Source organism: Lates calcarifer, linkage group LG19 (genome assembly GCF_001640805.2).
Source record: "Lates calcarifer isolate ASB-BC8 linkage group LG19, TLL_Latcal_v3, whole genome shotgun sequence".
Lineage (NCBI taxonomy): Eukaryota > Metazoa > Chordata > Actinopteri > Centropomidae > Lates > Lates calcarifer.
Window position 1 is genome coordinate 8610597 of NC_066851.1, and position 288358 is coordinate 8898954.

The following is a 288358-nucleotide window of genomic DNA, read 5'->3' on the forward strand; positions in this document are numbered from 1 at the left end:
AGCCTTCCCAGGTGTGAGGCACATGCTGAAGAGAACAGCAAGGGCACAGCAACCTTGAGAGACTTGGAAACTTGTCATGAGTTTTAGGTGATGAGGTTGGAACTCCGAGTCATAACTGATAACGGTGAGACATCTTGTAGCGTGAAATTAATGTTTGATGGGGCATATAAACGAGATTATCTGCATTTAAGCAGATAAAGCACTTGACAAACCTGTAAATTGGCAGTTTTAGTGTTATTTTCAGTATAAAGATTCTGTAAGCCAGTCCTAGGCCAAATGTGAATGCTCTATTCCTCTTTCCATTCAAAGAGGTGCCAGGTGGGTGGGGTTTGCTATAATGGAACAAACCTCTTTTTATGCCAGGCAAGTTCAAGCAATTACAGAAAGGTTCGTGAAGAGCTTTACAAATGTTAGCTCAGGTTTTTGTGGAATATTTTACAAGACTTAACTCTCCCAGCAGGATGACTTGCTGTGTGTTTAGTTGAGGTGGCTGGCAAACGCTGCATGAATATGGAGGACCCAAGGGTGCACCTCTCGACTGGACTTTGAACAAGGTGTTCTGACAGAGTGGACACTTATTAAAATAACCTTATAATAACCTTATGAATATGGATGTCTGAGGCTCTGAAACTTTGCCGGGGTGATTTTAGCAGACACAAGTCTGGGATAGGGTAGAGCTACATTGTGTGCATGCGAATGTTAACTTGACAGCAACATCAGTTTGACTGCAATCGCTTACAAATTCCATTTCATCTTAAGAAACATTGCTCTTCTCTGAAAATGTCTTTATTCTGATATATTGTGCTGTCAGGAAGACACAGTACGTGGCACTTCTATTGAATACTCAGCAGTGGTGCATCAACAAACCTCTGATTTTGTCAAACTCTGATTTTGTCAAACACTTCCAACCAAAGTTCATAGACCATCATTCAAGTTCCATCTCAGATATGACCATGGGCATTTGCTGAGTAACTTCAGTGAGGCACAGCTGCTAACAACCTCAGTGCCCCCAGTATTTTCTGTATTTATAATGTCTACCTTGGCATCCTGTTCCCATGGCAACACAGCCTGTGGTGTTAGTAGATGCACTGTATCCATTCTTGATAAGCATCACTTCTGTCCACTGATTGGATGATGTAGGGTTGTTGTATTTGCATATGTTAAAGAGATGGCATAAATTAACACTGGCACTGGACAAGGATTCTCATTAGAGAGTACAGTAGTGTTGAGTCAGGCTTGAGTCTGCCCAGGGAGTGGTGTGGAGTGAAAAAAAATTTGTGAAGGGCTTGAGGTAGGAGAGGTAGAGTGAGATGGGTAGAATATTTGGAAAATGACAAAGAGCAAGTAAGATTAGAGGAGACTCTGAGAGTAATGGCTGTGAAAAGACTGGTATCTCCTGCTGGTGAATATAATTAAGACGCTGCATTGTGTGTGTGTGTGTGTGTGTGTGTGTGTGTGTGTGTGCGCGTGTGCATGTGCTCTGCTCTGCCATACTCTGTTGAGTGAGGGGCGCCCTCTGCTGGGCAGTTTTCCCTGCATCTACAAATCCATCTCCTCCTCAGAAATACTTTCCTCGTATGCTCCCTTGCTTCTTTTTCTCTGATTCGAAAGTCTGTGCACAGAAACTGGAGGGATGAGGCTTATTGTAATCTTACACTCTCTCTGTTATCAGTGTGTCCCTCTGCTCCTAATGTACTCCGTAAGCGGAACCTTTTGTGCTGATGAGCACTCAGCATTTCTATGCCACAAATTCACAGACCATTCCTATTTATAGATATTAATTAGCGTGTGAATATTTCACCACTTTGTTGCCATTTTTCATGTCCATGCTAAATTTCTGTCATCCTATTATCATCTCATCCTATCAAACTCCCCTGCTCTGACATTGTGGAAAAAAAGTACTGTAACTAATAATTTTCACTTCTGTAATTCACTCAAACCTCATATTTGACTTTAGGATGACTGGAACATAATGATACTGAGTACATGCTCACATCCACTGAATGAGCAGCGGGGAAGGTATTCTTACAGAGAGCAAAGTAGATTTAGATGTACAGTCTCTTACATTGCTTATGCTATTATACCATCAGCATAGAGGTACTGTTAAGAGAGATGCTGACTGTTGCATTCTGGGAAACCCTTATATCATCCTTTGCAATACTTGGACACTTCTTTTTTTATTTATTTTGCATTAATGGCCTTATATCCTCATTGATTTTGTCTTCCCTGAGTCTCACAACCCACCTCTAACAGCATCTCTCTCTCACACACACACACACAGAAAAGCACATCAGCCTCAGTTTACAATTCCCATGTGTTTTTCCTCTGCAGAGAGGTAAGTGTATTTCTCGCTATTATAGGAGAATGTCACTGATATCAGTAAACATTCTTAGGGCATGAATGATTTGCATATGGAGCACGCCAAGTCTCCAATTACTGTGCATGAGGTTTTCCTTTTATTTTGAGTGTGAAAAGCAAAACATTTAGATATCTTTCATTGTGGCGTTTGCTGCATGTGGCTTGGTCCCAAAGCCCAGTTTGTTTGATTAGAGTTTGTAGATACTCCAAAAAAAAAGAAAAGATTAAAATATTTTAATTATAACTAACTACTAGTGCACAATGTCATAGACATTAAACATTTTACTGTTGAGATCTTAGAAATAAGCTGTTTTTAAAAAAAGAAAGAGGATGAAGTATCATCAGCAACATGAGAATGTTAGCATCACATCATAGTGACATTTAGATGGTGTAGAGCTCAACAATAAATAATACATGTTTGTAAATGTCAACAAACACAGAAAGAACCAAGCAAGTTTGCCTTACTGTTCAATCCAGACAGTCATGTTTTTCCATCATTAAAATGTAGCTTGCTGGCTCCAATACTAATAAAGCAGTTGATGTGTTACACTCACAAAAATTTGCATTAATTAGCTAACTTACCACATTTGCTGTGTATCTTGTGTCAACTTAAAGTAGAAGGGTTTGTTTGAGGACATGTTGCTATGGAAACAAGTTAGCCAGGAGGACTCGGGGGATACATACGGGACGCTGGTGAAAAAGCAAGAGAAGTCTTTAAGAGATGAAAATCATAACAAAATATTAGGCAACTGCACTTTAAAGTCCTCACAGGAACCTCATAACATTTCAAGTGAAGGAAGTTCTTAAAAGCATCTTTGTGTCCTCAGTTGGAAAAGTTTCTGTTATGTCCTCATGCAGACACAGTTGAAGTCCCTGAACTACATCAGTCTAATGGCTCTTCTCTTTACCTCACTTAGCCTCTGTCCAGAGTCGTAGCACGTCCATCTTAATGCTTGACGTCCTGCCTGAACCTCCCCGTCCCGCTGTGAATCTCACTCACATGGGAGTGAATCAGCAGCTGCTCTATTAGCTTGCGTAATTAACGGGCGAGCTGTCACTTCCCCTCTGAGCGTGTCCTGCCCGCTATTGTGAATGTGCACACATGCACATTGTGCATAGACACACACACGCTCAGTCAGTCGGTGCACACGTGCACAATGTGCCCTCCAACGCACTTGATATCAATCTGTAGCAAAGCGAGACAACCAGGGAGAGCCTGTCTATGTCTGATAGCTCTCAGAGGCCTTGATGCCAACTCTGTATGCTCTTCATACCCGCTCACCATAAGAGACACCCAGAGAGAAAGAGATAGACTGTATTAGAAAGATTCAAAGCATAAATAAGATGAATGGACTGTATTTGCAAAAGAGAGAATGATGATGGTGACAAACAAGACAGAAAGATGAGAGAATGAGTGAGAGCTGACAGTGAAGTGAAGGGAAAGAGCAGGTGTGTGTGGATGTGTGTACGTACGTGTACATGTGCGCATTTGTGTGTGTGTGTGTGTGGTGTGTGTGTGTGTGTGTGTGTGTGTGTGTGTGTGTGTGCTGGCAGCCCTGAGGAGCTCTCCTCATGTCTTCTAAACTCTCGACTGCTGTAGTTGATAATGAGTCCTGCACTATCTCTCCTCCTCAGCCTTCCCTACTTTCCACTGTTAGTCTGTACCCTCGACACTCGCCTCCCCCCTCTTTCTCCCCTGCTCCCTCCTCCTCTGCACTCCCTCCAGGTCCGCCAAGGCGTACCCACTGAACTGTTACAAGAGTGGGTAGCTCTGAAACATGGCCTCTTCCTCCAGGCCTCTGTCTCTGTGCAACCAGACTGCCGTAGCACCAAATTGATTGTAAACAAACATGACACAGAAACATAATGGATTAGAGGGAAATTCAGCGATACTTTTTGAACATCTCCCACGCGGTATCAGAGCTCTGTAAAATAGGACATGCTGGTCAAGGTGCAGCTTAGGCGAATATTCATGATACAGTGCCTGTAGACATTTTGAGAACACTGAATTTGAGTTGAGATGAGCTGTGGGATATGATAGGATGTTTTTATGTCAGGGTGGCAGTCATTGCTTTGGCCACTGTTTATTGGAGCATAATAGTCAGAGATAGTGAGAAATGTGTGATGCTATGAAGGTCTCATTTGTTAAATCTTTGGAACCTTACATTTTGCTGGTAACAAATGGTTAGTTCATTATTTGTAGCTAGCATGGCGGTAGTTGATGTTTGGTTTGTTGATGCATGAGGCCACTTGCCACTAGTGATGGCAACATGCTAGTTAGCTTAACATGTTATTAGCTGGTTGTTGTGAGTTAGTGTGTTGTTAACTGATGGTGTTAGCTTATTTGGTATGGTAGGCTGCATTCCAGTGTTGGCAGCTTGTAAGTTACAGTTTAACATGTTGGCTGCAAGTTGTTGCTAGTTAGCATGTATGATGATGCTGATGATGCTAGCTAACCAAAGACAGAGGTGCATATAACTTGCTTTGGAGGGCTGTGTTGAGTGTGTGGTGCAGGTGAAGAGGGCGGCGGTGTAACACCAGTAACAGAGAGGGTGCCCATCTGATGACACTGTAGACTTCAACTTCAGATTGATCTCCTTTGCAACACAGGTCAAAAAACATTATTTGTATGGAAACATTTCTCATACCACAGGGTTTGCTAATTAGCGGCTATTTGTAAGACAATTTTGACCAGATAAACAGTGATGGTGGCTGGACAACTGAGCTGGCAATGGCATTCAGACCAAACTGCCTATCAAATTCGATGGGCCAGCCTTTGTAGGTTAGCCTAAGCAGCTAGGATGCAGATGTAAGGCCTAATTAAGCAGCTGAGTAGCTGCACTTTGCTTGTGTGAGGGTTGGATTCGAGGGCAGTTTAATGGTACGTTAGGTCAGGGTCAGAAAATAGTGTGACCTGTCAGAGGGCTCAGTGGATTAATTAGTTTGATACCCACTCTGGCGCCAAAACGGAATTCAGCAATAATACTGGATCTCCATTGGAATGCTCATGGTCCACTTTTGGCACATCTCACTATGTGTATTAATGACTGTGAATCTTAGTGAAAATCCCATCCATAGTGCCATCCATATGTGTTGTATGCTAGATGACTGTGCTGCACACTTACCTGCCTGTGAACGTATGGTATTTGCAAGTGTGTTTCGCCTCTCTGTAGAGACTCCTGTCATTGAACTACACAGTGTCTGACTGGAGAACAGCTGGTCTCTGCGGACGGTCTGTCTCAGCTTGTCCCTGACATAATGAGCGAGCTGGGAGTAAGCTTTGATTTAACGCTGAGTCACTCTGTTCCAAGCTCCTCATTAATAGATGAATGACGGTGGCAGGAAGTGAAAGAAATGGGAGGTGGTCCCGTTTTTGTTGCTGTGTTGACAGACCTCTAATTCCCTTTAATTCTTTCTGTTTGCTTCTTCTCTCCTGCTCTCCTTACTTCATCAGCAGTCACACACAAACATTCACACACTTTTTGATGGAGCACTCATCAGCAGACAATGAGTTCACAGCCTATACTATACGTCTCTACTAATGGCAGACATCGATGGTCCATTTCACACTCATGCTGAAGAGCTATGGACCGCATCCAAACACTCTGTGTGTTGTGGCTTTAATCCTGCATTAAGAATGATAGCTTTATAGGAGGAAGCAGGAATGAGCATCTCCCTTCCATATGTGCTGAAACAGAGTGGCAGTAAAGGAAAGAGAGATGGAAACACAGAAGGGAAGACAACTGGTGTTGGGATTAAAGGTGGTGCAGGTAGTGTTTTTGAATGCTCACATGGCTGAAATGCAAAGTAGAACTGCCGAAATGAAATGAAGTACCTGTGCTGTTGGACTGTCACTCGTTTCAAAGCAAGCTTCCAAAGCTTTCAAAGCGTGAGACTTTTGATGGACGCAACTCTTTATTTTTGACATTTAAAAGATTTAATATGAGAAATTATTGATGTAAAATCAAGTTCCTAACAAGGTTAAGCAGATCTTCAGGAGCCAACAATAATATCACAAGGACAATTTCAACCATATGTGTATATGGACTAATGCCATCTGTTGAGGAAGATCTTGTGATGCAGTCAAAAGCTCCAGTACAGTTACTAAATGGACCTCATGGTGAGACTGCTTTGTCATCTGAAATGAAGAACCCATTTCCTGAAAACCTTGCTTCTTTAATCAGACTTTTCTCTTTCAGTTTACTGAAAGTTTTGTGAACCCTGAGAAGCTGAAAGTTGAGCTTCAATTTTTGCTTTGTCGTGTTTTGCTCCAGTCCAGCAGACATCAGGTAAAAACTGATGGGCTGTCACACAGCGTAATCAATGGCACACAGTCCAGGATATGATAGTCTCATTTGGTTTTGGTCGTTAATGTCTCAGTTCATGAATGTTGTATTGATGCTACAATGGTTCACATTGTATCCTCCATGCCTGAATTTAATGGATGCAGGTGACTACTGTATGCATGCACTATACATTCAAGAAGAGGAGTGAAAGAAAGTGAAAGAGGCACTTCTGTTTTCCTTTAGGAAATTGAGGGGAAAGCTACAGCCTCACTACCTGCATGTTAATACTAGTTGTCTCCAATTTTATCTAGCTATGTCTCCATAGCTAGATAAAATTGGGGTTGTAAAAGGTGACAGAGAAAGGTAATTGTAAAAGCTCATCTGAAATCTGTTGAGTGGTTGACCAGCTAGATAGTCCAAACAAAGTCGGCCAGTATTTGTGCTCAGGTGTGTGTGCTTGCATCTGGGAGTGTGTGTGTGAAGGTGATAGTGAGAAATAGCAAGCTGTCAGATATGCTCTAATGGTCTCAAGTGTCAGACTCTGTGTTGAAACTCACCTCAGACTTTGTTTCACAGTTTGTCTGTGTATAGTGTCATCCAAAACTATTGTACATGTCAGAAATAGTTTCTGTCAACATGAAGAAGTTGAAGACATTGATATTAAGTTAAAAAATGACTTGTCATTGAATATTGGGCTTTTGTGTGACCCACTTATGGTACCTCAGCAAGCACAACATGCAGACTTGACTCAGGAATTGCTTGATATATTGGCTCTGTGTATATGCATGTATGTTTATATCATTTGTGACACAAAGCATAGTGTATTAAGGTCTGTTTAGACCAGGTAATGAGAGAAGAGAGTGGAATCTTTTTTCAGTTACACTCTTCTGTCTCAATAGCACGCCTGTCTGTTTCACCATCATTGCAATTCTTTCCACAGTTGACCAGTGGAGTACAGTTGTATCTGTGTATTGATTTTCCATAGGTTGGCATTTTGGCATTTTAAGTGCATATTCAGACTAAAGTGCTCGCTCTCCCTGTCTCTCCCAAAAAGATCAAAATGTTAAAATGCTCACTTGAGTTGCCTTTGGTTATTATATGTGCTCACAGCATTTGAGCTTCAACCAGTAGTAGTGAGGTCCCATGATTTGTCTTTAAGGTTACATTCGAGCTACCCTCTCTTCTTAGTGGAGGTTGTTGGGGTAGAGTGCAACTTGTGAGGAGGACTGCAGATATCCCTGAGGCTGTAAAGAGTCCCTGAGCTCATCTGCACTACTGGGTAAAAATAAAATCATTTAGCTATTTTTATTTCAGATATTTTCACTAAAATGACAATAGAACTGATCATCAGTAAAGAGATAATGCTATTTTTCCTACACAGACTTGCAGTGAAGGTGCATTTAACAAAATGTTTTGTACTGTACTGTATTTATAATACACTTACCTGATCGCTTACCTTTAGCTGGAGCCACCAACATTCAACTTTTAGCCTTAGATAAAGAGTTTATCACAGACCAAACCAAAACTTCTCTGTCCCTCCTCTCCATCCTTCCCTCTCTTCCTTCAGGTTCCCCTGTCATCCATCTAGTTGTTATACCTGATGTTCTGAACATGTTTCTCCCACTGCAGCAATTAAGCTAAAGTGACACCATTCATTTCAGCCCTCATTATTAGCACAGAGGCTATGCTGAATAGATGGTACCCATTTGGCAGCCTGGAGCTCTCCTACACCAGTCAAGGAGAGTCTAACTGAGCTCCACCTGTTTGTCTGAACCTGCTGCAGGCAAACTATTGTATGTCTTTTTCTCGTTTATGCACAGCACTTCTTATTTTCCTTGTCTCCTCACATTCGTCATTGTGTGGTTCTCTTTGCTGACACATGCATGCACATACACACACACTCAGACGTGTCCACTGCCATTGCTGTTTAAAAATAAGAAAAATATAAATCTGGTAGAGGCCAGTCTTAATACAAACATTTGTCTTACTGCTTGCACTGTCAGACGTTCAGGTACTCAGAGGGAGGTGATAACTCACACTATCACTTCTTACTGAAAGGAACATTTTCTCTCCCTGTCAGCCAGCATAGTTGTCTTTGCAGTATTTACCACAGTGTAATTCAGTTGTTTTTTGTTTTTGTTTGTTTGTTTTTTTTTTAGTAGGGGAGGCTAATTTTGTGATAGATAACAGAGGCCATGTCTGGCAACAGAATCAGTTTGTTTTCACAGGAAGTGACATTATCTGTGGAGCGGCCATAGCCGGCGGGCCAACAACCGGCTGTCTGGAGAGCCTAGCTGTGATTTGATTAGCCAGGATCACAGCCAAAACAAGCACAAGGCAGGAAGTGAAATACCAACAACATGCTTTGTTTTGACTTTGATCCCCTGGTGTGTAATGGAGAACAAAGACATGAAAAATTAAGGGTTTTGTCTAGGAAATGTCCCTCATAATTTCCCAGAGCCCAGGTTGATATCACCAACTGAAGATATTCAGTTTACAGTTATATAAAGCAGATTAAAAAAAAACATTGGAGAAGCTGGGACAGGAAAATAGTTCTTGTTTTTGCTTGAAAAATTACTCACAAGATTAATCGATTATAATATTATATTAGAATGTGATACGTATTCAATACATATATATACTCTAGGTACAGAAGGCACTGTACTGTAGTTATACATGTTATGTATGCAAAGCATATGAAGGTAAGTTAATAAAGTTAAGTGTTAAATGTTAATAAATTATTGATAAAAACTGAAGACTTCACAAGTCTTTAGTAATGTTAATAATTATTGATAAATGAATTTGGTACAGGTCATTAGCTCAAACACTCTAAGGCAACCCAAAAGTGATTTACTTATCAATGGCTGATCTGTAAATCTTCTTTAGTACATTTACATATTACATACATTTACTAACCATTAACATTGTCAATCCCAAATAAAGGATTACCTACTAGAATTAAAAAAATATTGAAAATGAATTTATAATGCTATGATGATAACATGTTCATTTCTGACTGTAAACGCAGATGGAAACACTCATGTTTAAAATATTTGTACTAGAAATCTGCTCTATTTATGTCTCCACACACTGAAAATCAAGTGCTTCTCCTTTATGAGATATCAACTAATATGTTGTAATGAAGAGAGGATTTGTTGATTTATACACTTGATTCACCAGTGTGTCCAGCTGCCTTAACCAGTTTTGTGTGGTATCTTTGGAAACCCTAGGTTGACTGTTTGTGGACATTTTGGATGTGTGTTTGGTATCACTGTTTCAATTTAGTATTGTTTTCGTGCTCAATCGTGTGGCAAATGTGTGGTATCGGCGCATTTGTCAATGATGCATAATTCTGGTGAAAAAGCACTGTGTGTGTATATGTGTGTGTGGAATTGAAACTTTCTTTTGTTTGACTCCTATCTGTCTTTGACCTTTGAAACTGGTCCGGACCATATTCTACTCAAGATGCTACCATATGTACTTGCCACTCTCTGTTGCTTCCTTTGCCTGTCTGATCTCTCTGACCATAAGGTTTTCTTTGGGTTTCTGCATCAGGGCACCCGTCTCCACTTGGCAGCTGAACCACATGCTCTTGCAACTCTCCTGTCCAGCCAAAACACCATTTGTTGAATGTAATTGAATGTGTTTATGCCTAGAGGGGCCGACAGACAAGACCATTCATCCACTGCTCATCCTTCAAAATAATAATCAGAAAAACAGCATGGAAATCATCCCTCACACAGTTTATTAACATTGCTTTGGCTGATGGTGATAGTTTGCTAATAAGAAACGAGCAGGGACAGATACTTTACCACCTTTTTCTTTTCAAGGACACAGAAAGTGAGACATCAGCTGTAGCTCTCTTTGAAGTTACTAACTCAGGTTTTTATTGTAGGGCACATTTCAAAGAATTTCTAGCATTTTTCTTGATGTGTCATCAGTTACTTGTCTTTGTCAGAGGGAATTGTTATTTCTGGAGTGACCTGGCCCTTCTGTTTTCTCTTTTTATTTCACATTGCTGCAGACAAATTGGCATTTTTGCTTCTTTTGTCAAATCCTCTCCAAATGCCTTTATCAATGTTGCAGAGGGATTGGGATGTCACTTGTGTGTGTGTGTATGTCTGTGTGACACATTTTGTCCTTGTGTAGTGTTTTGATTATAAAAATAGTTTCTGATTAATTTCCTTTCAGATGGCAAATCAATTAATTGACCAATTGTTTTAGGCTCTGGAGCAGAGCAATGTAGGGAATAACTGGCCAGTGTCACCCTGAGTGACTCTGTAACAACTGTCTTCCCAATTTCACCCCTAATGGCGAGAGTCAGACCTTCAACTGGGCAGATGACAAAAGGCGACCAGTGTCAACCTCATTCCACAGCTCATCAGGATGATTCACTGCTCAGGGTTAAAGTTTAGTGTGTGTTTGAGTGTGTGAAAGAGAAAGTGACAAGGGGAGCAGGGAGTGAGACAGATGTAGGATTAAAATAGCCCAAACACTATGAAAAAAATCTCACGGTAAACCCTGATTTGATCATTAAACCCAGTCACGAGTCCCTTAATATGTAAGAAATAAAAATCAGAAGTCTGAAGTTTTGTGTCTTTTTGCTGCACTTTCTCAAAAGCTTGGACATGCTTGTCATGGAAAATGTTTAAAAGATCTTCGGTTTTATGTCAAGCAGCAGCATTATCCTATAAAGCTAAGTGGTTTTGACATTGTCCATTAGCATTGATGCTCTGTAATCTAATCTGAGCACAGGAGATTAAAGAAGTGAATTCAACTTGAAATGGTAGACTACACCAAAAAGTTCTGAAGCCAGTTAAATGGGAATAATAATAATATGATGCTGTGAGACAAAGAGTCATTCAAAAATTCTGCAATCCTAGAGAAAATGAAATTATAGTCATGTATGTACTGTTTTTGTTCCGTAACGTGAGATCCAGAAAACCAAAGTAAACGTTAAGAGTGAAAAGTCTAAATGTCAAAATAATGATTGAGCACCTCTTTATGGTACTGTTGAGGACAAAGAGATGAATGACAACTGTTCCAAACTCAGTAGTTTGGAGGCCATATTGAACTTAGTCCAGTTGCAACAGATAGTAAATCTACTGGAGTACTGGCTTGATGGTTTATTACATGCACTTGGAGAGATTACAGGGAGAATATTATATAGCAGCAAGTTCAGCTCCTCTACTGCTGTGAAACAACAGATGTTTGACAATGGGCTTTCGTTCCCTCAGTCCAAACTTCTGTGAGACTCACTGTGAGGGACCCCTGCTGGGACAAGTGAATGAACAAGCAAAACATGCACCAGAATGCTTTTAATATTACGAAGACTCAGGAAAGTACAACAGGCATGCAGTGTAAGAAGAGGCAGGAGCATTTTGTGTGTTTGTCATCCCTGAATCAGATGTTCTGCATAATCCAAGACAAGAATAACACCTACCAGGTAGTGTAGGAGAGGGAAGGAGATCCTGATCATTTTGAAAGTGATATGGGTGGAAGGATTTTACATAACTCTCAGTCAATGGTGGAATAGCCTAAACTAAAAATTAGTATGATGAACTGAAAATACACAGTTAGCATGATACTGTTGCAAAAAATAAACAAAAAATCTACAGTTAGCATGATGCCTGTCCAAATACTCTCTTACTTTTTTAAGATTGCTATCTGTAGTCAGATAACTCACAACATCATTGTACTGTCAAATAAATAATTCACCTTTCCAAAGACAATAAGCACATAATTGATATGAACCTCAGTTATATGACACTCTGTCACTCCAAATTATCCTTCTGTGCAAACACAAAACACGACTTCTTTCTCTGTCTTGCAACTTTCATCCATTCATTGACAATAACATTGACAGCTCATTTTTGTTGCTTCTTGGTCAAAGACACTCTAACAGGTGGAACAGCACAAATGATTCAAAGCCTGATGTTTTCATTTAATGTTGATGGAAAATTGGAGGGCTGTTGTTTTATTTTTGGCTGCCTTAGCAACAAATTAATTCTGGGAAGGGAAAGTATATTATGTTCAGCTCTTTGTAGTTCCAAAAATAATTGAATTACAGCCTGTTGAGTCATTTGATTACAAAAACTCTAGTATGTGAGTAATGTTAACATCGAAAACATTTCTCCCCCAGATTTATGAACAACAAATTTGTTTGCATAAACAAGTCTCTTTGTAAAACTCTTTCAAAAGCCACGATTTCACAGCTGTCATCCAGCTGAAAATAGGAGGCTGTAACAAAACAACTGTTAGAACAAAACAGAAGAACGAGAGTAGTTGTCAAATTCAACAATGGCTAACATCCACACTGACAAATTAAAGCATGTAAATAAACAGTAAAACAGTAAAAATAATTGAGACCAAGGAAAAACAAAGGACAAGCTGACTTTGTTTAAATGACATGACAACCTGAGATGTGACCAGAAACGACAAAACAAAACAGTAATCAGAAATTTTCCAGCACTATCTTTAACTCTCAATCTGCAAGAAAGGCTCAGACTTTAACAACTAAAGTCAAAAGAAGGTTGAACTAAATGAGCAGATAGTCTGGACTTGTATAACCTCCATGTGCAGAGATTGAAGTTTTGCAACAAAAAGGTTAGAAAAGTACAGTTTCTGCACTTTGCTTATTATTGCTCCCCACAGATGGAAACTCATAGACCAAGTACAAATATGAGTATGGAATGCCTTGACACTGATTTGATGTCATCCCAGGCTGCAGTAAATCCTCAGCGTTTGCACCATTTTATCCTGAGATTGAATTTGAACATTTGGACATTGGACTGCAGCATAGGTAGTGACATCAAACCACAGTATTAACAAACATTGTATCTTCATCATCAGCATCAACATGCTAGCATCGTCACTGCGAGCATGTTGGCATAAATGCTAAAATGACTGACATTAACATTTAGTTCAAAGCACAGCCTCAGAAAGCTGCTAACATTGCTGCAGAGTCTATACCTACATTGCAAATTGTCCTTAAGTTCAGAAACAAATGTTATATAAGATAATATTTCTTCAAGATAATATTGTGCTCAGAGGCCAGTATAAAATCTGGTGCTTCATGATGAGCTGAGAGGGATTCATTGATAGATGTACGCTTTCTTGAATGCTGCCCTTTATAAAGATGAACACATTATGTTTGCTTAGCCAGGACCAGAAATGTAAAACCACCCTGTTACAAATCACGCAGGACCAGATGCAGAAACAAATATTGGTTTTCCTGGATGAGCGGGGGAAGAGCTTGTGAAAGCAGCACTTCTCCTAAAGCAATAAAGGCCAGACAGTCATGAAGACAGATGGAGGTTATCTCTCCCATCTAGCGTGTCCGACGGCGCAGGCCCAGATAAGGCCCTGCTGGGACCACCACAGGGGGAAACACACACAGGGGCTCTCATTAAGACGGCAGTAATGGTGTTTCACCATCACACACCTGCCTCAGCAAAATGTGGCTCTGGATTTGAGAGAGAGAGACACAGTCCATTAGAGGTGATCCACGGCTTTTGTTTGCCTGCTGCGCTGCATCATAGCTAATCAGTGTATTACACTCAGTAGCTATATACTCTGCCATATGTTTAAGATTATCGACAGATGAGGCGTATACATCAGAGTGCCACTTTGTACCCAAGTGGTGGGTTGACATCTTGAGGAAGCATCAGCATAAAGAATGCTAATAACACTTCCTTGTTAATGGCAGCAGGTAAATGGCGCATGCATCACGCTGTATGGAAAGTCAGCTGTGTTTAGCATCGACAGGTATTACATCCAGCCTGAAGGATTGATGGCTCTCTGTTTGGATTCAGCAGATGACAGACAGCCTGGCATATGGTCGTCATCATAATCAAAAGCCAAGGTGTGAGGAATGGGGGTGACTGAGAAGTGAGGTATAAATGTAGATATGGATTACATGCTGAGCAGTCACTTAACATTCACATTCACACATGCAACAACTCACACTGTCACAAAATCAACCTATAGCTTTACTTTCATAATTAGATTTTGTGTTTTTTTTTTATTTGGCATGTACCCTTTGTGCAATCCATACATTCCCCTCTACTCAGCCGCATCAACATCTATTTAATTTTCTGCACCACCAACCCATACATTATTACACTAATGCAAGTTCAGCTCAAGCCTTCTCTCATCACAAGGCATCATCTTATCTTCGCCTCTATTTCTAGCCTGCATCGTGCAGATTATGTAATTCCGCTGCCTGCCCCATCCTCAGCTCAGAGACAGTTTGAACCTGCTGCTGTGACTCTGCAGTCTCGCTTTAAGCACGAGTGAGAATGGTTAATAATTCATCCAGCTGTATAGCTCATATGTTTACTGTACATATCTGGAGCTGGAGTTGTCTCACACCATCACAGGCATAGTCAGCTTTGATAATGCTTAGGATGGTAGTGAGATATATAACTGTACGCTAAATATTAATAGGCTTGTCTGAAGATGTTGCACAATTCCAGTGTGGGAATCGATCAGTAAAATCTTGCTCAGCTGTCCCATTCTGTTCAGAAGAAAAGGGAGCGGATGTGCTGCGAATGATGGCACCCTACAGTGCAGACAAATTAACAAATGACTCAGGATGCCTCAGGAGGCTCATACGGATTTCTAGATATGTGTAATGACGCCTTTGAATGCTACTTAAGTTTGGGACATTTTACTTCTTGATTTTGGTTTGTCAAGATTCAATCTTTACGTCTTTTAGCATATTTATGTAAAATCACACTTGAGTTTTTGACAGTAAGGGTCGTGGCATTTCTGATTCAGATACGTATCTGTGTTTTACAAAAGCAGGCCACACTTTTTGTCACTATACCTGTCACATATTATACTGTATAGTGTACGCTGTGCTGTGAGCATTACTCTTTATTCTATCCTTTGACTGGAGATGAATTTCTGAGTGAGACCATGAGATGGTGCTATGTACCTAAACTGAGATCTTTGCTAAAGAAAAAACACATCATGCACATACTGTAAAATCACTGATCACTAACTCATGTTCAGTAACTCCAAGTGATGCTCTCAGCTCTGCTCTGTTTCATGCTTGTTATATATCTATAAAGCTGGAGATGCTGTTGCTGTAGGTGAAGGACTCTGCAAGAGCATATAGAACTGCAGCTGTGAAAAAAAACCCTCTTACCCACTTCTTTCCTCTTCAGCCCCATAATAAGATTCACCCACACTGCTTAGCATTCACCTATTGTGCACTGTGAGTCAGCTTATCTTTAGCCTGCACGACCGAGAGGGTGAATCTGCGGCTGCAGCGAACGGGCCTTCGCAAAAAAAAAAAAAAAACACAGAGCGCTGGGGGAGGAAACAGCACTGGGATACGGGCTAGCGGAGCGGACAGGGGACCTGTGAAGCATTCAATCTGTGTGCCATCACAACGCATCAGCTCGGGGCTTTCAGCCCTGCTACCGACCAGCCACGCACGTGGACGACTGTTTGGAGAGGTTTTTAGCGGCCTGCCTAAACACTGCAAGGTCAACACAAGCGGAGTAGGAGGCTGAATTTAAACAGGCTCTGCCAGTTCAGTGTGTGAAGGCTTGGAGGAATGATTGAAGCGAGGCAGGAGCTGGGGGAGGGGGGGGGGGGGGGGACTGGTTCTTAGATCAGTTTTTGGGGTCATAATCTTTTCTCAGATGCACTGAAGACTCATGTAGATACTAAGACCTTTAAACTGTAAAGATCAGTGGTCCTATATAATATTCACTGCCCCCTATTTATTATTCATAGTGTTTTGAGCACACATTAGAATTTTCAATATTGGTGTACCTGGGCCACTTGCAAAATTGTGGCAATTAATCATTGTAGGGACACCTTTTATTACCGTCAAACTGTGCCAAGAAGTGACCCGAGTCAGCATATATCGATGAGAGTCCATTTAAATACTTTAATTATTAATAAGCCCTCTCACACCTAAGCTCTGTAGCTGGGGATTTCCTCAAGTGAAGAGAACAGAGGGCAGAGTGTAACCGTGTAGGAGCTCCAGATAAGTAGAAGACGAACACCGAGTAACACCTTGTAGCATCCTCTGTGTCTGCAGCCTTTTACAGATTTCTTCTCTCAGATTTACCTGAGCCAAGAGAAGAAAAAAAAATGTTTTCTCACTGATAAGAGAAACACAGATCTTTTCTGATTTAATCCCGTAGGCTCATCTCGCTATACCAATCAGGTGTTGTGTTGCGTCTGCCCCTGGTGTAAGAATTTGGGGAAACTGCTGAGGTGTGGCGAGCTATTCTAGGAAGAATGGTTTGCAGACACACTCTCACACATCATCTCCAGCCAGTTTTTGTAATGGAACAAGCCTCTGTGCGGGGAGAGAACATGAGGATACTAGAGACGACTGTAGCTGCCATTCATCCATGCTGGCCAGAGGCCCAGGGAGAGAGGGAGAGAGAGAGAAATGGGGAAGGGGGATGAAAAGTGCTGGCTTGGCTGCATGATTTTTTTTGCGGGAGGGAAAAGAAGAAGAACTGTCTGGCTATGTATTGTATATCTATTTCTTCAGGAAAAAGTGTTAAAAAAACAACACCTTTCACAGCGCGACACACCTCAGTAATGTGCCGGGGCCAAAACCCATTTCCAAATCATTGCCTTTATTTTCCAGGACCACTTCTGCACCTTCATCTTATCTACCACTTCCTTTTCCCCCAGTCCCTTCTATTTTTTCTCTCCTACCTGAATGATTTACACATACACTGTCACTCAGCTGTCCCCTTTTCCCCATTTAGATAGTTCTGCTGTGTTCCGATATACACACTGAAAGGGCGTCAGTGCAAAGACATCTGAAATGGATCCCAGATTTTGTCACACTCTGACAGTGTTTGCAAAAATTCATCCATAATGCATGACACACACGTACAAGCCCTCCTCTTTGTCCCTCTAAACTTTCTTTTACTTTCATGTCACTTTATGCCAACTTCTTTCCTCATGGGGGAGCTGTGATCTCTCATTCTGAGCCACTTTTGAATAAAATACTACTACACTGGTGCCTCACAGCTGCTATATTTGGTACCGCACACCCTGACACACAGCGCACACTCACACACATATATTACTTTTGACCCGTGAAGGAAAATCTTAATTGCAGGAGAGTGATCTTTTGACCGCCTGTCTTTGTTTTTTGGCAGTGCTGGCAGTGTGTGGCAGATAGAGTGGTCCTGTTATCACACTGGGCTAAAATATGAAATTGAAGGATTATAGTAAGTCCTAGTAGAGTGGTTGTCCTCTCCACTGCTATATTGTGGATTTCAGCATCCCTCTGACTTTAGCAAGGCCAAGAGGAATGTGTCTCCACTGCAGAGGTAAAGGCTGGAAATCACTGGATTTAGAGTTTTTTTTTTTGGAGGGTGAATAATACACGTGTACCCATATTTGTACACCACCTAATGCTTATATATATTCCTCCCTAAAGGTCTCAGCTCAACCCTTTGCCCTCTCCTGCCAAGACCTTCTAAAAGATTAATCCTTCGCTTAAAACCAGACTCAGCCAGAACTCTGACAAAAATGGTCCGTTGTGTCGTAATATTGTCGGAGTCATGCTGTCTGGTTTGCCTGTTGCCATTTGGGCTGCGAGATGAACAGGCGGATCGGCATGAGAGCACAGGAGGGGGGAGAGACAGAGAGAGAAAGAGAGCGAGGGAGAGAGAGAGTTTGCAGGAAGAAGAGGAGAACGAAGGAAGACAGACTGTGTGGAGGAAGGCAGGTCTCTCAGGCACAGCCCAGTGTGTTGGATGGTAGCTAGGAGAACAGGCGGACACAGAGACTGAGCAGCAATGAAGGGACACACTTAATATTTTACATATGAACTTGTATGAATTTAGATTTTCAGCTGGCAATACTGGAAAAAGAGAGTGATATTAACCAGTTATTTGAGCAAGGAAAAGGATAGGAAAAATGTAACAAGATGTGACAAGATGTAAAATCAGTAAGGAGCCCTGATGTCACTGCGTGACTTACTGCAACACTCATTAGAACTGAGCCTTCCTTACAGAAATTTGTCTCACCTTTGCTTTCTTCAGATATGACAGCTCCAAAAAAAAAAAAAGGTCAGTGAAAGGGTCTAGTATGCATTATCCCCAGGGTCCCTGAAATAGAAACATAAATGAAATTCAGCCATCATTAGTTTTATTATTTACACCTGTGCTTTTCCTGTTGTGATATGTCAATAGGCCTCTGTAGAGCTATCAGGAAACAGCTGTGTTCAAAAACACCCCTTCATTAGTCACTCACTACTCTATATAATAAACAGATCTAATCATAATAATTATTATTGTCACGACTTTCATTTTTATATCTGTAAAATGCCCAGTGTTGTGCTATAGGGTTATTAGCAGACAGTAGTGTCCATTGTTTCAATGGTTGAGGGAACTACAATGCATTTATTTTACAATCACAATTTGAAATATACTCATATCTTCATAATGAGTCCTGAGTCCTTAAATGCATCAGTAATAGTGGGGAAAGTATTCAAGTATTTCTAATATTTCTAATATACACCACTCTGCCAATCTAAGTTTTAAATTTGGTTAGGGTTATTTGTGACCAAGACATATTCTGAGCAGTATTAAGAAATAAAATTGTTAAACACAGACTGGACTGGAGGACCAACACTGACGCTGCGAATATAGAGGGGACTCTACTGAACATACTTTCTGACGAAGCTCAATCTTTAAATGCATGCAGTAAGATGCCGGAGATCTTCTACCAATGCAAGTGCCATCTACTGTGGTCTGGCTGTGGTCTGCTGGAGCAGCAGCATCTGCGCCAGATTACCAGCAGAATCAATAAAGTCGTTCTCAAGACCCGGACCATTAATGGTCAGAACCTGGAGACATTTGTGTCAGTGAGGAGCAGGAGGTCATTGAATAAACTGCTCTATCATGGACAGTCCATCCTATCCACACCACGACACACTGCAGAGACAGAGGAGCTCATTTTCTAACACACTGCCATATGTACATACTGTCTGTGACTTACATTTACTGCTTTTATTGTACACTGCCATTCTTATACATACATACATACATAGAACATATGTACAATTTCTTGTTACTTAAGTCCCTTTACATCTGTTATAAGCTATAATTGGCTAAGATGATTTATCTGTCTGCTTCTAGTAGAAACAGGATGAAACAGCTGACTAAAAATAGTAAAAAGGCTTTGTCTGAAAACTAAGGACAGAATATTTAAAGCACAAAACACTGAAGAGTTTTTTTGTGTAGTGCATAGTGTGATGTCTGCCTCTACCCAAATATTTGTGATTTATTGTGTGTACATGTTGGGGGGGAAAAAAAAGACATCTTCCATGCAGTGGTGCAGTGGCACCACTGAGTCTTGAGGATGGAAGAGCCTGGAGGTAATTCACTGATATCTGGTAGGAACATGGAGGGGATTTTCATGCATTCCAAAGTTTGAATCATACAGTGGACACAGAGTGTTGCTTCTTTTTCAGCAGAAAAAAGCAGCAAGAATGTCATGAGAGACAGACTTTCTTTTGTATGTTTTTTTGTTTCTTAATCCTCTGCAGTGTGTTTATGTGTAACATATTTTAATGACAGCTGTGTTAGCCTCCTCTGACTTTGTTTTTCTTTTCTTGAGGTGTGGAAAGGGAATATTAAACGTACTATACACTTTGAGAAATAAGATGAATTTCAAAGACAAGCAGTGACAAACTCTATGCCGCTGAATAATGGATGAACAGTGGCATAGTGGTATTCAGTTTCTGATCTTCTTTTCTTTTCTAGGCTGTCTAGAAACAAATAGTTGTTACTATACTATTACTACTATACAGTGGATGGAGGATAATGGGTTTATACATTGACATAGGCCATACACTTTTAACTGCATCTGCAAACTCAGAATATCACATATATTTAAACATTTGCACAGTTTTTATACCACTTACATTCAGATTTTCACCAATACACTAATTTCATCTTATTGGTAGGTCTGTCACTCTGCTTCTGCCTCTATCACTTCAACATAAGCCTTATTATTATAACCTCTTGTTTTATATGCTTCATACATACAAAGACAGCAGAGAAGTGGTTTCAAACTTTATGTTTTTTCTCTGTTTTCCTAACTTTTGACTCAGTGACACACGCACTGGTAATTGTATAATACAGTAGAGAGCTACTACTCCATCACTGTCATACCCGAAATCACAGTAAATAAGCCCCCCTCAGCTACTATAACTGTGATATACTCATATAAATACCAAATTGGGTCTTCTAGATGCAGGCATAGCTTGATGACTTACTTCTTGTCTCGCTGTGAGGCACAAGACTCTGAGAATCAGCAGCGATTACAATCAAAAACTTTTAGGAAAGCCCCTGAGGCTATTTACAAAGCTGTAAGAATATACTGTAGTATGTCCATCTGTAATAGATGAGTGTGCTTCAGAGAGGATGAATTTGTTTTCTGATGCAGATTTACATCCTCCCTTCACAATCTGTCGTGTTTCTAATGAAGAAAATGAATTCACCACTGAGCCGGGCATTTTAAGAACCCATTTGTAAGCTGTACATGTCTGTCTTTATTTTTTATTCTTTGTTTATTCCCCATATTTACCAAAGCAAAACATTATTATTTAAAAGTAAGCAAGCGCATAATTTAAAGGTGCTATGCACTGCCTCAATTTGACTCAACTGTGCTCGCCTACAAAGAAAAAAAAACTGAGCTACATCTCTCTGTATTTGCACATTCTGAGCTCTCTCAGTGTGTGAGATCAGATAACCCACTGTTTCATGTTAACCAGCATGATCCCTGTGTCAGTATGTGCTGCACTGCTGGTAATATCTAATAAGTAGGCAAATATACACAAGATTTACCATGATGATAGGAGGAGGGATGTGTCTGCATGTTATAGCACAGGATTGTGTTGCTCAGTCAAGAAATACAAGAGAGGAGACTTGAGCCTAGAGATCCTTGTTTCTCCTTAAATATGCTGCGTTCAGCAGGGAGGGAGGGTGATATTTTGCTCTTGTAGAGATAAATAGATCTCATGACCAGCATTGAGGACTATTGTTATTCTGCAGTTTTCCCACTCAGTAGAATTAATTTCCCTTGTCACAAGCTTAAAGGAGGCTTAATTCTATAAACAACACAAATACACAGATCCACATCATCTTAACAAAAAATCCAGCTCATGGGAGAACATGTGTGTTTGTGAGCATATTCCTCCTTTGCCATCGGGCCAGCTGGCATGCTGCTGCCGTGTATTTGTCTTTCAAATCGCGTTTGAAGGAAGCAGACCATATAGAAGCCACATATGTGCACAGTTCCACCGCAGTGGGTCAAGCTAATTTAATGTGAGCACACTTTGTTTTAATTTTCTTCAGTAAACATCAACAGATGACCCCTAATCTGTCTTTGTGTCGCAGCGCCAGGTGCTGCGTTGAACATGTGGAGGCAGCATTTTCTGCAAGAGGAGCTGTGAAATGAGTGTGAGTCACACGCTTATTTACTAGAAGTTAATTGTTGCTCTGATAAGAGTCTTCCACCGAACCATGTAGATTAAATCATTTTCTTGTTAACATACTCTTGCAGTATTTAAAATCTACCCTACATGGCATTTCATTTTAATATAACAAACATCCGATAACTAATTGACCGTTTGCTAACTCCTGTTCCCTTAGTTACTGTTATTACACCTCAGCTCTGCACAGTGATATAACAGTGCACTCAAAATTTGTTGTAATGTTCTATACAATAGGTCCATGATTTCAGGCGGAGGTAGAAAAAAGAACTGAGTTCAAGCCTGTGATTTTGTTGGCTGAATGCAGAGGCAGTCCTGGCTAGATTTGCGCCCTGGGCGAACCATCCCTTGTATCTTGTACTTTATCAGTCATACCTAGCCAGCTTATTAAGCTAGTGTTAGCTCAATGAGTTGGTTGAAGCACTGTCTCCTACTATTTTTTTAACATCAATTTGAAATGAAAATCCCACAAAGGTCTTAGATATACGGTTGCATATGACATCATGCTGAAGCTAAAACTATGACGACAAAAAGTCATCAGGATGCTCACCAGCTCATGATTCATGTAAAACAGAATTGTTGTTTTTATTTCATTGCAGAGCTAGTTAGCTTTGTGTAGCTCATTAGCTTACATACTACATTACAATAATGCGGAATGTTTGTAGTTTCAAATGGTAGTCATGAACAGTTGACTAACAGATGACTGAGAATCGTGGGGTAGGGGAATGCAGTTCTATGACTTATTTGACTATGTATTTCTAAGATGACGCAGACCTTGAAATCACTGTCCTAATTCATTTAGTTCATTTCATTTGGGATGTTTGGTATTACAGACTTGAGACCAGCATGGGAATTATTCAGACCTATAATAGGAAGACCTTGTGTGCATAATCTCCCTGATTTGTCCTTTATTGAGCTTCCTAGTCGTCTTCTCATCTGAATGAGATAGTTCACACTCATTACAACTATGCAATGCTGCTCCAAAGCCTAGCTTGTGAACATAAAGCGATATTGAATTTCAGAGTAAGCACAATTCTTCTTCATCCTGTGCCTTCTTTTCATTAAGTCCAGCTTTGGTTCCACAAATACTACCACATCTCGGACAGTGCAATAATCACCATTGCTCACTGTGTAATGCATCTCATATCCCTTTTCTCTTTCCACTTTGTGGTGTGAGAAATTATTTGTATCTGTCACCCTTTCCAGGAACGGAATAACACCTTCCTGACAGAATTTTCTGTCACCATTACGGGCGTCCTTTCCCCAAGGTTTGTGTCAGATTAGGGAGAAGTAATTGGTGACACAGTGTCATTGAGGATGCACATTCTGGGCCTCCAGACTTGCAGATGACAAAATGGCCTTCTGAGGAGCTGCAAATGCACTTGGCTTGGCTGTATGTGTGTAGCATATTTTTCTTATTTCCTATTGCTGTTTTACATATCATGGCTCAGATGCCATTATATTCAATTTGTCTGTAAACATTATCTACAGTCTCTAGATGGTTAGACCTGTCATCTCAACTGAAAAATGTTCAATGTTCAACAGTCAAATTGCTTTGAATGTGGTTCACAGATAATATAGTCATATAAACAGCAGCCCCACTCCCTCTTGGGAAGTAAAATGGTATGTTGTACATTATGTCATATAATTCCTAGTATGTAAAACTAGTATTATACAAGAAGTTTTCATCAGAGCAATGCCATTTGATTTGCTGTATATATTTATACATGCTTGTATTTATTATTTCAAATGTGCCCAATTTGTATTTTGCCAAATTTTAATTTATGGTACACTGTAAAAATATGTATAAAGATATGAGTAGAAAGAGGAAAAAGGATATATGGGCTCTCATTTTGGTTTCTTATAAGAAACTTCTGGGATGGTTTTTATGCCTTTATTACAGAATCAGTGGAGTGATGACAGGAAATGAGGGGACAGAGAAATGAGGCAATAATATGCAGCAAAGATACCCGGGTGGTCTTTAATCAGGAACTTTGTGGTTCATGGTCAGTGCCTCTAGACCATCTTTATGCCCTGGACTTCTTTCCTATATATAATAACCTTCAGAACCCTTTCAGTTGGAAAAAAGAAGTACTCTTGGACAACAGCACGTTCAGAATGTCTATTTACGGAAACTGAACATTGAAAAAGTCAAGTCAATTTCAGTGTCTGGTCATGAAAATAGGTCAGTGATGTCAACTCAGATGTATTTCAGCAGACTGTCTGTTTTTGTTCCTGAGCCAAGAATGACAAATGTGTATTTCAAAACAGTGACACATTGATTATAGTTTGAAATACATGTTTACATGGCATTGCTGTCTCAAGCTTCAGCTCAGGGGGCAAGAGGGCCAACCAGATAGTCATGCCTCAATCTCTGCATAATGTTTGATTTTGGAGGGTTTTTTTTTTGTTTTTTTTTCAATAAAACATAATGTTGAGAAAGAAGAAACACAGCTAATGCAGCCATAACCACACATCAGTCGTGGAATAACAAGCCCATGCACGCTTGCATTTATTGTTTCATCTTTTATACTCTGACGATTAACTGGTGTGACCTCAGCTATAAAGTGGCTGCCGAATGAGAAACTTTCCCTGAATGTGCTGACCGTTTATCATATTTTTGATGATGCTACAGGGGAGGGGGTGCCCCGGCACCAGCCCTGATTTACACCTTTGATGTCTTCTGGCCATAAACATTCGCCCTCCTCCATGGTGTTTTAAAGAACTAATGATTTAGATGAATCATAGACAAACTGCTGAAGGTCTCCTTTCTGCTGGGCTATTGCCACAAAGCGGCCTGCTGAGTCAGGACTCTGAATAGGCAAACACATCATTTACGAAGCTCATCACAAACTGCACGAGACGCCGGCCCCTGTGAAATGGATGTCCGGAGTCCAGAGTCAGATGTACATTATGCAGCAATATTGTTTATCACTAGTTTTTAACAATAGCTTTATTTGCAAGAATTTACTAAATCTGGCGAAATGAAAGTCTTCTAGATAGCCCACAGTAGAGAGGAGTATTGTTCTGCTTCCCTTCAGGTGGGGAAATGTAATTGGAAAATGTCAACGTTCATCAAGACCAAACGCAACAATCTCAACTCTCAATTGTCAGAAGTGGAAAAATCAGTCACATTAAGTAAACCATTATGGAGAAGGGAGAGACTGAAAGGCAACACGAAAGAAACATGAAAACAATTTTATCAAATTGCTCAGCCATCTGTTTCCACCACAAGGTTTCCTCGTAACATCAGACCTGTACACATGTGTGCGTGTTTGTATGTGTGTTTTACCTGTTTATCATGCGCTTTGTGGTCGGAGTGCTTTCGCTCACGCATTTGTCTTAGTTGGGCGTGTTATTGCCTCTGGGAAAATCCATCACACTGCTTAATGCAGCTGAGTAATCACCTGCTCAGAGTCATTTCTTGTGCTTTCCTAAACTGCAAACAGAACAGTTTGGCATATTAAGCACATTGTTTTTCTTAGGGCCCAAGCAGGTGTCATTCATCAACACCCGTGTTGACCCAGTCAATACACACGCAGCTGGGGATATGAATGGAGTGACATGAAAAATACACGTGGATTGTACTCTACTCTTTGCGGTTCACCCTTCTCATAGCCTGAGGATGTTGTGAATAGGACAGACCCCTCCAGACACTCTCAGCTCACTGACGCCCTCCTGTATTTTTTAAAACTACTGTAAATGATTCAAACACTCTGTAGCTGCTTTATTCCTAGTCGTGGTTCGACTAGCTGAGGTGCGGATCGATGCACCGAACTATAATGCAGACGTATTAGCAGGTTGTGAGGGTTGTCTGTGTGAGAAATCCGTATGAGTACTGTGGGTGATATCACCTTGAACAGCTACAGCACTGTTTAGCAATGGGTTCAGTGGTTACATAACACACACACACACACCATTTACACAAACCACAAACAAAACGTAACAGCAAATGAGATCAGAGAAAGCAGATAAACTAGGAGAGCCATTATCCCGGCTGCAAACAGAGCCAGATATGCCAGGAATACAGACACAGTATTAAATTAACTTTGGATTTGATTTGTCTGATAGACTTAGATATTTCCTCTTGGATACATTTAATGTCACAGTGGTTTAGCAGTTTTGACAATGTGCAGGTAACACACACCACTTCCACTGATACAGTGTGTCAAAGTAATGAATGTTTGTAGGAGCTTTGCTAGTTTTGGATATTGGGCATTGCTGCAAAACAATATCTAGGTTTCAAATTGGTAATTGTTTGTGCTGTCTGGCAGGTAAACGGGCCATAGTTAAGATGTAAAGGAAAGACACACTCGGTGGAAGAAATACTGGGGACTGTCTGAGTGAACTACACTAAAGAGATGAATTCAAGTAAAACCCCAACCTACTTAAGGCAGCACTCCACTGATTTTACATGTCAAAGTCAATTTACTAGCCACTGGGAGCACTACTCAGCCCATGAAAATAGCTGTATATTGTCGTCTGTGGCTCTGGAGGAGCTTTGTCAAGTCTGAGAAAATTATACAAGTGACATCACCTAGGTACCTCAGCTTGGGCCCAGAGACACTGTGAAACAAGAATTGCTTAAAAGAAAGCTTATGTTACTAACTAGGGGTGCAGAGTTTAAAAAACATGGGCATTTACTGGGCAGTGAAAGACACCTGACAAGTAAGGTTGGGAAATATGGCACACTTAGAATCAGATGGCATCAGATTGAGGGCACCTCTGCTTGTAGGTTCCAAATTAACAAACAGGTGAGGGTAACACCTGCTCAAATGATCAGGGTGCACAGCCGCACTTACAGTTTGTGGTCTAGTTCTCAAATATGAATTGGACAGCAACCACTAAAAACAGCTTAATTTTTTATAGTTCATTTAGTCACTACCATATTTTGTGAAAGATTGAAATAAGCAACAAGAACCAATTCCAACTGCCAGATCCTTATATTGCATGCTTTGAATTGTGCATTACAGGTTAAGTATTTATCGAGTTGTATTCTCAAGGCAGACAGACCCAGCGATGGACTCAGATAGCTGATATATTTGTCTAATCACACAAACCTACTATCAAGTTGCATTACGGGAAAAGGAATCACCCTTTGGAAAAGTGATGCATCAGTTTTGACCACTCTTGTTTAGGGACGGCAGTTCATTCACTCAGTCGGCTCACCATTTTGATCCAGACTGAAATATCTCAACAAATTTTGAATGGATTGCTGTAACCTTTTGTACAGACATTTTTGATCGTCAGAGGATAAAAACAAATTAATTTTGTTGTGGTTTTTTGGACATGACATAGCATTGTAGCATCTTGTTTAAATCCATCTTTTACAAGTCCCCCAACTTAATGGAAGTTCAGTTCCAAATTGTACAGTGCTACATTGCTGAAGTTTTTTTTTTTTAATTAAAGCTTAAATCAGTAATTGTATTTGTATCATACGTTTTTCAGCAGAGATGGTGGAGCAGCATTCTTTCAGCTAGAACCTTCTGCCAAAGTATAAAAGCATTGGGAGTCTTTGAACTTTTAACTTAAGGTCAGGATTTTGGTCTCTTTGATGCACTGAGAAAAGTTCTGTTTGTACTGCTTTAGACTCTTTCAGACAGTTTGTGTGGATTTAATTTGTTTTGAGTGTAAAATGTCAGAGTCAAACCAGGTTGATGATATTTCACATTTTATCAGGTGTAACAGGTGACACCAGATGGACAATTGAACAATTACCATCTCATAATAGTCAAGTACAAGAAAAAAAAAACAACAAAAAAAATTCAATCAATTTCCATTTCAATTTAGACTGAGTTGGAGAAAAGCATGAAACAAGCTTTGACACCTGAGATGTGGATGTGTGTAAAACCAGGAAGATTAAGATTCTCAGTGTATACATTGTATATCCTGTGATGCTAACATACTTTAAATGAGGAAACAAGATCCACTGTTTTTAGATTTAGCTCTGTCCATCTATGAGGTCCATACACTCAACAGTGGGTTTCCTGGGCTTTGGTATGCTAAGTGATGACAAGCTGCCCAGAACATATCAGTCCAACGCAACAAGACAGGTTAGACGTGTCGTTTTGTATGTCGTTTAGCCACAGCCATTCAAGAGCAATGATAAGGCTGGATAGTGACTGACTAGAATGGATAGTTAGCAGTGGCTGCAACCTCATTACAAGGACAAACCGCGTACAGCAGGAGGCTGATATCTCTGGCACAGCCCCTACTTCTCTGTTTCCAATTTGAATAGAGAGGGGAATAATGCTTAATGCCTTTCCCTGCATGGATATTGGCTTGTATGGGACAGCGACCTGTGAAATGAATATTTTTTTGTGAGATGAGATTTGTTATACACAAAGAGGAAGGCCTGCTTTTTCCAGCCGACTGAGAAACACCCGACACAGGAGAGTAGAGGTATTGTACGTTCAGCACGTGCAGAGCTCAGAAAATGATCAAACCTGAGAAAAAAGAAGAGAAAAGAGAGATCAAGAAGAAGGGGGGGATAAGGAAGAAGATGAAGAGAGGGATAGAGGAGTAAAAGGTAGAGAATTGGAAGGATATAAAAAGGTGATACAGGTCATGGCAAGCAACAAGGTAACTGAGAGGCTGGGCTTACATAAGATTATTCTGAGAATTTGTAACTGTTAGAGCTCAGATTAGACTGTACTGAGCATTATACTCTGAGTTCATCGGGTGTTGTGGAGCTCCCTGGGTGAGAATGTTTTCTGTTGCATGCAAGACATAATTATCACTTGAATGTCTAAGAATTTTAATTTGATCTCTTTATAAATCTTGTGAAAGTAGATGTGTTGAGTAGATAAATTAAATACTAGTTCAAACTTAAGATCTGTCTCCCAGATGGCCATCACCTTCTTTCCAAATAAAGTTACTCAGTGGGCACATACACTGATTTTTTTTTTTTTCTCTCTTTTTTTTTTTTTTATCTCAGGCTCCCACGGGCTTGCATGTTTTTGGTCTAATAGGAAATACACATTAGAGTCATTTTCTGGCAGAGCTAGGTGATTTCCAGTTGTATTTAGCATGACATAGTTCACAGTAAGAACCCAGGTAGATTTAACAGTTGAAATTTGCAGTAATTTCTGAAACACAAGTCAGATTTTACACAGATGTTAACAGAATCATTCTTTCAACTGTAGCTAGAAAGTGTAAACTAATTGTAAAACTAAGAAAAGTTTGTACAGTGCTACATTGCTGGAGTTTACTTTTTTATTAAAGCTTAAATCATTCTCTTTAATGCACTGAGAAAAGTTCTGTTTGTACTGCCTAGACTCTTTCAGACAGTTTGTGTGGATCTAACCAGCTATCCAACATGACAGAACAAAGTAAGTATCATTGCTCAGAGGGGGTATTCTAAGCACTTGTCTTGTTAGCTCATTAATGGCTGAAGCTCTTGGTAAGTTAACAGCTGTTCATGCTAACGTTGGCTATGTGACAATAGCAAAAACTTACATATAGCACCTTTAAAATGTAATTGGAATTCAGTCTAGCATAACTCTTATATATAGTCTATATTATATATAGACATTAAATTAAACCAGGGGTGAAACTTGGCATCAAACTAACATTATGAATGCATAATAAATTCAAAAAGTGCCATTGTATTTTGACAAGTGATTTACATCAAGATAAGAATAGTGCAAGTGAAAATATCATTCCAACAAGTATCACCCTATCACCCCATCTGATCTGAGCCATGGCCTCATTATAAACTCAGACAGCCCATCCCCTTCTTCATCTCATCCTGTTCTCTTGGACTTTTTTTTTACCTGATGGAGTCAGGGAACAATATCAGCATTATGCATTTACCCACCTTTCCGTTGAAGGGGGAAATGAATTTTTTCAATGGGATCATAAATCCCTCTGCTCTACCTGCTTGAGCACTGTTAGAATGTGCGGTGGTTGGCTAGCCGGCTCCCTTGGCCGCGACTATAGATCTGGATTGACAGCTGCTCCGTCCTGTCTGCCACTGTTAATTATTGAAGGATGTGGGCTGCCGGCAAGCCGCTCTGCCAAGCGACCTTGAGCCCTGCTGGGGCCGAAGGACTCCATCTAAAAGCCTGCTCCCCCTGTTACAGCAAGCAAAGAGGCACTTCAGCCAGGCAGCCCAATTGCTCCATAAGAGAGATTGATAGATAACTAAATGTGCCACATTGTTGGAGAGTATTCCCTTTCAAATCTGACATGCTTTGAATATGGATATCCACTTGTGCCTGGTATTCATACTCCATGAGGGTAATTTGACCAGTTATGTAACTTAAGTACCATAATTATATGTACCATAAACCACTGCACATTACCCATTTGATGATATCTCTTCTAGTTTAAATTCTTCTGTTTGTTGACTGAGACAGCACTAGAAAAGAAAGACAGACATTGAAAAAAAAGAGAAAGAATAAGACAGTCATCACCAATGGTGATGATGGCATCATACTGGAAGAAAAAAGACTTCTCCATGTTAGGAAAGAGCTCTTGATATGATGTCAGTTTAATAGTTTATCCACAGTGACACTGTAGATAAGGGAAATGGAAGAAGCTGGAGAATGACGGTGAGTATACAGTAGTAGAGTGAGGAAGAGGAGAAAAATATTAGATGTCATACAAGAGAGGAATGGCACTGAGATAGCAGAAAAGGCAGCCTGGTACCATGAAAAAAAAAAAAAAAGAAGGCTCTCACTATCTCTTGCTCCTCTTCTCTCCATAACTCTCCATCTGTTCGGATAAATGCTCAGTGACAAAGTCCAGAATCCAGACTCCAGTCCCAGATTTTTGCTCAAGCCATGCTGTTGGAACCAGCAGCAGCAAATGCCTGTTTTGCCTGCCTCTCTCCTCTCTCCTCTCTCCCTCTCCCTCTCTTGCTGCGCGCTATACTCCGGTCTGCTGCAGTGGATGGTTCCTCACGGTGCGCTCACAACTCGTCTCAGTGGAGGAGATCTTTGCATCTCACTGTCATTTTCCCACCCTTCTTTCCCTTTTTAATCCTCGTTCTTTTGCCATCCCCACCCCCACCCCCCGACAGCCACCACCCCCCACCCCCACTACCTTACCATCAAGAGGGTCCGGATAAATGTGAGGGAAAAGTCATAGGATAGACGAGGGAGAAGGGAAGAGCTCAGGAAGTCTTTAATCCAGCGCCTCTCTCACATATGACTGTGTGATGTTCTGCTGTCTCCGGGTGACAGAGAAGCTCATGCTCTTAGATGCCTCCTGCTTTTAGACTCGGTGCCAGGTAAGTTCTTCCTCTGGCTTGATCTTTTTTATTCTGCATTTGATGTAGTGGGTGACAAGAGGAGCGCCTTTGGCTCATTTCTTCCTGAGGGGGTTTGACATGTTCTAATGAGGAGATGATATTTTGGCAGAAGTTGTGTGCAAACAGGTTCATCGTAGGATATAGTTGACATATGGCATGCAGTGATGTGTGTGTGTGTGTGTGTGCAAACTGTGTATAATAGACCACTTGGGCTTTCTGAGCTTCCATCATATTTTCCAAAGAGCTCTGCAATAAATTCTACTGCAGCAACTTGAATTGGTTAGCTCTTTTTAAATTAGGATTAGCTGATTAGCCTCTTGCACTGTACATGATTTGGGTTCCACACACTGTCATCCATGATCCAATCTAAATTAGGAATCGGGGAGTGGTAGTAGCTGTATTAATGTTTATTTTAGATTCTCTCTGAGTGTGGTTTCCTCTGGGAGTGGGGGTATGAAAAAGTGCAGCATTATTATTTTTCCTTTTTTTTGAGGGAAGCCCTGTAGAGATACTGTATGTAGAGTGCAGTGCAGCACAGATGATAACAAGGAAATTCTATGACAGCACTGTTGAGGGTGCTCACTACGCTGTGTGTGTGTGTGAGAGCGCGTACATGCGGGTGTGTGGGCAGCTGTATGCGTCTAATGTAAACTCTCTCACGGAGGGGGTGAGCTCTGCGTGGGCAGCTAGTGCGTCGTTCTGTGTTTTGTGAATGAAGTGCTTTTAGTCTGTGGTCAAGGAGAAAGAGTGCATGTGTGTGCACGCATGTTTCTGCTGTCATATGTGTGTGTGTGTGTGTGTGTGTTTGTGTTTCCCTTTCAACACTATCAACTGCCTCCCATCCCTTGAATGTGGTTGTGAGCTCAGGCGTCAGCAGCACGCGCTCACTTCTGGGAAACACTCGTCTACAGTGCAGTGGCGTCTCTTCATGAGGTATTCAGTGGTGTTCGACTGTGGGTGGTGACTCTGTGACGATTTACAACCTGGGTTCCCGGGGTTCTCGTCCCCCGGTGTAAATCAGCCTGTCCAGTCAAGCACGGAGCCACTGCAGCCAGTTAGAGAAGATGCTCTGGACGTTCAAGTCCACTGCTGCACTGCAGACAGACTCTCTCCCACCAAAGCTGCTAACAGACAGTGTGTTACTCAGCCACAGACAGCGTAGGCTTGGTTAGAGAGGCTCTTCATCTATCAGTCCATGGTATTTGAACAGATGCTTGTAATCTAAAGTAACTCCCAGCAGCCTGCGTGGTGTTTTTGCAGGTGCAGGTGGATCTATCTGATGGGAATTAAAGCCTGTGTGTCTGGCATTATTATTGCTGTACTTGAACAACTGTGTCACTAATGCCACTGTGCTGAAGGATCAGGGCTCTCTAGGTATTAATTGAAAAACGTTTTCAGCAACAGGATGGATTGGACGTACTGATAATCAACCCCCAGCAGTTCTTGTGGCTCATCCGTCCCTCCCAAGTGGTGCTCATTAATTAGAATTATAGATCCTAATTTCAATGGGGCTTCCCCCTACCATGCATCTTGCATTGTTTATCTTACTGTGCATAATACTGTAGTCTCTATGTATATGTTTGAAGCAATCAGAGGGAAATCCTGGTTAAAGTCACAGTGACAACAATCATCTGCCTTGCTGAAGTGTCTTTTACCCAGGAGACTGAATCCCCACCAGCTCAAAGGCTGCTATCACATATTTGTGTTTATCCCTACATAATGCAGGTGCCTGTTTAGCTGCTTTATGGTAACATGCATGAGTAAAAACATGGCTTTGAGCATTACGAAAAACTAATCAGCGGGTTAGAGGCATAGGACCTCTTCATGTGGTATGGCAGTGGATAAGTGGTGACTTTCAATCCATGTTCCACACTCATGAAGCATAGCTTTTAATTAATGCAAATGTAAGCCAGGAGGTGTGAAAGTGTTCATAATCTGTGCATGGATCTATCATGTACATTAACGAATATATACACAATATGGAGGACCTAGCTGGTCAAGTGGCTGCTAGATTTTGAAGTTACTAGGTACTAGTAAGTAAGTCATTTCCTCTAGTCTAAACATTGCATCCATTACACCATATTTGTTACAACAAAATAAGACATAACACCAGATGACAACAGTGCAAAGTACATTGTCATCAATAACTCGGAAAGGAAACCCTTACATGATTTATCCTATATTATCCTAAATTATTATACCATATACTGTACCATTAGTGTGGTATGGTATAATAATGTACAAACATATACTTTAATTGAATACAATTCAATAACTTATTTACAATCTGTTTGACCGACTGCAGTGGAATAGAGCTGCTTTGTGTAATTAATTATTTGACTTTTGTAAGAGTGAATTGTGTCACAGTCTGCTTAGGCAGAAATTCAACTTATAAAGCAACATTATGTGCCTTTGGCTGCATAGATGATCAAGAAGAAGAAAACTCTTAAGACTGACTTTAATTCATCCAAACTTCTGGAGCGCCCCCGTAGCCGAATGGTTGTTTCCTGTCTCATCTCCACTGTCACTATCAAAATAAAGGTAACCCCCCCAAAAAAAATATTTAAAAAAAAATATTTAAACTTCTTACTGAAAATGATCTGCACTTTCCTTTCATTCAGTGGAAACACTGAATGATGTGATTGGCACGTCTGTTTATATTAAACAAGCAGTGCTACTGAGCTTTATCACCGCACCCTTCGATTTATACTTCACTTCACAACCTGTTCTGCACATAGCTTGCTGCTAAGTGTAATGAAAATAGCAGGTGTGCTTAGACCCTGCACTGATCGTTGGAATTGTGCTTTTGCAGTAGTATCAGAATTAGCCTTAGCGTCTGCCAGCTTGGCTCGTAACTTGATGACACTGCTAGCAATGATAATATTTTACTCACATTGCAGTTGTATATGTCAGTTCAAGCCTCTGTTCTGTACATGCACAAACAACACACTAACCAGTTAACCCTTACCCTGTGTTAAGCTGCAGTACATTTACTTCAGCACTGATTAGTTGTAATCAAGCACTAAACCTGAGTAATCTAGATAAATGCAGTTTATATTAACCTGGCTGACAATGACAGGCTATAGATTGTCTTGTCAGACACCTGCTCTGTTGGGCTTGTCCCTTTCAGCAGTGTGACAAAGAACCAGGATGAACCAAGGAGTGAGACAGATACAGCTGTTGGCCCGCTGAAAATGATGCTGTCACATTTACTTTCAAGCAAGATGAATGACTCTTGAGTGGCAGCTGAATTTGATTGCACAAACAGCTTGCTTACATAATGTGTTTTCCCTAGGTCAATTAGCATTGTATCTGTGTGTCATGTTTAGTTTGCTTGAGGCCCTTGTTGCATGTACAGTTGACCATGCAACGTATGCATTTCATTTCTGCACATTGCCAGTGTGCTTCTTGGATTAAGCAAGTGTTTCCCAGAAGTGGCAAATGAAGACTGAGAAATGGACAAATTGGGAATTATGGACACACACAGGAATCATTCAGCGCTTTAAAGAATGCACAGATAGGAGAACCATTGTGAGTGTTCTTGGTGGCTCGTGTTTGGTATCTGGGACAATGGACTCACAACAGCTTTTGACAGCGACAGTCATAGATGCTGAACACTGCAGCTCACAAACAAGGAAAACAGCCGTCAGCCATAAACAAATCAGACGGAACACGTAACGGCACTGAAGGAATCCTACATCCCTATCATCCCTCTGCATCTTGACATTTAGCTGTAGCTGTGAGACCATGTATGGAATATTGCCATCAGTGCATTGCAATACCAATCTACACCATTTCGCATGGATTATGTGTAATAGAAAAATGTGAAATAACTATGACAAACAGCAATTAATTCAATTTGTGCAAGTAGCCTGGAGTAACACGTCTTAAAGTGAGTTAAGGAAGGACAGGGATTTCATAAAGGTCACTAGCCTGTGAAGGTTTGCAGATAGCTAAGTGGTTTTTGAAGACATGTTTGATGTTGATTCAGGTCTGTTTGCATCGCCAGGGTAACAAATCGTGTTTGCAGAGCTCAGATTTCATGGTTTGCGGGCCACTCATGTTGATTTGCATAGCTTAAGGAAATATGTTGTTACAGTCCAACAGGGACTAGCTACTGGAACCACAGTGAAGAGTCTCTGAAAATTGGTTACCTACTAAAAAAAAGACACAGTGTCTTTATTTCTGATCTGTTGAAATGCAGCTGCAGGAACTTTACAGTAAAGGAATACGTTTGACAGAAATGGGTGACGGCTTAATTTGAAATAATTTAATTTGTCTCGGATCATCATCTCAGCAGCTGACATGGATGAAAGCAATGGCAGAGATTTTTTCTATTTATTTATTTTTTTGGATCAGGATAATGTTCCACAGCTCTGGATGGATGCATGAACTGTTTGACACACAGATGGTGGCCTGGCTTGTCACATTAAGTCACTGATCAGTATGGTGTTCCAATGTGGGATGAGGGAGCCGTAGATGATCAGTCCGCTGGTGTCAGATGTGTCGGTTTGTAGCATGTGTGCGTGTGTGCTATTGTAGCATTTGTATGTGTTTATGTGAGGTGTGAACAACTGTCAGCGCACAATCTGTCTGCTGGGATAATGGTCTTGACTCCAATCAGTGTCCAACTGACTCCATCAACCCCTCTCTTTTTGGAAAACACACACGCACGCACACACGAGTGAGAGAGCATGCGGGGTGCCAGTGAGGTTCTGAATAGTCGCCTCTTCAGAGCAGGTTTCTCTCCCGACGGAGAGTCTTGAACTGAGCCCAAAAGAAAAAACAAGAGAAGAAAGCCCTCTCTTCTTTTGCCTCACCATCCCTCTCCCCTTTTCTCACTCTCTGTGTGTCTGTCACTCACCAGCACACTCTCTCTACCCCTCCTTCTCTCCCTCCTTCTCTGTGCTTCATTTCTTCTTCTTCTTCTTCTCTCTCTATCTCTCTCTCCCTGGGCAGTCAATAGGTTGCACTGCAGCCTGAGCCAGTGCCAGAGCTCAGCCTCTGAGCCACAGGTAAAGCATTAAAGCCAAATGACTCATGCACTGAAACAGAACAGACCTCTTTGCTACTTGAAAGCACTGCTCGGACCCGCCTCTTGAAAGTTACACCCGAATAAGCTGCTCCAGCTGCGATGCTTTCTCCCTTTACCTCCACCAGCAGTTTGCTGACACACCTTCACGCCTCTGATAGACACCAAGTCACAGGATGATAAACTGCTGTGTGCTCGGGCTCACTGCCAACCCTACCTTTTACTATAGTGTAACAGGCGTGTGTGTGTGTGTGCGTGTGTGTGTGGAATTGCTCTTCTTATCTGCAGTAGAGTTGTGTCCACGTCGTACATGTGAAAGCTTTTGATGCATCAGTTCTGATAAGTCATTATACTTTGCAAACTATTCTGTCCTATATTAAAGGACATTTTGGGAAATCTGCTTACTCACTTTCTTGCCAAGAGTTACATGAGATGAATTGATTCATTCCATAAAGTAAACATGAAGGTGGAGTTAGCAAAAGGTTCACTAAGTTTAGCATAAAGACAAGATGAGACAAAAAGTGGAGTGTAAGAATCACACGTTGACTGATTATTGTTTGCTTAAGTTTCTGTATCTCTTAAGCAAACAATAAATAAATGTATGAACTTTAAAGTTGCTGGTAGATGGATTTTGTTATTGTTGGACAGAGTTCACATTTACCCTCTGTTTGCAGTCTTTATGCTAAGCCAAGCTAACTAGCTTCTTGCTCCTGTTTACCATACAGATATTAAAGTAGTATCAATCTTCATTTAACTCTCAGCAAGAAAGTGAAAAAGCATGTTTCTCAAAATTTTTGAACCATTCCTTTAAGTTTGGATTTCTTCAGGTTAGTCAGGGGACAATTTCTGAATAATAGCTACAACACACAATAAGTTTAAAGGACCAGCAGTCACTAATAACATAATCAGACAGCTCTGCTGTGGCCTCTAAGACTCCACTATCTTCCAAATAGATCAGTATGTGCCAGCAAACTTTTTCAGACCCACAGAATGTCATTTCACTTCTTGTGGGGGTCCCTAAATTTTCAAAGCTAGCAAAGATATCAGGCTGAACTGAGGGAAAAAAGGTAATGAAATGATGCACAAGAGGACTAGGATATTCCCATTTGATAGAGTTTTGCAGCCAGAGTCTTGAGTTTGATTATTTTACTGATTCACAGTGTAAATGAGACTCTCAAACAGTGGACTAAGAGGATTTTTCCAATCTTACTTAAAGGGAAACAAAAGGGGAAAGAGGATATTGTGAAAGTAGAACTGCATGTAGCAAAAACTGCATTCTCCATACTAAATATGAATAATAAATATATGTATGAAGGATGCAGTGCAAATGTGGACAGAGTGCATTTATGCTTTTTAATTGACCCCATCCCACCAGCACCACCACTACACACAGCTCATTTCTTTGCTAAGGTTTAAAATCCAGTGTTTGCTTGACACCGCATCGCAGGGCCTTGCTCCTTTAGTTGCCATGGAGACACCATTAGGCAGTGGTGCCGCACCGATTTCCGTATTTCTTTGCATAACCCCACACCAAACTGCGCTGCCTGTCGGGGACTCGGCCGTGCCAACTGCATGTGTGGGTGGATAGATGGGTGCATGTGCATGTTTTTGTGACTGAGAGCGAGTGGGAGAGGAAAAAAGAAAGAAAGAGATCAAAACAAGGTGGGAGGGATTGAGAGAATGAACAAAAGGGGGAGGGTGGGGGTGACAAGGAGAGGGATGAATGATGGAGACTCAAGTCTTAACAAGTCTTAACAACGAGCAGGAAACACGCACACTCTAATACATGGTGATCACACACTCACACACACATGTATACTGTACTCATACATCCTCCAGCAGAGATGACTATGTGTGAGTGAGCAGGGAGAGTGTGTGGGTGGAGGGATGCCGCAACAGTGCAGCTTATTTTGCCTTCGTTTTGATCCCTGCAACCCTCTCTCAGGGGGCTTCTCACTGCAATACTTGAAGTTTCTGCTGAGGCCAGTTCACACAGCATGATGCCAAACTCAGACTCACTCTCGTTATTATTACACATGAGAGTTTGATAATGACTCTAATGATTTTTAGATCCCTGTAACGTGTATTGATCTGTTTTCTGAGGGGACCAGGCATACTGTATATTGATGTATGACAGTGCAATATAATTAAAAATGGAGCTAATTTGTCACCTTGTTTTCACCTGGTTATAATACTTGGTGAACTAATCCCTTACTGTGCAAAATTCTTGCTAGTGACCCAATTTTGTTAATCCACTGTGGCTATAAATCAATTTACTGTATCAATAGTGTGATATCCTGCATTAATTGGCTAAAAGTATATTAATATAACACATACAATGCTCACTGAATGGTTTATGGTATACCTGAGAACTATGCAAGAGTAAATAACCTTGATTCACCACATCGCATGTGGTTTGAAATGGGTATGATGATGTTTCAGCTTTAACATCAGCTGCAATTGTAAATATTTACAGACAGTGAAATGCTCTGTGATGCTCAGTGGTTGCATTGTTGATTTTGGTCAGCAGATGTCACAGTTGGACACTGTTCATACTGTAAATGCTTTATTAATGTTATTAATGTATTGGATGTTTTAAGTTTTTAGGGTTTTGCATCATGGATCTTTGATGAAGGGAATGTCTTGACTTAAAAGTGCTCAAATTGCTCTAACTTGGTGATGTTTCAAGTAAGTGATACTTCTGTCGCAGGTTGTTTGCAGGTAGCCTTTTGACTGTTTGTGTTCCACAAGCTCAACTACAGTTTAGTACGACTTACTGGCTAAAACATGTGGTTCAGTCATGGTGTTTAATGTAGAGGTGGAGAGCGAATCAGCATCACTGATTCGTCTCTAAAACAAGTGTGTCATTATCACTTCTCTCTTTGTGTTGCATCATCTTTACCACCAGTTCTACATTCATTCACATATCCTCAGTTTGTCTTATATGGTCTAAATAGCGACTGACATTTTAAAAAGACACATAGACATGTGTGTTCAATTTGGGATGAGTTGTCTCACTCTTATCATGGAATAACTGGAACAGCTGCTGTGCTGATATGCTATATTGGAATAGTTAATTGTACAAAACAATCCACAATGATGTGCAAAACAACACGGCTTGTACCTTTTAAACTTGTACCTGTCTAGTCTAGTGTCTGGTGTGCTGTTAAATTTGGTGCTGCAAAATAATTTTACCGCTCAATGCTCTGCCATCCAGCTGTTACAATCCTGCCTCTGCCTGGTGCTTCTCCATCAATACACAGCTTTCAAGTAAAATGGCACAACGTGAGCTATGATTGCCCTAAGAGTGTTTGTACCTCAACCATGTGTTTTAAGATCGGTTTGGTAAGGCCAGGAGTTCTATGACCCCCCACACACTTTACTTTACTTTACAAGGCGTGCATCGCAATCACAAAGGGGGATGTGGTGTTGAGCGAACAGAGATGCTGAGATCCGTGACAAATAGTCATGACCTCTGATGCGCTGTGGACACACTCTGCTCCCTCAAGGCAAACAGCCATGAGAGATAGTTCAAAGGTGAGACTGCACAGTCATGAGGAAAATGGAGTCATCATTGCTAGGTTTTCAGAATTATACTGATGGAAGGAATGGGGAAAAGAAAGTCAGACGTGGTGAGTGTGTGTTTGCATCTGTCAAGTGGTATCAAGGGCCTGGTGAGGAAGATGGCTGTAAAGGTCTGTTTTGTTTCTTTCATCGATTGGATACAGCACAATTGAATTGAAGCTTTTTGCTATCATAGTTAATCGTTTTCATTTGCTATTAATAACATTGGTGTCTTTTGTGGACACAGTGCTCTGGGCGTGATGTTTACCAGCAGCTGTAACATCAAATTCTGAATACACAGGAGACAAATGGTGCTTGTTCCTGCACAAACCAAACGGATAAACCAAAATCAAGCATGTGGTTAAGATCTGGTATCTTTCATCACAGTACTAACCAGCTTAAATTGCTAAATAATCATTGGCAAAGGACCACAGAGAGACAGACAGTGTTAATTGGTACACGGCTACAGGGATATTCAGGGGCAGACTTTTAAGCCACTCATGCTGAACACTCAGACCAGCCAAGACACAGACTACTGTGTACATACACCATAAACACACTGAACCTCTGGATCTGGACTGTGCCATGTCCAAAAGGCCGTCTGGACTACTTATTTTTTGCTAGTTCTCCTCTCCCCAGACCAGTTTTTCCCCTCTCCCAATTTACTCTGTGCTCACTCTCTAGCTCTCACTTCTCCACCCACAGCCACAGAGGTACGCACACATTCTCTCATCCGAGTCCTCAGTCTCTCTTTCCCTTGTTTACTCAGTGTGTTTTTTCTTCTGCAGTATAAGCACAAGCAAAGTTTAATATTGCTCTGGACATCTTGAAAGAATCCAGTGTTGGTTTACTGCTGTAAATTCTCTCTGAACGTTTCTCTCTCTCTCACTCTCTGTCCGTCTGATTTCTGCACAGAGATGAGTCCATGTACTGAAAGTGTGCAGTTTGACAGCACCAGAAACCGAATCACACAAATAAACCATCCAGATTTCTTCAATGGTATTAATGTATTCTCTCACAAGTCTTGCTGGTGTCTCTCTCTCTCTCTCCCTGCCCATGCCTTCACAGGCCGTACATTAAAAACACAGCCGATGCATTAGAGACCGTCTGAGGGCCGTTTGAAGCGCCTGGGGTTTTTTGACTAGACTATTGCTTGCTAATGAGAACAATGGGTGCGGCGATCACATCACTTAGCTGAGCCATGATGTGGTGCACTGACCTGTTCCAAAAATAGCGGGTGCATTGTGTCAGGCATGGCATGATCTGCCCTGCTGCGATGACGTTCAAGGCTGGTATGCATTGACAACATTTTGCTCAAGTCAAAAGTAAAGACTTTTAGGTTTGTATAAGCCTGGTATTATTTCCACTATTATCCACATCTTTTAACGTTGTTTTAAGTTCTGGAATAAATATAAAAAGCCAGTTATACACATTGTATATGGCATATATGCACATAATGTATACTAGAACATCAAATAATATGTTGTCACTGCTCAATGCCACCAAACTGAAAGATTTGTATGAGGATATAAGTAGAAGGAATTTCAATATAGTACCAAAGAACTTCAGGGTACAGTCTAGCATCATTAAACATGCTGCATGGCTAACATACCTGACTAACTTTAAAGAGGTCATTCATTCGCTGATTCCGAGATCATTTGCCCACACAAAACAACACCTGACTATTCGTAATTATTTTTCTGGGTAAGTTCCTCTGTAATGAACATGGACGTCAGGAGCAGTGTTGGGATACTTAGTAACATGTTACAGTAATTTGATTACTTTTTTGGTAACAACTTAATGTGAGGCATTAGTAATTACATTACGATTTCTATGACTTACGGGGGGGCACCTTGTTAGTTGTTGTACTTGGAGTTTGATGAATGATCAGTGGTGACACTGGTCTGTGACGGGTGGCCCGGTGCTGTTAGCTGGCTGGTTTCCAGGAGTAGAAGAAGTGCTCGTATCTTTCACTTCAGTAAAAGTAGCAATGTCACAGCATAGGAGCAATGTAATAGTAAAGATACTCATTATGCAGAATGGCCCCTCTTAGAATAATATTATATCACTGGATTAGAATTAGTGATGCATTAATGTAGGTATCACTTTAATGTTGCAGCTGTTAAAGGTGGGACTACTCTTAATCACTTTATATTCTGCTTGGTGACTTAATCTATAATAACACATTCATGATTTATTAGTTAATTTGGATTTTGTGTTAATAATCTGAATCTGAAAAGTACTCAGACACTTTGAAATGTAGAGGAGTAGAAGAATAAAGCAGCATAAAATGAAAAGGCTACACTTAAGTACAAGTTCCTCAGACTTTTACAATACTTGAGTAAATATACTTTGTATTATCTGCCAGTCACATGAACTGTTAGACAAAGCTTTGCAGCAGGCCAGTAAATAGCTCAGGCTGTCTGCTTATGTGTGGAAGATTTGTAGTTGTTTAAAGACACTTTTGATGGAGCTGGGTGTAACGTAAATAGTAATTAATTAGTTATATATAATGAGTGATTGATTACAGTATTTATGTAACTGGGAACTGTAGATCTCACAAGCCCTTCAACATGTTTGCCGCACTGTGTTTTTTTTTTTTCCAAGGCACTGGCAGTCACATTGTAACGCACAGTTGCTGTGCAGGCTGGAGAGCCTCCTGTTTGTGCTCTGTAGTTCGCCAACAACATGCACCAAATTGCTGGCTACAGTTTATAAATCATAGCTGATGTCTTTGTCACACTCAAAACAAAATTAATGGGATTTTTTTCATGGGGCTCTTCATTCAGGACCCTAAATTATTTGGTGAAATGTGATGGTACCCAGAGCAGAATAAAGATGCAGGTTGGGGGGGATTGGCTCTTTACAGTGGATTGTGAATACATTATGGGCAGGTGCAGCAGGAAGTACAGCAGGTGTGGGCAGCTGCATTACAAAAAGCAATGGGAGCAGGTGAGTGGGCCTAAAATAAACAGAGTGCGTTTATGGTCTGGAGGAACATCAAGTATGCACCTTCTTTGTAATAGTAGATACTTTGTTGAAGTGGGTCCTCAATATGACCAGAAGGCTCAAGTCTTAACATTTGACATCCCAGACCGACCCCTCTCCACACTGCTTAGACCTCAAAGACCTACATTAGATGACCAAGAGAGTGAGTGCTGTTTATCATTGTGTCTATGAAGTGACCAAATGCCCTGCAATGAGCTACAGTAGCACTGAATATGAGAGTCACTTCACTGCCATCTACTTATGTTGCTCACTGTATTACGCAGTCAGTCATCACCCAAATGCAATTACACCCACTCCTCCATAGCTCCTATTAATAGCTACAGATAAATCACCAATATGACATGTCCATGACACACTGCCAAATTTTAATCAATTGACTCCGGCACGGGTGTGGTTCTAAACATAATGCATCTGATAATTCAGATGCCATAAACATGAAAAACACAGAATAAACACAGCTTGTAAAAAAACATGCTTTAAAAAACATGGCCACCCCAACAGGTGTAGTGTTGAGCCTTTAAACGCAAACACAATTTTCACGTTTACACCTTCTCCATGTGGGCTTTGTAGAAATGTGACACCTTCGGGATGATGTGGTGGCGAGCTAACACCTTCATCTCTAGGTCCGTATGTGATGGGGCAACACACATCCACGACTGCCCCCGCCCGCCCCTGCCCTCCTTACAGCTGATCTGTAGCGGGTCGAGCCAGAGACCTGCTGACTAGTAAGAGGCAGGGTCATTAGGCCAGGTGGTGCTGCTGTGATACCCACTGAGCAGCACATGTCTGGTATTAACGCCTACAGACAGGACTATAGATTAGCGCACCCAGATCATTAATCATTGTTCCAGTAAAATACAGTCAGGACTTAACCTGCTGCCATACATAGGGTTTATAGTATTCAATACAGTCAGATATGGAAATGGAGTGAGAACACTCAACAAGCCCCAGTTTCTACCTCATGCACTCCCATTACATTCAAGTCACATAGCAGTCACAAAGCATCCAAAAATAAATACCAAGGAATCTTTGAAAAAACCCAGAAGATTATTTAACAACACTTAATGCTATTCTGAAGATGTTCCCAGAATCCTCAAAGACTAACCATCTGGTAAAAATAAATAAATAAATTCACTGGATGATAAAAATGATTTTCAACTTGTTTCCAATGCTGGCACTGCAGTAGTAATGTATGTGAGTCACAAATTTGAGCAATGCTTAATGAGAGTTAACTAATTCAGTGGAAGAAATGTCATGTGTAAATGTTTTCAGGTGTGCATTGGCACCTTTCAGCAGTGATCCACCTTTACATTCCCAGATGTCTGTCTGTAGCTCCTCCTGTGAGCCAAACTGGAGCCCAGGAGGATACGCTGGGAACAAGTGAGATGACTCGCAGTGTCATTTAAGAGTTGTGAGATGAAGACAGCACTCGATCGCCAAATGCAAGAGTAAACTGGCTCTGTGAATGACAATGGGGATCGCTGTGTCAGCTTTCTGAACTGTCTGTGAGTGATTTCAGGGAACAGATGCACTGTACAGATGGGCATTGGCCTTTTTTTCATTAGCAGGCATATGAAGCGAGCTCTAAATGAGTCCACCGGGCTTTCAGAAAGCTTGCGTTCATATCATTCAGGCTGGCAACTAGAACATTTAGTGCCTGCCACATCTTGTCTATAATACTCAGGCCTTGTGTTGGCACCTATATCGAACAATTTCAAACGATAACGCTCAGTGCTCCATACTAGAAAATTACCATGAAGACTCAGAGAGTTCAAGTACCTGGGTAGCTCTCTCACTGGGCATCAGGCCTAATTTTCTTAATGAATAGAACAGAGACAAGATTGAATTTCATTACGCTGTGCCAGTCTGAATAATTTGGGCATCCACAAGGTTGTGATCCCATCACCAAGATGTCCTTTTACTTTGTTGATCTGTTCCTTAGGCCTAAGTAGTAGGCTATTACCAGAGGGTATTAAAGAAAGTGCCTTGTCTCAGGACCATCTTGGCCATCATATATTAGATTTTTTATACTTGGAGGAGTCAGAATGTGTGGAATAAAAAAAAGACTATATCTCTGGTTCTGCTGATTGATTCTGAATGTGTTCGTCACGAGTGCAATGCAAATTAATGGAGAACTCTTTTTAAAGTAGACCAAGCACATGCACCAACATTGCCACCTCTTCCTGCTCCATGGTTTCCAATGCCTTTATTATTTACACTTACAACAAAGGCATTTTTACTTTTCACACGAAAGCTGTGTTGTAGAACACAGTGGTAAACACTATTCAACTTCTATAATAGAAACATCCTTGATCACATTCCTGGATTGGTTAAGACCCATAAAACAGAAATGATTACCCATGACTACACATGCACAAAATGTTCCATCATTCCTGCCATTGCTGTTGAGGCTCCTGCCAGGCTGTTTGGGCCAGGACCCCTAAGCCATTACAGCATTGATTGGAATCATATTATGTTGCAGGGGACGGCAGATGCTGATCGACATGCAAACTCGCAGGCATGTTCCACATATGGGAGTTGATGTGCTCGTCATTAATTAAAATCACCCGGGGCCAGAGACCGCCAGTGGATGATTGGCTTTTATTTAAGGAGTGTAAATCACTAGCATTGTGGGAAAAATGCAAATGACTCCTAAGCGAAGTGCGTTTGTCCCCTGAGTGTTCTTTGATTGCATGGAATTACTCTGTACAGCTTAGACTCCATGTCATGGAATGATGTTCACGTCTGTATTTTATGACTAGAATCAGCTCTTTGGTCATCATTGCTGTGTACTGTGGTGTATTAAGGTCAGCACTCAAATGTTCCTGTTATATTGATGTAATTAAACTCTATTACATATAAAGGTAGTTATTTGCTATTGCCCTATCCAGTTGTCCTCAAGTTAATATTCTATCCTAGGGTTGCTTTGTAAATTAGACAACAGACTCATGTATCACTGCATGTTTCTGGCCTTAACCAGCCACGTCCCGACTCGACTCTCATCCTTGGGAATTCAAGGCTGGTCCTGACACAGACAGACCGCTCCCATAAGTTCCAGCTGTTTATTCTCCAGCATCAATCTCTTCCTGCTGTCTCCAAAGGGACGACTGACTAATGGAGATGAGACTCAACATTTTTTATCTCTTTCTCCCGGTGAAATTGATGTCTGAGCTGCTAAACGTGAACCCCGAAAGTGAACCATCTGTGAAACACTGATGCAAATCCATTTTTTACCAGGTTCCCCACCTGTTATTGAGGGTCCTAAATCATGTTAGGGAAGCTAGGTAGTGTGCCCATTCTCTTTTTTCCCTCTCTGATTCTCCATTCTCAAGCACAAAGAGGATCTTGTCAGACACTTTAATCTGTTTCTGTCCTTTGATGTACTCATTTTAATCCTCTCATCACCACTATTCGGATATAGCCCCCTCCAGTCACAATAACTCAAACGCCTGGCCTCACTTTCTCTTTTATATGACTTCACTTAAAAACAGAGTAACACTACAAAGGGCAGACTTGTTTTTCTAGTTTGGGTAAAGTTGGACTGTTCTTTCATCTCCATGCACCAATCGATGTAGTGATAATACTGCGAATGGGATGTTCATTTTTCTTTTTTAAGACTTTCTGATGCTTCATTCAGATAGTGGTGACATTCATTGTTAATCTTAAATTAATGAACAGTTTTGCCAAGTATTACTTTATTAGAGACAGGGCTTCAGCTAATGTCTATTTTCATTATCAACTCCTCAGTCAGAAAAAGATGGGGGAGATGGGGAAAAAGCCCTTGACAGTTTCTCAGGGCTCATGGCAATTGTTACTGAATTACCAGAAAGAAAATCAAAACAAGGTTTATATCCATTATGTTGTATTCTCCTTTCCCCCCTGGTCAAACACAAGTTGAGTGATTAGCTGACTGATGGGTCAAAGAATGGGTGGGTCAGTCACCTACCAGTCAAGCCTATCAGCTATATTAAGAAACTTTACATCGTCATGCTGTATATGTCTGTGACATATCTATAAAGATTCTTAGTCATCCAGGTCATGGTATTTCTAAGTGCTATATGAAGGCAACTGGACTTGCTTGAAGTTCTCGACATTTCCTCTCTCATTCGTAGGGCTCCTTCAGCCCTAATTGACTTGCTGTAGACTGACTCACTAAGAGCCCAGGTGCTTTCACGTGCCACCAGATAAAAGGTTCAAATTTGCTCAAATTCAGGAAGTGCTCCCCTGTTCTTTAAAAATGAGGCGCAATTCCTTTTTGACACCAGTTTCTCTCCAATCAGCCGGCAGCCACTCCCTGAATGTGAAAAAGGCAGTGGTATTTTAAAATAAAGCAGAATGGTGTGAAAACACCCTCAGGTGGTCGCAGCTGCCAGCCTATCCACCTTTTAAAGCTAGAGCAGTTGGTGATGCCACACTGACAATGGCTCATTTGGATTAGTGAAGTGCAGCATGGTAGCTTGTTGTTTGCATGACAGGAACACCTTTTTTTGTTTACAGTGTTGAACGACACAGCTTGAGCTTGAGAGCTCCTTTTTTTTACCACTGATACTTCACCTCAACTGCCAATGCTATCTAAATTACTCACTCTATCTAAATTACTCACTCTTACTGATTTCAATAAATGTATATAATTTGGCAAATACTGCTTTTGACATGCCTGGGCCATATTGAAGTGCTGTACTCTCTCCAGGATGTCAGCAGTTTGCGGCCTCTGTAGAGTGGAGAGTGCAGAGTCCCCTAAAACCTGAGTTGGCCCCATCTGGAGCCAGCTACCACTTAGTCATGGCTACTTAAAGACAGCTCTGATGGACTCCTGTGCTGTCAGGCTGCTAGTTAGAGCTTGTTAACCCAGGCACTCTGAATACAAGGTCAGGGCTAATATACCCCAGAAGTCATTGCAGAGGGCTCTCAGTCTATTAAGGAGCAGAGCTGAAACAATGGCCTGTTACTATTCAAATGAATGCATTGAATTTGTATGTGGAGGGCATGTGAGCCACGTGTAGCTACAAGTGATGAAGAGCCTGAATGTTTACATTATTGCACACAGTAGCGTACGAGTCTGCTTAAATATGTGGGTGGACACATGCTGATATAGGTTAATATGCGTGCGGCTGTGGGTGCACTAGTGCAAATGTTATTGTGTGGGTGTGGGTCATCTGGGAATCCATGCCTGGTTGCACACCACTACTCATCTATCCACAGGGCCCCACTGATCAATGCTCAGAGAACATCTGAGGGAACAGTGGGAATTTTTATGGATAAGAGTCCGCATCGGCGTGCTATTCCCACATTTATCACTCGCCTACCACTCCTCCAGATGAGCTCACACTTTGTTCAAATCAAGGAGATTAAGCCTAATAAATGGCTGCATGAATAAGTGAATGATTTTCGTCTCTGCAGTCCTCACGCCATCAGGCTATGAATGAAATAACACGCTGTGATATATAGCCAGGGCTATGAAGTTGTAAAGACATAAAAGAGGCCATCGCTGTAATATTTATCGCATTTGCAAATACACTTCTGCTACGACTCCATGACTCATAAGCGTATCTATCGAGGATGACCTCGCATCATGTAATATTCATCTTTCTGTCAGAGATAAACCCTTCCTCATGCTTCAACCCCTGACTTCAAGCATAATCATCAGATCCTAGAGAGGGGCATAGAATAGAGAGTGAAGAGCGTCAGCATCCTCCCTCCATGGGCGTCTTCCTATCTGGAATGGAAGTGGGCCACATTAAATCAGTCCTGGCGGAGACGGTGGATTAGCTTTATGCTTATGCATCTGCTCTAAGTGAGAGAGTGTGAGGGAAAACACTTTGCACACAGGAAGGAGACTCCGCAAACACCTTGCACTCCCCCTCCTCCTCCTCGTCCTCCTCCTCCTCCTCCTGGTCCATCACTATGGCAACGGGATGTCTTCAAACATGGGAGAGCTGTGGCGTGTGAGCCTGTCACGTAACTGCACTGGCTTTTTGTGTATGTGTACGATAAAGGCCCGTGTGAAAGAATTTGCAAGTCTCTCAAGATTAATGTTTTGAGGATGGGGATTGTCTGCTGTTTTTGGCAGTTATGAGTCTCTTCAATCCTTCTTTTTTCTCTCTCTCTGTTTCTCACTTCTTTTGTGTCACTTTCTGTCAAACATATGCGCTCCCTGCTGTTTGTTTTTTCTCTCTTCTTACATGTCGCTCCTCATTTCCCAGGCATGCTACCGTTTGTTCCTGTCCTCTCACTCCGCAAGTCTGTGGTAGCGCTGCCTCCGCCTGTAACGTACAACACTGCAGAGCAAAAAAGAGCTGTATTGTGGTTGCTAGGCTACAGAGGGACACGGAGGATCTCTGAAGAATTCCTCCATTATGAATTGTCACATTGTATGGCCTTCAGCATTAAGGAGATCTTGAAGTTATCACATTGTAATACATAGCTAGAAAAAAACTCCTCTGCTACATGCTGCACTGCAGTTGCCTGGTGTTCCCCAGTGTGCCTCAGATTCTGAGGCGGATGCAGACGATAGGGCCAAGCCCCGTGTCAGCTTTCTTTGTAGCCCCTTGGCTTTTGCACTGTAAGCATTTGCCCCCGTAAGCCACCCCTGCAGCATCTAATGGGTATATCCTGTGGAGAACAGTAGTTACGTTGTTTTTCCATCAAGCTACTGTGACACAGATTCAAGCTCCACTGACGGCGAGGGACAGAAGGAAGGGATGTGTTTACAAGCAGTGTGACGATTACAGGTCAGTGGAGCTAAAATCACTCTGTAGATTAGGGAAAGCCCAGTGAACAGTGTGATAGTGTTTATATTCGATCACCAGGTGTCAGTGCGTGGAAACACATCCTTATGCATTCCATATGGTCAAAGCAAACACCTCTCTCTGGACCATCAAGCATGATTTACATGTGTGGGTGTGAGGCATCTTGATTACAGCCTATCAGAGATGCTTCCTTATTTCCTCTTCTTTACCTGCCTGAGGTCATAGGTTGATGGATGTTGATCTTGTGCACGTGTCACGTCACAGTTTTGTGGTTTGAATTAATTTTCTTATTTATGGCCTTGAGAGAGTGTCCTGTCACGCTTTTATCCTATTATTTGCACGGCAATTCTTCTTCTTCAAATGTTGCTTTGAGCACGGTGTCCTGGCTTGGTTTTGGCCTTCTTGGTATGTGAGGGTTAAAGCTGCTCTAGTTGAAATTTTTAATCTTAAATGGATCAAGTTTCTACATGCAGTGTAAAAGGGGTCACCTGTAACGATGAACCCACAGAACACCCACCCACCCACACTTGTCCGACTGCAGTGCAGTTTCCCACAGCTCTGCAGCATTTCTTCGTCTTCAACTCACTGTTTTGGTTTTACAGCCCGCAACATCACTGTTTTCTCATCAGCATCATTTCCAGCAGCAGCAGCACTTGTGTGTTAAGTCAGCCTCAAACAGCAGACAAAGTTACAACTAGCCCATGAACACAGTCGGGCATTTAGCAAATGCTAATGAAATTCCATGTCTGTTCAATGTGTAAAAAAGCCACTGTTTACTGACACATTTTCCATTTTAATTTTAAAAGGCGATAATATAAAACTGTTATGTTTACAGCTTGCTGCACTGCCACCAAGTACACACTTATTCAGTTATTGCAGGTTTAAGACAATTTTATGTAGCCCTTTTTATATATAACTAATATTGTTAACATATACTATACTAATTAACAACCACAGGACCAAACTGGAACAGCATGTTGGAAAGTTCTTACAGTCAAACCAAAAAGGTTCTGAATCTTAAGGAAAACGTGTTAAAATCTAATTGGACTTGAACTTGAGAACCTTCACATTATGTTGCCAATGGAATTATATCGTAACAAATATCATAATAAATAATCAAAATATAAGCACTTACCACACAGTTTGTACATACATTTTGTCATCCAGCATAACAGTTTGCCAGTGTGTAGACACTTGGTTTGCATTAAGAATTTGCTGTAAGCAAAGCCACCCTGGCTATTCCCTAATTTACTTGTTAACAAAGAGACAGAAAGGCCCGGCACACATCCAATATGGCCGCTCAGTGACATGGCTGACCAGGTGTTAGACACATCGTACGCTGCCTCTGGGCCTGCTTCGTCTGCTTTCTCCTCACGGCCCATTAGGCCCATTCCAGGAGATGGAGAATAATGCAATACCCTGGATAGTGCTCATAAAGTACACACGCACATACACACAAACATGTGTGCTGGTACATCTGTCCCACATACCAGTCCCTGGCACAGCGGTCTGCGCCAAAGGCAGCAGGTGTGTAGCTGCTGAAATCTGGTGTGCGGTGATGGCGGGTGCCAATCTTTCATCGCTACACAGACATCCAATCACGTGGAACAATGTTGTGACATTATGGTGACACAGAGAGAGAGAGAGAGAGAGACAGAGGGAGAGGGAGAAAGGGTGAGGAGGGGGTCTCTCAGCCGTGCCAAGGTATCGGTTACATCTGCATCCAACACATGGAGAGTTTGGCTCTCTGAAGTTTGTTTTGATTTGACAGAACTGGCGAGACGGTGGGTTTGTGAGTGAGTGAGCAGATGAGTGTGTAAGTAGTGTGTGTATTTGTTTGCCAGACAGGATGAGTCATAACTCATCTGCACAGGTGGTAACTTCTGTAGGTTGTGTGTGAGAAAGAGAGAAATAAACAGAAATCAAATGGCATGCCTGGACCTTAAATGTCTCTGCTGCGTGATGTTTTACAAAGCAAGTTGTGTCCCTGTCTGTAGCAACAGCATATGGCATCTAAAGAGGAATGCCGCACACACACTCACACAAACACAAACCCACTCACTCTGGTATCAGATGCAGCTGAGAGTGCTGATAGCCAGAAGAGTTTTCCTTAAAGAGTGAATAGTCAGGCGGGGTGATTTATCAGTAAATGCTCTCAGTCGCTCCCACTCTCTCCTTCTTTCCATCTTTCTCTTCCTTCCTCCCTCTCTCCTCCCCCCTCCCTCTGTCCCCTCCATGTTCCCCGGCGTAAAATATGAGCACGGCAGCCCTATAAATCTGGACGGGAGATAATGAGAGTTGGTCCCCTCAGTCCAGTGGGCCACCAGCCAGGCTCGGTGCCAATGACATCATCCTTAGGGAGAGCGGGTAGATTGATGAGTGCAGTGACACTGTGCCATTGCTTCTGAGTCAGACACACATTCGTGTACATGTGCACACACTCTAGCCCATTTATGAAGTCTTTTCACATGAGAAAGTGTGTGTGAGTCTGGTGTTGGAGGTTGGTGGTGTGAAAGGACATCGGGTTTGGCTTTAGAATAGAGTTACACTGTATATTTATATAGTAGTCAGTATAATGATACTAAAAGTTGTGTTTCCAATACTAAGGTAATGCTATCTTTTGTACCGTACTTAGAGAAACATGAACATGTTTTTCTACAAAACACAATTTTTCATTTAACAAAAGAAGCCAAAGTTCTCAAATGTTCAATGTTGTCTAAAAGTAAGCAGTTGCTTAAGAACTTTGCCCAATTAAAATAGTTTAAAGCTGGCTAAATGTTGAATTAAATCAGCAACTGACCAGACTTTCAATGCCATCTCTCTATATTTTGACAAGTTTTTAGCCATGTTAGCGGTATGGCTCTAGTGATAGCAATGTTGCTTTGTGGTCCACCACCTTGGTCCAGACTGAATTATCTCAGCAGCTATTGGATGCATTGCCATAATATTTGGTACAGGTATCCACTGTGTCCAGAAGATTCATTCTGTTTACTGATTCCCAGACATTTCATGTTGCACAATATTTTGTCCAATAATTTGGTTCCTGCCTCATTTCAATCAGGAGAGACTTAGAAGAAAAACATGCACAAATCTGGATTAGAATAGAATTTTATTGTGCACAGGAGAAACAGAGTTTTGGTGCTTAGACCCCAGCAGGAAGTAGATCCCCATGGGAAGCATTCAGATTTTAAGTGGTGCTTCCGATATAGGAAACTACCCCCCTGGAGCCTAGACCTGGTGGCGGTGATGGTGAGTAAGGCTTAGTCAGGTCAAGTATTTATAGCATGAACAAAGTTATCTCATGGCACTTTTCATATAGAGCACATAGACTGTCTCTTATGCTATTGCGTGAGAGACCCAACAATTCCCACTATGAGCAAGCACTAGGTGACAGTGGCAAGGAAAAACTTCCTTTTAAGAGGCAGAAACCTCGAGCAGAACCGGTCTCAGAGTGGGCGGCCATCTGCCTCGACCAGTTGGGTTTAGAAAGACACAGAGAGAAAGAGACATGGAGGAGGAATGAGGCCTGAGGTTGGGACGGTTTCCTGTGAGGGGACTTCTGATCAGGGGTAGATGAAACATGGCCAGGCATCCACAGTTGAGGTGGTGAAGGGGAGGAGGTGGGTCGTACAACGTCGCGATGCTGAAATGACAGCTGAATGACAGCAGAGAGAGAGAACATTTTTAAACTGATACACCTTACAGGTGATTGGCTCTAGATGAGTGACGGTTGTAATTGGTTGAAAACAGAATTAGTGGGTGGGGCTTAGAGATAACAGGAAGCAGTTGAGAGTCAGCAGCCCAGTGCAGATAGACAGTCTCCCTGATTGAACTTTCGCTAAGCTTCATTTGTACTTGCTTGTACTGCAAATTAGCAATTGTTAGCATGATAACACACAAAACTACATGGGTGAACATGGAAAACATTATACCTGTTAAACACTAGCATGTTAGCATTGTCACCATGGGTATGGTAGCTTGCTGATTTTAGCATTTAGCTTAAAGCTCCACTGTGTATAGGTACAGTCTCACAGCGCCGCTAGCATAGCTGCAGACTTTTGGTTCGGTTGATACTCAATTTTGGTCAGTAAATTATGATACTCAGCCAATACACCGTCCTAATATGTTCGGCAAAAAAGCATCCATCTCACTGAGTCAATTTTTTTCTAGCCTTGGGCCTGAAAATCAGATTTTTCTAAAACCAGTTGACAAATTCTGCCTGTGCTGTGAAATGAATTTCCAATTGAAAACAAATTACTTACTTCAATCAAGTCTCATTTTCTTGATGCAAATGGAGTGATTTGCAATACTCTGCCTTGGTCCATAATTGAAAATTACTGAAACAAGGAAAACTCCATCGGAAAAAAATAGGGTCATTTTTTTTCACTAGTTTCAACAGGCTAAAATGACATGCCTGCAGAGAACCATATGCACACACACACACACACACACTTCCTTGCCTCTCTGTTTTCCCCCCTTCTCCCTTTTTGTCCTTTCTGTGTCTTGTTTACTTTGTATCTACAAAACAAAAATGTCTGAATGAACAAGAATAATAAACAGTAGCCCAGTACCATTTTCACTGACCTTGCTGATTATTTTAATTCTCGACAGAGTCTCTTTTCTGCATCTTCATCCTCTGTTATTGAGCACAATGCCATACATGCATTGAAGGCAATGAGCAGCAACAGACGTTAACGACGATTACATTTATTGATTCATGGCAATAACAGTTATGAGACATCAACCCCAGATTTTCCTTGTGGGATTCGTTACATTTATAGTTAAAGGCAACTCTTAATGATTTGTCTGTGGAAGTGGGATATGTAGAGGAAAATGCCTTTCATGAATGGAGGGTTTTTAAAACGATGAGTCACTGAATCACATAAACAAACAGTGATGCTCTGCAGGTTTGGCATCAGTTCAGCCTTATTTCAGTCAATTCAGGAAGCTGACTTTATTTGATATTGAAGATTCTGGTTTTTCTATACTGAAAACAATTTATGTAATTTATGTATGTTATATAGAGAATATAGCACATGCTGTTTCACTGCTTCACAGTTACAGTTATATACAATATTTCACAATGAAAAAAGTGAATTATACTGCTTTATGTTTTAATAATTCCCTAGAAAAGCTTCATGTCTTTTTAAAAATATTTATTTTTAGCTTTAAAAAAGGCAATAAACATGTTTTTTTCCCTCCCCCTGTGTCATAAAGAGACACAATATATGTATTTTAAAGACTTTCTGGCAGTATTATATGCAGTGAAAGATGGAGGCTGATGTCTGACACTTTCTCTGAGATTGATGTGAAAATGCTTCATGTACTGCAGTTTGTAGTAGGTTAAATTGAATGGGAATTGACTGCAGCATAAGATGACTGACTCCCAGGTGTCAGGACTGTCATATAACATTATACACAGCTGTGCAGTATATCATGCTTTTAGTGTGGTATGATTGGCACACTCAGGAACTCTCTGATTATATGAGAGGCTTTAAACCTGTTTGAACCTGCAGGTAACTGCAGTAATAGACCCTGGAGCCCACTCAAACTCCTGTCACATCACAGGCACATCAGCTGACCTTCGATTCACTGCGGACAGTTATAAATAAGTGATTCAGTTCATGTTGTTGTTTGTGGTTCTGTTTTTGCAGACACAACCACACAGAGGCTGACTCAGATTGTCAGTTGCGATGTGCGTAGTGCTTAAAAAGTGTTTAGAGAAAATGATGATGAGTGGATGGGAGATAGGAGGATGGAGTGAGCAAGAAGGATGCGCAGATGTAGGGGAAGGAGAAGCGAGGGACATGTCATTGATGGTGACACCCCCCTCCATCAGCAGGTGTCAATATGGTCATCTACGGGGCTGAGCGCTCCTGATAGATGCTCCAGTAAGACAGAGGGCTGCTGGGGCGTGAAGGAGGCCATCAATATCCTCTCCTGCATACATCTCTCTGTCTCCTTCTGTCTATACACCTCTCTCTTTCCCTTTGGCCCTCCATCCTTTTCCATCTGTCCAACCTCACTTGTCCTTCTCTTTTACATCCACCTTTCTTCTCCCTCTACTGTCCTCACCTCAGCACAGTTTATATGCAGCAAATCACTCAAATATAGTCCCAGACTCATACTTCAGTCCTTTCCTCCTCCCTAAAATATTTATCTCCCTCTTCGATTCAACTCCCCTCGCCTCCCAGGAGGTGAGAGAAACCACCTATAAATCTGACCCTCCAGGGTCCTTGGGGTTGATGGAAAAACGATGGGATGTTTTACCTCCTCCTCTTTTTACAGACATTGTCCTCCCTTCATCCACCCAAATCTGTCCCTCCCTTCCTCCCTCCTTTCTGGTTTTTGCCTCTTATCATCACAGTCAGGCTGTTATGTGCGGGGCTCAGAGACTAAACATGGGAAACAAACTGCTAAACAAAATGCTGCTTCACATGTACAAACACCCACAGTGTGAACACAGCGTGTCCACCCACACACTGCACCACAGTACACAGCGTGCATACACTCACACACACAGATACTTGCAGATAGAAACAGGCATGCATACAGTAGTTATATGTATACTTATGCACATACATATTACATGTCCATATAGGCCCATATTTGTACTGCAAATGCTATTTCATATCCATATACTGCACTTTACATACTTAGACATAAAGTGCATGGTAGAAATCACATATAAATGATTTAACTCAGAGGTGTTGCAGTTTTATTAGATTCCACACCCACTTAAACACAAAAAAGCTGAATAAGCTACTTAAAGATATGCATGCACTTACAAATAAAAACTAAGTTACCCAAGTGGTTTTACTCCTCACCTTTTCAGCCAGAGAGAGCAGTGTATCACTGCTTTTTCAGTCTGGAATAACATTTTTTAAAAATGTTGATTAGGACTGTTCATTTTAAACATCATCAGATTGTTATATTAGGTAGATCCTGTACAAAAAAACAGACAAAAAAATGACTAGTGAGTGGCCAGCCTAAGTGCCCTCATAACACAGATTGAAGTAGCCATTTCCTTACCTACTTTGAATCCAGTTCCATGTGTGTAAAATCGCCTTTTTCCTGACACAATCCCTCATTGTATTTTTTAAAAAATCTTTTATCCATCTTTGCTCTTTTATTAGCAAACGAAAAATGTAAAACCGATTCAGGCACCAATTGTCATATTTTTAGCTGCTTTTACAGTCTCTTTCACTAGTTGAAATGACAAATGTAATTGGAGGTAGATTATATCAGCTCAAGATAATTACTGTTTAAATTATTCAAGCCCAAACTGTAACTTTTGGGTCTTGTCTAGTTAGTGTGTTCTCTCTGTACTGACCCAAATATTGTTTGCCAGACAAAGAAGCACAACTGAAAGTTAAACAAGATCCCCCCTTCCCCTCCCCTGTCATCTCATGTCAGAATCACCTGCTGAAACTTTCATGTCATGTCATATTAATATTTCAAGATTGTCACCTTAGTGGTGCTGAATCATGATCTGTATCAGGACCTTGAGTATTTGATGCCAGTAGCTTTTGAAAGATAAGACGTGTTAAGGTCAGTAGGCTACACCAGTTTTTTGTGTCAGATACATTTCAGTTTTTTATATTTTATCCTGCTTGTTTAGTTTTCACAACAAAAAATTAATCTCTTTCAAACCTTTTGTGTTTCAGTTAAGATGTATATAACTCCCAAATGTTGAAAAGTAAAACTACCTAAGCAGCTGCAGTAATCTAAGGAAGTTGTTATGAAGCTCTCATTGCAGTAAAATATGCTTGCTGCAAGCGTCAGTGGCCTCACAGCCACACATGTACACACACAGATTTCCTGAATAGACAGGGGATACATCTTGACATGTGATGGCTTTTTACTCGCCGCAGAATGACAGTGTTTGTCTGTTACTGAAGGTCGTGCTTAGATCCCTGCACTCGCGTCACAGCGAACCGCCCACTGCTGCTTCCACACACAGACACAGGAACCGACTAAAAGCTTGTTTTTTAACTATTTGTTCTGGTGCACCTTGATGTGGAGCTCACACAGTGGTAAAGCTGTTAGTAATGTTCTCACGTCAGCTACATCCACAAAACCCTGATGGCTGGCTTGATTTCAAACACTCAGTATTTGATGTCATTCGCCTGCTGTTTCCCTTCTAAGGAGGAAATATTCTGAATATTTCTGACAATAAGCTCCTCGTTTTTGCAGTATATTGAGGTGCAGACTCCCTGCCTGGTTCCATAAAGTGATATTTGTAGTTCTCTGATTTATAATCAGCTTTTAATACATGTTTCTGCTGCATGTATTGTGCTTATATTGCTGATTCTGAGCTTTGATTGTGTGTGTGGAGGTAAACTAAAGTTTGATTGAATTAACAATCTTGAACTCTCAAATTACCTTTTAGTATTACATTATACTTTATGCCATGATACAATCTATCTAGTAACACTTACTGTAGTACATACATGTACATGTAGTACACAACCTGAATCATACTCACTTTCACCTTGACAATAATTAGAGGGGGGAAAAAAAATCTTTTTTGTAAGCACTTCCATCTTTATTGATTCATCTTACTGATCAGCAAAGATATATTATTTAGTCAGCTTTTAGGGTGCTACCTTGGAGCCAGGCCTGCTGTTTTCTGTTTTTCAAGACAGTGAAAAAACAATTTCCTAAAATATCAAATGATTTCTGTAATGTAAACCTCAAACCCTAGTGCGTCATAAACACTGTCTCCATAAAGTATTACTAGTGTTGCATATATTCATATTTCAAACTGAGCTTGTTCATGTGACAATGCAGTGCAATTAGCCCCTGAAGAGTCAGGCAGAGTTTATACTGATGAGTTCTCCTCCAGCCCTGTGCTCAGCACAGCGTCTCCTCTGAGAAGTGCTAGATCAGCTCCAGGGGGAGGCTGCATATACGCAGGGGGCCCCGCTGAAGATGGATTGTGCCAGTCAAGGGGAAGGTAAACTGAAATTGGTGATCGTCCACATAGATGAGGCTTGAAGCTGAGGGCATACGAGTTTGTTGTTCTTGTGATTTGTATGAGTGTAATTGTGTGAGTCAGTTTATCTATGTGCGTGTGTGGTCATGCCTCTGAAAACACAATCATGTTGGTTCATCTGCATCAGCGCACATCTGTGTGAGCTGTACATTACTGCACACCTCCCTTTATTGACTACCTATTGACCCTGTCCCAATAAACAGGCCTTTATTTGACTTGCGTCTTGCAATCTGTGTGCTGCCTCAACTCAGAACAAACAAACAGAGCTTATGGGCTGTTCCTCGAAGTAAATCCCAAGTCATTGATAAAATGCACCAACTCCCTGAACAAAGTTTTCATGCCCTATCTCACCCTGCTTTATATAACCTTGTGTGCTTTCTCAGAGACGCAGCATTCTTGTGAAAAAGCCCAGAACAATCTTAGCACTAGCTAATTAGCACCTGTATCTCTCACATATCATATGATCAGGAGAGAGGGATAGAAAAGAGAGAGAGTGTGAGAGAGAGAGAGTGAGGGTAAAAGAGAGATCAGCCAACGGGGAAGGTGTGAGCAAGCCGTGCTGATATGGAAATGAAGGCTTTAATTATGAATGAATACATTATCAGATCAAGGCCAAGGATTTGTTCTCCGTGTATGTTGTGTTTGGATATTGATACCAGGGGACACCACTGACCCCTGTGAGTTTCTGTGTTAGTTTACTCACAACCAGCATTAAGTTTTGCTCTCTCTTTGCTAATTGAGACCAGCATTCTGAAATTGACTGACATTTGATTTTAAACCATCAACCACTAGTTATATTGTATTGTTGCAACTGGTCAGTATTTGTGGTTCTATCCCACCATGTATGATATAGACAATATTGATTATCCATTCAGTACTTGGCCTGATGTAAATACTACAATTCTATCACTGTGTTCTTCCTCACAGAGTCCCTAATTTTCCTCCATCTTTTCTTCTGGGGCTCCTAACTCATTTTTCCGTATCTGTAAAGATTATATAGTTCAGACAGTTGCTTAGAAACCTGTTTCAGTATCTTAAGTGGCACAAATAGAAAAACCTCTCCATTTGGCGGTGGTTTCACCTCCAAACAAGGCCACAGAATGGCCCTTGCTATTGTTTGCTCTGCAGGATGTACAGCTACTTTTTATATCCACCGTGATATTTAGATTGTTTTTTATTTCAACCTATTTTCATTTAATATTGAAAATTAGCGACAACAAAGCAATAATCTAAGTTAAAGAATAACTTTACACCGCCTGAAAAACTTGTTTTTGCTGACCTCCAATGGTTTAACTTTTCAGCTTGCTGCAGTGATGCACAAGTGTACTCCAGGACTCTGTGACATCACTGCTGGGTGAAGTTACAGGTGCAACAAAGCACACTTCTTGCTCTTTAAGATTAGAATTAGCGTTAAGCGTGAATTAGCAAATGTTAGCATGCTAACATGCTTAGATAAGGATATTTAGTACATGTCATTCCCCTGTTCTCTCTCCCTGTTTCCTGTCTCATCTCCACTGTCCTATCAAAATGAAGGTGAAAAAACCCCCAATAATAATAATAATAATAAAAAACATCATACCTGATGAATATCAGCATTTTAGCATTGTCATAGTGAGCATGTTGCTGTTAGCATTTAGCTCAAAACACAACCTAGCAGAACTGCTAACATGGGTGTAGACTTTTGGATTAATCTTAGATTACAGATACACATTAAAAGATACCAAATGTGTAGCTCCATGACTCCATAGTCCAAAGTGACTCAAATTAGCAATAAATTATACTCCCTTATCCTCTAAAGCAGAAGGATAAGTTTAGTTGATGACTAAAGGCTGGCAGCTGCTTTACACCTCCAATTGGAAAGCAAATGAGAATTGCTTAAGAACAATTCCTATACTGTAAAAACAGCCTGATCAAGATCAATATGGGCTCCACGTAGGAGAATTCAAGGAGTGCTTTAAATTTAAACAGGCAGGACAAACTAATAGAGCCAATTGCTTTGACTCTGTGGAATTATACTGTAGGGAGAGGGAAGTAAAAAAGACTAATTAAACCAGTAAATTCTCTCCAGGCTTCAGCCGTCCGCCACTGCACTGCCAGCCAGACCATTTGTGTGTGGTTCAACCCCACGGACTCCAACCACCACCGCTCCAGAAAAACACTCGAGAACAGAGATCCAAATAAAGTTATACAATGCAATTACTTCTGCAAAGTGACAATAACAGCTGGATTAGCTCAGTGGAATTGTCTTTACAGTCCTTTAACACTGTATGGTGTTCCAATGTTCTCAGGCTGTCTGGTGTGCAGCACAGTCTGAAAACCAAAAAAAAACTGAACCATAGGGCTCAGCTTTTTGCTCTGCCAACTGCAGCCATGGCGCAAAGGTAAGATCCAGCAGGCAGTTTTGTGAGGACAGAGTGGCAAGGCTGTGACACTTTACAACCTGTGCAGACTGACAGCTACAACAAAGTGCTCTTTCACACAGCCGCTGGTCTGCCAAGCTGCCCTCGCCACACTTTGCCCATGAGCAAGGTCATCTGGGGAGAGGGAGGAATGGCAGCACTTTAGTCCTCTGAGCATTTATGGACATGTTTTATTGTATTTATTACACACCATGAATGTAGGGATTTGAACCATCAAAGGAGCTGTCTCACTGTTTTTATCCAATATAAAACAAGTCATAAGTCCAAGGTTGCTGCTGATGTAATTAAGCCTCTAATTAGCAGTGATTAGACGATGGAGCGGCTTGACATTACAAAAAAAACCCAAAACAAACAAAAACAACATGGCCTCTTTTGGCCACCGCTACATCAGGGAAGAGAGACAAACACTGACACACCACAGCTGTTTTGGGGCTGTCTGTGGAAACCGAGGCCTGAGGACATAACGCTCATTTTCATCATCATTCTGTTCATTATGCCTAGTGTCTGTCTCTGCAAAACAAACCCATTTAATAATCTTGTTTGTTTAAAATAAACTTGGAGCACTTCTTGGAGGCTGCCTACATTCTGTTGCCTCCTGGGAAAGACTGATACTTCATTAACAGTAATGCCCATATATTGATTTAGATTTTGAGGCTTGCAGTACAGTGTGCTGTTATGTTTGCATGAGAATAATAAGAGCCGATTAACAAAAGGAAAACAGCAACTTATCTTCCATGTTTACATTAATATGCATGATGCATGTGAAGGCCTTTATATCCTCAAATTACAGAACCATTTCTAATGTGAATAATAAAAATGATGGATAGCTTGCAATCAAAAATCAGTGTCTTTTTTGCTTTCATTTCTTTTTTCTTTTCTTTTCTTTTTTTGTCTCACCCAGGTTTGTGTGTTCATATTATTGGCACGCAGCATCTATCGCACATGGCAGTGATGAATTGAAGCAATATGATTTCTCATTTTGTTGACACCCCCCACCCCACCCCACCCAATGCTTGTCTCTGCATCATTTTATCTTTTTATGCAGCCGCATGTGGCTGATGGTCATATTATGCATGGTGGCTGGGTTTTTATTATGTTGCACATGGGTACCACACTACAAGGACATTAGGAGAGAAAAAAAGCTCTGTTGTTCTCCATGTTGATTGTTGAATTTTATTGTTTTATTTGTTTTTGACAGAGAGAGGGAGATGCTGAATCTTGAACAGTAGTTGTTAACATTGTTACATACAGGACGGTGACGCTAATGTTTGTCCCCACACACACATGCACAAACATAAACTTTCACATATGTGCTGCCTCTATTAATCTGCTGTTGTCTCTTTTTGGTCCTTGTTTAGAATCACAGTGCACACTGTGTGGTGAACCAGAAGGTGAGTGGGCCTCGCCATCCCCCAAAAGCTCTTGTCATCGTCATCTCCCAGCTTGTTGTTTGCTGTTTCTGGGAGGGTGGGAAGTGGAGCGGGGGCGACGCTTTGCTGCAGACACACTGTTCTTCAGTCTTCAAACTCAGTGGCGCAACGGCGCAGGCCAGGTTTTAAGTTCCATTTAGAGAAAATATGCTATAAAAAAATAACGTCCTCCTGGTCTTGGTTTCATTTACTGCAAAGCAGTCAGGAAGCAGCCCTGCACATTTCAAACTATCACAGGCGTAGGAATGGAGCAGGTCAACAAAATGTAATTCCAGGAGACAGCCATCTTTTCTACACTCAAGGTCACTGACTGACAGCATGAAGGCTGAAGGACACATCTTCAGAGTGCTTACTAACCACACTTGCTTCTGCTTCACATCTCATTTAATGTTATGATTTGTGTATACATGCGATTTTATGAGTGTTCACGCACTCATGCACATGTGTAATTGCTTGATCATGTGTGTGTAAATCATGCTCCTGATGTATCTGAATGGCTGAAAGCTGCCTAGCTCTTGAGCCTGCCACTAGATTGTAAGTGCTCTTCTCATGCTACTGACACCGCCTAATCATTTATTTCCAAGCGCAAACCATTCCCATATGTCTTTTCCCATTTCATTCCTAAAACCAGAGTTCATCCCTCTGCATGGATTACATTTGTTCAAGGGGCGATCATTTCTCTTTGGTCCCTCTCCTCAATTATATCTGGTCGTTATTGCCCAGGCATTTCAGTTATTGGGATCCATGTGGAAGTCTGCTGTTACCAGCAATCTTACTAAACAAAATTAACAGAAATTACCTGTGAATACAATAGGAACTGACAGTTTTGTTTACATTTTCCTGTGAGAAAGCTAAATCTAGAGATAAACTATAAATATGTTCAGCAAGCTCAGTGACAGATATGATATTTCCCCCTGGACTTAACCTTGTCCAGAAATCAGCCATGTGCCTATAAGCCCAATAAGCATTATTCTATGTCTCAAAAATCAATGGGGCTCTCTCTGCTTTGCTTGATTGGATTAAGACGTAATCAAATCGAGCGCGATAACTGTGTGCCTGTGACCTTCCCACTGAGACAGGCAGAGAGAGCAGGGAGGAGAGGCCTGAGGGAAGGACAATGAATGTGTGTGTGCATGTGTGTGTGCGCAAACATGTGTGGAGCTGGGTAAAAGGGAGTTCCCAAGGCACCTCCATTCTGTTGCTCCATGTTGCACCAGGGCATCAGGGCCACAGAGCCTGCAGGGAGAAGCATGGTGTACTCCAAACCTCCAAAGGGAGACCACCCCTGGACAGAGGGTATGTGTGTGTGTGTGTGTGTGTGTTGTGTGTGTGTGTGTGTGTGTGTGTGTGTGTGTGTGTGTGTGTGTGTGTGTTTGTGTGGTTGGTTCAGAGTGTTGTTCAGAAAAAGAGAAATAGATAGACACAGAAAGAGCATTTGTGTCTGTGCACTCTGTATCAATCTATACTTTTTAAAATACTGTCTGAAATGTCTGTAACACTGACTAAATCTAAAACCATTAATTAACAAAACCTGGAATTCAGTGCCTGGAGAGATCATTTTTATCGCTACAACATTAAACACTGATGCATTTGAAAAGTGTAGTAAAGTTACAGCCACAAACCCAAAACAATAGGCTGAAAGATACTAAACCTCTGTGTAAAATCTGAGAGGAACTGCAGATTTATTTGAGCCATTGTTAATATAAAAATATTGATAAATGCAGCTTTAAGTGTGCAAACCATTTCATAATTTTTATGAAAACCGAGGTATCTTGTTGTCACTGGTGTCCGAAAATTAAATAAAACACCCAGCCTTTATCTCCCTGTTTGCTCTGAGAATTGTTAGAGAAGAATTGAATGCATTTACAAGGCCAACCAAGGCCTCATTGCCTGCAGGTAATTGCTGTCCTGCGAGAGAGACAGAGAGAGCGTGTGATGGTGTGAGAGAGAAAGTCAGAGAGAGATTGAAGTGCAAACAGGCACATTTGCACATCTTGTCTCCTTGTCTTTGTGCAGAATACTGAGCCAGGGGCAACATGTCCTGTTGGGACCCTCATCCCCATATTTCATAATACATATACACCACAGAACTACCGCACGAACACATAAAAAGATCATTGGACACAATCTTAGGTTGCATAGGAGCATTATATAAAATAGATATTTGTAATTTTGGGGAGTGTAAAGGTATTTCAGTTGTGTTTTTCAGTAACTTGTTATTAATTATATGTGAGTATGGAGAATATGTAGGTTTTTGCTGTTGCTACATAGCCAGTGTTAGCATTAACAGCTGTCTACTTACCAAGAACTTCAGCCATCCTTGCATTTACAAGCAAATGGTTAGAATATGTCCTCTGGGTAGCAATACATCCACTCATGTTGGACAGAGGGCAGACTGGACGCTTGAGTGATTCACTATTGCAAAGTGGTATTTCAAAATGGGACAGACTGGGGCTAGCTGCTAAGCATGCTAACTTCAGTAGAAAAAGAGGTAGTAACAATAGAAGCAAAGTGACTGGCATTGCTTTCCACCACTGGAGACAGCTCTTGGCAAGTAAGGGAATTACGTTTGATGCTAAACTCACCATTTTCTTGTAGACTGGTAAATAAACAGCTGTAATAGCCACTGGCTATGTAATGATAGCAAAAACTTACATATAGCACCTTTAAAGCTTTTACTGAGTAATTTTTAATTATACTGCAGTAGTAATTTGACAGTTTCCATCGCACTCTTCCAAGTATTTTCTTACCATACAGTGCAGAATCAAAATAACAGCTTGAGATGCTGAAGGTAGTGGCCATAATGAATAACTCTTGTAGAATGTTTAGATCATTTCTTCTGTTCTCTCAATGTAGGAAGACTTAAGATACTGCTCAGTTTAAAAAAAAAAAAAAGGTGCACCAATTACTGATTTTCCTTGGGTTTTTGGGTGGAATGGACCGTGTCCCAAATTTGCAATGAAACAAGAGAAGAAACGGCTGCAAACAGTAAAGAGAAGAAGTCACCCAACCAAGAAAGCACTGATACATAAAATAACACACTTTTATGCAACACACAGAAAAATGAGAGGACATTACTCAGCTATGACTGTAAACTATTTTTGCTGGGGAAAGAGAAATCAGAGGTCTGAATAATCGCTATTATAGAACAAGGGCAGGGAGGACACTTTCATAGACAGGGCAGCCTTAAATATAAACATTACACTGAACTCACCTTGACAGGCACTCTCTGGCTTCAAACCCCAAATACACTGAAATTATTAGGAATAGTTATACTATACATAATACATAATGCAGTTAATGAAAATTCAAATAAGTCTAGTCAAGGTCTGCCATATGGTGTCAGTCTCATTTTGCATTACTCATGTAGGGGCAAAGAAATCACAGCTGTTTTGTGTTAAAATAAGAGCCCTGTCCTTCAGTCGATGCATTGACAGTGTTTACTCACTGACAGCAGGAGCAAATGTGAGAGGGACCGTTTCATCATTAACCAAACCTTCACCGAGACCCTGAACTTTGCTGCGAGGCAGAGAAAGAAAGAAAATGGTTGCAAGAGAAGGGGGTAGAGGGAGTGTGAGTGTGAGATGCGTCAGGGAGGACAGAGAAAGAGAGAGAAGGAAGTGAAGGGTGACTGGGCAACCTCGTCTCCTGGAAATTTTGTCTATATACTACTAATTTGTGTAGCCAGTTACATTTTGATGGGAATTTGATGGTGATTGCTGCTTGACTTATGTTCACTGTTAATCCCAGTGAAGAAATTTCATGTGTATTTGTATCTCATGGAAACATAGGGAGATGTTTGGGGTTAATGATGGGCACACCAAGCACAGGACTTTGACTCTGGAGACCGAGGGTCACATGATGAGTCCAACCATTTACTTTACGTTTTACCCAAGACCACAGTCTTTCCCTACACTTAAACAAGAGCTGTGAGTGTGTAAATATAACTATAACGCCATGTCTATACACGAGAGCAGCACGTTAGCAGAGCAGCAGCAGCAGCTCTGGTGCTCTGTGTGTGTCTACACAGACACATTGGGTCAGAGCTGTGGCACCTGCATTTTACAAGCACTCACAACCCAATACACAATCATTGTAGTTACTGTGACTTGAATTGTACGTTCATTACCAATTTGTCCTCATTAAATTGATTTTTTTTAAATGGAACCCCAAAAAAATTACATTTCAATCAAAACATATTTGCCCTTGCAAATTATCAGTAAACATAATTTCTAGGAGAAAGGGTCAGAGCAATAGGAGGTAGTGTGCATGCCTTAAGCCTGTGCCACAAGATGCACTCTATCAACACTGTAAATGGCTGTTTCTCAGTAATGTTGTGATGCACAGACTCCTCCATATTCAAGCAGTGTATCTATTCAGAGCCCTTCTAGACATTTCCTCAGGAGACTGGGGGGTGTCTTGGAGTTATAGGTAATATCATTACGCCCTAATGCATATTCCTGCTCTGTCCAGAAACACTGTCCTATATTGAATTGGGCAGCATGGATTTTTAATTTTCAGAAACCCATTTACATTGTATGTAGGCTAGACGAACAGGACGCATGCCAGACCGCTGGCCAAGGTCAGTGTCCAATATAGAGGAGGCTTGTTGGTAGGTGTGAGGGGAGTACTGATGCTGTACATTATACAACACGGAGGCTCAAGAGCCTCAATAATGCACTCCTGTCCTTCTGCAGTTTCCATGTGCACTCAACAAAACAAAATTAATTGTGGTTTTTTTTTTCTCTTTCTTCTCTTTTAAAATTCAAATTAGAATGAAATCAAAATTATTTTTTGTTAAGAAATCAGTATAAGCCCCAAAGTTATATTCATATTCTACAGTGAAAACACCCCCGGGCCACCCCTGCTCTATGGGGCTGAATTTTTGGTTCTGACAGTCTGCTTAGTCCAATCTATGATTCCCTATGTTACTCTGTGATTTTGCACTATTGCTGCCTCATATCATATCTCAAGTCACAAAGTAACGTAATGTGGACTGAGGTTGCAGGACTACTCATTGCTGTGGGTTTTAGCAGTTGAACATTAGCAAGCTAAGCTAACCCGCTTTCAGTCTTCCAGTGGAAGTTAGTTAGCCTAGCTTTCTACCTTTAAACCCCCAGAACAATGTGTCTTCATAAATGTTGAATGTTGTGAAGAAGCATTTGTCTTAAATTCTTAATGGTACATAACCTGCGTTCTGTGGGCTTGTTGAAAAAGGGGAAAAAGTGCATCAGCGTTTATAGGCTATACAGGGCTCCGGCTGGTAACACACCACAGAACTGATGACACTGGCCTGTGAATGTCAGTCAGCCATTGCCATGAGAGACACCGCCCCAAGAGGCTTGAAGTCCAAAAACTATTTTATCCCTACTTTGAAAAGTGGAAAAATATGCACAATAGCTGTATAGTAGTTTAAATGCCTTTTAAATGCCCTCAGGGAATAAACAGGTTGGGTGGAATTCTAGGACACATCCATGTAAAACTTCCACTATACCTCAGCACTATATAGAAAAACAGTGAGAGCCTCAGTAGCTTCAACTGTCCATGTTAGTACTTTGTGTTGAAACCACTCAAAGCTGCACTTTGCTTTCGATGCTCAAGTTGGCATATTCAGAGACTTTTGGCCTTCAGCTTGACAAGTCATGTCTCTCAGCTTAAATCTTGGGTTGCAGCTTTACTAGCCTTTGCCAGCAGATCTGGCTCAGCTCCATACACCATACTGTACACAGTCGAGGAGCCAAGCAATCTGACGGCCAACAGTGCAACACTGAATTGCAGTGCCGTTCCTAGCCCTGGGAGGCCGACACAGTGTTACAGGGTCTTAGTGTTTGAGAGGATGGCAGCGCAGCAGCTTTATGTCACTAATAGCCATCTGAGAGAGAAAGAGAGGGAGCGAGCGAGGAGAGTAAGAAGAAAATATAACATCTGAAGATTGCCTGCAGCTGCCCAGTGAAGTGGGATTAAGAAAACATGCTATTTAAACTGCAAGCATTTTTTTTCCTTCACCAGGCGGCAAGGAAAAGTGCAGCAGGCAGTCAATCTTTTGAGCTTATCATCAAGTAACCAAAGTTGCTCTCTCAGCTTTCTCAACCTCTCATTCTCTTTCGCGTTGCAGACACACACAGAGACCCACAAAACCACCACTTATTGTCACTCAACACACTTTCCTGACGCTTTCCTCTGCCGCTTTGATATTTTTACACTTAATATTACCCTTCAGTACATTTGAAATGAATTTTTAATGTCTCAGGGAGAGCTCCAGTAAGGTACGTGACATATAAAATCTTATCAGGGCGACATAATGAAGGAGACTGTGAGGAGAAAGTTGTGGCAGATTGCTGGCACTGCCTCAGATATTACATGCCATCTAATCTAGCTTCAATTTGAGTGCGGGCATGACAAATGTGTGGGGATGTATCTGTACTGGAGATTGAAATGGAACACCTCTCTCTGTCTCACACTCTTGCTGCCATCGATCTGTCCGCCTCTGACTCGCCAGTAACGCCAAAATCAGTGGCTAGAGTAATGAGAAGGCAGAGATACAGACACCTCACCAGTAAAAGCTAGTGAGAAACCTTCAGCAGCTTTAGCTTTAAGTTCAAATCAGAGCTACTTTCTGTCTTTCTCACTCCACCACTATCAGTATTTTGTTTCCACAGTGTGACATGAGAAACCCCAGGCTGTAGGTGAGAGTGGGAGCTTTAACTACGTGTGTAGGTGTGTGGGTGTGTATTTGTGTGTCTCCCAGGTGAGCAGCTGTCCAGGTTTGGCTGTAATGGCTGCAGGGGAGTGCATACGGAGCAGCTTTGCTCAGAGAATCCAGGGATAGCGAGGGGAAAGCTTGACATCACTCCGGGCAAAAGACTGATGAGAAGCAGAAACATCAGGAGGGGGGGCGGGAGGGGTTAGAACCGACTCAGACGGGAATGTCTTGGATGAGCTTTTTGTGAATGCTCCCATTTATGACTCACTTAAAAACACAGCAAGAGTGTTGGCAGAAAATGTAAGCTTTTTTTTTCACTGAGATGACTCACAGATGAATATATCTCCAAATATTTGTATCGTTATCGCCCATAAGCATAATATTCTGAGGCAGAATACAGTCAATAAAATGAGACTGATACTTCTGAATTCATTTCTGCTTCTAACTTCATTGTAGCTCATGTGGTTTTATTGGGCTCTGGGGGTGATAACAAGAGCAACTGACCATCAGCATGCAGATAGTCTCATTACTAGGAAAGCTCCCCGGGGCTGTGGTATAAATTGACTGGAGGGTAGGGGGGTGTCATCACTCTGCTCCTGGTGCAGATATCATTTTGCTCCCTTTTGATGATGGCAGTTAAATTCCAAACACTCCACTTGATTATTGGATCGGTAGAAGCAGTGGTGAGAACAAATATGGCATAATGTCACTATTGATTAGTTAACAACACCTGAATAGGAAACTGGATGTTGGACATTCTGTATAGGTTTGCACAGTCGTTTGAATCTCACTTTCACTCAGATATCTACATGAACGTCTTGCTGCAAACTGGGTTTTTTTTTCTCCAGTTTCAATCTGGACATTTTACAGTATTCTGAAAAGTTTAAAAGTTCACCCAGGATATGCAAAAATAGTCTCAGAATAAATTTGAGATACAGTTGCTCAGACCCATACCATACATTTTCTAATGGGAATGCACCAATCCACCACAATATTGATACTGACATTAAGTAAATCCAGTATCAGCTGTGACAGTAAAGTGTACAATATAGTGTTTCTGCCATCACAGCATCACATTTCATTCACTTAAGTCATGGTAGACCAATGACTCAGGGTTTTCTGTACCATGCAATCCATGACCTTATGTTACCTTACAGTGAGGTACACAGTTTAACATAAAGGGAAAAGAGCATTGATACCATTTCAGTCATACATACATACATACATACATACTGGATATGCGATACGATTTGTGATTCGATACGATATGATATAATACAATACGATATGATACAATATGATACACTTTGTTGTTTTAGGTGGTTGGCCAAGGGGAGATTTTGTGTATTTAGACGATCCCTGCCGAGGGAGGACCTAATTTTTTGTTAACAACACCTTCATTTTTCAACAAATGAAACAAAAATTGTTGGCACTCTTACCTCTTGCACATTTTTTGATTATCAGTTACCGGTTCCGGCAAACCGAGCGGACAGCTATGCTCAGGACCTACATGCATGACGTAGTTGTAGTTATTGTCCAATGACATGCCTCGAAATGTGCTGTGTTTTAACTCTGCCACGACGGCTGTAAGCTAGCGCTATCAGAGCTAATATTTCACTGAGTACATTAACCTGTTAAAGATCGCACTACACATTTACACACATTGTTAAAATAACAACAGATTTGCATAGCAATCACTTTTAAAGACATGTGAAATTAATCAAAAGTAACATCTCCAAAGTTCGCTATTAGGTTCGATAAAAGGGAGAAAATGTCTGATTTAGATGTAGTTCCTACTGTCATCCCTTCTTTTGAAAATGTAATTCTTCTGTAACAGTAATGATGTTCTCAAAATGTCATTGCAGACTTTGCACATAATAAGTATTACTGATTTCCCACATTTGAGTTCCAGTGAGTAGTTTTTTTTCACCTGTCAATCTTCTGACAAAATGATGAGCATAACGTCACAACAATGAGCCACACACTACACCTCTCTTGCTTAAACTATGTTTGCTAGCAAACACCACAGATATGGAGTGCTGTATGCACATTTTTGAGAGATGAAGATTGAAGATGATCCTGTAACCCCTTTCACAGACACAGGATGGAAGAAATGTATTAATTCTGTGTTTCCTGTGGAAAGACCTTGGTACCAGAGAGAGTACTGTGGCAGAAGAGGCAGGGCAGAGACTTAATCTAAAGACCAAGGTTTACTGTTGTCTTGCTAGTTGTTGTGTGTTATGTGGATGACTTTGACTTGCCAAGAGACTGAATATGGAAATTAGCTTTGGCTATTAATTACTAATGTTCATTCATTGTCCCTTTATAAATAAGTTAACTTTAAACTTCAAACTTCAGGAATTCCATGCTGTGATTTCAGCTAACAGTGGCTATCACAGAGACTGCTACAGCCACTCTATCGACATAACTAATATAAAACGAGCCCAGAGAAGACGTGAAAAGGCACCTTTATTTCAAAAACAGGCTGAAAAAGAGGGTAGGTGTCAAATGAGAAAAGAATAATCATGTCAGTGTGAATCTTGAACTTCAGCTGTGAATCTGCAGGAGAAAAAGATTGGAAATTAGCATCAAGGCACAATGACATTATGCATATTACATTTGAGAACCAAACTTTGTCTTTAACTCTTATGGCATAATCTTATTATTACATTCTTCTCAGAAATATGTGAAAAAAATTATGATAACAACTTTCTTGCTGGATGCTAGCCCCATTACAGCATGAATGAGGTTCCTTGAGTTTGAGTTAACTGTTTGAGTCCAACAATTTAGGATATTTCACACCACATGAAGTGAATAATGTAATATTAATACGAGAAGAATAGTCAGCAATATTGAAATACAGATGCAGGCCTTACCTGGCCAGCCTCCTCCATTCCTTCCCTGTAGTGTCATCCAGTGGACTTTGCTGTTGTTTGCAGGAAACAAGTTAGTCAGTGATTTAAGTAACTTGAAATTGCATTATGTTAATACAAGGCTTGTAAACAGGATGAAGGATTTGCACATCATATTGTACGGTGTGTAAATGAAAAGTTGAAACTTCATATGTAACACAGTTAAAACCCACTGATAACTGAACTGATAACCCACAAAGCAATATGTGTAGTTACATTCTTCCTTTTTTTTCATAGTTTGTTAATTTTATCACTGAATAATATTGCACAAGATGACAGTTAAGAACTCTTCTAATTGCTAGTAAATATCTCTGCTCAATCAAAACCAAGAAAAGAGCGTAACACCCACTGAGGGTAAATTGAGACTGGTAAAAGGAACTGTTCTTCAGAAATACACAGAAGCCCGCAGATCATCAGGTCTCATTTTCCCTGGTTCACTTCCATCTGTCCTGCCTTTGTGCTCTTCTTAATATGAGTGTGTCCACTGCCTCATGCTGCTGTGGTCATCAGTGCCGAGGTCTTCTCCCTCCAGGCACTGCCTCTTTCTTCAGAGCTCCTTATTAAAAACCCCAAACCTGGCCTCTGGGAGCCTCTTGCTATCTTTCCCCTTCACCACCTCTTTGTCTTTCTCTTTCCCTTTTCCTCTTTAAACACACACACACACACACTCAGGGGCAAAGGTGGGAATTTCTTTCCAGTTTGTTCCACCCAGTCAGGCATGAACTCTTCAGATTTTGCAGCAACAAGAACCAATTACTGTAATAAGACTCATAAAATTCCCCTGCTGAACCACCAATGTCATCATTTCGCATCATTTCTCTGCTGGCCCTTTCATTTTAGACAGCTCTGGCCTATATGCTCAAGAGCTTCATGTGTTCAGGGGCCCCAAAGAAATTAATCATCTCTTTGCAAATTGATGGCACCTTAGAGATGGTAGTGATTATATAGCCACGCAAACCCGCCGTATTTAAGCCCTGCATCGTTTTTTGATTAGAATCAAACTTTACTGACGCATTTTTATTCATGAAGTCTCCACAGATGCGTCGCTTGGCTAGCCAAGCGTTAGACAGGGCCAGAGATATCGGATGATGCACTGGCTTGCTGCTGAATCGCGAGCACACTGTTGCTATGTATAGGCTCAGAACACTCAGAAGAATAGATTGGGAGAGTATAAGACTGATGGGCACTGTCGGGCTGCAGCATGGGTGAATCATGAACTCTCCTATTTTAACCCATCTGAATATCCACATAATGTTCCTCCTCTTGAACATATCCTGCTGGAACAGTTGTCTCCTCTTCAGCAGCACTTTATTTTTATATGATTTTTTTTTTTTTTTTGCTTGGGAATGATGGGTCCGATTCCTGTCATTTGACCGAATTGACGTCATTGGCATTGACACGGTGCTTCCAGAGCAGCTCATAAAACAAGGAGGGCTTGATGACATAGCACTTATCGGTTTATTGTGGTGCATTGTTTACAACTTGATAAGCTCAAACAGCTTGAGGTCACAGAGAAGCACAATCCCTTTATGTAACAGGGAGACTCAGTCCTCTGTGCCCTATGACAGACACTAACTCTTTCAGTGACACTGAATCACCATGACGTGGGAGATAATGAATACAACACACATCCTACAGTAGAACATTTGGGCTATTTTTTACTCCATTCAAGGATGTGCTGGTTTCAGTGCCAAACACTACCTCTCACTTTGTGTTGTTCCTTTCTAGTTCAGGCGCTTGCACCAAAATCACATTATCATGCTCTGCAGCCTCTTCATTTAGCTAGATTTTTGGCTCAGTAGTGCTGGGAAAAGACATCAGATTCTGAGAGCATGTTGACCAACAGGAAATAAAGCTTATTTTCTTCATCTGGTCTTCTCTTTTCTGCCCTGATGACAGTATAGATATCTCACATGCTGAAAAACCCTTATTGTCATCTGTAATTTACCAACAGTTTTTTTTTAATGATATGTGTTTGGTTACATGCGAATCCACTTTGTTGGAACTTAGGATGTAGTCTTCAGTGGCCACTCTATCTGCAGCACTATTAGCTATTAACCTCAGTGCAACTCAGGTGAACACAAAATGAGTTGAGCAAGTCAGACAGATTTCCCAGCGGCACAGAATTCATTGCCTCCAGTCGAGCTAAGACTCTGTAGCGACATAGCACACATATGCTCAGAGGACCAAAAGTTTGGCTAGGAAAATTGAATGACGCTGAGACAACAACATCCCCATTATCGCTGTAACAAAACTAGGTTCTGCAGTATTAAACCTTACATAATAATTCAGGTCAATAACTGACTGCAGTCTCTAATTTTCTTGTCGTTATGGCGCTGTGTGTCTGATGAGCTGTCTCGCCTGCTTTTCGAGCAACTTAACACAGAGTATTTTCTCTTTTATGTCATTGAAAACTGTCCCTTATTAATCACACGGAGCCATGTCTGCGTGCCTCCGAGGTGCAGTCCTAGAGCTGGAGACACACTTTTCATTGCTAAAAATAAACACATCTCATGCTCCCCCATCCTGATTTTCAAGAGGAGACACACACCCAAAGAGCATAATAAATAAGCGAGAGAGGGACGGTGCTCACAGCTTGAACTGCTGGAGGATGCTGTCATTATTTTCAGCAACAATTATGACAAAACTGCACTTCTGTGAGTTTGGGTTGCCCCCTCCCTTCCTCTCCATTCCCTCCCCATCAGGGAACATTTGAATCATCCATGAGTGAGGCTGATTATTTGCTCACAAATGATTTCTCCTCCCACACAAGTTTTTTGGAGAAGTGTTATGTGAAAGTCTTCGTTTAGAAATGATTTATTGGTGAAGTGGTTTAGAAATTTTCTCAGTAACTACCAGGAGGATTGTTGATTTTAAAACTTAATACAAGCCTCCAGTGATGATGTGAATCACGTCAAAAGTGTCATAGTTGCAGTGATTGCTTCAAATTTGGTTTCTTTGTCCGGAAAATTCACTCCGTGCTCCTGAAAAGAAGAACGAGTGCAGGCTTTTGTTGTCACCGACTCTGTTCAATCACAGTACCTCCTTTGGCAAGCTAACCTCGGGACACAATAGCCGGCCCTTTTGGCCTGGTCTGTGTGTGATAACCGGCATCAGTCTGACGTGGCAATAATCCAAGATCAGTGGGGTTAATAGTGTGTACTGTGTCCTCACCTGAAAGGCCCCCACTTTCCTGAGGGTTCTCATAACGACTCGATGCCCAGGACCAATGTGGACCTTGGGAAACATTAATTCCTCACCCGGTCTTGGTAGAGGTCATTTTAGGTTAATCTTCATGGCAGGAAGGTGGGCTACGGAGCCATGGATGATGGATGCATGCCATGGCTCACAGTCCCCTGTCAGATTTGTTTCACTAAAATGAAATACACCCTGTTGCTTAAATGTCAAGCACCACGTGGAGGTGGAATTAAGCCTGTTCTGCATTTTTATGAATTAAAAAATTAGGCAGCATTGATATTCTTATAGTATGCCCATTTTGCAGCAGCAGGGTCACTACCTTTGAGCTCAGCTGAAGTGCTTTCAAAGAGCACACAAGATACTTAATTTTGCTTCACTCTAAAACACTGCACACTGTGACAGCCAGGGCCACTTAACGTTCATTCTAAAAACCAAACAATCCATCACTGTCGGCTGCACATGCACTCCTGTAGTGGTAATGCAACCTGTGGTATTTCCTCCTGGACCTCTCTAAACTGTTAAAATCACCCTCACACTGCCACTTATCTGCCCTGCATCAGAGGTGCAACGGCTGAACACTGGCAGACAACTGAGCACTTTTTGACAAACATTTTGATGGTTAAACGACCTTCCATCCGAACGGAGAAGATCTCTATTACTCTCTGTATCTCTCTTTCCCTCTTTCTGGTTGCTGTCTGATTCACTGAGGTTGATTCATGTTCGACACACGCTGTGAGGCTGCAGTGACAACAGCTTGATGGAAGCTGGTTTATTATTGTTATCAACAGTGGGAGGTGAAGAGGTGGGTAGATGGTAACATCCATGTGTTGTTGCCATATAGTGATAGTTTCATTGTGATGGGACTGTCAGTTTGTCTTATACAGTATATACAGTAGGGCTGCAACTTAGAGTTATTTTAATCATCACTGAATCTACCGATGAACCTTTTTTAATTAATTGATTGAAAAACTAGAATGGCATCCAGAGAGCACAGACCTCAGCCAAAGTCAATGTCAAACAACATATACCAGACTCCAGAGAAAAAATACAAATTCATAGTAAATGATCCAGATCTGCCCCATCATTTAATGTGTTCTTCCCTGGCCCATGCCCCATTCCTTCACCAAGTTTGGTGCAAATCGGTGCAGTATTTTTCACATAATCTTGCTGACAAATGAACAAACAGACATGGGCAAAACATAACCTCTTTGACCTTTTTTAAAAATGTCCATTGCCATTTCCCAGAGACCAAGTCATTCTTTAGCCATGATAGAAGTATGACTCAGTGGAGTGCAGTGTTGGTCTGTCTGTCCATCACTTTTGTCCACACTAAATAACTACTGGATGGATTGCCACAAAATTTGGCACAGATATTCATGGCATATTCATGCCCAGAGGATATATCCTACTGAACTTGGTGATCCTCTGCATCTTCACCTAGTTTCAACAACAGGTCCAGTTTTCTTTTACTCATTCAGTGAAACATCTTAACAACTAACAGGTGGATTGGCACAAAATTTTGCACAGCCATTCATAGTTCCATACAGTGAATCTGAATGTGATCTGCAGGTTTACCTCTGTGGTTTTTAAAGAAATGTCTCCACAACTATTTATGGATTGTCATGAAATTTAGACACATTCATTGCCCCTTCAGGATGACTTAGTGACTGGGGACTTAATTGGGGACATTTAATGTTATCATCAGGGCAGAATTTGTATTTGACAGTTTTTGGTTTTACTTGGTTTATGATCACCAGCAAAAGTGGCATGGTATTCTCATTAGCCTCAGCTTTACCATAGGTTTAGCCCTAAGTAGCAAATGTTAGTATGCTAACATGCTAAATTAAGATGGCGAACCTAACATACCTGCTAAGCATCAGCATGTTACCATTAATGTCATTGTGAGCATGTTAGCATGCTGATTTTAGCATTGAGCTAGTATCAAGTATCACAGTGCTTAAATACAGCCTGAAAGTGCTGCTAGCATGGCTTTAGACTCTCAGTCTTGTCATCAGTCTAAAATCCAAGCAATGATATAGAGCAGAACAAACAGCAAATGCTCACATTTGACAAACTGAAACCAGAGAATATTTGGTGTTTTTGCTTGATATTTGTCTGTGATGATTAATCCATGATCAAAAGTGGATTAATTAGTTTCAGTTTGTTTGTGTGTTCTGTGCATGCAGGAGGTGGTAGAAGTGCACACATTATTTTCAATATTTTGATCTAGTAGCACATATGTAAGTTTGACATTTGCTGCAGAACTACTCTGTACATAAGTGAAGGATATCTCACACTGCAACATTGATTTTATGAGTTTCACCTCCCACTGAATAGTTTCTGCAAATGAGGAGATGAGGTACAACATAAATGCAAGTGTGCCCACTGGTCATATACCATATTACTAATGATTCATTACTAATTACAAAATTGAAGTAACAATTTCTTAGAGGTCAGAGCTCCCACTCAAGCTGAAAAAAACCTTTTAAAATTCAGAATTGTATATTGTGAACTGAAGGGTCAGGAGAAATAATAGCTGTTGAAGTCAGGACATTCTGACCTTTGCTATTGACTCAGCCCACACTTATCTGGTGACCTTAAAGTATCTCTTCAATCTTATGAGAAAACCCATAAACACTTTAATTAGCCCCAGTACCATTTAACTTTATATCCTCATATACTGCAGTTCTGTGGACCTTGACTGCTCTCTCCCTCTTGTAATTGTAATAGAGTCACAGCCAGTGTTTACAAATCCATCACTCTATCCCTCCTAATCTGTTTGTGATCAAGTTTTGCACTAAGCAGCCCAGTAGGACTTAGTGAACGATGCCCCGTGCTTTGTGAGCATACACAACATTAATAACTCAAGGTAATGAGTTATTATCTATTGCCTTTATCAGACTGACAAAACCCATGGCATTCACAAAGTGCTGAACGAGGGGACCAGCATCAATTATATCACTACCTCTGATTGTTCACGTTCGGGCAGCATTAAAGTATGACAAGTGAAACATAATTAGCTATTAAATCGTATTAAATTGACCATTGAGTGAAACAGATTCACAGCATGTTTCATATATTCCCTGTTAATTCATGCGAAACAGCGTTAATCCATCATAAGCATGCCTTGCTGCATGCTATGTCTTGTCTCACCTTGTCCTATGTTAATTCATCCTTCTCTTTGGCTCACTTTTCTCCTCTCCTATCCTGCATTTCTGCCTTCTCTGAGGACAAAATGATGCAGACAGCATTGTTCTCGTTTACAGTAGGATCACATACTCCTGCGCAGACTTCATTTGAACGCAACAGTTTGTTGATTCTGAATCATACCTGCAAATATTGAACACTTTGTAATTCATGTTTTTCCAAACTTGTATAATCCCTGTGATGAGGAACAGGAGGCAAAAAAAGACAATGAAGACTAGCTATGTTACCCAAACTTGTTTTGTTTCTTCTTTCGATTATGTTCCTCAGTGCTCGTGGTGAGGTAATTGTTGTAGGCTCATTGGTTTGCAGCGTGTGTACACATCACATATGAGAATTTTTCAAAGCTCGGGCCTCAAGGACAAGCATTAGAGGCCAATCAGGAAGCAGTGTGATGCAACGATGCGGTTGTTACCCTCGGGGGCTCGCCTTGTTGGAAATGGAGATGAGAGTGGGAGGGATATAACAGCTGCTTTAATTGATTTGAAGTTCAGGGACAGACCACCCAGATGTTGTGCAATTTCACTGTTCATACCAATAAATACTAAAACATTCACCTGTACAGCAATTCTGTTGTAAGAAGGTTTCACTGTGTAATTATAGTAACAATGAGACAAACTATCATTAATAACCTGCAGTGATGTAATTGTTAGAGAGAGGAGTTCTCTTCTCAGGATACAGAGCATATACACACCCAGAGTTTGTTCTGCCTCTTCAATGCTGCTTGTTGACGTCAGTAGAAATCAGCAATGTTACTTTTTATGTTACGTTTTCTTATTAGTATGCCATGATTTTTTAAGACTTGAATCTGAAATTGTGTTCAAGGCTGAATCTATTGTGTATTTTTTATGTAACAGGAATGCTTGCTAAAAAAAACACAAATCTGTTTTGTCAGATTCTACCTGTTCCCTTCTGTTCTACCTTCCCCGAAATGAGACCAGGGCTGTGACTAAGAGATATTCTCATTATGAATTAATCTATAAATGATTTTGTCAATTAATTGATTGGTAGGTTGGTCAATAAAATCTCAATATATTTCAATTGCTACTTTCCAGAGTTCTAGTTAACACATTCAGATTGGTTACTTGGTGTGACCAGGACCCCAGAACCCCCAAATAATCAGTTTCATATCATAGAAAACAAATAATAATTGACATATGTGAAGCTGGAATCATATGTGTGGTATGTTTGCTTAAAATTCATGATTAATTAATTCTGTAAAACCATGTGATTAACAACATGTCCAGCCTGTGCACAAGAAGAAACATTTCTAGTTTATGTCTGTTTTCTGTTTACATGGAGCAGCTTTTTGTCATTGATCCTGTTGGTGTGACATATTTACTACCAGTGATAGATGTGGTCACATGATATCATCTGACTTTAAGTCTGGCTGCAGAATCTCTCTGCTGCATTTGTTAACAGCCTCTCAAATGGGACGAGCATTGTTGGCCTGTTGTGACATATTCGTTCTAGAAATACAGACGTCAGAGGATCAGTCCCCCCTGAATTGGGACACAGCTAATGGCTTGGACTGTCGCATCTCCCCATGCACTGCGTGAGGCCCCAGGCAAAGACTAACACTCCGGTCCTGGCTGTGATGTGCTCCAGCTTTGTTTCTAAGCAACCTCCAGCTCAAAGCTTTGGAGAAATGAACAAGAGAAAGCTGCTGTAGAGTCTTGATTGGGTGGGTGGATGGAGGGATGGATGGGTGTCTGTTGTGGCCGTGTTTTCTACTTAAAGGGTTTGCTTTAGAAGCAGTTATGTCAGAGATTGCTTTTAGAGCAATGTTGAACTTCAGCAGAATCTCGAGTTGTCTGGCTTCCTAGTCATGATGTAAATCTAGATATTGGCAAACATCTTATCTGCAGCTCATACATTTGAATTTGCAGGTCTATTTTCCCAAGCAATGAGAGTGAATGATATACTTTAAGGTAAACAAGAGCAATCCCACTGACGGATTGTTTGCTGCCTGTGTGTTATTTATCCTTCTGCCGTGTTTTCCCAGTTGCTATGTTGTATTGCAGCAGCAGAGAGTATTCCCAAGAGTAGAGTTATACTGTACCTCCGAGTCAATTTGTATTGTCATCACCATTTATTTAAGTGAGCGTTCCAGACAAAACTTTGCACTGTTATTACTGAATGCTGACCTGTCTCTCACCCCCTCTCTTTCCCTTTCTGCCTGCCACTCTTCTTCACACACTCACTCGATCTGGCAGCACACAGATTCCCACACACAAGTCCATGTTTGCTAACCAGTCTGGCATTATGAATTACTTCTGCTCACTTCACATGGAGATTCAAAAGTGGCTTGTCGACAAGATTCGGTGGAAGAAGCGGCAGCACGGAGTGTGAATTAGGACATGTTTGGCCTGTCACCAGCCAATCTCTTGCTGTTGATATGTTTTCACTGTTCCTGTGTTTTTCTTTCTGTTACACACTTAAGCATCAAACAGGTAAATCCAATCCAGTGTGTCTGTTCTCAAAGGCTATATCCACGCTATCCATACCTCCTTTTATCCCATTACAGCTACTTGTATTGGATCGGGGGGGCGACTAAATCAGCCCACTCAATCTATTGAATTATTACTAGAATCATGTGGTTTGAGTGACTGCCAGGGGGAAGCAAATGAAAGGCAGCCTGCCCCCTTAAGAGTGCTTTTGGCCAGATGTTTGACGATTAAGACTAGCATGAGTGTACATATCTGATCTACATTACCATTTAACTCAGATGTGTAGGACTCAAACATGGGCTGTAAGTGGGAGAACACCCATGCAACAAGTTTCTTTTACCACCACCTAACTGGTAATTAACACTGCAGTATAGCCTCTTATTTGTTATATTTGATGTTAAATGTTGATTAGCATCAAAAAAACTTGGTGGTCTTCTCATTACTGGAGGTCATTTTGAGAATCAGCTTGCACTTTTAGGAGGCGTTCAATGAGCTGAAACCAATCAATGCAAATGCTAAGGAGCTGAATTAATTTTGAATTATATTCATAAAACTGTATGCCCTGTGCAACTTTATAGTAGTTAAATGATATGTGTGAATATAACTGAATATTTGGGGGTTTGAGACTGTTGGTTGGACAAATAATATGGCATTTGAGGACATCACCATAGATTCTGGGAACTTGTCATGGGCATTTTTTTCACTGTTTTCTGGTATTGTAAAGAGTAAAAAAACTAATCATTTAATCAAGAAAATAATCTGCAGACTAGTCAATAATAAAGAACATTGAGATGGATTTATAGTCAGTGCAAGGGGTTAATGGGAGTCCTACTTACAGCATAAGTTGTGATTTGCTTTACATTCCCCACAGTAACTGTGTTTACATTCCTTCATTTATCTTGCCATACAGACAGCTCATTACTGAGTGGGAAACTACTGCCTTGCAGTTGCTGTGTTTATGTTCATTCATTCATGCAGAGGGGCGACTGTGGAGAGCAGATGGTTTGCTGTGTGCTCTGCTGTGTTGGAAAAGTATGTTAGTGAAAAACAAGAAGACAACTGAGAGTCTTTCTCTAACTTCCTTAATGTTGTCTTCACTCGTCACAAACTCCACCAGCATCAGAAACATGCTGGGGAAAACACAAGCAGCCAGTCTCACTTCTTGATAGGGATCTCCATCAACACTGTGCCCCCGGTGTGTAGTTACATTTTGGAGGATGTGCACATCGGCTACACTGTAGCCTACTGCATGACCTCAGAACCCATGCATGCAGTCGCTGTAGGTACACCTTAATGCAGAAGAATAAATCCAGTTTTTGTTGTAGCCCTAAAAATATCTAATGTTAAGTTATTAGCTTAAGATGTAGTGAGACTGAGGTAAATGCCATTATGTAGCAATAACAGCACAGACTGCACAGTCCCATTAATGATAATAGAGGCAGCTGTCTGCAGCACCTCACTCAGCAAGGTTATTTGTATAGCTCCATGTAGTGGCTATAGCTGCTGTTCAGCTACCCCACCACTGGCTAGTAACTGTTTTTCTGTGATGTGTTTAGAGTGCACCCAGGGCATTGTCAATAGCACTCCTTTCATTTCCCTGCTGTGAAATTACGCCACAGTGGGACCGGCACTTACACTAATTACATTTTAATGTCAGATGTGTCCAGGTTCACCTTCACGCCCCTGAGCGACATGTAACCTTCCTCCATCCAAATCAACACGTGGGTTTTCTGGGGTTTGAGTGTGTCTGCATGCGTGCAAACGAGCGTAGCAGCATGTGTTTGAATTCTTCCACTCACACACAGTTCATGTGATCCTCTTGGTAATTAAGATTTTGCATACCATCAGTGGCGCTTGTTTCCTCCCTCTGATGTTGTCAGTACACTTAATTTTTCCTGATCTGATTTCATCCAGATTAACATCACAGCAAATCATTTAACACACTGATTGACTTTGCGGCTCTAATGTTCCCAGCTGACTTTGGAGAAAAAGGCGAGTCAGAGACAAGGATCTGAACTGGACTGTCGGTATCACTTCCATCTCCAAAAAGTCATTATGTTTGCCCCCCCCCCCGCCCTGCGTTCTCTGGGCTGTGGTGGTCTGCAGAGAGGAAAATTACATTAGAGGGAAAAGGATTTCAATTGTCTTCTTCGGGCTTAAGACTGTGGATGTCTGTTGGGCCCGGGGGACCTGTAGTGTTTTTAAAATAAGTTCCGTGATGGGATTGCCTCTGGGGACTGATGGCTGGCCTGGACCTTCTCATCTGCCAGGGAATACAAGCTGGGTCCTGAATAGTTGATACAGTGATGAACCTGCTGCTTAAAACATTTGACACGTGTCTCTACTTTTTTAAATTTTTTTTACATCATCCTTGCAAATAATAACAGCGGGACAATATCACATTATCTCTCATTTTCGCCTCAACTCCTCTGTGACTGAGCAAAGGATGTGAACTTCAGAGCATGTTGCTATGGCAACCAGGAACAGTTCTGAGGCTTCCTCTAACAAGTTGCCTGGCAATGCGGTCCTGACTGTTACATAAGATGTGACTTACTCTCTTTCTCTCTCATACACACACACACACACATACACACACTCTCACAGGGCTTTTCCTGTGGCAGAATTTCACATTCAGCATGATTTATTCATAGCTGGATAGCTGCGCTGGATTTATGATTCTACCATGTAAATGCAAGCCCATGCAATCTACCACACTTGGCAAGAGTTTGCGCAGGAACATTGTCAGACTCCAAGTCAATTTCTGTGGCTGTTGTGAATAAGAAGGGGGCTTTGAAACGATTTAGATTGAGGAGATCTTTACTTGAACAAGAAAATGATACAGAGATAGCAAGACAATTTGGCACCGTTGCTGCTGTTGTGATGTTGTGTGGGATGACATTACCACAGCAGAATCTGAGATAGGCTGCACATTGTTAATATAAACATTATAAATGCAGTCCTTTTGTGGTCAATTCCAAGATACAAAAGAGGAACCAGAAATTTGGGCACAAAAGCCTTAAGTATTGTCACTCAGGAGGGAACAAGGAATGCTGATCCTGACATTTTGTTAAATTTCTTTCTGTCACCTATCGTTCCGTCCTCACTTTGACTGGCGGGGGGGTGGGTCTGAAGCAGAGCGCTGAGCGCAGCACAGATAACACACTTCATCATTAGCGGGTTCACGATAAGTATTCAGACATTCGGCGGCTTCTCCTTATCTGGCCACCATAATCTCTCTGCAGCTAAATACTATGGCCGCCTTCAGCTTGCCACTCTGTAGGTGAAATTGGGTGTTAGAGAGGAGAAATTGCCATTTTACATTTGTTGGGACAGCCTGCCAATAGCCTAATCATTTTTGAAGAGATTAGCGCTGAGGCTGATAGACTCAGAGCTCTTTAGGGGAGTTATAAGAATATGCATATCTGCTGTAGCTTCTGTTCACTTTGTATCAGTATCATTTTACAGTCTCCTCTACCTGTTATCTGCCACGACTCCCCCAAAACATATGACCACACACAGACTGTCTTACCTTAATCATTACTGTTGTTTACAGGGGCTCAGTAGACTATACCCACTTACCACTGTTGGCCTCTCTTTGCTCTAATCTGTCCCTCCATGCTCACAGGCAAACCTTCCCACCCTCCTGGGAGAAAGATAGTGGGGTGTGGGCTTTGAATGCTTGGGAGGGTGAAGGGGAGTTCTCCATCTTTGCCATCTCTCACATCCAGACAGCTCTCTCAGGTTTGTAAGTGTAACCACATGCCGCTCAGTGCAGCAGGATATAATCCTTATATATCCTTCTTTCCCTGGAAAAAAACAGGATTTCTCACCATACATTAATCTTTTCCTAAAATCATAAAATAATATTTATAATTCTAGATATCTGATTAAGCTTTGTCCCAAATCCATACTAAGTCTATACAGCATTTTATTATTATATACTGTTGTAGCAGAGGAATAGAGTCTATCAACAGCACAACAGCCCTATTTAGTATGCATACTCTGTGGCTTGTGTACATTTTCTAAATCAGTTATTCACCGTGAACACACTACATACTAAAAACGTGCTTAGAATCAGCATGTAGTGTATATTTGGGGCGGGTGTATGTTTCTATTTTTATTGATGTTTTTAGTTGAACAGTGTCTCTTAAAAGTACACTACCTTTGAGGTGAAAAACACTGCCAACCCTACAGTATCATTTGCACCTCTGTTTTTAGTATCTCCCCTTACCAGTCTTAATATACTTGAGTGGTTATATGTGAGCCTATGACTGTCTTTATAGTGAGTCGTCGTAAGTGTCCAGTTTAGCATGAAAAGTAATGGTAAGGAACAAATGTGACTGAAAAGCTGATCTAGGTACAATAATACTGTATTTAGCACTATTTCACCATGTAGGTCCAGGAGACAGTAGTATAGTGAAGTAGCTACGGCAGTTGCATGGTAGCGTTAATCAAGTATGGAGAGGGAATCTTTTTCCAAATACACACAATAGTCTTCACTATGGTAACACACAGATGCACACAGACACACAAGCACACATGCTAAAAATCCTGGGTTCCCCTACTCTGTTTCCTAGGAAAACAGAGTCACTTTTTGTGAGAATTTCCAGTATATACTTTTATAGTAAGCAACCCTGGTATATGTGTTTAGATACCAGTATCCAAACATGTCTGGAGCACTTGAGTATTTGGACTGCTGGTCTTTTTTAATACTGTGAATCATTGTTGTTGTATAGATTCATGTGAAACTGACTCGTTTCTAAATCACCCCAGTATGAATTCCCAGTTTGATTTAAGGCTGGTTGTGAGAGCCCCCCCGCCCCTGTGTAAGTGTGTGAGCAGCCATGCGAGCGTGCTTGTCCAGATGTGACACATGCATTGCTGACTCAGCACACGGACTGTAATAGACTCTTTGTTTTTATCTCACGTCTCAGCATTAGGTGTCAGTCATAGCATCGAACATGGAATGGATAGTTTTTGTTTTTTTTTAGGTGTCATGCTCGGCCAGAGACAGATCAGTAATATCAGTTTGAAACAGCTCAGTTAGTTGAGTATTGCATTAACAACTAAAATGCTGCGGGTTTCAGTTTCAGCTCATGGTCGACACTTGGAAATATACGCATTAATCGTCCTGTGCTGTCACTTAGATGGACAAGTGAGTGGGATTTCTGCCAAAGCTGTGAGCCGAGGCCTTATTTTGATCGGAGCCGCTATGGTGGATATCATGAGACTTGCAAAGCTGACAGACTTGCTACTTTTCCTCTTTGCCCATTTGGCTCCTTCTCAAATCTAATAGCTCAGACCATTGCTGATTTGCCCCGAGGGTTGAGGACACAATTCCCCTTCCTTTGATTTTCTAAAGAAAGGCCAGAATTCTGGGGAGACTGCATTTAACCTTTGGGAGATGGATAAGAAAGCTGCTCGATCGATTTGTTTTGCTCAGAAAATAAGGGGTGTGACTTTACTTCAGCCAGTTGGAAGGGATGCTGCTGAAGGAGCCAGACAAGTCTTTTATTATTGGAAAACACATTTTAAACCTTTTTTGTTACTGCCACTGCCAGTATGCAAAAGTTTTTTTCCAGTCAGACGTGTTGCATGATATGTAATTGTTAAATGACTTTGAAAACATAGAGGATTGATATGAGCTTGGCAGATGTTTTGAAATAGTTTGGGTCTTTTGCTTCTGTTTCAAAGTTAGCATACAGAGACACAAACACAATATACTATCTAGAAAGACTTTTGTAACCCAACACACCTCATAAAGAAACCACCAAAATGATTGCATGTACTGTATGTAATTAATAGATTAATAGACTAATTCAGTCATTGGTTGCTCTTAACTGTTGATAATTTCCTTGAGTATGACCAGTAAGCAACCAGATGAAAGTGCTGAAGCAGGGCATTTGATGCCTGACAGCATCAATGACAGATTCCTTCTGTGATGCAAAACATTAAAGGCTGTCATCACAAGTTCCCTCATGTGTTGCCTCAACACTGGTTCTCTCCTTTTCGGTTGCTTTTATCCTAAACCTCTCTTAAATAGCACTGTGGCTAGCCACCATGCTAACCACTGCCAAGTCTGAAGGTCGCATGCCTTTGATCTCTCAGTCTAGTCCAGCGCTTTATTATCTTATAACTTTGTTTTCAACTCCAGTTAGGGGTCTGTGCCAGTGGAAGAGTGGGAGCTGTCAGTGATACTCAGTGCAGATATAATGCTATTTAAATGCTAATGTGTTAAGAGGAGCAAGACGACCTTTACCCAAACTCTGCACGCGGGTGGAGCAGCAGCACAAAACAGAGGACCTTAATAAATGAGCCTCTTCCCCTGACTCTGTTTCCCTTCCCTGCACACCTTGTGTCAGATATAAGGTATGTTTATCACAGATGATGAGCCCAGAGGGCTTTGTCAACATTATAGAGCTGGGTATTGGCTCAGGTGTTAAGTCAGACATGACTGGATGATTGCGGGATGTGCAGAATGTTAAGTCGAGTGTGATTGGTTTATTTTTTCTGTGGAAATGTTTGCTTATCAAGGCAGGGCTTCTTGTCATTGGAGAAAGTCTGGTTTGGTTTAGCCTTTAGTGTAAAGAAGACTGCTTTTTTCCTTTTATATAAACATATCTGATTTTCTTCCCCATCCTTATCATTATTATTGATACAAAATCAACATTTACAGGAAACAGTAGCCCAACATTCAAAGAAAAGTTTTCCTCCTGCTGCGCGTTGTGCTGAAATTTAATTGCCATCCAGTTTGCAAATTCACCCTCCATCCTAACAGTCCATCTAAGTAGTTGGCAACCTTGCCAGGAAGCCGATAATGTGATGGCAGGTGCTTGTATCAGTGTAAAAACAACAAGCCCTCTCCCTGTCCACAGATGTCACAGATACTTGTCTCCCTGTTTGCAGAGCACTTGCCAGAAGGATGCGCACTCACCGAGAGAGCTGCTCTCCCTTCACTCTGTAAATATGCAAATATTTAATAACCTTCGAAATGCTTTGCGGGACTTACTTTTCGAATCCTGCATCTACTTTTTTAAATTTCCTCTGGATAAAGTACAGTTCTGTATTGGCAGAGATGAAAAAGGAGAAAGATTGATGGAGGGCGGACTAGTCTGTCATCTGTCATACAATCCCAGGAAATGCCATAACTCCACCGGTAGATAATTTATTCAGTGCAGCTCCCTGAGATACCCCAAGGAATAGTCAGCCGTCAGTGAAAGGCCTTGAAGTAAGACAGTGACATAACTTCAGACAGAAATGTAGCATCACTCATCAATCAATAATGCACCATCATCCTTTTGCTGCAATTACTAGCATGCAGTGAGCTGGACTGACTCAGGCCAAGCAAGTTCACCTGATTTACCTGTTGAACTTTACTCTGTAGTAAGATTTTTGATCGGCGTTTTCAGTGTATTTATGTGCAGCATTACAAAAACAGTTCCTCCTGAGGGGGGAATGTCTTATCCCCCCCCCCATGCATGCTTAGAGTAGCTTGGATTAATTTTACATCAGGCTGCCAAGTAGACATCCTCATGTAATACTGGTAAACAACGAGAATTTGTTTTCATCTCGACAGATGGAGGACGACAGCAACAGAAGAGCACGGCTGCACCTCAGGGGTTGAGATCTTAGACCTCATTAAAAATGAGTTTGAAAGGAATAAATTTTTATCCATTTTGAAAGATGAAAAGGAAGCATCCACCCTTAGTCAAAATTCACTAACAGCATAGTAAGTCATTCTCATGATCTTGGATGGTTTTTATTGTGTGTGTGTGTATGTGAGAGAGAGAGGCTTCCTCACAACTCTTGATGAAATAGGAAAATCCTCAATACACCCAGAGACAAAACATCTTATGGGTGCAGTGAATGGACCCAGGGGACTTTTACACAGCAAACACACTCTCTGGTTTCTATCTTAATGCTTACACAGAAGTATTTGAATTTAGAAGCATTCAATAAATATTTTGAGACATCAAAACTTTAGTTCTAAATTCATTTCTGGTGGGGTAGTTGCAGGATGTTGCACGGTATATGATAATGATTGCAACATTTGTCAGTCATCACAGATTTTTCTAAATCATAATAATAATTGTGGTAGCTACTCCTCAAAAATTTGTTTCTGATTCAATGACAATGTTTAATTTTATATGATTTTTGCATTAATGTGATTCACTGAGTTTTTCACAGTTTTTACATTGATTTTTCAAAATCAAAATTTGACATATTACTATATCAATACTCTGAAGGATTTCATCTATATCTCCAACTCCTGATATTCTTAAGTTGCCTGGCTGCCATGATAGAGCCTTTTTTCTTTCATTCATAGCTTTATCTCCTGGATGAAACCTTTAGGGCTACATTAGCAGGTACTAGCATAACACACCTGAATCTCCTACCAGACTGTTCCAGTTGCAGTATGGGTAACATAGGAACCAGGTCTGATGACTGAGTGATAGATATAACAAGATGACAGTGGAGAGCCTAATGTGGAGTCTCTTAAATCTGGTATGATAAAAGAGTTTTTAGGAAAGACAAAATATATAGACAAAATAATGAAGAAAAAACAGGAAGCAGATATATTAAAGGGTAATGTGGTCTTAATTTGGAGGAACAGCAGTATGAGATGGACTGTAACGTTCAGTCAGAATTTAGCAGTATGAATCACTAGTGCAGCTACAATTTTGTGGTAGTCAGCTGGCATTTCACTTATCAATACTTCTAATTTTGTGTCTTAATAAGCTAAGTCAAGGTGTTTTTATTCCCCAACTACAAGGGTTCTTGGAGCCCAGCTGTCAAATTTGTTTTTGGTATTTACGTCACACTATCAGAATTAAGTTTGTGATAATATTTTTTAGAATTTATTGATTTGATTATACTCTGATATACTTTAAAGCGCTACTGTTTGGCCTTAACTCCTCTCTGTCTCTCTCTTACCATGGTAGCTCTTAAAAACTCTCCTTCATTTTATGGGGTTACGGGGGGAGTGAAAGTGCAGGGGGTTTATGAGGCGTATCATTGGCAGGCAAGCGAGCTGGGATATGGTTATTCTGTGTTTGTTTGTTTGTTTCCTATTTCACAAGACAGACTGCAGATAAGTTTGAAATGTGACCTGGAGTAGCTTTTCAGCCACAATACTCAGTTTTTCATCAAGGAAGGGTTCATGAGGAAAACCAAATAAAGCAAGACAAAATTCTTATTGTTTTATTAAATACATTGCACTCATGCTAATGATTAATAAGATTTTACATTGCAATTATGTAGCATAATTTAAATCAGTCATTCACCAGCTCAAATTCATGAGTTAAAAAACAGTAATGGAGACCTTCAGACTGGGATCTATCATACATTAGGATCTGTTGCACATTTTTATTGTTTCCAAGATAAAACCACATTAATGCAGAAGATCAAATGCAGTATTCAGTGTCATTAATAACACAGCACTCATGTAACCCATGGAAATTTAACCCCCATCGTCCTGACGCAGTTCAAAGGAAGAGCATTGTAATTGCAGAGGAAGCAGATGGCGGTGAGGCATAAAGATAAAGTAAACTTTTCCCTCGATTAAGTTAAATACATTGGAATAGAGTGCTGGGACGTCTGCCCTTTGTGACCGATCACACAGAATTGGGTTTTAATTTAAGACCACATGGCCAACGCAAAGACAGAGAGGGAGGGTGCATTTAGTGATCGCCTCCCAAGGACGCCTATCCGGCCGCAAGGCTCACAGCGCTCTCCTCAGAGCTTTGATGGATGACACCAGCACCACAGAGTGATAGGCTATTATTTCACTTTGCATTGGATAAATGGCAATGCGGGCTCCTACCTGTCGCCTGTCCTTCCCTTTCTTTCGTTCTCTCTTTTTTTCCCCTGTCTCTCCAGCAGTGTGCCATCACAGACCCTGAACAGAAGGAAAAAAATAGGACGGCTGAGATTCTGTCTGTGCAATCTGTTGATTTCACTGCTACATTTCAGATGTGCCACTTTTTGAGGTTTTTCGTGTCCCTTGTAGTTGAAGTGGATGTGGGGAGTGAGAGTATGGTGGATAATGACCAGCCTTGTTTGAGGACGTGGGATTTGTCACTAGGCTTTTTCTCCCTTATCATTACTTGTGAAATGCATTTACTTTTCTGGGAAAATTTACCCTGGGTGTGATATTCTCTCTCTTTCTCTTCTTTCTGTTCTCAGACCAGCAGTATTCATGGTCACCCTCGCAATACTTCGATGAGGACAGCTACTCCCCTCCACCCAGGAACATGAAGGGTCTCTCTGGCGGCCGCCCTGCCCAGCTCCAGCTCACCTCTCCCACCTCAGCCCACACCTGCGGCCTGGCTGAATGCGACCATTCCCTGGACCACCACCTCCATCATGGCGACTCGCGGCCCCCCTCCTACCTCCTCAGCCCCACTGAGAGCTGCCCCCTTGAGGGTCACCACCGCTGTTCCCCGAGGAGCTCTATCCACTCTGAGTGCATGGTGATGCCGGTGTCCATGTCAGCCACCGACCACTCCATTTCTAGTAGCACTTTCCCCCGCATGCACTATGGAAGCGCTTCACGGGACAGCGGTGGAAACACTTCTGGTGGCAGGGACTCCCGAGACGACGGTGGCTCATCCTCTCAAGGTGGCAGCAGCAAAATGAACCGAATCCCAGCAAACCTCCTGGACCAATTTGAAAAGCAGATGCCGCTGCACCGGGATGGCTTCCACACATTGCAGTACCAACGCACCTCCACCACAACCACAACTACAGAGCAGCGCAACGAAAGCCCTGGGCGAATACGCCACTTAGTTCACTCAGTACAGAAGCTTTTCACAAAGTCGCACTCTCTAGAAGGATCCTCCAAGATGAATGGTACCAAAAGCGACTCACACCGGGACAGCTCACACCACCACCATCACCACCACCAAGGCCATCACAAACACAGCAAACGCAGCAAGAGCAAAGACCGTAAATCTGAAGGCAGCGGCAAGCAACGCTCTGGAGGTTGGTGGAGCTCGGACGATAACCTAGATAGCGACAGCACGTACAGGACGCCAAGCATCATGTCACGGCATCCCATGGACCACATCAGCCACTGCTACCCCGACTCCATGCATGGCCACCTGGCAGGAGATCTGTCGCTAAAGACCTCCAAGAGTAACAATGACGTCAAGTGCTCAGCCTGCGAGAGCATAAGCATGGCACCAGAGGGCAAGTTCATGAAGAGAAGCTCCTGGTCAACGCTAACGGTCAGCCAAGCCAAGGAGGCCTACAGGAAGTCTTCACTCAACCTGGAGAAGCCTATGACACCCACTGACCTCAAGCCCAACCTCAGGCCCTGTCACTATCTACAGGTGAGTTTGGCTTATTTTGCTATGTATGACATAGGTTGTGCCTCTTAAGCACTAGTACCTATGGGTTTCCAGTCGAACAGTGCAGCTTCTAACTTCCCTAATAAACAAAAAACACTTTTGATGCCACTGGAATGGGGGAAAGTCACAGACTGATAAACAAATAAAGTTTATTTAAATGCATAGATCTGTGGGTGGCTAGATGATGGGTATTTGGAGAGGAGAGTGATTGTAAAGGAGTCACATCTGATTTGATAGTGACAAACAACTGAAGAAATTATAAAAACATTAATTTTATCTCTCAGTTATTACAGTGATTGAGTGTCTATTCACCATAATTTAAAATTCATAAGAACTTGAAGCATTGCAAAACAGAGAAAAACATTATTCACAGAGCTTAAGCCCCAACACAAAGCATTCTTTTCCTATAGGCGTCGTCAGTCAAAGTTGCTCATCACAGCTGGATTCCTGATTGATCTAAAAGACAGTGTTTTGTTTGTCGCTGCCCTTGATTCAAAATGTGAACCTGTCTTGTAACTCAGCATGTGGCTGGAGGCAGAGGGGACTGGCACAGCAGGACAAATCAATTAACTCCATAAATGATCTGCACTGGAAGGGTGTACTGCACCGAAGAGTCAGCAGTATGAGAATAAAAGACACAGAGATCTATGTTGATTTTTTATCATGTTGTTTGCTTTGATTTTGCATAGGTGTCAGCGCTGAAAGATAGCATTTAGCGCAGGCCCATGATATGCTCTGCGGGAGACCCCATAGCACGGTGGGGATCAATTGAGAGTGAGTCAGCACTTTTAACTGAAGCGTCTCATGGCTTTTATATGTGTGCTGTAGGGTATATGAAAAAAGAAAGCATGCTTAGAAATCCCAAAGTGCATATCCAAGCAGGGGAAAATAGATTTTAGAACAATGCTGCTCAGTATACAACAATGTGGTATCTGATAGCATCATGTAAGTACCGCCTGCAGCCAAAATAAAGTGAGCACATTATTGTAAAAGGGACTTGGAGAGTCAGTACTCTAAGCAGAGAGTGTGTTGTATGGATTAGAGACCGTTGTAAACGGAAAGCCAATACATTACTCAAATCAGCCAATGGAGCCAAAGAAAGCACTCAATCTTACCTTACGTCATCCAAAAATATTTTAGAGGGTTAATTTTGACTAGTGTGTTGTTAAACATAACTGATAATCATTTTCAACTAGACAGACAGTGCAGTCATCCACTAATTTTTTATTTTTTTTTACAATCCCACTAAGTGCAGTAATCTCTCAATGAGAGAGTCGCCATGTTTAGTACCCATCCACCCCCACCCCTTCCTTACATTTGGTCATTAAGCTGAGGTAGTGTCCGAGTCATGGCACTATAAACACTTCTAAAAATACCCTCCTCTCCTGCTTCCTGCCGCAGGGCTATATTTAGCCCAGTGTTATCAATCCAATCCGTGCAGGGTGACACATCTTTCCTCCCTGGAGGAGAATCAATGCCCTTTTCGGAGAGCTGGAAGACTGTATCGAAGGAAAGAGAGGGGAGAGAAAGTTTGAGATGCATACAACTGAGGCCTGTGCATGCTCTGTGGATGCACTGAGATACTCCGGGAAGCAGAGGGGAGGGAAACGGCCAGAGAGACAGCTGTATTTGCTCCCCCATGGCCACTATTGTTGCTCATCACCAGGAGCAGTCAGGCAGGGAGATAGAGCCAGTAGTCAAGCATGATACTCTGCACACACCGAGGGGTCACATTGAGAAGTTTTTACTTCCTGCTGTGGTGGATTTGGGATTACCCACCACTGTCTGCACTGTCATAAACTATACCCAGGGAGAATGTGTGTACTGAATGTGTGTCCATGTGTGAGTGACAGTATGTGTGGGTGGGGGTGTTTTTTTCTGTTTATCGCACACCAGATGGTTTGATGATGTGCTAGTCACCTTGTTTGCGTCCTTGGTTGATGAGACAGAGGGAATGAAAAACTTTTGAAGTGTTGTAAAAGTATGACAGTACAAACACAAAGATGTGTCTTCCTGAGGTGTTTGTTAATGTGTGTGTTATCAGCAGTTGTGTGTGGGAGCGGGTTAGTGCATGTGCATGCATGAGAAATCGATTCACTGGACATCGGGGAGGTCAAAGATAGATTAATGTTGGCCTCTGTCTCTCCGAAATGACAAATGCTAGGGAATCAGACCTGGCATTAGCCATCACTCTCTGTCTTTGGCTAAATCGTTTCACAAATTAGCCCTCCAAAAGACACACACACACACACATCTTGTTATTTCTTCATGACTTTGATTGGGAGTTTGATATTAATGAAAGGAGATGATCATGGCAAAACATTCATCTGCTGTTAGCGACAGGCTGGATGAATTAGATGTGTATATACTGTAGGTGAGTGGGTCGCCATCTCTCTGCTAATCTCTCTCATTCTGCAAATTAGATATGTAAATACACCTGGACTGTGGTAACAGCTGTAATCCATGCCTCCTCCACCTTCCTTGCGCCCGGCCCCCTAACTTCACAGCACAATAACTTTGTCTTACTGACAGCTCTCAGCCCTGATTAAGTCAGCTGCTCCAGCAAACGCGACCCTTTTTCTCTCCCAGCATACAGTACTGGAGTACAAAGGGAGGATTAGTCTTTGATAGTTTTGCTGATAGGGCATTGCGGAGGGATTTAATAAGCCAATTAATCGCCATGTTGGCTTGCCAAAGGTGGAGCTTGAGAGGCAGAAGGGCTGATGATTAAAATACAAAAGGGAAGTGCAAAGTAGCAGAAACAAAACTGGCACTGTGACAGTAACACACACCTCCACCCACCCACCACACACAGACACACACAGGGGTTTCCTAACTTTTTCATTAAGGGGTTTTTAGATTGTCATCAGTCTTTGAACCACTATTTAGTAAGATTTTGTCCATGCAGGAACCCCAGGATCAGACAGCAGTTGGTAGATAAATGTTGCTGCTGCCTGAGGCGACAGGGTGGCTTTGTGGTTACCACCGTGTCGGTGAGCATCTGCTCGTATTTATGTTTTATTACCTGAAACCTCAAGTTTCCTTCGATTCTACAAGGAGATTGTCAGGCTATAACCATTTAATATTCAATTATTAAGCAACTTCTCCTGTATCTTTTTTGTGTGTGACTGCTTTCCCAAGGCCAAATCAATGATAATGGCCAACTATCACAGCATCCTAATTCTTGGGGGTTTTACTACCCATATTTGCGGGTTTAGTAGCATTTTCTAGACAAGAATTCCTCATTATATTTGAGTCTTAACATAACTTTTTTCCCATTTGGTGCAAACAAAGTCCAGGACACAAGTTTGACCTTGTAGTGTCTCATTGTCTGAGTTTGGAGAATGTGGAGTTCTTAAACATAAGGATCCTTGACCATTATTGTGCTGGCCTTGATTTATTCCTTGTATTTCTTCTTTATATCTTCTCTTCCATGTATTATATCTGCTCAGAGAATACTATATGGTTAAATATAAGCTCTCATCAGTCTCCCAAAGGCAGCCATTTCCAACTAAACCCACTGTGTAGTATCTTTCTAGCAGCAGACAGCAGACACACAAAACCGCAGCTGCTGCTGAAGAAAGTATAAAAAACTAGCAAGCTGAAGAGCCAGTTTTTTGTTGGTGGGGAAAAGAACAGAGCTAAATGGAGAGTGAATATTGGCATAACGTCAGTGGCCAAAAACACACAATTAATGCAAATCTCCCATGTCTGCTGGCTGTAAAAGTAGGCAATTTTTTGCTTGTACATTAGCCATCAGCAGGTTGTTTTAATGCTTTTCTGCCCCCTCCTGGTCAAAAATTGATTAATGTAGCTCTAAAACAAAAGAGGGGAGAAAGGCAGCCACTCTACAGCCTCTAGAGTCATGGCAATAGCAAGCAGAGAGTTCATACTTGAAATAAATGTAGTTTATTAACATCACAGATGTGTGCAGATAAGAAACATGAGCGATGAAAGAACTTTGTGAATGTGTGAGGTATGTGTTGTGGAGGTGTTAAAGGTGCAAAAGAAGATGATGTAGGGTAGATGTCAGCTGAAGGAAAACAGGCAGGGTGAAGCACATGGGCAAGCTTTTATGATTATGTGCTGACAACCCTCCACTGTCAGCCTCTTGCCTGCTGAGCTTGACAAGGATAGTCCCCCTAGACAGTGGGAGGGGATTTGTTATTAATATTACGCTGACAGTGTTCAACTTCGACCAGTGAGTTACCACCTGTGAAAGCAAACCGACAAGCAAATGTCTTTCCTGCTATTTGGAAAGCAGAAGGTACAAATGCAGTGCAGAGAGACAGGAGAAATATCATGAGGCACAATATCATAGTTAGATACAGTGCTATACTTGGGAACTGGCCAGAACGTCCTTTTCCTCAGCATTGTCCTCCATGTGCTGCCAGGCCTGCTGGGAGATCTGTTCCCCACAGTGGGTCTGGCCTAAGGTCTCCTTGCAGACAGCTATGGTTGGACCACATCCAATCTGAGGAAACCAGAAAGCATCTTTCCTACTGTTGGTGTTCGGTCTGTGTCAACTGGCTCCTCTCAATATGAAGAAACAGAATAAAGAGATCCCCCCAAACTCCTGAGCTTCTCACTCTGTCCCAAACACAGAAACCCTGTTGCCAGGAAATTGGGAGCTTTACTTTAAAACCCAGCACTCTCTGGAACCCCTATGGTGAATGTATTAGTCATCAGAGAGGAATGAATGTATTTCTGACATGTCTCTCCCTACTTCTCTCTCTTTGTCTGTGTCCCTCTGGCTGTGCAAACAGGTAACTACAATTTAACTCGTCCCCAGCCAGTAAACTTGGTTTGAAACATATGCAAAGGTGTTAGCATCTGGCTAAAAGCTGGCAACAAAAGGCGAGGCCACACACAGAGTTATAATATCAAGAGTACTTGATTGAACCAATTAGTTAAGTGAACAAGTGAAAGTGTTGACTGGTGAGAGTGAGGTGCAATGGTTGTTGCTAGTGCTGGAAACCAAGGCAGGTAAAAAGTGGGGTTGTCACAGCATGAGAGAACCACATCCCCTCTCTTTTATCTGCCATCAAAATATGTCCAACAATGTCTTTTACGCTTTTCAGATTTCTAGGAAAACGTTTCCTTTTGTGTGCTGTACTTTGTCTGTTTCTCAAGGTTTTTTCCCTTTTTTCTCTGAAAGGGCTTTTGTAGTTTTTCCCTGGCCTCTTGAGACAGCTCTCCTTAACACAGCAGGTGTGAAGGCCTTAATGTGTTTTCACTGTGTTAGTTTGTCCTTTTTTGTAGTATTTCATTTAAAAAATTGAACTCTGCTTTAATGGTGCTACAGAAATCAAGCTGATCATTATTATATTTGGGAGTTATTTTGTGATGAAGTGTTAAATTGTACCTTTATTGTGTCCAGTTTACCAAAGTTGATATCTGCTTCTAATTCTGCTATGATTTCCTATGTTTCCTAGTTTGACTCTTGAAGATCTCTGGATAGTGTGTTTGCAGTGTCTTAAATGTAGACAGAGGGCCAAGTGATAGTGATAGTAAGAGTAAGTCAGTGAGAATTTCAGGTCAAGAAAAAGCCTCTTGAAACAAAGCAGGTCTCATGGCTGCATAGATTTCTGGTGTGCTCAGGCTAATGTTGAGAAAGTGAAGGAACTCTGCCTCTACTGCAATGGATTTCTCAATGGTGGCACAGTGGTGCAGTGGTTAGCACTATCGCCTCACAGCAAGAAGGTTCTGGGAAAGGGCCCAGCCTGCTGGGTTCTATTTTGTGGGGAGTTTGTATGTCCTCCCTGTGCCTACATGGGTTTCCTCGAGGTACTCCAGCTTCCTCACACACTTCAAAGACATGCTGGTGAATTGGTGATTCTAAATTGCCTGTAGGTGTGAATGTGAGTGTGAATAGTTGTTTGTCTATATATGTCAGTACCTGTGATAGGCAACCTGTTCAGGGTTTACACCACCTCTGACCCACTGTTTGCTGGGACTGGCTCCAGCCCCCAACGATCCTCAAAAAATTAAGCAGTATAGCTAATACTTGGATGTACATAAATATCCCATTGCCACATCTTAATTACATTTGCCCAGGAATAAGAAAAATCAAAAACAAACTCAAGCCACTAACTAGAAATCAAAATTTTTAACCACGCACCACTTTGATCCAGACGGAAATATCTCTGCGTCTATTGGATAAATAGCGATTCTATTTTGTAACGACATTCATGGTTCCCAGTGGATGTATCCTAATGAATTTACTGACCCTGAATTTTCCTCCAGCACCACCATGAGGTTGAAAATTGTGGTTAAGACAGAAAGTTCTCCACAGCAATTGAAAGGATTGCCATGATATTAGGTGCACACATTCATGCCCCCCTCGAGGATGAATTGTAATTGTGATCTACTCACCTTTCATCTGGCACTGCCATCAGGTTGAAATTTCAATTTACTGTCCCTAAGAATAGCCTCACAGAGCTGCTATCATGGCTGTAGGGTCTTAGTCTTGAGACCAGACATTGACACTAGATATTTTGCTGATCCACACAAGTTTAGTGGTAAACTTGGAATTAGAGCTGGGCTCAGATATAACACTGGTTTTTGCTCAGAGTAACCCTATTTGAATCAAAAGCATTATGAAGTGCACACTCTTGCATGGCTGTTCCTTGTTCTTTTGTCACAGAACATGTCTATTTACACTTAACATGCAACATCTGATATTATAAAGTGTCAATAAATAAACAATGTGAAGACAAGATTACCATACAGACCTCTAAATGTTGCATGTGTGGGTGTGTACGCGTGAGCTGCTGAGGACTTCGTGTATTCATTCTCCTCTGTGAGGCGGGAAGAGGAGACAGAGAGAGGAAAAAAAGAAAACAGCACCTATTCCAACACACACAGCATATCCATGCAATCTTGTGGGAGGAAATGAGGGGCTGGAGGCTGGTGGGTGGGATTACCAATGATTGAACCTTTAAGAGCTCTCTAACTCTCTCCCTTCCTCAGCCATTTCTCCATCTTTCTGCACTATATCCCTTCCACCCTGCCTCTGTCACTCTCTCTCTCTCTGTCTATCCCACTCTATTTCTTTACCTAATGGCAGTGACTTATGTTTCTTAGTAGGAGAGGCGCTGTGTATAGATAGAGCCACAGAGTTAATCAATGAAATGCACTGCTGCACTGCAGGAGCATTGGCTGAGGCCTGCCTAGCCCAAGCAATCAGCACAAATACACACAAATACACACTGCACTCCTTGTGGCCTGAATCCAAGATCAAAGCACTGAAAGTAAAGGCAGACACACAAAGCTAATATTCCAGTGTCTGCATAATCCTGCTATTAGATGTTTGTGAGCCACTTAAGCAATGTTATTCAATGGTGAGCATGAGTTGAAGTTCCAAAATAGCTGTGTAAAGAGTTGTGGTCATATCTAAGTGGGTATCAAGAAAACTTCTATATCATAGCATGTAAAAAGGATTTTTTCCCCAAGTAATTTCTGTTCTTCACTAAACCAAATTCAAGTAATTTGAGGTTGTAAAAGTTCTGTTATTGTAAGTGTAAGTAAGTGTAACTTTAAATATAAATCTTCACACTCGAGCTGTGAATTTTCACACAGCTCCCTCGAACCTCAGCTTATATTCACAAAGGGCTTCACGTCATCACCACAAAACGTGCCGGTGAACAGAATGGTGCCTGTCACATTTATTTTAGAACAGAACCATCAAAACTTAAAAAATAAATCAAGTAATTGTACATGGCAGTGAACTCGTGGACGCATGATGACCTCTGAATCCCATGTCTTTCCCTAGTGGGATCTTTAGGTCAAGGTGAAAGCCTGTGTCCATACTTCAACTCCACTAAGCATGCTGGGATACCATGAGTGTTTTCATGGCAGTCGACAGGAGCACGCTGCTGCCCAGCGTGTTTTTTTATCTTCTCTGGGAGACACCCTACAATCTATCCAGTTTATCAGCGAATCCAAATTAAACAAATCTCACCACAGCTTGCGCCTGTCCTCCGGCGTTCCGTTCATTAATTAGACGTCTAAAAATATCAAACCCCTCCAAGACTTAATTAACCCATCGACTCCATTTGGTAGCTGGTGCGTGCCTGTCTTTGGAGGGGAGATGAATGACTATTATCAGGTTGTGTGTTTGAGTGTGTGTATAGGTCTGATACCTACTTATCAGTGCATGCACGTCCATGTCTGTGCATTTTCTGCATCGAAAACATCTCAGTAGACTTATTTATTCTTACTCCATGCATGCATGTCTGTGTCCTTTTCTGCATTAATGTGCATAAAAATTGTACTTTTGTTGCAGAAGTGTGTGTTTTTGTGCCATGTGTACATTTACCAATACCTTTTTTTCCTGATGTAACACCACAGCTTTGCGGTGAAATCTGCTATTGAGCTTTAAAGATGTAGACGTCACACCGTAAATCCCCATCAATCACACCCTCCCCCACACTAACTTCACAACATAGATTAAACATAAGAGCCAAAGGCTGCTTTGATCCACCATTCTCTGTAATTAACAGAGAGTAGGCTGTAATAAAGCCATAATTGATCAATTATTCAAGCATATTTGATTATCTGTGACACTTGTTAGAGTAGTAATCGTAACTGGGCGTGCATTGATGCGAGAGGTCAGTGGAATTAATGTCACTGGGAGTCATTTTTTTCAGGGTGTAAATACAACGAACAGAAACCTTTAGAGCTGTTGATGAATTTTACTTCTCATGAAGGTGACCCAGATAGTTTGCAGCTGCAGCCATTTTCTGTTTGAGAATTCCAAACATCAATAAGGATTGTTTTGGTTTTTATTTCCTTCTGAATAATAACCACATTTCAATTGTTATCTTTCCAATAGATGACATTTGCATCAGAAAATGATTAGAGCTATGTGTTTGATACAATAATGACATTTGGATGCAGTCTATCTCCTCCTGACATTTGCCACAGCCAGTCAACTGCCACCCAGTTCACTGTGAACCTGTGAGTTAGTCACTGACTGGCAGAAGAACGTTTCAAAACAGAATCAGTACTATCAGAATAATCACACATTTGTATAGTACTAATTAATTAATAATTCATCTTTGTTAGGGAGGATATTTTAAAACTCCTCTTTAATGCAGAGCGACTGTAAAGTCAAAGAAATATGGATCCAAGTCAGATTTAACTTAATGAAATCTAGAGCTGGGTGGATTGGCACTGCGCCGAGGCTGATCTGGCTGCCAGAATGTTAAAGTGACGGATGGCTATGGCATCAGAGAAACCTTCAACTTCCACATAGAGTTTAATGATTACTGACAGTGTCATATTTTGTGAGTGCAGATGATTGACCATGTAAATGCGTGTCCAGCTAGAGCTGACCAGTCAGCAGAGTGCAACATGGTAACTCTAGAAAGGAGGGAGCAGTGAAAGAGAGGTGTAGGGGACATCTGTGCTTTTGTATGACTGTAGAGGACCAATACATGTGTCTGTGTTGTGTTGTACCATCTATTGTGTGAGTCTTTTTTTGTGAGAGGCTAAGACCCTGACTCAGCTGCTACTGTTGTTGTCACAGTAATTGAACTCTGTTGTGCTATTTAACTAAAGCAAAATGAGTGTGTGTGAACTAGAAAGAGAAAGAGAGTGTGTGTAATGAGCTTGTGAACAATCATCATCAGTTCACTTCATTATGTGAGTGGTTGAACTTAACCCTCCAGATTTTAATAAGCCACACACCTCCAATACAGAGACCCATTAGGATCATATAATTACATTTCTACATGTTGTATAATGGCATGTACCATAATAGAGTCGTATTTTTCCTTTTCAGCAAGATTGTGATTCAGAGAATAGTTACACTCCACATGATCTGGATTTGTATTACATTATTACAACGGTTACATGTGCTCTGCTTGAAATGGATTCCAGTGACAAAATTGCCTGTGCGACCAAAGCATGCAGCCACCGAGATGTTGCTTGTTCAGTGTGAAATATTCACTCCATATGCAGCAGAGACAGACAGCGAGTGCTAGTGAGACACAGTGTTCTCACTCTGAATGGGATAATGGTGATGATGACGTCTGGATACTCAATTACCTGGTTTAACGAGTGGAAGAAAATTGCAGCATGTAAACTGCCTGGCTTCTTTTGATAGTAGGTTTCCATGTGCGATAGCTAGAGACAGGGTGAGCAAAGATGGGTCCTTTTCTCCGCTTTCTAGCTTTCTTTCTTTCAATTATGATTAACAGCCTAGCCAAATTCATAACAGCATTTCAGTCAAGGTTTTCAGCAGTTTGTAACCTGGCCAAACTACAGAAAAGCTGAAATATAGAGCCGCTGTAGAAGCTGTGTAATGGTTTTAATGTGTGTTGACTCATCATGGAAATGGTCCTGTGTAGCTCAATGGATGGAACTAACTGTGCCAGAGGTAAGGGGTTCAATTCAAGTGTCTATCAAATGGCGCATTGCTTCATCATAGGAAAATGTTCTAACACCTGTTTTTATGGTTTTAATGCTTTAATGTTGCTTCATTTAGCTTTACGTGGTCCTGTAAGTGTTAAGAAAAATCTCAATCCTTTGATAATCCTTGATATTGCAAGGTCATTGTGCTCTGTTAATGCAGAGGTGGGAACATAATATACTTTAGAGAGTCCTAGCATTTTTCAGCAAAGTTAGCGCCTAGCTGCAGAACAAAGTGGAGCATTGGCAGCTAAATAGACAGATGAGACTGACTGTTTTTCTATGAGGGAATTATATCTCATCTAAAAACTCATCACCTATGCCATCAAACGCAAACTATCACAACTGCTGCATCAGATATGTTTTGTGTACCTCTAGAAACCAACCAGTATGTGTGTCCCTGTCCCTCACCGTTCTACCCAGGTGCCCCAGGATGAGTGGGGGGGTTACCCCGGTGGTGGTAAGGATGACGAGATCCCTTGTCGTCGGATGCGAAGCAGCAGTTATGTCAAAGCCATGGGGGATGAGGAGAGCGGAGAGTCAGACTCTAGCCCCAAGACATCGCCTCAGAAGTCAGTGCGGCCAGATGCCCTCGTCAAGGCCATTATCAGACCCAGGGACCTGTTGGACTCTCAGAGGTACAACATACTCAACTTCAAGGTTCCATTAGTTCATAGTGTTTGGCTCTTGATTTTCCTTTTTTTTCTGGCATGTCCTTGTTCGTTTCTTCACTTTGCCTCTAGTGTTGATAGCACAAAGCAAGCAGTCTTAAAGCAACATTATGTAACTATTTTGCCATAAAATGACAGCTTCAGGATCATTTTGATGGTTGCCTGACTTGTAATAGGGAGGGTGATTCCTCTGTCATTCATAGTCTGTGCCCCCAACGCATGATCTTGCTCTATGTAACTTTGGTGAGCGTGCATGACCTGTGAGATGTACATAACTGAGTGATAGTTAGCAGCTTAAGCTGTCAGGAGCAGATCAGTTGAAAAGGCTTAGAAGACATTAAAAACAGGCATTCATTTCGGACAGAGGAATCCTTGAAAATTCCTTGAGAATTCCAAGAGTTTGGTGTGTTCATTACTTCTGGCGCCAGAAACCAGGGATCATGAAGAATATATGCTGTTCGGCCACGTTTCAGTGAGTAGGACTATGCAGTCGGTGCTCTGGTCAAGTGATTGTTAGGCTTTGTTTTCTGAACATGAAAACCATTTAACTGCTCAGACTCAATAGAGTTAATAACCTCTTGTGGCTGCAGAAGCTGCTGTTGCTTAGCAAAGTTACATGTTTTTGCTTTAACACTATCTTTTAATTTTAATTCACTTTAAGTAAATATCATCATCTGTCAGTTTTGTTTGTTTGTGTAAAACCTATCTTGGTCAAAATTTGTGCAGCCATGTTTTCATCCCTTTCATTTTTGATACTACCACTGGGGGGTGCCAAAGGCAAAAAGTTTCAAATTTTACATACGGTGTATTGGTTTCAAGTAAATGACTCTCCCAGTGGGGTGAGATAATTCTCTTGGCTTCTCATGTAATTCCACTTGTTCCAGAAAATTTCCAGAATTATCACATAATAATTTAATTAATAATAATTTAATCTCTGAAAATCATGAAAACAACATGATTTGGTGGAATGGAATTATCTCAGTGTACTAGGATGCTTTGTATTATTTTTAAGTCAGGCGTATTTCTGTGTTCCTATTTTAAGATTGTATTTTTCAAGAGTGCACCTTTTCACAGCTTAGTATCTGTTTATGTTTTGAGCAAGACCATACTTGTTATCTATTTGCTAATTTACAGTCTCTCTAGCAGTGCTGGCAGTTCTCCTGTTGCATGTCCCCACCAACACATCAGTGTTAAACACTTGACAGCTGAACTCTGTACTCATTAGAATCCTTTTGTGGATACTCATATCGGTGTCTTCAACTGTTAAGAAAGTGTTCAGCATGTTCTTGTGGGATGCGTCCTATTAAATGCTAAGGGAAATGGAGGGCTTTTGTTTTGGTAACTCAGCGGCAGAAGAAAACGCTCATAAGAGGATTACATGATCAGACAAGCCGAAGACAATGTCACAGGAAAATAAACACAAAGAACTATGTTATGGAGAAATGGAAGAGGAGTTACTAAGATTAGCAAATCCATTAGATTAGAATGAAATGAGATAATAGAGTACTTGGATCAATGAAAAAGAGTAATGTAGCCTCACCTGCACTGATGCAATAACTGAGAGACCATTCAGTAATGACTTTTCCCCCCAAAGGGATTTGCTGGGTTGTGTTATCATTAACATAAATATTAAAATTATCTTCCATTTTTAACATTTATATGTGCAAAGTCAATTATAGTAGAATTGAATACAGCAATGATACACTGCAGAGGTTACTCTGAAGCTGTTTCAGTGGATTCCCTCGTCTATCCTGCTACTTTTAGTAGAGTGTTGTACTGTATGTACTGATCCTTGTCTATTTTATGTTTCTCTGCTACTGTTTTCACCTCACCCTCTGTAGTAGCTCACGTTTCTATCTTGTATTTGATTCATTTCCAGCCCAGCTCATTTGGTGAACATAGTACTGAGTAAACATCAACCACAAACACAGAGATAGAAATATTAAGATGTTGCCACCACCTGTCACACTTGTTACTCAGACTTTGTTCTAAACAGCTTTTTTCAGCAGTTTTCAAATGTCCATTTTTCAATTACAGATCTATTCAGATGTTACCTTATCGTCTTATTTTACTGCCCATTGTGGTTTTAAATTGCATTGTTATAGTTCTTCAGACACCAAATTATCACATTGTGCATGGCAGATTCATCTTTTCCAGAATCATTTTTTTTAAAGGTGCCAATACGAGAAAGCAAATTCACTTTTATTCTCCCTTTAAAGGGACCTGTTCCTGTTCACAGCAGAATGTGAAGACAGTAATTAGAGCTGAGATTTGCCAGTCCATTTTAATAATATGACAATTTAAAAAAAAATATCCCAGTCCTGCTCTCTCAAAAAACATTTGAGAGACATCTCTTTTATCTGCTTTTGCTCTGCTTCGTCAGCTGTGTGTATTGAGTGCATTTACCAGCCTGACATTTGAGTTGAATGTAGAGGTCTCCATTAAAGGGTTTTAGCAGCAACTTAAAGAGCAGGACACCTGGTTGTGCGTTTGCATTTTTAGACATTCACATCTAGTTTTTGCCCTTACTTTTCATTTCTTTTTGAGAAAAGTAACTTAAAGTGCTTGGATGAACCCAGAGCTTTTAGTTTATGTTAATCAAAGGTGTATGACAAAAAGCACTGCCAGGATTAGAGATGTCTGAGCTCTGGTAACAGTTTACAGTTTGCCCTGCTTTATTAATGACAAATGAAATCACCTATGTTCTCTCCCATTAGTCAAAATCAGTGTGCTTTTATCTGCTCCAACTCTTTGGTGATGAAAGAGAGTAGTCTGATTCTGCCACAAAAACAAACCTCATCAAAGACTTAAACTGATGTCATTATGTGCAAGTGTTAATAATGAAGGCAGCAACCTTGTCTGACCTCAATAATTTTGGTATTAAAAGCGTCCAGGTAGTTGTGTAAATATTGAGTTACTTGGGAGTTGCAGAAATGTTTGAATTGATCCAGTGCTGTTAACAGAAAAATACTGCTTTTCTGCTTAATTTGTTTGAAAATTGATCTTAATAGACAAAATGCATGTCCTTCCTCCAGACCAGAATCTCCCCCTAATATAGCGTATATATCTCTCAAATAAATAAGATTAAACGTTAAGTAAACAATTGGTCTGAGAGGGAGGGAGAGAGAAATAGATGAATACATGTATACTGTGGTATTGGATGGCACAGAAAAATGCACAGTGCAAAGCCTGTTTCATTTCTCCTCATGCTGGGCAGATTTGCTGGACTGCTGCAACCTCTGCATGAACCATTGTGTGTGTCTATTCTGCCTCTGGTCTCTGCACACCCAAAGGCAAATAATGTGACATAAAGTGTAGACATTATGCAAAGACGACCTTGTGTCTGACCTCACTGTAGAGTACAGCCTGTGACAGACACACAGCTACAGCATTTATCACCACACAGTCACAGTAAGAGACAGTGCCACACATACTGACTAACACTGATGATTCCCCTGCTCTTATTGTCATATCTGTGTCTCTTACTCCTCACAGAGCCGACCCAGCCACTCACTGCCATTCAGCAGAGATATAACTCTGTCATACACAATGACTTCATATGTAGAATTCACCAATACGCATTGCCACTGGTAACCTGACCCTGATGCAAACACACAAAAAGAATTAATGATGAGCCTTTATGGCAGAGTGTTTGTCATGTGTCTCTGCAGGATGTCAGGAGAAGGACGCAGGGCAGCAGAGATCCAGCTCCAGCTTTTGCTGTCAAACAGTTGCCATTTTTGCCTATGTCCTGCAGTAAGCCAGAGTTTCATCCCGGAGTTTATATAATGATAAATCCAATGTTGTGGATTGTGATCAGGCAGGATGATAATGATATCTGTCAGAGAAGATGAGGTCGTTTGGCCTTTTTAACAGCTCTTTCAGATTATGATGTAACATATGAAGCCACAGTGAAGTATGCTTCTTTTTCGACATCTTGCAGTCTCCCGACTATCCACTTTGAATGGCTGTAAACAGTGAATGATTTATGAGGATGCAACAGCAGGAAGGGCTATCAGTTGCAGTTATTGTACTCCAAGGCCCCTCTGAATAATGGCTCTCTCAGTGGTTATACTGAGAGTCTGCTGGGCTCTGCTGAAAGGAAGATATTGACCAGCATGGATCAGGCTGTGTGGCCTGCCTCTGAGTCCACTGACAGCAGCGGCAGCATTATCGAGTCTGGAGGAGAAGGTTTGTTGTTGCATTCATTTCACACACCAGGAGTGTCCCAAGGGTGTCATTACTGAAGTGTCCTGATACTCTCCTGAACCCACTCGAAGGACATCATAACGTGGTGTCTTTCCTCTTGGATTGAGATGAAGATATATATATATAAATATATATGTACCCGCACTTTTGTGTATCTGCTCAACTATCCAGTTTTTCTGATTGCAACAATTTGAGATTGGTTTGGTGCAGCACTAGACCAATAGATCGGGCAGGTCGATATTTGACTGTTTATTAGCTAATTGCAGATATACTATAGATTGGTACCGAAATTGCACTACAGAAATAGAGAAATATGTGTGAGGTCCCATTCAGCACATATGCTGGTTACAGCCCTTCAAAAAAGATTATAGGCTGAAATCATAATTTACTGATCCCAGGAGGAATCAGGTGATGCTGGTTTTGTGACACAGAAAGAGTCTTCACACGACAACTCCAAACAATCAAAGTTAGAAAGCTAATATAAAGCCTGTCACCTAACCAGTGTGTATAAATGTATTTGCAAAACCAATAGTGCAGTTGATACTGTATTTTTTGAATGAATATTCATATTTATGTGATCTGTTTTTTTTGGTTTGTTTTTTGTTTTTTTTTTTGTTTTGGTTTTTTTTAAAGATATAGATAGACACAATATTGTCATTGCACTGAGAAACAATACATTGAAACTTTAGGTTAGCAACATTTCCATATAGCAGCATATCATAAAATATTTTTTTAGAGTAAACTAAATAAATAATTGTCTTAAAATATAGTATAAAAATATATTAGAAAAAGCTGTTATAATAGTTCAGTTCAGTCAGTCAGTATTATATTCAGCTTCCCTTATTGGCTTGAAGCTTCAAGAGACCGTCCAATGCCCGAGGGAAGAAGTCAGGATCTAAAATATTAATATCCATATCAGCCTCAAAGAACCAGTATCAGTCAGGCTATAGTTTAGTGTTATGATTAGATTTTGCGGCAGAAGACAGAGTTTTATTTAGAATAATGTTGAAGCTGAACCATGGGCAACTTCAAAGAGCAGCAAGAGGTTACTGAAAGGATTTTAACTACAGTCTCCATAAATCAGCTTGCATGAAAGGGCACACTCATGTTTTCAACTCTGGCTGAGAAAGAATAGCAAAGTGACAGGAAACCAAAAAATAGTGATACCAAGTTTTGTGGAAAAAAAGGGAATCACTTGATGTTCATACACTAATTTTAACATTTTATATCACCTATTTGGATGAAGATATTCTTGACTTTGCATAGACCTAAATAGAATTTAATTTGGACCCAGCTTACAGAAAAGTCCTCTCTGGTGTCATTTTAAGTGTGTAGTTTTATTATTATTATTAGACTGTCTGCAGAGTACCTGTATCTCTCATCATTTGTCAGTGAGACAATTTTCAGTTTTTATTCTTGGCACCACAGCACTGTTGAGGTCCATATCCAATACTGTTTTGAGTCCTCACATAAGAGACACCACGGATGTGAGTGCCACCTGACACAAGAGCTCTCATGCTATTATGGTTCATCGGGCTTGTTGGGATGGAATTAGATTGGATTCAAGACAGACATGGTGTAGGTTGGATTTCCTCTGCACTTGTAGCAATTTGATGTCCTGCTGGGGCATTCAGATGGGCCAAACACAAATTTGACAGCAGCCGCTCCCTGAAGCAAATCACGTTAAAGTGAGAACAGGCTGTCAGGTTGTGTCACCTCCCTCCATCTTCCCCTCATGCAAGCTCTCTTACGCTCTCACGGTTGACAGGGTCGCCTCTTTGTTCATCTGACCAATAAAGACTACTTCACGGTCACAGACCCGCTGAGCTGGAACAGCCTGTGCACTGGAAGGAAAGTTGATGATTGTTAATTAATAATCATTTACACCCCCCAATCCCCCCTTCAATTACAACCTCACCCTCAGGTCCTGTGTGTCCTGTAGAGCCAGCAGCTATGATAAACTGAATATGAATCACCTTTTTTTTGTTCCTGCCAAAGATGTTTAAAGAATATATTAATGATAATGGCAAATTTCACTATTGGCTATTATCATAATGAGTCACTGAGTCAATCAGTAATGACATTCTATGTTTGATAATGGTTAATGCATTGACACACATGCATGCACATTAATCTCCGGCTACTTGACTTGTCTTTAAACGACTGAGTCCTGATGTCTAAACACCACGAGCTGATCGATTAGACCGATCAGATTTTTGGCAGTTTCTAAAATAACTCACGTTTGTTTGCCTCCCATCTATGATAAGCTATAATAATTAATCAAAGTTAACACTGGCAGCATTCAATAATTCTTGATTCAACATAATATAATTACTCATTACTCAAACAGCATTGGGTATGAGCATTTCTCCCTCAGATCTCAAGGTTGAAGCAGAATTCCAATCCCCTGATTTGTGGCCGCGTGAGATGTGTCATGCATAGTTAGGCTAATTTTCTGTTTGGGGGGCTTTTTCTTGAGACTTTTTATTCAATTACCGTGAATATAATGCAATATTTGCCTGCTGTAACTTATTTTTTTAATTCAAAAACATTGCATTGTGTATGACTCTTGGTTTTTTGGCACCACCACAAGTTCAGCAGCTTGAAAAGAAGAAGTTGTGTGTATTTGAAAGAGAGAGCATGCAAACATTGTGTTTACAGTAATTGTGAAATGCATTACATCATCTTTTCCCTTTGGGTTCCTCACCAAGATGAGATTCATTCCTTTTGTTTTCCTCCACCTCACTGAGAACCATTGGGAAGATGTATTTGTTCTCCATAGGTCTTTGCAGTGCATTTTACTTTGTCAAGAAGGAAACATACTGAGTCTGAATGTGCTGAGTCTGAACTAACACATTTTGCCTTAGTCTCAGTGTGGCCTCACCCCTTGCTCTCAAGCTTGTCTTTTTGTTGTGTATATGTTAACCAATTTTTGCAAGTTCTTCTCTCCTGCAGCAAATTGTTTTTCATGCCTCAGTATTGTCCTCCATCCCTTGTTTGGTCCTGCTCAATCAAATGCCTTACTTTGAACTCTACTCCTCATAAGTCACAACAGCTATTGTCAAGGCAAGGCTTTGAAAGTACTCTTTCAGTGGCAGCAATGGAAGTCAGGAAGTGTGAGATTCCCATCATCCCCTGCCTTAATATTGGCCAACAATAGAAGTGCATTAGCACCAATCAGAGACATTAGAGGAAATTCGCTGTGGCATGATTTGATAAAGGGCCGATGCATTCTCAAAACATCCTCCCTTCACTCAACTGACAATAATAGACATCTTTATAGGCAGGAATGGGTGAAGTGTGTTTCATTTATGCCTCAGCTGGTGCACTTATATCTGATCTTGTCAGCTAAAAGCTTCACTAAGTTTCATTGCTTGCAGAGGCACATTAGGTAGGGTTTTTCTTTTTTTTAAGTCTCATTTGGCTCAATTAACCAAATCTAATTAGCCACACGGGGAAAGAATGTGTGCTTTATGATGTGGTATAATTGTTTTTCTGTGTGCAGCTTTTCATCATCAGGTGCTTTGTCATAATTTTTGGTTGGTGCTGGTGGACAGTGTGTCTGTTCCAGAACTCATAATACACTCCTCATTTCGCTCCTTGTGTGTATGTGTGCGGGTTTCATTTAGAGGATATTTCCTCTACCAGGCAATGCTGTCTGCATTCAAATGTAACTGTAACATTCTCCCACTTTTATCATCTCACAAAGGCCATGTTGGTCATATCGTATCACCCTAATGTTTGCAGCACTTTGGTGAAAAACTCCAAGCAAACATTCAGTGCACCGCAAATGCTATACAGAGCCAGTTTCATTGGACTTGTACCCAGTGATGTCACATCCACATCCAACTCCCACTTGTGGGACCCAGTAACTCTGTTTTCTTCTCTACCCACAGCTCTTACCGCCTGGATAAAATCAACAGTGACATGCGTAACTACATCACCAATTTTGCTGCAGACTTAAGGTGAATACAGGCTCAGCGCCTCCCCTCCCCTTACCTCTCTGTTGCTGCCATGTTGCAGTGGTCAGACGTCGGAGCCAGCTGGCTCACTGCCCCGCTGACATACTCAATATGGACGCCTCACAGAGCAAACACTCAGGACCAGTCAGTGAGAGGTCACCTGGGGCAATCTGCTCATACTGGCAAAGCATAAGGCACTGTTAAACACAATATAGATATGATCTGATGCTCTGCTACACATTATACCAGCATGGTAGTAAATGACTTTCTCATATTAAAGATGAAAGCAACACTGTTACATTATGTGTTCTGAGAGATTAACCACATTATTTAAGAGATAGGACTTCTTCCCATTTACAGCTTCTTCACTTTTACCACTTCATTCAGACTTAATCTCTGGATGTTTCTGCTCTAGGACGTCTTTGGATGTTTAGAAGGTTGATATTGCTTTGCAAATACACACAGCCTTGCTGCAGCATGACAAGATGGATTGGGGGACTTTTAATCACGCTGGCATTTTCCTCGCTGCCAAACACCAGCGTTTATCTCTATAAAAAGCCCAGAAACTGCTTACTCATCCCTGCCTGCCATTACAAATAGATCTGGCAGAAGGGAACCTCACTTTGGTATTCCTAATGTGACTCACATAGTATTCTTAAGTTTACTTAAAGCGCATTTCTTCCTCCGTGTCTCTCTGTTCGTCTTCTCTCCAGCAGATTTCTAACCAGGCATGGCTTTCTGAGCATCTCTCTTGCCCTGCTGGGGTAGTACGTACATTTAATTGACCTGGCTGACACTGGGTGCTCTCTGAAGTGCTTGCTCACTAACTAGCTCCTGATTTGCATTTCCCTCATTTCCAAGCATTGATTGGATGTTTCAGCACCACAGAAATCGAACTGCCTTTTTAAGGACACCGGTGAACACATCAGTGTAGTCCAGGAGAGAAACAGAAAGAGAGAGGCTCCACTCTTGGGAGACAAAATGTCATAACCAGTCTCCCTCTCAAGTTCAGGTTACCCAGAGGAGGCCCACTGTGCTTAATAGCAGTTAATTGTTTTTGTCATTATGTTACACCCGTAGCCAGGGTAATTCAACTACTTGTTTATTAGTTAAATTATATTTAAATGACTTGCTTAAGAGTTCATCACCATGGCTGTGGTCCCACTCCCTACCTGCTTCTCTTTCTCTCTCTCTGTTCAGTCAGAGCTACCACTTGCAAGCCACCAGGGATATGCACCCAAGCATTGCCCTGGATCCCTCTGCCAACTACAACTCGCCCAAGTTTCGCTCCAGGAACCAGAGCTATATGCGGGCCGTCAGCACCCTCAGTCAGGCTAGCTGTGTTAGCCAAGTGAGCCAGGTGAGTCTGCACCCTCCATTCTCAAATCCTATTTTGTAATGAGGAGCAGTGCTTCTTAATGCTGTAGACTGCTCAGCAAAATGTAACCGAATGATTTCTTAAAACCCCAGTTACACTTATTTTACATGACAGTTTGTTGCAATTGTTTATCTGCATAAATTAAAGGACTCCAACAGGGGCTGCTGCGATATTCATCTTGCTCTTTAAAGAGAGGCATATTGATTTGTTCAGAGTCTTAAAAGCTCAACTAAACTCCTACTAATCCCAAATCCCAATAGAACAAGATGTTTATCTTTGATTCTTGATATTGCCAAACTGGGAACGGAGCGATAACCATCAAACAACTTTCCCCTCAGTAAACAGCCATTTGTGACAATTCAGTGTCATACAAACACATTACAAGATACATCATACACATCTGAAACAGAAACAGAAATCATTCTTGTCAGCAACAACAAATCTTTGACACCAAAAACCCTAACTTCATGAAAATTAACATTATGTTGTTTGGATGTATTCCACTAGTGTGGCAATATATAATGCAGCAATTTCCAGGCAACACTCAAAAAATACAGAAATGGTTATTGTGACATTATAAAAACACATTTTTCATTGATTTCTTTGCTGCCTTTTGCACCATTTGATTTCAGCAACAAGCCTTGTTTTTATTCAGAGGGAACATGACCAGAGAATACAATGTCAGGTTTTACAACTGACCAATTAATTTTTCTAGATAAACAGAGAAATATCTTCACTTGTTTAATGATGGGAAAACCATGCTTATGGCTTTTGTTTCTTGCAGGTGAGTGAAACAGAAATAAATGGCCAGTTTGAATCGGTGTGCGAGTCGGTGTTCAGTGAAGTGGAATCCCAGGCCATGGAGGCTTTGGACCTCCCCGGCTGCTTTCGAACTCGGAGCCACAGCTACCTGCGAGCCATCCAGGCTGGCTACTCCCAAGATGATGACTGCATCCCCCCCATGGCCTCCACCGTCACCTCCACCATCAGATCCACCACAGGTAAGGACAATTAGACATAAAATTAATTTGCACAATATGACATGTGACATTCTGGATGTTGGTATTTTTGTTTGCTTATTTACAAGTGACAACCTGACACCAAAAGCTTACACTTGGCATTGATGTGTGGTAGTGGATGAATATAGAACAGTTAGTGTCAAACTGGTTGTGCTGTTAAACAGCTTCATATCTTTGCATGAATCACTCCTGTATGTTTCCATTGTTTTTGATGAAGGTATGACTACCGTAGCTATTACTTGTGAGCTATGCCAGTTCATCCTACTGTATTTTGGTTACAGTGCTTCATCTGCTCATCCATTGGATGCATCAGAGAGTAAAGCTATGAACCCTATTGAAAATCACAAATGGAAATTATCTGAAATAAAAATCAGGTCAGAATAAGGACATGACTGCTTTTTCCGCTACATTTTGGATATTTGCACTTTCTTTATGCGGCCATATGATGACACTTGTGAAAACACTCACACCTTTATTGCGAACTGGTCAAAGAAATGTTGGAACTATGCATTCTTTACTTGTGAATTCAGTTTACACTGTGCTGCAAAGACTTAGACATCACAGCATACACTATGAAATTTCTTCTCTACTTCTCATGTTTACACGCAATGAGATCCCTTTACAAAACTGCGCACTATTGTGTCTAGACCTGGATAATGAATAATGTAAAGCTGACAATGAATATATCAGTAACTGAACTGTCACACTGGTTAGTCACATATACCACGTATGCAAACTTGCTGCAATAAATTTAAACCTACTCAGCCGACACGTGCATTTCTTTCTGGTACTGAGCTTTGATTATAAATTGTAAGCTGCTGGTTGGTTTCAACAATTCCCATGATTGCTGGATTCACAGAGGAAATGATGTGTCCTTGCACAAATGAAGAATGTGGGAAGAAAAGAAGACAAAGTGTCTGGACAAGAAGTCTGAGCGGATTCCACATCTCCCCGCAGTAGATTCATGAACAACATCAGTCGACAACAATAGGGAGGGTTAGAGGTGTGGACATCTGGAGATGTGCTTTTGATCAATTCTTCATACCTATCAATGTTTGCTTACACTGCTTTCTCAGTAAACTGAAATATCTTTGCGTTTTTAGAATGCAGAGTTTGGTATGTGATGGATTTTGCCACTATTTTGGACATGGGGCAACTGGTGCTTTGAATCAATCGGTCAAATTGGACCTCACATTTTCAATAGGGTTCATACTATACTTCCTGATTTATGAGAAAAGGTTTTGAAGCTTTGCTCATCTTTGCCTCTTTTCATTGCACAAAGTACACTTTTCTTTACCTGGAATGAAAGCAGAAGAGCATGCAAGGATTGTTCTTACACCTCATTTATTAGAAATATTGTCCATTCTCTGTGATGTGTTCCCAGAGTTAGGAGTTTTCAGCTTTGTGCACTGAAAAGATGTGAAGAATGCATGCTACAAATTAAGGTTGAGAAGGCAGTGTAAACTATTAATAGAAATGAGTCAAAATGGGAGTACTTTCTCAGTGTTACACTTGTTTTCAACACTGTAATGTATACTGATATTACAGGTTATTTAAATTATAGTATAAGACTTCTATGGCATACAGATGAGCAAATTGGGGAAATAATCATAAGGTTAGCACTTAATAGCACTATTATCTTATTTTGACTCATGGCATTCAGTGCATGACTTGATGTTACTGCTTTGTGGCAATTGAAAGCACAATCTCTCCAGCTGCTCACACCTTTGGCCATATTACAGATACATATTTACATTTGTCTTCCAGACAGAAATTATGTGCAGGAAGACTCTTGTTTACCTGACCAGACCAGTATACATGAGGATTTGGCAGACACAGCCCCTTTGGCTCATGATGATCTAGGCTGCCCAATAAGAAGAGACAGGTTTTACCAACGAGATAACATGGGGGCTACAGCCAAACCTCTGTCTGGACCACCTGTTTCTCCAAGCCTCTTCAGATCCCCCAGATCTAGTGCCACAGAACGGCCATCACCGAAAGCCATCCAGGCCAGTATCAAAGAGTCGGCTACCTTGGCTGCAGCTATCAGCATGCAGTGGAAAGAAGAGGTCTCGGCTATGCGTCGAGAGCTTGCTGAACTCAGGCGGGACCTCTGTAAAGAGCTTCGTGCTTTCAACAGTAATTTCAACACTTTTACACAGCATTACAACACATGGTCTCCCCAAGGTGGCCACGTGGCAGCTGGAGCAGGGGCAGGTTTAGGAGGAGGGGTTGGGCCTGGGACAGGGGCAGGGACTGGTGCAGTGGCTGGTGCAGGGCAGGGCAGCGGCAGCAGCAGGAGGACTTGGAACCTCTACAGTAGATAGAGGAACTGGGGGAGCCAGAGAGAAGAAACCCCAAGTATCCAAAGTGTCTGTCGGGACCCAGGCCAGAAGCAAGGTGCTCATCCGGCAAAGCACTGCAGATGCAGCTGTCAATTGTCCAGAGGAGAAGGAGGAAAAGAAAGGTGCACGCCGAAATCTGCCAAAGCAGCTTTCAATGGACCCAAGCATTCTTGCCTGTCCACAGTCAATGTATGTGGAGAGTGCCATACCACTTTCTTTGGATCCAATACTTCCAGGCTCTGTTAGAGCAGTCAAACTTGAGCCATTTGACTTGACTGCTGTGCCCTCCAGAGCTAAACCAGAACCCGAACCAGAACCAGAACTACCAGACCATGCAATTTTGAGTTCATCTGACATGGTCCATAATGAGCCAGCCACCACTCATGACACAGTGGCACTTCCATTAGAAATAGCCCCTGAGAGCCCCCAGGATCCAGTGATAGTAGAACAAGAAGTGGTAGTCACTCCACAGCTAAAAACTATAGACCCAGATCATGAGTCCCATTCAGATACTGGACCATTCCAGCCTGATGACAGGAAAACCCCAGATGCAGAACTAATTGACAGAGATAAGATCCAGCTACCGTATCCAGTCCCTGTAGTTACTGTGTCTCCACCAGAGGAACATGATTATGATATCAATTCAGATTCAGAATCTCCAGATCCCACCACTGTGGAAAAGCCAGATCCAGTGTCTCAAGATCCTACTACGGTGTCATTGTCATGTTCAGGATTAGGAGATCCCAATCCTGAGGAATCAACAGAATTAGAGCCAAAACCATCAGACTTACCCACGGTGTCTTCAGCTGACCCAATTAATCAAGGCCCACTCTCATCATTTGATGCATCCCCACTTGATCTTGATACTGTTTCACCATGCAATTTAGAGAGTGACATCAAATGTCCATCCATTGTGGTGTCAGAATACCTGGACTCAGACTCTCCTGCAAGTCCAACTGACAGTGACACAAATCCAGATCCCATTATCACCCTTCCAGATTATCCGCCTGACCCTCCCCCAGAGCAAATGACATCAGCCTCAACCTTTGCCTCTAGTACAATAGAAACGCAATCGAACACTGAACCAGAGTCCCAAGATTCAGGAGTGGCCACCCCTTCCAGAACCACTGGATGCCACCCCTATATATCACTCTGATCTGGTCCACTTTGACTTAGTCATGCTGACTTCCTTAGATCAAGATGATCTTGACTCAGTGTTCATGGACCCTGAACCAGAGCCATTTGACCTGAGTGTTGACTCTCCATCTAATGCTGATGGATTTAGATCTACCCTTATATCACTCAGATAGTCCAAGTTCACCCGTACCCACTGTTGACCCTGCGACGCTGTGCCCCGTGGATCCTTCACAGCCAACAGAATCTGTCTATTTGGATCCAGCTATGGACAATCACCAAGCTGACTTGCCTCAGGACGTAGCTTCGGAGTCATATGAAGTCACACTACCACAGGTCACTGTCACAATATCCCCTCCTAGTTCAGTATCCCCAGATACGTCACTGGAAATAGACTTTGGACCCACAAGTCCAGCCCCAGATCCTCTTCCACAAGATACAGATCCATCGCCACCAGATTTCGAAGTCATACCCACAGTGGACCTGGCACACATGGAGTCAGATGATATTGTAGTAGAGACACTGCAGTGTATGGCTGTATACCAGGAGTATGGGGAACATGTGGAGGAAGATACCTCAAGTACTCTGGAGAGGTCCTCAAGTGAGGAGGCCTTCCTATGGTACAGGTGGCAGAAGAGGGGCCATAGGCGAGAATCAATGCGCAGGAGTGCCAGTGTGGAACTCTGGAGTGGTAGATATGAGTACAACAGTGCAGAAATCACATATGTGTCTCTCACTCTGTGAATTCATACCTCATTGTCAGCAGACAAAATGTAGCTCAAACTATATTTATAGCTCATGGTTTATAGCTGTCAGTGCGCTGTAGAGCAATGTGCAGATCTAAATGTCATGTGATCATTGGCATTCAAGCAAGGACTTCCCTATACACAAACCTGTAGTGATATTCCAGGAAAAAAGACTGCATTGGTAGCAGCAAGAACCATACTGCAAGAATGAGATGAACCATGTGGTGACAAATTTACTGAACAATGATGCTTCAGAAACACTTAATGAAAGCAGTGTGAACTTCTCTGAAGCAGTTGTCACCACTGATGTGAATTATCTTCCAGGACTGCTTATTTCAGAGTACCTTTTTTAATCACTGGATACAATCACATCAAAGACATTTTATGCATCTATTTTAAGAGACTCTTTTGGAGCTCTGTTATAGACCACAGACAAGATGGCCTAATCTATACAAGGTCCAGACAATCCTTGCAGTGTTAAAGAAAACTTTCCTTTCCTTGACTTGTTTTGGGCTCTGTGTTTCTCATCACTCCAGAGTGGAGTGAAGTAAATCTTGTCAGTTATCATATAACTATAAGGACATACTGTTTACTATGTGAGCTGTTGGATGGACTGCAGTTATAAAGAAAAAGGAAATGATGCTGCAGAATGATGTTTGCACAACCTCAGACAGACCTGGAACATTATACTGTTAATTTGTCGGGAAAATAGCTTGCATTATTCACACTCACGCTCAAATATAATTACAAACCAATACAGTTATGGTATGTAGCCTCACAACCTCATGTTACCCACATGCACATACACTTTGCTACCAAACATACAGCACATACTGTACACACACATCTGCTGGACAATAAGTATAAAGATACATTTATTTAGAAAAGAAAACACTATAAATAATGATTACATTTGTCTGATAATCTGACTATAGTAATAACAGGCCTTGTTGAGAGGTGATATTGTATTTTTTACTGTAAGATATCATCTTAATGCTCAGGAATCAAAGACTGAGAATGTAATACAACTGGGACATAAGTGTAATGAAATTAATTGAATTGAGTTCCTGAAAAGAGGTGTACATCCTTGTGTGGCTATTTTTTAAAATGGGTGACAGTGAATGATGAAAATTATGTTGTAATGGTGCATGACAGATGGCCTCAATATTTTGTGCATTTCATGCACGGTGCCTCACTGTAAGTATTTGGTTCTATTCATAGTTTCATTTTGATAATCAGTGCAATGAAAAGAGCCTACATACCACCGAAGACGTGAAATTCTGTTACCAGCAATGAACAGCTAAAAAGCCAGGCAAAATCACAAGATATATCTGTGCTATCTGTCCAATTAATGGGCTCTATATGGAATTGCCCACTGAAGTCTGTGCTCTAATAAAGTGCACTGGAACAAAAAGAATCTTTCAGCTGTACATCAGTGAGCTGCCAGAAAAGGATTTTCCCGTGTGTTGTTCTGAATTGAATATGCGCAGAGCACTTTCTGAAAGTTTGCTAAATTGACTGAATCTGAAAGGTTTTCAAAGGGGTGGGAAGTTAATTAGGTTGTATTGTTTTATTCTTTCTCTTCATTTCGCTGGCATAAAATTCACCAGCCTTTTCCTCCCTGGACCCCTTCCACGCTTAACTTTTAATTTGCAAAATTGTTATCTAAAAGTAGCACATAATTTAACCTTCACAGCAGTGACGTAATGTTTATTCATAAGATAAAGTCTGAGAATAAACTGCGTCAGAATTCATTCATGCAATGAAAGATACTGGCTTGTGATAACAGGCCTTTTTCTCTACTGTGAACTTTGGAACAAAGGGAATGGTGCTCATGAGTAGTTGTAAAATTTATCCTTAATTGAAGTTGGATTTTGCAGAGAAATGTAATGTGCTGGCTGACCTGTGTTTGTCATAGCACAGGATTTACTGTTATAATATTAAATTAAGCCAATGACCTCAATGACATGTAAAACAAGTAAACTACCCCACTGTAGTTTACATATTTGCTTGGATTGCTTTCTGTGTACATCCATTTTAAATTTTTTGTGAACTTCATACGATCATCTAGTTGAGTGGTAACCTTTGCAGAAACACTTCTTAATTATCAAGTAAGAAGTGTTATTAATTATACAAGGACTTGCCACATACGGGGTAGTTATACTCTCAGTTGTTTCCAGTGTTAGCACTCATTAAAGGAGCTATACGTAAGGTTTTGCAATTGCTACATAGCCAACATTAGCATTAACAGCTCTTTAATTACCAGGAGCTTCAGCCACCATTGCATTTACAGGACAAGAGGTTTGAAAATGCCCTGTGGGCAGCGCTACTTCCTTATCCTCTTACGTTGGATGGAGGGCCGACTGGATGCTACAGTGACTCACTGGTTAGCATGCTAACTTCAGTAGTAGAGAAGAAGCAATAGAAATAGAGACAAAACAAGAGTCAACATTGATGTTGCTTTCAACTGCTGGATATAGCTCTGGGAGAGTAAAGGAATGAAGATTGATGCTGAACTTGCAATGCTTCTTCTAGACTGGTAGGTAAACGCTGTCAATGCTAATGTTGGCTATGTAGTGATTGCAAAAAGAGGCAAAGTGAAGAAGGTATATTGTATTTCCAAATCAGGGTAAAGCATTTTTAAAAATAGACTAATTCAAATGCATTTGAACACAACATACCTGCAAGTAGATACATGAACTTATGCGATCACTATTTCTAAGCACATACTCTGTGTATGACTCAAGAAAATTAACATGCATTCAGTCGCAGTTCATACCACACTGCTACTATCTGTTGACTGGTCAGCACAGTGCGCACACAGTTGCAGATACACTTGCAACTGTAACTCTACATACATCACTGCTAATCCATAGAATTACATGAGAGCCTAAGGGGAGTTGGCTCCCACTTCATTAAAGTGGTTGTTATAATTACTTTATAGGATTTCTTTTCTTTACCTGGGCACCTTGAGCAGTTTCAGATCAGTGGGAAAACCACATTGGATGCAATGTCACAGAGCCACAGAACCAACAGTGTTTGGTGTTATACAATAAACATTGGATATGTATGACCCTAATAAACATTCAAAGATGAAAAAACTATATAGGAAAATGGAAATGGAAAACAGTATTTGTGTGAATGCTGGTTACTTATTGTAAATCCTATCAAAAATTGCTTCAGTCAGTCTGCATAAGATGCTCTGCTGAAACATGATGCATTTAATACTGTATGTTTTTAGACCTCCTAGTCAGTGAAGGCATTTTTCAAGTGTCTTCTTTGTTGTGATTTTGCCACAAGGATTGATTTTGCTTTACATCCCACTGTGCAGGATGATCCTCATAGCCTGCAGTCTATTTGTGGATCCACTCTTCTTTGTGTAATGTTAATAGATTGTACTGCACTATAATGTTTGGGCAGATATGCCCATTCCTCTGAATATCCACCCCGCTCCCTTGTTTTCAGGAATCCAGTTCTGCCTCCCCTCCACCTGCAGCATTGATCGGACTCCCCAGCAAACCCCAGGTAAACCCGCTACCTGGGGCATCCTCCATTGCTTCATATTTATGCGCGAGAAACTATTTTAATGAAACATGAGTTGTCCTGTGGCAAGTTGCTCTGAAAAAATTCCTCTGAGAATTTATTTTGAATGAGTATATACAGTTGCTCTCATGTTCACAACTAAAGAAAGAAAGAAAGAAAGAAAGTGAAAATGTGAGTTTAATGAAAGGCCACCATATGACTAATTAGCTACAAATTGCCATGCAGTTTACACAATGTGATACTTTGCAAATGTAAATTTGGATAAATAATTTATTTCCACTAAAAAGACCTCTTTCTGTATTAATGCAATTTGATGAGTTCTCAGTGTCTTCCCTTTGAATTCTTTGAGTACAAATATCTCTTATGCATTCATGAAGACCACTGGAAAATGCAGTCACTCCACTACACCTGCACTCTTTGATTGAGAGAGACTATAGTCTTGACAGACTCTCAATTGTTGAGAGTGCTTTCTCTGCTGTCACTTGACATATTTATGACTGCATCACTTTGGCAAACCTGCTTCCTGACATCCCTCCATCCCCAAGTCTGCAAAATCACATGAACACAGACAGACATGCACGCACCACCCTCTGGATGTTTCTATTATTAGCTCCCATTGGGTGTTTTAGCAATCCATCTAGTCGACAAGCCGGAGCGATTTGTTTTCTTGAAAGGGTGAGGTTAAGACCACAGCCACATGCATCTAAGTGGTGACATGCAGATGCCGTTCAGTGTGCCACCAGGAGCTAAAAGCAGGGGGTTGTCTCCAAAACAGACTGCTGCAGCCATTACTTAAAGACAGACTCGGGCAGTGTGACTTTCATGAACAGCAGGACAACATCAGAGGCATTATAGGCGAGCAAAAAAAGAATGTCCTTGATCCACAAATCAGGAGGAACTAGCCATGAAATGTCTATATTTGCTGCCACAGGGGTGTTTTGTTTGTTACTAACTGTGTTTTTGTTCTCAGTGATCCATCACAATTCTCAAGACACTTTTAAACTTTGGCAAAGTATCCAGGGTTGGTTAAATAAGCTTGAGTAATGACTCACCCAGTCTGGTTTTTTGTTATCTATTGTTGGCTATTTTTATATCAATTTCTTTATTGTTTCTGTCTGCAACACTCGTGACAGTGCCAATAATGGAGTTCACCATCCATCTTCCTCTCCCCCCCTCCTTCCCTCCATCTAGATCATTTGCATATCCTTAAAAGCCCACTGCAAAACAAACTGCTGCATTTCCTTTACAGTGATAAATCCAATCGGGGAGAAAGACTCTTAACGACGTGTCACTCAACACCCTCCCCCCTCGCCACGGCCCCTCCCTCGTGTTAGCATACAAGCCAGTTCTGATAGATAGAGAGGTCCTAACAGAGATGGAGTGGTTGAATCACTGCCTTTGTGTCTCACGTTAATCAGCCTCACTTGCACACTGGTAGTTGTTTGTGTGTGTATGTGTATGTGTGTGTGTGTGTGAGTGAGAGAGAGAGAGACATAGAGACAGAGACAGGTTAAATGGAGTATTCACACTGAATACATTTAGCAACCTTTGACCAACTTCTATCATTTAAAGTGTACTCACTGTACATACTGTTAAAACTTCACCTGCATGCGAGGAGACATTGACATTTTGTCAAGACTGACACATTGACAGTTGTTTGGATGCCACATGCTTTTATATCCAAACGTGTGTTTGTCTTCATATGTTATCCTGTGGTTTGCTTACACTGCACACAGAGACCCAGAAACAATCTTGTACTCATTTTACTCCATGTTCTACCTCGCCCTAGGTTGTCTATGTGTATCAGTTTTAGGCTAACTTTATTTGGGAATATGCACAATGTGAATAGAAACCGGTGGTACAAACTTTTTTATGTCATGTCCCCTCTAGAAGCCCGAAAAATATTCATTTCTGAGTTTGGTGTTTCCTCGCCAGGAGTGATGAGGTCAGAGTCTAGACACTAGATATCAATGCTGCTGCTGCACATATTTGATGTTTACATTATCTGCTCTTTGTGAGTTGGTTTACTGAACAAACTTTTAATTACTTTGGGAAAGCGAGTGACATGACCAGTCAAGTTGAAGTGACATGAATAATATGAACTGCATTTTCCTTTTCACACATTTCTCATTACATACGGCAAGAGAGCAAGATAATCTGCGTCATATGTCGGTTTGACTGACGTGTTTGTTTGAAGAGCATTATTTGTTTTTCTTTTCTGACAATCATTTACTTTACATGTCATTTCACTATTTGAATAAATCTGAACCCTGACAGCTTTGCTACCACCAGGGCATGCTTGTTTGCTTATTGATCCTCCATAAATCTGATTCATACAACTTTAGATGTGCGCCACATTTTTCCCCCTCAAGTCATGTGTCCCCATCCCCTGCAATGGCATGCCCATCACTTTGAGAACCACTCATATAAACTTCATAAAATAATGTTTCAATTTTGAGAAATGGCCACATGATAACACATTAATGCAATGAGTCAGCTTAGTGTATATTAGTGGTGCAAATTTCTTGCTAAATTTACAAGTTCTCCAACTTAAATTGTTTGTGACTGCCCCTCAGAACAACACATAGAAGCGTTTTCTGATTTGATTCATTTGTATATTCCTTAACGAAAACAGCTGCAAAAATAAGACTATTTTCTGGTCTTGCACGGCTAAGGTCTGGTTAGGTTCAGGCACAGAAAAACAACTTGGTTAGGGAAAGATCATGGTTTGGGTTGAAATAAGCATTTGTCTGGGGTTAGGGAAACATTGTGCATTTGGTTCAAATTCCAGCCTTGTCGTCATAGTTACAATAATAACCACATGGTTAAGGTCAGGGAACATTTAAAGAAACCAGTGTTGTTATCCTCTGCTCCCAACGGATAAAAGGTATAATTCCTTGGACACTAAGAGCCCTGGGTCTCGGAGGTCTGGGTGGTCTGGGGCCCGGGTCAGTTTCTCGCTTTGTCTGGTTGGTGATCCAGCCCTTGACTGACCATTTCACCATTTTGGTAATAGTCCTGCTCGGTCTAAGCCGTGATTATACCTTTCATGGTTATGCTTTCAGTCTGAGGCTTCAACGCTCTGCTTCATTTTCATATTTCTGTGTAATTATAGTCAATCATTTTGTTGATGTTACAGTGGTGCACATAGCACAGAACATGGTTTAGTGGTTTTGCTGCAAGCCAATGAGTGAGTGAGTGAGCGAGCAAATGAATGTGTTCACTTTAGATGAAAAATAAATGCTGAGTAATCCTGCCACTGCTAAGATGGGAGCAAGAATTATGACCCCTCTTTGCACGACTGGCTGGCTAATAATGGCTCTATTTTGGTCCTCCTGCTGAATCATGCCCCCTGAATGGGTCATCTCCTTTCCTCCCTTGATCTCTCCTCACTCCCTGATTTATCCTTGCTCTCTATCTCTCTCTCTCTCTCTCTCTCTCTCTCTCACACACACACACACACACATACAGATACAGACAAACTCCTCTGTCTCTCTCGCCCTCTCTTCCTGTCTGCACAAATCCACCCTCCCTCCTGTTTCCTCTCTCTTACCTCCACATCTCTATCCTCTCACCTCATCTTCCTCGTTCTTCACTAATGCGTCTCCTCATCCATGAGAAGTTAATTTTGTGAATGGACAGCAGTGTGCGTCATTAAGCCCGCGGAGCAGAATGCTTTTCATAGACCAGACGTCTCTAGCTATTTATAAACACAACCAAAATACGGGTGAGAGAGAGGGCAAAAGGTGTTGCAGTTTTAAGGTGAAGCCCTGGGGTTTATTCGAAACATAAATGATGCTCTTCCTAAATAGGGTTGTAAACAAACAAACAAAAAAAATCTATCTCTTGTTTTATACAGCAGTGTATGTGTAATTGTGTTGTTCAGGCTACAGTGTAATTAGGATGAAATGCTATTAATCCTATGCCTTAACTTTTTTGGGGGCCTGCATGAAAGGATGCAGCTCATTAGAACTCAAAATAGATCCAGTTTTGGTCTCATAAGGACTTGCTTAATTGCTCTGTGTGATGTAAGCATTTGTAAGACAGGAATGGAAACAGGGTTCAGTACCGTTTGCCTCTTTGTCAAGGAAAATGATAACCCATAACTTAACCTGCAGCGTGACTCTGTTGTTCCTCTCCTCTTTTTCATTCTTTCTTCTTTTCTTGGCTCCGAGGTACCTGGCTTTGATCAGAACACACTAAACACAGCTTGCGCCTCAGATGATTCGGCCTGTAACTACACAGAGAGAGCTTTTTCTCCTAAAGCCTCGCTTGAAAATAAAGACACGTCAAAGCCTAGAAGACGTTCGTGACCCATCCCTCAGTCCATCTCTCAGTGGATTAAGTCCATATTCTCATTTGCACTTGAAAGAAAGTAATCCTCCCTTTTTCTGTCATGAAATGGACAGAACTAAGAAGATGAGAGTTGTCAGCCTTGCTTGAGCAGTACCTCCTCACCAGGATCCTCTACACATGAGTACTGTTGATTACTCCCCTGGTTTTTCACTGTGTATGATGAGAGTCTCATGTCACAGAGGCTTTCATGTTCTCTCTTACTTTATCAACTTATTCCATTATTCAAAAAACATATATATTCATAACCTTTAAATGGTGCTCACATTTTCTATATCTGAGCACTGAAAGTGAACAGAAGAGGAAGGAAAGGATTCTACAGTGGCTGGAGAGGCAAAACACACCTCTTGAACAGAAAGTACCCACTCAGCCAGAAGCTTAGGTCAATAAGACGATCAGGAACAATAGAGAAATATGAATGTTTTTTTTTTTTTTTAAAGTGTGCCATCAGTTATGCTTATATAGTGTTTCTGCCTAATGTCACATCATCATAATCACTGTAAACATTAGCTCACCACATATGTTAATGAGGTCATTAAGCAATGAAAGTGCATAAATTAAGCATGGTAATACACTGGAAAATACCTAACCCAATAAGCTTCTTGTCATATAACAGTTGGGTGTGAATATACTGTATGGTGTCTGCATGATGTTTCTGCCATATACATTATCATATATATCTTGTCATGTTGTGCTGGGATGAATGCCTACACCATGTACCATGGTGGAGGTAAATAAACATTTAAAACCTTGGGACAAAATCAGAGTTAGAACAGTCATAGCTTTATCGTCTGATTGACTGCAGAGTAGGTTGATTACTAACTGAACAAACAAGCACTGCTACGAGGAAAAATAACAATCAGCAATCAGCTGGTTGAAGAGACATTTAAAGAATGAATCTGATGATACTCCATATTTATCTTATTCTCAACAAATCCCACAAAAGCACCAAAGCTTTAGCGCTCCATTGTTGTCCTCTAACTATTAAAGACACACACATCATTGAGCCACACTGTTGCACTTACTGGCATGTTCCTAGAGGTCTAAATGTGCATTAATCTACAGCTGAAAATAGTCCCCAACAAATGTGCAGCCACTTCTGTTTGAGCAATGATTGCTAGAAACTATAGTGCCCAGCTGTTTTAGGAAATCAGTGACCCTTTTTTTTAAATTTAAAGTTCTACATTTATGACCCATTTTAAATGATTGAATGATTTAATTTTAAATGATATCATTGATGATACCAAAGATATAAAACATTTCCAGCCTTATCCTTCTGAGATGTGTGTGTAGTGGGTGGGTCATTGAGAATGGGGTATCAGTGTCAGTGTTATTTTAACCTTTACAACACAGAATTTCTAAAGGATGATTTGAAATGCTGGAGGGAATACTGATTTTTGACTCTGTACAAAAATTCACCAGGGTGGTTCAAAGATTCACTTTTGTCGTTACACACATATTTACTATGGGTTTAAGTAGATGAAAAGGTCTTTAATATTTCCTACAGACCAAGCTTAATATATTATTTGTTGATGTAAATCGAGTCATATATGATTATTTTTAGGTTTTTCAGATAAATTGATGGAATAAATGTTCTTTTGTCCACAGTCGTCCTATGTATTAAAAAAGACCTAAAACCTAATTGTGTTATCTAGACAATGAACCGTCACAAACTAAAGAGATGTTTTCTTTTTATTTCTTGAAAAGTTGACATTTCAAAGATACATGTTTTTCACATTCCATAAAGATAATGACACATAATAACATGCTGTCAACACTGACAATGACTTTTAAAATAATTATGTCTTTCTGCTTTTTCCAGCCATCACCTACACACCCAACTACAAGAAGACCCCTCCTCCGGTCCCACCTCGCACCACCTCCAAACCCCTCATCTCCATCACGGCCCAGAGCAGCACCGAGTCCACCCAGGACGCTTACCACGAGGGGAGGCACCCTCATGGTGGGATGTGGGCTCCTGACGGTCTCAGCCTGGGGCTGAGCCCAGGCAGGGCCCTCTATAACTCCACCGACAGCCTGGACAGCGCCAAGGCTGTTACCATAGCCATGGAGGCGGCCGGAGTCATGGCTGGGAAAAGGCACCCGTCCACAGACAGTCACAGCTCGGTGCTCACCTGTGACAAGGCCATCCTGGTGTCGAAGGCTGAGGAGTACCTCAAGACACCTCGATCGTCTATAGGGATACAGGTCAGTGTCAGTGTGTCTGATGAAAAGATCTCACATGAGGCTAAAGCAGCACTAAAATCCTTACAACCACAAACCTGCATATGGTTACATAATGATACCAAATTCTCACACACACATATAGTCAACTCAGAAACTGTGCTCTCTTTTCAGCAGCTAAAAATAGCAAGAGTGAGTCATATAACCGCAATCCATCAATTAAGATTCAACTCATGCTGGAGCAGGTTTTAGTGAATGATAGTTCACTCCATGGTTCATTCACTCCCTCTCCACTTACTGTACCTTTCTCTCTCTCTCTATCCAATCTCATTCATGCTCCCTCTCTCCTTCTATCTCTTCCTCTCCCCTTCTCTTCCTTGACTTTATTGTGTCTCCGAACCCCCCCTCTCCGTGATCTTTAACTTGGATCCGTCTCCCTCACTCTTTGATACTAGCTCTGGCAGCTCTGGTTTTGTTGATCTCATGTCACAGTCTAAAGGTTGCAGGTCTGCTGCAGAACAAAGAGAGAGGAATCTGTGGCAGCTCACATCATCACCTCCGGGCCATTTATAGTATTTTATCAAAGCAGAAGTTACTTTCTGAATTTGAGAGTTCAAACGTCATTGTCGGTATCTTCTCTTATGCTGTGCAGCAGGGAGTAGCAGTTTTTCTTTTCTGTATTTTTCTTGGTTCCTATATTTTAGGTTCTCGGTCCTGCTTGTCATGATTCCCCCTCATCCACATTTAGTCTTCTCTATTTATCTTTCCCGTATATACTAACTCCATTTTTATTCTCTTTCCCACCCCATAAATCTATGCATTCACACGCTCACACCTGTCTCTGCTGACTCTCCAATTTGCTTAGAAGACTGCAAAGTTGAACTCCAAAACCTTTCAAATATTTAAAGAAAAAAAGCAGACCACTTCATTAATCTCATTCTGTTTCGTTGGGTGCTGTTCAAGTTTCTTCGCAAAATAAATCAAGCACACCTTAGAGGGTAATTGGTGTTTTTTTTCCCCTCTCAGTTGATATCAAGAAAGTCCTTTGGCTGGAGATCAGACTAACACCCAAATTACACCGAAGCCATTGACTGTCAGGTGCTGCCATCAGGGAGTCGGCCAGTGAATAAATGATCCCTTCAAAGTCAATTGATCCTGCTACACTCCCTGCGTTGTATCGCGTTCAAACTTATCCGGCAGCAAGTTTTACCCAGACATTACATTTTGCTGTTATGCCTAAATGCAAGAAATTAAAAACAGCCTCTGACACATTAGTTCTAGGAGGCTATTAAAATGATGTACTGGAGTTCAGTGGCGTTCAGTCTGCATTCAGTGTTTTAAAGTAACCTGGTTACTGTCTGCTCTCTGCAATAACCTGATTCCCCGAACTTTGTGGAAACAGAGGAAAGTGATTTCCTAATTAAGGTGAAGGAGTAAGAGAAACATGATTAATACAGCTAAATATCTGCAGAACTCCAGGTCAAGTGGACACATAACTAAACTTCTAACAGGGTTGTTACATGTGATGTATGCCTGTGTTATTATTTATTAATTATTATTGTTTGTTGGGTCATTACATGTCCTCAGAAAAGATTTGATTGGACTCCATCTGCACTTGGCCCCTCCCCAACATGCTTCAAATAATCAACCTAGAAATGGTCCACAATACTTAAATCTGCAAAATGCAACTGAAAGTGAAGCTGAAGGTAAAATAAATCAAGTCAAATGTTTTAATTGTTCTCTCAGCTACACACACACACAAAACTGTGTTCTTCATCAGTCATCACTGATACATGTAAATGCAGCATGTTAAAAATATAGTAGTTTAGAGGAGAATCAGATGAATGTAGAAGTAGGTTTCACAGTAACCAGGATACACTGATTTCCTTCCTTGTGTAAATATGCCTCGTCACATATTCATTCATTTGCTAACTGTCTTTCCTGTATCACCTCCCCACTCGCTCAGTGAGTAGATAACTCTCTACTCAACCCACATACAGTACTTAAACTTTCTGTTTCCTGTTAGTGAGGGTCAGAGTCAGTCATCCAAGGCTGATCGTGCCACCAAACCACACTGAATGATGAGTGCTAATTTTAAAAAGCAGAACTGCAACATCAAAACCTAATCATCATGCCTCACCAAACTTCACAGTGGGCGACACGCAATCGGAGGCACCATCTCTCTAAATCAGCACACATGCAGCTCTGATTTAGCTCATTCATTACCAGCAGATCGAAAACTACATTGCGGATGAGATAAGTGTGGAGCGGAATGAGGGGGACACTGTTAGTTTTAAATGTTTAAGAGGATGAGAGGAAGTGCAGGTGAATTGAAGGAAGGAGTAGCCAGGCAGCAAATAAATAGGTATGTGTGTGTGCGCGTGCAAATGTGAATGAGAGCGACAGAGAATTATACTGACTTTCAAATTGGCTCCAGTGATGTGTGTAAAGTCTGTAACCACTTTCGATTAGAAATGTAGGTGTAATAAAGGTCTGTACAGAAACATCTGAGAGGGACAGAAAAGCAGAGAAGGCAGCTTAACCCTGGCAACAACGTCTTTTCAAAAAGTGTCTCAGGAACTCCCTTTTAGATGCTCCGACATCAGTCCACTGCTACTCTGACTGTCTGTTTGATTGTCAGAACATTTCAGTATTAGGCAGCTATAGTACAGTGTGCTTCACCTGCTACTGGATGTATAACTAACCTGGATTAACCTGCCTCTGTATTGATGTTTACTTTTCACACCTTCAGTCTCAGAAGGTCAACATGTTTTTTTTATCTTTGATCTCTGACCGTGTAGACGTGGTGTTGTCTCCTGTGCTCCTAAGAGACCACTTTATAGCTGCACTTTTACAGCTGAGACATGTTTGTGTTCTAAAGCACTGATTGATTTGTTTACAAAAATAGTTTTAATTGGAGACGTAATGAGGTTGTATGAAGAGGAAGTCAAAGCTTTTAACCTTAAACACAGTCACTGTCAGGCAAAAGTCACCAGGTGGTGTTTGTGTGTTTTGGATGAAAGGCGATGTGGCTCCGTTCGACTTTTTGCTGATGCTCACAGTTTCCACACCTGTGCTGACGTTGTGGCTGTGATTACTGATGCTGTGTATGTGTGTGTGTGTGTGTATTTATGTGTGTGTACATATACCAAAACATCTTTGGGGTAGGTAAGCCTATTGGACATAAATCTCCCAGCCTCCTGGATGTTTTGTCTTCCCTCAGTCCTCATCCATCATGAACATGAAACTCATTCTCTCTTCATGAGGTGGACTTTGCTCTGCTTCTAACACAAAGTAATGGAGGTCACCTCAGCAGGCTGCTCCACACTCATTTCCTCCCTGCTAACAGCTCCTCCCAAACCGCCTGACAGAATACAAAATGGCTCTCCAAAAATGTCACTCCCCAGCTTTAATACTGACCACTCCGCACCAAAGGTAGGGTTGACATTTCTCCACAACAGAAGCACGCCCTGTTTTGAACCTGTGCCTTTGACTCACTCTCGTAGTCATAATACTGAAGATTTATGAATGTCAGATGCTGTAAAGGCCTCATATGGACATTTCAGGATGAGTCTTCCAGTCATTTTGATGGCAAAGGCAGGAATGTTCCTGGTATGAGAGAAATATGAACTGAAATGGCACATTGCTTCCTACCAGCAACCACATCAGCCACTCTGTACTATCAAACTTTCCATTTGTAGACCATTTCTGATGCAGTCTCAGTGAAAAAAGGCTCAGTGGGCACTAGAGAAGAAAGACTGGAATGACATAAAAGAGAAAGAGAGGCTTAAGGATTCTGACAGTAAGCCAGCAGGAAATTGTGAACATTAGACAAAGAGAGAAGCAAAAGCAAAGAAATTAGAAAAGAAAGAGATGAGCAAATGGAGAAACAGAGAAAAAGTGACAAACAGTAAAGCATAGCAAAAATGGAGAGCGCTGACAGGGTTTCCATAAAGCCAGTAAAAATGTTGGGCTCCAGGGAGGTGTTGCAGGCAGCGATAAAGAGTCTGTGAGTCTGGGCTGCTGGATCAGGATCTCAGCCATGCAGGCGCAGGGAGGATCATCATCAGTCAATCTTCCTTCCCATCACATAATATCCACTAATGTTACCCTATCCATCACTGTGTAACTATGGTCACACAGCGATGAACACTTGACCAGTCCTCACTACCTCATTTAAGGTATCGAGCATTTTTCCAGTGGATAATTTTTTAGGCCATTAGGGGGCAGTATAACAAGATGCAAACATGACACTGGCGTATTATCACCTTATAGAGTTAATGGTGTTGTTTCTGTGTAGTTAATGAATGTAAACCCAATGTTCAATCTCGTTTTAGCTCTGGTTTGATATAAAACAACAACAACTTCTAAAAATATGTACTACTACTGCCACTGAATGCTAGTTTGTGTTTCCCAGTTGGTTGCTAACTTTGTCTGTCTGCCGTTTGGTATGACACTGTCAGATAGTGTACAGTGGGTTTAACAGAGCTTTATCACTGAAAACACTGCCTGTGTTCAGAAACAATACTAGAATAATTAGAGTGAACCAAAACAGTAAAGTTGTCAGCCTGTAAAAGCCAAAACAATGAGCTAAAAGACGCTAAAAAGCTCCATGAAGCTGAGGGGAACTGCAGAGCCAGGTGATAATTGCTTGGGGGTTTATTATTGCAAGTGCAATTACCCATTCACAGCACACAGGGTGATCTGACCCATTGCCCATGTCCATTGTTATGTGGTGATCATACTTCAGTCATTTTCAACACAGCACTGGAGCACAGCAACAGCTTGGTAACCAAAAATCTGAAACAAACATTTTTAGACATTATATAGTGTGCAGTGCACATCCTCCCTCACTTCACATTCATTTCTGTAGAAAGCTAAAATCCTCTGCAGTAAACCTCTTCAGTCGTGTTGCTTTTGCAGCCTCCATAAATCATGCAATGTTTACTTTCTGACAGGCCTTGTACAGTTAAGGTGCTCGGTCCAGTCCCAAACCAATAAACCCAGAAACACTGGGGAATGGTCGCTCACATAATGAGAAGCACTGTTGGTTTGTATCATTTCTTCGTATTAGGTGGAAGCAGCCACAGACTCTGAATCCGAAAGCAAAGGTTCTCGGGAATACCACTCTGTTGGGATCCAGGTAGAGGATGACAAGAAAGGGTGAGATAAATGATTTTAACTTTATTACAGAGGCTCAATATTTGATGTTTGATCTCACTTTAATGAACAATGGCCCCATCGTCAACGCCGTTATTTGTCATTCTTGCGTGTGTATGTTCATCTATGCCTTTTATCACTTTGCAGACAGGGCAGGTTTAAACGCTCCAACAGTGTGACTGCAGCTGTGCAGGCTGACATGGAGTTGGAGGGCTTCCCCACCATGGAGGACAAAGGCCTGCAGTTCGGTGGGGGGTTCCAGCGCCACTCAGAGCCCAGCACGCCCACACAGTACGGGGCTGTGCGAACTGTGCGGACCCAGGGACTTTTCAGCTACCGTGAGGATTACCGTACCCCCGCTGAACCCCCGAGCCCCAGGGAGACGACCAGTGAGACCACCTGGCAGCTGGAACCACCCTCCCCACGGGAGAGCGCGGTTTCGTCGGGCGAGTCGGGCAGGGCGTCCCCCTCCCTGCGGAGGGATGGGAGCTGGTTCATGCAGCTGCTCCACACAGAGACCAAGAGGATGGAGGGCTGGTGTAAAGAGATGGAGGCAGAAGCTGAAGAGAATGACCTGTCAGAGGACAGTGAGTGTTTGAGGCTTTGTTTTTAATGCACTATACCAAATGTATGGCACTGTACAGTATGTGTCATACAGTATTTGATATGCTGTGTGTGTTTCCAGTCCTCGGCAAGATCCGAAGTGCAGTGGGAAGCGCTCAGCTGCTCATGTCTCAGAAATTCCAGCAATTCTACTGGCTGTGTCAGCAAAACCTGGTGAGAAACCTATCAAAGAGAGGCAGTATATGTGTGTGTGTGTGTGTGTGTGGTGTGTGTGTGTGTGAGTGTTCTTAGTGAACTCATTGATCCCCTGAGCGTCTCTTAAATTTCATAAATTTGACCTTACTGTCTTACATGATCACAGAAAATTAGTTGATTTCTAGTTATACTTAAATATTGCCAGATGATAACAACTCAATAACAACAAAAGAGATAACAGAAACAGTATTGTTGCCAGGTAACAATACATCTGCACAATTACACACAACCATTCAAAACAATGGGCAGTAAGTCCTTTGCATATGTTTACCTATAAACAGTAAAGCTTAAAAAAAGAAAAGAAGTTTAAATATATATGATCTATTTTGTCTGTCGAGCAATGTATAAATAATTTCTCAGTCTTAGTTGAAAAGTCTGATTTTGTTATTTTCATGACAACTCAAGACATATTTAGCATTCAAGTCACACATAGGATTAATCATATCCAGTTTTTTAGGCCATTCTTAAGGTCCAGATCAGAATGTAAATAATGTTACTCCACATCCTCACAACCCTTGTTCTCCAAACTCCACACTGAATCAAAACTCTCTGAATATTTTTCATTGATTGTAGAAAAGCTACAATTCTGAGAATCAATAGCTATCTAGCACATTTATATGTGACCTGAATGTTTTGAAATGAACAATACATGAGCGTGGATGGGTGCGATTTCAGGTGTTGCAGCTTTGTCCTGAGATGAGAAGAGAAGAACTTGAGGGCTGAGCCAAACCCGGGTTTAAATAGTCCTAAATATCCAGACAGCAGCCGCTCTATTGCTCACCCAGGAGCTCAGGGGACACACACAGGGTCAGGGATTTCTGCCTCATATTTTTCTTGCACTGTTCACAACTCGTTTTATTGATCTGAGCCAAGTACCCAATATTTCAAATGAAGTTGGTGTGGAGTTATGAGAGATAGTGATGCTGTTTTTGCAATGTGCAGCAGAAACTGCTCATTCAGGGGGAATGGGAATTGCATGGGGATTAGATACAGTGAACCAGCTTTTTAGACCAAGTCAAGTGCTTTCTTTTCCTCTGAAGGAGACAGTGTTATGTAATTATGTATGTAAGTTTACTCAACAACTTTTTTTATTACAAACAGCTGCAGCCTTTCTCCACATGAAAAATGCATAAAGAAACAATATTTGTGAAATCAGTGCTCACAAATCAGCAGCTTAAAAAGACATATAATTGTGTTTTATAGGACTTTTTCTCTCATCTCTCACCTCATGCATCAACTTTCAAAGCTTGACTTAAAAATGCTCTGAAAAGAGACAAACAGTTTGCATGGTGCACTTCTCTGGGAGGAGCTCCAGGATTAAAAAGCACACGATGACACAGCCAAGGTTTAAAACTTACTGACTCCTCCTAAATCTGTCAGCTGTGGATATATGAAGCCTTAAGACTTTGGAGACAGGTTGCAGAACATCACAAGTTCAGGGGTCAGAGTAAAGCTGATGAAGTGCTGAGGCTGTCCCACGGTAATTACAGATAAGAGAAATGTGTTCCCAGCTTACCTTACATGATGGATACTATGATATTTAAAGTGTAGGATATTTTTTTTTAATTCTTTTGCGAAAGAATTATCCTAATCTCATAATACTATATGAATATGGAAGTAAAACTATGACTCAATGAGAATATTATGCAAATTAGTTTAAAAAAGCAGCTGTACAAGCAACATTTCATGCTTGTTTTTGTGATGCCATAACATTTTACTTATAGAGGATCGTTAATGTTTAAAGTCAAAGTCAGATAACACTTTGCAAGCATCTTGTGTTTCTTTATGTAGATATGAGAGACTCTTTCTAAGCTACTGAAAACACTTAGTTTCAGGTAATTATACAGAAATGAAAACTTAACTAGGAATGTAATTTTACATTTCTGTTAATAAACTCCCCACCCCTTCAAAATCCTACAGACTGGTCCTTTAAAATGTACATTTTGTTAAAAAAAGGATACTGTGTTTATAATTCTAAATTTTAATGGAAGAAAACCCACTGAAAATAGAAAATAACTCTGCCAGGATGGTAGCACAGATAGTATCAGGCACTGCCATCACACTGGAAATCAGCTGGACCATCAGGCAGCATCACCCTTCACCAGCCACCTTTTCTAAATGTCACAAGGTTTAGAGTGTGAGTGTGGGAATGTCACTGAGGTTACAGAGTCGACATGTCCCATCGTAGATGTTTTGTTGCCGTAGGTCTTCAGTTTCTGGAATAAGGGATCTGACACTGATTAGGTTGCCCATTCTTCTAGTTTGAGACACACTGAAAGAAATGAAAAACCAAATTGAAACATGACACTTGGAGCACTTGAATAGCTTTATTTTACACAGTTTCATTAGTCTCTGTTTCTTAGTCACAGCGAAAAATTCCATGTCCATAGTAAATGTCCATAGTTCACACAGAAAGCAAACTCATGACCTTGGCATTATTAGCACTGTGTTCTTTAAAAGGTCCTGAATGAATTACATAGTGTGGTGTGTGAGCAGCTCCTTGTATGATCACATCCTTGTTAAGAACACTGACGCTTTCACACCAGTGTTACACAATAGATCAGTCCAGTCACACTGTCTTTGTGTAGACAAACTAAGAAGATTCTGATATGCACACATTCAGTTCACTTCATTCTACTTTTTTTTTTACCATGTAACCGCCATACACACAATGACCTGGTGCTGGTGCAACAACCTACCTAGTGCAGGAGTTTTTCCAGTCACAGTCACAGCAATATCTTTATACTGATTAGTCAGAGTCAGCATTTACAGATTATGTTCCCAGATTTTAGTGTATTGTTCCAAAACAACTCATGTATTTTCTCCTCAAGCTTTTGGGATCGTATCTACACCATGTTTTCAAAGAGGAAACACTGATTATCTCTAATATTGTTTGGTTTATAAACACAATGGAGCAAAAGAGACTGAATTAATGGAGAAGAAAATCTTAAAGCAAAGGCAAGAATCTGGACTTAGGCTTATTACCTCAAAAAAGTGTTAGCACAGATTCTCATGAGTCATTAAAACCAGAGACAATGAGGTACTGATGTTCATTTCATCTGAGGAATCGAGTGATGAATAGGACCGAACTGACAAAGAGTTTATTATTATCTGAGCTCATTCATGGAAATTTGACAGGATTGGTCTCCATCACAAGTTGTTATCCCTCATTTCAACCAAAAGCCCCAAAACTGGTATCCATGCCTGTTTTGATGAGTCTGATAAGGACATCTAGTGGATCTAAGCCGAACTGCAGTAACCACTTTGGTCATGACTGTTGCCATATCAATACATTGTATATGCATGTGTTTCTATAGCATGTGTTAGAGGATACCAGTTATTTATTGCTTGTTTGTGCTTATTATCTGGGTTAAAGACAGTGAACCAACTATCTGGCACATTACTTAATGTCACCACAGACAATAATACCATCTTTGTCATAACTCCTCTCACCCGCATCTCGTGTAGGACCCCAGTGCCATGCCACGGCCAACATCTCAGGACCTGGCAGGGTTCTGGGATCTACTACAGCTCTCCATCGACGACGTCACCGTGAAGTTTGACCAGCTGCAGCAGATCAAGAACAACAACTGGAGGCCCGTTGACAGCCCAGAGAAGAAGGTGAGGAGTCTCCCTGGCATGTGTTAGCACTGTTAACCCAGGCAGCCTCATTTCTCAAATTAACTTGACGGAGAGTTTTCAGTTAGGGACTGTATGGAAGTTATTGGGGGAGTAGAGAAGGAAAGAGGTGGAAATATGTATTAATTTCTTTTTTGGAATGCTGGGGGAAAGCAGGGACGTTTGTTTTTTTGTTGTTGTTGTTTTTTTTGTTTTTTTACATTTTTCTTATCCCATATTTATGTTTCATTTCATTCTTCTTTGTATGGAAAACCTGAGTATGGAAGACCTGGGAGACAAGTGTGAAAAAAAAATTCCTCCATGTGATTTTTTTTTTTTTTTTTTTTTTGGTCCTGTTTAGACTGGGGTAGTGGTACACATCAGCCTCTTGTGGAAATAAGTATTACAACAACAAACAACTTTTTTTTTCATCTGTTTTTAAGTTATAAACACAGGAAACAGTTTAGATCAGACTTAGAAAATGGATCACCAGAATTCTTTTCTCACTTTCCATCCAGGGTTTCATGGAAAGGATTTCCATGCAATTCCCCACGCCAATAATTTTCATACAGTTCCTTAGCAATAAAATTTCTAAATGGCTGTGCAGCCACTTCATAATTATTCTGTCCTCTTATTAAAGCCACCAGCTCCTGTACCAAAGAAGACAGTTCGACAGAAGAGTGCGGTGACTAGGGAGAAATCCTTGGACCTCCCAGATAGGCACCGACAGGAGGCTCGTCGGCGGCTCATGGCAGCCAAGCGGGCGGCCTCCTTCCGGCAGAACTCAGCCTCGGAGCGAGCGGACAGCATCGAGATCTATATTCCTGAGGCTCAGACTAGACTTTGAGAAGACAGGGTCAGGGGCCAACACGTCTCCCTGCTCCCATGTTTAAACAACTTTAAAACTAGCCTTTTTTCTAGACTGCTTCTCTCTGTACTCTTCCTTTATCCATCTGTTGTCTGATCTTGATAGCCATCCTCAGTGCCCATCACCAACACCATTGGTCTGTAGGATGTGCCAAGCCTCTTCTCCCATTGCCAGAATAAGTGTTAGCAGATATATATGTCTAACATGGGTTGGTTGGGTTTCTCTTTGGTTTGCTGGTGATCACGATACCCAGCCTACAAGCTCTCTCATCCAATGTCCTGGATGGGTATGTCTGTAGTTTTTCAGCATTTGCAAAGTGCCATTTAAAAAGTGCAGCTTTGAAAACCTACCAGCAACCAGGCCTTTGAGCTAAAAAGAGTAAATGAGAGAAATTATATTTATTTCAAGTTGTTAAAAAATGGTCAAAGTTAGTAAACCTTCAGTATTTTTAAATAATTTAAGGTTACATTGTGACTCTTTTTTTCCTCTGTTCCTTTTGGAGTAAATGTTAATTACAAGCTAAATATCACAAAATTGTTGTAAGTTCAAAACTCTGAAAAGTGCCAATGCTTGAAATACCTCAACTATGTGCATGTGGCACTGATCACCCATTCAAGGTTATTCAGGCAGCCCTAATAAGCTCTGGACTGGTCAGTGTTGAAAAATGCAGCTTTCTACCCAATCTGGTTGTAGTCAAACATCTTTCATGGTCTGGATTGGTTTGAAGAATCACATCTGTCAGCTCATTACCATGCACATTTCAAACAACTTTCCTATATATCTCATGTTCCTGTTGCCAACTTTCAAATATTGACATTTACTTGAAGCGAAAAACATGCAAGTCTTGTGCCAACATTTTCACAATGTCAATGCAGTAGAAAAAAAAAACTATGATGGTTTGTGTAACTCCTTAGATCAAGATGTGTAGACAAATGCACTTATGCACTTATTACAATTCTCTCTATTTCCAAGGGAAATGTACATACCCAAGTTCACAATAGTACTGTTGTATTTTTTAATTGTGAGCGGGAAGAATATTCATTCTGTGTATTTTTTTCCCACATATCCACTGCTTGCCTGCCCTCTCTATTGCTTTTGACAAATCTGGATTTGTTGCATACATACAGTGGCTTGTTCACACACACACACACACACACACACAAAGCCAAACTGCTGTGTCTTCATCTAATATACTTCTCTCAGGCCCTTTCAAGTAGTGCCCCCAGCCACAGTTAATGAGGAGTGATAGAAAAATCCTCCAAAACATAAACAAAATATCTGCATACTAGCTTCTTTAATCAAAGAAAGAGCTTTGTAATTTTCATATTTCTTGAAAGGTTCTGTGTTGCTGAAAGTCTCCATGAGCACTATCATAACTGCACTGACTCCCTCTAGGAAACACTGAGAGGTAATGAAAAGAAATTGGGGCAAAGGCATTCCAGAGGGATACAAGAAGCAAGTCCCAAATAACTAAAAGTTTTCAAGTCTCCCGTTGAGAGGAATACATGAGGAGCAGGATATTAGCTGTCTGCAGCTATGTGTGATGTTTTGTTCCAAACATGATGTAGTTAGCTAGATATTATTATTTGCCTTTGATTACATGGCATGCTTAGAAGCAGTCGAGAGGCTCATTGCACCAGCTCTTTGTAAATTTAAACTTAGCCTTGGTGTAAAGGAAATGTTTAATGTTACTGAGTAGAGATTTACAGATAAATATTTTATTGAATTGCCCCACACAAACAAGTTCAGGAGTAGAGTAGTTGTTAATGACCAAGAGTAACTGTAACTTAGCTAACAGAATTAACTGACAAACCAACATTAGCTTGCTATATATGACCTGTTAATTATATCAAGCTAAATGACTAAATTGTTAGGCTAGCCTAATGTATACTGCAGTAATACTACTAAGTCTGAAAGACATATCCATATATTAATATATTTTGGTAAATTTTAATATTTTGTTTGCCCTCCAGCTTATTTTTAACTCTCTGTACATAGTTGATAGCTTTTGAATAGACCATGCTACAGATGTTTCCTGGCAACTGATTCTCGTATTTCATGCAAAAGCTTGATTAGCTAAAAGATTTTTTAAGTTTTTGTGGTGCAACTCAAAATCACTAGTCTGAAACATTCTAAAAACTTAGGAGATACTTTACACACAGATATGTTAATGGATTTATGAATAACTGGTGCAACCCATATCCTGGTATGTGGCATGGAAGCTGAGAAGTTATACGGCCTTAGATAAGATTTTTTAGTGGTCACAGAGTTTACTTCCAGGTGGTTATAAGTAAATTACTCATAAAGGTAAGCTTATCCTGAGCAAAAGCTAAATTTCTGCTGATGTTTATTTGTTATATTCAAATCACTGACCTAAAGACTGAAGTCTGTTGGTAAAAACTTTGGATAATCAATCAACTAAATGGTGCTGCTTTTTATTTAATCAATACAGTACTACACAAACAATCAATGCAACACAATGTGCTGTCAGCTGATCGATACATCACTTAAAAAACTATTTTTATGTCTCAGAATTTTTTTGGTTGATTAATTGTGCCAGCGTGCCTGGCTTCATTAGGGGTAAGACCAGGGGAGCTTTATCATAAAGCGTTAACAACAAATACATTTCTATTAATCTGAATATTTTGTGTGTGTATGTGTGTTTTGTTGATATGAGTGCGCGTGTCTTCTTTTCGTAGCGCAGTGTTGGCATCTTCAGAAAAACACAGGGTGAATCAGGGGTCAGCTTGCATCTGACTCGGCTTGATTTCCCTATTACTACCCAACTGTGGCCTGACCTGCATCTCACACACACACATTCATACACACAGATACACATAGTCCCTGTGTCATCAGCGCTCTGTTGAAATATATTTTAGATACCATAGCATATAATTCACTTTTTTGTGCATTTTTTAACTGTCTACATCTTTCGTCAATTCAAACACAGAGTCCCTGAAGACATAAAACACCAAGTATAGATGTGTTTACTGCAATTTGTTTCCAGTGTTCAAACCATCCTTTCACTGTATCAGAATGCATTATTCATGGTTTAGTTATCATAAATTCTTGTAGCAGAACTCAGACAATACATTTCAGAGAGCTAAGAAGTTCACTCCAACAAATCGCCAAATAAGCAGAGTCAGCTGTGGAGTGATAGTGTCTCAGATATGTCGTGCCATACTCCAGTTACAGATTGGGTTTTTATCAGCCCACAGCTGAGTGCAAGATTACACATTTTCTTAAAAAACACACCCATGTATAATTCTGCTGTTTTTTCATTGCAGAGGCAGGGACCTTAAACAGTATGACAGTGGGTTTCTGGAAAGTGTCTGGGTGTGTGATGCCAGGCAGTTGGCAGAGCAGAGACGTTCCCCTGCTGTTGCCACAGTGGCAGGCAGACGGGGGGAGAGACAGACGCGGCCTGACATATGCTGGCTTAGAGGAGACGAGAGCTCCGCGCTGAGCCCCCAAACTGCTGGTGTTGTATGCTGTTGTGTAGCTGGAAGGCTGTTCTGTGAGGATCGCTGGGCGCTGTGCTGGGTATTTTTCAGCCTGCCTTTGACTAAGCAAAGCAGCTTATGTAAGATTTCAGGTCCTTGGCGAGATCAAGCAAACAGCCTCCAAGGCCCTTCAAAGCTCATGTTGATAAATGTATTGCTGAATAGTGGCCTACACTGTAGAACGGAAGCATCAGCACTATACAAATTTGCTTCTATCAACCTCTGCCGGGCTAGTTTCACTGAAGGCTGTCATTGAAACAACAGAGGTGTTTCTTTCATATGCAAATTGATCAAGGCTGTGAAAAAAAAGAACTATATCCACCACCTCGGTTCAGCTTAAAGAATATCTCTCGCTCCTTCAAGAGACATTCGCATAATTGCAATGAGGCCGTTTTTCCTCATTAGACCATGAACGAACCATTTCAAATAGCAAAGTGAGATCAGTGCTTTAAGTCACAAGGGAGTGGAAAAATGTTGAAATGGATTTGTGCAATAAAGACACAGACTTAAGTAAATCTACAGCTACAGATAGAAGTAAGAACTGGGCTTACAGAAATCACATATTTAGTTTCAGGAAAAAATGAAACTAACTTTTTTCCTTTCTGGAAAAAATATTACCTTGGTACTCTTGAAACTCTCTCAGAACCATTTCCTAAGCTCTGAACGAAATCTATCTGCTGTAATGGTTAGGTCAAGTTTGTCCCAGTGAAAATCATTTTCCACTTATCAGACGATTCAGAGCTCTTTATATATTTTTACCCCTTTTCACTCATTTTTGTCCATATAGGTATGAACACGGTCTTAGATGGACAGCTATAATGGCTTCCTTGCGACAAAATGCTCTCGTATTTCCTCACTGAAGCTCATTTTAGTGGGTGTAAAGTATTGGATTCCTTTGGTTGATGTACGCTTGTGTGGTGTGCATGTGATGCCGTGAGCAATGGAGGATTCCTCACTTGGCAGAAAGTAGCTGTAGTGATTTTTTTAAGTTAAAAAATTATGGTAATTTAACAGCTAATCACCCACCAAGACCTCCTGAAAACCCAGAGGGCAGAAAACCACATCAGTGTCACATTTAATGTCATGAGGGCAGCAATTAACTACAAGTGCCATCTTTTGTGAATTATCCAGCATACTGTAAAATCATTGCTCAACACAGCCACACATTCCCTCATCAGTTTTGTGTGAGCAAACCATTTCTGCCATCTCCCTTTCCCCCTCATTTCCAGTCACGTATTTCTGTAATTTCAGCCCGTGTCTTGACATTCTGTGGCCTCTCGTCTGGTATACGACTGTCTATCCGCTTTTGACTCTAGAACCTATGATGTGAAATATTTCAAGGGGGACTTTTTTCGTAATCATGCCATGGAAAGAGCATCAGACTCACTGAGATATAGCCTGATACAACACTTCCTTGAACTTGGAATGTGAAACAACTCTATAATTACTAGATAAAACGAAAAAGGTAGTTGTTTAGCCAAAACTATTTTCATCTCTTGTATATCATATCTATAGTGAGGATGAATATAATTCCAAATATTCATTATTTGTAAAGAAATATATATAGATATATAAATATATAATATATGCTTCATTGAAACATAACTATTTTCTGCTCTTGCTCATGTTCTGTTGTCATTTTTACTTTGTTATGGTTATTTTATAAGCTGATATGATGGCATGCGAAATACTGATTCTGAATGTAGGCTTATTTATTATTTCAATTTTTTTGTCAAAAATAATGACACTGTCCCACTACACTATGTACATTTGTTATGTGTTTATTTAAGTCAGTCACATATGCATTTCTCATTGTGTGTTATTTCAGTGCAAATTACTGTATCACTGGGTTATTTTTTGTATTATTTAATTTGTTTGCAACAACATATGCATTTTCCTCCATTCTTTCCTAGCTGAGCTATTGAAAGATTTTGCCTCTTTGAGTAGTTTGATCATTGCTGAGGTCATCCGGTGTAAATAATTCTGCAATTAAATTTTTGGAGAAAAAGTTTGGAAATGTTTGTCTGTGTGTTTGCTTTGAGAATTCTGACTTTGAACTACATAAATTACTCTCTGCTCCTGTGGCAATTGCTGTAAAATATGAACATTAGCCAAGTGTTATGAGTTGATTTTAATCCCTTAAATATTTTATTTCATATCGTCAGACACCAAACTGCATTATATCCACAAAAGCAGGAAGGCAAAAAACACAACAGTTATTCGATGCTTTTCCTCATAACAACAGTATTCCTGATGGCAGTATTTTAGCTCACAGAAGGAAGGCTCGATGAATTTATCAAACTGTTCTTGGCATTTAATTCATTTTATATCTGTATGCAGCCTGCTAACCAAAATAGCAATGAGATAAAGATGAAGGGTGGCTCTGAATCATCAGTCAAAGAAATTGGTGAATTTACTTTTCATTGTTCCTGGTTCAGTGAGTCAAGAAGGTCACCAGTGACTTGACATTTATAGATATAGATAGAATATGTTATCCCTTTATATATACTGTTTTTTTCTGTCATTGTGCTTGATTCATTCAAACAGTCCAAAATAATAACTTTACAATCCACTTACCATATAATCATCATATAATATCATATAATATTCTGGCCAGATTGCTCAAGAACATCTTTTAGGTTGCCAGTACAACAGGATGATTAACAGATGTCACATGAAAATATGGCCTGAGTGGCAACATTGTCCACACCAACACATACTGTATTTGAAAGCTGGTTGTGAACATTGTTGCATGTAGTTTTGTTACATTTTTTTCCCATACATCCCGTTGTAATGGTAATCTGACTCAGGCCCAATGACAACAGTAGGTTTGTTTCTTGCCTTTTCTGAAATGCAAATACTTAGGTTTAGGGGCATGTACAAGAATAGGATCATTGCTACAATAATGTACATTCAAACTTCAAGTCATCACGCTCCTATCTTCTAATTCAAACCATTTAGTCCCAAAGGCCCTGCATATGGGTGTTTTCAATTATTCTGGCTGAGTAAACTTCCTATACTGGGACTTAGCAGGCACCATGTACTAACAAGAGTGATACAGGTGTAAGTTGTATGAAAAAGAGAGGCTGTTGCTGACACTGAAAAACTCCAAAATGTTTTAATTAATGCAATATTTTGACCTAGAAGGTCTTTGTCAAGGCAAAAAGGTGTAATTTGTTCCACAGGAAAATCAGGAGGATGTCAGATTTTTAAAATGTAGGTTAATAAAAAATGTACAATTTCCCTTCAGTTAAACACCAGCGGCAAGAATTCAGCAGCCATTCATTAACTAGTGTTAGGTCATTTCCATTAAAAATTTTATTCTATAGAACTCAACTTCAACCCTTTAACCGAGCTCTTACAATCTCAAACATACAAGGTGAGGTTGCCCCCTGTTGGACAAAGAAAGAAATTCATGTGTCGTTCAACTAACTCATTTTGCAGTTTAATGTCTCTGCAGACCTTTATTCCTTTATTGCCAAATTGTATTTTAATTTGACTTAAATATTTGATCTGAGTATTACTCTGACATGATTTATCTCAAAATAATGCATCAAAGACAACTGCTTACTGTGTCTTCTCTTTAAGATTTTTTTTTTTATTTTATTTTATTTTTTTTTTTACCATTAGTCCAAGAGGTTTCATCAGTTCAGACTTGTGTTCACCCCACCAGAAAGTGGTGACTGGGAAATCTTATCAGCATTTAACCTTGATTACTGTTGTGCAATATGAAGTGCTATAATCACATAAACATTGCAAGTATGGCCTACTGCCTGTAACTCTGATAACTGACAGTGGCTTCATTGATACTCTCACCTTTGTGGCAATTCTTGCAAGTCAGAGAAATTTGATTTGTTTGAATGTGCGCGTGTGTGTGTGTAGTGGTTGCCCAGCTAAGATCAAGTGAGGGTCAAGAGGGTCCAGCCCGTTTGTGTCTGAGGTCTGTATGTCCTTGTATTTCAGTGGTTTCCCACAGCAGTCAAGACAGATGTATGGATGTGGTTGTTTGTGGTAAATCTGTCTGTGTCAATGTGTGTTATCACTCTGGCAACCTGCTCAGGGTGTGCCTAATTTATTGCCTCTTGCCCAGGGCATTTAAGGGTAAGCTGCATCACTTCCTGTGACATTAGTGTTTGTTTGTTGACAACCTGTCGCAATTTTAAGATTTTTTTTTCGTTTGTTCTAAATGTTTATATTGTGGAAGCCATGTCTGGTCACATATTTGCATCTTATAGTTGATACACAGTGCCCTTAAAAGCAAAACAACCAAATGAAAATGAATGAATCTAAGTGTTAAGGATATTTCGGACTGATTTTGCATCTGAATTGTGCTCCATGTTCCGTGTGCTGTTTGTTATTAACAGAATCAAGCCAAACCAGACTTCACACATTTAACTAGTAATTCAAGACACAACCAGTAGGATTCCGGCTCTCTCAGCAGCGTTGACCAATGCGGCGTCCGGAAGCTCAAAAGAGGCGTGACTTCCTGTTTTCAGGTCATATGACCAAATTGAAGTCGTATGATGCAAATTGTCCACTGACTGAACCGACACTGTGTACGGAGGAAACATTTTTGTACGGTATGTGTCAGCGGGACGTTAGGTAGCTTGTGGTGAGTAATTATAGCTCCTTTAGACTTCTTAGTGTTTTCTTTGCTTCAGTCGCGGTCACTTTTGGACATTTGTGTGTGTTTTTTTTGTGCTAGTTTTACCACACAGCTAAGTTTAGGTTGAAACTTGACTCTGACGCATCATGTTTTTGGATGGACTGGATGATAAACGTTTGGTTTAAATCGATAAAGCGATACTTTTTTTTTTTTTTTTTATCGGTGACGAATTTTTTTTACCGAGTTACTGTAAACAAAGTTCAGGTCCATTAAAGCTACAGGCCTTTAAAATGTCTTTCGAGTCAAACATAACATTTACTTAATCAAACAAGCAGCTTAATGGAGCCTGGGTACACGTGCTAGTTGTTTATAGCGACAGTAATGTTTATTTTGTGTTTAGTGGACGATGTGTCCGTCAGTCTGTTCTTCAGCAGCTTTCTGTTGTTTTGCAGGTGACCCACACGCACCATGCATGTACCTGCCCCTGCTCACAGTCCCATCTGCAGCTGAGCCTCCTCTCAGCTTAAGCTTCAGTGTCCTCCCTGCATCACCATGGATCCTGACCAGCAGACCAGCCCTCTTCCCCAGCCCAGCGCTGAATATTTTCAGTGGGACTATCGCCTCCAGCTTATTGGCCTTGGATTTGGCTTCTATACAGCAATATTCCTCCTCTCTCACCTTCTGTCTGTGGCTCTGTCACGCACCTACAACTCCCTATTAGCTAAGGAGAAAGTTTTCTGGAACCTTGCAGCCACTCGGGCAGTATTCGGCATCCAGAGTACTGTAGCGGGTCTCCGGGCCTTGACTGAGGACTCTGTGTTATCCAGAGACAGGGTGACTGGCCAAGAAGACTGGTCGTGGTTTAATGTCCTCACAGCCACGGGTTTCTTCATGTTTGAGAATGTAGCACTTCACACCTCCAGTATGGTGTTTTGGTCATTCGACCTCCCACTGGCGACACACCATTTCTTCGCCCTGTCAGGGTATGCAGGGGCGGTGGTGTGGGATTCCCTGGGCCACTTCCTGCCCATGGTTACGCTGTTGCTGGAGATGAGCACACCATTTACTTGTATATCCTGGATGTTACTGAAGGTAGGGTCCTTAAAGTGCCTTTGTGATGAGTGAAACTACCTGTCACTTTGCTCCATACAGATCTTACACACAATTTATCACAATACAGAGGAATTAAAAGCACCAAATTTTTTTTTTTGGTGAAGGCAGTTATTTTACAAGTCCCATGGCTTTAGTTGCAGCTGCTAGTGCTGGTTGATTATCATTTTCTTACAGATTTTTGGCAACTACCGTAGAAATTACTGGAAGTGTCACTGGGTTTCAGTTCCTCTTAGGTCTTGTGCACCTTATGACTGTCATCAAATAAAGTTTTACATTCTTAGAAAGAGGAAGTTCTATAAAAAGAAGGTCTGGCTCAGTGGTTAAACTTTCACTGTGCCTCCTCAAAGATTTGAACTTGAGTGCACATTAGGTACAGAGATGTAGACTGCATAGAAAGATGTTATGGTATAAGAATTAGCTTTGTGCTAAGAAATAGTGTTAGTGTCCCAATAATGAGTCCTCTCTGCATTTCTTTCACCCTCGACAGGCTGGCTGGGCACGCACCCTGATCTGGAGAGCCAACCAGTGGGTGATGATCCACATGTTCCACTGTCGGATGGTGCTCACCTACTACATGTGGTGGGTCACCTTGACCCACTGGGGGGAGATTAGCACACACGTGCCCCTGCCCCAGCGCTTACTCTTCTTCACTGGCCTTGCTCTGCTCACAGTTATCATCAACCCCATCTGGACTCACAAGAAGACCATGCAGCTGCTCAACCCTGTGGACTGGAATTTTGGCAGCAAACCGGCTCCCCTAAACGGTGCCGTGGAAGGCCAGTCTGTCAAACCTCATGGGAACTGATGGGTTATCAAGAAGGTCATTTCTTATCTGATTGATGCCTTTTTTTTAAAACTTGTTTTTCTTTCTTTATGGATATGTGAAGTGACTTTTAGAGTGATGACAACAAGATGGATATTTTTAAGATTTATTCCATTAGCTTAGGACTTTTTTACACTTAATACAGGTTTAGTACCACCTAGATAAATGTTGCTACGTTGCCTTCCAAGCCTTTACTTTCAGGTAATTTTCATGTTGGTTTGTTTCTGATCATCTTAAGAAAAGAACATCTATTTTCCATCTGGTTAATAGGGTAGGTGTGGTTGTGTAGGGCAGTGGAACGGGGCCCTGCTTGTTTGTGTCACCAGGACACTGTGTTGTAATAAAAAAAAGAAAAATAATACAGGGTAGCAGATCTTACAAGAGCCTTTCCATAGCAATAATGCAAAATGTAAAAGAAATCTAAGACTCCCAAAACGTTTTGAAGTGACTGTACATCTATAGTGTTAAAATACTTACATCTGCTTCTGGTTTGTTGCTGTTGTTAGTGAAGTGCAGTCATCCTGTCAGGTAAAAGAAGACTAGTAGCAACATGTTGTGTGCTTGGGGATACGATTTGAGGGAGACAGGAGAGGTTATGCTCCTTCTCAGTAGTCATCAAATGACTCAGTAGTAAAGTCACTTCAAGAATGTGGCCTTTGTCATCTGTAGCACCACTGGTACTTTTACAGCAGACACTGTTATTCAGCACTGATTAGGCAGCATAGGCAAGAAAACTGAGTTAAGTTTAAAGAAGGAGGTTCTATAGGTTTGTCATTGGAGCTATTACATACTAAGTGGGTAATTCCATCAGTCAAATCATGAGTCACATTTTGGTTTTATCGTAATCATGAAACAGAAGGCCTTTAACCAGATTTTCTTTTACCAGGAACTGGATCGCTCCACAAAGGCTTTTTTGTCCAAAATGGAGAATGTAATGTGGCAAAACTGAAGCCGTATTGATACAGAGTAACCATACAACATGTTCATCATTCTCATTTTTGGTTTCATGAGTGGGAGGAATTTAAATTAGAGATGTTTTAAAGTAGATTCTTATTTCTACCTATTAAGCTGCATCAGTATTTCAGTAAGATGTTTGTTTTGTGTTTTTCCAAACAATGGCTTCATTGTGCATGCATTCTTGGCCTTTAGTGTTGGGTTTGTCTGTTGTCACGCATCTGGCGCAGGAACTTTTCATTCAATTGTCTCTGCAAATGCTGCAAACTTTCAGATCCTTTATCATCTCTCACTTTTCCCAGTGTTTTGGCTGTAATGGTATTGCTACTGTAGCTCATATTTAATAATGTTAATTAGCTCTAGATTTTTAGACATTTCAGTTTTTGTTTTTTTAATCTTGTGTGCATTTCACAATGACTGGATTGACAGAAGAAATGAAATCTATTTACAGCCAATTTAAAGTATTTTCATCAGTTCAGTTTTAAATGGATATAAATTTAATTATTAATTCCCTTACTTCTTCCTTACATCTGATCTTATTATAATATTTACTACAAAAGTGACTAACATCAGACAGTGTTGTGTTTACACTTGGTATTTCATTTTTTAATATGGCATAGAAATACTGTACTGTAACATTATGGGATGAGTGTGGAGATTCCCTATAAGCTCTGTGCCATTCAGTATCCTGTTTGTGTTGGGAAATTCAATGATTTGAGTTATTCTGAGTTGCATATTAAAATGTTAACTCAGATACAGTACTGTATCCTTTGGCTGTGTTCATACCCAGACTCTATTAAGGCTGTATAATAGAGTGTCTGCCTGTAGGTGGCAGCATTGGAATAATTATCAGCATGTTTGCTAGGGTTTGGTGTGACCACACATCCATGATTATGACACATTCTTCCACTGTAACGTTTATCATCTACAAATTATCAACACAGCCTTTTAACAGGCCCATTTAACAAAGCAGGCATATCTATATGTAAATGAAGTGTTGGTTTCAATTTCAATAACTTTTAATATATTCATATAATAATAAGAGGAAAACCTTTGTCAATGTTTGAAGCATAGGCGTGGGGTTTATGCGAAAGCAAAAATGTTTTCTAGCAAGACTCGACAAACACAGACAGAATTTCAATCCAACATCAGCTCGGGACAGCTGTTTCAAGGGGAGCCACCTCACACGTCACGTGGGCAAGTTGGAACTCCTCTGTCCGAACTCAGGCCGATCCTACCGGAGAAGACTTTGGAAGCTTGATTGATGTTCTGTACAGCCAATTAGAGCTCCCCAAAGTCTACCTATCGACCAATCATCTACTAGGAGGAGGTAAAGCGTTTTCATGGATGGAATCAGCTTGCATCGAAGACAGTGAAGTTAAAAAGAGGGACACTGGGCAAACGTTGGATGTGTTGTGGTGTGTTTTTTAAAGTCGTGTCGAAGTTAGAAATGCCTGACGTTTAACACTTGCACGGTGTTACAGCAAAAGGATAAGGTAATTCTTTTGGGGAAAAGTCATAAAATGGTGAGTTGAGGACATTTGAACGTTTCTGACAAAGTTTTAAACATCCTTAACTTTACTCTTAAGCTAACTGTTTTCTTCAGGTGGGCACTAACGTGAGGCTAATTATCTGACAAAGCTATGTGAACTGTTTCTTTTGTGTATTGCAGTGACTTACGGGCATTTTGTTTTTAAAACAGTGTATTGGGAGATGGCTATAACGTGGCGCCCCAGCTACACTGCCAAGTTGCCAACATTATGAGCTACCTGCTTTAACAAAGACAGACACTGTTTTTTATTCACACACTTGTGTTAATTAATGCGTCCTAATGTCGAAAGTAGCTGTTCTTAGACCTTGAAATGTCTCAGATAAACTTTTCCCGTATTTTTGCTCAACATATTAACTAAACAGGATACTAACACATTTCCTCAGGGTTCGACTCTGTCATTAACATTTTGATTTGAACACAGCCTGATACTTTTCTGAACCCCCTGTCCCTCTTCAAGGATGCAGCTGCAGGTGCAAGATAGCCTTTTGGCTTTACTTTTAAAAGCATGTCAAGTTTGTCACTTTCATAATATCCATAACTTCATTAATACAAAAAATTTGTCATAGAAAATATTTGAATTCCTCTGGACCTTAACACTTCCATTAAATCATTCATGTTTGTGAGGAAATCCTGCTGTGCTGGAGCAGTCAACCCCAACTCCAAATTCAAGTAGTCATGCATAGCATTCCTTCAGTGAAAAGGCTGCACAGCTTCACTCAACTGGAAGATCAGTCTAAACAGGTAGTAAAACCATAATTGAATTAAACTATTTCCCTTCTTAGTTGCCTCTCTGCGCAGAAACAACCCTGTGCTTCCAGGAATATTTAAAACTTAGCTAATCCACCTAAAAGATAGTTTAAATACAAAGAGTGCTTTGATCTTCATCTGTATTGTTTGGTGCCATTACATGTCCAGTTTACTCAGGCCAGTACATGAGTGAGTTCAAGGGGGTCACACACACATGCATGTACACAAACATCTCCATCGGTAATTTGTTTAGCAAATAACTAGGGTGGCCTGGCTGCAAATACAGATGCTTAATACCTCCCCCCTGCCGTAATAACACCCAGGGAAGGGTGTCAAGGGAGTACAGATCATTTTCTTCCTTGCTTAAATTCACAACAGTTTTCTAATGTCAGCACTCAGGTGAGACATGTAGACACACAAGGCTCTTTATGTGTGACACTTTGTCCTGATAAAACCACAGCTGTGGATGTTTTCAGAGATCTTTAGGGAAAAAGATGTTGGTGTTTTGAAGAAAGGAATGTTGGCAATCAATGTTGACACCATTTGCCATGTCTGTTACCTAGATACTTACGGAGTGTATTTTAGCATCCTGTCAACCCTTTTGACATTGGCATGAAAACACAGTATAGACCTGTAACTGCAGTATTTTCTTCTGTCATTGTTATTGTCAACACAGATGTAGTTTCATGGAGAAATGCCAGGAATTGCTTAATTGCTAAAGTAATTGTGACAAGCCAGTAACTCTGCTTTGCCAGCAGTGGCTCATGGAAATGCCTTCAGTTTACCATGACTAAGCTTGGGGTGCCTTGAATACACAGTGGTTGAGCAGAGGAGCATACCGTTCATTTTTAGAAAGGCAGTTATGGATTCACTGTCCACCCACGACCCCACCAATGATGATCCACAGAGATAAGCCTTGGATTAGCAACATAATTCAGCAACAGCTGGGAAAGAAAGACACTGCTTCCTGCAGGTGGATGTGAGAAAGTGCTCACATACCACACACTTGTTTAGCAGCTGGGAACATGTGTCAGATAAATTTAGAGCTGGAACTGGCCTGGGAACATCAGTTTTGTATATGATGGGCATCATAGATCCTTCGACTACCATGTGAATTGAGTTATATTCTTAGCTGCCATGGATAAGTAAAGTCATTGGTCACTGGCAATCTTGGCTTCAGACAGTGTCTCCACACTTTGATGTCAGTGCAATGACCCACACGCTGACGATCAAGAGTATTGCAGTTTCCTGTGCTCATTTATTGTAATCTGGATGAGTCGCTCTATTCATATTAAAATGCACTCAGAGCTTCAATCCAGCCAGTCAACAAAAGCTCTTTGGAGCAGCCGCTTATCCACTGTTCACCACACACTATATAGTGTTCTTCTGGTGGCATGTTGGGCTCTTGAAGCTTTGGTGTGGCTCACTGGGTGGGTGGAGACCAGTTACGAGTGACAGCCAAGACTGCGGCTCCCTCTGTTTTCAAATGGGCACCACACTTGAAATATTATGCAGCCCGAGTCTTTCATTTTCTCCAGTGATTCCCATGCCTGGAGAGCCATTTCAGTTTTTTGTCAACTTTATTGAAAACAGAAATTGCCTCCAACTTAAGGCCAATGTAAAAAATTGACATTAGAATTGTGATGTACAAAAGTCATATCTTTGTTACAGTACAGATTTTCCTATGTGCATAAGGGGATAATTTAACGTTGTGTGATGCATCATAAAGGTCACACTGCGCACTGAAATGTGGTGGATGACACCATGCAGTAATGCGCCATTGTGGTAGCGTAGCACTGACCGCATTTGGTTTAGAAATACAGCTTCAGTGCTTGTAGTTGACATGAAATGCCCTCTCGTGTCCAACAGATGACACATCTCACTTCAGATAGAAATACTGCAGACCTGCGGGCCTGCTTATTGAAGTGTATTTTATTATTAAAGTGTATTTTGCTATAATCCACACCCATTAGGCCTGTAATTTTAACTGGTAGCTAACGGGGAATACCAGACTCAGCCTCTTGTCTTCTGGTTGTGTTCATTGTTCGGTGTGTTGAGGACAGATTATATTACATTGGGTGGAGGCGTAAACACATGAGAAGACTTTTGCTGTGACGGGAACAGAAGGATATGCGATTATGCTCAGGTGTGGTTCATTAAAATATTCATGTCTATAAATATGGTTCCACTTTGTCATTTGCCAATCGCCTCAGCATTTTTAACTTACCAGGAGTCAGGATTCTCACTTGTGCCTGTTTGTCAGATTCCCTTAGCCTTTTTGAGGTCAGGGTGGGTGGTGTAGTGTAGTGGTGTGTTGTCAAGGCTGGTTGGCCCAGATACTACTAAGATTTGCAAGGTTGATCCTGTATGAAATACAGAGCTTTTGAGTTGAGATTTATGGTACAGGCTGTGCTACCTGGCACAGTTGACAACCAGTGGACATATATCACGTCGTCACCATGTTGTTCAGAATACATGCTTTAAACCTGGTTTTGATGAGACTAGAATGAGGTACCTTTTTGTCCTTTTTAGTATGCTGCAGGCACTGTCCGGTCCTCCCCTGAACACCCCCCTGCAAATACATTACAGTACTTTATTAAGCCTGTCCATCCACTCTTTGTAGACAGACAGACACTCTCAGTAGACTACAAGTCTCTCTCTCTCTCTCCTCTCTCTCTCTCTCTCTCTCTCTCACTCCTCTCTCTCACCACCCTCTCCCCCAGGCTTTTCTTTATGACTTTCAGCCCGTGAGTGGAATGCCACTTGTCATCAAGTGTGCTACAGAAAAATCAAAATCCTTGACAAACCAGAGTGTTTCATGTAGAATAGCTCTCAGCAACACACACAATTAATTTCTGACAGGAAAATTTGAAAAAGTTCAAGTTTTTTTTCCAGGTTGAAAACCATAGGGAAATTACAAGAAATCAGTGATTTAAAGTATGGACCACCCTGCTATCATACGCTGTCTCTGCAAGTTCCATCATTCTTTGATTTGTTTCAGTTTAGAAAATGTGTTAATTGTGAATTGTTATGACTTTAGAGAAATGTAATTTTACTGGAGCATGTATGCTCTCTCAGCCCGTCTTTGATTTAAAAAGTTTAAATGATGCTAAAACTAGAATAATTCCGGTAATTTGACACCCCTTTTGCAGTGTGAAATGGGGAAAATGGCCCATGTGAAATGTAGTTAATTTCAAGATACAGTAGTGTCAGTCTCAAGAACCTGACATTTAAAGTGGCACTCTATAGACAGCTGTCCAATTTTCTTTATGAAAATGGATAGCAATTTGTCCTACAATATAGATTATGTTGACACTATGTATGTACCGTATATAGTGTCAACATGTTTTCTGATCCTTGTCATTGTGTGTTCTTTCACATAGGTTATTAGGAATACACAGGTGAGCAAATTATCTGCATTACACCAGCAGGCCAGATGTCTGTTTTCCTGTCTGCAAAGCATGGCTGAGCCCTCCCGACGTGTAATGACATGCTCAGCTGAGTCTGTCATCAACTATACGGCTGATTTTACCTCCCTGGTGTCTTCCGCTCTGGCCTCAATCATTGCTCTCAGATTAGACTGTGATACACTGCCTTTTTCATAAACATTGAGTAGATTAGCAGAGAGAGTGTTCATGAATTATGTGGAAAGTTTTCTTGCCTTCTCTGTCAGGGTTCGCAACTACACATACTCATCTGCTTGCTTGTGTTTCACAGTGTATCACTGTTTACAATGTTGCAGTATAGGTAGGTTGGGTAGCTGGTCATCTCAGTGGGGTGAGCCAGGTGCGTGTATGGTGCAAACCACATTTGAAGTCACACCACGCCACAGGCCATGCAGGATGTAATTTGTGGAAAGGTGCATTTAGTTTTCCCCAAGAAGCAAGTAAAAAGACGAAAATCAGACTAATTATAGGAGAGAGAGGGATTGGAGGAATCTGCAGACTGGTTTCAAAGCAGAAGTGAGACGTCTATCACACACAAGTCTGCTTCTCCACTTGTGTGTGACAGGGCAATCAAACCAAGCCAGCTGCTCTTGGAAGACAATAAATTTCATCATGTTGGTTTAATGCACATTAATTTTTTAAATACTTCTAACAGACAGTGTGGCTTCTTTCTGTTGTGCCTCAGCACCAAGGGGAGCACACCTGAATATTTTGCTTCTTTTCCCCTCCCTTCCTTCCTTCCTTTTCCTGCTGTCCTAGACCTTGAACAGTGTGTTTGAAGGAAGAGATGAGTCACTCTTTGAAGCTCCTGTTGGGGCTCGGCTGACAGTGTGCCAGCCACTTTACCACCATGTATATCATGTAACTACCTGTTTCATACTAATACAAAACTTTTCTCAGGCTGTGCAGATTATAGGATCTCATCATCAGTCATACTATATAACAATGTAACTGCTCCTGTTCGTCCTCTCTATTGTGTTGGCTATTTCTCCTCAGGCTATGCATACTCTACCTGCCTCTGTTAGCGCTAGCATTATCTGTCAGCCGCACTGTATTCAGCAGACACTGGCCCTGTGTGTTCACATCCACTGTTCTGGCCTTGTGCCCTGTGAATAGGGTGGAGGACAAAGAAGCAGAGGATTTCACATTATTTGTAGACAAAACAAGCTTTGAGACTCAGAATGAGTTATCCTTTGGATCTTGTTTGCTGCAATCCTGTGGTGTCTTAGTAAGTAGACTGTTGTAAACTTATGTTGTGGTTTGTATTGAACTGCAGAGATTGCATAGGGTAGAACATGGGGCATACAAGCCACAACAATTGCCTCTTTATGCTACAGCATGATGTCACGACTCTGTCATCTGTTCTTGTGGATACTAGCACGCTGAAGAAGATTGGAAATAGCACATTTTTTTCTAGGGAATGCCTTTGACAGAACTGTCACCTCTGGATACAAATTGTACATCAGCAAACAAAGGCTGTGTGCAGAGGAATGTAATGTCTCTCATGCCCATGCAGGTCCTAAGGTCTCTCCTGCCTCAGCATGCTAATGACCTTTCCCTGGGCCAAAGTGTGTGGTTTCCTTTAAGGCAAAAAGTCACATTGACCTCTGCATCCCAAATGCTCATACATACTGTAACTGGTTTTATTCCAAGTCTATTAGTAGAATATTGCAACCACAGACATGATAATGTCCTTGGGTTTTAATTTACGTTGAAATATTTTTCACAGCCTGTGGCATAATGTAACCTTTTTGCTCATCAAGCATGAGAATTTCTTTTTTTTTGTCCCGTGCTTGAACAAAAACACTTCAGAGTGGTAGAAGTAGTGTTTGCCTGTGGCTGTTTATTGTCTAATCTACATTTGGTTGTATTTGATCTCTTATCTTGGAGAAAGTGTGCAAATTTATTATGTATCTACTTGTGATAAACCAGCTCATTTAAGACCTCTTACAAATGTATTCATTTTGATAAAGGCTGAGCTCAGTAAACTAATAGAGGGATGTATGTTTACTACTGACTTGCTTTGAATAAGTTAGTGCCCGATTCACCACAATAAACAAACAAGAATTAAAATCTGAACAGGAACCTGCTTTGAATACAGAAACCCCCCACAGCCCTTCTTTTCATAATGGTTACACCACAGGGTATGGTTTATCCATTATAATGGTGGCCAGGCCCATTTACACCCATGACATGACTCACACCCACAATTAGCATATGGGAATGTTGTGTACACTGAAACGCGTGGTGGTGTCAACAGACCCCTAGGAGCACTTTGAGAGCTTCTTTTGTTTTCATTCATTTGTCTGAATTAGCCATGGTTGATATTCTAGTGTTGACAAAGAAGGTACCAGACCATGACCACACCACAGCCATGCTCCTCTACTGACAAATTGCTGCTGTAACATTAAACAACAAGTGTGGTTGGACTTATGGAGACTGAGTGTCTTACATATGCCAACACAGAAATGCCTAAGTTATGATGTATGGAAACATTCTTCAGTGCTACATTCATTTGGAAACAGTGTGTATCAATCCACTAATTTTGCTATTTTATGACGTTTCTCTTGTTCCTGTAGGAATGTGTGTCGGCGTAGTTGATCCCCTGCATGCAGCTGTCTGAAGAGCTTGTGCAGGAGAGGAGCAGCAAGCATGGATGTGGAAGACTTTCCTCCCCCACCCCCTGAAAGTAAAGTCAACAAAGCTTTGTCACTCACACATGCTATGCACTTTGCCCTTAACGTCACAGAGCAACTTGAGATACATGGGTGAAGACAGAGGGGTTAACGTGGGCCGGTTAGCTCAGTTGGTTAGAGCGTGGTGCTAATAACGCCAAGGCCGCGGGTTCGATCCCCGTACGGGCCACAGCTTTTGAGTTGAGGTTTGAGGAAATGAATGATTTAAAGGTGACTGTTGAACAGACAGTATTTATTAACTGCGCTTCTCATGGGATAAAGCCTCACTCACCACCACTGAATGACCATATACAGCAACAGAATGGATAGGCATTAACCAAGCAAAACAATACTAGGCTGAGAATGATGATCAGTTTTATCATCTTGATAATTTTGATAATCAGTTAAGACACTTTTCAAGCAAGAATGCAGCCTCTAAATTGTGAGGATTTTCTGCCTTTTTTTTGTCTTGTGTAATGTCAAGCTGAATATCTGGGTTTTTGGACTGTTGATGGACATTTTTCACCATTTTCAGAAACTTTATAGAAGATACAATCTATCTATTATAAGACAAAATAACTTGCACATTAATAGATGATTAAATTAATCATTAGTTGCAGCTCTGTCTTGAAAACTAACACAATTTACAGGGAGCTGATAGGATGTTTTGAGATGATATTGAGCTAAACTCCAGATAACTTTGTGTTGATGCTGTTGCTCTTGTCACACATGTTTCTGTCTGTTTTTAGTGGCAGCTTACAGTGTTAGACCAGCAGTGTTACCTGCCAGCTTCTGTAGGTCATCTCGTGGTCAGATCACTTCCTGGAAAGCTTCTGAAGCTGGACTGCATGAGTAAACACAGATTCCTCTCCTCCGCTCCTCCACCACTGTAGAGTGTGTGGGCAGACGAGCGAGGGAGTAAGGAGGGTAAAATGCGCTGCAATGCTGTGAATACCAGACAATGTGCCTCAGTATTAGACTGAATACTGCTGCAGCAGCTCACACACACACACACACAAACGTAGTCACACAGCCTCCGGGGATAGACACAGGCCAGAGAAATGCTTCGTCTCCAGCTGGCCAGTGCCTTGTTTTGTTGCCAGGGCGATGCTGGAGCGGATCGTAACCCAGTGACTCATTTGAGCAACGTGGAGATAAGCCCACCGAACAGAATCCATATTGTAGTTATGAATTGACAATGGGCACCTCAGCTAGGCCATGGTTGTGTGTCAGTGTGCATGTTCATACATTTGTATGTATATCCCTCCATGATCTTGTAGTTTGTGTTCTCTCAAGGATAGAAAGATGAAAGCTGAGCGAAATCCTCCAAAGTGAAGACACTCTTGTTCTCAGTTCAGGGATGGGGTATGAATGTAGTTTATAAGGACAAAATGATCCTCATATGAGTAGTTTTGCATGTTCGTGTATGTACACATGTGTGCGGATACACTGTAAGGTCAGCATCCAGCACAGTCTCTGTAATTACACTGCTGGCATGCATACCGACACAGTCAGCTATCAATGGCCTCATGTACAAATAGTTGCAGATGTACTATTGAATGGCTAGTTGTGATTCATCATCTGGCCAAAACCAATCAAATCAAGTCCTGCACTGTTCTGGCACAGTCAAGCGTTTCACATCGACACCACAGAGAGGGGATCTGAGTGCATATTAAGTATTGGCATATGATTTACATCCCACAGTCCTGGTGTCTGACTGTTAGTCAGCTAGCTGTGCTTTATCTCTGCGGTCCACACCATTCATTATTGCACAGATGGAAAAAGACAGATAGGATCTGTTTCCAGGTTTGCTCTTTACACCTCTCTTTTCTTGGACCTTTAGTCATGGGTGCAGATGGATACAGGGTCACGATGTTGACCTGGAATGTTAGTCACAGACCGTTTCCTCACACACTGACTACAGGGTGGAACAGCTACCTGTCAAAGCCTGGGGGAATAGTGCTGCTGATTTAGAGCTGTGTACATTGTTACGTGGAACTTCAAAGTTACTGGGTTTTGCTACAGGGAGTTTCTTTAGGTCAAGATTCATTTGGTCACTATCACTGAACGACTCAGGCCTGGAGGCAGAACACAGCATGTTGCAACAGTGAATATGTGAAGAATAACCTTATCAGCTAAACTTAAAATGACCACATAAATGCCTGAGTTGACTTGAGTTAGGCAGGTAGTTGGGAATTAAACAGATATGGATATGTGGCAATAGGAAAAGCGGTAGCATAGGTGTTTTGGAAAAGCTTTATGCGCATGGAGGATTTACATGGACATTTATCTGTGATTACAAAGTGGGTGGGTGGGTTAAAAGGGAGGTCAAAATGCCGAAACCCGGGATCGAACCAGGGACCTTTAGATCTTCAGTCTAACGCTCTCCCAACTGAGCTATTTCGGCAACTGAATACCTGGTTAACTTTCACTGGAAATGAACAGATCCAAACTTGGAATTTGCTGTTTTCCTTGGGAACACAGTCAGGATATGAGAGTAAGACTTTTAGACTGTTAGTTAACATAGTCAAGCTGTGACTACTTTATTGCTCACAAAGAATCCATGGTATGCTGGTGAGCAAAACTGTGACAAAGATAGAATATCATACTCAGAGGTTAGAGGGACCTCCCTAAAAATGGGCTCCCTGTAGGAAAATCAGCAGCACTTTGGGCTGGTTGGTGGTAATAAGAGTTTCTTCCATTGAGGCGCTGTGGTTTTGGCTCAGTTTATCCATCTGTGAACCCTGTTTAAATGATTATCCAATATTTTCCACAGTATTGAATTCAGGTTGGATTTTTTAAAAATATTTGCTCTACTTTCACTATACAACTGAATGATAACTAAAACACTGTCTTCACACATTCAGCTCTTGGTGCCAAAACATGAAACCAGCTGATGAAAGTTGAGCCTGTGCATTCCTAATCCTTTCACTCTCTGACTCAGGGCCACACACTGTTCCCCAGATCAGAAATAATGCATAAACTCAGGCTGTACTACTCACTGAGGGGAGTAACAGCTCTCTTTCCTGCTGGCCTAATTGCAATGTGGAAACTGGAAAGACATTTGTTGTTCCCTTCCTGTCTTCTGCCAAGTGAGCACTCTGATGAGAGCATGACGCCTTTGAACGTTAACTATATTTTGTAGCTCTGCCCTAGTTTGTTTTTGCTATAAAGCAGAGCAGCTGATGTGCTGTTTTGGTGCAGATCCTTGATGTAAAAAAAAATCTGTAAGAAAACATACTGCTGTAGTAGACCCCACCCTTAATTATAAGTCTGCATGTGGCTCAGTCCTTTAACTGAAACAGCCCAAGGACTAGAACTGCCACCCACAGTGTATCTGTAAATGCTCTCTAAAGTAGTCTTTGAGCAAAATAATATGATTACTGTGTTAAATCCTACCTAAATTTAACTTATGTTTTGCTAAATCCCTCAAGACATACACTGTGGTATGATTACCCTGCCTGTCGTCCACACTTCCATCTATTTTATTTGTTTAGGCTAATTTGTGTGTTCTTCTTTTGTATACCTCCTTGACTGTTGCAGTAGACAAAGAGGTCACAACATTTCAGAGGTTTACATTTGTGCTTTGTGTGTAGTTTTTCTATGACTTTATGTACTGTAACATGATTATTTAAATGTAATCATCTCATAGTGACCCACCAGTTGTGAGTGACCCATAAAAACGTATTTTCTTCATTTTTATTGCCCAACTCTTTTGTCTGATATTCTCTGAATCAGTTATATAATCCAGCATTCAACCTCTCTGAACCCTGTCTCTGTTTCTAGTGTTGGCAGACAGCGTCCCTTTCGCTGATGAAGACGAGGGAGAAGCCTTCGACTTCGACGACAGCGGCGATGACATCCCTGAGGCCGATCGCCCACCCCCTGCACCTCCAGCTCCTCCAGCCCCCAGCAGTGAGGATCAGAGCCAGGACAACCTGGTGGCCAGTCACCCTGAGGACCCCTCAGCACCCTCTCTCACACCTGACACAGCTCCATCATCAGCAGACACAACAGTTGCCACTAGCAGAGCCTTCACAGCAGATGGAGCAACGGCAGAAGGAGAGGGGACATCTGCTGCTGAGGGGACTGATGACACAGAGACAGATTTACCTCCACCTCCACCCCCTCTTAATTATGATGCAGAGACAGATCCCGCAAGAACAGGTTTGTGGCCCAAAAGTGTTGACATTTTATTTGGCTCTAGAGAAGTGAAAGTATTTGAGCCCATTTTAGCCTTTCCATCTGGGCAGAGACTCCTCTGCACTACAGTTGCATTTGGACATTGGTCAACTGCAAATAATGGCCTGAATATGTGTGATGTTTTCCGGCAGTGGTCAAAAATTCTCCACATTCTCCTGTCGTGTTTTGTGTAAATTATCTGGCTCTAATACAGCCCCCTCAGCATAGACCAAAGTGAGGCCATGAAGTGGAGCAGTCTGTCTCTCTCATGACACCTTGTATCTGCGGTTGCCTGGCGCTAGAGGTTGTCTGGCTTTTATCACAGAAAGTTGTGACAGCAGCAGCAGGCAGGGCTAGTCCCTGTTTTTTCTCACTCACTCACTCATTCTGTAGTCCTTTAATGAAGGGATGGCCACACTGCTCAAAGTGGGCAGGATCAGCTTGGTGAAGTGGGCCTTGTGCTGGAACATGCATGCAGCACGCTCTCATGCACACCCCCAGTCCACACAGGCGCACAGAGAGGGTAGAAATGGTAAAAACTTTATGGATTTTTGGATGGTCTACTCGCTCTTGGCTGACAGCCCAGTGATTAGATCTGGCGAGGGGTCAACTTAGGGCTTGCAATAGGGTGGGGGAAACCGTGTCAGATACACTCTACTTAAGTACATGAAAATTGCAGTAATGTATATATACTCAGTACCAACAAGCCTATTTAATCGAAGTCTGAAATGATAAAACAAGACAAATACATTATAAGTAACTTCTTTTTACTTTTTTTACAGCCTAACATTGGTAGAACTCCATTGCTGCTTAGCTCAGTTGGTCAGAGAAATAATGATGATGCTAAGGTTGTAGGTTCAAACCCTGTCTAACCATAATGAAATTAGTTAGTTGATGTGATAATGTTCTAAACTACAGATGTGGTTCTTGTCTCTTCAGGGAAATTATTAAATTGAGGTGTCTATAAAAATACTGATGTCCACCCAGTCTCTGTGGGTTTATACTAACTATATTAATAATCTAATTAATTACTGTGTAATTACAAGTAAGATGATCATGTATTCTGTGGTGGGTTTCAATATCATTGTACATGACACAACATTTTGCTCAGTTCTTAAACTGTGACTGTAAATGTGTAAGTTAACTCTATCTGATTTCTCTCACCAGGCAGTGAAGACCAGTATCCATCCACTGATGACCCTCACCCTCTGCAGGCTGTCCCCAGGACCTCCTCCCAGGGCAAAGTCAACCCCTACTCTGTGATTGACATCACTCCTCTCCAGCTGCAGCAGCTTGAGCAGCAACATGGCCCCTCCTCTTCCGCTCCCTCACCAATGGAGCCCAAGGAACGAGAGGAAGAGGTCCAAGAAATCCACACCAGCCCCGCTGGCATCACTTCAGGATACTCAGTCCCAGTGCCCTGTGGCTATGCAACCCCCTCTGGCGTACCACTCATCACACCAACTTATACCACGCCTGTTATTATTCGACACCTCTCCGTGGATGAGGATGGTAAAGTAGAGCCTGCAGCAGTGGGAAATTCTGAAAATACTTTTATATCTAAATTATGATTCATATAATAGTAACTATAATGATGTGTTTATTCCTAGTGTTTTTTAAACATCAAGGTCACCATAAAATTCAGTGGATATCTGGGTTGGTCTGGTGGCCTAGTTTGAATCCAGCTAGAAACCAGTCATTTCCTGCCCCTCTCTCCCCTCATTTCCAGTCAACTCTCTCCTTTCAGCTTCCTAATAGAGACATGAAAATACTTAAAACAGCCCTGTGGGTATCAAAGCTCTTTTTATTCTGAACTTTCAGCAGAATTCTAGAGATACAAGGCTATGACACGTAAATGCTGTCTCAGCTGCTCCTATGCTGTCTCCTTTCTTCTTTCTCTTGTTTTTCCTAAAGCCTTGCCACAAGGAAGTAGGGACTAAATTTAGCCGTCCCCAAAGATCTGTGTTGGCTGTAAGGATTTTCCGGTTTCCCTAAAATCTTGCACTAGCTGTGTCCAAGCCTGTGGCCTGGCACACTGAGGAGTCTGATTACACTGTAATTATCTCACCGAGGTCACAGTGAAAGAGTCTTGAACCACAGAAGTTTGTGTGATAATGAACAAAATTGTTTACATTTGTGCAGTGATTTGGTTTTTATCTCTGTATCCTGTCCCCCATAATATGCAAAACAAAAATTCCTAGAATAACAGGTTTGTCTTGTCATTGAATTTTAAATTAGGCTCATGTGTCAGTGTAATTTATTGAAGTACATTTTCAAGAAGATGTCATCTTGACTAAACCATAGGTAATGCAGGAGACATGGAATCATCAGTGACATCTGGTGGTGGCATATGAAAAAAGTTAACTACAAGAGTTCCCAAATCTTGGAACTTGTTTGAAAAAATACACAATTCATGATTTCAAAGAGATGTGTTGTTTTAGGTTTTAATGGTTTCTCTTTTTCCTCCCTTAGTCACTGTGGTTGGGGCTGGCAATACATCTGTTGACAGGTATGTGACAGCCAGAGCATGTCTATAGAAATTATTAGTACACTTAGTGTGATATATTAAGAGAGATATTGTTATAGTTATAGTGATTGTCAATATAATAGGTAAGATAAGATAATTTTTTTTATTATCAATTATAAATAACTGCTACCTTCATGTCAGTGGTAATACATAGAGTAATCTCACTTTATTGATACAGAAGATTATAGAATTATGTCCTGGTTTTCTAACATTATACTGACACTAAAGGTACATATTTATTTGTAACATAAAAGTTTGTTTCTATGTTTTTTTTTTTTTCAAGTGTTTTCAGTGAAGAGTATCCACCTATTACAGAAGAGGATGCTTTGGCTAAATGGGCATCAGATCCTGCCAACACTGCATGGATGGAAAGTAAGGAATGACAAAATAAATGTACATCCCCTAGAGATGCATGTATAATTTCAATTGAGAGAATAATGGTATCCTTTCAGTTCTTTGTAGGCTACTTGCTAGTGTCTGCACACACAGTGTTTTCCTTCACTGTGGTATTATCTTTCTTCTTCTGACACAGCTGAGTTCCCAGACACTTCCTTCCCTGTTCTTTTGAGGAAGTGGACCCTTGTGTGTGCCCGTTTTTTAGATCCCCCTCATATTACATCCTGTTTATTCTGTGAACAGTCTAGCTATGTGATATAAGAAATCATGTGTTAGCTCTTTTGAATATTTGTTTTGTGGTTCAGATCCAGATGAGGTGATTTATGATGATGTGCCCAGAGAGAACTCTGACTCCAACACAGGTTTGTGAAATTTCTTTTTCATTCCTTTATTTTACAAATTCAGTATTTTAGTTTCTGCCTGTGGTCTTAAGCCTGTCAGCACTACTCACTTTCACTTCTAGTTTCCTTGCTCTTTTTTTTCTTGCAAAAAATGGGATACTTGAAAAATTTTATTTAACTGTATTTGTTTGTTGTAACATTATGGCAATAATGAGTGTGGTTTACAGTCCAGTACAATAGCCATTCAATTAAAATGACCAAATGTAAAGCTTATGATTTCAGTAAAGTAGTTTTAGATTTTTGTTGAGGGTGTTAACACAATAACAGGAACACCCTATGATATGATTCAGTTTTGTACAATGCCACAATACTATGGCATCAAAAAATGAAAGTGAGACAGAGTAAGTGTTCTGTAGGCTCCACAATTTAAATTAAAATAAAAGCTGGACTTTAGTATTTCTAAATAGATTTTCTATGTCTGCCCTGTTTTTTCATACAGATCCAGATGAGATGATCTATGATGACGTGGAGCTTGGCGAGGAGGGTGGCTGCAACAGCTCCCTTGACAACGGATGGAGCTCTAGCGAGTTTGAAAGCTATGACGAGGCCAGTGATGGGGAAGGTCGCCCTGAGAACGGCCTGCCCCACGCCTTCATGAGAGGGAAGCCGCCTCAGAGGAAGACCCATGTGTGTAACAATCACACTCCCATTTCTCTGTCAGGATTACAGCCAACAACCAACTCTTGTGTACTGTACTGTACATCTGTGGGTGGGCGGATGACAGCAGTGGATAAAGCAGGGATTCTTTTTTTTTTTGTAACAGAGGAATTTAGTAAAAGGGGATTGTGTTTTCTCTTCTTTCCTCCACATAGCCAGTTCAATATAAGCTGTGGTGCCAGAGGTCATGTTTTTGTTAATATGAAGTTGTTGTTGAAATGTAGTTGAAATCCTCTTATTGTGCTTGTTCTTAACCTGTGGATGAATTATTATAGATCAAGCTATCACTGATACACTGTCCATTTGTGTGTTTGATGTGGAATCAACAGTTTTGCTTCTGTAGATCTGAGAGAGATCATTCTGGCTTTTAGTCAGCTGGCTGCACTCTGTGATGTTTTGGCTTGTGGTTTTGAGAATTCAGTTTCACATTTTGTTTTCAGTGTACCAGTCAGAGATTCATAATTGCCTCAGGCAAGAAAAATATTTTGAAATTTCCTCAAATACCAATTCCCTTAGATACAATGTAAAAACTACTCCAGATAATTGGAAAGCTTTTTTTGTTTTCATTTTATACTGCATTTTGTACATTTATGTGAAGTCAACAAATATTTATTTACACATGTATGAAATTATTGTCAAATTGGTCAAAAACGAAGGAAAATGAACTATTCAGTCTCCAGTATGTTGTGTAAGTGCATTTAGCTATATTTCAGTGGACCCTAAAAAAGGAAAAGTTAATTTTGTTTATGTCTTATGTGGTTAAATGGGTTAGATTTTTGGAGGATAGACAGTCTACAGCAACAGACATATCAAAATTACAATGAGTTTGCTGTGGCTCTAAGGTGCTAGCTCATTCCAAAACCATAACCAGTAACGCTTGCTTTGCTTTTGTTTAGCTCTCTCAAGATCTGACTCGCTTGAAAGAACACTATGAGAAAAAGATGAAAGATCTAATGGCAAATACAGTGGGAACGGTAGAGCTGCAGCAGCTAAAACAGAAACACGAGCAGAAGGTAAACTACCTGAGGCTCACCTCACCTGCCTGTGCTAGGCAACGTAGTCCCAACCCTTCGCTCTCAGTCTAGCTAACCACTCTGGGTATCTGATGTTCAGTCAGTACCTTCATACTGCTCTGATGTGAATGACTTGTGGTGGTGGTACTGGTGATGGGTTTGCATACAGTTTACCTGCCTCCCTGTCTGCTGCATTGACCTTCCTTGTTATATGTTTATGCACTGGAGGTTGTAAAGCTTCGGATATATTCTTGTTAAATTCAACAGTAAACTGAGACACCAGCAACTGTTTTATTCTGAGCCACTGATTTCTAAGTATTCAAAGTAGCTGAAAAACTATAACATATTAAGAGAAAATAGAGAAAATATTGGTGGCGTTTACAATATCTCTACTACTCTACATCTACAATATCTATTGTAAGCACTATCTTACTTTTAGCTGATGTCCCAGTTACTGTCATTTTCTGGTCAGCTCTGCTCTCCTGTATTACATGATCTGCTGTTTATCTTCATCCCTGCTCTAACACTGCTTCTGTTCTGCTTAGCTCAGTGCAGTAGCTTTTTTAGCCATAGGTTTAGACAAAGTAAACTAAACTTCACCTTGGATTCAAATTCTCAACTGTGAAAAAACTGTTCTTGTGTTACTTTTGCGATATAGATAATAGTGTATTTTGTCTATTTCAAGATGCAAAAGCTGGTGAAGGCAGCTAAGGAAGGAACCAAAGATGGGCTTGAGAAAACGAAAGCTGCAGTGAAAAAGGGACGCTCTTTCATCAAAACCAAGTCATTCTGTCATGGTATGTAATCCTTAAAAGACAGCTTGCCTTCATAAATAGGAATAAATAGGTACAGTTAGTATTAATGTGAAAGTTTCAGTACTTTACTGAGGGCTAATATGCTTTAGTTTTTTACAGCTTTATTTGCTCTCTCCTCTTAATCTTGTAGAGAGGAAGTCAGCCTGTTTTGAAGATGAGTCTGAACTCTTCATTGAGGTGGACTGTTTTAATGTTGAGCCAGTGCTGTGTTCAGCACCAGAGGGTCTTTCACAGCAACAGGTAATGAACGTATTGTTCAGCTTCTATACCAGTGTTTATTTTGCGGTGTCAATTTGCTGTTAAAGAAAACCATGCCAAAATTCTAGACTAATGGTTTGTTTTTTTTCCCTCCACAGCTGGTGAGAAGATGTATATTGGGATCTATTTTGGAGAGTGAGAAGAACTATCTTGATGCATTGAAGAGGATACTAGAGGTATGGAAGTGGTATGAAAGCAAATGCCAAACCCACTTTCTAAGTGTTCCATTATTATTACAGTATTATCTGCCTTATTACACTATTATCTGTCTTATCAGCAATATGAGAAACCCCTGTCCCAGATTGAGCCAAGGTTGCTGAGCGACAGGAAACTGAAGATGGCTTTCTATCGTGTGCGTGAGATTCTGCAGTGCCACTTCCTGTTCCAGATTGCCCTGGCGAAGCCGCGTGGCTGAGTGGGACAGCCTGGAGATGATTGGGGATGTTTTTGTGGCATCGGTAAGCTGGGGCTGTAATTTTAAAACCTATTCACAAGAACTGTGCCAATATATTCAAAATTGTCTACATAAGCTGTGGTACCCCTGAGTCCAGCTGTTTTTTAATCAGTTTGACATTTATGATGATTGCATGCAGCACAGCCAGACTCCTCCCTTTCTAACCATCTTACTTCATGTCAAAGACACTTGCAGATACAGAGAGCCGCACTCTGTCCTTTTATAGTATGTGCTCCACCTTCCTCTTAGGTTGCCTAGCAACTCATTGGCAGGGATCTTCAAAACTCATCAGTCCTGCTCCCCACTTCCTTGTTTTTGTATGTGAATTGACCTCTGGCATGACAACAAAGGAGGTATGAGACCCATCTGAAGTCTGTTCACTGCCCTCTCTCACCTCACAGTTCTCATCCCATTATAGAACAACTCACACACTGAAAAGCTTATTTTGGGAATGGAATATATTCTCTATAACTTAATGTATATACTGTACACAATAAAACATCATCATCAACATCATTCGGCCCATTACCCACCAGCTGCTGGTCGCCTTCGACGCCCTCGACGGATATGGGCATTATGCATACTGACCTAAAACCAGATAACGTAATGCTTGTAAACCATAAAGACCAACCTTTTAAAATCAAACTTATCAACTTTGGTCTGGCCATTCCAGCCAGTCAGGCAGAAGTGGGCATGGTTATGCAGGCACATGCATACAGCTCTTCGGGGGTATACCCCGGCCTGCCCCTAACAGAAGCTGTTGACATGTGGGGAGTGGGCTGCATGATGGGGTTTTCTATTTTGGTCTTCACCTCTTCCCTTCAAATTGTGACTATCATTGGGTGAAGGCCATTCTGCACATGCTAGGTCAGCCTGAAAACCATCAGCTGACTGCAGGACAAAACACATGGAAGTTTTTCACCCGGGAGAAGAATTCTGGATGGAGACTGAGGACACCAGCTGAGTACAAGGTGGTGACTGGAGTCAGGCCAAATGTTTCTCAGAGGTTTTTTGACATGGCTTGAAATTTAGAGGATGCAATACACAGATGTCCAGCAAAACGGGACCTTATTGAATATGAGCAAAAGATGGCAAAGATGATGTCTTGGCAGCTACCGGTGAAGACACACCCCTCGCTAGCTTCAGTGGCAAAGATGACATAGAACCAGCGACCAGTGAAGACTCATCTCTCCAAGCTTTGGTGGTGATGATATAGAGCCAGCGACTGAAGACTATCATCCACAATCAAAGCACAGTCAGTTTAAATGTCAATTTTAAAGTTTGAGTCCTCACTGGCTCAGAGAGTAAAGCAGTCATCACCCATATCAGTGAGGGTTCACACCCTGAGATTTCCAGTGACCAGCATTCACACATGGACATACACAGTTCAACCGGACCCTCCGCAGCAACTGACTTTAATGATGGAGTCAGGGACACTGCTACTCCCACCGAAGAAAAGTCAGGCAATGCTACTTCCAATGATGACAATCCAAACACTGGTTGTTTCCCAATTGCCAGTAACACTTCAGCTAATGTTGGCCCAACCGATGGAGCTGCAGCCTCCATTTTTTCAGGACATTGAAGCTGCAGCTGCCATCACACTCCCCGATGCTGATGATGTCAACACAAGCCCAGATGGACCCCGCCGGAGGATTCTTTAGCAGAATGAGGAGGCGAGTGGTTTCCATCTTTACACGACAGAACAACACAAACCCAGACTTATAAGAATGACTGAGAGCAAAGTTAGGGGAACACAGCACTGCAGTAACCACTCATCTCAACCAGTTCTTTGCGTTTCGTCAGATAAAGAACAGGCTCTTGACCACGAAAACTAATTCAAGAGTGGCTCTGACTCTTTGCTCTACCTGTTCCTCTCTCTCTCAGTCTCCCAACTCTATCTCCAACAAGCATAAAAAGAAGGTAAAAATGAATTGAATTGAAGTAGGGCAGCACAGTTATCCACTGTCACCTCACAGCAAGAAGGTTCCGGAATCGATCAGGGACTTCTCTGTATGGAGTTTGCATGTTCTCCCTGTGCCTGTGTGGTCAAATTAAGTCAAATGACTTTAATTATTTGACAAGTGTGATATTCAAAACATAGATAATAGCAAAGTTTTTGTGTCAGCTGTATATGTACATATATGTATATGTACATACAATTATTAATTACACTCAAAAAGTAGGCTGTAAGCATACCCCCCTTTCAACTACAACCCCAATCATGTGCCCTGTACAGATGGAGGGAGAAAATGTCTTATTTCTTCATTGAGAAAAGAAGATAGAGAATTTATAAAAAATAAATAAATAAATTAATAAAAATATGAACATGTCTTTCATACTGTATGTCATTTATTTCAGATAATAGCAAGGAGAAAATTTAAGATGTAAAACCCTATATTTGATTTTGCTACTTGTAATCAAGTTGAAATATATGTGCCCACCATGATCATGGTGGAACTGTTGTGGAACTGTTGGATTTGTGTCTATAATTTTGCAAGGTGTTGACCTTACTCTGTAAAGTGCCTTGAGACAATACATATTGTAATTTGGCATTATATAAATAAACTTGAATTGAATTGAACTAACAACTGCTCACGTCAGGGGCTGGGGGCAGGATTATTGTGACCAACCAAACATGAACAACATGTAAACAAAAATATAGAGTGCACATCAGATTGGTTAATTTTACACAGATTTACATAATTATAAATCTTGTTTATATAACACACACAAATGAAAAGAGTAATTGAGTAGAACATATTATGAGTATTTTCTGATGTGATGCCACAATCTGCAGGGTGATATCATTTGTCTGTGTTTTCCAAAACTCTTATAAATCATGTGATGCAAGATGCAGTTAAGTGTATTTAAATGTCTATGTTTCTCAACAGTTCTCAAAGTCTATGGTGCTGGACGCCTACAGTGAGTATGTGAACAACTTCAGCAATGCGATGGCAGTGGTAAGGAAGACATGCGCATCCAAACCTGGCTTCCTAGAGTTCCTCAAGGTTTGACAGTTTTCTGGAAAAACATGCACATTTTTATTCAAAGTTACATATTTTTGTTCTTGTGCATTTCAGTAGAAAGGGCTTATGGCTAATTGTTTTAACCATTCATCATTAAGTGAAATTCCTCTCTCTAGCTTTTTAGTCCTGCTCCTTTTATGTTCTTCAGACTTGTTCCTCACTGCATTGCAGTAACCCATCTTCTTGTCTGCAGCATCGTCAGGAGACCAGCAGTGACAGAATGACTTTGTATGGCCTGATGATGAAACCTATTCAGAGGTTCCCACAGTTCATTCTGCTCCTTCAGGTATAATGGCCTCTTATTTTTGAGCTCAGACAGTGTGGTATGTATATTCACCAGCAGAGGGAGAGCTATACACATAAGTCAAGACATTTTCTTTTTCAAAGTGCTTACATCAAGGGTAGCCGTGAGAAGTGCTCTGAGGGGAAATGGTTTCCTCAGATCTCTTTTAATCCTGCTTTCATTTGCCCTGGCATATTTACTTGGCTCGTGTCTCTTGCAGAAATCTCACACAAAATATGGGGCACTCGGTTGCTTTCTTTTTTAAGTATCAACATGTGTAGCAACTCAATAGCTATAAATACCAATCAAAGTAGCTTGGGGGATAATGATACTAGGAATTGTAATCTACATTAATTTTTATCATTAAATCTTCTTTTGTCATGAGGACATGTGCTGTATGAGTAGGAGAGAGCATTCCATCAAATGCCATTGGGTGCGATTGTGCAGATTTAGGGAGAGTTGTGCAGGTGAAGGGTTTTTTATTCCATTAATGACACTGTTAAAAAACACTGGTCCTCGGTGTGGATAATCAACAAATGAGTAATGTGTGACTTCTCTGTGCCTCCTCATCAGGACATGTTGAAGAACACACCTGTGGGTCATGCAGACCGTCTGCCCCTTCAGATGGCCCTGACCGAACTGGAGACACTGGCAGAGAAGCTTAATGAAAAGAAGAGGGAAGCTGACCAGCGCTGCGAGATCCGTCACATTGCAAAGGCCATGAACGAACGTTACCTCAACAAGGTCTGTCTATTTCTCTTGTGTGGTCCTGGAATTCATGTCTGTCATTTGAATTGTATTGTATTAGACTACCATTGCTGGGTGGAGTCAGTGTTCTTGATACATGACATTTTGTTTTTAGTAGTATCGTTTTTACATTCTGGTTAAGAGGATGGTTAGAGCTGAGGATGTACTCATTGCTCAGTCAGTGTGCAAATCTTTGGCTAATGTTTGATTCTTTTAGCATATGCTGTGGCATTTCCCTCTGTCCCAGTGTGGGCGGCCATCAGGCACTTGAGCTTCACATTTTCTACCAACTATTCTCCTGACTGAATACCATATTTTTAGAGCATGGCTTAGCACAACGTGTACACACAACACCAGCTTTCCCCAAGGTATAATTATTTGTCTATCTGCAGCCACCCACTCTGGCATCTGTGCCGAAACATGTGTTTACAACATACCCCACATGGGGCAGAGGAGTTTGGTTCCTCATAGCCTTTAATTGTTCAGAGTCACTGTTGATAGCCATGTATTATATGCTGTTATCCAAAATGGTTGGTTTCACAGTAGAGACTGACAGGAAATGTGGGATAGAACAATAAGATGACACATGACAAAGGTTCCTGATCAAACAGAATTTTTTCTTGATACCCAGAGTTAAAAATACACAGAGCAGTGTTCACTTTAAGATTTTATCAGGGGCTGTATTGGCTGAAATGCTTCAGGATTCTTTTCTTATATAAGGTAATAAAGCTTAGTGAAATGTGAGTACTGTTGGACTTTGAATGGTCTACATTCCTTCTCTGAGCTTGGTATTATCAGAGATCCAAACTCCGACTATACTTTGACATAGTGCCGTATCAATCTTACCCTTTAGCTTCTGAGCAACGGCAGCCGTTACCTGATTCGCTCAGACGACATGGTAGAGACGGTCTACAACGAGCGTGGTGAAATCATCAAAACCAAGGAGCGGCGTCTCTTCCTGCTCAATGATGTGCTCATGTGTGCCACACCCAATATCCGGTAAGAGTGACCGCAAACCCAGACCTGTTCATAATCTCTCCTGTAAATTACACCTTCTGCTGCCCTTGGGTGCAATATCCTATAATCTCTTTGCCGTTTTACAATTTTAGACACTAATTGCTGTGTGTTTATTTTTGTTGTGGTCTGGATTGGATGGGCCGCTTTTCCTACTGTAAGGGAATATTTAATACAACTAGGATTTCAGTAAAAATCAATCTCAAAGTGAACTAAAGTGAAACTCTCATGTGTAGACAAAGATGGTTAGCATTATATGTAACTGGTGTCCTTGGGGTGACCTTTGACCACACTGAGTCTCTGGGTTTTGGGCCCATGTGTACCCAGTATGGCTTGCTATTTAACCATGAGTGATGGATGGAGAGCCTTGTTCCCGGGTTTTTCAGCTCCTGTCCTGTAATTGTAACATGCTGGTCACCACATACTGCCTCTGGGAATGTGCACAGGTTCTCTAGATGAGTGACATTTACCTCCTCTTATCTTTCACACATGGCACCATAGGCCTCCTCCACTGATGTTGATGTAAACTGTTCTCTTTTCTTACCTTCAGCATTTCTTGCACTCATATACCTTCTCCTCACACAGTGCAGAAGATACATGTATTCTCCACAAGTAAGGTCTTAACACCATGAACCAGTGCCACTTCATCACATAACTGTTCATTTCTCTCTGCTCTGTCCAGATGTCAGGATGGCAGTGGGAGTGGCAGTGGAAATGCTCCCCTTGACCAGAAGTTCCTTCTGAAGTGGAGTGTGCCTCTGAGCTTCGTGGAGGTGCTCGAGTTTGGCTCCAGTGAGGACATGGCCGATAACAGCCGTTACCCAGCACCCCACTCCGGAGAGAAGGTGGTCATCAACGCTAAGCCAAGTATGAATCACAGTGTCACTTTCTGTCGTTTTGAGTCAGCAGTCTGCCTATTTGTCTGTGCCTCTGTTTCTCTCCCTCTGTATACTGAGGACAAAAGGTCTGGTAGGAAAGGTGATAGAGTTCAATTAGCTGAGTTGATTAGAGAGTGTCAAGCAGTTAAGGACTGATCCCTGTATAGGCCATGTGGATTTGAGACTCTGGGATACGAGCCAATAACTGCTGTTCAGGTTACTGCTTATGCTTGGTGTCTGGTTAATGAAATGCTCCGTGGGAACTAAAGGTAAATATCTCTATCTACTTGTAGTACCTGGAGTAATTTACTTTTACAAATCCAGTTATAGACTATTTTAATAAAGACCTTGTTTCTCACATATACATACATAGAATGGACATTAACAAACATTTCTAAAGTGGTGTCAGTCCTACACAGACCATCCAGCCAACGAGTGTGTATTTTTTCCTTCTGCAATTCTCTGGTCTGCTGGCTGCCGAGAATGATTTCAGTCTTTCCACTGGGCTCTCCCCTGTCACAGACAGCTGCTCAGCCACTTTAAAAGGCACAGATCAGACAAACAAGAGGCATAACCAGAGTGTATGATTTTGTGGTAAAAGTGCTGCAGTTTTTATTCTAGGATTTTTCTGTGTGCGATGTGTTTGTGCAGAGGTAATGGTAGTGCACATTGCTAGGCTGGTGAGTGCTCTGATACTGTATTATCCCTGGTCTGTCAAAGGTTATATGTATTCAAGCTGAGGTCAAAGGCACACTCTTTCACTAGCCAGTGATAGTGGGCTGGAATTACTACCATTGAGCTCATCTACTCTCTCTCATGCTCAGTCTCCTTCTCCCTCTAATCTATCATCTGTAATTCACTTGCATAAGGCTCAGTCCTTTTTTTCCATTTATCTCATGTTAAATCCTGTGATGTTTTCTATGTGTTGTATCATACAGTCTACCAAGTATGTCTGATTACTAAAAGATTGCTGTTCAGCAATAGCCAGGATATATTTCAGTCCATGTGCACAGGGTAGCAACTGTAAATTAAATGAACAGGGACAATACAGTTCTTTTATTGGCCCCTCTACTCCTACTGTGTGAAGTTGTTATGCAGATGACAGCATGTGAAGTAGATGGTCCATATGGCCCCTTTACACATATACGCACATATTCCCTCCTGCCACCTATCCTCATCCTCTTATGCTGAAAATATCACATGATGAGTTTCACACTGTTCCCATCTTCCACCGCCTTAAAATATTTCACCCTTTTTTCATATCATTTTCCATATACCTCCACTTAGACCACATTTGGTGCCTCTCTTTTGCACTAATCTCCTGCCAGGCCACCTGTCCTCCTCTGATACTTCACCAAGCTGCAATATATGAACAGTCCAGTCATTGCATGAGTGTACATAACAGATGGCACAGACAGGCCTGTGTAACATCTGGTCTGGCTGTCAGGTTTTCCTAGGGCTGCAACTGACAGCCAGGTTCACAGCCTCATATTAAGTTGAAGAGATGATAGTAGTGTATATGCACTTTCTCCTTAAAGGCCTGAGGATGGCCACACAAGTCTCAGTGTATTGTTTTGTTGTTTCAAAAAATCAGACTATTGAATTTGATGTTCCTTCGACAGAAGTGAATTACTTATTAAACAATAACATACTAACCCTCACTTGCTGCCTTCACTCTTTAGTTATTTTCAAACTAAGTTCAGCTCTCTGTGTGTCTTTAGGAAAGTGTGTGTGTGTGCATACAAATGTGTGCATTGTCCAGGAACTTTTAATAAGTGGAAACAATTGTTTCTCAGTCCTCTGTGTTCAGCCAAAAGCAGCTTGGTGACCAGCCTGCTAGAAAGCAGTGAAAAGACTCTTCAACATATGATGTCACCTCTTTGCGTGTCTCTCTGCTTAGTTCATCTCTCCTCTGCGCTGCATAGCAGTCAGACCACCAAGCACACTGCTCGTTTAAAGTTAGGTTTTCCTGCTGCTCTTACAGCCAGTAATTTGTAGATATATTGTTTGTGTTTTTAGTAATTGCTGTGACGACTGGCTCTGCTTCTGAAGATGCTCCCAGGCCTGTTTTTGTTAGAAAACTCTTGGCATTTGGCACTCTCACAAAGAGCCATTCAGGAAGTTGGATCCGACTTGAAATGGGTTACACAGTGCCAGTCGAGTCTGTGGGAATGGTCAATTCAGTGATGGCACAATGCTGCTCTTCCTTGGGCCTTATTATTAGTACTATTAAATACAGATAATAAACAGCAAAAGATGCTATGAAACATTGGATTTCTTGATGTCTCAGCTTTATTTTAGTGTACATTAAGTAGAGTCTTAACATAGCACTATATTGTGTGATACTGGCAGTAACTTTATTGTTGTAGCTGCATTTGCTCACAATATGACACCAAGCAGGAGGGTTTATTCAGCATTTCTGCCCTGACCTGAATTCAGCCCCCTGTGTCAGCCTTTGCTATGACTGATGAGCCATGAAAATGGCATTTAACCCCTTTAGACAAGGAAATTAGCTCAAATGAGGAGAAACAAGGCAACAACAGTGCATTACACACCCCAACAATTAATTTCTCATTATATCCTATTAACGGATAAAGCAAATGAAAATATCCTATAGGTGTATTGTGAGGGTGCTATGATTTGATCCAGAATGAAATAAGTAGGAGGTCACTGACCATGAAAATATCAGTGAAACCCAAATCCATGCACAATACAGTAGTCCTGCTGTTTAGTGCGCGTGCTCTGGTGCTTAGGGGCGCTCATGCATGTGTGAAGCCAACAAAGAATTTCTCAGTCTGTGAGCAGCCTCTTGTGTACAAACTCGCAGGGAGACATTTTGGAGTCATTCTTTCTGAGACCACCTACAAATGCGTTACTGGGGTAAAGGTTCTCCTGAATGCCCAGTCAGCGAGACCTTCAGGAGAGGACTGGGCTGGGTTGCCATGGCGTTGGAGGACCAGACAGACATAGTGACAATTGTAGAAGAGGACAAGGAGGAGGAGAAGGAAGGAGAGGGAGAGGAGAAAGTAGAAGGGCAGAAGCAAATACAGCTGAAGCTGCCAAATACTCTAATCCAGTTTAACTCTTTCTTTGTCCTGTGATATACACTCTCAACGGTTAGTACAGATAAGAGGATACACACATTCAAACATGTGCAGTTAGGTTTTAATTTGAAAGAGTCCAGTACTTGTTAATTGAGTCTTTTGATCAAATGACCTCAATAATTTGTCCGTTGGCCATCCTGGCCAACTGTCTGCTTTTCCTCATGATAATTTTCATGAAATATGTGTGTGTGTGAGAGAGACACTTTGATGAGCCTGGCTCTGTGTTCTGAGCCACAGTGCTTTGTGTACATCACAAAGCAAGCTGTTGTTTTCTTGTTGATACAGAACAACACAGTAACCGCTCAAGATCACTGAACTGTTCATATAGCTCAGTGATCATTTGGTTTAATATTTTGAGCACAAGTGCAAAAATGATGAGATGCACCTATCAGCATACTTACATACAGTAGGTACACATCTGAGGAACAGATAGGATGACATACTGTACCGCTGACATACCAGAACAAACACAGTATTTGGTGTGTGGCCTCTGAAACCTATCATTAGATGATAGTGTTCTTGTGACTGAGTGAGCTCACCGTTGAGAATCACTGCCAAGTTTGCAGAGCTGTCACCACTCCTGTGGGAAACTGACTGATTGCCCCTTATTGATCTTTGTCTTTGTTCAGTTTTAACTGCCTCTGTCATCAGACTGGGCCTCATTCATTCACATACTGCGCGTGTTTCCAACCTTTTGTAAGAGGACTGTTGGAGACATCAGCTCAATTTCCTTTTTATCAGTCAGTTTTGCTTTTATTCTTTCCACCTCAGATGAGGACACTGCTTTTTAGATGGGATTGTAGTCACTACAATTTATGAGCTAAAAGAATATCTAAAACTCACCACTCACACCACCGCTTTGTAACATTAACAGCTATAACATTAAATCTCAACTTATAGTTTTTGAACAACCAGCATAGCTTCACTTTTTCTGTGAGAGAGCGAAAGAGAGAGAACAAAAAAATGAGTTTACATCTAATTATTTTGTCCTTGTATGTGTCTCTGTGTAGGCAAGCTGTACATGGGCCCGGGTCAGTTGTACCAAGATCTGCAGAACCTAATTCATGATCTCAGCCTGGTCAACCAGATCTCCAGCATGATCAGCAGCCTCAAAGGAAACTACCAGGTACTGCTCTAAACACAAACACTGAGTTAAAGCCACATCAGCTGAACTGAGAACATTTCTTATCTTTATTTCCCTTGAGATATGTTTGATTAAAATGCACATTTGAGTATAATTTCAATATATTTAATCCAGATAAGCAATGTCTGAATCAGTATTAAAAAATTAAGTCAAAAAACCTTAAGGTCATCACAAGGCAAATAATTAATACAAGTCATAAGTCTACTCTTTTACTTCTTATTAGTACTTGTCTTTAATGTCATTTTGACTAAATATTCTTTTGGGATAGTTATAGTGTTTATTAATATTCTTGGAAACTTGACAGAGATTGATGTAGACAAATGTTTCTCCAGTGCTCCAGTTCTTTAAAAATCATATTCGCTGTGTTTCCCCCTCAGACGTCCATAAAGGCTGGGCTGTTTTGTGGGTGTATAATGTTCAAGCTGTGGAACGTGCAAACGTGGACAATTTGTCTTGGGGAGATTTGGGGTCTCTTGAGTCTTGATTTACACCGTTCAAGCCTGTCATATCATGTGGCCACACACACACACACACACACACACGCCTGCCTGTTCTGCTGGGTTGGAAGTTTAGTTTGCAGAGCGCAGCATGAGTGTGTGAGGCTGTGTTTGTGCTGTGCTGGTAGGTCTGTCAGAAGCCGAGTGGGAGGCAGAGTAAAACAGAGAAGTTCTCAGAGAGACATGTGTCCCAGAGATGGAGGGAGGGAGAGACTGAAGGAGAGAGGGACAGGGGAAAAGGAAGAAAAAGCAGGACTGAGACGTGAGCTGTCTGCTCCTAAACATTTTCTCAACACTAAATTTCATATTCTAAATTGTACTGACCGTTTTCTCATTACACATTTATACTTAGAAGTTCTTTGTAAAGTTTGGAACCAAGTATTGAAAGGTCAAGAGATCATTGCCTAATTAGTGATGACATTTTAAGGCCAAATTTTCTTTTGCCTCTCCTTGCAAAGAGATGAAAGCCAATCTTAACTTGTGCCACTCAAACAAATTAACATGTTCACTTTAGTTTGAGACTACTAGCTGTTTGTTTATTGATTCAACTGCATGGCAAGTTTTGTGGCTGTTTGTGTTGACAGTGGAGAACATTTAAAGGAGTTTGTAATAACTTTACCACATCATTTACATACACTCTTCCTTCTCCTCTCTCCTTGTTTGTTTTTCTTTCTATCCCTCCCACATTCCTGTGTACAGAATGTCAACCCCACAGTGGCCCAGGACTGGGTATCAGGTCTTCAGAGGCTGATTCTGAAGAAAGAGGAGGAGATCAGGGCAGCTGACCGGTGTAGGATCCAACTCCAGCTGCCTGGCAAACAAGACAAGTCTGTCTTTTTTTTAACACACACATAAACACACCTCTTGAGCTTTAATCGATCTTTCATACAGACAGCACATACAGGCATTATAATAGTCTCCAGTCTCGGTCTTGGCACCCCACCCTTGTCTTGTTTATCCTAGGTTTGTCTTTATCCCCTTTTACCCTCCTTTCTCCCTCCATCCTCCCAGCCTTTCTGTGTGCCTATAGCTTTAGGGGACAGTATTAGAGCACATTTGGATATTTGGATAAACAAGTGTCTCCGCCAGGTCTAATCTGAGGCATGAATCCCAGGGGAGGAAATGTGCATCAGTGTTTGCAACCAAAGTCTGCCCAGTGTTGCAGCTGTTGTTGAACAGAATCACTCGTGTCACACATTTACACACACTATTATAGTCTGCACGTGGTCCCCCAAGGGTGAACCTTGTTTTGGCTTTGTCACATTCTCTCCCTCTTTCACTTCCTCACTCCATCCTTCATCCCTGCTGCATTTAGCTGGTGAGATTATATGCGGGTATGTTTGGAAACACAGCTGTGCCTCCCTCATTCTTCTCCTGATCCCTCAATCGCAAAACACACAAAACACAGCACTTCTCACCATCAGCCAGATTGAGGCATTTCAGACAGTGCCCTGCCACACACACACACACACACACACACACACACACATATACATATGTACACACAAACGAACAAAAACACACATGTCGACAAGAGCTGCCGATAGAAGCGATAATTGACATTGGCTTCTATTGCATTTCTGTCACTGTCTGTCTAGTCAATCAGCATTGAATGGCCAGACTCATTTGCCCCCTCAGCTTGGATTCAGCTCAAACAGAGCTGTTTTCATTTGATTTTACTGTAAAAGATGCTAATCAGTGGACTGGTGTGTCTGCAAGAATATTCAAACATTAGCATGACTGCTTAGAGAAATGTAAATGCTAATTCAGGCCCTCTGGTTGCCAGAATGTTGACACATCTCGCAGAACATTAATCATTCAGTACAGTCTTGTTAAAGCATCACTGATGTTTGCCTCACAAAAACGTCCAACCATGTCTAGTTCATTAACTCTCTCTGCAAAATGGAACTTTTTAAAAGCTCTATGTTATGATGTTTACATAGTAAAATATTAACTTTAAACTTTGCTTATTTTCAAAATCCCTGATCTAATCTGATCTCTTAAGGCCAGTTCATGTTTTCTGCCTTAAATTAGAGCCTCATGTAGAAAAAGACTTTTTTTCTTTTCTGTATATAATGAACAGAAAATATCAAACTACTATTCTGCCTGCATTTTTTTGATCCACCTTTATCTGCAAGCACCAGACAGCACACTGGAGTGTGTTTGCCCAGAACAGATGTGAATTCTGACCTTCTGCTCTGTGAGTTATCACAAGACCTTTAAAAGAACCTAAAAGATAAAGTAAATTTGAAAATATGAAATGAATGTCAAGGCACCAAAAAAGTTCCTCCGAAACACACTGATCATATATTTGTTATACAATAGTATTGAATATTCCTTTATTTTTACCACCATTTGTGTTTTTGTTTTGTCCTTTCTATCAGCAGGTCCGGTAAACCCACTTTCTTCAGTGCAGTGTTCAATACTCTCAGCCCAGCCATCAAACAGTCATGGATCAGTAACTTGCAGATGGCTAAACTGGCTCTAGGTACTGTACACACTACCTGGCTGTACATTTTCAATGTCTCAGTTGCACAGTTCTTTGTCCATTTCGATTGTGTGTGTGTGTGTGCACTTTACAATATATCTCTAAAGTCAGCTGCCCTTGATTAAACATATTAGTACCATCATATACCAATCAAATGTAGCAAAATATTGTTAAAAATAATCAGTAAGGTGTTAATTTTAGCTTTACAATGTGACGTCTTGAGTCTTTCCCTCTGAAAACAGATAACTTGTCATTTAAAAACACTTAGTGCAGGCTGCACATTACTGGATCAAAGTATTTGTGTGTGTGTTTTACATCAGAGGAGGACAACCTGCAGGGCTGGTTCTTTGCAGAGGATGATGGGAATCAGATCAAAAAGCAGAAACACCCTCTCTTGCTTCGACAAATGCCTGTGGTCATGTCAAAATTACAAGAGTTCAAGGTGAGACATTTTTATGTTGAGTGTCCATAATTCAGTCTGTGTGTGCTTGTAATTATGTCTCATGAATGCCACCCTTTTCCCTTTATGTTATACAACACTTATTGTAGTTGTATGTCTAAAAGCATTGACTGAACTTTGGCAAAAACTTGAAAAAGATAGAGTGTGTGGGTGGGTGTCTGTGGCCGGTTAGCTCAGTTGGTTAGAGCGTGGTGCTAATAACGCCAAGGTCGCGGGTTCGATCCCCGTACGGGCCAGGCTGTTTTAATAATTAATTGTGACACCTGGCCAGTTTAACTCAGGGATGTGCATTAGTATTACTGTTGTTGCTGATGGGAAATATTACAGAAGATCCTGAGAGATCCTTTCTCCACTGTCACTGTGCTCCTTTTGTAACACTAGACAGGTTAATACTGTATACCTTAATAATACTCTAGTTTGTGAGTGTCAGACTGTAACTCAGAGTGATCACAGCAAGAGCACATAGTTAAGTTGTGCAGTAAAAACTTTCTGTCAGTCTGTCTGTCAGTTTTGGGATGTGGGGTGAGTTAGATCAGTTGGTTAGAGCGTTGTGCTAATAACGCTGAGGTTGTGGGTTTGATCCCTGTATGGGCCTTTTATCAAGGAGACTACCAACATATGACCAATGGCTTAAGATGTGCTAGTTCACTGTTAAGTAGCACATAACATATGAAATGGTATTAACTGATTTGCTGTAAATCCAGACAAACAGAAAACAATTCTTTTTTCCTGTGGAACTCAGGGTTCTCTCAAAATAAATGACTTGTCATAACCATCTGCTGACGATTTTGGATTGTTACTGTGTGGATGTATGTTACACACTGTGACATTTCCACTAGGATTGACTGACCCATGTGAGGCAAAAAATAGCTGTGGTATTGACATGTGGGGCCGGTTAGCTCAGTTGGTTAGAGCGTGGTGCTAATAACGCCAAGGTCGCGGGTTCGATCCCCGTACGGGCCAGTAGCTTTTAAAAATGAGAATACTAACATGACCGTTGGGTTGGTTCAATGTTAAGTGGGTCATATCATATGGACTGACATTTAATGATTTGCTGTAGATCTAATATATCCCAGCACTTCTGGTGAAATCCTCCATCCACAGACAAACAATAACATAAGCAAATTATAGTAAACGCTTTCTGATGTTTCTGCGAATTTAGACGTTTGTCATTTATTTTGACTGGACACCATTCCGTGACACTGATTTGTGGAGTGGAGTAAAATTACAACACTGACCGACCAAGTGGGGCAAAAAATAGCTGTGGTATTGACATGTGGGGCCGGTTAGCTCAGTTGGTTAGAGCGTGGTGCTAATAACGCCAAGGTCGCGGGTTCGATCCCCGTACGGGCCATCTGCTTTTGAGATTATAAACTTATAAATAGTAATCATTAGGTTTGTGTAAAGATGTCATGTATCTGAGTCGTGTTGTTAAACATGTGACATAAGTCAGCAGATACACACCTGTCAACACTAACAGAGTAGAAAACTGGCTGGTGTCAAAAAGCACAGGGCCACTTTAGCTCATTTAGGCTGGTCACTTCAGTTTATTGGGATCTTTGACATTTTTACCATCACATTAATAAACACTAACTGGACACTAGTAAGACGTGTTTTATTGTTATGGTAACTTGGCTATTTATTTTATCACCCTCTCTTGTTTCCTCCTGCGGCAGGTGGAGTGTGCTGTTCATAACCCAGAGCCCCACATTAACCCAGAGAGCACAGCAGACACTCCTGTCGTGGGCCATGGATGTGTCTGGGTGAGGCATTTTTTCCATCATCCCTTGGAAAAGGAGCACTGTGTTAGCTCACGTTTGAACAATTACACAAAATAAGAGCTTATTCCAAGTTTTAAAGTGGCTGCCTACAATAATGTGGATCTTTTCCATCCAGAGAGAGAACTAAATTTGGAATTCTGTAGGAACACATTAATGGGCCTGAAATCTAACTCTTGGACTAGAGTATTTTGTCAAGTGTGTTGAGTGGCTTTATCAAGTGTTTATTGGGAAATGGTTTTGCAGTCCAGTTATTTTCAGACCCTTACACCATTTAACTTTAGCTTTAACACATTTCTGTCAGTGAGTCTGACTCTTAGTTTTGGCAGTGAGCTGTTCCCTATAACGCTGAGAGCAGAGCAGATGGTACATTTTTGCAGTTTATTTATTAAAATGTCTAATGTCCTCTTGAGAAAAACAATCATGGTTTGAAAGTTTTCATTACATTACTTCAAAATAAACAATGCCTGTTATAACCATGGTAATCACTGGTAATGCAGTGTTTTGTCCATTAGGGAAGCCCTTGGATCTGTTATACATATAAACATCTCTTTAACTGGTTATTTTCATGGTGAGGTAATATATAAACTGTTGCTGAAAGATGTTTAACTAAAAGAGCAGATTTTTAAATTATTAGATGTTAGCTCTTTGTGACGTAACTAATGTTTTATTTTTTAGCTTTTAAATGGCCTTGTCTTTACCTTGTTTTGAAGTGCTCTTACTAATGTAATTAAACTTTGCTCGGTGGAGGAGACTTTTGTGTTTTCTCATGAATTTTATTGGGAGTGCTTTAGCTATTTTGTTGGGTATTGTTTGCTTTCTTTTCATCCTGGCTGAGTATCTCTTGGAAAGATGTTTAGTTAGAACTTGGCTGCATAAATGGATTAAATCATCCTTAAAACAGTTCTGAAGGTTTTATTTATTTTTGTCCAGGTTGCAAGTTGTACTAACCAGATGGGCCAGATAGCCATTGTGGCCATGCAGAACTCCAGCCCTAAGGTGACTGAGTGTTTCAATGTGGAGTCACGTATCCTCTGCATGGCCTACGTCCCAGCTGAGCAACCCCAAGAAAATGGCGAGAAGGTCCCTGAAAACAACCATGTGCCCCCAGCAAAGACCAGTGATACCCCCAGTGTCTGTCTGGGCATGGAGGAGGGCAGGTACAGATGGTTATACACAGTGTACTCACAAAAGTGTCTCTGCAGTAACTATAACCCTGTTTGTGAAACATGTTGTACCAATACAGTGTAGTGTGTTACCTTTTAATACAGCTGTATAAATGGTATATGTCAGGTTTTTTGTCTTAGGATCAAAGAACAAAGATATGTCCATCTGTATGTACTGCATGTACCAGGTCAAGGTACTCTGCTACTAAAAAAGCATTGAAGGACGTCTTTAAATGAAGTAAAATGTAAAAAGCAGTCAGAAAGTAGAACTAAAAAAATTAATCATAAACAAAAAAAAATGAAAATGTTTCTCAGTTACTGAACATATAATTATTGTATAAAAATAGTCATATTAAGTATAGAAGTTATAATAAATAAAATGAAATATAAAATGTAGTGTATATATAAGTGTAATACTGCACACCACTGTGACAACACTGTAAAATGTTCCACAAAAACCAAAGTAATAATCTTTTTAACTGATTCTACTGACACTTATCTTCTTGCAGACAGGAGTGTATGTTGAAGTAGCCTTTTGTAGTAACTCATTTTATCTCCCGCCCTGTTCAGCATTATTGTGTATAAGAGCAGCCAGCGGTCTAAGAAAGTACGTCTGCAGCATTTCTTCACACCAGACAAGTCCACTGTCACCAGCCTGGTCTATAAGAAACACTGTCTGTATGCCGGCCTGGTCAGCGGCTCCGTGGCTATCTACTCCAGATCACAAGGTGTGTGTTTGTGTGTGTCTGAGGAGGGGGTGGACTTGTGAATTTGTGTATCTCTTCTGTTATATTCTCAGAATTCTCCCTTTATAATGTTTGTTGATACTCTTAAATAGCTATAATTAGGGCAATTACAAGGTTAAATCACTGTTATTGTGCAAAACAGAAATGCATTCACTGAGTTAATTAGATTTTTAGTGCGTAGGCTGACATTGTTTACTCAGATATTTAGTCTGTACTAGCTCTGAATTTTGTAACTTTAACCATAATTGGCCAAGTACATGAATAAGAGCATTGTTGCTGTCTTAGTGACTTTGTTTTTGGATTTAGCAACATATCTGTTGACTTTTTCCAACTATAGGCAGAAAATGTAGTGTCTTAAAATGCTGAAGAGATTGGTGTGAAATTGATACAGCTCGGCATTTGGCAGCACTGAATGAAAAGGGTTACTCTGGGTTGTACACCCACAGAGATGTTGTTTTGTGGTCCATTGCTTCAATGTCTATTTTTCATCTTTGACTCACTGGGTTACCGTTAGTGTGTAAGTCAGAGGTTCATTGAGAAACTCCAGGTCAGGGGTCTCCTCTGCTGTGGGTTGAGGTTCTGTTTCCATTTGCTCTGTTGTCTGGGAGAAGCCAATCTGTTAGCGGTGACCTAGTTAATGTCTTTCCTCCCAGACGAGCACAGGCACGGCAGAGGAAAGGATCTGGGCTGCTCTCTTCCCACAGTCTTTCACATTCTCTGTTTTGTTCTGTCTCTTACTGGCTTTCATAGTGGTGTGAACAGAGGGTCTCTGAGCCTCTTCCTCATTCTGTCTCTGTTTTTCTCTGTCTTTGTCTGATTTTCCTCTGTGTCACATTGTATGGGGTACAGATAAGCTCATATTTTGGAACATGAGGGAACAGAATCCTTGTAATTCTTGGCTGTCAAATATAAGTATGGGTGTCACTAGCCTGTGATGCCACCATTGCCAGAGACATGTTTTACTAACCTTAGTCGCACATATTCATCTCTTCCTATGCCCTCATACCTAATTAGATTTTCAACCTCTCTGAGAAAGGATTTTTAAGTTTCCTTGATCATTTCTAGCTTTTTTGTTCTTGTTACATTTGTCTGTGGGGCTTGTGTGTGCAAGAAAGAGGAGTGGAGTACTGGAGCAGAGATAGAAAGAATATGGATGATGGCCTGAGGACAGAAAGACAGGAGGAAAACTATTCCTGCTCCTCCCACTGTCAAGCTATAGTTTGCCTGAAAGAAACATGCAGCATATATGCAACCATTCAGGAATGTTTTCTGGGCCACTCATCACACCTTGTTTTGATGCACATGTCTTTTTCTCCATACACCAGTTATTAGACAGTGGCACAGTGTATGCCAGTATTGGTGTAACTGATTGCTCCAGCAGTAGCTGCTTTTCATCATTCACCACCATTAGTGTGTCAAATTTATTCTCAGAAGGAAATCCTGGCCCTGATTTGTATGATTTCCACCCATCGACAGCTCTGTCACTGGGACATGATGCTTGCTAAATGCTAAAGTGATGACTCATCCTGCATAGTTTGGTAAGGAAACTGTACCCTGCATCCCTGTTGTAATGCTGCTCAAGTACTTTGTCACAGTGACTGGCTCTGCCTGTACTCCATTAGCATTTAAAGTAGACCCACAGTTTACATTGAAGAGAAGAAAGCCAGCAGAACTAGGAGGAATGATCAGCTTATGTCCTTTGATGTTACACTGTCAGCCGATCAAAGGGGAACCTCACAGCGAATTGTGACGAGACATCAAAAACACCCTGAACAGACAGCAATGTGGCTCTGTCTTTAAAGCCTTCAGTGCTGAGCTATCCTCCATAGAAATGTGACTCTGTTGTTGATGCAGTGTGTCTGAAGCTGGCCAGGCAGCCTCATTCTGCCACGCTTGCTATTTCCTCTGTGACTGACTGTGTGAGAGATGAAGAAAGAGGGAGGCAATGATTCGGCAAAGGTCACACGTCACAGACAGACACTCAGAACATGAACTCTATTTGTTCCTTCTGTATCATGCCTCTGCTTTTTCCTGTTGAGAATAGTATGCATCATTTGTTGTTTGTTACAGAGTTGTAAAAATAAGAAGAATGATGGCCTAGTTTAATCAGCTTACTCTGTCTGGTTTATGTGCTACTGTTTGCGCACATACACACACCAAGATGAGAAGATAGTTGCAGCTGACACTGACATGAAGGAATGTTACAGTTTAAGAAGTGAGAGATGTGGGCAGACTCGCTTCAGTAGAGACAACTTACATAAGCCTCCAAGTTGGCACTACTGTCATTTTTTTCCTTTTCCTCCATTACTCCTTCCTTTTTTATTTTCTCTTTTTTTCTCCTGTGCATTCACCTACACACTGTGATTATTACAATAATATACACAGGGCATTGCTGGCATGCTAATCCTACCTAGCTCCTTTAGCAGGAGATTACCCTTACTTCCTCAGTCATTACTGTACCTCTGAAAGAACATCTCACTCTGTGTGGCACCTCTGCTTTCAATAGCTGCCTTTGTGCCTTCTCTTAAACAAACACTATTGGTGAGGCCTCATTCACTTCCTGGCCTAGATTAGCTAAGGGAATGTGGAATCTGGAGAAAGTGAACTTCATATTCAACACAGGTCCCTTCTAGCTGAAAGTAAGTATTAATAAAAAGGCAATATTTACTAATGCATGTTTCCATTTTTCAGATATAGAACACCTACATTTCCTCTCATTTTATGACATTGATTGAAATCTAAACCTGTGAATACAATGCTTGCAGATATGTAATGTGTTGATATTTATAAAGGCACTGCATGTGGTGTTTCATTGCAGTAGAGCTGGCACTGTAGGTGCCCAGGCACATGTAGAACAGAGTGTGTAGGAGGTGCGTGTGGGATCGAGCTCAGCTCTGACTAAAGCCTTGCAGCCCATCTATATTCATAGTGAAGGCTGTGAAAACCATCAATGGCCACTCCACCAGCATTAGTGGAGTTATAAATGCAGATGACCTTTACAGACGACATTTATAAAGACAGAGTGACTGTTACAGTGTCTTAAATGAACCATTGCTCTTTAACTACTACTAATGCTTACATGAAAAATTGCAAGAGGTTTACATTGCAAAAGAGAATGCAATGATACTAATAATATGTTTTCTGTGTAAGTATATACACTACATTTTGTGAAATGGAAATCTTCTTTGTATTTTAGTACTGAGCTGTGAATCTTGTGTTTGTTCTTATAGATGGTTTGTGGAACTGCGACAAGCCCACGTTGCTGAAGCTGGGAGTCCTCCCAGTCAAGGCCATGCTGGCTGTGGAGGAGCACCTCTGGGCTTCATCGGGTGGACAGGTCTTCATCATCAGCACCCACACACATTCTGTGGAGGTATAAAACCTAGCTCTGGCGCTGTTATTACATCAACAGAGTAGTTAAGCACATTCTTGTGTGCGTGTTCAGTAAATAACCCTTGGTACATGTCTTCTTATCAGTGTATCTGTCTCAGTCTGCCTGTCATAAATAAATCATGCAGGAAACAAGCTCTAGTGAGAAAGATGATTACTGTGTTAATCATCCTCCTATCTGTTTGTCAAGTCTATGGGAAAATCTGTGTCTCTTTAAAGAACGGCTCAGACCAGGAAAAGAAAAAGCAAAGACATAGTTCAGAGAGGCTGTTTTGTTTACTTAAAGGTAAGAGAATTTTAGTGAGTAGGACTGCACTCTGAGTACAGCAGAGAGAAGATGTGATTATTTTTTAAAACATGACAAAAGAAGGGAAGTGGAACATCAAGAGGAAAGTGAAGGTGAAACAGTTCAGGCTGTATTGGACTGTTGTGAAGAGTAGTATCCTTAGAGTATGGATACATATGCCATTGTTTATTTTCCTTATGCTACAAGTATGAAGGCCATCTAGTAGGTGAGGGTGCCTCTTCTCCCTTCCCAGTGTTCCTTGTTCCATATCCTGGAATATGGATGATATTCCCTGTGTGTGTTCTGGCCTGGTTTAGGGAATGGAAGCACCTGCCATTAGTCCAGGAATAGTAACGTTCCTCTGCCATGCACTCACTCATAATCTGTTTAGCCTCATTAAGCTCATTATGTTGGACCACCTGCCTGTCTCGCTCTCTTCTCCTCACTGAAGACTTACAGTTAGCCCACAGAGGTGACTGAAAGTCAGGCAGATGAGATGGACTGAGAGGAAAAGCATGGTGAGATGGATACAAAAAAACTGGATACTTCAACAAATACAAGTACTTCATTATTTTAATTAGAGGTAGATCAAATATAGATTACAAAGGTTTACACTTAGCAAAAAGAAAAGCGCAAGACCTTATGTTTATGTTTCTTGCTCCTTCATCGCCACATTTTATCAGGACTCTGTACTGACACACTTGTGAATGGACTCTCCTTAGCCAAATATAGCTCCACCTACACGTAATGCAATGTGTGGTGAGATTATGTAACTTGTGGTGATGGAAAAAGCCTAGTTTATTGGTTTCTATGCACAGACTTTGAAATTACACTCTGCACATATTTGAAACTACTCTAATTTAAACTAATTAATGAACGGTAAACATGGAGTTGAGAGAGAGAGAGTTTATAAAGATAATTTAATTTGCAATTTAGAAACAAAACTTTATGAAACTATGGTAAAAACTACCTTCCCTGTGTTTCCTCTATGGACTGCACCTGACAGTCTCACAATGCTCAGACATATTGGCGTCACCCTTGAATAAACATTTTTCATGCATGTGGCCAAAAAACCCCATTGTATCACATTCTATATTGTCTAATGTGGAGATGTGATTCTTCATTTTGATGGTAAAGTATAATCACAGGGTCCCAGACATAACAACCACTGACAATGCATGGGCTGCTGCAGTCTAAACAGACTGAGACAGACTTTATGTGGGTTGATTGGTGTCTTGCACTTTTCAAATAGTTTTCTCTCTAGATTGTAGTCACACAGCCAACATGGGACAGCTGAAAAAATCTCCCTATATCCCCTGGAACATTTATCCTGTGCTTAAAGTGTTACTAATATAATAGTATTGTGTGCTCTTGGTGCAAATCATTTTATGTTAGTCAGTGCCCAGATTTTGCGCGTTATTGCACCAAACAAACATAAAATGTGTTTATGGTGATATAGATGCTAATGAGAATCATAATGCTCATAATAGAGATTCTATAAGTTCTACTTAGTGTAATATTTATATCAATATCCCAATCTTATGCACAAATGGGTGTTAAAAAAGATGTCATAAAAGTCTTTAAAATTTCAGATTGAAAAGTGCAGGGGTTTTTTGTGGGATATTTTTTTTTCTGTTGTCAAAGATCCTATGTTCATGTGTACTGGCAAATTTGGTGTTCTACTTCAGTCTGATTTCAGAAGTCTGACTGAAGAGTCGTTAGACTTGGTGATATTTTGTTTTCAAATCTTAATAAAAATTATTGTGACTCCCTGCAATAGTCATCCTCCCTAAGGCTGATTTTATTGTGAATGTGCAGTAGGTAAGGCCTAAATCCTGTCATCCTACCCTGTCTTCCACATCCAGAGGCAGCTGGAAGCCCATCAGGAAGAGGGCATGGTTGTGTCCCACATGGTGGTGGCCGGGGTGGGCATCTGGATCGCCTTCAGCTCTGGTTCCACACTTCGCCTTTTCCACACAGAGACCCTGGAGCACCTGCAGGACATTAACATTGCTACCCCTGTCCACAATATACTGCCTGGTAAGGAGTCATTTTCATTTGGAGACATCAGTCTGATTTAAAAGTCCATGAGTGTTAAACACTAAAATAAAAAACTTGTAAATTAAAGTAAAAATAGTTTTAAATTATTCAATTTCTATTTCTAGATATCTTTGAACTAAGTAAACATGAGGTTTCTGCAGGCACATTTACTAGACAATGACCTTCATAGTTACCCCTCCTTCTTAACCCAACCATTCAAGGCAGATGGCCGCCCACCCTGAGTACGGTTCTGCTCGAGGTTTCTGCCTCTTAAAAGGAAGTTTTTCCTTGCCACTGTCGCCTAGTGCCTGGTCATGGTGGGATCTGTTGGGTCTCTCTCTGTAATTACCTATTTTAAAGAGTATGGTCTAGACCTGCTCTATATGAAAAGTGCCTTGAGATGACTTTTGTTGTGATATGGCGCTATATAAATAAAATTGAATTGAATTGAATAGTTTAAATACTTGGCCACAAAGACAGAATATAAGGACGGTCATGAAGGTTTGGGAATGATACATTTTTTAAAAAGATGCACAAAGAGCAGCTGTTAAATTTAAAAAATATATATAGATATAACACCCATTGCCTGCAGATGGCACCAATGTCAAAATTCAAGTAGCTGTTACTTTTCTTGCCTGTAGATGGCAGCTTTGGCACAACCTATTTAAACTGCTGATGCGATGACTTTGTTCAGTCTTTTATGGTTTATTCTACACAGTGACTAACAACAAAACATTCTCTGCTGAAGTCTTCAGAGGTTCCTCTCACCTTGTAGAAGTCCTTGGCCTGTGGTTTAAGATTCAGTCAAAGTGATTCTGTGGCCTTAACCTCCTTTACCACTTTACCCACCACCACCACCACTCTCAGTTCTCTTTGCCTTCCCTCAAGTGTCACGTAATGTGATCTGCACTCCTGACAGAGACTGAAACCCTTTTAGTAAGTGTCAAACTGTCTGACAAAGAACAGCAAAGCATAGTTGTTCTCCCTTTTGATATCTGATCTTGTGATCATCTGGCCAACTGTACATTCATGATTGGTGTTGCAGGTCCCATTGCCTCGTGTTTTCAAAGAGCTGTCAGTAATTAGCTGACATCAGTGTAGGTGCTCATCCAGACAGCTCTTGTTATGGCAGGTCTGTCACACTCACATCCTCTTTCAAAGGCTTCTTTAGTCTAAACAGTTGATCTGGACCCTCTCATTTTGTCTCTATTCATAGTGTTGCATAAAGAAACTTTTGACCTCCTCAAGTAATTTTAAGGCGGCTTTGTGAGCTTTGGAAGGCGCCATCTAAAAGGAAAATCCAGCCCAGAGTTCAACACAAGCAAATATCGGGACATCCTTTTGATAACTGACCAAACATAGACCACATGAATTATGACATCACATTGAACTATAGTACATACTGTATGTGCAGCTGAGCTGCTGGTGGAGTTCAGCGTAAAATTACATTCGTCAGCCACATCAGTGGCACCAAAGATCAGGAGATTTTTTTTGAGACTCACAACTATGCAAAGAAAGGAATCACTTACAAGGTGTTTATAATACCCTATACACAACCAGGTAACAAAATCTAATGATGGCATAAAATATTAACTGTAATGATATTGCTTTGACAAATAAAACAAAGCTATCTGCTAGATATCACTAGGGGTAAGATTTTTATGCCTCCATGTCGGTAACAGCCGTGGTCGTAAGCATCATGTAGTCCAGTTGTCCGTCCCATCGTTGTGAACACGATATCTCAGGCTTTGAGGGAATCTTTCAAATTTAGCACAAACATTCACTTGGACTAAAGGATTAACTGATTAGAATTTGGTGGTCAAAGGTGATATTACAAAATACTTTTTTGGCCACAACTCAAAAATTCATACGCTAATTATGATAAAATACACTTATACCTTTTATTAAATTCCCTCAAAGTCTTCAATACATGCAGTATATTATATGAGTCTAGCCAGACATGGATGTAAACTGTAACTTGACTGGTTGGTGGAGGCATACAACCACGATGCAGTAATTCTAGTTTAATGGGATTTGGGTTAACTGAACCTTAAATATGTTGAAGAAAACAGAAAACAACATAAACATAAACAAAGATCTAGGAGTATCCGAAGGTTGTTTTTTCCTTCAACAGATCTAACATAGCATTACAAGTGAGTACAGAGGTTACGGAGAGTACAGAGAGGAAAGGCAACTCACTTACATCTTTCCACCATAGTGGCTCACCCTCTATCTCTTGTGATTGTGTAAGGCACTGCAGATGTAAACCTGTCATTAACAGGTTGTAACAGCTGCAGAACAGTGTCAGAGGCGAGCCAAATGAGCCATAGCTCACAGACAGAGTTTCATTGTGGAGAGCTAATATTTGTTTTAGAGGCTCTGAAGAATTCAGTAATTAACCCTATGATGTATGTAATGCACAGTACATGCCCAAAACCAGGGAGTGTATTGCATCACACCATAACACTGCTTTCAGTTCCTGCATTTGTCCTTTAGCTTTGCAACTGTGGCAGTAGATCATATTTTATTTAGTGCAGGATGTGAAACGAGGACAGTTTCCTGCCATGTGTGTTTAAGCCAAACATTGTCACTAAGGATGTTCAGACCAAATCAAATAACTGGGCTGAAGTCATCAGAGTTGCTTGTAGCTTTGGATCTTGTAATCTGTTGTGTTACATCAGCTTGACCCAAAAACACACTGCCTAAAAGGATGACTGAAGTGTTTTTTTGTTTTGTTATTGAGAAGAGATTGCCTCTGTTGGTATGAAGTCTGGATTTGTGCTGTCCAATCACTCCTGCTCTCAATCTCTTTTCCTTCAGTGCTGAGTAATGCAGACAGCTGTGGTTTGGCGTGCATTTCCTGAAGCATTCTTTGCAATGTTGTCTTGAAGTTTTATCTAAATGCTTTTTGACAATCAATTCTTTGCTTTCCTCCTCAAACTGGATTATACAGCGTTTTGATACTTAAATGAGGTTTTGATCTGGCTTTTGTTTTGTTTTGTGTTGACAGTTGTGGTTTAATCTGTATGTGTGTTGTGGTCTTCAGTCAATTACTAGCCTGCAGTTGTTCTGCGCTGTCTCATCTCCAGCATCATTAGTACTGTCATTAGCCTAGCTTGGCTCAGAATGTGTGTACATTTACTCTCCAGAGGGATTTCCTTATTATTGCCATACGGTAGTAATAATATTAGGAGAGTATTTAGCCGCAAAATGGATCAAAATGGGATGTGTGGAAGTTGTTTTTTTTATACTGCTCTCCTACTTAAAGCAAAATTTATTAATCAGAATGTCAGATATCGTGAAAGTACATTTTTGTTGGATGGTTTTAAATGTCACTTAGCTGTTGGAGCAGCCACAAAGACAAAATCCAGAACTGTGAAGGGTTAAAAACAAACTCAAACAAAGAACCATTCACTCACAGCTTTTTGTATCCATGGCTACAAGTTATTCACTGTGGCACAATGATTAACAGCATTAATGCACCTTCATTCCTCTGACTGTAGAGGAAAACAGATTTATGGAGAGCACTATTGACTCTGAAATTACAGTCCCAAGTTTCCTCAAGGAAATCCCTAATTACAAGCAAAAATGTAAGAGATAACGAACTGCTCAGAGTATCTGGGTTCTCTTGATATTGTGGGAGAATCCCTCTCTGATGCCCAGTGTTTAGAACTGAGTGGAAGGCCTCTTCGTCAGACAGATGTGAATGATAAAAGCAGCCGGCTTCGGGACCTCACTGCCCATATTGGCTAATGGGATCCATGCAACCGCAGAGGAAGCTGGTTCTGGGACAGACCAACCACACATGAAAGCTTTCATCCTCTGGGCCTCACCATTAAGAGCTCACTTCCTCTGATAACTGTACTGGGCCCCTGGACTGTCAGTCAGCATGGAAATCAAAAGTTGTTTTTTTTAATCCAGTTTGAACCACCAACAAAGTGGTGTAGGTTTGATTTGCATATTTGAATGAAGCAGTTGCATTAAATCCACCTGTCTGCCACTGTGCTTGTCATCTGTTTTCAGCTGTACTTTTCCAGAGTGTTCCACAGTGGCATTTATCACTGCTGGCCGTCACTGTGGAACAGAATGAGACCAAAAAATGTGCTGTTTCTGCACAAACTATGATGTAATTGGAATCGCCAGCCAAACTGTTTGGACAGGAGGGGACTGCCTGCAATCGATGTGTTAGAGGCAATGAGTGATGGGTCTTTCATCTGCAATTCTGTGCTCCTGTTAATGCTTATTTACTGAGACAAAAGCTAGAAATTATATCAGCTCATCAGAAAATGGCAAGAAATAACATTACTCTGATATTTATCTCTAGGAAGTCCACATTATTATGAAGCAATATTGCATTACAGATCCTAATGCAATTTTGGCTTCTCTACAGAGCACACAATCAGGCTCAGGACTGATCCTAGAGAACAATATCTCCACAAGAGAAAAGAACATGGGGCGTTGACTTCAATGTGAATGCCTGTATGAATAGTGCACTGTTAAATGCGGGAGGTGCTCTAGGTGCAGTTCTCCTTCTCATGTTCAAGCATGTTGGAGCAATTCTGCTAACTCCCTTCTTGGTAGACAGGAGTAGCTTGTCCAAGCACTAAACACACAGTGGGTTAATACGCTGTAATAGCCGTCATTATCACTGTAACTCATAGCTAGCATTTTTTAAAGAATCCTTTGCAGCTCATGTTTTAGAGTAATTTAGTGGCATCAGTAGCTGATTGGATGATATTTCCTGCTACTTTCTCTCTGTTTTCCCAAATCTTAATCTTTACCTCTCAGTTATACATCTTAGGAAATAGAAAATTGTACTGTGGATCTTCTTAGTGTAGCATGGATTTATTCTATTGAACCTCTCTTTTCCAAAGTAGGGCAAAGAATCTACATCCGAACAAAAAGCTCATATTAAAGGGAAAAGCAAAGTAGATTATTGTGTGAAGCATACATAAAGTTAGAAATTAATAATAAAAAGTTCCTAATAAGCACTTCAAAAGGCACTGGGCTTCCATCAAAGCAAATTGTGCTGTGACATCTCAGAGGATGGTGGCTGGCTGCTGTGCTGAGGATCTGGTCCGCCTTTGTCTGCTGCTCTGTGACCTAAATAGGCAGCCATGCAAAGTCTAATGGGAGACAAACATCAGGGGGGGCCAGTAAATAACACCTTCCAGCTTTTCTTTGTCTGTAACGCCACCATTGTTGCACACCTCCCCGACATGGATAACACACTTATTCCCGACTGAACATCCACTCCTTCAGAGATCCAAACACTGACTCAACAGAATAAGACTGGATGACATACTGTAGCTGCACTGTGAAGTAGCTCCAGTTAAAACTTAACTTCCTCTTGGAAAAAAAGCTAATCATATTTAGTGTTTACCTTTTTTTTAACAGCATGGCTCTATGCATGGCAGTGTCGGTTGGCAGGTCCTGACTGACATATCTCAGCAATTACTGAATAAATTTCTATGATACCATGGTTGCTAGAGGATGAATCATACTGACGATGGCGATTCACTGATGCCCCTATGAAGTTGGCTTGTTGGTTCTCAGTCATGTCTTGACAACTACTTGATCTTGATTCCCATTAAATTTGGCACAGATGTTAATGTTCCACTCAGAACTTACAATATTCACTTTGATTATCCTCTGATCATCTAAGCAACAAATATGTTTATCATGTTAGCATGCTAACATGAATACTCTAGTTAGCAGAAATACAGCACCTAAACATGGCTCACTCAGTAATGCAAATGATAAAATTTGGGTTTGTTTCATTGAGCAAACAAACAAACAACAAACAAATTTTAAATCTCTTAAGATAAAATGTGAATGTGAATTTAGGACCTGGAACATTTCCATTTACTTTACAATAGTAGTTATATAGCGTGAGGGTGTGACTCCCAGCTATGGAGACTGAAACCATGGTCACTCAGATTGTGCTGATCGGAGTTATTTCTAGGCTGATTGAATGGCTGATACAGTGTATTATTGTAATGTTTGGGATTTGCTCCTCCCTCCTGCTGGTGGTTGTCAGGACTAAGTGCAGATCAAAGTGGTGCTCTGGTGCAGGATCAGGGACAGATCAGGACTAGAGCCGGGCAGTGTTGATGCTCATTCTGGGTTTATTTTAGTTCACCCTCTGGGTGGGGAACTCCAAATATTATGAAAGGAGGAAGTTGAGCAAGGCCCCCAACCAGCGGTCTGTGTGTTTCTGCTAACTCCGGGCCCTCATTAGAAGCACATGTGGGCAAGACGCAGAGCCTCGTCTTCCACTGTACCTGCCTGCCTATCTGGTGGGATTCCTGGAAGTGTGGCAGTATGGCGTGTGTGCCCCATGCATGGGGTCAGCTTTAGTGAGGGGGGTCAGGCAGAGAGACTGGCAGTAATTTTTCCTAAAGCCCAAGAGGATTACTTTGAGGGAGGAAATTCAAGTCAAGCTGTTATAGCAGTAATGACTCATGACAGTCTCGCCTCCCACATAGCAGGACTGAACGAACTGTTTTTGCAAAACCCCAGATTCTTATTACAATCATAAAAAATGATGATAAAAGTGTCTGATGAGATACTGTTTCTTGTGTAACTTATCCCTGTCAAAGCTCCCGTGTGGGGATGGTCTGAGATGAGTGCCAAATTCCACGTAATAAGTCACCTAACACAGACTGTCAGCAGGCCCTTCTTTATTGCTGTCTTTGCTGAAAGGTGCTGTTAACTTGACAATAGCGGCCTTGACAGTCTATAGTGGCGTCACAGTGATTTTTCTGACCGGGAGGGAAGATAAAAGGTTAGGTCAGATCATCCTGCTGTCGCTGCCACAAGCTTTCTCAATAGAGGCAGAGCTCCTTGCTTAATTACAGCATTACGCTTCATTCATTCTGTTACATAACACTTTTGTGTTTGTTTGTTTGACTCAAAGTGGACCATAATGGTGCGTTTTGCTGTGTACAGACACTTGGAAAGAGCTGCTTTTATCCTGGCTCCTCTTTACGTTGCCCTGGAGACAAATAACCGTTGAACATCATCACCGCAGAAATACCCCTACTCACTATAAAAAATACACCCCCTCCCTCCCTCCTACGCACCACACTGTATTCAAGCCTGGTGAAGTGGGCCATTAACGATGCACTTTTCTGATTTTCCAGGAGACACAAGTGTGTGTGCGTGGTGTGTGTGAGGTCCAACAGTTCGTGCCTGACACTGAAAATCACTCAGGGTTGGAGGATATCTCTGCCAAGAATCATTCGCTAACTGTTTCTCTCTATACTCTAATAAAATGTCAACCAATTTACTTAAGGAAGAGATTTGATCCACGCAAGATTAAATACATGTTATGCTTTTGTTTTTTTTTTTATCCACAGGGAACCAGAGAGTATCAGTGAGCAGTCTTCTGGTCTGTCATGGTCTGCTTCTGGTAGGGACCAACCTGGGGGTGACTGTCGCTCTCTCTGTGCCCAGACTGCAGGGGATCCCCAAGGTCACAGGTAACACTGAAATTTAATTGTGTCACATTTTCAAATATACTTAGATACAGGGCTCCAAACTAATGATTATTTTAAATGTAGACTGTCAAACACCGTAAAAAGTAACAAATCAGACATTTGATAAAGTTTCAGGTTATTAATTTCAGTTCTCTGACATGTTTAATGATGATTTATATCCACAAACATACATCACAGTGTGTGAGACAAACAGTGTGAATACTTACGTGGCTGTATTTTTGTCAGGTCGGGGCATGGTGTCCTTACACGCTCACAATGGACCAGTCAGGTTCCTCACCGTGGCTGCTGCAGTGTGCAACCGGCCCTCTGGCCTGCCACCTTCCTCCACCCTTCCCACCTCAGCTCAGCCGACGGAGACGGAAGAACCGGAGAACACACAGCCGCCCTCAGATTCGGCCCTGACTCCCCGGGGCGTGTGGCTGGGGGAGGCGGGTTGCACCACCATGGCTCTCCAAGACTCCGTGTCCTCCTCATCCTGCGGCTCCCTCGCCCCATCTCAGGGCTCCCTGGAGCACGGGCCTGAGGACGGGGCCCTTTACGACATGCTCCACGACCCGGCCCACCACCTGAGGGGCCGGCGCTCCAGCAAGGTGGACGTCAGCTCTCTGCTGGTGGTGTCCGGAGGTTCGGGCCACCGCAGGGTGAACAAAAAGACCAAACAGTCTCGCCACGAGGACACCACCTCCACTATCATGATCTGGCAGATTCCCTTACTCAACATGTGAAGACAAAAACACCTTGGTAGGTTCACAGTCAGTCACAAGTAGAAAACTGAATCACACTTGTGGGATTTCACTTATATTTTCTTTTTTTTTTTTCAGGTTAAAACAGAAGTGCTGCACACAACTCTCACAAGGAGGATCTGGCGTTACACTTCACAGAATATTTCAGAGAACAACTAAATGTGTTATTTAAACCAGAACTGCATCAGTCACTCTGCATTATTTCCACAGTGTTTCTAATGATGTCTCCAACCATAAAAAAAAAAACAAAGGATCAATAAAACCACTCAATCATGATGCTTGATGGTGCCAACATCAACCTACAGACCAGTCAGAGGATATACTGAACTTGTTAAGGATGTGTTCATTTGAAAACACAGAAAGGTCTTTCATTTCACCCTCTGATAAAGTCGGTCGTTGTTCTGTAACATGGCTAATATGTTTCACTACTCTCCAGTATTTGTGCCATACCAGTTGACTGTATAGGACTGCAGTATTTAAATCAGTGTTGAAAGGAATTTAGACTTAAGCGATGACATTGTCCTGCTTGAAAGGAGCATAAGGTATCGACAGGGCGTTGAAACTGTTACATAAAAGTTTCTTGTAAGATTAGGATTAGGTTTTGGCCAGATTTGAGATCATCTGCCAGGGTTGTAAATATGAAGTATGACAACTCAGGATTACATATGTAGAAGTGTTGGGGGTCAGAGGAAGTGTTTATATTGAATCAGATCCTTTTACTATTGGGCCAACATGTGCAGTGCTCCAACTATTCTGTTACCAGAGCAAAAGGGATAAAAAGGTGAAATATGGATGACTGAATTAGTTTGAGAAGGCTTGATGAGAATCTCTGGCTGGCCAGGTTTCTACTCATAAAGGGAAGAAAGAGCTGTTATCACCAAAAGAGAATTTTTTGTTCCCCCTAATGCATCTTTGTTTCTCACATAAGAATATTTTTAAAAAACGATGAAAAGCTTTATACTTTATCACGAATTGTCTGTACGTTTGTTATGTATATTAACAAATCCATAAACAATGTTTCATTGAGCAAACTTGTGTATTTCATGCATGGAGTTCTGTGAGGTGAGCATTCTGTCCAGAACACACTATTATTACCAGTAGTGAATCTGATGACTCATAAACATGTCTTTTTGAAAGTTTAAAGCCAATCAAAATAATGAAAAGGAGCTGACATGTTGGTAAAGCAAACAGATTTGTATCATATTCAAGACAAGCAGCAGTATTAGGAGATAAAAGAAGGGGGAAACGGTGTCAGTGTGCCTATTTTTCTCAACTCCAACCAACCTTGTACTTCTACTCCACTCCGACTGTGTGCAGCCGTAAGTGCATGCAGGGACTAGCAATGTGCCTGAGGGGCCACAGGAACCGAGCCTGATACAGCTCTTCCGGGATTTCTCTGTTCATTTCTCCCACTGCCGAACAGAGAGGGTCAGGCCTTTTTCTCTTCAGCACGCCCACGTCCACTGTTGCACAACCACTGTTTCACTACATTGTCAGTTCTAACAAAAATAGACAAGATGACTTAAGGTGGGAGTTTTTCCCCATGCTGCAATCTATGGCACCCCAGGATGATCCTAAATATGATCTGATTTGATTTTTTTGTGGTAGTAACACATTGACTTGAACCCAAGATAATATTTAATTCCTGTAACTAAATACTGCCTTGTATTTATTAACTAGAATGTGGCAACGCCTCAGTCTCAGTGGAAATAAGTAAGTAACCCAGTTATCAGTGTGTCTGGCTGGGTGTTGCCATTGCTCGCATATCAAGACAACTCTGTGACTGGAAGTCTTTTGTTTTCCTTCTGACCCTGAGGTTTCCATGGAGACACTCATTTTGTGTGTGTGTATCAGCGAGTCATTGTTCTCAGAATATCTGGCATTAAAACCTCCCAGCTGAACGCTGTCTAATCTTGCAGCGCTGATAGTTGTGCGATGTCCTCACAGTGGCTCCCCTCTATTTTTGTATTTGAAGGCCAGTTGTCAAGACGCACAGGCTCCATGGAGGAGAGAGAGGTTACGGACCCTGGATAAAAAAAATGTCTGCCGCTGCCGTGTGAAGTTGCACCTATGTGCTTCACGTGCTTCTCCTATCTTTCATGCACAGACGTTTCCACTTCTAAGGTTACTTTTCCATGCAAATCACATCATTAGTTTTACTACACAAACACATTATGCTGCGCTTTGGTTGGTTCAGACTGTATCTCTCATCAAACTCTGATAGGAATAGTGTTGGATCATTACCAAAAGGAGAGTGTGACTCATACTGTTTCTCCAGAGCATTGTTAGGTTTTGGATTAAACCTGCCTCAAGTGTACACTCAGTTTATTTTATCACATATGTTTATCACAATGTCTGCTCCCAGTTTATTTTAGGGAGCAGACATTGTGATAAACATAATGCACAAACAGGTGGAGCACGCTAATGGAACATGTATTGATATTTTAAAATAGTGTTACTACAATATAAAATTCCTGGGGGGAGGGGTGTTAGAGAGTGTATGTCATATGTTGTTTAATTTTATTATAATGTGTAGCAGTATTAATTAATGTATAACTGATTGATTATAACATAACTTTTACAGGATGTTTTATGATAGAACAGTTTTAGGTTGGTATATGTGAGTGTGTGCATAGGCTTTAGAGGTGGGAGGGATTTCCCATATATTCAATCCCCTGAACCCCCCCCCCCCACACACACACACACCCACCCGTCGTGGTACCCAGGACAGGGATGATAGAGGAATGTCGCATCTCTTGGATGCGTCCAGCGCGCGCACAACAGATGGAGCCTCATAGTGTAGGGTTAATACCGACTGAAGGGGGCGTGGTTTAGATCAATAATAACCGCCTCACTGTAGTCAACTGTTAAGGAGGAAAAAAAAAGGACAACAAAAATCAGTGTCCTAACAGCTCGGGGGAGGTAGTAGCCCTATCTCTGCCGTCCGCGCTGGACAGCTCCAGTTTCTTGAGGCAAAGGACGCTGAATGTGCGCGGCAGCTTCCACCGGAGGATATTACTTGGCCGACGGCTGAGCTGATCTGAAGAAGGTGCGACCTGAAATGACTGTTTGATCGTCCCTCTGCTGCCGCGCCTCCACCACCGCGGAACCCCACGGGGGAGGATTTCAGCGAAGGAGCTGGATGAAACAACAGCTGAGAGACTTTTTAAAAAAAAGGAGGTGAACGGATGGGTTAAACCGGCTGGAATTTGTCGGCGAAGTAAACTCGTCCAGGGGAGCACAGCCTGGAGCTGCCTCATCAGGATTGCGACTGCCTTACGTAACTGGAGCTTTGTGGAGGGACTAGCAGGGAAACTGCTGGAGCCGAGCTGTTTAATCACAGCGAGGAAACGCAGGTAGGTCACATCTAACTGTTAATGGACATAAACCCGTATCTGTAGATTCTAACGTGGTTGAAATGACAAGAAAAGACCTTCTATTCCTTTACGACTCGACTCCATTAACTGCTTTATTGACGTTTAATCGACACTATCGGGGAATGCGTTAGACAAGAGTTTTGGATGTAACTACAAACGCCCTTTGCCCGTCATATTAGAGATTAATTCCTCCATCAGCGCAACACCATTTGCGCATGCGCTCTGAATATCTCCAGATTACCACAAATAACGGACAGGCAGGGTGATGTTTGCTGTAGGTCGTGCAGTTTACAGCTTCAACAAGCTGCATGTTGGGATTCCTTCGATGTCATGGGTTAGCTAGATGTCGCAGATGTTGCACTTTAAACGCTGTTTCAGTGTATTGACTGAACTAACTGCACATGACTACAGGAGAGATTCCAGAGCATTGTTGGCAGTGGCAGCATAGAGTAATATTTTCCTTTAAATTTCACGGTTTCCAATCGGTTTCGTATTTGAGAAAGGGCGCCCCTTAGAGAATAAGGAAGTCTTTGCAGCCTCAATACTCATTTTCCCCTCCTCCGTTTGGTCTTGGTTACATTCTCTCTTTGTTTTCTCTCCATGTAGGTGAAGAGAGAGCAGTGCCGTTGCAAGTTTTTCTATCCACCCAGCATGATTGGTGAAGGCGCTGTTTCCCATCACCACTGAGCGCATCAACATGAATAAGGGCCGCAGGCTAGGGGGCGGCGGGGCCATCACTGTGGAGGCTGATGTCATCCTCCACGCTGTGAACCCTGATCTTGTCTCCCCTGTCGACAAAGATGGGAATTTATGTCCAGCCTATGTCCAGGGGCTCCTGCAGGACGACAAGGATTTCAGCCCTCCACCAGTGTTTGAGAAGGAATACCTGTTGGATGGAAGACTGATGGAGAACAATCACATTGATCATCAGAAAGGCAACGGCTCATACATCTCAAGAACTGATCAGTTTCACCTGTCCAATGACAAGGGAGCTCTGGATCTGCCTCCTCATACTGACTCCACTGTGTCCAATCACATCACTGCCATGCAACAAAATTGCGCAAGCGGTGAAATCCACAACGGCGCCAGAGCTAAAGTGTCTTACGATGCAGATTCCTCTGTATGCTTGTCTAGCCAAGCCAAACAGGAATCTGATTGGTCAGCCCTAAAATCGAACCTCAGCCAGAGAGCTGAAAATACACTGGCTAAAAATGAGCCTGATTTAGTCATCGAAGTCGGCGGGCAGACGATCAATGCTCACAAGTCTGTCCTGGCAGAGAAGAGCGACTACTTCAAAGCACGGCTGTCACGAGACATCCTGAAAGTGAAGGGACTCAGCTACAAGACTTTGTCCACGTTGATAGATTATGTTTACACTTCTCAAATGAATGTTAGCAAGGACAATGTTGTGGATGTCATCACGGGGGCTAAGATCCTTCAGATCCCCTGTGCCGTCCAGGCGGCCATGGACTCCATGTCCGAACAAATTACTGCAGAGAACTGCTACGAGATTCTGACCATCGCCAAAAAGCAGAGACTCAGTGAACTGAAGGAGACGGCCTACGGCTTCATGAGTGACAACTTCCTCCAGATCCTTAAAGACCCCGCCGTGTATGGGCGTCTGACTGGATCTGAGAGGGATCTGATCCTAAAGAAGAGAATGGAGGGGATGAAGACTCTGATGGTTGCAGAGATAAACGATGTGTTTGATCGAGTTGGGAGCCGGCCGCCGAGTCGCTGTGGCAGTCGGCCGCAGAGCCCTTTGTCAGTGGGGTCTTTGGAGGAGAACCATATGATTTACTACTTCAACGAAACAGCAAATGATTGGAGACCCTTGACGGCGATGCCTGAGGACATAAACACTAAAGGGTGTGGGATCTGCACCATGTATAACTACCTGTTTGTGGCAGGGGGGATAAAGGGCTATGGGGACAAGGGCAAGGTTTCAGACAAAGTCTTCTGTTACAACCCTGTAACCAACCGCTGGGCTGAGGTCAGACCTCTGAACCAGGCTCGTGCCCAGCTAAAGCTTGTGTCTATGGATGGTTACTTGTATGCCATTGGAGGGGAATGTTTGTTTACAGTGGAAAAATATGACCCTCGCATGGACCGCTGGACCACGGTGGCCCCCTTGCCGAAGGGAGCCTTCGCTGTGGCCCACGAAGCCACCACGTGCAGCGGAGAACTGTACGTCTCAGGAGGCTCTCTCTTCTACCGCCTCCTCAAGTACGACCCCAAGAGGGACGAGTGGCAGGAGTGCCCTTACAACAACAGCCGGAAGAAGTCCACCGACATGGTGGCTTTCAAAAGCTTCATCTACCGCTTCGACGTCAACCGTGAGCAGGGCATTAATGTGTTCAAGTACAACACCATAGTGAAAATGTGGCATGATTGCGCTTCGCAGAGGCTTGGAAGTCACTTACCCTTCAGGTGTGCCGTTATCGGGAACTGCATCTATTGTGTGAACAAAACCCAGACTCTTCAGTTTGTAGTGGAGGAGGAGAACGCCTACTTTGTCGAAGAGACGCTGAGGGCACCTCTGGAGGCAAAAGGCGTTCTTTTTCCTTTTGTTCTCACTTTGCCTGAAAAGCCTGAAAAAGTTACATAGTGTGGATGTTTGTGTGTGTGATCCATAATAACGCAATGTATGTGTCATAGCAAAACTGGAATTAGCAGAAGACCTTATATTCACTCCTCAATGTCCGCTTTCTATCTCAGTGTCTCATTGCCTGCTTACAATGGAATGTGTGTATTTGCATGGCAATTAAATACGTCTACAGGGTTAAGCCTTAAAAGGAAAAGTTTTTTTAGTGTTGAATGAATGCAATAATATTTGTATCTGACTGTAGATAATGACATGATGAAAGTGACTGTAGATTATTTTGTGTATTTCCTGTGTTCCAGTTTTGTTTAGTGCAATTTTGTAGTTAGAGTAGATATTATTTAGAACATATTAACTAGTTTACTGGTGACTTTGGTAACAAAAATGAGTGTTTTGTTGAAAATTGTATAAAAAAAATAAGGATGGAAGCCGTCACAGTGCGCTTTATGAGCGATGCAACACAGGTTCTATGCAAATGAAACAGAATATACAGGTGGGTCTGCTGTAATGCTGTGCTATTTAATAGTTACAATGAGTGATATTTGACTGTAAGGAGCTTGATCTCCACCACCTTGATTAACCGTGTGAAAGAGTGTCACATTATGATCAGATCTGTCTGCTACACCACATATATATTCCTCCTGGCAAAGCTTTTATGGATCATGTTGTACCTACTGTAATTCAGGGGACCTTTTCAGTCGAAACAAATCTTAACTCAGTATGTCCAAAGCTTTAGATTTTTGCATCACAACTCAGAAACTGAAATCATTATGATATAAAAGTACATGAACTACATTTATTTTTAGATTCAGAATATGCTATTTTGCTCATAGTGCCTACTCACAGGTGTAACAGTTCCTACATTTAGCACATTTGCCAAAGATAAATAATAATTCTGTCAGGCTACAGTAAACCTATCCAACTCACATATAATGTATATTCACATCTTTTGTGTATTAAGTTCTTAGTGAAAGCATTCTTTAGACGTCACCACAGTTGAGTTAAAAAGTAAAGCAACAGCTGTTTTTGTAGGAGGAAGGGCATCATGTTTGCTGCTAACAGGCACTTTCTTGAAGGTACAGGAAACCCATTTGAATACACAGAGTCTCTATCTCACCTTCCCTGTATGTATTTCAGTAAAACCGTCACAGAACCTTGTTTACCTGTTACCAGGATACCTCCCTGTTGAGGGCCTTTAGGTCAAAGATCAAATCAGACCACTGTGCTTCATCTCAGCATGCCCAGGTCATGGTCCTCACTGCTTCCACAAAGAAGTTCTCCTGGTCTTATGACACTAATTAACCATGTTCTTCTTGCATCAGTGCACATTAATACCAATTTTGCTCTGCATTTCCTTCTTCTAGACATTTCACAGTACTTGTTCACAGCTGCAATAACACAGTGGGAGTTTTGTATGGAAGCTAATGCTGATATATTCTTGGAATGAACTGCTTTTTTGTACAATTGTCTCCATGCAGTCAATGTGACTCAGACAAAATGGATGTGGTTTTGATATTTTGGCTGGCTGGCTGGCGTCTGTATTTTTGTGAACTGTTTTGTAAGGATTTGGTAGTTTTGGATCTGCTGTTGTGATGGACAGTAAAGTAATGCAACGCTAAGGCTTCCTGTTCATGGCATTTGGAGTGGGCTAACAAATAAGCTGTTGGATAATGTATATCAGTCAGAAAAAGTGCTTCAAATAAAATATTTTGTGTCTGAAAATGATCTGGGTTTCTGAATATGTCTTCAGCAAGATGGTGAAGTGCTGCTTTGTTTTGGCTGCTGTCATACAAATATGGAACAGACCTGCCATCTAGTGGGCACTGACTGTAACAGAAGCCAGTAATACTACTGCACAAACATGAAGTCATAGCCAACAACGCATTTTAGAGCTAAGTTGACTGTGTTTACCTTCTTATAAATGCACAGTAATTGTAATATTCCATCTCAGCTTTTGATCAGTGTGTTATATCATTTGCCACATATTATTGCTGCTGCCTGTGAAATACTGAGAAAGTGAGATCATGCAAAATACTCTCAGGAGAAATATATGTTTTTTTTAGACTTATCTCATGACAGTAATTAGTGAATAGACAGTTTCTCACGGTCATGACTTGGTGTTATAGTTATGACAAACATTTTTGAAACGTATTCACAATTATGACTTACTTTTTGAGGAGTCTCATAACTCATGAAAAAGACTGATGTAAAACTAAACTTTTACCTCTGGAGGATGGTGTTTCAGCTGCAGTTTTGTTATTCCAAAACTGTAAATGGTTTTGTTGTTAGAGCAACAACTAGTGGAAGGGTCAAGTGAAAGAACTGTGTAGCTTTTGCTAAACAGCGGCCACTATGGCCACAGCTGGTAATTACAGGATAAAGACACATTAAATTTCCCTTCATTTCCCAAGATTCTCTTGGGTCTGTTGCTTTAAATACATCATCATTAGGTGACCTGACTGAGAGCAGTGGGAATGGGGAAACAACAAACATATCCATGGTGAGTTAGCCTTGTGTTAAACATTAAATGTTTCTCAGTGACATCAGAGAACACATTGTTACAGGAGCACAGCTCTGATGTAGTAATGTCAGTTACACAACAGCATCTTTTTTCAAGTTTGTTAAAAAAGTTACTGGTTCTACCAGACCAAGTACAGCTGTAACAGCTGAACTAAGTAAGGCTGTGTTTCCAATGACTATAGGCATAACAACTATTGTTTGGATTAAGTCAAGTTAACCCATTTTCCTTTGTTTACTTTTTAGGGATTTTAATTCTCTCAGATTTTAACTTTCATTCACAAGCCCTCATCCCAACTTCAAGGCCAATATCACTCACATATCGTATCAGTAAAACTTTACACTGTACTACGATCCACATTTGAACTTGTGACAGTACATGGACATCAGTGCAGTCTGGGCAGTCACCTAATGTGAAGTACCTACATGAACAATGTTTTCATGTAACAAAAATACAAATCACAGTATTTGTTTAATGTAACAGTGGAGTGAATGTATCTCAAATAAGATGACAAGGTTTGTGACAGAGCAAGACACAGTAGAGAACAACCTTTATAGGTGGAAGCCACAGACAGTTCTGTGCTTATCAAAGACAGAAAACCCTGATGGGAGATGAATTTCATCTCTTGCCACTGGTTTCAAGACAACTACAAGAAATGCTTGTAAATTGCATGTGATCTTTTGCATGTTCTTGTATGCACATATACCCACATGGGAAACTCTCCATCCAGCTCTATGCTGTGCTTTCATTTATTTATTTTACCTTTTTATTTATTTATTTATTTATTTGGCTGTTTGTTAATACTGTGGTGTCCCTGTGATGGCACCTTGTAACGGCTAAATTGTTGAAAGCAGGCATATTAGCAAGTGCAAATTAGTTGAATACGAACATAATTGTAGGAGATAGAGTTGTACAGTGACATGAATTTATTCCTATGCATGAGTGAGTTTGTGCATTTTTTTTATTCTAACAATTTAAGTGAAGAGTGAGATAAAGGGCTGCTACAACAGAGACAGTAGCAGGAGAAATGGGACAGAAAAAAAGGTGACTGATTAAATTTTACTGAACAGTGAGGATAAAAGGTGGAAGTAGTTTTTAGAAACATTACATACAGTGAAGTGGCTACATACTTCTATATGTAGTAGTATATACTGGTCTACAGCTGTAGGGACAAATCCATGTTTTAAAAAAACAAAAGAAAATAAGTAGTATAATTAATAAATCCCATAATAAAAACCCCTTTTTTCAACACATCATATTTTTAGCAGTCTGTTTGTGACTCCTTATCTGGCCTGACATTTACATCAAACCACTATATTCTACCAGAGCTATACAAAGCTTTATAATCTGAATTTGTGATGAGATGTACACGATCACAGTGACCTGAGCATGAAGAAAACATACATTAATTGAGAAATGAAGGTTTAAATACACTATATTCTTTGGCATAATTAACAGTTATAGGCCCTGATTTACATTATTAGTATTTACAGTAAAGCTGGTCTCTTATTTTTATGGAAGTTAGTGAGTCCCAATCACTTCATTGCAAGGGCAACCAGTCCTGATAACTTGTGCTCTTTGGTTGGATCTATAATTTTATCTCAGAGGTTTTTGGTTTTTGTCTTGACATGCAGTATGAATTGTTGGACCTTATTTACACAAGTATGTGCCTTTCAAAGCTATGTTCAATCACTTAAATTTTACAAAGGTGGACTCTAATCTAGTTAGAGACACATCTCAGGGATGATTGAAGCAAAGAGGATGTACCAGACGATAATGTGTCACAGTAAATGGTCTGAATTCCTTTGTATTTGCCAAAGTTCAAATTAAAATTTTCAGTTTTTGATTGAAACATTTCTAAAAACATGTTTTCACTTTGTCATTATGGGTTATTCGGTGTAGACTGATGGGCAAAATGGCAATTTTATCAATTAACAATGAAATATACAACACAGTGAAGTGTGCTAAAAGGTAAGGGGTATAAATACTTTCTGAAGGCACTGTAGAATGGCTTGTTGCCTTGAAATTTTGATATTTTTCAACTTTTTCTCTCAGAATGTGCCCTAGCATATTTTCACACAGTGAGTGGGTCAGCACAGCAGACAGATATTTTTTTTTATTAATTTGAATTTTGTTTCCTTTTTTTTATAATTTAAAATTTCTCCATGCCTTTCCAGAGCCATTTGTTTCACCTACCCAGTATGACAGGTGATGGTGTGGCAAGCAAATGAATTACATTCATTTAGCTACCAATCCAATACAACAACACCACACACTACTACCTAAATATACCATAGACTAAATATTCACTTTGCAAGGGAACTGTTTATTTCAGGGTTGTTATGTTGGAATTGTCTTGTATTGCACAGTTGTTGCTTCTGTTGAGCACCCTTGCTGGATTTTTCACTGTATTTTTTCAACACTGGAGGGCAGTATGAGTGTGATGTAAAAAATGGGTAAACCACAGTGGCACCCTCTCCGATCTCTGCTTGTACTGGAAGTATGTGTTCACACTAGAATGTATACTGCCATATAATAAACAGATATGGTCCATAGCTGGCCCTCCTGCTGGTTGAGCTGTGGCCCACTTGGGTTGTGCTTCTCATGGGTCAAGTGATTGCACAGCCCTGTTACTTCACACAAAATGTAGGCCACAGCACAGTACTGTAAAGTGCAGGTCTCTTAAGCTACTTTACCAAACAATACAACAATATGCAGGACAGGACAGTTGGGTGTTCTGGTATCATCTATGGTATCAAAATATAATTGATTCAATTTTGAATTTACATAAGAATATTTGAATTTGTGGTTACCGGTGTAATGATTGTAAAATATCCTACTTTATTTGCTAAACCATTTTTGAGTTATTGATTGTCATAAATGTATTCGAGGCCCCCCCCCCTTTTTTTTTAAAATTTTGATTGTCAGTCTCTAGCCTATTTTTTCATAACTAAATTAGATTTAAATTAAAATGAAACCATGCCATATAATTAATGATTTCAATTTAATGACATACTCTTAATGTTTTTACACAGCTTCAAGTGCAGATCTAGATGAAGGGGAAAGAAAATATCAAGCTTACTAATTGCCCCTATGAGTTGTCACAACAATTAATTCAACATAAAACCAAAACTCTGCCTCTCTCTGTCTGTTGCCATGGAGTTCAGGTGATTGACAGCCCCTGACGTTTCAACCTGTGCATCTGAAGTTTTCTGCCTGTGTGATGGTTTGCACGTGTAAGGGCAGCATCCTCCTTTTTACCATTTTCCAAACTACCAAAATAGCTTTCATTCTGTTTAAAAATGTTACAAGAGAACATTGGAAACCATACCCTTAATGTGAGGTATGCAGTTGCTTTGACTCTTTAAGGAAGCGAGTTTCACAGATGTCTGTGCTCTTTGTTGTTCTGTTAGCATTAGCTTAGCCTGTGTTAATTAGTGAAGAAGTGTTAAATCTCGAGATAACTTCTGTTGTGAATTGGCTATAAATAAATTGATTGACTTGACTTGACTTAAATACGGGCCACCTGGGCCATTGTGCGAATGAAAACCGTGAAATGCGGGTAAAACCTCCAATGAAGCCAGTTTTCAAAATATTTTGTTACACAACTAATTTAGCCACCCCGTGTTAACTGTAGGGCTATTTCCTAGCTACTTGTCGAAGTTAGCTTGTTCAAAAAGTCAATGTCAAAAAAAAAAACTTTAAAAATTGCTTGTAAGTAATACTAGTTAAGGACTGAATTTTAGCTACTTGCCACAGTTAATCTTTGTTGCAAGTGCTGCATGCTAACTGCAGGACTGACTGGCCAAAGCTAGTTTAAAGGTTACTATTAGCTTATTTAGTTAGCATAAACATTTTAGAAAAACTTAAATTGCACCTGTGAGATAATGCAGTTATGCATGTAGTGACTAAGATGTAGCCAGCCACCACAGCTAATTATCAATACATGTGAACAAAATAATGCTTTTTTATGTTATATTATTTTATGTTACAGTTAAGTGGGAGGGAAATGTGCATTTATTTGGCTACTACTTTCAAAGATGGTCTAAAATGTATTTTTCAATTTCATCTGGTTAAGGAAAGAGCTGAATGCATCCACTGTAGGTTGGCTAAGCCAAACACCTGAACCTGCATCAAGACACATAAAAGGTAATGTTGGATATAGTGGGGGAAAATTTGCGGTTCACATGCTGTGGACTTTGTTGAATTGTTTGTTATCCCAAAATAATAATGGGTGATTATCCTTACCTGCTATGTAACAGTTTCACCTTGGTCTTAGTCATAGCCTTAGTCTTAGTTTCTCATTATGGTTTAAGTGCTTCACATCTCTCGGGAGGTGCAAAAAATTGGATTTATGATATTCTGGCATCTCAGTCTTTTGGAGTATGACGTTTGCAGTGGGGCAGTGGTTGACCATTATGCTCAATTGTTGTGCAGGCAGAAATGTCCACCATGATGTTGTCTGATTGGGCTCTCTTTGGAGGTAAGCAGCTAGCCCAATGCTGCAGTTGTCTTTAGTGTTCCTACAGAATACTAATTATATTTTCTTAATTGGTTTTAGTCATTAAAATGGGGAGCTTGTTAAATCTTTTCCCCCTGTTTTCACCTACAGCTAAATTTAGCTAACAAGGTCTGTCTGAATCTGAACTGCTTTGTTCAAAAAATGAGGCATTAGTGGTTTAGACTTCAGAGTGCAGTGTCAATTGATCTTACATCTTGAAAGAACGAAGATAAAATTTGAAATGACTTACAACGACTTATGTGATAAGCTGCTAGAATGTTTTTGTGCTCCACTGCTGAATAGCTTTGAGCAGCCTCTTTTCATGTAATGGCAAAGAGATGTAAAAAAGTGACATTTTGTTTTAATTTCCAGTTGATTATCTGCGATTATGTACTAAAACAGCAAACCTGCACCCCTTTAGAGAAACAGAGTGAAAACGTAAAAAGGCTGGAAATTAGAATCACCAGAGAAAAGTATGGCCTGGGGAGAAGCATCATGTAATGTGCTTTTCCGTATCCACCCCGCACTCTCTCATTTTTGCCATTTGAATATACACAGAATTATTTACACCTTCAAGGCAACTCGACTGAACTGCACATCAGTCAATTAGTAAATCAGAAATTTTCTGTGATTCCAGTTTAGCGTGGAGTCCTTGGCTCCCTCTGGTCCCCCCCTTTTAGTCTCCCATCCTGACAGTGACAAATTACTCCTCTGCTTGGCGAGATTGAAAATTAAAAGCATTTAAAGTTGCTCATGCATTTATGCTAATGAGAAATTCAGATATGATTTGCATGCCAAAGAGGCTAGTCTGAGAACTCATCATTGCCCCCACCACCTCCAGCCCTTGCATTTCTTTAGGCTCTGTTTTTTTCTTTATATGTGAGCAAAGAAGAAAATGCAGTGTGTAAACACTCAATGTGACAGTTTTTAATGGCTGCGTGTCATTACATACAAGAAATCGTACTATTGCCTCTAAGAAGGTCTTTGTACAGTATTTATGGTGCAGTCTACCATTGGCACCCCTCTATAGCCACTCAGGCAAATTGGGTCATTGTGTCTGGCGTTGTCACATCACACCACAGGAGGAAACAGTACGAACATAATGACATTGTGCAGTTACTGCTCATGCTGTCTCCTGTCGATCATTTGGAGAGGGACTATTACATACAGGACATACTTAGTAGTATAACATAGGCAAGGCAAAGTTTAAATTATGAGCATTATTGTCTGGGCATAAGCTTCTAAAGTCTAATATTAAAATGTTTGTTTAGATGAAAAAGGCTTTGTTTCATGATAAACAAGTGCAGAACACTTTGGAGCCGGAGGATTAAGACTCTGTGCTGATTTGTTTTCCCAGTAAGCTCCATCCGCGTCTTCCTCTCAAAATATCAAAGCACACACTTCTTTGAATTTGTTTGTTCCACAGTTACTAAATGATAGTAACCTTGGAAACAAGATGCGTTAATGAAGGTGGAAAATGAAATGGGACTTTAATTTGTTTCAGTGTTCATAGCTGAGGTGAAACGGATTAGCTTTGATTGAGGTGTGAGATGAAGAAGGAAAGCGCTGACATGACACTTGTATTTGTCATCATGTCATTTCAAGGAGGATGCAGCAGCAATTATGAATATGGGTACACAGCAATTAAAAGCGGTAGTATTCATTAATAATTTTTATATTAATTTTTCAGTGGCCACTGAAATGATTGCCGCAGCACGCAGAGCTTTCCAATTATGCTGCTTAATTAGAAATGTCAATATTAAGAAATAATTAAACTTGGGAATATATTAAGGTTGTCAGGAATACTTAAAAAGTTATGACCATCACTCAAATGATGTTTTCTCTAATATGTTTTGCAATGATTTGTAAATTAAAGATGAGACTTTGATCAATGTGTGTGACAAACTGGATAGTTCGCAAGTTACATGATCACCTATGTGTTTTTTTTTTTTTTTTCTTTGGTGGCACTGCTGTCAGAAGCAGCATTCAAGTAAGAGAATTCAGTCTTGTTAAGCTAAAGCATTAAAAGCTAATTCCTTACCTTTAACTACTGTGCTTTAACACCTAACCCTTTTAGAGCGGTTCCTGGCTGATAACCTGTGTGAACTGTACTCACCAAAGGTCATCGAAGAGTTCCAGAGATGGCGGAAGGATCCTCACGTCCACTAATCCACAGGTACTCAACTATGTTCTCGTTAAATTTAATATTCACCCTTGGGCTACACCAATAGAAGGTACCATTCCACCTGCAATTGTTAGCATGAAAATGAAGGTAATGCCCAGAATTCAACACCATAGTTAGGTGTTTGCACAAAATATATCTTAGTTTAAAACATAAATTATGTATGGTTAAATTGAGATATAGTAGGATTTTTTAAATGGCAGTGTGCGACACCTGCATTTGGTTAAATCATAGGTAAATTACTGTTTTTCTTTCAGTGACACAGTTTCTGTTGCATATTTTATATACATTCAGAAAGTGTGTGTGTATGTTAATTGAAAATATTGAATAATCCACAAATAATGTTATTCAATTAGATTGCTCCATACATATGTTAAATATTTGTGCTGATGCTTGTGCTTGTGTTGTCCTTTCAAACTAAGTGAACTAAAACAATCTTCACTGAACTCTTGGAAAGTGATCTTCCTTTTCACTTAAAATAATAGAATGAATATATGGGTATCATTGCCTTAGAGCAAAATGTAACTCATTAGTTCATTAGTATTTAGATTATTACTGTGATCTCAGATGTTTTGAGCAATATTTGTGAACATGGCCAGTATTCTCTAAAAAATCTAGCTCTTTTTTGAAATGTTATCAGAAGATGAAAGTCAGGCATGCTCCAACCAAATGATATTGTCTGACGGTGAACTTATTACTTATTTCCAAAGAAGCTTTTTTCCTTTTACATGGTAGCTCTAAGACACTGACACTGTGTCCCATTCAATTCCTGTTGAGTTGTTCTGTTTGTCTCTCGATATTAAAAGCATCAAGAGAGCCTTGACTTACTTCTTTTTATCTTGAGAGACAAACCAATTTTGAACTGCCTTTGATCATAGGAATACATTTTCATTCCAATATGGATCTCACAGGTAGCTGCGTATTGATACTAGTAGATTTAGGGCCGACTAATAATCAAGTAGAGCCATCACCTGTTGACTGCTGCGGAAGCTGACTGAAAGAAAGACTTGAAAGCATTTGTACCTCAAAGTGATGGCAGCCTCTAATGATAGGATCGGTTTTGGCACAGCACGTTGGCCATGTTTCCCTCAAAGCCTTGTGTGACAGCTCTTTAATTGGACTGCTCCGCTCCCTCAGTGCTGTAAAATGTTACTAGCCAGCATTGCTTGGCTGTTACAGTATAATTATTCCACAATATACTGTAATAAAATCAAGCAAGACAAAGTTGATCTCAAGGAATTGTGTACATCTAATCATAAATGCAAACAATTTCATGTTCATTTGGACCTTGATATCCGTCGTCGAGACTTGCTGAATCATTTCTTCCTTTAATCAAGTGCTAACTGAGCACTCATGCATGTAAGAGAAGGAGAAACTGAGGCTCCTTGGTGTTACAGTTAAAGCAATGTTTTTTACCTCCATCAGAGGATAATTACTGAAACCATGTCCAATTACCTTGTGTGTTGTTTGTAGTTCTTCAAGTCAATAGAAAAAAGGCTTTGTTGTAGTGTGAGAATGTAATTTCATCACCATCTAGCCAGTGTAAATAAAAAAATGAGCTCCACAAAGAGGTTGTAACGTTGACCTTGATACTCTTGACATATCTCTCTTTGTGTCTTTTCCTTGTTGTTCTTGTTTTCCCCTACTGAATGGAAGGAGTAAAAAGGCCCTTGTGAACCAAAGCCCATATCAGTCAGATGAGAGGAGAGAGAGTGTATGCGTGTGTGTGTCCCCTCTAGCCTGCGGCTGCAGATTAGCCGTGAGAGCCAGAGGATCGCCCCCGCTCTCTGACAAATGAGAAAAGCCACAGTGGCCCTGGCCAAAGTGACAGGCCAAATGGAAGCAATTCCTCCCGAGGCGGGGGAGAGCAGCTGTGACCAGGGCCTGCTATGCCACTCTAGACAGGACTGTGTGTGTGTGTGTGTGTGTGTGTGTGTGTGTGTGTGTGTGTGTGTGTGCGCTTGTCTGTGTATTGGCTATGGAGACTCAACCTATGAGACAATTGGCATTTCTCCCCTGGCGGTCCCCATGAAGCGGTGTGTGTCGCTGACCTATGGGAAACCCCATCAGTTGCAGATGACCATACACCTTTACCTGTGGGGGATTTTGCCGTGTGTTTGTTTTACCTAGCTCCATTCTGCCCTGTGCTCTACAGGATGTGTTTTGTGAACACTGGTGGCCGTGGCTGCTGTTCAGAATGTTTGACTTTTTATATATTAATTTGAGCTAAGGTAATGGGCCCTAGACTTAGACTCTACACATGGTTGTGGGATCATTCCTGTTAAAGAGCACTGCCAGGGTACATCACCCAGCCTCACTTCAGAGCCCCGTGGATGTGTGAGTAATTAACACTGAGCCCTGATGGATTAAATCCTACCCTGCTGAGATTGACTCTGTCTGCTGCCATTGGCATAGTGACCTTCCAGCAACAAGACACTTTTCAGGGGCAAGGATGGCAAGAGTGGCAAAGAGACTGATATGAGCAACAGGGATGGGAGGAAATGTGGAAAGAGTTTATCAGTCCCAAACCGTCTAAATAAACAAGACTAGTGGATGTAAAGTGTTTGAGGGAATAGGCCTAAAAAAATGAGGATTAGAAGATGGATAGCTCAGGGTTGGAGACTATTCCCACCAGTGTGTAGTATTTTGCCTCCAGTTCAGTCAGGCTGTCTGTCAAGAGATATATCCAAATCCGTGTCTCCATGCTGTCTTTTCCTCCTCGTCTCTAAATCTGTCTGTTCTCCCCTCGCTCGCTCTCCTATCACCCAGGGCCAAGTGGCTCGGGCTTCACTTCGACACAGCCATCATAATTACTCCACGCCGGAAGAATCAATTACAGCTAAGCACCATTGTTTCCAGAATGGAGCTAAACATTAAAGTTTAAAAATTCCGAATTATTAAAAAGTCATGCTCTCAGGGACACATACAGAATATTTACTGTTAACAAATAACTTAATAACTTCACTCCGAATTATTAATTCATGGCTCGCACTGGCTCGGCAAGACTTGTCTCATGGTTAATTTCTCTGCCTTTATACATTGTTAAATATGCATCACTTCTTGACTTTTCTATATGAGCACTTGGCAAATCTGTCAGAGCTTTTGTGACTTTATTAGAAAATCTGTGCTGCAGTTTTGTCTGTTGACATACTGATATGAATATTCTAGTCTTTAACTAATGTTTTCTTTATAGCTTGGGAAATAGATGCACTTTCTTCTGCGCATTATATTACTGTGGCCTAGCTAGCATAGCTTGATATAGCAGATCACTTTTACTATGAGGAATGGCCAGCATTTAAGAGAAAATGTCCTTGAGTCACCTCTTTTGACTCACGTTTGAGCTAACAAGGTGGTTCTGATTAGGGCACCTAACAATCCAACAATCATGGATCATGTTTTGATTTTTTTTCTGTATCACTCCCCTGCTGGGTGCTAACTGTTATGAAGGTGAAATTATCAACTGACTAATCAGTCATGCCACTTGAACTTGAAGTAGAAAATGATTGTCATAAAACAAGGGTAGAAAACCTTGTAAGAGTGTCTTTGGACATTAGACTCAGAGCATGAAAATGCAGGTAATGTGACTGGAAAGAGATTTTTGAATAGAATAGGTATTTTTTAGTCTGTTTGTTTGTAAAATCAATATGGCCATATCAGACTGCTCTGGATTCCTTGGTCCTGATCCAGTCCTTAAGCCAATTGCTACTGATGGCACTCCTCATTCATTTCCTGAGGGTATGCATACAGAATATTACCAATGGGATTTATTTCCTTATTGGCATTTTATACACAATTCAAGTTGTTGGGCATCCATGAGATTAATGTTATTGCTGACCTGTTCTAATTGCCACCGCAGCAAACAGCGAACATTTTCCATTATAGGTTACACACACAGTGTAGTCCATGAAATGCAAATTCCACTTTATATACCCTCTCCTGTTATAGGTGGTATGAATGAAATTAAACGGGCTGCAGGATGATTGAGAATAAGGAAAGCGAAGGTGCTTGCTCTTTTAGCTGCTTCCAGCTGAGTGAATCAAAAACAATGTGGCAGAACCTGAAATAGTTCGCAGCTTTAGAAAAAAAGTCCCCGGGGGCTGTAAATTGGCTCTCAGAAGAGGGAAAAAGAAACAATTGCCCTTTACCTCTGAGGTTGCATGTCATCTCTCTGAAACTCACTACTGGGCAGATTAAGGTCAAGTAGACCATCACCCCCCTCCTCTTTCTTTTTTCCCCCTCTCTCTTGAAGGGAGCAGAGAGAGGGCGAATAAAATGATGACAGGGAGGGATTGAGAGAGAGAGCGAGGGTAGAAACTCAGATTTTGAAGGTCTTTGAAAGAGGTTTTACACCCATCCCTGGTGGTTTTCCTCTCTCACTCCAAGAACTGTGTTGATAATGGCTGCTTGTCAGTGCGGATGAGCCCACCTGCTCTTTGTAACTCATTCCTGCTGGTTCAGCTCATGGCGTAGACATAAATATGAAAGAAACACGACTGGGGGTTAGCAGTGATCCTGCACTGGGGTTGTCAGTGGCCTCTTAATGTAGCTGTAAAAGGTATGATATTATAGAAAAGGGTCCTCAAGGAATACATTTTACTTAGAGACGACATGAACATTACCTGTAAACCTACTAAAGTACAGGAGGCCAGCGTTCTGAACTGTGCTGACCCGACATTTTGGCAGTAACATAGACTACTACTATGATTACTATTACTAACTATGCTAAAGCCATATTATGTCATTAGGTTCTTGCTCGTCACAGATGATAAATCGGTAAAACTGAAGTGGCAAGCCTGCCAATTGTAATTACAGAATCAATTGACACACAATTAAGTCTTTTGTTTCAATGGATTGTCCTGTCAATCAGGAAAGAGCTCTTGCACGTTCAGTAATGTGCGGGTGAATGGCGTAACATTTTGCCTTTCCATGTCAAGGGCACAGTTATGAAGTCTGCCAGCAATTAAGAACTATAATGTGCTGAGTTGAGCACGGCAACAAAATAGGCAGCAATTTCTTCTGCTCCTGTTGAAATTATGCTTATCAGGTACCTCGCCTCAGCAAAGGTGAAGGGTCGGCCCGAGCAGGCAGGCAGCATTTCTCCACATAATTGAGAGAAGTTTGGATTTAATTGTATAATTAATCTTGTCGAATTAAGTTACACAGAAGTCCGACCCCTAAATTAGGCAGTCTGGAATATTTTAAATTGCCTTAATGTGAAATCTGGCTCCAGAATGCACTTTGTTCTCTCCTGATGGTATGAGCTAAGTTTTTAGTCATGATGAACACGGTTTGCTGTAATAACCTGTTAGCGGTTCTTATCACGTTGTTCCTTTATATGATTAATTTCCTCAAAAAGTAATTGCAATTTCAAAAAGACCCTCAATTTATTGTATAGCTTATTGTGGGCCAGTGAAGTGAAAATATAAAGACAGAATTTATGGTAATGCTCATCAAACTGAATTTGAACATAAGAAAGTCTGCGTTTTTTGACTATTGATCTTTTGATGAGGGCTTTAGTTGTCTCATTTAGTTCATTTCTCTGACTTAATTTATCCTGAAGGCAGTCGAGATTTATCACTGCTCAATCTTTTGCACCCTAATAGCATTCAAAAGGTCTGGCACATCTCATGGTGCTCATCATGGTGCTCTTGTCCCTAACAGTCCTAGCAGCTTCCATATGAGCATCTGGCCAGTTGGTGGTCTGTTGTCCTACTGTGTTCCCCTTTGTTGATTGATAAAGATATTCAGTTTGCATTTAATATGAGACTGCCTGTGAGCCAAGTAGATTAACTTAACTTCAGGGTTATCTTGAAGTTCTCATAGTTGTCTTGTTCAGAATTGACGGCATACAGCTACAATATGAACTAGCACCAGGCCCATGTGGTGGTGATGGAATAATGGGAGGCATAAGATTATTATCTGTGTGACTGGACTCACCTGAGCAGCCTTCAGTTGCCTTGTTCTGATGTAGATTTTATTATGTCATAACTATCAGCTTTTGGCCATACAGTATGAGCCATGCTGTTCACATCACATGCTGAAAACTTCTACAGCTTAATTGAATATAAAGAGACAAGGGCTGAAACAAATAGAAAACCACTAAAAGTTTATGATATAAATTAATACAGTATGTTTTAATTGTCCTGTTGTTTACTCTTAATATACTGTATGTTCTCAGGACTCACTGGAGAGCAGTATTGATACTAGATGTATTATCCCAGTGAAATTAAGTAAATTGAATTGAACTGAAGCAAAACTACAAAATGTTCACTTGTTACTGACTTTGTATTGTGGGTGGGTGTTTTTTGATTTAAGGTCTTTCCTAACCCCAGTAGCAAAATGAAACACAATTTTAAAACACACAAGATTAAAATATCAGTCAGTAAATCAGGAAAATCAGTGACAGATTGACATTGTTAATGAAAATAAGGCTCCCTTTTAGCAGTGTAAATGAGCAGTAGTAGTCTTAACTTGGATTCAAACTTAGTTTCCTTTATTCAGAAGGCTGAGATTTATTTGTAGCCACCAGTGAATAAACACAATTTTAAGAACATTAATCCTGTGTGTTTTTTCTCCTATTGAGATGTGCGGTGTCCATGTTGATAGATTAGATTAGATAGATACTTTATTAATACAAGGGAAATTCACAAATTCACACATATGATAGTGTAACCTTGTCATAAATCCAAAAAGCTCAAACTCCATCTCAAAACAAATGAGTGCACCTCACAGTATCTCAGCCAGATAATCTTGTCTCAAGTCACAGTTAAGAGTGCATTTCACAACAGTGTCTCTCAGCAGACTTTGCAGAGATTAGAAACACTTGACTGGAGATTGGTTTGGGAGAGAAAAACCAGCTGAGGGCGTCACACGGGAAAGGATAAAAATGCAGGAGTATCAATGAGCTAACAATAATCGGAGATGTTGATGTTAACGCAATTGTGAACAGAACCATCATGTTTTATTCTTGAGAAGTGCACATGGTATTCTCTAAATATGAATTTAAGAGAGTAGTATGTGTTAAAAATCTGTAGTGCACAGTGTCATGTATTTAGCTTGCCGCAGATATTATGCACATATTTTCTCTATATATTTAGCATCTGTATAGTTGACTCAACTTTAATGACAACATTTCTATTTACTGCAGTATAGAGATGAGAATACATGTCCAGTTGTCCTACTGCCTAGAAAGTGGGATGCCCCTGGGGTATTTGCCAGCATAATTCTCTTCTTAACACAATGACCTTACTCTGCTGCTGTTGTCAGATTTAGTAACAGCAGATGCATGAGAGGAGCTGGTAGGAAAAAGTCTCCTTCAGCTTGTTGGAATGCCAACTGTGTCTATGAGCCTTCAAAGGGCCCGCTTTCATGTCCATGACGTATGACTGTTTCTGTGTCAACGGCATCTCGTGGAGAGAAGCGCTACCCCAGCACAACGCTGCTGTCACCCAGAATACAGATGGAGGATCTGCCCTTGTGCACTCTCCCTGAAGTGTGCACTTCCATGGATGGCTCTATTCTGCACTTGTGTGTGTGTGTGTGTATGTGTGTGTGCGCGCGCGCGTGTGCGTGTGTGTGTGCGAGCATGTTTTTCCTGTAGTGTACTTTCTGCAAGTGGGGAGACGTACGGCTGCTGCAGTGGAGTATTCTGGAGTGCGATTATTTTTAGTGTCTGAGTTCCTCTCTGTCCCCGTCTCCCTCCGTTACCAAATTGAGGCAGGCATCTCGGCAATAAACCCATTTCTGGTTCCTGGCAGAATGTAAGACTCTCAAGACTAAAGGGGTCGGAGATGTGGTTTTGTGCTGCTAGAAATTATTGTGGTGTGGTTTTTTTTTCATGAAGGGGCGTACCTTCCTGTCCCTACTGGGAACATCAGGATAGCATTAATGCTGTATGGGAAAGTGGACTCAGACTACAATCCTGGCCACTAAGACTCAACATGTTTAACCTTTAACCTCAATGGTCCCATGATATTTTGCAAAAAACATTCTTTCTCTGCAACCATTGCAGCATATTGTTGTGAAATTGAATCTTGCTGCTTTTTTAGGACTTCCATGCTTTATTTGGCTTCCTCCTCTTTTCCCAATCTGTCTTTGATTGTTCAGGGAAATCTTGTGAAATGCAAATGGGGCCAAACAGAATGTAATTGCTGCTGTGTGATGATTACGAGGGAGAACTAATGATGTCCCAACACCGGGGTCAGGTAGGGTTTAATTAGAGGAGGCACAATCAGTGTCACTCTACTCTTGTGCTCTGCTGTTCCCGAAGCCTGCCTGGTTCTGTGCCAGCTCGATCTCCAAGAGAGTTTAAAGAAAATGGGCTGCTGATGTGAAAAGAGAGAGAGGGCAGAAATTAATGCAGCTAAGTTCTTTTGTTCGGAATCAGGCTGTTTTGGAAATGGAGCCCCATAAGAAGCATTGGCCTGTCTGCAGATAAAGGTGGAGGTTAATGAATGGAGCAGAATGGAAAAGGTCGACATTCGTGCTCCTGAAAACATTGGTCCATTGTGAGAAAAGCCTTGTGATGTATTTAACTAAACCCATGCACAGTGGAACATATACTCACTGAGCATCCTGTTAAGAACACCATAATAATACGGGATATGGCCTCCTTTTGCTCTCAAATCAGTCTCAGTTCTTAATGGCATGGATTCCTCAAGATGTTGGAAACATTCTCTTTCGACTCTGGTCTATCATGGGTAGGTGAATTGTGGCCATGAAGGGATGCTCATGGTCAATACTCAGAAAATGCTTTGGCACTCATTCTCCACACCATTAAACCACCACCACCACCAACCTGAACTGTTGACACAAGAGAGGTTGAGTCCATGGATTCATGATGTTGATGCCGAATTCTGACCCTATCATTTGCATGTCTCTGCAGAAATCCTCGCTCATCAACAAAGTGATTCTCTACGCAGAACTGCTGCTCACTGGATGTGTTTCGCACCATTCTGAGTAAATGCTACAGACTGTTGTGCATGAAAATCCCAGGAGATAATCAATTTCAGAAATACGCAAACCAGCCTGTCTGGCACCAACAATCATGCCACGGTCAAAGTCACCGAGATCACTATTTTTCCCCCCATTCTGATGTTTAATGTGAATATTACCCGAAGCTCCTGACGTGTATGCATGATTTTATGCATTGCACTGTAGCCACATGATTGGCCGACTGGATAATTGCACAAATAAGCAGGTGCACAAGTGTTCTTAATAAAATGCTAGGTGAGTGTACATAACGCTAATCTCAGTAGCAAAATGAAACATCTCCTGTGCCTTTCATTGCGATCATAAATTATTGTTAAGCAGGAATATGTTGTGCAACTGAGCAGATTACTCAAACAAGGAGACCAGATTGGACAGATGAGTGAGACCAGCCAAGGAGAATAACTGTGGCCAACATTCCTGATTATCCAATCAGCGCTCCAAAAACATCAATTCCATCTCGTCAATAGATAATTAAGAGGGATAATTGGCTGGCTGCGCTCTGGGCAGACAAGCACTGCTGGTAAAGTTCCATCCCTTACCTCAGCATAGCACATGTGCACACACACAAACACACCACACACACAGCAAAGACATCTGTCCACTGAAGGTCAACGTTAAATCTGATGTAGTAACTTAAGAATTAGAATTAGAAGATGGAAAGCTGGTAGTACTGTAGTCTATTCCAGTGATCCAAATGGATTTTGAAATTGAGCGTGTTTTGTAATATATTGTGTGTTTTATTGTGTAACAAACATTTTCAAGGACTTAAAGTATCCTCCATAGAAGAGTAAAGCAAGATTTAGCAAGATTATCTTTTGAGATGTTTTATGGTCCAAGAGGAAGGACCAGTCAGCTGTTCCACATTAGGGTCTTTTCCATGTGGCCTATGTTGTTTTTAAACCACTTCTAAAGATTATCTTACTTGGCAACTAAAGGCCCATTTTACAAGGCCACCACCTCACCCTTTCCAAGACCAGAGGTTTTTTTTATTCTCAACCATCTTGCTCAGAGCTATTCATCCCTTTTAGATCCATGAGCGCCTGTGAAGTACAGGCCAGCAGATTTAAGCGGACAGGGCCAGAGATTTAAAACATTGACCTGCCCGGTCTCAACAGCTGTGTGCTAATCCATTCTATTGCTCTGACTGTCCTCCCCCTTTTTTCTGCTCTGGTGAATAGCAAGGTCCTTAATGTGTGAGATCAAGAGGAAAATAAGGCTCTCCAAATGGAATCAAATCACACGGAGGGGCTGCAGCAAAAGGCCTCGGCAGCATTAGGGCCAGAATAAGACAGAGCAATTGGACTGTAATTCCTTTTCCAGCTATTAGCCCGTCACAGCTTGCAGTACACTCGTTTGCTCGGTTCGCTTCTCGTCCCTCTCCCCCCAACCAACCAGTCTTTGATTAATTCATTAATTCACAAACAGAGGCTGAATCACATCTCAGCACTCGGTTGACTCAAATTGGATGCAGGGTAACAATCAGTCCCTCCCACCCCAGTCTGATCTGACAAATAAAAAAATACAACATTACTGAGTAAATAGATCTCTGTCCATTCGGCCTGATAATTTGTTGCATTTTCATGTTTTATTTATGCTCAGAGAAGCTGCCTGTTCTCGTATATCACAAACCCAACAAGGCAAGGCGGGTAGGGGTGTATTGATTTGGGTTGACTGTGCACCCCTCCACACAGCCCTACTCCTACAGCCCCTGCTACGCCCTTTGCAGTTTGTATTCGTCTCAAGCTTTTAGCCCTCTAGCCCTTGTGCATTGGCTCTCTTTCAATGGTCCCCCTTCTTGGCTCACACAAGGCCCAATCCCATTCCCATGCATTCAATATTCCCATTATACGCTCATTAGTCTAGTCATTGTTTTGGGCTCATTAATAGGATATCCATCGCCTTAGACACCTCTGAATTACTATGTCACAGTGTGGCCCTTTTCAGAGCATCAACAGAGGGTGGATTTGCAGAGTTGTGTGAGCGTGTGTGTCCATGTGCACCTCGCGCTTGTGTGTGCCACGTCGACCTTGGGTTTGCTGACATGCCAGCCCCTGTAGAAACCTGCTGACACACTTCATGTAGATACACATGCACCCACACGTATACACACAGCGAAGTCCTCCCTCCTCAAGAGTCAGTTCCCCGCCCACCCGCTCCCAGAGGCTTGTCTGTCAGTGATGCGGGAGACAGCCGAGCAAGCGGGCAGGGGGGCTGGGGCTGGATCAGGGTTTTTAACATGCGAAGCAGGTCCTCCTATGCGTACGTATTGATCCTCGGAGGGCTCCCAGGCCCCCTTTTCCTTTCTTTCCCTGGCAGTGGAGGCCATTCATCACCGAGGCCATGACTGGAGAGCTCAAACAGCCGTTTCTGTCAGAAAATGGGCTGTGCCGTGCCACACCGAACTGGCTTCTCTCTCATCAAGAGGGATGAAACCTTGACACAGTGGCTCATGGCGTGATCTGTTCCCCTCACTCACAGGAATCATCCATAGTGTGCTGGTCAATGCACAGTCATGCCTCTATAAAGCCAAACCTCCCTTAACTGCTCTATTGGATTGCAGTGTTCCACTCTCACCTAACACGTTTTTATCGATTTGTGGGAATAAAAAAAAAAATCATAAGAAGAGGATACCAAGCAAGCTGTTATGCTCTTGGTAAAAGTAACTTGTCTCGCTGACAAGAAAACAATCAAGTTTTAAATGGTGTTTCCTCTGTGGGGCCATTTTTTAAAACTGCACTCAAAGAGGAAATATGAATCTTAATATCCAGGTCATGTTTATCTCTGACATCTTTCCCCTGGCTGGTGATTTATGCGAGTCTCCTGCAGTCTCCCTTCCTTCCTGCCTCCTGCCACACCTAGGTCCTCCCCCGCACCCTCATGTTTGATTGATAGTGACTTTTGACGCCATGGGGAGATATGCATCCCAGCTGAGCTGCTGAGCCTGGATCTCCAGCCTCAACCCAAGTTTGGGCCATGACAAGGACGAACAGAGAGAAAAAAAAAGATGGTGGGAGGGAGCAGAACTGAGCATGGCCTCGGCGTCCGATGTGTTTTAAATAACTTTGACAGAGGAGTTTGAACCATCTCTCTGGGCTGGAGCTAATCTGATGTGAGAGGATGCCACACTGAGGCTGATAGGACACAGAGATAGAGGAGGGGAGGAAAGGCAGAGGGAGAGAGAAAGGGTAATAGAGGTGCTCACTCAGCTGGTGGGAAATCTGCCCTCTTCATCTTTTCATCTCTGCAGCCTCTCTCTTTCTCACTTTGCCCCTTCCTCTCTCACCCAGTTATATCCATTTACCACCAAGCCCCGGCTCTCCTCTCCTCTGTCTTGTCTCTCTTTCACACTTTGCGTCACGCTCCCTCTTGCCTCCCTCCATCTCTCTCTCTGTCGTCCCCTTCGCTCACCATCTCCCCCGTCTCGCCGCTCCCTCCCTCTGTCTTTCACAGACGATTTAGGAAGTCACAGCCTCTCCCTTCCATTTATGAAATTGCTCATGTTATTTCCTGCCCCCCACCCCCACCCCACCAATGCCCAGCTCCCTCTCTCATAAGTCTCAGTGGATGCATCCTCTCTCGGCACGGCCCAGACCTTCGTCGAGAAAGCACACAGCTCAGTGGCCAATGCACTAAAAAAAAAAAAATTATCCGGAGGGTAATATTCTCAGACAGCACAACTAGTCCCTGACACCGCGACCCCGCCATAACACTGAGCGTCCATTCTTAGTCCCCACCCACGGCCTCTTGTTTACCTCATCGCCCTCTGGCCACTGTGAAAAGGCACATGCTGCCCCATTTTTTCCTGTGGCTGTGTCTTTTTTATGGCTTGCTGCTCTGAGGCCATCGCTGTTATGAGTGTTGTCCAAGTGCTGGTGTAGTCAGAGAGATTTACAGAACATTTTTTTTCTTTTTTTCACGTAATGGTGAAGCACTGCACCTGTTTCAGGGCTTTGGAGGAGAGTGGCAGAGGCAACATGGAATTGTGCATTTCAAGATGTTTTTGAATAACAGAGTAAGTTTTTGATCCAAGGGGTGAACTGTTCTAATTTGAAGAGGCTACACTAGGATTTAGCTAAAGGTTAAATATTCATTAATTGATTTATTTTGACCACTTGGGGATGGTGGAATAAGCTGTGAACAAAACAATTAATATTATGACATTATAAAGTTACAGAGAACACGTTGGCAAACAGTTTCAGCTACACATCCAGCTGCCATTGAGCAACATTAGCATTCGTTTGGAATTAAGTTTCAGACAACCTACTATGTGGGTTTGTCACTACAAGAGACTAATTTGACATTACACATCAATCATTTGGTGCATTGGCAATATAACAGTATTGATCAGAGCAGCATTTAGGTTTTTGTACCATAATTGATGCATTAGCTTGCGAGCTACCAAGATAAAAATATGGAACGTGCAAGTAAAACAGCTCTGATAGTGTTGTACATTTGATGAAGGCTAATCTCTAGTATGTGTGCTAGCTAGGCCAGACACATCCCAAAGCTACTACTGTATATTAAATATACAAAGGTTTTATTGGTATCTTCTTTTCTGGCTCATGGTAAGAATGCAAATGAGAACATTTTCCAAAATGTCAGAACATCCTTTTAAAAAAACAAAGTTACATTATTAGTGGAATCTGATTATTTTAAACAATGGAGCTTTCATGAACTGCTACCTTATTCGCAGTAATTGGGCGTAGTGAAGTGAGAGTAGAGTGCATGTAACCTTACACAATGGAAAGGTCCCCATATGAATGCATCTGTGCCTAACCTGTGACTGTGTGCATGCAAGCACATACAAATGTATTTTTCAAGTTAGAGTGTGATGTAGAGCAGAACAGACAGAGAGCCAGACAGAAGGAAGCAGGGAATGATTGTCAAATAGTGAAAGGAAAAAAAAAATCCAGGGGAACCTTGTGAGGAATGGCAGGGTAAGGGAAGGAGAGAGATTGAGTGAAGGGTATGTGTGTGTGTGTGTGTGCGTGCGTGTGTGTGTGTGTGTGTGAGAGAGAGAGAGAGAGAGAGAGAGAGAGTGAGGTTGGGGGGTAGAGTGTGGCCTGTCCTTGTGCCTCCTCCACTCCTCTTCTCTCAGCCTTCTTCTCTCTCCTCTCAGCCTGTTTCTGGCTCATTACCCCCTCCGCCAGCAGACTTCTCCCTGGGCGGCAGCAAAAAGAACTGTCCTCTCTCGCTCTCACCGACAGCCGCAGCCCGAGCACTGCCCTGCCCTCCTGATATTAATCAACACACACACACTCCTTCAAGCTTGCGCACACACTCTCCCCAGTGAGCTCCTCTGACGGACAGGCTGGTGGGCAGCCGTCGCTTCTCCTGGCCCTCACTTGCAAATGAGACACCCAACCTCTTAGAGAGGCAGGCGAGGGGCAGGATATTAGAAAAGTTTCATTGGGAGGAAACTTTGTTATCATTCTGTGGTCTTGTGTGAGTGAATGTGGGAAGAGATGCTAAATGTGCTTGGTGATGTTGTGTGGTTTTGTATTTCCCTTGTTGTGAAAGTTGCGAGATTAATTTTAAAAATAAGACTTTTGATATCTGATAAACACTGTAGATTATGGAGAGTCAGGTAACATCAATATATTGGTCAGTGCTGACCTTTTTCCGTGATACAATTTTGTGAATACAGTTCACATTTTTGTGGTCGTAAAACCTTGGATTTCGGCTTTAAAATAAATTAGGGATAGAGTGGATTTTATTTGACTATAGAAATAATTGCCAGAGCATGAATGTTTTTTTTTCTGGTCATTTTTACTGACTTGTCTTTACGTTTAGTTGAGAGTACCTCATAATTAACCCATACAGGTTTTTTGAGGCTGAATCAATATTTAAGAATTTCAGAATGTGATAAAGATATATTGGCTGATACATTGACTGTTATGCATTTTTTTTAAAAACAAGAATCAATAACAGAAACATGTTTAATGGATTGGTTTTAAAAAATTACAACCAAGACATGTACTGACAAATATGAAGTGGCAGCACAGTTTTTAAAATTACTGCAAGCATATCTAATGTGGCAATACTGATGAAAATGGGATGATACTGAGATATCTGCATAAAGCTTATATCAGCCAGTAATACTTTTGTAGTATAAGTAATGTTTCAGAAGCTGAGAGAGAAAATACTGAAAATGTGTCATATTTATGTTTTTTAATACATTTTTGCCATCAAAATGTATGTAAGTGTTTGCAGCTTCTGTCAATATCTATATTAGTCTTAGAACTTAGCCAGAAGGCTAGTGGAGTCAGCTGACTTGCTCTGCAAAGCTCTGTAGTGTGTTTATTACACACTGGCGTCTCTCGCCTAAAGATATCCCAGAACTCCAGCCCCTCCCTTTCTTACCCTCTTTGCCCTCTCTTAAAACCTGTGCCCGTTGACAGTCTGCCAGGTGTGCCCATACCCAGGAGACATGCCCGGTGTCACTGAGCAAAGCGGGGCTCACACCGGCCATGAAAAGAGACGAGATGCCAGCTCGGCCGCGGAATAACTTTAGGGGCGACTCAGAGGATCCCTGTTGGTGGTATGTGTGACATTAACTGGCTGCCTTCCCTCTCCTCTCGGCAAAGCTGGCGGCCCCAACTTTGCCTTCACATGCTGACTGGGTATGTGACCTGGTGTCCAAGTGACACATTCCCTGGCAGGGAGTCAGAATATGAAATGATCGTATTATTCACGTCCTACCTTTGACATTGCCTGTTAGCTGTGCAGTGGGCAGCACAGATAGAGCTACAATCTGGCAGTACTGTCCACCTGAGGTAGTGTGTCTAAACATCAAGTGAAGGAAAATCAAGGAAATCCAGCTTTATCCTGCACATGTCTCTCGTGTGTTGTTATACTGAATCATTCAAAACAATGAGTATCCAAGTGAGTCTGTCTACTGGTTTGATGCTGTGCTAATATCATGGCTGCTGCTATTGGTGGTGCTGTCTCTTGGGTAGTCCTCAAGTCTTCCTGTTCTGATGAGAGCAGCTGGACACCGGGGAGCCTTCGTCTCCTTTTTCAGGCAGACTATGCAATTTAAACCTGCCTCGGGCATGTAGATATTACTCCCTGGCGAGATGGCTGAAAATTAATGGAAATTGTTTTAGAGGAATCATTATTAACATTCTCCTTTGGATGCCCTTTTGTCATCTCAGCCCTGTCGCCTCTCCTGTTTTATTCTCACGCTAATTTATGCAGCCGTTGACATTCCTGTCGTTGTGCGAATGTGTTGAGAAATGTGAATAATCAGACTAATAATTAGTAATTGCTCCGGCACTTCAGTGGGCATATATTTTGTCATTAGAAGAATATCAATCATGCATTTATTATCTTATTGTTCGTATTGCTGTGGTTTTCCCTCTTATGTTCACTGTTATCGTTTCTGTATTTTAGCATTCAGTGATGCTAAGGACATGTGGGTGCCACTAATGCACAGGGATAAAGGTATTACAGTTTTCTCCCCATGTCTTTCCCCTGGTGAAGGAGACTTGGTTGTAGTGTAGTATAACATAGCAGACTCACTCATCTCTGGAACCAGGAAATCACATTCCCTCACACATACGACTCAATTTCACACCCCAAGCTGGATTAAGAGGACTCTTCGCTCCTGGCCTGCGCAGGAAAAAGGGTAAATATCACCCTTGTTCCTGGTGCCGGAAAATCCGCTATTTAAATGGGGAGTAATATAAGTGACATTTTCCAGTTCATTATGCAGCCCCTGACCTTCACGATGTACAACTTGGATACTTCTCTGGCAAAAGGCGAGGCCTGGTTTTCCCTAATGGGAGATGTTTGACCTTGTCAGGAACTAAGGGGGAGGTCAGGGATGAAGACGGCTGTAATCGGCCCAAGAGAGATGGGACGCAGCGAAGGAACACCTACAACAATGACTAAGAACACTGTAACAGGCTATACAGCAGTAAAAGTGGCACTGAGTCAGATCTGTAGTTACCAAAAACTTGAAAATCTTACAGTTTCTTGACAGAAGTCAGTAAATAATCTATTTGTGTGTTTTGGAAAGTGATAACGCCTTTGATACATTATGTAAATTTCTGATCTGCAGGGATAATCTATAGCTGTTGAATGTGTATTACATCATCTGGTCTTCAGATTTGTGTTTATCTCTGTTTGTGGCCAAACTGCTGAAGCTTATCACAGATGGATTCAACTAATCTTCAACTGGCTCTTTGCCTTTATGTCCAACTGTACTTTAAAGACTCCTCAGGATTCCAGATAAATCCATCGCTCTCAGTCACCAAACGTAATAGAAAGTAATCATATCGGGAGTCTTTCACGGATTAGGCTGTTTTGAATGTGACTTATAATCTCTTCCATTTGTGTGAACTACAATGATGTGCACTGGGCGCCTGGCAGAGCTAATCTTATTACCCAGTTGGCTTTTGTTTTCTACTGTCTTTCTTTTATTCTTTATTAAAACATTTTGCTGCATTAAACATGCTAATTTGTGGCTGGGCATAATTGGGGTCTTGCTTTAAAAACCTCTCCCCTGTTTGGTAGAAGATTAGGAATTTCATCTTTGGGATTATGTATAGAGTACAGTGAAAGCCCATGAAATAGTCTTGCTTTCCATTATGTTTAAAGCCACTCAGGCTTATTAATGTGAAAGGAAAATGTATTATTCCCCACAAAACGCCATTGTCATATGACAAAAAGATGTCAGATGGCAGCTATTTTGATTGATGGGATTGTTTGGCTGATTAGTCAGTCAGTATGCTTCGGGGATCAAATTACTCAAACCAATCAGCTTTCAAACAGACAGAAAATCCTGGTAATTCTAGTTCAGTGTATTTTCAGGATTGTTAGAAATAGCCCAACATTTGCTGTCAGAGCATCAACAGCAAAGCTGTCAAATCTTCTATACTACTATAATCAGAAATGGAACAGCAGCAAACCTAGCTTTGGACACCAGAAGAGAGAATGTGAGGCAGATAAAACCCAGCAACTCACTCAGGAATCCTCATTGATCATTGGTGGCTTTTCGGGAGCCTCAGATGTGGAGAGATCAGAGCTTCAATCTTACTATGAAATGATATCTCACAATGTGAAATGATTCCCAGATCTGCTGAAAAAAATGTCAAAGAAAGTGCAAAGAGAATATTCAAGGTGTCAGTATTTCTGCCTCGTTCACCTAGGGGTCTAATAAGTGATCACACAGAAAACGGGGAATCTCTCCCCCATAATGGTGAGCAACTTTTGATTTCATGTCAAAACATATTTAAAATTTGAACAGTGCCGTCATTCCTGTGGCGTGCCGCTCTCTCCATGGGGCTTGTCACAGGAGGCGTCACGGCATGCGGCTCCAATACACGAGGCTCCTTTCATTTTTCTGTCTGACATGTTAAGTGTGATGGTACAAAGAGGTTCCATTTTAATTGTTTGGACAGATCACTCAAGGGAGAGCGGCTTTGATTTTGGGTGTTGACAGAATAGGCACAGGCTTGCTGAGTTGCTTTGGTGTCTGTCTTGCCAATTCTGGTACTGCACTGTATTGATCGTGATAGGCTGTTTACCTCAGTCCACACTTAAGCCTAAAGGCCAGGCTTTGTCCAGCCTCTCACAGTAGCTATTGTTGGGGGAATTAAGTTACTAGAGAGTGCTATGATGCAGAGATGACTTGTTATTGCTCCACCCTTTGGGATTTGTACACAAAAATCCATTCAATCAAATTGTGACCGTCAATCAATTTTTATTTGGCAATCTCTGCAGGTTGATATGAAGCTTACTGACAAACAAGCCACTGATCTATAAGCATGGGTCTACTGTATGTGTAATATCTGTATTAAATAAGACAAATGGGCACTTGAGCTGTACCGTGTAGGCACTTTATGAAATACGGGTATACTTCGATGAAGCCTAGTGAGCGGTGAGAAATCACCTGTTGATGGCCCATAATATAATAGAACATTCCTTTTGAATGGGTGGGAACCGTAATGTCACACAGTCCATTAATATTCTCCTGCTGTGCCCACATCTTGGCTTTCTGCTCTGGGGTGGGGTGGGGGGTAGTGATGAAGGTGACGGACGATGGGGCGATGACACAAGAAAACAACTTCCCTGCTTCCCTCCTTTTCCTCACCACCCCTTCCCTTTTTATTCACCTCCCCTCAACCCTTCAACACAACAGCCACAAATTACCCACTTTGCTTGCAATATTATCAGGGCTGATCGTTGGTGTCCATAATTAGAGTCTTAGTGTCGTCTAGCCTCCATTAGGCTAACAATAGAGCCTTGGAACAAGGCCACTTTGGGCAAATAACATGTTGAGAACACTTGACTTTTGTGAAGAGATAGTGAAAAGCATCTGAGGCCATCACTGATCCAAATAGCCTTGAATAGGCGTGTGGTGGCTGGCTCTGTGAAAGCCATAGAGAGGCAGACTGTGGTACTGTCTCTGCTGCAGAAAAACACACACATATACACCGCAGAGATGCATAGGATGCAATCACAAGCGGAGACACAGACACATGTCTTCATGCTCAAATGGTGTCAGTGTTTTTCCCCTCTCTGTGCCCATATTCCTTTGACAGAGACACAAATACAAATATCATCACACTTCACACTGCAGCCTAGTGGAGCTTGTATTTCAATCACACAGCGTTAGATAGCTTGCTGCTGAGTTTCCTTCCAGGCTACGGAGAGAGAGAGCGCTCTCTGTATTCTGAGCCCAGGCCTCGTTTGATCTCCGTCATCGCCCCTCTAAGACATCATTGTGTAACACTGTAAAAGCGGACGGCTTCATGGAGCGAAGGAAATATCAAGGAAGTTATTCATAAATATTAGATAATATCAAAACAGCCGGTTGCTCTCCGACTCTGAGCTCCTGGGTCAAGCCATCCACATCCCTTTGATTTTTTTCCTTCTACTCAGGCTGAACGGGGAGGATTGAGCATGCATTGAATTTGAAGCCCCCCCCCCCTTTTTTTAAAGAGCTGGAAAAAAGGAAAATGGGAAACACGTAGAGTCCAATTCTGTTGCTAATAAGCCACTAATAAAGCACAAATCTTCTGTTTTGTTTCATTTCTGATCAACACTTTTCATTATTCATAATTCTCTTGTTTTGATTACCGTCCCTAACGCACAGTGCGCCGAACCTGAGGAGATTAATAGGCAGCATTCTCCAAACTCTTCCTCCTCTCCTCCGGAACTGACACAAATTGGTGAAATATCACTTTGATCATGCCTCCTGAACAACAAACAAAACACAAACCTAATTAGCCTAATTCAAAATCGTTCCAAATGCCTCTGTTTGTTATGAAAGCCTTCCTTCTCAGCGCCGTTGTTAAAGATAAAACTAAGTTGGACAAGCGTCAGTGTTTTTTTTTTGTTTTGTTTTTTCCCCTTCTGTATTTGCCTCTGTGTGTGTGTGTGTGATGTTGTGGATTAACTAAGAAAATGAGTTCCCAAATGCATCATGTGACCTTTGACCTTACAATTGATAGAAGGCAGGGAGGCACCAGTTGCTCCGATGCATCAGTCCTCTTGCCTCACATAGGCCTGAAAGCAAACCCGATTTAAGCAGACTTGCAGGCTGTAGTAGGCTTTGAGATGTGGGAGAGCTCGGTTAGCTGACTCCTTTGTTGATGTTTCTCATCCTATCTGGGTGGAAATGTCAAGTGGCAGGGGAATCAAAAAGCTGTCTGATTTAACACACAGCAGTTTGTTTTAACCCCAGAAAAAACACTGACGTAGGATCTGCTAATATACATACCATTAACTGGATTTAAAAACCATAACATCAATCATAAGTTTATATTTTGAACATCTTATTAAGTTTTTATCATAGTCTTGATGATCACATTCTATATAAATTGAATGAATTTATATAGAATGAACTGAATATGCTAAGTCCACCATGAAATAAGCCAAGTGTTTGTCTTTTGCGGCCGTAGACTCTAATTTGCTGTAAAAGTTGGCGCATCACATCAGTGTCTGTTTGCCAGTAGGGATTTTTTTCCAAGGGCAGCAATGCACCAAAGCTATACAGCATTTGAAGTGTTCACTTACTGCAAGCAGCATGAAGTCTACCTTGCAATGCTAGCGGATTAGCTCACGTTGCCTCGCTAACATATGCAATGACTGCCGGCGAGCTCTTCCCCATTAGGTTGGCACATCAAAGGCGGCGGGAGAAGTTCTTCACAGGCAGTTAAAAGTGGGCTCAGTGTGGATCTTGTAAATACCGTCTTTGAGTCTGTGCCTCTCGGGGGACACTTCACACACTCCTCCAGTCAGGAGAAGGGAGGGAGGGGAGGGGAGGAGTGGTGACGGGTGGAGGGAGGGATGGAGGTATAAGGGGTGGGGGGTTTCTGAGAGCCCAGTCCCCTGTCACCATCAGGATAGGATCTGTGTGGATGAAGAAAATCACTCTCCTCTGCTCTGCCTCTCCCTGTCTGTATCTCGCTCTCATCCTCTTCCTCCTCTTCACACTTCACATGATAGCTGACAGTGAAAGTAGAGCATGGCTGTTTTCCGTTTTTCTTTTGAGTCATGTTTTTCATAACACATAAATAGAGCATGCCGCGTCCTGGGAATTCTGTGATTCTGTGTTTCAGTATACGGGCGGACACAATAGCATCCACTCTTCTCAAGTGTTGTTGAAAACATTTTATCCATCATAGCCGTTTGTAGGGCTCTGGTGAGGCCCTCGACTCCGCAAGGAGCAGAAAGGAATAAGAGGCACACACACACACACACACACACACACACACACACACACACACATATACTGAATGCTCCCAAGCCCATCGTTGCCTGGTTTTGCAGACTGATCAATGCAAATGCTGTTATTTACCCAAGCCTGAAATGAAAAGACTATGGATCAATTTGATGCACTTCCATAGGGTGTTCTCACAATAGCTGGCTGGCTTTTTGGTCCCAGCTACACCCCCCTCCTTCTACTCCTTAGCCATCCACTCTTGATCTTAAACAAGACCCCCCCCCAGTCATCACTAATGCAAAATATGCTACCATGCTGCCTCTCACGTACACAAACCATCATCTATGCATTCTCTCTCTGCACACTCTTTCTCTCTTTTTCTTTCAAACACACCCACAGTGTGACACCGGGGCTGCATCCATCTGAGCTGTGTGTGTATCTGGGTGTGCATGTGTGTGTGTTTTGGGCTGACCCACTTTCTGTGCTTGGCCAGGCTTGTGCTGCTGCTGCTGCTGTCTGCTGTGCTGTGCTGTTCTTTGCTGTGCTGCTAGGGGGAGATCCCTGCAGACTCCCCCCAGAACAGACTCCAGCTCTCCTTCTGACAGACACTCACCGTGGCATGTTATCCCCCTGCGGATTGGAGACCTATGCCTCTCTGTCAGCGTGTGTATGTGTGTGTGTGTATGTGCGTTTCTAATACACCTTGATGCAAATACACGATTGAATACATAGAAAAACGCATGCACAGTGTGCACAGGCTGTAACAGCATCATTGCCAACATGCACACACACATACACATATTCAAAGCACATACCATCCCAGATCTGTATATTTTTAATTCCATCCACCCTCCTCCGGCTCCTCCTCCTCTCTTCCCCGTGTTTGTCTGGAGTTATTGTTTCAATCTTGCTGCATCAGGGGGCCCCTGAAGGTTATAAATTAAACATAAATGCAAATGCGCTGAGCCATTGCCCTCCTCCACCTCCCTCCTCCCGCACACACACACACACACACACACCCCCCCATCCTCGCCATTCAAACAGATCAGTGTGTCTGCGAATTAATAGGAGAACAGTGGGCTTTTTTTAATGAGCGAGAGAGGGAAATTAGAGTTGCAAAGCCACAGCACGGCACACCCAGAGCTGCAGCCGAGGCAACGGCTTGAAAAGCCGGGCGCCATCATAGAATATGCTAATGCCTGAGGTCCCCTCACTGTCAGCCTCAGTGTTGCTCTAGATGAGATCAGAGCTGAGGCTTTGATCTGGGATGCTGATGGGAGCCAGAATCGTCATGTGCACAAAGTACAGAGAGTAGGAAGGGTGTGGATGAGGCTTGTTCTAATCAGAAAAGGTGCACATAACTACTGATGATGACACTTAACACATAGAAATCCTTGATCATTTAAGTAGATATAGTTTTGTCTATACTTGTACACACACCAACAGCAGTCACCTATGCATTTTCTCTCCCACACACTCAGAGAGTGATGTAAATGTGATGTCTTCTCAGGTTGTCCTATAGATAAAGAGCCATCTGCTCATGTTGATGCTATAGGCTGGGCCTGAGCATACTGAATGGTGAACACCATGGAGACTTTGTAGTTGAACCATAACAGCGTTATAGCTTTCATTCTCTGCCATATGGGCTCATAAAGGCAAACGGCAGAGAAAGGTTTCTGGGGATGTCACTTGCTTTTATTTGTCTCCAGTGAGTTAGCTTCCATTTGGAAAATTTGGATTAAACCTCTTGGTGTCATATGATAGTAGAAATTTGTGATTTTTTTCTCATATGACATGGGGCAAAAATTTCCTTTTTTTTTTTTATTCAGTGCTACTGAAGCACAAGGTGTGTTTCTGCTTGTGTTTTTTTTAAATATATATTTTCTTTTTTAAGCTCTAACTTGTACTAACAGTGTATCTCCAGCAGGGGTCTTCCCATTGTCATGGACATGGCTTCACAGTGAATTATCCTCCACTGTACACTAAGTACAAGGCAGAGTGAATTGTGCCTCCTTGTTTTGAACATGTTTGACCTAAAGCGGCAGTCGGGTGTTGAAAACATATGGTCATCACTTCCCCTGTAGTCATCAGCATTACTGTGACCATCATTGCCTCTGCCACTGGCATCATCAGCATCATCTTCCTCACATGCGTTCCCACCACGAGTTGTCATCATCATCATCATCATCATCATTATCATGGCCATCCTCAGCACAACTCTCATCCCCAAATCCTTCTCTTCCCACCAACCCCCCCCACCCCCACCCCTCTTTCATCCGCAGCTCCCTCTGTTGATCAAATGCATCTGATCTCATCAAAGCGGACCCTCTGCTCATTCAAGTCCCAACAGACACCCCGGCTTCTTTTACTAAGCACTATTTTACATTCATGTTTGAATACCACTGATGGGAGAGCATATCTTGTAGACTTTGGTTTTGTGTGGTCCTACACTGCAGCCTGGGGTTGATTTTTTTTTTTCTTTCTTTTTTCTCCCCATTTCATTGTCATTATCACTTCAGACAAGTTTGTCTCTGACAAAGTAAATCGAAGGGAGGAAATTAAAGAATGTAGCCTTTTAAGACCCTAATGAAGGAAGGCTTTAATATTCATATTACATTCCTATGGAGACTTACAGTGAGTTTATACTGACCTAATCGCACTGAATGGTAATTTTTATCTTATCACACCGAATAGTTCTGAGGAATATTACATAGTTTATTGTTGAGGTATTTCCATGGTTTCCCCCCTTATTGCAGGAATGCTATCCCTCTTGGTTGAGGGGGGACATTCTTCCTTTTCAGTCTGAAAAGAAGTGACTGGTAGTCGATGAACTATGTGGTACAGATATTACAACGTTATAGCTGCTATAAAGTGTGATTACATTCTTATTCCGATGGCAGCATTATTGCGCACAGCTTGTGGTTGCGTGTCCGACTCCTGTCAGAGCTGCAGAGAACTGGCTTGAGCCGAGGGACAGAGATGGTGGGAATAGGGAAAATCTGATCTGGATAACTCCGTGGAAAGTCGTTCGGGCAGAGTTAACATCCTTTGGTGCGTTTATTTAAAGGATTTGTGCGGAGCGGATGAGAAGCCTCCACGCGTAATTTGAAAATGCATGATATCTCCGGTTATTGATTGTTCAGAAATAAAATGCGCCTTAACCTCAAGGGGAGGAGTTATTCCGTGGCCGTTTAACGTGCAATTACTGAACGAAATCTTGACATTATATTGAAAATAAGGAAATGCGTGTCATGTAACAATGCTGCCAAATCACTGTTTCTTTTTTATTGTAAAATCAACCTACAAAGCATCGTAAAAAAACCAGAAACAAAATGCACCGTGCGTAATGGCTTCCTACTCCAGTCCGGATTTTCCATGTGAGGCGCGCCGGAGCCCTGGAGGTGGATAAGCTGGTAGAGCCCGCTCTCTCTCATGCCATGCTGGGCCACAAGGGCTCCGGGAGACGCTGCTACATATTACCGAGAACCGGGATGGAGGAGAGGCGGAGGGGGGAAGGAAAAAAGTTTCGTTTAAACCTGGCAGAGAAACTTTCAACATGAAGCCTCACTGACGCACCATTCTACCACCACGACAGCAACACCAGCGCTAGAACAAAGCTTGCTTTTCCACTGAATATATTTTTCACCTCCCAGCTTGTGTTTTTCTCTCCGTCTTGTGTTATTTTGTGTGTGCAAAGCTGGCCGGGGCTTGCTGTCACTGCGCGCTGAGATGTTGGAGTGACCATGGCTGCGCAAGTGGCATCGGCTCCGACCAGAACTAATAACAAAAATAAGAAATTATCCAGCGGTTTGGGTCCGGAGCTCAATTCGGGGAAATCCGGAGGAGGCGGAGGAGGAGGGACCGTACAGCGAACTGGACCGATGCTGGGTGCCGGAGATGGGACTCTGAATAATGTAGACCATCACCACCGCCGAAACGAGCTCAACATGGTCCATTCAACTTCCACGACTCACAACGCTCCGGACGGCCACGATAAGGATGGGAATAACCTTACGTCCGCCTCGGCGTCGACTAATTCAACCACTTCCTCGATGGAAACGGGTTTAATCGCGAACCACAAGCTGAAATGTGTGGGGAGCGGAGATCCCCCTCAGTCTCAACCGCTGCCGCAGCAGCAGCCGCCGCCGCAATTCGGCCAATTTGCGCCACATCAGCAGCGACAGATCCAAAGTAATAATACCGCCAATAACAACGGACAGGGGCCCCGTGGGGACAGAGGCATGGATCACCAACACCACAGCGGCAAAGAGAACCTGTTGGGGGGTCAGGGGGAGCCGCAGCAGCAGCACATGCCTGGGAAAGGTGAGGGGGACCTCACCTGTAAACCCGCGGAGAGGATGACGGGTACCAGGTATGAACACACTAACTTGGGGCCAACTAGTAACAACTCCGAGTTTAATAATAACTATTACACTCCAAGGCCCTGTTATGAGCAACATGGCGGACAGCAGCAACAAAGCAGTGGGATGGGGATAACGCACTCCTCGGCGCATAACAGCTTGGAGAACTCCCACGAAGCGGGGTTCCACAACAGCCAGTACAACCAGTACCCGGGGTACCGGGCGGGCTACGGCGGCGGGGCCTACGGGATGATGGGCCCCTCTGGATGCCGGCAACCTGGGAACATGATGATGGGCAGCAACTCATCAACAAGCCACGGCAAGTCTCCCCTGGGAGCCGGTTCGGGCAGCTTTCAGAGGTTTCCGGGACAAACTCAGCAGCAGCATCCCTCAGGGGCCACCCCGACCCTCAACCAGCTGCTGACGTCCCCCAGTCCGATGATGCGGGGTTATGGCGGTGCCTATCAAGACTACAGTGGTCCCACGGCTCAGCAGCAAGCCGGCATGGGCCTGGGGAAAGACGTGGGGCCCCAGTATGGAGCCGCATCGACTCACGGTTGGGGAGGACAACAGAGAAACCACCCTCATTCAATGAGCCCGGGCAACGGGGGGCAAGGCCTCGGTAGGACGCAGGTGAGTTTGAGGAACTTTGGTGCGCATCAGTGAACTGGAGTTTTACAGCACTGATGTGGCACCCGTCTGTGTGTGTGTATGTTTCTGTTGACCATAAATATGCGTGTGTGCTTCGGACAAGGTCCAGTATGTGCTGAAGTTTGTTGGTGAATTATATGCCAATATGAAAATAAATGAGATGATATTTTTTATCAGGGGGTTTTATGCAGAGGAAAAGCCATTACACGTACATAATTCTGACTTGTGTAAACGTGTGTCAAACATTAGACCTACATGGGCTTTAGTATGACAGAAAAGGGGAAGGAACTCCACTTTTATTTATAAAAATCATAGACGCATTTATTTTTTTTTTAAAATAAATAATAGGCTGTGTTTCTATCACCACATTTCAGTATTTTATATTTCACTTGTATATTATCCCTGTTGTTTCATTTTTAGTTTTAGTGAATTTAAAATTCAACGTTTATATTGAGCAGGTTCACCTCTCTGCCGACGTGGTGTGAGACACGTTGCGAAACGCCCTGTTTAGAGGACGTGTTGTATTCGAGGTGCTCGTCGAACAAAGTAAAAATATTTCCATAGAAAAATGTACACGAATGCTCATAAGAAAAGCTAACGTTCCATAATGTTTTCAATCTCCTGACCTTTTACCGATTTGAGAAATCAAACGGACACCGCGGCCGTGCACAGACCGCATGTCCTCACTCTCAGTGCGCTCCGCATCGAGCTGGAGCGCTTCTGTGCGCCTCGTTTATTCCCATGCAGCTCTGTTCACAATTTGAATAGTGGAGGTAAACTGGATAAAAGCTCCTCCGTACTCCTGGCTCACAGTTGACACCCAGTCTGCCATCTGATTGGCTCCCTGTGGCCCCGCTGGGCAGACTGCACTTAGGAAAAAAAGGAGGATTCTTGCAGGTGATCTTTGGCCATGGCGCTGTGGTGATGCTGCATTCACGTCTTATGGGAATACTCCAGACTTGGAGGCCGTCCACCGCAATAATTGGAAGTTTTATGAAGGTTTAGATTGCTATTGGTGATTGTTCTCATAATTGTTCCTCACTGAACAGACATACAAAAACACTGCAGTGTCAGCCGTCTGTGAAAAATAGATTTCTTTTCATGTAGAGTTATGAGTAATGTCCTGTAGTTTTTGTTCTATTTGATATAAATCCAGAATATACAGAAATTGTCTGGCATCTTTATCTTTTACATATGATGTTAATGTATCATAAGACTGTTTGTACTTTAACATTTTGAAATACAAGGAAAGACTCACTTTTTCCCGAAGCACTTTTATTCACAACCACAGTTTTACATAATATCCCCTGAAGCTGACTTTTTCTGTCGGGCACTGCTGCAGCTGGGGTTGAATGCCTTGCTTGAGGGCAGTGGAGCTCTAACAGTGGAAGAAAGGAAGCAAGTGTTGCTAATTATTCAACTATTCCTCCTCCTGTTTTCAGGGACTACATTCAAGAGTCCCTGGGTGTCCCTGAGCCCTGTGCCGAAATACTTCTGGTGTCAATAGTGTGCAGATCTGCAGCCAGGGGAGTGAGGAGCTGCCAGTTCAGAACTCTGAACCAAAACATCCCAGTGTTTCTCCAGAAGAGCCATTATCCTGCAGTTGTTTTTGATGCACTAAATTATGCGCACTGCTGGATGGCACATCTGGACGACTGGAGGGCTAGGTGGTTGAGCATAGCTTATACTGTCTGCCTCTTGCAAAACAAAAGCAGTTCATTAGCCTACATTGTTTCAATCAAAGGCAATTTGCGTTGGATGCTGGGGAAATGAAGTGAATGTTTCAGCGTGGGAGGGTTCGCTGTGGTATTGATTGTAGCAAATTATGTGCTGATAAGACGGTCACCAGAAACCTACAGAAATCACACTCCTCGCTATAATAATAACTACTGATTGTGTGTATTGGGTAAATATAGATATGTATCATAGTCATTTTAATGAATTTCAGATAGAATATCAGTCAAAGCATGCAGTTTTAGGAGCCACTATATTAGTGGCAATAATTCCAACAAATCAGCCCCTTAAAGAAATCCTACATTTAACATTTTATGCTGCAAATCTTTGTGGGTTTTTTTTCTTCTTTTTTCAGTTTTCCACCTTAGGAGTAAGTGCATGTGCTACTGTGTTTCTTCTTGACTCTACCAACATTTCAGCAGCAGTATATTCACGCTACAAAAGGCCTATGTTTAATTCATATTTGGAGCGGCAGCACAGCTCTCCTGTGCACTGACAGGCTGTGTGAGAAAGGCGAGCGGTGTAGTGCATAATACTGCCTTCCAAATTGGCCCCGTGATATGACTGCGCTTCACTTCAGAGTGCGTTTGGTCGGAGCACGCCTCTGTCACCTGTTGGCACAGTTTCCCCTCTTTCAAATTCAATTTCCCTCCCCACTGCCTCTCTTCAGGAGCAAGCTGCGAGCGAAACGAGTGCACCTCATTTACACCGCTGCCCCCCCCAACCCCCTTGTCTGGCCACTCACCAGAATGAAGACAGAGCTCCATCACTCTTAGTGTGTTTGTGTGTGTATGTTGTGTAACAGAGATACATGAGATATGGTATTTAGAGGTGTGTGTATTGAATTTGCTCTCCCATCACAATGACATTGTCCCAGTTTTTCAAATTACCATGGCCTATTTGATTGAAGGAAATCAGAACAATATTCAGTGTTGAGTTTGTGACCCTCTGCCTGAATGTTGTTTGCAGCTTTAAATCCACTGTGCCAACTCAGTGTATGTTTCTCCTCCATCACATACAGTATGTATCTGTAGCAGTAATATTAGAGAATATGTGCAATCCAAATGACTTATTTAAGCTTATATCATAAATGAAACAGCATTTTCTGTCGCTTCCTATATGAGTAACAAGGATCTGTCTGTTATCCGCTAATCAGAACACACACAATACACACAGAGAACAATAAAAGTAATTAGTACATAATAATGAGGGCCTAGCAAGTTGGAAATAGAGTGTTGTTGCTTAGATAATTACAGCAGCAGCTCATTTAAAATCTGACCTAATAAAACAAAAATGAATGGATATCCACAGTTTCTACTAATTTATCACTATTATGCTCAGTGTTTTTGCCTTTGTTTTTTTTTTTTTGTTTTTTTTGAATCGAAATCAAAGCTCAGTAGTTCTACATATCAAAGACTAGACCCAATCCCATCCTTGGTGATGTGCTTACCTTGAAATGATCCCTGCTCGCAGTGCTCTCCAGTGCATACTGTTTACATTTCTCTCTTATGAATTATTAGTGTGATACGAACAAAGACTTTATAATGGGAGCTATGCATCAATGTCACATTGTATTATGCGGCTATCTCAGGGAGCCTTGTGCATAGTGATGGGCCTGACTGTGGCTGCTGGAATTTAATTTATGGTACATGTTCTGCATCGGACGGACAGCCCATGAGGTCTGGTCAGGAAATGGGCACGCAGAGATGTGTGTGTCTGTGTGTTTGTGCTTCTTTTTAGGTGCTTCTTTTTATTCTGGGTGTGTGTTTAAAATGTGTTCTCATGTGTGTCCTTGAGTGTGTGTCTCTTCTCTCTGTCTCTCTGTGTGTATACAGGCAGGAGCAGGCTAAAGCCCCTTCGTCAGCACTAAGCAGTCCAACCTCAACCCTGCCCCTCTCACAATGTGCCTCTCGCTCTGTCTCCTGCTTTCTGCCCCTTCCCGTCAGTCGTTTGTTTATGTTGTTTTGTTTACATCTCTGTCTTGGCCAGCCAGCGCAGTGCTGATTAGCAACACTAGAGTGAAATTTTAATTTGCTCTGTTGCGTCCGATAAGGACCCCGCGCAGCGTTTTTCATCCTCCTTGGATGAAACACAGAGCCTGCTTAGGTAATTGGCAGGCCGGGGTTATCCCTGGTCTGCATGTGGTTTCCACAAAACGCCAATTAAGTCTGATTTTGAAAAATAATAATACATATATGAAAAAAAAACAACTGTCCAGTTGCATCACTGGACATAAGCTCATGTTATTATTATCTGGCTAATAAAATAATTGTAGTTTTTCTGCCAGGCCCCACTGTGCACTCATAACATCCCCTGGAGTCAAAAGTTGATGTGTAAACGCCCTGAAGAAAGATTTAATTACTGTGTGCAGGCGTTGATTTGGTGTCAGCTGTTTCTCAGCTCTGTCTTATCTGAACTGTCGGTGTCAGGAGGGAGCAGAAAAATCAAAACCAAAGCAATTTTGGGAAAGAAAATTAATTGTCCATATGGGAGAATTTGACTTTTCCGTGTGGATGAGGTATTGTAGTCCAAGACCTTCTGGATTTGATTTGGTTGCCTTTTCAGTTTCATTTCTCAGCCTTATTTAGTCTGCGTCAGCTCTGTTGGATTCTCCTCAGAATGCCTGTTCATCCTCAGCCATCCTCTGGCATTCTGGGATTTGTAGGATTTATCACAGGTTTGGTATGCAGCTATAGATACAGAACATAACAACGATTGTCAACACATTTTGTTTCTTCTATAGCCACATGTCTATCAAAAAGAAAGGAAACTTTAAAAATGTCACAGCAAACAAATTCCAAATTCCAAGTTACTTCTCTTCCATATCAGCTGAGTTTAACTATAATAAACAGGCTTAAGTTACACACACCAACAAAAATGAAGTCCTTCAGTAATTTAATAGAGCTGATTGTTCTTCTTCCAACTGACCAACTGAGTATACTGACTGAATTTCATGTAACCAGAACACCATAACAAAGAAACGCTCCTGTTAGTTTCAGAACAATCATGTAATCACAAATTCAGAATGAGCACAGTAGCAGCAAATTTGATACTTATGACATTTTTTATTGAGCAAATGCGTTTTCCATTGATATTTACTGTATTTATTACAAAAAAGTTTTTTTTAAAACATTGACCATAAGTGTAATTTCATTAGTTTCTTTTTGTGAGGATTTTATTGAATCTCCATTTGTTTTTTCTGTCTCAATAGGTCATGATTTGCATAAACATACTTGCATGGAGACTGTACTGTTTCCTCTCTGTGTAAGCAAAGACAGAGAAAGTATAGGAAGGCCAGAGATGCAGAAATGTAGGCGATATTTGAAGTGAGTCACATGGAGGGCTGCTGACTTCTCAGGAATGGGCCTGGCGGAGTTCACACAGTGAGAGAGAGAGAGAGAGGGGGAGGGAGGGAGAGAGAGGGAGTAAAGAGAGAGAGAGAGAATGAGCATCTGAACTCTGGCAAATGTCAGCATAGTTAAAATCCTCTCCCTGTAGATCTCACCCTGCTGCAGCCTTGTGAACGATGCGAGGAAAAAGAAGTATTTACGAGTTGTTGTCCCCCCCACCCCCAAACAACACACACGCATAAATATATTGGGTTTCCTCACTTTAATAGTGTGTATGTGTGTGTGGCTGGCAGAGCGCCAGAGCTCATGGCGGTGGGTGCTGTGGTGACGGCCTCAAAGCCCCCCACCCACCCCTCCACCGCCACCACCCTGACCTTCACATATGCTAATTAGCCACGTGGAGCTGCTGAATGGAGGGCACACCCCTCCTTCTCCATGTCAGAGGAGGGGTGATCTTTCTTTCTTTCTGAATTTCTTTGCAAAATAAATGTATGGTAGTTAGCTATATACTTACTAAACAGATGGTCCTCTGCACATATTATTTCCACTTTCGAAGCCATCTCTTTTTGTTTGCTGTGTTTTCTTTTCAAATACACTCTCTCCTCTTTTATCTGCCTCTCTGTCCCTGGCTCTCAGTAGCTTGCTAGGTCTCCCAAGGGATCAGCAGTCAGTTCAGAGGTATTTAGACAGCCAGCATATCCTATCGAATATTTATACACTATACTGAACAGATCCAGGGGCCACTACTGAAACACAGCCCTGCTTCCAGTAACTGCTGCCTTCCCTTCCTTCGTATTCTCCCTGGCCAGCAACTGAGGAAATGGGAAACATGCGGGTCAGTCCCTCCAGAAATGAGCAATTTTGTGATTGCTGCAATTAATTCCAATTCAAAGACACAGCATGACATTTTTAAGATCCAACCAAACTCTGCATTGCTTTCCTCTTTTTATAATAGAACTAATGGTTCGACAGTTCAGCTATACAAAAGCGAAGAGAAGAGGATAATTGTCAGATTATCCTATTTATTTGTAAGAATTTATTCTTGCTGCACAATATCTTTTTCGTTTTTTCGATTTTGTATGATTATATATTATCGAAATTTCTGCTTACCTTGAGCAAAAACAACTTATAACAAATTGAGCACATTTCAAAAAAAGCGTAGAGGAAAGGGTGAAAGCATTTTTAGATACAAATCTGAACACAGATTTTCCTGTTTTTTTTTAAGTCCAGGCTCATGTCTTTTTATTTACTGCAAGAAGACATAAGAGGATGTTTTTAAGCGGTTTGTGTTTCATTATGTGTGTTTATTATTACAGAGAGTAACAATAAGTAACCACATTAGTTCACATAGAAACCTATTTGTATATGTGTGTATGTGACTTCACATGTGAACCACATGCCGCTACCATCCTTCCGTCTTCTCACATGCCTGTGAGAAAATCATGATCATCATCAACATGATCATCATCATCACCATCATCTGTCACTTTACACATCAAAGCCTCTGCACTCCTCTCTGTTTCCAGACTGTAGACTGTGCACTCCAGTCACACGTCTTGCTGTTTGGTTTGAGTTGATCCTAATCAGCGTTGGCACGGTGGGACAATTTGCTCAGCTACAAAAAAAAAAACTCTACAACCAAACAGCACCAGCAAGGCGCTGTCTGTCGTTTGTGAAGCACAGAGAGACAAAAATAGAAAAACGATGGGACACAGACGACGCGCCGAGTTTCTGTTAATGAGTTTTGTCTGTTTCTTCAGGTCGTTTCTTTTTCTCTCAGAGTCCCACTTCCTTTATTTTTCTTTAACCTTTTCTGTCACACACACACACACACACACACACACACACACACACACACACAAACTCTTAAATATACACTTATGTGTGCACATCTCTCAGTGTTTTGTGTTGACTGGTCAACCATGTATTTTCCCAGCCACAACATGCTCCTTTCATCTTTTTCCTTTCCTACCAAACCTAGGATCGTCTATTACAGCTTACTCTGTGTGTGTGTTTGTGTCTGTGTCTGTGTGTGAGTGAGTATGTGTGTGAGCAGAGCTGGTGTGTGGATATATTGTTGATTTATAGACACTGGTCACAGCAGGACACCAGTGGTCACTCCTGGCTGAACGCTACCTCATTTAGATCAATTTTATCACAGCAATTTAGGAAACAACTTCACACCACATCCTCCTCCAAAGACATACAGTATTCACACAGTGATATACACACACATATGCATATTTGACACTGGTCACTGGAGAAACTGTATGTGGGAGAAGATGTTATGTTAGTAATTTAGTTTGTAATGTGTTGCAGTGGGTGTGGAGTAGAGATATTTAGTCTTGGTATTTTTCTCATTTTCTTGCATTATGCACCTCTGATAGGGCCAGACCTGTGTTCTGCATTCCAGCCACTCCACTGACACAAACCGGATGAACTGGATTAGATATCGACAACATGAGTGAACTTTATTTTGGAGTTTAAATGTCTTATTTCTTTAAGATGTTAATTCCTCCAAAGGATATCAATGCGGTTCGGAGGAGCAGATGTTTGCTGTGCACAGCTAATCTCCCTGCGCAACTGTGCCTGCGTGTCTCTGTGTGTTTCTAAGTGCGAGCGCGCGTGTCCGTCTCCCTACTCAATGAACATCTATAGTTACTGTTGGCTAAACATGCAAAGGTTACTGTAATGTCAGACACATGCCAGAGGGGAGTGTGGAATACCACATTAACATAATCCATAGACAACTGTCCCATTTACAAACATTTCCGTGCCAGGCTGATCGCCACAGCGCTGCAGGAGCACATGGCTGTTCGTGCTTCTGAGACTGAGTGGAGGAACTACAACACAGTATGACTTCTCTTACGGAAAGATGTTTCCAAGGAAAGTGGCTGGTTGTCAGATTTTAGCATTACTTGCTAGGACAAATTATGATGCTTGAACCTGAAACATTCCTCTGCTCCACCTGAGGCAAAGACTGGCAGCTTATATTGCTCCTATAGTTAGAGAATCTGAAGACATTGCTGTCTTGCCCGACCTGCTGACCACTGGGTGCATGTGTGAACGCTGTTGTTTACTGTGAAAACTTCTAATAATTCAGCGTGTATTAGAATCAGATTTTTCCTTATGAGAAGGTTGAAGTTAAATTGACTCCAGTGTTAGTATGGGCATTTCAGAATATATTTTCATGGCATTTTATCACTAAAATCTCCACGATTTTGCAGAAAAGATAGTTGTATTTGCTATTTTCTTAAGTAATGAGGCCAATTTTTCTAACAGTAACTTGCATTCTTTTGGGAACCACCACAGAAATGAATACAAAGCAACCACTGGGCTAATATTTAAAGCATTCAGCGTTAATTAGATGTTTTATGGTAGTCGAAGCAGCTAACATGTTGCCCTCTCACCCGCTGGGGCTGGAGTCTGTGCTGCCACTCGGAGTGATTGTTTTGATAATTATGTGTGCATGAGCCGGAGAAGAGGCTCTTTTTGCATTTTGAAAAAATACATTTTATATTTACAGCTCGGTTTGACTGCGCGAGACTGCGCTTTCAGCATTGTTTTGAGGGATCCATTGTTTTCACTCGCATAACGGGTATTTTAATTAGTCTGTCTTTGGAAATTCCCTGTGTGTGTTGTGGTTTGCGTTGGACACTGCAGGCTCCCACAGCTCCCAGACATTTCTCAACTTTTTTTTTTTTTAACACATTGGACACATTCCAAAAAGCAGAGTCATGTGTGGAAACTTCTGCAAATTCACATTTTCTCCTCTGGTTGTTTAAAGCATATAAACAACCCCTCCATCTCTCTCTGCTGTTCTGTCTTGCCTCTTTTTTTCCCCCTCCGATTGTTTCCGAATCTCTTTTTATTCTGTCTTTTGGATGCCAGTTGTGGGTGACCTTGGCTGGTGACTACAGTGCCTACTCATTAAGTAGTAAAGATGAATGGTTCCATTATAGCGGGGGGGAAAAAACGAGCGGGGCCAATTAGTGGTAATTAACAGTGGAGAGGGCGAGGCGCTCTGGAGGGCACCCTGACCCAGACTCTGAAGGGGGCAGAGGAGAGTAGGGTGCGTGTGTGTAGAGGAGATTTAGGTATATATGTGTGCAACAGTGAAGTGTTAGGAAAGGTGTACATGTGTACATAAACCTATGTGGTGATTATAGGTGTGTGTGTGTATTGATGTAATGGAAAGGTGTGCATTTTTGTGAGTGGGAGGGAAACAGTCGTGTGATCATGTGTGATGTATGTGAGAATGTGTAGAGGTTGAGTATACGTGTGTGTGTGTGTGTGTGTGTGTGTGTGTATGTAAGCAATGCAGGAATGTGTGTATATGTTTTTAATCAGTGTCATTAAATGTTTTTATATAACTGAATATGAATGTTAAGGCTATAGTTAGGGTGTGGTGTAGGGTGTGTGGTGTGTTAAATGTACTCTATAAGGCAAAGGTGTGTATACAGACATTCCTGTTTGCTGACCGATGGGAAACTCACAAGGGGATCTGGCACTTTTGAGCATTTAGAGGTGATGGAGGTCAACAGCCGGCAACACCTCTCTTTGACTTTTGACCTCTGATGTGATGTCACCCCCCCCCCACCCCCTCCCGCAGCCCTTTGGCGTGGCCAGGGAGCTTGTTAGGCAAAGGTCTGAGAATAAAAGGCCCTGAAATGCCAAGCCGATATACCATCAGCGCTAATGAACATTTTGTGATGATTTTTGTTCTTAATTGGAGGGTTTTTTTTGTGCTGATCTGCAATATTTTAGCATGTCAGCATCAAGGAGAAATTCAAGGTTGTTCACCACAAGATTCTCTTTCTTTCTCTCTTGTCTCTTTCTCAGCAGCTGCGCTTGATTTATTCACCCCGCCTACCTCCAGTTTTTTTATCAGTTCTTGGGCAAAATTGTCACAGCCGTGTAATCCTTTGGGTGCCACTAGCTGGGAGACTTACACATGTGCATGCATTCGGAGAGGTGTGTGTGTGTGTGTGTATTTGTAATGGTATTGGCGGCAGGATGTCTAAACAGTAGGTAGCACCGGGTCCTCATGTCCAACATGGAAATCTCTGCAAGTCAATAAAGAAATGTTCAATATACCAGGGAACAAGGCTGTGTTGTCACTTTAACAGACGTGGAAGAACTGGCAGTTGAGTGAGAGAGAGCATTTGTAAAGGCTAGAGATTTTTTTGAGGTATTTTGCAAAGTGCTTGCAAAGTGCTGCTTTCAGGGCCCCTGAAATTGCAATGCCTGGTAAATGGATGGTTTGAGGAGTATACAATGTATTAGAAGTCAATTGTGCATGGGAGGGCCTATTTTCCATATCGCTAGCTGAACAAGTGTGTGTGTGTGTGTGTGTGTGTGTGTATAGCTGTTGTATGTCTGCCTTTGCGGTGCACGTAGATACACCACACACACGCACACACACGTATAGATTGTACATACCCTCGCTCCATCTATTCCCCTGTTGCTTCAGTGTCTATCGGCTCCGTCGTGTGCAGGTCTGTCTGTATGGTGGGGGTGGGGTTACACTGTGAGGGCTGTGGCATACATCAGAAACCATTACCCATAATGGCCTCTTTCCCCACACCCCGCATATCCATTCCCTTTCCCTCTTCTGACATTTATTTTATGACTGCTTACATATCAAATATTTAAATAAACAGAATCGAGGGCTTCAGCTGAGGTTTGCCCGGGGGTGATGGGGGGTACTTGCAGCGGAGAGAGGAAGGGGATGGATGATGACATTCATTTCCGAAACGAGGAAAGAAAAAAAAAAAAAAAAAACAGCAGCAGCAGCGGCGGAGAGGAAGGGGGAGAAAAAAATGCTTCGCTTGGTTCCAATCAAAGCGGGTGGAGGAGGGCGGCGTGTTTTTTCGCTTACGCCTGGCAGCGGCGGTGATAGACGGTTGTGTGTGCACATGTGTGTTATACGAGCGCAAGCGTGCACATTGTCGCGGGGCTCATCCGTCAGTGTTTCCCGGGGACGCAGGAGGACGTGGGAGAAGGCCCTCGTGGCTCGTAAAAAAGCAGTCCGCCGCACTGAAGCAATATCAACTCCGCGGCAGCCGCCAAGGAGATCAGAGCACGACGCAAAGTAACGAAAGGCGGAAAAAAAAACAACAAGAAAGAAAAGAAAGTCTAATGCATCTAGGAGGGGAAGTAGAAAAAAGGAAGGACAGAGGGAGGGAGATGAAGGTGAGGAGGAAGAAGATTTATCTCTTGCTTCCTTGGGAGAGGGAGATGGAGGGAAGGCAGGCTAAGCGTGTGAAGGGGAGAGGTGGAGAATGAAGGGGATAGAGAGAGAAAGGTGTGTATATATATATATATATATATATATGTGTGTGTGGAGAGACAGAGTGGTCCTGGGGTGCAGGCGGCCAGTCTTGCGCTGGCTGGCGTCGGTGGGAGGCCCATTACTGTCAGGCTAATCTTAAAATAATTAATTGCGAAGTCGACGCTTTTTAAAGAGTATTGTAATTGAATCCTAAATTAGGCTTGGGAAAGGGGACGCGTCCTGCTTTGCTGCAAGTCTGTTCCCATTCTCTAGTCAAACACACACACGCACACACACACACACACGCACACACATCAGTGGGTCGTGCGCACAGGCGGGCAGAAGGAAAAAAAGACAACAGGCGAAGGAAATGCTAATGAAATGCATATTTGGGGAGAAAGGGGCCATCTATAATTTAGCTGTGCTCTTTGAATGTGAATGATGTGTGTGCAAGCGCTGTGATTTATTTTTGTTGTGCAGGGGGATAATTCTGTCAGAGTAGGCTTTTATTCTTGTAAACAAATGTGGGGAAAAGAGCAGAATAAAAGTGGAGTAATAAAGTAAACAGAATGGTTTGAATACATTTAGCTGCTGGCATGAATAATTTGTATAGGGGACGGAGGGGTTTGATGAAAGAGAGATGACAGATATGAGAGCCGTGATATTGCCTGATGAAATTTTTGGGTTTGGCCTTCGATTCACTACTTTTTTGCACTTGTTTTCATTTGTGTGTGTGTGTATGTCGTTTTCTCATGGATTAGCGCTGAGTATGTCTTCCTTTCCCACACCCGCACAAGTAGGTAGGAGCATAGCCTTTGCAAGACACATGCACACACCCAACATGCACCTTATAACCCCTTCAAATCCTCCGAGGCCCCTTTTTGCACTAGCCTCCGCACCCAGGCTCTGCTTAAAAATGAACAGCTCAATGTGCTTTCACTTACACACACACTGCTTGCCCACATGGCTCCTCCTGGATGACCCCTGCAAAACTATAGGCTATAGAGCTTTCTGGATCAAAGCTCCAGGAAAAGGGTCTGCCCTCCATAAACGTCGGCCCTGCTCCATAACTCTGGCAGGAGCCCGGGAAGAAAGATGGCACAGGGTGCAGGGTCAGGGAGACAGATCTGCAAGGCAATAATGGAAAGTAAGTAGTCAACAGATACCTTTTATAAAGGCTAAAAAGTAGAGAAACTGGGGTAATGTGCAAGTTAGCCCTTACTGTTACACATTGAAGCTTTTACTGTCATAGGCATTGAGATTATTGTAGTTCTGGCAAATTTGTTTTATTCTATAACATATTTGTATCTATACTTTAGATAACGGTTTCTGATATCTAAAGTATTTGATGTATTTGATTCACTCTGTTTTTGTAAGCACAAAGAGATTGCTGGGTTTAGCAAACATGTTGATAAAGTGAGATAGTATTTTCTGTTATGCTGCACCATGCCTCAATCTCACCTCCACAAAGACTCAGTAACCAGTTTAACCACTCCGCCAACATGTTGGCCCATGCTGCCGTTCATCCCGATGCACAGGGCTGTGCATTGCAGCTTCAGCTTTATAGTCATCTGTATTAAAATCCTTGTCAGAATTGAAATACAATGAAATTCTTGAGCTCTGGCACAAGAATCTGGCTGCATCTGTATGACAAATCAAACGTTCCTCATGCTGTTTTCCAAATGTTTGAAACCCATTCAACTCCTATTTGGCCCAGATCTGACAGCCATAAACTTGGCTCAGAACATCCCATTTTCTCCTGGCTGACTGGGATGAATAACAGCAGAGAGGACAATATTGTGGTCTAGCTGAGCACGGCTGACTCCTCTTTCTCTGTGATCCCTCTATCAATAAGGAACACAGGCCTGTCAGAAGGCCTGCCAACTGTCTGGCTGTCCACACAGCCTGCTCTCTACGCAACATCTGGACACAGATGGTACACACTGATCACACACTCACACACATGCATGCACAAAATACTTATACACATGTTTTAGTGATACTGGCAGACATTCACAGACATGCTGTGCATTTACAGTTGGCTAATATAATCGTGTGTGTGTGTGTGTGTTCGTGTTCACACATTCATATTCACAAATATACTTTAATCATATTGTTTTCAAAATCATTTTTACTAGCAACTGTAGTAAAAAAAAATGTAAAAAATATATGGTATACACTGGTTCCCATGTACATTGCCATGTGGGTAAATACACACAATAGATATTCACACACACATACCTTTTTTCATAGAATTGGACACATGGTGAAATCTGTGTGTTGCAGCCAAAGGATCTGCTGCCTCTCCTGGGAAATATGTGTATCCCTTTAATATGTCTGGCCTTTAATAAAAACCTGAACATAAAAGGTCGGTCAAGGTTCAGTGTGTAAAACAACTCATGATCAGGGTACTTACTCTGGCCACATAGTGACTTATTCTAATGTAGATTCTGTAGGTGGTTGCACTGTTACTAAATGCTGAATTTGAAAATAATGAGATTTATTTGGCTGTTGTTTCATTTTATTTTCTCATAGTGCAACCACAAATGAGGCTAATGAAAGCTCAGAAATTTACTAACTAAATTAAAAAGGGATGGCTACCATGCAGGAGATGTATATAGACAGTCATTTTCAGTGTGATCATATTTAAATCCAATTAGGGCCCTTTAGTTGCAAATATCACTCAATTTTTTCTGTCATATGTTATTCATATAGTCTGCCACAGTCAGTCCACCATAAACATAGCTGCCCTGGGGCTTAGCAATAATAAGAGTGAATGGTGGAGTTCAGTGTGAGTCAGGGGTGTGTATATGCAGTCAGGCCATGCATCAGGGCTCCCACAGGCCTGGAGCCTCTCATTGATCGACCCAGCTCCCCCACCTCATGTTCCCAGCCAGCTTCAGTGATTGATTCCCAGTCAGGGCCCGGGAGATGGGAGGCCTGGCTCGGGCTCACAGAGCCTGGGGCCTCCCAGAGGGTGACCTGGAGGGGCTGCGGGAGGAGGGAAGCCTATTTCCAGGGCCCCTAACCAAGGTTGAGGAGCCCATTTTTGGGGAAGCCTACACAGCAGGGTGGAGGAGTGGAAGCTCACATTCATTACAGGAGAAAATTAAGGCCACATCTACTGCTGCTGCCATGGCTATTATATAGAGGTGTGGGGAAGAAGAAGGTGGGGTGCCAGTGGAGTGTGTGTTGGATTGTATGCATGCAGGAGGTGAAGAGGTTAAGAGATATTGGTGTAAGGGGGTTTGGGGGGAAAGAACACTACCATAATATGGTATTACACAATCTATCATAGCCACACACACACACACACACACACACACTCCCTCTTCTATTACCACTGAAAGCTGATATAAATTTTCAGGCTCCAGTGACAACATTCAAACCCCTAACCTGCTGTGTTTGTATCCACACTGAACATCGCCACCGCCGTGCATCAACAGGCCCCTCTCCATGTCACTTTATGATGGTCGAGCGAAGGGGGAAAAAATTATATGAAAATCAATTTTTTTCTAATTAACTTTGTAAAGTTCCCGCTGAGCTATCAGACGTGGGGGCCTTGTGTGTCGTGCCGAGTCCGATAATGAAATCAATTTGGTTCAAATTGTTTCAGGTGACTTTTAATGAGTATCTAATATCCGCCTGAGGAAGGAAGGTCAGGATATCTGTTTGTTATTTGTGTTTTTGTGTTGTTGTTGTTGTTGTTGTTGTTTTTAGTGATGGATCACCCGCAGGAGAAATATGGATGGTTCCACCCTGGAGGACTGGGCAGTGCTCCAAAACAAACAGCCTGAATGTAAATCCTTGTTTTTAGTGGGGAGCCTCTTTAACTGCACCATGGGTGTGACCTAGTTTGACAACTTGCTTTTTATAGATACAGTATGTTTGCTATTTATTAATTTTTTGATAAAAGACATGTTTTTTTAAAATCAGAATACTACACCTGTGTTTCAGGAGTGCCAAACAAAATCGAGGAGGAAAGGTGGAAAAGAGCTTAATAACAGGAAGTGGGACTTACTGTTGACTAGATGGAGCTTTCATATTCATAATTCACTCTCCTCCCTCTCCTTCAATGGGCAGCCTCCCAGCCTGAGGAGCTTGTTAAGCTTTGCCTTACAGGGAAGACTAATGGATGGCAGAGAAAGCCCCCTCAGGACCCTTTAGCATCGTTTCTGTTGGTCTGCTCGCTTAGTATTCACTTATGTATTTTCACCCTACTCTGAGCACAATATCATGAATAACCATTGCTAATTCATAAACACACTTGGCGATACGGGACCTCGTTCATAATTATCCAAGCTGTGGAAATGCAGTTCCTCTCCAATACCATTCCATTAGCAAAGGTGGTGATTTCCTTGAATAAAGGGGGGAATCTAGCCTGCATATTTAATACCAGCATTTTCGGCTTGGCTCCGGGAGACGTGGGAAGCAAAAGGGCAGTGCATTTACTCAAATAGCCTGTTCTCTCTCTTTGGGGCAGATGGAGTTATTGTTATTTTTCCTCCCTCCTGCCCCTTTTCTCTCTCTTTCATTTGGTTGTGTAACAGCGTCTCTCCACAGGGTTCTGCGGGCTGGGGAAGTTAGAGAGGAGCGCATTCCTCTCGTTCCACCATGGCCCTTAGATGAAATGGGCTTTTTCGGCAGCTCTCCTCTGTCCCAGGGTCACGGCAGGCAGGGAGCGTACAGGACTAAGGGACAAGAAAAGACTGAGAATGTAGCAACGCTTGCACTCCTCCACCATCAGTAACACATTCTATGAAGAATAGGCAAACAGCGCTGCTAGAGGTGCCTCCACTATTTCCTGAAAGCATTAACATTTTTTATTTTCAAGGGGAAGTGCTGATTTGTAACAGAGTTTGCCATATGGTTTAAAAACACATGCTCAGCACATGTAAAAACAGTCCTTTTGTGTTAGCAGAGAATTAAGAATTCTTTGACCAGATTTGCCCGGAAAAAGTGTTTAAAAAAAAAATCTAACTACAACATGTGTTTATCTTTTTATATCCATTAGTCTATCCTACTCCTTGTTATACAGTGTAAATCTAAACAAATTCACTCCTCTTTAGAAAACTGCATCCCAGCAGGAGATTTGACTGTCAAATTTGCAGTCTCTGTTCTTCCACACGTGTTTCCTCTACTGTTTGCAGACGATTGCATTTTATTTGTTTTCATTCTTTAATGGTGTGTCGCCAGCATGTCAGGCGCATCTCGTTTTGTCATTGAGGTTTTTTTTTTTTGTGCGTGCATGTGTGTGTGTCCCTGCTGCTGCTTTCGCTCTTAGTCTCAGCAAAGGAAAAGGGCTCCGGTGACCCCTGTGACCCCAATCTCACTTGAGACAGATGAAGCAGCTCCTCTCCTTCTCCTTCTCTCCCTCCTCTTTTCCATTTCTCCCAACCTCCCCTCTCTTAATGACGTCTTTGTGCTGGCCGTGACGAACCCGACACTCTGCAACTTTTCCTGATGCACATTGGAGGGGGTTTGGAAGGGTGCGGGTGTGTTTCTGAGCACCCTGATGTGTGTGTGAGTATGTTTGTGTGTGGTGTAAATATTGGTGTCAAACGCAGAGGGCACACCGATCAGCAGCTCCGAGGACAACGCAGGAGAGCGAGCAATTATGTGTGTCGCGCCAAACACAAAAGCACGCATAACAACAGCCTCTTATCTGTCTTCTCTCTGTCTGCCTTCTCTTTCTCAACTCTCAGCATCATTGCCAAACATACACTGCGTATGTATACATTTTCCCTCCACCATCTCCTCTGTGGCTGTCACTGCCCGCACCTCTCTCCCTCTCCCCCTTCAGATGATTTCATGCTTCTCATTGCTAGCCAGCCTTCATGCCTAGCTGCCTGTGCCATCCAGGCATACTGGGCTGAGGAAAGGCAATTTGGCTCTACCCAGCTCCCCGCGGACCAGTGCTACTCTTCACACTGTCATTCGTTACGAGACTTTTTACTAACAAGGCGCGTGTACTGAGATGCAGGATGAGATTGTGTTTCAAGGCATAATTCACTGAATTGGGTCCTCTTAGCAATGCAGCAGTCACAAGGGAACACCACCGTGCATGCAGCTCAGTTACTTCGCTACACACTTACACAACAAGTTCTGTTCTTTTTAGGATAAATTGATTTAAGAAAAAAAAGATCTGTCAAGGCTAAGTGTTGTGTTTTGTTGTCAGCATTTAGTGTTTAGTTAACTTGCTTAAATCCTGGCAGTGAAATGGAGTGATGAACCGATGCTAAAGAGTGATCTATTCCTCATGGAGGCCGGGCAGGGAGGAGTTAACAGCACGCTGCTCCTCTCCTCTCCGCTTGATGACATCAGTATTGTCTCTGCATCCATGAAATTAATTTTTCTAATCTTAGTCAGCAGGAGCGGGGGAATTTGCACACATTAATATGGAACTCGATCTGTACTCGCCCACTGCTGCAGTCTCTCTTCTCCCCTTTCTCCCGCCCCCTCTCCTCCTCTCCCATCTTTTCTCTTTTCACCCTTTCTGTTTTTTTTTTCCTCCCCTGCTTGAAACAGTAGGCCCAAATGCACAAGGTTTCAAGCCTGAAACGCCGAGCTTTGTTCTGGAGGCCGAGGCATCGCCGGGCCCCGCAGCGTAATAGGAATTGGAGAGTGCTCTGCTGCATGGTATAAATAAATAACATAAAAGACAAGGCTGATTGTCCCAGCAGACCAGCCGGCTCTGGCTGTAGCATGTTGATTCTCCAGAGACAGACGCGGCACAGAGGATAAAGAGGATCCGTTGACAATAATTATCCTTATTTGTTTCTCCTCACAAATACACACAGGCTAAAATGGTTTCATTACACAGGAATAAAAGCTGGGATTCTGCAGTAGTCCCTCCAAGAAAAAGAGAAGATAATCAATACCAAAAAGGCATCTTGGGGCTAATTTTCATACACAGTCGGGTTTGATGCATCTTCTTAAGGTGATACTCAGAACCATTTTCACATGGCACTAATTTGCGCCATGTGAGTGCCAAATAGGTCTTTACGCATAATAGCTGAAAAAATGAATCCAGTACTTTTTTTGCACATCACACTGAAGACTAAGGAGTATCCACACAGCCAAGTACAATGAGGTGTAGAACACAAATACAGACTGTTACCTGTCCAACAGGAAAAAGCTGTTGTTGGAGGCAGCATGAAACCCCCAGGTGATATAGGGGATCATAATAGTTCACTAAATTGCTCTTTTGAGGTTCAGACAATTTCTGGAGTAGCCGTCGCTCAATAAAGCAGCTTGTAGCCCATAAAGAACACATGAGGAACATCTTTTATTACAGTGTTGTTGTATAAAGACACTATAGCCCTATAGGCTGATACCTGTAGAGTAGCAGCACTGATCTCACTGTGTTGTTGCTACACCTGCTTAGTGGGTGAGCCTGTCTCTGTCAGCGTTTCCTCTGTGCGTGTATGTGTGTGTGTGTGTGTGTGTGTGTGTGTGTGTGTGTATGGATTGTAAATATCTGAAATGAAGGACTGATGCAGACAGGTGATGATTTGGCCATCTAGTGTGAAGGACAAGGGTAGCAATAGCCACAGGGACACAGTGTGTGAATTACTCTGTGTGTGTGTTAGTGTGTCTGTGTGTGTGCGTGCTCAAACACGTTCATTCACCACGGCTGATAAATCAGAGGATTTTTTTTTTTTTTTTGAAACAATCCCCGCATTCAAAATGAAATTGGAATAATAACCATTTACCAATATTGTTTTATGTTTGTTTGATCCCAGTGTGTGTCTCATAATCCACGTATCCAAGCCCTTTGTGTCGAGCATTTTGTCTCTTTCTGATTAACAACTTAGCACATTAAAGTGAGAAGGAGTAAAATTATTTTCGCAACATAAAAATGCTGTCGATTGAGCTCAGAAAAGCAATTTAGCAGGTTTCACCCCACAGTAATTTCACCCATGTTCTGTTTTAATGGCTTTGTTTTGCAAAAAAAAAAAAAAAAGAAAGAAAAAAAAAGCTCATGACAGTCAGAACACTGGAGAGGAGTTCATAAATTGAATTTTAAATTTAGCAGTTGAATTACTATTGTCTCCCATGCCTCCTCCCCCTCCTCCATTGAATGGCATGCCCAGATGAACAAAAGTGAAAAACACATTTGAAGAAAATAAAAAAAACATTTCTGTGTATTCCCTCTAGTTTTTTATCTGTTGTCCCTCCTGGCACAAACACGATTCACTTCGTGTCATATTCATAATTTTTTTCCTAAGTACAGCCATTTCTCTGAGGGGTGCAAAAAAAATAATGTTTCAATTTGTCAGGAATTGTTGTCGGGTTTTTTTTGTGCCTAGTGGTGTGAGGGAAATGGTGGGCATATCTCTAGGAAAAAGCTGCAGTGGGCTGAAATCTCATTTAGTGGAACTTGTCATGAGAGCAGATATGAGGCTCTGTTCAGGGAGGCAGAGAGTACTCATTTTTTTTCCTCTGCGGACAGGTGTGGATAATGCCATGTGTGAAAGACGGACCAATGTATCAGATTGCGCTATATAATTTTATTGCGGCTGTTTTATTTAAGAAGTGTGTATGAGAGAGCAGGAGAGAGATGAGATCAACAGTGAGAGCCAGTGTACGGTTTTGCTAAAACACATTTCTGTGCATGTGTGTGTGTGTTTAATCGAGCATCCGCTTCTCTGCTCCCAAAACTCTGAAGTTGTTTTCTGTGTCCAGTGCCTTTCTAAGTGCAGCAGTTACCATTTTTTTACCTTTTTTTTTTTCTTTTTTTGCAAACAGTGTGTGCACTTGGTAGCCGTGTGAAGGGATTTACTTGTGTAGCGCTCAGCATTTTTTGGCGAACGGAGGACCTCTTGAGATGGATTGGTGAACTAGATGGAGTTGGGGGAGGGGTGTGTGTGTGTGTGTCCCATATCACGGGTGGCACAGTGCCCTGGATTTTCAGAAACTGGAGAGTGTCACCCTTTTATGGCAGATATTGCTTAGTGGACCTGTGTGTGTGTGTGTGTGTGTGTGTGTGTGTCTGGCTTGTGGTATATTGTGGGTGTACAAACATTTATGCAGGTCATGTGTTGCCCTCTACTTTTGCAAAAACACCATTATCGCTACATCAGAAACATATGACCAGCGTCTGTTTTAGCACATCCAAAATTCCCTAAAACAAATCTCTCCTTTGATGTTCACTTGGCTTAACTCTGTATATTGCTCGGTTCAGACATACTGTACTTAAGGGCTGAATCTATTTTAGTTGCATTCTGAATGAATTTATTAGATCACTCTCGTCCCTGTTCAGTCAGGCTCTTCATCGTCTTACTGAGCACTAAGAAGCGGGGACAAATTATAAGATGATTCAATGTTTTTTCTCTCCAAAAAGATCCAATCTGGAATAAATTTAGCTTCTTGAACTTTAAGTTCATCCGTCCGTATTTCAAAATTACAAATTATTTTTTCTATCAAAAACATTTTTAAATGAGTTTAACTCCAAAATGGCTCATAACTTATATGATTATTCCCTAAAGTGTTTTATATTATTGCTGCCAATCATTTTGTCAGATGAGATGTCAGTTTTTTGCAGTGGTTAAATATTTCATTTTAGATCAGTACTGCTGGTGACTTCATCCTCTGCAGTGTGGGGAATGCTTTACTTATTAGGAGCTTCATAGGTGGATGGCAAGGTAAAAAATCCAGTACATGAGCGGGGCTACAAGCATGAATTAACACACAATGAAATGCCAAAAAGGCGTTTTTTCTCTTCCTCAGGATTAGACTCTTGAAATCCTGGTGATGCTGCCCTTTGCAGGATAACACCACCACCCCACCCCCACCTTCTCTCTCCTCACACTCGCTGACATACACCTCCATGCTGTGAAATAACTTTTTAGACACCCAAGAGCACTCATTCCTCTCTCTCTGGCTTTCTTCCTCCATCTCTCTCACTACCCAAACAGACTTTTCTCTGTCTCTGCCTCTCTCTCTCTTCCACACTCTGTGAAATAGTCCAAACTACTCCACGCACATGCCTCAGTAGACAAAACCACTTTAAAACTAGAGCACCGTAACTGTCCGCACGTAACCTGCTGAATAAAGTGCTCCCATCCCCTGACATGTCTTCTTGATATTAGCCTGGCAATATGAGGCAGCAGCAATTTCTCCTCTACGCTAGACGAGGTGATATTGAGTTGGGGAGAAGAGAGGGAACTGAGGAGGGAGCTGGTGGTGGGAAGAGGGGGGAGAGATAGGGGTGTGGGTGTGTGCGTGGGGGTGGTTAGTTGGAGATGAGAGAGGAGAAGTGAAAGTGTGTGTGTGTAAGAAACAGTAGGAACAAAATGTCATAAATCACACATGATCCTACACGGCGGAGACAAAAGGGAGAAAGTATGAGAGGAGAAAGGGGAAGATAGAAGAGCTCCACATTATCTGCCCGGCAGACAGACAAACACGCCGCTACGGGTGACGGATTAGCATTAGCCCAACGCACTGTACCGGAATTTTGCCAGTGGCTCACTGAGACCCCAAACAACCCCTAAAAAGTCTCTGAAATACTTACAATGGAATAAATCGCCCTTGACACCTTCTTTCTTCTCTTTGGTTTTTTTTTCCCGCTCATATAAGAGCTCCCGAGGTGTGGCTTTGGAGAACAGGTACTTTGACTGCTTGGCTGCCCTGAATTCCCAACAGGGATTCAAACCCACAAACCTGTTGCAAATGCAAAATTTGAATCCCTGCCACACTCTCAAACATTACCTGTTCTCTTACTTGAATTCACGAGAGCAAAAACCCAATGTAATAATCACTATTTTTGCCATTTGCTGTAAGCAACAGCATAGAAAGTGAGAAGGGAGCGCTGCACTATGATTATTGGCACCGTCGGGCTGCGGTTGTGGGAACAAGGCCATGGAGTTTTTTATGGCTATTGCTTCCCATCTCTTTAAACAACATTTACAGCACTTTTAAAACCCTTTCAGACATTGAAACAAAGACACAAGCTTCAGGTTTTAATTTAATCATTTTACTTTGGCCCTCCTCCAGCAAAGTTTGCGCCCGATTGCTGTGCAATAAACATCTTTGCTTACTTAATTCCATTTGTAGTTCATTTATGACCTGTACACATTAATTTAAGGCTTCCACTTGCTGTGCAATTATAACATAAATCAATGGTGGCTGCGGTTTGGAGTGTGCACACTAAGTGGACTTCTGTCAGGAGTTCCAACTTGGCAGATGGCGGATGGATTCATCTGAATGCCTCTCAGATGATCACAATGCACCGTCATGAATGAATGTGAAATATTAGCCAAGTGAGAAATGCTGATGACATATCACTAATCCCTCTTCTTCCTCCACAGGTGTCCTCCATGGACTTCATGGCTATGAAGCGCTCGCAGCTGTACGGCATGGCCAATAATCCCTACTCCGCTCCACAGCAGCCAGGGGGCGGTCCTTACCCCCCCAGCCAGCCGTACACTTCACCCCCGCCACACCGATATCCAATGAGCATGCAAGGGAGGGGCCAAATGGGTATAGGCGGGATGCAGTACCCTCAACAGCAGGTATGTCAACAAAACCGAACGCTGTGTCTGCGCACGTGTGCGTGTCTCTCTGTAGCTTGTTAGTGATTCAGCCCCCCTCCCTCCTCCTCTGCAGTGCCATTCCAGATATTGTAGCTGTATTATAAGCAATATTGCGGTGGGACGTTCGCTTCTGGTCGTGAACATTCTCCAGCGATTTTCCCCTGAAGGCTTGGCATGTTCAATTTGAGACGCAGCCTAAAATACCAGGCAGCGCATCTCACACCCTGGCATGTGGTGGTGTCACTCCTGTTCATCACTCAGTTCCCTTCAGACTCCCACTGGAACGAGATGGGTTTGATGCTGAGTATGTGTGTGTGCAGTATGCGTGGTATGTGTGTGAGGATGTTCATTTCCCTATGCATGTGTAATGGAGAATTTGTATTCTTTATTATGAATTTCTATATGCTTCTGTGTGTGTGTGTGTGTGTGCATGTGTGCGCGTGCCTGTTTGATTCTTTTTTTTTTGTATGCATGCGCCTTTGATTGTGTGTGTGTGTGTGTAGTGGAATGCTCACTGTGTAGTAAACATAGATGCAGCACACCCAACCCACGTCACAGTCTCTGTGCGACACAATAGGCCTGTGTTGGAGACAATAGTGCTTCTGTCTGCTTTATTGAGTCTTAAGTAAATCCCATTTGGACTGGAAGGGTGTGTGTGTGTGTTAGAGGGAGAGATAAAGAGAAAGTATGCATGTGTATTAATCTGTGTGTACTTTATATATGTGTCTGTGTGTATGATGTGCATGTCCCACATTTCTTAGCAGTGAGTGAACTTCTTCTGTGTGCAACTGTGGAAGACAATTTAGTTCCATCAGTGTAGGTTGTGGTGAAACAGCAGTACTGAGCGCCACAGCAAGAGGTGGGAGGGGGTGGGGGGGCACAGTGTCCCCTGCTGTCACTGCCTGCTATATTTAGGCAGCCTGGTCTGTTGGTCTAGGCTTGGACACCTCTCATGAGGCCAAGCAAGCTTCCACACATAGCAAGACCACAGAGAATGAGAGAGAGAGAAAGAGAAAGATGGAGAGAGGAGGAGGGAAACACAGATGGACTGACAGACAGACTTCCTACATTGTCTAAAAATATTGTACAAACAGGCGTACATGAAGTAGCAGAGAAAACTGATGTGTAATGCTCATGTATTTATACTAACACTCTTTCACATTATGTAGTTAAGACATGGGCTGTTTTTGGTTTTTTTTTTAAGAAAACATCATGTGGTCTTAGAGAAGACATTAGCAAATTGGGTTACTGTGTGGCGCACAAAGAATTAAAGGGTCATTACGCTAAATTTACATACGTGAAGATCGGTTTACTCATTGTTGGGAGTTCATCTCAGATTGTGAAAACAGTTGTATCATGTGTTTTGTGGCTTTGGAGGAGCTTTTCTGAAGTCTGAGAAAATAATGAATAATGCTTTGTTGAGAAATGTGGTCGTCTCATCAGGCAGCGAGAGAAGTTGTATTATGGGAAGTGTACAGTCTTGTATTGTTGGAGTTACTAACCCAAACTACAAAGTAAAAGTCAGGATATCTTGACCTCAATTTACTGCATCAGTTTTGACAGTCGGTTAAAATCTGTGCCCTTCAGGTTCCCCAGGTTTATGAAAGAGCAACAATTAGTATGATCAAAATTATTATAAATATGTGTGTGTGTGTGTGTGTGTGTGTGTGTGTGTGTGTGTATTGGCTATATTAAGGTATTTATATTTGAATGTGTATTTGTGTTTGTACTATTTTGGTTATGGGTGTGTTGGCAGTTACATGTGTAACAGGCCTATACTATATAGCATGACAAACTGCTAATGTATTCTATCAAGTAATTTCATTTTTGTCTCACTGGTTACACTGTGCTCTGTAGTCCTAACAGGGAGGGTTCATCTCAGACTTCATTACCCAAGCTGCAGGTCTAAACCTCCTCTGACGCATTTTGATGATGTCGACACACTCCCAAAATAAGCATTATTGAGCCAGCTCAGGGATTTTGCACTAAGAAATACACACAATTGGAAGCAAGTGGGGGAGTATATGTGAAGGCGCGCTGTGCGTAGAGAGTAATGCCAACACAAAATGACGTACAGTCAGTCACACGCACAAAAATACATCCCTGGTACTGTTTTGTGATGAAATCCTCGGGCGTATTACATAGGGGAGGCTGAGCGTCGGCGTAGCAATCACAGCGTAGCGCTATGGAACGTAATTAGTTCAAATAGAATTAGTTGTTCACTCTGGCTATAGCCATGGGAACTGCGCTTCTAAAGTTTCTAATTATCTGGCTCTGGCTTTAAAAGCAGCACCACCGCATTGCCTATCTGCAGCCGGTGAAATCTAGCTCACAGTAATGAGTTCGGAGGAGGAGGTTTAATTCCACACTCTCAGATGAGCATAATGAGCCTCACCTACAGAAAAGCGGTCAGGGGTCTGATCAGGGAGGAGCGGGGAGGGCTAAAAAAATGGATGCTCCAGATGTGTACTGCAAAATATACTGTACATCAAGTCTTAAAGCGACTGTTAATTACATATCAAAAGATGCAACAAATGCAATTAAGATGGACATGATTTCAGCTGTGTCTGGAGGAGGAGAAATCAGACATCCCACCCTCTTTCTCAACCTCAAACGTTGCAAAATTATCCCAGGATCAGCTGCAAAGAAACAATCGCCGGCTCGACTGTGGCTGCATCAGCAAGAGGGATTGTGGGTGATGTTAAGACACGGCACACACAATCCCCCATGATGCACTGCGCTTCAGGGCTGAGACCTCAGCTTGTCACAGCCAAGCATGCTGGGATGTTGCCAGGCAACGTGACGTCAACAAAGATATGTGTGTACGTCTATCTCTGTGCTTTCCCCAGAACTGAACGACTGTGTGTGTGTGTGCGTGCGTGTGTGTGTGTGTGTGTGTTTCTGCGTGCGTGTGTGTGTAGGGGGTTTTAGCAGAGGAACAAAAGGTCCTCTTTGACTGCCTTTCATTATTATGATTAAATCCTGCTAAAATTAAGCCCCACTCGTATTAAATAAGAACTCCAGAGCAATACATACATTTCATGCAGTGGAGTTGGGCGATATGTACAGGGCTCACCTCTGTCCTCACGCTACAGCGTCAAAATTCATCTTTGTAGCAGCTTTGATATATGTCGTGGATGCACTGTGATTACACCTGATTACAGCAGCACTCCAGTTATTGCAAGTAAACACCGCAACCAGGTTTTCGATTTTAAATTTAAAAAGGGTCAGTTCACCCAAATTGCAAAAACACTTATTTTGTCACTTATCCTTAGTAATGTCTAACCACATCATAGTTTTAGTTTGACCAGGTCTTAGACATTTCCACTATTGCTATCGAATAAAGGCATAAAATGTAAACAGAAAAATTCAACCAAATATTGATTCAAAAACAACATATCCAGAATTTGAGCCCCCGTTACTTAAGAAAATGCAGTCCTTAACATTTTTAGTGGAACTACTCCAGAATAACAGGGTCAGTGTCATTATTTGATGCTTTGAGTGCGACAAACAAAAGCGTATACACTATATTGTATGATGATGGATATCTCAGAAAAAAAGAAAAAAAATGCTAGCATGACTAGATGCCATGAGATCTTTAACATTTCTATGGTATGTGTAAACTCATAGATCATCAACTCAGCAAATTCATGAATATATCTGTATTAATTATTTCCTAGAATTCATGTAAACACCTTGACTGAGCTGTTACGTTAATCGGGTTGTTCACAGTGGAAGGGATATTGGTGTACATGTCACAGTGTGTGTAACCCAGAGGCTATGGCTAACCCTTGAGTCCAGTTTGAGTCATCGTTTCTGAGGAATGTATGTTTACCTGTTCAGGCCCCCGAGCTTAATGTCTGGACCTCTCCTCTCTCCTACACATGCACAATCACATACATTCTTGTACAGACATTTTCCAGTTTACCTGTGTACACGCTGATGTGATCATACAGGCACTCTCACACACGCTCTGACACATTCTTAACGCTGCAGTTCAGTACCAATTAAGTACTCTGCTCTTGGCCTCCTTTCCTTAATCTAGTCATAGGAGGCATGCACAGACACCGATCTCACTGTTGATGTCTCAGAGAAAAAAAAAAACTCTGCCTCTCCTATTAGCCTCCAGCAAATAAGCCTAGAACTTGCATTAGGTGTTGTTAGCGTTACGCTGTGTCTGCATGCATACATGCGAGAGACAGTTTGAGCATGTCAGAAAGGGTGAGAGACACAGGGTGCATGTGAAAGAGTACATGCACATGTGGAGTTGGCAGACGGAGAGGAAAAGGAATTTGAAGGAAACATTAGCGTTTGATGTGAAAAGAGGGGAGGGGTGATGGAGTGGGAGAAAGAGCAGGAGAAAAAAAAGATATCCTGGGAAATGAAAGAGAGAGAGGGGGGGTAGAGAAAGAGAGAAAGGAAGGAGTGTATGTGTGTTTGTGTGTGTGGAGGAGGTTGAATGTGTCAACGAGTCAGGCAGAAACCATTACCAGTGTTGGCTGTTTGTTCCTTACACACCAGGCCAACTTAATAGAAGACAAGCATTTAAAGTCAAGTGGAAATGTGGCTGACCTGCTGCCTGTTCAGTCCATACAAACCGCAACACCCCTTCACAAAGTCCTCTGTCCTTTGCAGCTTTGTATACCTTTTATCCAGTCCCTCTCTCCTTTTAAAGATGACTTTTCAGGCATCATCTTTATTCAATAGTCATCAACTGGTAAAGAAAAAAGAACAGAAAAACAGTGCATCTGTGTTCTTTAAAAAGCATGCCTGTTGTCCTTTCAACTGGGCAACAGATGTGTGCAATCCTAAATTATATGCAGCATTTCAAGATTCTTCTCCTTTGTTTTTATTCACTTCATGTGTTACATTAATGCAATACAACAACATGTTTTACAGTGGTTTTCAGAACAGCTGAAACCACTAAACTAAAACGATTGTGAAGCAGTTATCAGCTAAGACTTTTATTGTGTTTTCAACTCTCAATAAAGTTTTGATTTGAATTTAAATATTATTATTATTATTATTCAGTTTATATATCTATATGTAAAAATGGTGATGGCTGAATTCCATTTAGGTTCTTCAGTTACTGGGACGACAGAATAAGCACAGAACACCATAAGCACCTGAGTAGAATAATGATTTTTGTCTACCACATTCTTATTCACTCTGCCCCCTATTAAAGATATTTTTTGTGAACATCTTAAAATTAGTAAATATCTAAGGAATAAAATGTAATTATTCATTCATCATTCATTGCCATCATGTTCTCCCTAGACAGTGTGTAGATTGTTTCACTTTTTCTATTGACATACTCATGACAAAAAGAAAAGTGAAAACAAAGAGAGACAATGGTAGAAAGTAGGGGAAGAGGATGTTTGAAGGGCCTGTGAGTCTAATTCACCCCATTGAGCTCCACCTTTCCCTTCAGTAAACTAAATAATACCTCAACTCTGTCTTCTTCACTTAACTCTTTCCACTTTACACACCATGAAACTACTGTAGGAACCCCGCTTTTAACTAAAACTTGCTAATGTAAGTCCAAATGTAAACACAGGCGGCGTCCTACTACCAAAGCCTGCTATCACTCTCAAACAGGCCTTTCCCACAGCAGACATTTTGTCATAGTAGTAAAAGCACAGATGTTACATTAATGACAGCTCTGCTCCATTCAAGTCTTCCAGTGAGCCATGACAGCGTGACACTGAGCCAACGTGCACGATACTACGACCCTGAAAACGAAGCATCTGAATGGAACTCGGCCATCATTGATTTTATTATTTAAACCAGAGCTTTTCCTACTGTGGCACAATGTTTTTCACTGGGTATCTTGATATCAAGAGACAACAAGGATGTTTGTGGTGTTTAGGTTACATCCATAATATTTGTAACTACTTACTAAAATTAGCCTGAGAGAAACACACATAAATGCTAATTAATTACAACAGAGTTTGTTAATATATTTTACATGGGCACAAAGTACTGATTGGGCTTTAGGGTTTCCATTAAAACAAAAAGCTGTAAAAATTCTTGTCTGTCCAAACATCTTCTTGTGGGATATCGACTTTAGCGGGTTAGATGGGTAATTTACGGCATTGATTGAGCCCGTGAAGGGGGGTTCCTCACCGATGGGGAGAGTGAGGGCCACTTGGAAGCACTTAGGGGCCCCCGGTGCTGGGGTTGTCTCTGGGGTTAATGCAGCCAGCGCTGCTGGCTCTGACGGATGGCTGGGAAGCCCCAATAAATCAGCCCCTCTGCCAGGAAAGATGGAGAGAGAGGAGGGGTAGGGGTACAAAGGGGACCACTCCAGCCTCTCATCACACTCCTCCCTTTTTGAAAGGATCTTGAAACATCAGTGGCTCGCTGTTCACAGTACACATCTCAACCATGTAGATGCACACTCGCACAACACACTCTTTCTTCCTCTTTCCTCCACAACTCTAGACCTGCACTCCACACCAGCTCATGCGACTCTGGGCACCTTACAATTAAAGAAGACATTAGGAGAGAGGGAGGGAGAAGGAAAGAAAGAGGGGGGAGGTTAAAAGAGGGGAAAGAAAAGGATTGAAAGAAAAGAGGACAACGATATGGAAAGGCTGATTAATTAAGGGTTCCTCTCTGGCTACAGAATAGATGAAGTTTCAGGATCAATTAATTAGCAAGCTAGCCTACGCACGTCAATGGCTCTAATAGCCTGCTCTCATTTGTAACTTTTATTACCCTGCTGCTGTAGAGTGGCTCTCAGCCAATCAGATGCCACATGGAGATGATGCTACGTGGCCATTAACTGGAAAGGGGAGAGAAAACCCCTCCCCCTTCACTGACAGAAGTGATGCTATCAATTATGTCAGTGTAAAGTGTGTATATGCTACATCTAACATAAAAAAAGACAGCAACACAGAGCATCTATTAGTAGTTTTTTTTATCCATTGCATTGCATGCACATAATAAATAAGACAAAGTTGTGATAAATAAGATATGACCCAGTGGGTTATACTTTTTCATGTGAGCCATTAGTTAAATTACATACCCAGCTGTCTATTAATTCTTGCTGTTGCATTAGTTGTATGAGCTGCAAACTCCATCATTCTGGCTCAGGCAGGTGAAGCGATGGTGGAATTTAATATAATTTAGTGTTGAATGCAGGCAAGCGGTGTAAAATGTCACAAACGGCGTGTTTTTGAAGGATCCAGGATCAGCGCTCTGTGTCTGCAGCGCCTCATATATGTGCTTATTGATAAGATAAAAGAGCAGAGAGATGAAAGTGGAGCGAAACGGAGGGAGCGAGGAAGAGAGAGGAAAGAAAGGGGATGCTTTACGTCTTTGCCGAGTTACAAGGGGATTAGTTGCTGCTCTAATTGGCTCGCCAAGAGATTCATCTCAGTTTTTCATCCAGATTAGAGATAGATTTTTATACAGGTCAAGTCTGCTCCGGCATCTCAGGGTTCTGGGCTTCATTTGTGGAGAGGGAGAAGTGAGGAGACGTGACACACCATCAACATTTGAAAGCAGATCTGAGAAGGCATGGATTGGCATGATCAAGGTGCTACCTAGATTTCAGCCTCTGTATATTGGTGTTTGATTGGTAGGAAGAGATGAAGACAGAACCCAGTCATATAGACTATAGAGTTGGAACTTCAAAGTCAGTTTAAGATACTGTATTGACTTGGATATAAGTCAACCTGAATTTTAAGATGACCCCCCCACCCTTTAGGCAACATTTATTTTTGAAGATACGAGTAAATACAGTCTCTTATTAATATTTAGCTAGTTAAAGAAAATACTGTAAATATACAAACTGTAGTCTTCCAATATTTTGAATTCTGTTTCAAGAGAATAATCATCATCAACTGGTAGATTAGTATTAACCAAACATCAGAAAGCACTGGTGGAGTTGCATTCAGGTAACACCCTCAAACGCACCACAGAAAGAAAATGTTTAATAATTTAATTTATAAATAATTTAGTGTAAAACATCATCATACAGTATATCCAGGCAGATTTCTGGACCTTCTGAATCAATGGCAAGCTGGTGGTGTGTATATTGTGTGTTTTGTTGTATTATAGTGATGTACGCCTGCTCCTGTGAAACAAGATTATATTCCTCTCAAGCTGTTTGACAAGCCAATGAATAAATATTAGGTAATTATAAATATTTAACCTGAACTAGAACAAACTTTGAGCATGTTAAATGTGATTCTCAGTTTGTCGTAAGGAGGTTGTGTTGTAGTTTTCCTCTTGTCTTCAAGGTCAGAGGTCACAAACAGATGCAGGACAGCTGGTAGGATGAGGTTTACTCATGAATACAAGGTGATGACTTAGCGAAGGCGCAGTGCGCTAATGTGTTAGCGTCTGAGGTGTCATGGGCAACGTATGCCTACCTGCCTGTAATCCTTTACCCCATCATCCTGACATCCCCCAACACCTGATTCATCTCTAACTCACCGCACAGTATCCGCACTGACCTGAAGGAACTCGACAATCCTGTCGTGTCACTGTTATTTAACACGGCGGCGCCTCAGAGCGTCAGCATCCGAGAGAAAAAGACAGCCTCGCAGCAGGGGATGTAAAATACGAGTATAATCTCCTGTGCTGATGTCGACCGCTAATGGTGAACAAGCGTGTTTCAACTAGAAGCCCCCGCCCTCCCTCTCCCTCCTCTCGCTCACTCCCTCCCTTCCTGTTCAGATGTAATTGACATGACTCCTACACAAGTTCGAGCCTGTCATCACAGCGAGCGTTGAAAAATGAACCGAGCCACTGTGCGATGAAATGACTGATCTGAACGACGTTTTAGGGCTATTTCGTGCTGAATTGTGATGTTCACATGTGCCACGGGCCCTCTTTCCTTCTTCTCCAATTTGTAATTTGATAATGATTATTTTCTATCTGTCAAAACTGAATCTAGTTTGAGTTGGACTTATTAGGTAGCATTTTGCCCACCGAATTTCTAGTATAAACAGAGAAATTCTGTGTTAAGAAACATTTCAAGTGATCAATGATCTATTTAACAGTCTCTCTTTGGGAGAGCCTGCTATAATTCCTTCTGTACCCCCCGCCTCCCCACCAATTCAGATCCATTTTGACCCCCCAAATGAATCACATTTGCTTTTTTTCCCCTCTCTCTCTTTCTCAATTTCCCCTCTCTCTTCTGTCTTTCTTGGCCCCAGATTGGGGTCAGGAGTTTAGTAGGGGAAAAACATTTGGAGCTGGTGGCACAGGGCCCAGAGCCTCTTGCGAAAAAATATAAAAAAAATAAATCGCTGTTCACACACACATTACAGAGAGCATTAACCTGCCCTGCTCTGCCTCTCCAAATGTCTCCATTACGGCTCTGCCTGGAACAACACAGCCACCGCTAGTCGCAGCCAGCCAGCAATAAAAACGCCTGCTACGAGCGGCCTCTCTGTTTTTTCTTTTTCTTTTCTCCATCAATAGACGTAAGCAGAAACAGGGAATTAGAGAGAGGGAAAAATAAAGAAAGACAGACAAGGGCAGAGAGCAGCGTTTGGCAGTCTTCAGAAAGGGATCCGAGATGAAAATATAGAAAAAAAACATGCCTGTGTGTGTCTGTCAGTCAATGGCTACACTATCTGTTCGCTTTCACTCGCCGTCAGTGTGATGTTGATGTTATCACCAGGTCGATAAGTCACAATCTTTGAATAGACAGGCTTGTGTTTTCATTTGGGAATAAAAACCTGCGGTATATGAAGTGCACCACGCTTCATAAATAAAAAAAAATACCAGCCAATCATCTGCTGTTCTGTCTGTTCTGTTTTCTTTATTTCCTGAATGTGACTGCTTTAATTTTATATTTAGTTTTGGCTTGATGTGTAGTGTCTAGGTTCAGGTTACTGGGATGTCACAACTGAGAGTCCTCTATATTACTCCCCCCTGTCCCTCACTCTTTCTCTCACCCCTCCAAGGGCAGCTCATTCCTGAGGTGTCAAGGGCCTTGCAATGTATGAGGAGGGGGAGGAGTGAGAGAAAGAGAAATCAAAGAGGGGCACTGCGCGACAGCGAGCACCGTCACCTTGGTGGGGGGGAGAGATACCAGTACGATGACGAGCACGGTGATGCATTCCCTCTTCTTCCCCTTATGTTTAATCATGAGACCGTTGATGCTGATCCTTCCCTCTGACGCCACACATTTCATTAAGGGACTCACCTTCGCCTGCAGTTCACAAACCAGCAGCGGTATTCACACCTTGTTGTAGTGTTGGCTGTGAGCAGCTGATCTTATCACCACACCGAGCTGAAGGAGCTGGTTGATTTGTTTTGGTCCTGAGTGTAACGATGACCTCTTGTCAGCTCAGCTCTTCTATAGATGTCAACTCTATATGTTACAGAAATGGAGAAAGGTGATATTCATAATACCATAGACAGACTAGCAGCAGCACATGCATCCTGTGTTTTTAGACCTGGCCAATGTAGTCACCTTCTTCTTGTCTTTAATGTGCAATGCTCCTGTGGTCCAAACATCTTGTTGTCCGCTAAATTAATATTATTATAACAATATAATATTGTAGAATTTTAACTAATGAACTCAGTGTTGTCTAAGGCACACCTGTTTGACAGGTGCATAGGACAATTAAAGTGAGAAAAAGTAATATTTCTCACACAACATCAGCACAGATCAGAGATGCAGTGTTTTGGTTATAGATTGTCATCAGACAATCGCTACATAACCATTAGCATTAACAGCTGTTTACGTACTATGAGCTTCAGCTATTGCTGCATACGCCTGTTGGGCAGCACTTCTTCAGAAATTGCAGCATCTTTATACCCGAGCCACAGGTTGCGACAGCCAATTGAAAGGTAGACCAAATCTCAAACACTTGAAACAATTACCACATCATTATTGATAAAAGCCAGCTTAAAACGAGCCAAACAGTAGACATCATAATTCAAAGAAAACGGAAAAAAGAAAACAGGTCTTTTTCATAATAATAATGATAAAATACTTTATAAAAACCTTTTTCTTCATCTGGTTATGTATTTCTGCAGGAAATATTTCCTATCATTTATTGTCAAAATAATACAATTTTAAAAAGTTAACTTGAAAATAGAAGTTGGTGTTGAATGAATGTTTGACCTTCATTTTTTGTGTGTGTGTGATTGTCATACATGACTGAGTTCATCCAGTGAAGGATGTCGGAATTTATCCGGAGTTGCTGAAGACCTTGTAGAAGATATGATCCTTCAGGAAAACATGAGAACCCTTCAAAGGTTTTATGTCACTTTGTCAATACAGGTATATATTTTAAGACGTGATAAGTCAGACAGCAAGAGGAAGATGCTGGTCAGCTGAAAAAATGTCACATCTGGATAATTTAAATGTTTCAGCCACTTATGGCAAATAAGCTGTAGAGGGATAGATGAGGCGACTGCCACAGTTGTCAGAGTTATTTTGATACCAGTGTACTTCATTTTTTTGACTGGCAGATCTGTCAACACTGCCATTTCTCCCTTACTGTTTCCCTGCTGCGCTTGCTTGCTGAAATTTCCTTTGATTATGTGCCTTTAAGTTTGCTTTTTAAATTGACTAACTGAGCCTGGATGTGAAGAATGTAATTATTTTAAAGTAGCCAGCCCTTGCATATTCACGTCATTCCTTCCAGTGATGCTGCCATTAACCTGTGTCACTATATTTCTATTTTAAAAGCAGCTGTCTGTCACTAGGTACAGTAACTAATCCTGCAGTTGCACAATATATGCTTATTCCCACACGTCTTTGACTCTTGCTACCTCTTGTGAAACTTCAGAGTGACTAGAGGGCTGTTACGGGAGACTTATTTGCCATTTTCAAAAAATACTGAAGAAAAATAGCTGTCATTGAGACAAACACACCTTGCTATAACAAGTTCCAGTGTAATGCATGCTAATGTTGTCAAAGTAAAGGTATATGGTATTACAACATCCACCAGTTCCTTCACAGGGATATAAATATAACATAGTGCAAACAGTGTATTCTGTTTTTCTTTTCATCAGTGTGCCCTACAGTTATTGCAGGGTTGTTACTATCATTATTATTATTATTATTATTATTATTATTATTATTATTATTATTATTATTATTATTATTAACTGCATGTTTTGTCATTTCCATCTGTATAGATCAGGGGTGTAACCATGGAAAATGGTAGCACAACAACGGTGCATTTTTTTTCCATTCAGCCAAAGACATCAGAGCTGCGTCTTTTTAAAGCAGGTTTTGAGTATGTTGTGCATTCACAATGGAAAGGAGACATACTAAATACTAAATCTGCATTATTTATTATTTGCATAGTAACTGCCAAAACAGTGTACTGAGATAATTATAGTACTATATTCTGTATTATTATGCAAACATTTCTTATTCCTATCATAGCCATCAGAACTCAAACTGCTGCTGTTGCTCCTCAAATTATTTGTAAAAGAACTTTTCGATCCACGATCCATTCGTCTTCATCACTATTTCACATTATCCCCATCCATCCTCTAAGGCTCTCCTTCCTTCCCTTCTCCACTTCTCTTTTACACTTGTCTGTGTCGCCCCTCTCTTTCTCTCTCCACATATCTCTCTGTCTGCATCACCATCTTTATCTGTCTCTCTCTGTCTTTATCATGTGAAACATCACTTTATCCATCCCCTTTAAGTATTTCAGTCCGTAACACCCTTCTTCTATCTCCCCATATCTGCCTCTCTAAACATCTTCTTTTGCCACTGTCTCTGTATCTCTTCACATGTCTATATCAGGCTTTTTTAGGCTTTTTTAGGCTTTGTCATTTCTCCTCCATTTCACTCTTTGCAAGTACACCTGACTTTCTATTTCTTATAAACCTTTCTCTCTCTCTGTCTCCCTCTCTCTATCTCTCTCTTTTTTTTATTTTAAGTTGGCGTTTCTGTGGTCTGTGGTGCTAATTCTGATGCAGTGCCTATGTGTGCCTGTCATGCCTGTCAGTGTGTGAATGTGTGTGCGTTTAGGGGTCGGGGTGGTGGCTCTGCTTAGCGCTCTGGTTGGCTGAGCCCATCTGTCACTCAAAACAGGCGACCTGTGGTCCCGGTCGCCAGCCAGCCGTATCGCCACTTCGACAGAATTATGAAAATTCCTGTCTATTGCTCATTGGCCCAATTGAATTACAAGCAGTGCCTTGTTCCGTGCAAGGTTTTTCTAAACAGCTGATTTAAGGCGCACACACACGTGCACTATACACACTCACACACACCGCTGCCTTGGATGAGGGTTAGCATGGCTATTTATTCTCTCCATTTGCAGAGCAGGACTATATTGTCTGCCTTTTCATACGACTCTTGTTTTGATAGATTTTTGATTGAGTTCTCTCAGTGTTTGTGTGCGTGTTTGTGTCTTTGTATCTTAATATGCCGCCAAGGCTTTTGTTTTCATCACACTGTTTCTGCAGTTTATGGTGAATTATTTGCTTCGCAGGACGTCTATTCTGTGTCATTTCTCCCTACAGCACTTCACATCTGTTGTCATTTCATTACAGACATTTATTTGACACTGTGTGCCTGCCAAGACACTCTGGATAAATCACAGTTATTTTGTGTGCTTCCACACACCTGAGTGGAAGGAAAAGGCAGAAAATGGTCTTATTTTCTACTTCCAGCAGTTATTTTTATTGGTATAAGCAACAGCACAGCAAGTCTGTTTATCACTAAGCATATTCTCAGTCAAAGAGAATCAGGTTTCAGTGAGGTGCTGTGTACTCAGTAGGTACAGTACATTCATACAGTCGGCCCCAGCGATCAAACAGAAGCTGCATTTGAATGACTCTTCCCTCCCAAAGCCACTGTGACAGGTTGCTACTTGTTAGACCTCCTTGTTAGACCACCTGCCGTCTCTGTGCTTATTTGACTTGACTGACTGACTGGCGGTATTTCTGTTTCTTTTTTCGTTTGTCTCAGTGTCTGTCTTTCTACTTGCTCACCTGATTGCCTGTCTACGAAGTTTGATGTTGAACTCACAACTTTTCTTACAGACTGATAAGTAAGGCTAATAAGGCTTTTAATGTCAACACTGGCTATATAATAATAATAGAAACTTACATATAGCACCTTTAATCTCAGGCAAAATTACATGTTATGTAGTTATCATTATTGTAGTTAATGACACCTGTAACACCTGTAACACCTGGTAAATTTATACATCAGTGGCCCCAAATTGTATCAAGAATTATTTAATGATCCATGCCTGAAAATCCAGGAAAAAGGAATCATGTAACATGACATTATACAAGAAGCTCTACACACATATTTTTACCCATCCAGTCAGTCACTTAATTCTGATAAAAAGCAAAGAGACTCAAAAGACGTAACATTGGTGTGTTGAAGCTTTCTCACTCGAGCTTCCAGGCTCTGTCCCCAGTGTATTTTTACATATAAAATCTCAGCAACTCAAATTGACAATTTTAAAGACAACGAAAACTGGTGTAGTTTATTATTTATTCATTAGCTTTTCATGCTTTTCAGTGTTATTTATAGCACCGAGAGGATTTTTTTTTTTTGGGGGGGGGGCAATTCCCTGTTAACCCTTTTTTGTGTGTTTTGTCTCTCTCTCTCTGCCTACATCTGCCTACTCTTCAGTCTGTCTGTATGTCACTGTCTCCCCTTATCTGTCTGTCTGCCCGTCATTGTATTGTCTGAGAAAGGAACCCACCCACGGTTGTCTGGTCTCGATCTCCATGGCGACCTAATCCTCACCAATCCCAGAACAGTAGTGTTCCAGTTGAGACCCACTGTGTTACACCAGCCTGTCATCACTGATCACTGGATAGAGTTGCTTCTATTTTATCGTTGTGGCTTTGATCCACATCTAATGACGTGTGTGTATGTGTTTTCTGTGTGTGCAAGATAGAGGGAGTGAGCGTTTGTTTGTCTTTCTTATTCTAACAAATCCCCATACACAGACAACTTGAATTCATGTCCATTCATTTGAGTATGTCGGTATGTGAGTGCTATGTCTGTAAGTGTGTGTGTTCATGTGTGTGTGTGTTGTCCTGGCTGGCAGTAATGAATCCAGTGGTGCTGTTGGCATGAGCGGGGCCATGCTATTAACCTCTCTGCCAGCTAGACTGATCTCACCCTGTCTGTCTGTCTCATCGGCCTAATGACACACTCTCACACTCACACAACACACACACGCACCACACACACAGACCTGTCCTTTCTAATCAAATTTCCATTGAAGTGAAAAGCATTCTACATTGTCCAATCATCTCTATTCAGAGAGTCAAAAAGCTTCTGCCTGTGTAGAGAGAAGATTTCTTTTTTTTTTTACCACCCACTCAAAGGAAGTTACACTTCAAAATTATTTCAAACGTATTAATCTCCACTGGCCCTCTGCAGCCAGATCAGATTTCAATACATTTTACACCAGCCATCAGTTTCAACAAGGCTTTTATGAGTGGGTTTTCTCACTCATAACAGTCACAGCGAAGCTACAGCTCTGGATGTGTGCTCTTTGCTTTTGATCTGACAAGGCCGTACTGTAGTGTAGTAGTTACGTCACATTGGATTCCCCTGTAACACCATCATTTGAGATATAAATCACTCTGAGTTTGGGAGACTTTTACTTTGCCAAGCCTGCCAAGGAAGATTTAAAGGGACATTTCAAAAGTTTAGAGCTCAGGGGCAAAAGCTGGAGGTGGACTGTGAGCTTTGCGCGCACCCCAAATTACAGCCTGTGTGCACGTTTAATGAGTTTGTGGCAGTGCTGTGGGCCGTCACCGAATAAAAAAGCAGCATGACATGATGGGGAAAAAATATGACAAGAAAAGTGCTGTCATATTGCTTCACCAGCGGTCGTAAATGTTGTTTAATAGTCTGTACTTGGCTTTTGTGTGTGTGTGTGTGTGTGTGTGTGTGTGTGTGTGTGTGTGTGTGTGTGTGTGTCTGCGTCTGCATGAGTGAGAAAACCCCAGCCTCCATAGGAAATCCTTAGAGAAGTGAGGAGCACCTGGCGCTGTCTGTAGTCATAACAAACAACAAGGAGGGATTAAGACTACATTTGTATTGGTGCCAGCTTGTTACACGCACTCCCTGTTCACATTCTCTCTCATAACCACTGTGTAATGCAGCATCGGCACTTGGCGTTAGTTTCTTAACTGCTCTGCTCTGGAATGCCCCGGCTCATCCATGTGTCCCTCATTAGGGTTACGGCCCGGGACGAGCCTGCAGTAATATCCAACACACCTCATCCCATCTGTGAGCTGACCAAGATGGAGATAATGTAGAGAGGGGGATGCATTTGGCAAGACAGAGGACATAAAGTTAGAGGTTTCTGCAGTGTGAGTTCATTAGGCAGAGGACTGCTGGGAGACCGGTGTCAACCTGGTTTGAGCTAAATTAAGAGCTTTAGCTGAGGGACAGATGAATGGGAAAATGGAAAGAGGCCAGGTTGTGTAGGCTTGTGTGGCATGTTTTTGTGTTTATTTTCTAATCATTCCAAGAGGATTGTGGGTTAGAAGACTCTCCTGCTTTTATGTGGTTGACTACTACAGTACTTCACCTGGCACCTGCTGTGATAGCTTGCTAATTGTGCCAAACAGCCCCTCTCCATTGCTTTTAATTTAAAGTGGGTGTTTTGCTGCAACCTCAGCCTTGACCTCAATATCTCCCCTTTAACCAATGTGTGATTGGTTGTTTCAGCAGGTGGCGCCGTATGGCCAGCAGGGGATGGGGGGCTACAGCCAGCAGCAGCAACAGCAACAGCAGCAGCAGACGGGGCAGCAGGGAACCCCTCCGTACTTCAGCCCCCCTCAGCAGACCCCTCCAGGCCCGACCCAAAGCCCCTACCTACAGCCTCGACCACCACCACAACAGGTACAAACAAACACACATACGCTCGTCAAACTATGACACAAACAATGTACTATTTCCTCTGTGGAAAGAAAATTGGCCAAGACACACAGTTGTATCTAAGCCTAAAGTTCCCTTTATGTGCCACAAGCAACAATGGAAGTGATTACCATAACTCAATAAATAAAATATGAATAAATATATTAGTTACACATAGATACGCAGATGTCACTTATCAGATGTAACATCAAGAATAAAATTTGACATAACAGCAGGAAAAGGATTTCATAAAAGTCTTTTTCCAGAGGTTGTATTTGAATATTTTAGTAGTGCAGAGATTGGAGAGAGCATCTTAAGGGATAAACTGTGTGTGTGTGTGTTTCTGTGTAAATGATAGTGTGGTGTGTCAATGGTCCAACATGCCTGGTCTGTTGGTTGCATTATTCATGAGAGGTATTTTAGGTAAATCTTACTTTCTGTGAATATTTTCATATTCTGTCCCTCTCTTTCTCTCTTTCTCTCTCTCACACACACACACATGCACACTTATCAGAAATAGGACATTTGAATGCAATACAAGTTCACAGAGTGGACTTTCATAGTGTTTAAATACATTTAGTACATTTCCAAGGCACACAAGCCCGCCAGTGCAAACCCAATCCTCAGTACAACGAAGGGCCTGTTCTGCAGATATGGATCGAGACTTGTCCTGCCAAGTTTCAGCTTGATGTTCTGTAGAGGTTTTCCATTGGGAAGCCGAGTTCAGGCAGTTGTTTTTGAGTTAAGTGAAGGCTGCCCATGTGTTTCCCATCCACTCTTGCAGCCAGAGGGATCTATCAGCCAGCGTGGAGAGCGACTCTGGCTAACAGCCCTGCCCTGGATCAGAACAGAGCAGAACAAAAAGTGGAGCAGGAGAAAGAACAGGACGAGACAGGAGAGATTACAACAGAGCTGGACAGGAAAGGATAGATCAGATAGAATGGGGAGGGAAAGGAGAAGAGAGGGGGATTCAGATGAGTGAAGTAGGGGTGCGTCGAGCCATTCTTCAAGATCTGTATCAGGCATGATTCAGTCAATCAATACTGGCTATATTAGTACATATTCAATCCTAATGCACATCATTACATAATGAGAGATGCAGTGTGTAGCAGAGGGGTGAAGTAAAGTAACATTACTCCAGTACTATAGAGTTTTAAATTACTGCATTTGCTGTTACTTGAGTATTTTCATTTGTTCAACTTCAAACTACCTTCCCTCTACATTTTTAAGTGTTATTGCTATTTGTATAGAAGTAAAAGCTCTGAATATGTCTTACAGTGCAGAGAAGCATGATCAAATAAACAGCAGCCAACACTAGCTGCCAATATTGACAGCTCATACGTGAACAGGATATAACTGTACAGAATAATACACAGCACTGATCAAGATATTTTAAGAAAAATGTGCTACTCTTTCGCAGCCTTTAAAAACATAATCATGAAAGGAACAGCACTGGGCATCATGAACAACATCAGCAGCATGGACAACAATGTTTCCAAGCATCATTTTTTTTTCAGCCCAGACAGTAGATTGGCCATTAGCAGTTCACAAATGTGAGTAGACTTATTTAGCATCTGCACAAGTTGATGCCATTTGGCAGTGGTGTAGTTTTGTCTGTCGAGGTAGTTATACTGTGATTTACTGAGATGTAGTTAAACCTTCCTTTAGACAGCCTTGAATATTGAGCACACCAAGACAAATAGCCAAGCAAAAAGCTATTGTGAGCACAAAAGCAGGTTGTCAAAAAAGGAAATCGTTAGTCTTAACATAGTAATTTTCATACTGAGTGAACATTTCAGCCAGCAAGCCTTTTGTCTCACAATGAAAAAAAGCACTTACTCTTGTTTCCTCACTTAACATTCTCGCACATACACACAGACCGCACAGCCTACTGAACAAACATTATTCACTCTAACTGGGAGAGGCTGAGATCCATGGCCACGTTGACATTTTGTGACAGTAATGGTGTGTTTTCATCATCGCTGATGATGTGGCAGCAATTGACCCCTGCTGACATTTATACACCAGGTAGTTCGTCCCAAGTGCGCTGATTGGCCGAAGCCCCATTTCACCTGTGCTGATAGGTCCCATATTGGTTGCTATGCCAACTACTGTGGTGACCAGGGAGCTGGTTTCCTTCTGTTTGTCATTGTTATGCATGCACGCTACTTTAAGGGAAAACGTTTCAATCAGGACACATGCTTGTTAACGCTGCATAAAAGCCACAATACCTTCAGCAGCCACTGCATCAATGATGCATCCCGCTGTCTTTACCTATAATCAAGAAATCTTTCCTGTGAAATGTGTTGGAGCCACATAGCGTCATATGCCCCAGGAACACAGCAGGCAACATGCCGACACCTCCTGGTTCCTGTCTGCTCACCATCAGGCTGTAGACCCAACTAAATCAACTCTTTTCCATCGGCTAATAAGCTCTCAGCTCCCATACTTTCACATTTATATTACATTCTTACATTTTGACATGGAGTAGGAAATGAGCTCTAACAGGAAACCCAGCTTTTAATGAACACGTACAGTTAAAAGACCGACTTTCCTAACAGGCTTGATACAGTATATACGCTATGTGTAAATGGAAGCGTATCGTTGGTAATAGGCTAGATTTCTTGAAACAGAGGTTTTGGCATATGTGAGTGCATTTTGCATTGAGCTGCACTATCTCCATCTGGCGTAACAAAAGAAAGCCCAGGTCCAAGCACTCACTTGATTTCAGCAGTTTATGTTCAAGTAATTACTGAAAATACACAATATTGATCATTAAAAAACATGACATTTTGCACATAACAAAAACAAGCCTGTGTGGTGGCATTAAGACAAATTTAATTGTCCATTGATTGGAACTAGAGAGGAACTTAGAGAAAGAGAGAATATCTGAAAAATACCAGAATAAATTTAAATTAAAGCTGCGAGCAGCGTTGAACGGGCCCTCGCACCCGGCGCCCGTCGGGGGAGCGGCGACCGCGGGACCCCGGCAACCGCGGGGTCAACGCAGGTCGCAGGGCACACGCTGGCGTAACAGTTCACACTTCCGAGATGTAAAAATTTAAAATAAAAGCTTTTATGCTAATTATTTTCTGTGATAATATTTTTCAGAGCTCATCATCTGTGACAGCTCTTGGCTCTCCTGACTGTAACCTCTCTGTGGCAGCTTCTCACAGACTCAATCAACTCCTCTTCCCCTCCCCCCTCAAACACAAACACAAACACAAACACACACACACACACACAGATACCCCCTCCCAAAAGGAGATAAAACTCAGTTTTAACTTGAGTTTACAAGCTTTGAGCTTTGAGCAAAAGCATTTTTTTGCAAGTTCTGTTATTGGGTGCATATATAAATCATTTATGCTTAAACAAGGGTTATAATGAAGTTATTTGAACAGTGAATATCTCATCTGCCTAAAGTCAGGGCGAAGCCACTAACCAGCTGTAGGGATGGGTATCATTAGGATTTTATCTTTATCCATACAGACCCCTATCAGTCCAGCTCAGACTGTTACTGGTTTAAGAGAGTGAAGTTTATAGCAATTTGCAAAATTTGGAGATTAGTGACAAACTAACCAGTTAGACTACATACAGACAAGCTTTCATTTTAGCTGTTAGTAACAGTTTGCCATGAGCTTAACCAGCGTGCTGTGCTTCGTGTTAAACATGTCATGAGACTGTGGACAACGTTTGAGCCAGCTTTGACATCTGCAGATATGAGTTTCTGAAGAGGGGCCTGCTGAGGTTAGATGTGCTGAATAATATCCATTTTCATATCAGAAAAAACACTGCATTAAACATTGTCTTAGCTCACTGAGCTGAGGTCAACAGGTAATATAACCAACCTGTGAGGTGGCTCACCCCCGTAAGATAAACACATAAATGATCCCTGATAGAACCGATAATTAAAGGCACATCAGTGACAGGGAATGCTATTAAAACTAAACTATAAACTGGTGACATTAACTGCAAAAGAAGATTTTTATTGATACATTTCAGGTAGAATTTAGTTTTCAATAAGGAAAATGCTGTAAGAAACCTGAATTTGTTGCAACAAATTTAAAATAAAAGCTTTTATGCTAATTATTTTCCGTGATAATATTTTTCAGAGCTCATCATCTGTGACAGCTCATGGCTCTCTTGACTGTAACCTCCCTGTGGCAGCTTCTCACAGACTCAATCAACTCCTCTTCCCCTCCCCCCTCAAACACACACACACAGACACACACACACAGAGACCCCCTTCCAAAAACCCATCAAAGAGTAATACAATGGCTCCATCTGTAGGATAAAGTAGAGAGTCGCAACAGGAAGTTACCCCAAAATCTGAGGTTTCAAACAGGAAGTTGGGTTTCCGAACTTTGACGGGCCAGAACCGGCACACGCTTCGACCCAAACTCACAATTTTCGGAGGACTTCTTCCAAAAATTGTCAAGGAGGGGCTGACAACATTTGAAGTGAATCTGGTCACCCGTCTAGAAACTGGACATCACACTATAAAATATGTCATTTCCTGCTATAAATAGGTGGCGCTACAACAATTGTATGAATATTGACATATGGATGTGTGCAGATAGGTACCATTAACAATCCTGTAAAGTTTGATGCAGTTTGGACAAAGTATGGCCGAAATATAGCAAAAATAAAGCAACTTCCTGTTTCGTGGCGAGTAATCGAACTTTGAGGGGCCATAACTTCCACGCCCTTCAACAAAAACTCAAAATCTGCCGCAATTTAACATCGTCTATGTCTTAAGAACATACTATTAAGTTTTGAAGTCAATGGGATAATGCGTCTAGGACTAGTTCGCGTTCAAGCGACCCCTGGAAATGGCCAAAAACACACAATTTTTTCACCTTCCGGTCAAAATAAAAATACTTTCTGTTGGGTTTAGAATATGGCTCCAAGAGACTTTTTGGTGCGTCATGGGATGTTACATATGTGTGCAGATTTTCAGATTTTTAGGCGCAACGGGCTTGAGGGGCTGTTCCGTTTAAAAATGTAGGTGGCGCTACCGAGGGCATTTTACCACGCCCATGCTCAAGACCCCTAAATTATTAAATTTTTCGCCGTGCCTGACGCGTCTGCAAATTTTGGTAAGTTTTCACGCATGTTAAGGCCCTCAAAAAGCCGATCTAAGAGGCGGAAAAAGAAGAAAAAAAATAATAATAATAATAATAATAATAATAATAATAATAATAAACAGACCGAAAACAAGAGGGTCCTTGCAACTCGTTGCATGGCCCCGTTGGGCCCACGCAACTCGTTGCTCGGGCCCTAATAACAAAGAAACTAGGTCTTTGTCTTTGATTTTGGATCCAAGAGTAAACATGTTTGGAAATTGTACTTACACTGTACAGTTGGCCAAGATTACAAATAGAAGATTTGGTGTGCTTTCAGCTCAATGCTGTATTACTTTCATTTCTCTATTCTGAGCGAGTGTGTGCGTCTTTCTATCAGTTTTTGTAAATGTGTGTCCAAGCGTGTCTGTGTGTACACTAATCAGTCGAGTGTGCTGCAGCAATTCTGAGCTGTGAAAAGGTCAAACGGTGACCTTTGTCTGTGATTCTGGGCTGAAATGAGACATGATGTGAGCCGCACGGAACGGATTACACGCACACACGTGCGCACAATTGCAAGTGCACGCCAGATTAGGATGTCATTGTGGTTTTGACCCTTGTTTTTTGATCCCGCATTACTCTGAGAAATCCAAGCTGAAAAGTTCTTTATTTTATTCTTCCGGCGCTCTCCGTAGTTCCTTTCCCCCCACTCCACTCCCATTAACCCTAGCTAGAGGACATCCTCCAGTTGATGGAACCATTCCAGCTGCCTTTGACACAGAATTTGCTCTGCAACCGACTGCTATTAGTTGGTTTTGTCACAAATCGAAGTGAAAATGCCGTCTTTCTTTGAGTCTGTTGCACTTCTGTGACCTCATCTGATTGCAAGGAGCAGAACAGGCTAGAAAGACATTTCTAAGACATCAAGGCTGATACAAATAATAATAATAATAATTTTATATATATGTGTGTGTGTGTGTGTGTGTGTGTGTATATATATATATAGAGAGAGAGAGATAGATAGATAGATATAGATATAGATAGATATATACAGTATAATATCACATCAGAGAAGAAGTAGGTTTTGAAAAAAAAAAATGTGGGTGGTTTGCTGGTGTGTTTGAGTGCTGTGGGTGTTTGAGAACACCAGATATTTTTAAATTAATGATTGTGAGTTGTAGCTTTCACGAACACCGTGATGTACAGTGTACTTTAACTTGATTGAAGTGACTTTTTGACCTCATACATTACTTTGTTAATTATTTGTACGTGAATATGCCACTTTTCACCAAATGCTGTTGAATCAGGCGTACTATTGTTAAAACTGTAATAATTATTTCTGCCATGTGAAAAAAAATATTTAAAGTGATTATATCTGGAAGTATATTTTTAACAGGCCCTATAAATATCGTCACACTAATGTTTTTGGTCTGATTGTTGGCT

General features: G+C 41.4%; 5 protein-coding genes and 5 non-coding genes across 11 annotated transcripts in view; 9 read left to right on the plus strand and 1 right to left on the minus strand.

The window, feature by feature from the left end:
• The first annotated feature begins 91179 nt into the window (after nt 1–91179).
• On the plus strand, nt 91180–144355 carry dlgap2a (discs, large (Drosophila) homolog-associated protein 2a). The gene is made up of 11 exons (XM_051078201.1): nt 91180–92398; nt 103256–103470; nt 111609–111677; nt 112875–113034; nt 113837–114053; nt 128015–128400; nt 133451–133539; nt 133684–134123; nt 134222–134313; nt 137824–137976; nt 138614–144355. The coding sequence occupies exons 1-11, from the start codon at nt 91319–91321 to the stop codon at nt 138818–138820; spliced, it is 3108 nt and encodes a 1035-aa protein (XP_050934158.1). The 5' UTR covers nt 91180–91318; the 3' UTR covers nt 138821–144355.
• A 2477-nt stretch (nt 144356–146832) lies between these two features.
• cln8 (CLN8 transmembrane ER and ERGIC protein) lies at nt 146833–150598 on the plus strand. Of its 2 annotated transcripts, none has more exons than XM_018697796.2 (3): nt 146833–146956; nt 147403–148042; nt 148551–150598. In XM_018697796.2, exons 2-3 carry the CDS (start codon nt 147503–147505, stop codon nt 148866–148868), a joined length of 858 nt encoding a protein of 285 aa, XP_018553312.1. In that variant the 5' UTR covers nt 146833–146956; nt 147403–147502; the 3' UTR covers nt 148869–150598. The 2 variants fall into 2 exon arrangements, with proteins under 2 accessions (XP_018553312.1, XP_018553313.1); XM_018697797.2 differs by having other exon boundaries at nt 146834–146924.
• Nucleotides 150599–150736: 138 nt separating this feature from the next.
• Nucleotides 150737–201286, plus strand: arhgef10 (Rho guanine nucleotide exchange factor (GEF) 10). The gene is given in 31 exon segments (XM_018697795.2): nt 150737–151366; nt 158165–158274; nt 162047–162427; nt 163610–163954; nt 164915–164951; nt 165253–165341; nt 165671–165727; nt 166206–166393; nt 167320–167436; nt 168122–168233; nt 168382–168491; nt 168608–168685; nt 168787–168909; nt 168911–168967; nt 171855–171971; nt 172183–172275; nt 172846–173016; nt 173873–174018; nt 174716–174900; nt 179026–179141; nt 180356–180483; nt 182044–182144; nt 182465–182586; nt 184281–184367; nt 185316–185542; nt 186119–186276; nt 189525–189667; nt 191836–192010; nt 199372–199494; nt 199738–200253; nt 200334–201286. Coding segments are annotated over 29 exon segments (4323 nt in total). The 5' UTR covers nt 150737–151366; nt 158165–158237; the 3' UTR covers nt 200238–200253; nt 200334–201286.
• trnai-aau (transfer RNA isoleucine (anticodon AAU)) lies at nt 158377–158450 on the plus strand. The gene has a single exon. It is a non-coding gene; the product is annotated as a tRNA-Ile (tRNA).
• On the minus strand, nt 160595–160667 carry trnaf-gaa (transfer RNA phenylalanine (anticodon GAA)). The gene has a single exon. It is a non-coding gene; the product is annotated as a tRNA-Phe (tRNA).
• trnai-aau (transfer RNA isoleucine (anticodon AAU)) lies at nt 182767–182840 on the plus strand. The gene has a single exon. It is a non-coding gene; the product is annotated as a tRNA-Ile (tRNA).
• Nucleotides 183494–183567, plus strand: trnai-aau (transfer RNA isoleucine (anticodon AAU)). Its single transcript has one exon. It is a non-coding gene; the product is annotated as a tRNA-Ile (tRNA).
• On the plus strand, nt 183885–183958 carry trnai-aau (transfer RNA isoleucine (anticodon AAU)). Its single transcript has one exon. It is a non-coding gene; the product is annotated as a tRNA-Ile (tRNA).
• A 1714-nt stretch (nt 201287–203000) lies between the features above and the next one.
• LOC108897998 (kelch repeat and BTB domain-containing protein 11) lies at nt 203001–206433 on the plus strand. The gene is made up of 2 exons (XM_018697831.2): nt 203001–203611; nt 204239–206433. Exon 2 carries the CDS (start codon nt 204330–204332, stop codon nt 206238–206240), a length of 1911 nt encoding a protein of 636 aa, XP_018553347.1. The 5' UTR covers nt 203001–203611; nt 204239–204329; the 3' UTR covers nt 206241–206433.
• Nucleotides 206434–240021: 33588 nt separating this feature from the next.
• Nucleotides 240022–288358, plus strand: part of LOC108898039 (AT-rich interactive domain-containing protein 1B-like) — a 168646-nt gene continuing 120309 nt past the window's right edge. Inside the window, 3 exon segments of the mRNA XM_051078138.1 lie at nt 240022–242096; nt 264788–264991; nt 281664–281837. Coding sequence (XP_050934095.1) covers nt 240846–242096; nt 264788–264991; nt 281664–281837 — 1629 coding nt within the window. The 5' untranslated portion in view covers nt 240022–240845.

Coding starts and splice junctions, on each gene's coding strand:
- dlgap2a (XM_051078201.1), top strand. CDS start 91,319: ATGAAGGGTCTCTCTGGCGGCCGCCCTGCCCAGCTCCAGCTCACCTCT. Junction 103,471..111,608: donor GACCTGTTGGACTCTCAGAG/GTACAACATACT, acceptor CTCTACCCACAG/CTCTTACCGCCTGGATAAAA. Junction 111,678..112,874: donor AATTTTGCTGCAGACTTAAG/GTGAATACAGGC, acceptor CTCTCTGTTCAG/TCAGAGCTACCACTTGCAAG.
- LOC108897998 (XM_018697831.2), top strand. CDS start 204,330: ATGAATAAGGGCCGCAGGCTAGGGGGCGGCGGGGCCATCACTGTGGAG.
- cln8 (XM_018697796.2), top strand. CDS start 147,503: ATGGATCCTGACCAGCAGACCAGCCCTCTTCCCCAGCCCAGCGCTGAA. Junction 148,043..148,550: donor TATCCTGGATGTTACTGAAG/GTAGGGTCCTTA, acceptor CACCCTCGACAG/GCTGGCTGGGCACGCACCCT.